This window comes from Peromyscus californicus, unplaced genomic scaffold (assembly GCF_007827085.1).
Source record: "Peromyscus californicus insignis strain IS unplaced genomic scaffold, ASM782708v3 Scaffold_6__1_contigs__length_162567912, whole genome shotgun sequence".
In the NCBI taxonomy this organism is placed as follows: domain Eukaryota; kingdom Metazoa; phylum Chordata; class Mammalia; order Rodentia; family Cricetidae; genus Peromyscus; species Peromyscus californicus.
In genome coordinates, this window is record NW_026294584.1 from 138,900,547 (window position 1) to 139,137,224 (window position 236,678).

Here is a 236,678-nt window from a genome sequence, read left to right on the forward strand (position 1 = left end):
CACAGCGTTGCTACGGCGACTTGCAAGAGCCTCGGTGGCAGGCGAGAAGACGCAGAACGGAAAAAATGGGGAGAGAGGAGGCGAGAGGAAGGAAAAGTGACGGAGTTAGCGGTGGTAGACGTAGTTTGAGTAGTTCAACCACTCATGTTTTTACGAAGAAAAGTTTTAAAACGTATAGGAGCCGGGAGTGGTGGCACATGGCTCCTCTCCTTGCATTTGCAAGATAGAGGCAGGAGGATCAGGAGCTCAAAACCAGCTTCAGCTACACAGCAAGTCCCAGGCCAGTCTGGGCTTTTTGAGAACCTGTCTCAAATGGAAACAAAACAAAACCCCAAATGGTAAAGGGAGCGGGGAATGTATTGGTCAGACTTTTAAGGCTTTCTTCCGTTAAAATTTCAGAGCTGTACCGCATGACCAGACTTTTGGCCATGGTTACCACACGTGATCATTATGTTTTGAGTACTTGAATCTCAGTTGACAGAAGAAAATTGTAAGTGGAACGAAGGCAGTTGAGGAAATTTAAAAAGTAAAGGATTTAGCTGGGCACTTGTAATCCCAGCATTCAGGAGGTTGAGGCAGGGGGATTGCTTTGTATTCGAAGCTAGCCTGAGCCACAGTGTGAGAGACCCTGTTTAAAGAAACTTTAAATCTCCGGTGGCGGTGCACACCTTTAATCCCACCACTTGGATTCCTGAGTTTCAGGCCAGTATCTTCTACATAGGGAATTCCAGGATAGCCAGGACTACTACACAGGAGAGCATGTCTCAAAGCACAACAAAACAAGCAAATAAACACAAATCCTCACAGAAACCCTTTACAGTAAGGTAAAGCCAGATGGACTGGCACATATCTGTAATCCCATCAAACAGGCTGAGGCACAAGAATAGAAAGCGCATAGGACGAGAGACAGGCCTAGAGATGTGAGCTTCCTAAAGTAACCTGTGAGAGGAAGACACACAGCAGCCAAGGGCATGCTTATCTGGTTCTGTCACCTCCCTAAAGAAAGCCAGGCATAGTGGGATATGCTTTAATCTGCACTTGGGAGGCTCAGACAGGAATATCTTAGGTTCAAAGGTAGTCTGGGCTACATGGGTTCCAGGCCATTGTGAGTTATACCGAGCTGAGAGGAGAGGGAGAGAAAAGGATTAGGGAAGAGGGCAACAAGGAAGGAGAAATGAGAAGGAATCTGAGATCTAGTATTGATTTGCCGTAAACCACCTGGCCTACTTGGCTTTCTGTTGCCATAAAACGCTGTCCAAGAAAACAACTTGAGGAGGAAAGAGTTTATTTGGCTTACATGTCCTGATCACAGTCCATCTTGAAGGGAAGTCAGGGTAGGAACTTAGTGGAGGACATGAGGAATGCTGCTTATTGACTTGAGCTCCAGGGCTCACATTCAACACCCTTCTTACACCTTCCAGGACTACTTGCCCGATGGTGGTATCACCCACAGTGGGCAGGGCCCTGCCACATAAATCGTTAATCAGGAAAATAACCCCAGGACTAGAGAGGTGACTCAGCACTTAAGAACACTTGTTGCCCTTGCAGAGGACCTAGGTTTGATTCCCAGCACCTACAGTCGTCTTTAACTCTAGTTTCAGGGAGTTGAATGGGCTCTGAGGCACCAGGCATGCATGTGGTGCACATACATACATGCAGGAAAAAGAAACACGTAAAGTCAGTCGTTCTTTTGTTTGTTTGTTTCCCAGACAGTTGTTTCTTTGTGTAGCCCTGGCTCTGGTCTCAAACTTACAGAAACCTGCCTGCCTCTGCCTACCAAGTGCTGGGATTAAAGGGAAGTAAGTAGTTTTTTAAAGAACTCCACAGATTCATCTACAGACAGTGTAATGGGGCTTTCTTTTTTTTTTTTGAGACAGAGTCTCACTATATAGCTCTGGCTATCCTGGAACTCACTAATGTAGAGTGGGCTATCCTCTAACTCACAGAGCTCCACCTGCCTCTACCTCTCTAGTGCTGGGGTTCAAGTTGTGTAACACTACACCTGGGTTTTGCAAAGTTTTTTTTTTTTTTTTTTGGTTTTTCGAGACAGGGTTTCTCTGTGTAGCTTTGCGCCTTTCCTGGATCTCGCGCTGTAGCCCAGGCTGGCCTCGAACTCACAGAGATCCGCCTGGCTCTGCCTCCCGAGTGCTGGGATTAAAGGCGTGCACCACCACCGCCCGGCGGGGTTTTGCAAAGTTTTTAAACAACGATTGTGATAGCTATAGACAGAAACTATAAGATGAACTAGAGACTACTTCAAGTGTTCAGGTGAACGAAGACGAAGCTGATGAGGGCTAAGCAGAAGCAGTAGAAATGAGTAAGTAGTTGGACTCTGAATTTAAAGGTCCAGTGAACATTATTTGCAAGTGGATTAGATGCAAGGTATGAAAGGAAAAGTATAAGAATGATACCACAGGGGCTGGAGAGATGGTGTTGTGCCCAGGTCGCAAGACCCCCAAGCAAGACCACCACAGAGCCATTATCCGATGCAAGCACACAGAGGTTTTTATTAACAAAACAAGCAAGCTTGGTCCGTGTCCAACATCAGACACAGCAGTGGGTGGAGGAGAACGGCCCCAGCACTCACTTTAAGGGGTTTATACAGGAAAAGTTTACATGCAGCTTGGGATTGGAAGAGGGGGCTAGGGGTGAGGCAGTTCTTTGAAGTTACTGGCTGAACTATAGGCATGAGGTTACTGATGGCTAACAGGATTCAGGGTATCTACAGAGACATAAATTTTTACTCCCTATCTCCTGCTTTTGTTGAACCCAGGATATATACATTCAGATTTATTGTTCCAGTCCTACTCTCCTCTGAGGTCAACTTCTGGTCAGTTGAGCCCATTACTCCCCATATCTTGTTCTGCCAAGTCCAGGATACATAGATTTATTGTCCCAGCCTTAAGCTCAATTTCTGATCACTTCTAAAACTGCTGGTCAGCAAATACCTTTGGAGGAGGGGAGGGGGAAGTGTCTCTCAAGATGGCTACTGATTTTTCCCTTTCAATGGCTAAGTGGTTAAGAGCACTTGGTGTTCTTGCAGAGTTCCTGGGTTCTGTTCCCAGCACCCACATGATGGCTTAGCTGTAACTCCAGTTCCAGAGGGTTTTGATGCCCTCATCTGGCTTCTACAGGCACCTCACGCACATGATGTACATACACACATGCAGACAAAATACTCATACACATACAATTTTTTAATTTTTTTCAAGACAGGGTTTTTCTGTGTAGCCTTGGCTGTCCTGAAACTTGCTCTGCAGACCAGGGTGGCCTCCCAACTCATAAAAAAAATTTTTTTTAAATCCTTTTTTGTTGTTTTTTTCAAGACAGGGTTTCCCTGTGTAACAGCCCTGGCTATCCAGGAACTCACTTGGTAGACCAGGCTGGCCTAAATCTCATAGATCAGTTTGCCTCTGCCTCCAAGTGCTGGGATTAAAAGCATGCACCACCACACCTCAAATCTTAAAAGGAAAATGACATTACAGCCAGGAATTATACTTATAATCCAAGAGTTGGGAGGCTGAAATAGGATTACAAATTCAAGGCCAGCTTGGACTACATATAATAAGACCTTTTCTCAAGAAGAAAAAATCCAAAATAATAACATAAAGGCAAGTTGTACAACACTTTTAAATCATACATCATGGGCTGGAGAGGTGACCGGGCTGACAACTAAAAAGAATGCACAGCATTTAAATTTTCTAAAAAAATTTCCAGAAGGCCGGGCGGTGGTGTGCACAGTGGTGGCCCATGCCTTTAATCCCAGCACTCGGAGGCAGAGCCAGGCGGATCTCTGTGAGTTCAAGGCCAGCCTGGGCTATTGAGTGAGTTCTAGGAAAGGCTCCAAAGCTACACAGAGAAACCCTGTCTGGAAAAACCACACACACACACACACACACACACACACACACACACACACACACACACACAAAATTTCCAGAAAATGGGAAAATGCTTATTCTATGAGACTAGAACTATTTTGATAAAACCAGACAAAGGCAAAACTAGATTGGAAACTATAAGTCAGCATCACTCATTAACTGATACTGAAATTGTCAGAAAAATATGAATCCCGAAGTGTGAAGAATGGAGCTTCCTAGACAGTGCTGCAGAGGTCTGACTTGGAAAATGTATAGCTAATCCCTTATTCAAATCCAAGCCCTCTAACTTTCCTCATGGGACAGAGACTCCGTTTACAATCCCGTCCCTTTCTCTGCCACTCCCACAGGCAATGAGGTGTAGCTAGAGTTTTCCTGCCTGGCCCACAGTCAGGGCAAATCTCTGTCACCCACCAGTCCCACAGCCTCTCAGACCCAATCAAGTAAACACAGAGACTTATATTGCTTACAAACTGTATGGCCATGACAGGCTTCTTGCTAACTGTTCTTACAGCTTAAATTAATCCATTTTTATAAATCTACACCTTGCCACGTGGGTCGTGGCTTACTGGCATCTTCACATTCTGCTTGTCCTGGTGGCGGCTGGCAGTGTCTCTGACTCAGCCTTCCACTTCCCAGCTTTATTCTCCTCCTTTTCCCGCCTATACTTCCTGCCTATTTGAGACAGGGTTTCTCTGTGTAGCTTTGTGCCTTTTCCTGGAACTCACTTGGTAGCCCAGGCTGGCCTCGAACTCAGAGATCTGTCTGTCTCTGCCTCCCGAGTGCTGGGATTAAAGGTGTGCGCCACCACTGCCCGGCTGCTTTAAACTGCAGCATTCTAAGACTGAAACGGCTGTAATTTTACTATGTTAATGTTAAAACCTTCCTTTTTGAAAAAAAAAAAAAGGGAAAGTGCTTTGGATATCGCTCTGTATAAATAAAACACAGATTGGCCAGTGGCCAGGCAGGAAGTATAGGCAGGACAAGGAGGAGAATTCTGGGAAGTGGAAGGCTGAGGGAGAGACTGCCAGTCACTGCCATGACAAACATCATGTGAAGATGCCGGTAAGCCAAAAGCCACATGGCAAGGTATGGATTTATAGAAATGGATTAATTTAAATGGACAAGAACAGTTAGCAAGAAGCTTGAGCCATTAGGCCAAACAGTTTGTAAGCAATATAAGTCTCTGTGTTTACTTGGTCGGGTCTGAGCGGCTGTGGGACTGGCAGGTGAGAGAGATTTGTCCTGACTGTGGGCCAGGCAGGAAAACTCTAGCTACACAATATGCTTATCCTTATTTAAAAGATGTGTCCAGGATGCAGGAAGAAACACACCGGAACAAGAAAAACAAAGCTGGAAGCCTTAACAATAAAGTCATAAATGTGAACTAGAGGTTTGAACCAACACTTCACAAAAGAAATCTGCAAGGTCAACAAACAGAAGAAAACATCCTCAGTTTCATTCGTAATGATGGAAATGCAAATTACAGCCACAATAAGTAGCATTGTCCACACCAGAGCTGCTAAAATTAAAGCCTGAAAATACCAAATGTTGACTGGGATGCAGAACAAAGAAACTCCTACACAGATAATGAGAATACCAGTGCTTAAACATTTTGTTTTTAAACAGAACTGTCCCAGATTGCCCTCGAGCTTAGCTGTTTCCTGACTCAGTGTTGGAGTACAGGACTATAGTACCATGTCTGGGTACTTAAATCACTTTAGAAAAAGTTTAGCATTATAATTATTAATAAAGTGAGATAATTTAATGCCCACGCATATAGAAAATACATGACATTATTACATTATCTCCAAAATTGAACAAACTATATTAAGAAATACATACCCATTCATAGAAACTATTAAGAAAAAAAAAGGGGCTGAAGATAGCGCTCAGAAGAGTTCTTCGCTAGCATGCACACACCCCTGGCTTGAGACACAGCATGGTATAAACTTGGCATGGTATCCTGTGCCTTCTGAGCTACACAGGCAATTTGGGCTATGTGAGACCCTGTCTTAAAAAAAAAAAAGGAAGATGGTAGTGATATCGCCTTTAATCCCAGCACTTGGGAGACAGAGGCAGGTGGATCTCTGTGAGTTTGAGGCTGGCCTGGTCTACAGAATGAGTTCCAGGACAACCAGAGCTATATAGTGAGACTCTGTCTAGAAAACAAAAAACAAACAAAAAAAACCCCGAAAAGAACAAGGGACTAACTTTTATAAAATTATTATACTCCCTCCTGCTGGTGAGGAATGAATATATGATGGAGCAGGACACACTGTCTTTTGAACTACCTACAAAGCTACTTTTATATGGTGATTACACAGTGTGGATGCTGTTACTCGGTTTATAACTACTCCCTCTGTAAGTACTCATATTCAGGGCTGGAAAGGAAGCTCAGCAGTTTAGAACACAGATTGCTCTTGCAGAGGACCAGAGTTTGGTTCCTGGTGTCCACTTCAGCTGCCTTACAGCTGCCAGTTCCAAGGGGTCTGATGCCCTCTTCTGACTTCTGCAGGCGCCTGCATGCCTGTGGCACACATAAAGTCGTGTGGGTACACACATAAATACATAAATTAAAAAGTAAACATAAATCTTAAAAAAAGATAGACTAAAAAAAAACCACATTGAATTAAACACCCCTACATGACAGAAGTTCTAGCAAACTAGAAGAGTCTTCCTTAATTTGTAGTAAACGTTATATTCATTGTTCATTTTTTTATATATCTTTTTTAATATGCATTAGTGTTTTGCCATGGGTGCCAGATCACCTGGAGCTAGAATTACAGACAGTTGTGAGCTGGGAATTGAACTCGGGTCTTCTGGAAGAGCAGTCAGTGCTCTTAACCACCAAGCCATCTCTCCAGCCTGTTTATTTTGTTTTCTGAGGTCTTTTGTTTCTTGTGGTCTGGACTGGCCTTTTTTTGTTTGTTTGTTTGTTTGTTTTTGAAACATAAGTGCTCACAAATGTGTGGGTATACATAAATATAAACATAATTAAATTGTGAAAAACAAAGAAGGCCTAAATAAGTGGAAAGATATCCCAAATCCATATCAGGAAATTTCAATATCAAAAAGAAGTAGTTATGGGTAGTGGTGGATGGAGGCGGTGCACGCTTTTAATCCCGGCATTTGGGAGGCAGAGGCAGTTGAATCTCTGTGAGATTGAGGCCAGCCTGGTCTACAGAACAAGTTCCAAGACAGCCAAGGCTACACAGAGAAACCCTGTCTCAAAAATAAACAAGCAAATAAATAAGTAGAAGTGGTTAGGGCCTGGGAACATTGCCCAGTTGGTAGAGTGCTGGCTTAGTGTAGTGCAGCCCTGGGCTATCCCTAGCATTGAATAGAACCTAGCATGTATCCAATGCCAGTAATCCCAGCACTCAGGAGCTGAGAAGGAGGATCAGAAGTTCAAGGTCTTCCTCAGCTACTTAGTGAATTCTTGAATATTTGAGACCCCTTCTTAAAAACAAGCACTGGGACTGGGGGATGGCTCAGTTGGTAAAGTGTTGGTCATGTAAATGTGAGGACCTGAGCTGGGTTCTCTATCACCCAGGTGAAATAGCCTAGCAAGGAGGTCCACACTTGTAGTCACATGCTGGGGAGGCAGAGGCAATATCCCTGGGGCTTGTTGGCCAACTAATCTAGCCCAATCAGTGAGTTCCAGATTCAGTGAGAAATCTAGTCTTCAAAAACTAAGATGGCTGGGTATGGTGGTGGCACACGCCTTGAATTCCAGTACTGGCAGGGGAGGGCAGAGACTGGAGGATCTCTGTGAGTTCAAGGCCAGCCTGGTCTACATAGTGAGTTCCAGGATAGCTAAGGCGCTAGGGCTACATAGAGAAACCCTGTCTTTAAAAAAAAAAAAAAAAAAAGTGGGGGCCGGGCGGTGGTGGCGCACGCCTTTAATCCCAGCACTCGGGAGGCAGAGCCAGGCGGATCTCTGTGAGTTCGAGGCCAGCCTGGACTACCAAGTGAGTCCCAGGAAAGGCGCAAAGCTACACAGAGAAACCCTGTCTCAAAAAACCAAAAAAAAAAAAAAAAAAAAAAAAAAAGTGGGAGGAGAGAACTGGCTCCCCAAAATGTCTTTCACACATGTACTGTGGCACACACACATGTACATTCTCTCTCTCTCTCTCTCTCTCTCTCTCTCTCTCTCTCTCTCTCTCTCTCTCTCTCACACACACACACACACACACACACACACACACACACACACACACACGATGGATGGAAGGCTGGATGGATGGATGGGTGGAATGAATCTTAAAAGATAAAGAGGAACTCAAGGTTACATTCAACTATTTACCTGTTGAGGCCAGCATGGGATACATGATCTTGCCCTAAAGCAGAGGGCTGGTGAATTAATAAAGTAGCCAACAGAAGGACACATAGATGATAATATTTGGTGGAGGAATGTGAATTCCAGGCTGGGTGATGGTGGCACATGCTTTTAATCCCAGCACTTGGGAGGCAGAGGCAGGAGGATTTCTGAGTTTGAGGCCAGTCCACAGAGCTAGGACAGCCAGGGCTACACAAAGCCCTGTCTCGAAACAACAACAAAAACAAAAAGAATATGAACTCCAGCTTCACAAAATAATATGATAATATGAGTGGATCTTTAAAATCTTTTTTTTTGTTTTTGTTTTTTTTGTTGTTGTTTATTTTAGATTTATTTATTATGTATACAGTGTTCTGTCTGCAGGCCAGGAGAGGGCACCAGATCTCATTGCAGGTGGTTGTGAGCCACCATGTGGTTGCTGGGAATTGAACTCAGGACTTCAGGAAGAGCAGTCGGTGCTCTTAACCTCTGAGCCATCTCTCCAGCCCCTAAAATCTTATATTGAATGAACAAATCTTATATTGACTGAACATTCTGGAAGACCACATAAGTTGTCACATTTATGGAGTTTGCTTGACAATAAATAAAACCAGACAGTATGTTTACATTTATATCCATTTGCAGAAAAGCTGTAAGATGAGTATGGTGGTGTCTGCCTGTAATTCCAGGCCTTGGGAAGTGGAGGCAGGATGACCACGAGTTCAAGCAGCGAATAAGAATCAGCCTGGGCTGCAGAAGATCCTAACTCAACAAGAAAGCAAGGCCTATTTATATCTAACATTTATAATAGTATTGTTTATTGACTATGTTTTCTTTTTTGGTGTTTTGAGACAAGGTCTCTATGAAGTCCTGGCTGTCTTTGAGCTCTCTGAGTAGATCAGGCTGGCCTTGAACTCACAGAGATCTGCCTGCCTCTGCCTCCTGAGTGCTAGGATTAAAGGCGTTCGACACCAGTCATGTATTGACTTTTTTTTTTTTTTTTTTTTTTGGTTTTTCGAGACAGGGTTTCTCTGTGTAGCTTTGTGCCTTTCCTGGAACTCGCTTTGGAGACCAGGCTGGCCTCGAACTCACAAAGATCCGCCTGACTCTGCCTCCCGAGTGCTGGGATTAAAGGCGTGCGCCACCACCACCCGGCCATGTATTGACTTTTACACCATGTATAATTTCAAGTATATATGGCCTTTCTTTCTTTCTTTCTTTCTTTCTTTCTTTCTTTCTTTCTTTCTTTCTTTCTTTTTTTTCTGCTTACTGTAGTGGGGGAAGTAACCCTTTAATTCACTCCAATTTTTATCTAGGAACATCAGCCTAATTGGCTTATTGTGGGATAGCTTCTTTTTTTTTAATTATTTATTTTATGGGGTTGGATGTTTTGCCTGCATGTATTTCTTTTGTGTGCTACCTGTGTGCATGTGCCCACAAAGTTCAGAAGAGGGTATCAGATCCCTCAGGGCTGGAGTTATAGACCGTCGTAAACCATCATGTGGGTTCTGGGAATTGAACCTTGGTCCTCTGGAAGAGCTCTTAATTGCGAAGCCGTCCTCCAGCAACGCCCCCCCTCTCACCCTCTTTTTAGCTCTTTTGAGACAGGGATGGCTCATTATGTAGGGATGGCTATTTTTAAATCTGATTTCTCTTCATTGTAGAGTTTTCTCTTTCCTTTTTTCTGAGATAAGACCTTTCTGTATAGCTCTGGCCTGGAACTATGTAGACCAGGCTTGCTTAGAACTCACAGAGTGGTGGTGGCACATGTCTTTAATCCCAGCACTTGGGAGGCAGAGCCAGGCGGATCTCTGTGAGCTGGAGCCCAGCCTGGTCTACAGAGCGAGATCCATACGATGCTTCATATATAGATAAAAGCATGGTGGTACATGCTTTTAGTCCCAGCACTTGGGAAACAGAAGCAGGTAGATCTTTGTGAGTTGGAGACCAGCCTGGTCTACTGGATTCCAGAGGACAGCTACACTCACTTTTGCACATACCCCCCAACACGCACATATACACATATTTAAAAATAGAACAATTTTTTTATTTCCAAGCTTTCTTTTCTTTATTGAATGTTTGTCTGTCACCATTTGCCATTGATTCACAGTGAAGGCTGGCTGCTTCCCGCTTTATGCAGGAATATCTCTATGGCAGTGGTTCTCAGCCTTCCTAATGCTGAGACCCTTTAATACAGTTCTTCATGTTGTGGAGACCACTCAACCATAAAATTATTTCATTGTTACTTCATAACTGTAATTTTACTACCATTACGTATTGTAATATAAATATTTTTGGAGGTAGAGGTTTGACAAAGGGGCTGCGACCCACAGGTTGAGAACCACTGCTCTATGGTAACCTGTGTCTTGGCCAAGTGAAGAGGACACTGTTAGTCCTGAAAAAAGCTCCATAGTTCTTCCTGTTTGTGCTTCTCAGACCTGAGATCATGGTCTCATCTCTTCTCTGCTGAGTACATTTCTGTTTCTTTCCAACTTTGATTTTCTGTGTCCTGATCACTGTTAGTGGAAGAAGACTGGAAAAAAACTAGTTTCTTAGGCTGTTTCATATAAGACAGCTGGTTTCACAAATTACTATTTAGCTCCTTTTGACTAGACCAAACACAAACCTTATAAAAATAGAACAAATTTTTTAAGACCTTCAAATATATGGCATATCAGAATTACACAGAAACACATACATACTTGTAGCAGTTAAAGTCCTAGGACCAGATGGTGGCATGGCGGTTGCCTGGGACAAGCAGGACTGGGGAGGGGGTTATTGTTTGATGGGAACAGGGTTTCCGTTTTACAGAATGAAGATAAGCTGTATACCTATAATGCTAGCACTCAAGAAATGGAGTCAGGAAGAGCAAGAGTTCAAGACAGCTGGGTGGTGGTGGCACACACACCTTTAATCCCAGCACTAGGGAGGCAGACGCAGGGGGATCTCTGTGAGTTCAAAGCCAGCCTACAAATCAAGTTTTAGTAAGCACACAGAGAAACCCTGTTGCTGTGGGATGGTCTGTATGTCAAATGTGTTGCTGATTGGTCAATAAATAAATCACTGATTGGCCAGTGGCCAGGCAGGAAGTATAGGCGGGACTAACAGAGAGGAGAATTGAGAGAACAGGAAGCTGGGTGAGGGAGACACTGCCAGCTGCCATGATGAGAAACAGCATGTAAAGATGCCGGTAAGCCATGAGCCATGTGGCAAGGTATAGATTAATGGAAATGGATTAATTTAAGCTGTAAGAACAGTCAGCAAGAAGCCTGCCACGGCCATACAGTTTGTAACCAATATAAGTCTCTGTGTTTACTTGGTTGGGTCTGAGTGGCTGTGGGACTGGCGGTGTCAGAGATTTGTCCTGACTGTGGGCCAGGCAGGAAAACTCAAGCTACACCCTGTCTCAAAAAAAAAACCCCAATAAACAAACAAACAAACAAATAAATAAATAAATAGAGTTCAAGTTTAGGTTGGAGAGTTGGCTCAGCTGTTAAGAGCACTTGCAGAGAATGCAGGCTTGGTTCCCATAACCTAAATAGTGGCTGTCCACCCTCTGTAACTCCCATCCCAGGGAATCCGGTGACCTCTTCTGGCTTCTGCAGGGACTAGGCACACATGTGATGATTATATACACATTCAGGCAAAACTCATACAATATAATAAATACATCTTTTTGTTTTTCGTGCAGGGTTTCTCTGTGTAGCTTTGGAGCCTGTCCTAGAACTCACTCTATAGACCAAGCTGACCTCGAACTCACAGAGATCCACCTGCCTCTGCCTCCTAAGTGTTGAGATTAAAGGCATGGGCCACCACTTCCTGCTCCATATATATAATTAATAATAATAAGACAAATCTTTTTTTAAAGAGGAAAGGTTTAAGAAGGGGTAAGTAGATAGTTGGACAGAAAGACTAGATGAAGCCAAAAGACAGAGATGGAAATAATACTGGAAAGCTATCAGAAAAAAAATTATATTTAGAACCTGGAAACTAAACAATCTGGGGAATGACCATTGACATAAGATAGAGCAAGACATCTGATGTGAGATGAGGAACCAACAATCAGACCTAGGAGGAGAGGTAGGAACAACCAGAATAGTAGAGTGTCAAAAATATATGATAGAGTAAGTCTTTCCAGGGGACTGGAGAGATGGCTCAGAGGTTAAGAGCACTGGCCGCTCTTCCAGAGAGCCTGGATCAATTCCCAGAACACAGCTGTCTGTAACTATAGTTCCAGGGGATTTGATGCCCTCTTCTGGCCTTGGAGGATACTGCACAGATGTAGTACACTTAAATGTGGGTAAAACATACACATAAAAATTAATAATAAATATATCTTTTTCATAAGGAGCAATTACAAATTTATACTGGAGCCTACCAAATGGCTCACCAGGTAAAAGCCTGATGCCCTTAGTTAGACCTCTGGGGTCCCCACATAGTCAAAAGGGAGACCCCACTCCCAGAAGTTGGCCCTATGACTTCCACACATGGTCTGTGACATAAGCACCACCCCCAACCCATGAATGTCTAAAAAATTTTCAAGAGCATTTATATGTTAGTGCTAAGCAAGAATACTTGCTTAGCTTGTGTGAGGCTGCTGGGTTTATCCTCAGAACAGAGAAAGGGGGAAAGGGAGAGAGAGAAAGAGAAGTTTTTTTATTGCTATTTTTGAATCTGTGTTTTGTTTTGGTTTTTAGATTTATTTTTATATGTGTCTGAGTATCTTTCCCGAGTGTATGCATGTGCACCATGTGTGTGCCTGGTGTCAGAAGAGGTCTAAAGAGGGTGTCAGATCATCTAGAACTGGAGTTACAGATGGTAGTGAACTTCCATGTGGGTGCTCGGAATCTAACTAAGGTCTTCTGGAAGAGCAGTAAGTGCTCCTGATCACTAACCCATCTTTCCAGCCTCAGAGATATCTTTTTGTGTGTTTGTTTTTTTGTTTTTTGAGATAGGGTCTCACTTTGTAGCTCTGGCTGGCCTGGAACTCACTAGGTAGAGTAGGCTGGCCTTGAACTCACAGAGATCTACCTGTCTGTGCCTCCTGGGTGTGGGAAGCCAAGGAAGAACTGAGTGAAAGTGTCAAGAGGAGAGGTAAGGCTCAGAGGGGCTGCAAAGCCTTACTGTGGTGTAGACAGACTTTTCTTTTGGCCTCCAGCTAACAAAAAACAACAGGAAAACTTATTATGAAAGCCCAGGCTGTAAGATTGTCCCACTAGGTCTTATAACTTAAATTAACCCATTTCTATTCATCTACGCGCTGCCACGTGACCCATGGCTTTTACCTCTCCTCCTGCATGCCTTGCTCTCCTCTTCATCCAGCTGGTGACTCTGCCTTTCTTCTTCCCAGAGCTTTCTCTGTCCAGAAGTCCCTGCTATACCTCCTCCCTAGTTGGCCAGTTATCTTTTTTTTTTTTCTTTTCTTATCTTTTTTTTTGGTTTTTCAAGACAGGGTTTCTCTGTGTAGCTTTGTGCCTTTCTTGGAACTCACTTGGTAGCCCAGGCTGGCCTCGAACTCACAGAGATCCGCCTGGCTCTGCCTCCCGAGTGCTGGGATTAAAGGCGTGTGCCACCACCGCCACCAGTTATCTTTTTATTAAACCATTCACAGTGACACATCTTCACACAGAGCAAAGGAATATTCCACAATATTTCCACATTTCTGTCTAAATAAAAAGAAAGGTTTTAACTCTAACACAGTAAAACTATATACAATAAGAACAATTATCAGGTAAGAATTATATTTACAGTGTCCAGTTCATTGGTATTTGACAAATTTAGAGAAAACACTCCATTATCTATTCATCATAGTTCAAAATTTTATATTTAAACCATTTTTTGTCATAACTTGTATTACCATCCTAAAAATATCTTTTTAGACCTTAAAAGATCTTTTTGGATAAACAACTTAAGTTTTTATGTTTCTCAACCTTAAAAACTTTACATCTCCTATGCAAGTTTCTTTTTTGATTTTGGTAACAAGGAAAACTGTAAAACTATAAGTATCTAGTCTTCAATAGACCCAAGAAGATAAAATATGACTTGAATAAACAGGAAGTGCAGAGAAAGCAACTTCCAAAACTATAGAAATGACAGAGACATCTGGCTGCCTGGACACTCACCCAGGGTTCCTCTGTAACATTGGAGCATCCATCTTGGTCCTACAGGCCTAGAATATCTGACAGACTTTTTTTGTGAAGCAGGAATTTTGAAGGACTGTTCTAATTTATCTTGGCAAAGTTTGGCAGACACTTTCCTTTGTGTCTTGCTTGTCCAGTTTGGGCAGCACACTGTCAGCAGTTGAGGCAAGGGCAGTTTTTTGCCCAGTAGCTAGCTTTTGCCACAAAGAAGGCAAACTCCATATGAAGGTTCTTCAATGCCCATCATCCTTTCTGGAAGTAAATTCATATTGCCAGGAGCAGACATGTCTCACTGTCATGAAAAGCCTTGTTATTAAACAACAAAATGCCATATTCTGTAGGTCTCTGAAGTGTTTGAAGAGCACCTGTCTAAAATACACTTCTGCATGACCTTGAAAACATACCTAACATGACTATAAGTTTGATTGTTATAGATGACGATTAATCTGTATTTCTTTATTGTCCTAAATAGCTTTCAAGGACTAAAACTTTACATTTTAAATGAGTTGTATAGATACAATATCTTAAATGAGAATAGAAACATATATATATATATATATGTATATATATATATAGTATAACAAAAATAACCTTAAGTTTGTATCAATATACAAAAATCCATACCAGTGTAAAATATTTGAGACTAGTGTTTGTTCAAAAGTAGACTCGACAATCTACCCCTTTATCCCGTTATTTTTGTACTATATCCTCCCTTTTCCCTTTGTTCAGCTTTTTTCCCAACCATGACCAACAACAATTTGAAATCAACCTGCCTAAACAATGACAAGCATCCATAACTCATCAAATGACCCAAAATCACCCACCATATCTCTTGGGAATGTGGGCATCATGTTCTCTAGACTGCATTCTGTTGTCTGGGGGCAGTGACATCTTTGGGGGACCATGAGAAAGTTGGGATAATGGTCAAGTCCAGAAAAACTAGCCATAACATTTGTTGTCCAGGCTCTGTGCAATAGGAAAGGGTAAGGGTTTTCTCTGGTCCTGTGAGGCTGGACCACCTCAGCCAGCAGCCTTGAAGCTGTTCTGGGTGCAGAACTCTGAGGAAACTGCAACAGAGGCATCTGAGAGGCTGGATCACCTGGGCCACCAGTTTTCATTGGTGTCTTGTCCACTTTCTCTGAAAACACACAGACTTTCAAAGGTAACTTACATTATCTACATTAACACAAGTATGGACTCTGCGTTGTACACAAGCCAATAAAAGATGATTTTTTTTTTGTTTTATGCTTGATATCACCTGTCTTGTAGTTTTTCTAGGTTTATTTCTTTATGTCTGTAGCCAAGATTTTCAGGGGTCTCCGCTGATAATAAAATCAACCTTGAATGAATCCACAGCCTTTTGTTTTCTGTGGAAAGGAAAGCATAACCTCTTCCCCAGTGCAACATGTTTTATGACTTCCATTTTGAAGTTAAAATATTTTAAAATTATATAGATTGGTTTAATTTTAGCAGTTTCTGCAATCCAGTGTCTCTCAGCAGCTACTGTTTGTTCACTCATCAGCAATCAAAAAATTTAAAGTCAATACAATACCACACAGGATCCAGACTCTGTGTATTTTTTATCTTTACATGGCTTATCCTTTTTAAATTATTTTATTTTCTCTCTTTTTTTTAAGATTCATTTATTTATTATGTATGCAGTGTTCTGCCTGCGTGCCAGATCTCATTACAGATGGTTGTGAGCCACCATGTGGTTGCTGGGAATTGAACTCAGGACCTCTGGAAGAGCAGCCAGTGCTCTTAACCACTGAGCCATCTCTACAGCCCCTTATTTTCTCTTAATGACTTTATTTTGTTATTTATAATTTTTTCTATGACTGTTTATACCTATTTTCTTTTCTTTTTTTAAGCCTATGCACATTTTTTAAACACACCGTAACCTGTTAGTTTTTTTTTTTTTTTTTTTAAATCTGGACCTGTTTCTAACTGAGCATCTGCAATGTTCTCTGATCTTGTGAGACAAATCTTAGACTGCTATGTCAGCTACCAGTGGGGCTCAGCTTAGTGCATGGAACTGGTGGCTGGTTCCAGCCCACAGGCAGTTTTTGTAAGCCAAGCCAACCCAAGAGACCTTGGTCACCAGGAAGCTGCATTTGACTGTGTGTTTTGAATATTTTTGTTAGCTTTTTCAGACCTTATGTGGATATACATGCCCCAACATTGGGTGCCACGTGTAGTTGTATTTTTATTTGGGCCACTAGCTTACAAAAAATGATTCAGAGACTTATGATTAATTATGAAAGCCAGCCTTAGCTTAGGCTTGTTTCTAACTAGCTCTATTTATTTATTTATTTTTGATTTTTCGAGACAGGGTTTCTCTGTGTAGCTTTGGAGCCTGTCCTGGAACTCACTCTGTGGACCAGGCTGGCCTCAAACTCACGGAGATCCACCTGGCTCTGCCTCCCGAGTGCTGGGATTAAAGGCGTGCGGCGCCCGCCGCCGCCGCCGCCGCCACCCGGCTCTAACTAACTCTTATAACTTAAATTAACCCATATTTTTAAGTCTGTGCTCTTCCACGTGCTCGTTACCTCATCTCCATGCTACCCATCCTGGTTATTCCATGTCTGGCTGGCGACTCTGTCTTTCTTCTCCCCAGAGCTCTCTGTCCAGAAGTTCTGTCTATACCTCTTGTCTAGCTTTTGTCTGTTTAGCTTTTTATTAAACCAATCACAGTGACACATCTTCACATTGTGTAAAGAAATATTCCATAACACCGTGGCCTGAATTCAAAGGTTGACAGTGTGTATAAAATCCAGCAACTATAGCTTCTTCTTCCAGGATGTTTGTTGAGACTGCTCACAACACAGACCTCCTACGGAGGCTAACTAACTCTATGGTGATATAGAGTTATTCTGTAAGTAATATAAGTTAGGATAGAAAGTGAATCAGGTACATTTTAGACTTACCAAAATAGGATAGATAATGGAATTATTTTCTCTGAATTTGTCAAATGCAAATGGACTAGACATTGTTTAGGTATTCATTGCTTGTATATATGGTATATAGTTATTGTACTTTTGTATATAGTTATTCTTATATTAGTTATAACTTTTTCCTTTTTTCTTTTCATTAAAATAGAAAAGTGGAAATATGGTGATATTTTATTTGTACTGAAATGTGATTTTATTTGTATGTTAATAAATAAAGTTGCCTGGGGGTCAGAGCTAATAGCAAGCCATAGCAGAAGCCAGACAGTGGTTGTGCACACCCTTTAATCTCAGTCACATGACAGGAACCATAGAAGACCTGGAGGTCTGTATAGACAGGCAGTGATGAGGAGGTTATGTGGTTAGGTTTACAACCAATGAGAAGGCAGAACAGAAAGTCAATAAAAAGACAGATACACAGGAAGTAGATCTCTTTCTGAGGGGAAGGACGACAGCAGTTGCGAAGGGTAAGAAGGGTATTTTAGGGCTGGAGAGATGGCTCAGAGGTTAAGAGCACTGGCTGCTCTCCCAGAGGACCTGAGTTCAATTCCCAGCACCCACATGGTGGCTCATAACCATCTACAATGAGATCTGATACTCCTCTTCTGGCCTGCAGGGACACATGCAGGCAGAACACTGTATGCATAATAAACAAGTAAATCTAAAAATAAAAAAATAAAAAAAAAGAAAGGTTTTTTGGTATCAGCTTTTAGCTACTGCTCTGACCTCTTGGGCTTTTAACTTTGCATTTGGTTCTGTGTTTGTTATTTAATAAGACTGTTACATCTACATTTGGTGCCCACATGGCAAGAATTCATTATAACCGCTCAGCTCAGCTTGGCTTGGCAGCCTGCCGGCTCCCTGACTCCCCAGCTGGGGCCACCTCGGCCTAGGCCCCAGGCGCTACAAACAACTCAGGCCTGCTGGAGCTACTGCTAATTGTAGTAGCTACAAGCAACTGCAGATAGGCTGCTTTTGGCTGAAACGCCAGTGCACATGGTCGGAACTTAAGGAAGCCAGAGACCAGGCTGGACTCGGCTCAAGCAGGAACACGTGGCTGGATTTAAGCTTTTAGTCAGAACTCATGGCTAAGCTTTCTCTCTCTCTCTCTCTTTGGATTCACACCTTGGATGCTAGGTAGCTGTTTTGAAATTCCCTCGGATTTCTACTGTTCTACGCAGACTTGGTGAGACAATTAAGATATCAGGTATTTTAAAGGAAAAAACTATTTAAAAGAAAAAAAAATTTTTTTTCCACATTAAAAAAATGGGTATTATGTGTACATTGGAACAAAATTGGTCTTTGTTTGATAAAATTTTAGGCAGTCTGAAAATGGAACAACTATATGAGAAGATTAATGTTGATGGGATTATGCACATTATTACCTTCTTTATCCTTATTTTACTATTTAAAAAGATAGTCAATTTAAGTGCCAGGATAAAAGCTTTAGAAAAACCTGTTAAACTTGTTAAAATGAATTATAGAGAAATTCAGATTCAGACAGAAGAAATTAACAGTGAAATTGTTTCAGGATTGGATTATAAGGTTACATAAAGAAAGCCTGTTTTTACACAATCACCCTTAATTTATCCGGTAACCGTACAGCAGCTACCTGGTCAAGTGAATGCACAAAATATTTGGACTCCAATTGAAATGTTAGATTTACGAAGATTTAAGGAGGCAATAGTATCTTATGGCATGCATTTCCCATTTGTAAAGCAAATGTTAAACTCCTGGTCAACTTATAATAAGATTATACCACAGGACTGGCGAGAGCTGGTAAATGCTGTTCTAGAACCCAGGGCACAGCTGCAGTGGCAAATGTGGTTCAAAGAGGAAGCTAAAAACATAGAAAATTAATGGAGGGCTAAAGGTATACAAATCTCCCAGGATCAGCTTATTGGAGAAGGCCAATATGCTGCAATACAAACACAATGTTTATATGATATCCAAACCCTAATTCTATGTCGAATGGCAGTCTTGAATGCATGGGAGAGAGTTGAGGAACCAGGAAAGAAAACTGAGTCATTTACAAAGGTTATACAGGGCCCAAAAGAACTCTGGATTTGGCTCTGTGTTTCTTTTCTTTTTTTTTTTTTTTATGCCAAATACTGTTTATTGAAGGAGGGAAGAGGTCTTAAATACAGTCTTACAGCACAATGGGAGAACCCCAGAAGGCAGAAGTTGGCTACCGATGTGTGTTTCTAATTTAATAAGACTGTTACATCTACATAACTCCTCCCCCGGTGCTGTACATACTAAATGCACTGCCCCGGTGCTGTACATACTAAATGCACTGAGGCTCAGGTTGTTGGGTAGTTGGTGCCACTTCGTTAGAGTGCACACAACCCACCCGACCCCAGGTTTTCTGTTCCGGTGTTTTTGTGTATTCTCTCTTCATTCCCTCATCATCTCAGGGTGCCAGGGCCAAACTGCACAGGCCATGCACCACCCAAGTGACGGGATTAAAGGTGTGCACTACCACATCTGGTATTTTATTACTACATTGGTATTTTTGTAGACCAAGGATTGAACCAGAGTGTGAAGGCAAGCTCTGAGTTGTACCCTCAGCTCTGAAAACAAAAAAGGTTTATTTATTTTTATGTGTATGTGTATGATTGTTTGCCTTCATGTATGAATGTCACCGTGCATGTCCTGGTACCTGTAGTGATCAGAAGAGGGGGTTGGATCCCTTGGAACTGAAGTTACAAATGGTTCTGAGCTACCATGTGAGTGCTGGGAATCAAATCCAGGTCCTCTACAAGATCATCAGGTACTCTTTACCACTGAGCCATCTCTCCAGCCCCTGCAAAAAGATTTTATAGCGCTATTTGCTTTTGTATGCATTAAGAAGCTTTGGAAGACTACATACAGTGAACCACACTGAGGTCAGGGATAGGACCTGAAGGATGATGGATGGAATGGAAATGAAAAACTCTATATTTGCTTTGAATATGTGCTTGTGTTACCAATTCAAAATAGTGAATTATGGGAGGTAGAAATCTTTATAAGAAAAACTTTGTGACAATGGAAAAAGAAATAGAGGAGGATGCTAGACAATGGAAATGCCTTCCATCCTCCTGGATTGGTAGACTGGCTTTACTGTGAAAAGCAATCTACAGAGTCAAGGCAATCCTCATCAAAATTCCAGTGATATACTTCACAGAACTTGAAAAAAATCCTGTGATTCTCATGGAAATTATGAAGACCAGGGTTAGCTGAAGCAGCTCTAAGCAGGAAGAACACATTCGGGGGTGTTACATTACCTGACTTAAAACTGTACTACAAAGCCATAGTGACAGAGACAGCATGGGCCGGGAGCAAAAATAAACACATAGAACAGTGGAACATAATAAAGACCCAGAAATAAACCCATACAGTTATGGAAACCTAACTGTTGTTGCTGTTTTTGAGACAAGGTTTCTCTGTGTAGCCCTGTCTGTCACAGAATTCAGAAATCCATTTGCCTTTTCCTCCCGAGTGCTGGGGTTAAAAGCATGCGCCACCACATCTGGCTTTTTCTTTTCTTTTCTTTTTTTATATAAAAGTGTTGAAAATATACACTGGAAAAAAGAGATACCCTTTTCAACAAATGATGTTGGCAAGACTGGACATTCACCTGCAAAAGGTGAGAGGTCCATGCCTCTCACTCGGCACAAAAATCAATTCAAACTGGACAGTGACCTTAATCTGAAACTGGGAACACTGGGTAAAGGAAAGCACATACTTCAGGAACAGGCACAGGCAAGAGATTCACAAGTGGGATCCCGATAGAACAGGAGATAGCCCTAAGAACAGAGAAATGGGATTACATAAAATTTAAAAGCTTCTGTACAACAAAACGATCAACAAAGTTATGGAATTTTCTCCTATAGAATCGGAGGACAGCTTTGTCAGTTATACTTCAGACAAGCAGTGTCTACCTAGAATATATAAATAACTGCAAATATTACACACACACACACACACACACACACACACACAAACCTGTCCATCAGTAAGTGTAAGTGGGCCAATAAACTGAATATCAAAAGAAGTACAAGGGGAGGCTTGAGAGATGGCCCAGTACTTAAGAGGACTTGTTCTTCCAGAGGACTCAGGTTTGATTCCCAACACCCTCATGGTGGCTCTGCAACTCCAGTTCCAAAGGATTCATGCCCTTTCCTGGCTTCTGTAGGCACCAGAGTACACAGATATATGTGCAGGTAAATCATCCATATAGAAGAAATAAATTTTTAAAAATGTATTCTTCTCTCATACTGTCTGCAGTTCCCCCTCCTTCCACTCCTCCCAGTTCCACTTCCCACATCCCCTCTTCCCTAGATCCACTCCTCCCTAGTTTCCCTTCAGAAAGGAGCAGGCCTCCCACGGATATCAACTGAACACAGCATAACATGCTACAATAAGACTCGGCACAAATCCTGATATCAGGGTTGGGTGATGCAACCCAGTAGGAGGAAAAGGTCCCAAGAGCAGGCAAAAGAGTCAGAGACACCCCCATTCCCACTGTTAGGAGTCCCACAAAAACACTAAGCTAATAACCACAGCATATATACAGAGGACTTAGCAGACCCATGCAGGCTCCATGATCGCCACTTCAGTCTCGAAATCCTTATGAGCCCTGCTTAGTTGTTTCTGTGGGCCATGTTCTTGTGGTGTCCTTGATCCCTCTGGCTCCTACAATCCTTCCTCAGGGATCCCTAAGGATCCCAAACTCCAAGGGAGATACCTGATGGAGATCTCCAATTTGGACTCTCTCTCTCTACCTAATGTTTGGCTGTGGGTCTCTCCATCTGCTCCCATCAGCTGCCAGAGGAAGCCTCTCTGATGATGATTGAGATAAGCACTAATCTATGAGTATACTAGAATATCATTAGGAATCATTTTATTGATTTAAAATTTTTTTTAATAAAAAGAAGTATAATTGGCTAATAAATATTTTAAAACTATTTATGTATTTATTTATTTCATGTGCATTGGTGTTTTGCCTGCATGTATGTCTGGGTGAGGGTGTCAGGTCCCTGGAACTGGAGATACAGACAGCTGTGAGCTGCCATGTGGGTGCGGGGAATTGAACCCAGGTCCTCTGGAAGAGCAGTCAGTGCTCCCAACTGCAAAGCCATCTCTCCAGCCCCGGCCAATAAATATTTTTAAAGTATTCAAGGGTCTGAGGAGATGGCTCAGTGGGTAAGAGAGTGCTTGTTCTGCAAGCATGAGGACCTAAGATCCCCAGCATCCACAGAAAAACTTAGGTATGACTATTTATGCTTATAACCCAGTGGGGCTGGGGGATGGGATGCAGGGAGGGGAGAAGCAGAGCATGCTGGGCAGCCAGTCTAGCCGAAATGCTTCTGGTTCAGTGAGACAGACCCTGTCTCAAGGAGGTGAGGTGGACGTGGATAGAGGAAGACCTCGAATAACCTGCTTTGGCCTCTGTGTGTGCATCGGCCCCTGCACACACATATACGTGTAGGGCAGTGGTGGGGTAGCTAAACGGGTAAAAGGTGCTTGCTGCCAAGCCTGAAGAACTGAGTTCAGTCCCCAGATCCCACGAGATTTCATCACACCCCTGTCAAAATGGCTTTTGTCTAGAAAGCAAATGGCAACAAATGTTGGCAATAACATGAGGAAAAAGGAACCTTATCCCTGTTGGTAGGAGCATAAACTAGAGCAGTTACTGTATGAATCAATGTGGAGGCTTCTCCAAACAATAAAACTAAAACAGCTATACCTTCTTGGGTATATACCCAAGGAGCCTGCATCCTGCTACAGAGACACATGCTCATTCATGTTCACGGTTGCTCTTTTTACAATATCAAGAAAGTGGAATCAACCTAGATGTCTGTCTATACATGAATGGGTCATGAAAATGTGGTACAAATAAACAATGGAATTTCATTCTGCCACAAAGAAAAAGGAAAGTATGAAGTTTGCAGGAAAATCACTGGAACTGGAAGGCATTGTATTAATTGAGATAACTCTGGCTCAGAAAGACAGATACTGCATGTTCTCTCTCAGATGGGACACTTAGCTGCTAATTGTTAAATAAGTACATGTAGTGGGAGTAAATGTGGCTAAATGATAGGAAACTAGAAAAGGTCCATAAGACAGGAAAAAGGAGGCTTTAAGCGAGGGGAGGGGAGAATAATAGGACACATGAGATGTGAAAGTAGAAGGGGCAGAACAGTGGGGAGGGGCAAGAGAGGTGGGCAGATGGAGGAGAAGCAACCGAAATGAAGTATACGTGAAAATACCATAAAGAAAGCTGCTATTTCAATAAACTGAATTCACAACGCGTATGAATTACAGAGTGGGGGTGGTGCCTCTTGCCTGTAATCCCAGCACTTGTGAGGAAGAGGCCGGAAGATCATTTGCAAATTTGAGACCAATCTGGTCTACATGGGGTGGTCCAGCCAGCCAGGGCTCTGCAGCGAGACTCTGTTACAAAAACAACAGTGAATTATGAACCTAAACCCTTTGGATCTGAGTTTGTAGGAGAAAAAGAGGAAGGGAGAAGTGGGGGATTTGGTGAGTAGAGACTGTCTTCTGAGAAAGCCCCCTCGTAGTGGGAGAAAGGTCAGCATGCCTGCGCACTTCGGGCAACAGTCAAGTAGAGGGACAGGAAGGCTTCGGGACAGGAAGGGACAGTTGCTGCAATGACAACTTTGGGTGGTGACAGGGTCTACTGAAGGGCAGTGGTGCAGGAAGATGGGGGTGGTGGTGAGAAAGGTTACTCTGTCTTTCTCTCTTCCTTTTTCTTCCTTCCTTCCTTCCTTCCTTCCTTCCTTCCTTCCTTCCTTCCTTCTTTCCTTCCTTTCTTCTTTCTTTCTTCAAGACAAGGTTTCTCTGTGTAACTCTGGTTGTCCTGGAACTCACTCTGTAGACCAGGCTGGCTTCGAACTCACCGAGATCCTCCTGCCTCTGCCTCCCGAGTGCTGGGATTAAAGGTGTGCGCCACCACCGTCTGGCTTCTGTTTTTGTAATAAAGCAGCAAGATCATCATCTGAGAGAGAGAGACACTGGGTATTTTTTGAGGCAAGGAAGCGTGGAAACGTGGAGCCAGCTAGGTGGTTCAGTGGGTAAAGGTACCTGCCACCAAGCCTGATGACCTAAGTTTGATCCCTGGGACCCACTTAATGGAGAGACACCACTCTGTAAGTTGACCTCTGACCTCCACACATGCACTAGGGCACAGGCACATATACAAAATTTTCTTAAAAAGGAAAACATGGCAGGAGGCAGAGCCAGGCGGATCTCTGTGAGTTCAAGGCCAGCCTGGTCTACAAAGTGAGTTTCAGGAAAGGCGCAAAGCTACACAGAGAAACCCTGTCTCAAAAAACCAAAAAAAAAAAAAACAAAAAAACCAAAAAAAAACAACAAAAAAAAAAACGGAAAACGTGGAAATTTGACTGGCCATGGTGATGCATTCCTATAATACTGGTACTCAGGATGCTGGGATTGGAGGATTGCAAGTTCAAAGCCAGCCTGGGGAAAGAAATTCACCCAAACAAATACTGGGAACACTATCTGAGTACAGAAACAGTAATATATACCAGAGCCTTGCACATGCTAAGCACGTGCTCCACCAATGACTCATACCCCGAGCCTATCACATGATAGCTCTTGTCTCCCTTACCAAATTGTAAGCTTCACAAAGACTGTGGTGACTTTGTTCTTACTCTTCACTGGATGCCCTGGTCCAGTGCTCTACCCAGCTTGTGGTTATGTAAAAAAAAAATATTTGCTGCTGTCTGGGTGTGGTACTGTATTTCCATAATCCCCAACACTTAAGGAAATGAAGACAGGAGGTCAGGAGTTCAAGGTTATCCTCAGCTACATAGTGAATTCAAGGCCAGGCCAGACTATATAAGACTCTGTCTCACATAAACAAACATTTGTTGAAAGGAATAAAAAATATTAAAAATAATTGATCACGATGCAAGGCTTCGTGTGCAAGGCATCATAGTGAATGAGCATTCATTTGATAAATGCAGTCCTCACCAGGTTACAGTGAGTGCCCTAGAGCCTCTCCTAGGGAGCCTAGGAGGTGGCAGGAACTGTGCGAGCTCCCTCACATGGCCCCATAGCTCTGTTTTCATCGGATGTGCCACTGGGAGACACCGCGAGGGCATCTCATGACTCACTGCTGTTTCGACTTGGAATGAAAGGCTGTCTCAACAGCAGGCTTCCTTCCTAGAGGCCGGAGTGCCAGGGTAATGACAGTGCTAAGGACAGAAGGAGGAGGCTGACCAGGAGGGGTGTGTATGAGAGCAGAGACTCAACCGTGGCAGGAGACGGAGAGGAAAAACAGGGCCATAGCAAGGGGAGAGTGAAAAGCGTCCAGAGCGGGCAGGGCTTGGTCCCGGATCCTGTTCACCAAGCAATGAAGATGGAGGGTTTCCCGTGTGACAGAGCACTGCGGTCAGGATGTAGGGTGAAGATGACGAATGAGATGTTTGCTCTCAAGTGTATGTGGGAAGACAGCAAACAGCAAACACGTATGAAATCGGGCCAGAAAGTGATGACTCGGGAACCTTGATGAAATGAGGACACAGTGGAGACCCCTTTAGGTTTGCGGCAGAGATCAGAAAGTCAAGAAAGAGCCAACTAGGTAGAAACAGAGAGACAGTAGTGAGGCATTGGTGGGAGAGGGACTCCAAGTACAGGGATTCTGAGGGACTGGCTTCTGCTGCTCTGCAACAGCAGGAAGTCTGATGTGACAGAAGCATCGTGTGTGAGGGAGTACACACTGGTGGCTTTTACATTGTACTTACTCAGTGTATGCATGTACATTGAGTGTGCGTGCGCATGCATGCTGGAACATGGTGGTCAGGGGACAGCTTTGTGGGAGTTGGTTCTCTCCCTCCACCCTGTGGGTCTTGAGTATCAAGTTAGGCTTGGTTACCTGCTGAGCCATCTCACCAGCCCTTGAATATTTTAAAAGGGAAGAGCTTTTAGGTTTTAAAATATTATTGGTAACTGCAAAGAACATTTTGTGAAAGATGAGCACAGAAATGAAGGGGCATCTAAGGAGCTCCTGTGATTCCAGATGTGAGATGGCAGCTTGGATCAGGACTCTAACAGGAAAGATGTTAGATCTGTCTAACAGGGTGGGCACGGGGCATCTGCTGATAGTGGAGGCTGTGGCGCTTGCTGATGATGCAGATTCAGGGAAGGAACTGGAAAATCAAAACATTTTTTGGCTTGAACAACAACAAGGAGTTGTCCTGTCTCAGGATGAAGAGCCCTGGACGGAAGTGAATTGGGGGTGGGATAGTTCCAAACATCTATCTGAGTCACATTTGGTTTGCACGGCTATTAGACATCGGAGAGGCTATGTCAAGTGGGCGGCTGGACACATGAGTCTGGCGCTATGGAAATAAATTTAGGACTCACTGACATTACAGAGTATTTAAGCCCTGGGACTGGATGAGATCACTGGACAAAGGGGAAGAGAAGGCCGTTGGAGGGAAACAGGAGAGTGTGCTTTTCTAGAAGCTTGGTGGGGGTGGGGTGGGGTGGGGGAGTGATTTAGGGAGAAGGATGAGTGGGTGGAAGTAGCTTTGCGCCTGTCCTGGAACTCACTCTGTAGCCCAGGCTGGCCTCGAACTCACAGAGATCCGCCTGCCTCTGCCTCCCGAGCGCTGGGATTAAAGGCGTGCGCCACCGCCGCCTGACTCGGGAATTTTTTAATTACTTTTCTTTAGTGTGTGTGTCTCACAGTCTTGCTCAGAGGTCTGATGTCAACTTGAGTCTTCCTTCCACCCTGTGGGGCCTGGGGATAGAACTCAGGTAGTCAGGCTTGGTGGCAATCACCTTTGCCCCCTGAGTCACCTCCATGGCCTCGGTTAGGAGAGTTTTCTCTCTCTCTCTTTTTTTTCTTCTTTTTTTTTCTTTTTTTTTTTGGTTTTTCGAGACAGGGTTTCTCTGCAGCTTTGGAGCCTGTCCCGGACTAGCTCTGTAGACCAGGCTGGTCTCGAACTCACAGAGATCCACCTTCCTCTGCCTCCCGAGTGCTGGGATTACAGGCGTGTGCCACCACTGCTCGGCGGTTAGGATTTTTTTTTAGGTTTTTCGAGACAGGGTTTCTCTGTGCAGCTTTGCGCCTTTCCTGGATCTCGCTCTCTAGACCACGCTGGCCTCGAACTCACAAAGATTCGCCTGCTTCTGCCTCCCAAGTGCTGGGATTAAAGGCGTGGGCCACCACCGCCCGGCCCGGTTAGGAGAGTTTTAAGAGGTCTGGGAAGGCCTCTCAAAAGGCTGGATGGAAGTGAGACCGCTAGGGGCCATCTGTGAATGGCCAGGGAAAAGCTTCTAGAGGGAATAGCAGGTGCAAAGCCCTGAGGCGGGCTCCAATTGCCTCCTAGGAACATATGTCAGCTGCACTGTAGCCGAGACACAGAAATCCCTAGGAAAGAAAATCGGACATACCTAGAGATGGGAACCTGCAGGGCTTCCTTGTAAGCCGCAGTAAGTGGTTTGGATATTTTGATATCCTTGGAAAAGCTAAGGACAGTACATGGGTCTCGAGCCACTTAAGGACTGTTTGGGTTGCTTCAGAGAGAAGGAATTATATAGCAGGGCCGAAATGAAACAGGGAATTAAGCTTTGGGGGCACTCTAATTTGTGTATGCAATTTTCTCTCCTACCCCTCCCTGGTCCTCTCATCCATGGTCTTGAACTCCCATCCCTTTCCACCCTGGCCAGAGTTGGGAACTCAAATGTATGGGTGACTCAGAATTTCAGAACTGCTTGCGGGGTGTGTGTGTGTGTGTGTGTGTGTGTGTCAGAAATCATCGGGTGTCGAGCTACGCTAAGGCAGAGGGGGAGCGTGCCATCATAACCCGAAGAACTGGGGGTCTCCGCCTCCCATCCTTGCTGCCCTCCTCAACCTTGCCTGCACCTGGGACAAAAGCTGAGCTCGCAGTGTGGCAAGCGACGGGTTAAACCGTGCGTGGCCTTCAGACGCGAAGAGGAGAGGCGGAGACCAAGTGGTCCTAGTCGCCCGCCGAACCCAGCCGAGCCCGGCCGAGCCCAGCCGAGCCCAGCCGAAGCGAGCATCTCCCGCCGTCGCCGCCGCCCCGCGCCCCCGGCGCCCGCCCCCCTCCGGCTCCAGCGCCTCGCTGCCAGGCAAACCTCCCGACCATGCCCGGTGCCCCACCCGCTTCTGCGACCCCCCAGCCCCGCGCAGCTCCGAGCGCCTGCAGTCGTCGCGCCGTTACGCCAGGCATGCAGGTGAGCGAGGGGGGGGACCTAACGCCCCCACCCAGAGGGAGCGGGCCCTGCCCTCCCCAGTGCCAGCCCCGCGCCCTTCGCCTCCCGCCCCTCCTGGTCTGGTCCCTTGTCGGGCTCCAGCCGCCAAGAGCTTCTTTCCACCGTGCCCTGCGTCCCTCCGCTGTCCCGACTTCATCCCAACCTCCTGGTGCAGCAGTCAGCGTCTCCGCGGCTGCCTCCATCCCGCCTTTAGCTCATCCTGCAGCTTCGAGCATCCTCCTGCCTCAGGTCCCCTTTCCGCTCTGGGTGCTCCCTCCGAATCCCATGGCTGATCTTTTCCTGGTTCGCGCCGCTTTCCAGCCCTGTGGAGGGAGTGCAGGCCTGTGGGACTGGCGGGCTTGGGGGCTCTGCTAGGGATGGGGCCCTGTTCCCCCACCCCACCCCCAGTTCGTCTTCTGCGCACAACAGGTCGGTGAGCAGCGCGAAGCGGGTGGGGTGGCGCACCAGCTCGGGGACTGCGGACTTCCTGGAGGGGGTGACCAAGGGGTACGGGGTGTGTGTGTGTGAAGGGGCTGGAGTTGACGTTGGCGGCGGGGGATGTAGCAGACAGGGGCAGGTGGGTCCTGTTGTCAGCGGACCACTGGTGTCTCTGGGCCCTCATCCGCTCACTGGTTCATCTACCATTTCTTCCCTCCCTTCTCTAACCTTCTCTCACCGAGTCCCCAGGCCTATCTCTTTCCTTTCCCTTCGCTTTCACCTGGCCTCCAGCTCTGTCTCCATATCCCTTTAAATTTCAAGAAACAATTCCTAACTCCTCCATCTTTGCTGTTCCTCCCCCCACCCCGTTCCCGTCCCTTCCTTTTCTGATTTTGCCTTCAACTCCATGTTCTTTTCTGTCTCAATGACTTCCCCCTCATCTCCGATCTCCATCGCTTCTTTTCCCTCTCCCTTTGCTTCTGTCCTGACCAGACCCCCCTCCCCCTCCCCCCTGCCGATTCGCTCACTTTCTCCTCCCCGTCCTCTTCTCCCTTCAGCGTCCTCTGACTCTTCTGCAGCCCCTCTTCCCTCGCCATCTCTTCCCAGCTGCTGTTCACCTTTCTTTCTACTCTTGACCAAGCTTTTCCCTTTCAGCCCTTCACACCCGTCACACCTTTGTCCATCACCCCATTCCCTCCCCCGGCGGATTCTCTGGTAGTGTTCAACATGCACATAGAGACTAGGAATCCAGTAGACACAGGGTGTCACATGCTCCTCTCTGGAGACCCTAAGCCCCTGGGATTCACCACCCTCAGCTTGGAGACTGTGCACTTCCTTTCGGAACTAACCATCCAGACTCTCCTAGGACTTTGCCCAGAAGAGCCACAGTTGAGGGGGTGGCTTCCTTGGAGCTCCACCTTCTTTCAGAAGGTGCATTTGGATGGTTAGACATCCAGCACAGAGATCATGTTCTGGAGTTTCTCCCCCACCTACCATTTTCCCCCATTTTTCCAAAGAGGCAGCTAGCTTCTGGGTTTTGTCGCAAGAGAAGTGCCTGGCCCTACAAGAGGTGAGGGGGCTTCTAGAGCCCCTCCACCCCCCAACACGCACTAAGATTGACTTCCCCTTCCCTCCCCCACTCTCAAACTCCCTCCCTAGCGGTAGGTGCTCAGGGAATCACAAGGTTCTTGGCTCTAAATTAAGATCCAAGAAGCCTGAAGCTGTGGGCAGAGGAAGTGAGACGGAAGGAAGCCAAAGAGGCAAGAGTAGACAGACATTGGGGCCAGGAGGTAACAGGAACCCATCTGGGATGCTGTAGGTGGGACGGGGGGCTACTTTAGGGAGTTTTCCCCTAAAAGGATGCTACAAAGCAGTGGATGCTGGGAAGCAGCAGCGCGGCTGGTAACTGTGCCGTGGGGGGCGGGGGGCGGGGCATGAAGGGGCAGAATTGGTGGATGGATGAGCTGGGGAGCACACAGGGCAGGTTCGACTGTGACACCCTCATTTTTCCTCCAGTAAAGGCCGAAAATCTGGGTCACAGCTGAGGAAGACCTCAGATACGGAGTGCAGAATGTGGTAAGTTTGGCCCAGCAGAGGGAGCTTGGAGACCACTTTCCCTGGGGGATTGGGCCCTTTCTCTGCCTAGGTCAGCTCAGGGCCTCTGGAGGACTGGCCCCCTAGGAAGAGACAAAAGGAAGCCAGGGTCTTCCTAACACATACCTGCTCTGGCAGAGAAACCTGGAGGGAGGGACCCAAGATTTCTGGTGTGAGCTTACCCTTCTTACACACGAGCCCACCGTGGCCTGGACCTCACCTGCTTTTTCTCCCTTCCTATAGGCCTGCTCTGCTGCTGTCCCAGCTCTTCCCTCTCTGGCCACTGCTGTTGTTACCCCTCCCTCCGCCTGTTCAGGGCTCCTCCCCTCGATCCCCACCAGCCCCAGCCCGTCCCCCCTGCGTCCGGGGTGGCCCCTCGGCCCCGCGCCATGTGTGTGTTTGGGAGCGGGCTCCTCCACCAAGCCGGTCCCCAAGGGTCCCGAGATCACGTCGGCAAGCTCCGCCAGGCACTGCACCTCCTGCCACCCCATCAGGCTTTGAGGAGGGGCCTCCCTCATCTCAGTACCCCTGGGCTATTGTGTGGGGTCCCACAGTATCTCGGGAGGATGGAGGGGACCCCAACTCGGTCAACCCTGGATTTCTGCCCCTGGACTATGGTTTTGCAGCCCCACATGGGCTGGCTACCCCGCACCCCAACTCAGACTCCATGCGGGATGATGGAGATGGCCTCATCCTTGGGGAAACACCTGCTACCTTGAGGCCCTTCCTGTTTGGAGGGCGTGGGGAAGGTGAGTGAGCAAGGCTGGTAGGGATGTGAGGGATGGGGAGGGTGGTTGAAGACTCTGAACTGCCGAAACTGAGTCCTTATCTGTGTCTTCAGTCAATGCACGAGGTTCTAGGCTGGCAAGGATGCAGAGGTGGGGATGCTACCTGCACTCTGAAGGAGTTCAGGTCCACTGTTGAAGACAGATGTGTAAACATGTGGGGATGAGTCAACATAATAAACACCCTAAAAGAAGCACTTACAGCACGTTGTTAGGAAAACAGAGACGTGAGAGACAGTTTCACCCCGGGGATAAGAACAGATCAAACAACTTACATGTGAGATAGACCTTAAAAACAGAATGGGGTATTCCAGGTAGAGGGGTGCCCTGGAAGAAGGTCACTACCAGGCAGTGTGTTAGCACGTATTGTGCTGGATGGTGGCTTAGGGTTGGGCCAGGGAAGATCGTCTGATACCTCTACCCCCATTTCTATACAGGAGGATAGTTCTGTCTGACCTTGGAGCCTCATCCTCATCACATGTATGTGTAAGATTTGGTACATGTAATGTTTGGGAAAGTAGAAGAGCTGACAGCTCAGGAGAAAGTTGGTGATTAAAAAAAAAGACGAGGGAGAGTCCAGAGAAGTAGGCAGGCAGTGTGCACTGGCTCGGCGGCACTCAGTCACGCCCTCCTCTGAGCCTGCCTCAGGCCTCCCAACGCCGTCTTCCATCCTTATCAGGTGTGGACCCTCAGCTTTACGTGACAATTACCATATCCATCATCATCGTCCTTGTGGCTACAGGCATCATCTTCAAGTTTTGGTAAGCTGGGGGAGAGGGATGTCTGAAGGCTTGTAAAGGCTAGACAGAGGGTAAGATCAAGGACAGCAGTTTCACTGGAGGAGGAAATCACGGATGAAGGGAAGAGCTTGAAAAAAAAACTAATTGGAGTGGAGGAGGACTGAGAGAAACCAGTGCCGATTCCTCCAGAAAAAATACAAGGGTAGTGGGAGGGAGGGGGTTATTTATCTATACCAGGGACTTTGGTGGGCAGCTCTCCAAGATGGAGACAGCTGAACCAGGCTGCAGAACCCTTTCTGAGGGCTTCTGTCCAGGAGGAAGGAAATCGGGAACTTTCTTTGTACATATTTAATAGTGGGTCACATAGTCCTTCACACTTTACTGAGAGAATCATTAGACTCAGGTGCCCAAGTCATTAGCTGACTTTGAACTTGAACTAAATCTGCCAGGTACCTGCGGAGGAGAGGAATTGCTCCTCTGGGCATCAGTGTGGCAGTTTTCAGGGGCTTTGTATTGGTGGGGAGGAGCACTAAGCCTGTGGCTATCGGAAGATCGTTTAGAGGGAAGCAGAAGGAGTAGCTTGATGGGTGCATGGTCTCAGAGGACAGTTTCGGTACTGTGGAGAAGTTGGAGGTGCCAGGGAGGGAGGGAGGGAGGGAGAAGCTGGTGACCAGTGGTGCTGGCCTAAAATAGAGGGTACTCAAGTGTGTGAAAGACCTCTTTCCTTCTGATGCTCAAGCTGGGACCGCAGCCAGAAGCGGCGGAGGCCCTCAGGGCAGCAAGGTGCCCTGAGGCAGGAGGAGAGCCAGCAACCATTGACAGACCTGTCCCCTGCTGGAGTCACTGTGCTGGGGGCCTTCGGGGACTCACCTACCCCCACCCCTGACCATGAGGAGCCCCGAGGGGGACCCCGGCCTGGGATGCCCCAGCCCAAGGGGGCTCCAGCCTTCCAGTTGAACCGGTGAGGGCAGGGGCCAATGGGATGGGAGGGTGAGGAGGGAAGGCAACTGAGGTCTCCAGACCTTCAGTGGGTCTTTCCGGGGTGGGTGGTCTTCCCTACTGCAGTCCATGACTCTCCTTCCTGACCTGGTTCCCGGGCCTCTCAAGGGGGCTGTCAGATTCTCTCCCGGGAGAAGGGGACTTTCTGCCCCTCCCCGCCATGTCCTACTCCCCTGCCACCCTTTAAGTCAAGCTCTGCCCTCTCAACCCTGAGTACCCTTTGTCTTGGACTTCTCCTTCTGCTTCAGCCTACTCCTTGGTTCCTGACTATGCACTTTCCCTCTTCCTCTCAGGATTCCCCTGGTGAATCTGTGATGCCCCCCCCATGTTGGGGTGCTGCCAAGCAGGAGGCCAAGTGGCCGGCATAGCCACCATCCACTGAGGGGGGGGCAACCGTGGGGAACTGGGACCATGGTGGGGGGCTCCCAGCTCCTGCCCTTGCACACCACCTGGAACACTCACTGACCCCATGGGCAAGCCCAACTGTTTGCCCTCCAGTGTTTGGGGGCTCCCCCATTCCCACCCTTGCACATTCACATGAAAGCCTTGCACACTCACCTCCACCCTCACAGGCCATAGCACACAGTCACGCTCTCCATGCTGCTCTTCTGCTTCGTGTCCCCGTCCACATCTGCTCAGCTGGCTCCTAGCTCTCCCCCTCTTGTGACACATGTTGTACCCCCTTTGCATTCTCTGCGCCCATCTCAGACCGGGGATGTGCATTTCTGGCCCAATACATGGCATAGTGCTCACTCTGCCTCATCAACATCCACTGGTCTAGTTTCTGTGGCCCTTGCATGCTGCCCTAGAGGTGGTGGGAGGCGAGCTAGGGGCTCCTCGTGCCGTCTGTCACAGCCCCATCTCATTCCATGCCTTACGTTTCACTGTCCTTCCATCCCAAGGGCACTGCCACTACTCTGAGGGCTCCCCGACAGGAACGGGGGTTGTGAGACCCAACTGCTAAATTCTGTCATCTGAAATATGGGTTTGGGGGAGTCACCTGCTGCACATGAGAAGGGACTCCCATGTCCTCCCTTCCTTCCCAAGTCCCTTGTCTTGTCTGTCCTGGCTGTCTGTCTGTGTGTGTCTCTATGGACTTCAGAGCCCCCTGAACAGGTCCTCCGCTCCCCGCTCTTCCCTAAGGCCTCCCTAACTGTACCTAGGCTGCCAGGGACTGAAGCCAGCTGGTTCAAGGCCATTGAGAGCTCTGCCTCCACACCCACCCTTCTCTTCCTGGGTCCCCTCATGTCCCCTCTTCCCTCTCCTGCCTCTCCCCCTTTTCCTCTCCTCAGGTTCTTCCCTTTCTCGTTGTTTCTTCCACTTCCCTCCTTCCTCCGACCTGGCTCCTATGCTGTGATATATATTTTTGTATTATCTCTTTCTTCTCGTGGTGATAATCTTGTGGGATGTAAGTTTCAAAATTTTCAAATAAAGCCTTTGCAAGATAATGAAGTCCCGTTTTGCCTTATAACACACACACACACACACACACACACACACACACACACACACACACACAGGACTGGCAGGCAGGAAGGATGGTAAACAAAGGGAGATGGGGAACTTCTCCAGACTACACTGTCACCTGGCCTGTTGACCTGAAGCTGGAGGCTGATGGACGTCTGAACTTGGGACGGACTGGAGGGAGGAACTGGCATCACGTGTGTGACTTGCTTGCTCCTTCTTAGTGAGGATCAAGAGAGACCAAGAGAAAAGGGACAGAGAAAAGGGGGACATTTCTTAGGTCAGGCAATGGGCAAGCCAGAAGCGACAAATTGATTGGAGACAGGGTCACTCTTGAGTCCAGGCTGGCTGATACTAGATCCTCCCACCTTGGCCTCCCGAGTGCTGGGATTACAGGCATGAATCACCACACTGGGCAAGACAGCTAGGACAGAGGATAAAGGGTCAAAGGAGAGAAAGATGGAGGGAAAAAAGGTTGAGTCACGGGAGAGAAGGCTCTATTTGGTTTATTTTCATCCTTGCTCCTTAACATTTCCCTACCCACAACTGCCCGCCAAAAGCTATGCTGCACCAGAAGCCCTGTGGTTAGCTCATTAGCTTTTCCATTCTGAGAAAAGCATTTGCTGAGGTGTGGGGGCGGAATCAAGGGGTGTGTCTGGGGAGGGAACACAGGCTGCCCAGCTGGGATCAGTCACCTCTGAGGTCCCAATTCTAGGTTTGGCTCTTTAACAGCCCTAGTAAAGCCCACACATCAGCTTCTCAGCTGTTGCTAGGTTCTGTTGCTGTGGTAACCACCTAGGTCTTGCTCATCCTCCCCCTCCCCAATCTATGCCTCACCTGCTCCCTGGAAATGGGTAGCCCCAGGAAGTAGGAGACAATATAGTATCCAAGAGGGCAGTGTGGGCTGCCTGGACTGTACCTGCCTCCATGTGTTTTATATAAATAGGATGTCTCTGTGTGTGTTGGCATGTATGTTTTAGATGCTGAGGAGCTGCACTGTATATTGAGGGGTGTGGCTGAGCCCCTAAGGCACATGATGATGAGTATGGGGAGGAAGGAATGTATTTCTCAAGACAACAGTAGTGTTTAGGACAGACTGCTCCAGAGAAAAGCAGCAAGGGGGCCAGAGTAACGAACCAACCAGCAGAGGTCTGAGGTAATCACGCCTCCTGGGGAGGGCTGTCACCACACTGCACCCAGAGAACCCAGAGGGATGGGAAAGAAGGGAGAGAGCCGGAGGAGACCAAAGGTGCAGGGTGAGGTGCTGACAGGCTGTGCTAGGGAAGGGCTCTGGGGAAGGAGAGGGAAGCCTCCTTAACCTTTCCAGCTTTCCCCACAGGGCTGGAGCCCTTGCCAGAGGAGAGTGGAAGGAAAGAGCATTTGGTGCAGAAGGGCAAGGAACTCGTGTTGGGAGGGCTTCCTGCTCTCACCTTCAACAACTCTCTTTAGAGGGACAGTGTGACCCTGTGGCTCATCCATATGCAAAAGGCACACATGAAGTCCCCTAATGAAGAAGGAATTAATTGCTGTCTGATTAGACTGCGGTTCTCCTAAATTTAAATAAATTAAACAGGCCATTAAAGATACTGGAATCTCGCCTGTTCCCTTTCCCTAAATGCTCTCTTCCCCATTGAAAGGCATATGGCTAAAAGATGGGGAGAAAGGAGGCAATCTGGATGTCTGGATTGCCTAGGGGAGTTGTGCTGGCCGGGGTCAGTGCTAACTATGACAATGCATGAGGCTCTGGGGAACAGAGCTTAATTTTCCTCTTTCCAAAAACTCGAGGGGTGACTCGGACCCTCGAGTCCTCAGAAGGCTTTGGGGTAATAGAGTTATAGAGGGAAAGAAAACAAGCTGCTCTTCTGGAAGTTTCTTGAAGGCAACATGCCACAGGCCTGACTGGAAGCGTCATCTTCTATCACCAAACTCTCTGTTGAGGGAGTCCATGAAGTGACTCAGCCAAGGTTTTCCTGGGCACCGTTGTGGCACACACCAAAGCAGGGGATGGAGAAGGCCCCAGGAGGAGGGATCTCCTAGCAGAGCTCAGGGTGTGGAAATAATTCAAGACGGAAACTGTGCCAGCTGGAGAACCCCAGGCTAAAATTAACAGCCCTCCCCCCACCGCCCATGTCCCACACTTAATGCTCTAAGGTTTGTTCTGGGGACTTAGGTAGCTCCTCACGGCAAAGGCAGGAGGGCGGGCTGCCAGAGGCTCGGAGGCTCGGGAAGTGGGCATGAGTGTGTACAGGAGGCAGAGCTGGAGAACCAGGACTGTTGGGGGTCACTATTTTACCTCCGCATGCCTTTCCCCTCCTCCCTTCTTCCTTTTTTCTTTCACCTCCTTCTCTTGTGGAGGCAAAGCCTTCTCCTTGCAACCCAGGCTGGCCTGCCTGTAACTCCAATCCTGCCACAGCTACTTGAATGCTGGGATTACAGGTACATGATGACTGAGGCACGTAAGCCCTGGTCCTGCTAATTCGCCACTGAAATCAACACAGACTGAGTGCGGGGCTCAACAATGTGATAAAAAAGAAACACTTTGCATGGTAACTTATCCCTGTAATTCCAGTGCTTGGGTGATCAGGAGATCAAGGCCATCTTAGCTATGAGGTAAGTCTGAGATCAGTCTGAGCTCTGTGAGACCATCTCAAAACACCAAACAACAAACTAGTGCTGGGGAGATGTAAGTACGAGGACCTGGGTCTGATGGCTCAGATCTGTAATTCCAGCACTGGGGAGGCAGGAAGACTCTTAGGGCCCGACGACCAGTCGATGTAGTCAGTTGGTGAGCTTTAGGTTCAGTTAAGAGACCCCACCTCAAAAGGAAAAAAAAAAAAAAAAGCACAGGGCCCAAGACAAACACGTGATAACGACCACTGGCCTCCACTTACACACACACACACACACACACTCAAACCCAAACAAATAAAAAGTGTGGGGGCTCGTGTCTGTACCCCAGCACTGAGGAGGGAGACTGAGGCAGCGGATGGGGAGTTCAAAGTTATCCTAGTGAGTCCCTGGCCAACAAGAGAGTCCGTCTCAAAAAGTAGACAAAACTACCGGGTCGACCTGACCCCAGGCTAAGCCAAAGCTACACAGTGAGACCCTACCTCAAATGAACTAACAAATATATAAAGGTGTCATTTGCTATTCCTGCCTGTGACTTTTGGGAGAAGAGTCACTTAGGCAGTCTTTCTTTAATTATCTAGAGAATAAGAGCATAGTTATTTGTTAGAGTAATTTTCCTTTCTCACTGAGGAAACTCAATTCTGCATTTGCCCAAACAGACCTGAGCTCAGCTAGATTCTAGCTAGATCATGCTGTTTGCCCTTGTGGCTATATAGATTTACTAAATAAATAAATATTAAGATCTTCCCAGGGTTTGGTACTGAGATGGATTTCTGGTAATCACATCCTTTAATCACACCAGCCAATTGAAGCCGAGGCAGCTGGTACAGGAGACCACCACAGACCTGCAGAACAGAGGGAATCACTTCATTTATAGACTTGAGAGAGTAGGGGGCTCAGAGCCTAGTAGGTTAGTGAAGGAAGCAGATGGGATATAAGGAGGCATCTAGGAAGTTCATCCCATTGTCCCATCCTGCCTTGGGGCTGTTACTTGCCAGTAATTTAGCAACTCGGGGAAGGTACAAGACAGGATAGAAGGAGGCTGATCCCCTCTACAGGGCAGCACCTGTGACTGAACACATATTATTTCAGTATCTACTGTGAACAATTTCTTCCCTGCCTAGAGATTCAGATATACAGATTAACTAAAATCAACAGTAAAAGCTATAGACTAAGAAATCCCATCACTTAGGTGGAGAAAAGTGGATCAAAGATTCAAGGTCAGCTTTAACTATAGGTATGAAAGATCCTGTTTCATTTTTTTTTTTAAGATTTATTTATTTATTATGTATACACTCTTCTTCCTGCAGGCCAGAAAAGGGCACGAGATCTCATTACAGATGATTGTGAACCACCATGTGGTTGCTGGGAATTGAACTCAGGACCTCTAGGAAGAGCAGCCAGTGAGTGCTCTTAACCTCTGAGCCATCTCTCCAGCCCCAAGATCCTGTTTCAAAGACAAAGACATAACCGGCGGTAGCAACCCAAGCCTTTAATCCCAGCACTTGGGAGGCAAGAGGCAGGTGGATCTCTGTGAGTTCGAGACCAGCCTGGACAACCAGGGCTACACAGAGAAACCCTGTTGTGGGAGAAAAAAAAAAAAAAAAAAAAAAAAAAAGACAAAGACACACAGTAAATGTTATAAAATTTTAAAAGAAACTTTGGGCTGGAGCAATCAGGGAAGATCTCCTGCAATGGTTCATAATGAATTGTTCATTTATGCAACAAACGTTTACTGAACAGCTTAAGTTCTGGGATCTGTTGATACCACAGGGAGCAATTCAAAGTCCTTGCCCTTATGGAGCTGGGAGGTGAGCTGTAAACAACATCAGGTACGCTGAGCGTTGTATTTAAAAGTTAAACCTGGTAAGAGAGAGATGTGGGTGGAGGCAACAAGAAAAGACCAAAGCAAAGATAGAGTATCGGTGTGGTCAGAGGAAGACCGGTTGAATGTTGATAGCACTTAACGCAGGTACCTCAAACAACTATGGGCCCATTCTTACCTTTCCTCGACTATTCAAAGCAATGAGACTTTCCCCACCCTAGCTCACCAGAGACATTCGTGAAGATCCAAGGAAAAAGGTTAATTCCCTAAAACTGCGTATTACACTTAGAAATGAACTCAGAAGTGACCCGTCTGAAGAATCCGTACCGTCTCTATGGGGCTGAGGGATGGCTCAGCAATAAGGAGTGCTTGTTGCTCTTCCGGAAGACCGGAGGTTCGGTTCAGCACCCAGGCAGGGAAGCTCGAAGCTATCTGTAACTCCAGTGGGCTGCTGAGGGCCCCCCCCCACACTTACACAGATATATGCAGATCAACAAAAATAAAATAAATCTAGAAAAGGAGAGGAGAACCTACACTGTCTTTAATGCCTTGATGCATAATTCATGAACCTGTCCAGCTTCCACGCTCCCACTTCCCCAGAAGTCTCTTCCGGAAGCCCGGGAGCGCTCTTCGGATGCTCAGCTTCAGCCCGTAACAGAACCCGCCTTCACTTCCGCTGAGGCGTCACATCAACCGATCGCTCTACAGGTCCCTGGGTAGGAGCCACTTCCGCCCTTACTTGTCGTAACTTCTGCCCTCAGTATCCCTGAGCCCTAGCAGCGCCGGATGTGTTCTGGCCGGTCCCGGAAGTGACTCGGTCTTTGAACTCTTCCCCCCCCACACACACACTCCTTTCCTGCTGCCGCCCTCCCTTCGCTACTTCCCTCCCTCCCCCCCCCCTTTTCGTTTCCGGCTCTCCCGCCTTCTCCGTGAAACGACTCCTCACTGAGGCTGTTGGGGGGGGGGAGGGAGGAAGGTGGGCGTGGAGGAATTGGGGTTCCCGGGAGCACGAGCCGCAGCACCACTTCCGGGTGAGTGTTCGGGAGGGAGGAGGGCGGGGGGCCACACACTGCCTCGCGCCCCCGCCCTGCGGGTGTCTCGCGCGCAGCTCGGCGAGTGCGGGGGTCCGTCTGGCGCCTGCAGTGCATGCCCGCGCAGCCCGCCTCTCGTTCCCCACCCCGCGCCCCGCGGGCCCTCGCGCTCCCTCGGCTCCCTCCTGTCCCTGCAAACGCCGCCCCTGCTGCGCGCTGGCTCAGGCGCTGGCGCCGCCGCCGCCGCCGCCGCCGCCGCCGGGTGAGTCTCGCGCCGCTGCGGTCGGCGCGCGCCAAGCTCTTTGCTCCTCCCCCTCCCCTTTTCCTTGGGTGAGCGGGATGTGGGGGGGGGGGGTGGTCCGCGATGGGACTGTAAGTGTGTCTGTCCCGGAACCGGAAGTGGTTGTGGAGGAGCGGGCGATGAGGAGGAATGGGGGGGGTTTAGGGGGCGGGTGCCTGTCTGGTGGGTGGCAGAGTTCAGCTCCCTGGAGGGGTGAAGGAGGGACGTCCCAAAGACCGGTCTTTGAGGAAGGAGTGGGAGTTGACATCGGGAAGAAGGACCCAGTTGGGTGTCTCAGGGGAGCGAAGGTTTTGGGGGGACAGCTGGGGGTCTCCACTATATAGACCACTGAAGGTTGAAGGAGGTACTTCTTGGCACAAGGCCTTGGGTAGGCAGGGGGCGAAGTCCTCACAGAAGTGGAGTGGGGGGGCCGAGGCCAGAGGAAGTGGCTGGGCCTGAACTTGGCACTGTGCCTGACACAAGGGCTTGGGCATCCCCCCCACCCTCAGCTTTGGTTTCTAAAGCCACTTCTCAGGAGCAGGGACCCTCCTGCATCTCTTCTGTTCTCTGACTCCCGGTTACTTGTAGCCCTGGGGAATGAAGAATAAGTGTCTGAGTCTAGGAGTGAAACCCAAGTGCTGGTGACAGAATTCATCTTAGTTTTGGGGAACTGGTTTTATTTCCCTTATATCCACGTAGTGAGTGGCACGGAACGCCTGTGACTCTGCCCTTCCATCCTTGGACTGTTGGCTGGGGAAGCTGCCTGCTTTCCAGATTGCTGACAGTCAAAGAACTTCTGAGGTTCTCTACAGTTGTTTGGTGGCCTCACCTTACTGGCCTCTGTAACCTGGAGAATTTGTTTCCAGAAAGTTCAGGAGCCCTGGAAAGGAGAAGGAATAAGACGTCAGGAGGAAGAGAGAGAGAGGGTAAGACAATCTTGGGTTAATGATTTGGGAGGAGATGGGGTCATAGTCAACTGGGTTTTTTTTTGTTGTTTTGATTTTCCTTAACAATGTGACAGAATTACTGGAGTAATCAACACTTGTGATACTGGTATTTGCTGTTAGAGAAAAAAAAAATCAGCCTTTTGTAGTTTAGTTTTCATGTAAAAAGTTGGCACTGTACCTTTGTTACCTTTCCTTGCCACTGGTACTCATCAGGAATGAAATGTGAAATGCTCAGGTGAAACCTGTGAATGGGCTTGCATTTTGTCAGAGGTTTATTTTGCTGTGGAGACACAAGGACCCAGACTGAAAAGGGTAGTCTATGGTGTAGCTTACAGAAAGAAGAAGAGCCAAGTTTGGAGAGTGTTTCCCATGCTTAGTGTCCAGTGGAGGGTTTGTGTGGATCTGTTGAGTGATGAGACTCTAACATGGGATTGTCAGAATTTGATGTCAGGTAAGGTTTTTTCAGGGGGGACACTGCTTCTAGGGTAGTTTGAAATAAAAGGGGATAAAATTATTATCATGTCTGCTCTAGTAGTAAGTCAAATCAAAATATGAGACCTGATGCTAATAGTGAAACCATTGTATTTTATTTTTGGGAGACAAGATTTTGTTACATAGCTCTGGCTAACCTGGAACTCACTAAGTAAACCAGATTGGCCTCAAACTTGAGGCGATCCTTGTACCTCTGCCACCCAAGTGCTGGGACTACAGGATATGCCACTTTGCATGATAGTAAGTAAGATTCTTTAGTTGAAAAATAGCAGCTAAAAACCACAAGAAACAATAGGGACTGGGGAGATGGCTCAGCAGTTAAAAGCACTGGTGGCCCTTCCATAGGACCTGAGTTCAATTCCCAGTACCCACATGGCAGCTCACAACTATCTATAACTGTCGTCCCATGGGATCTGATGCCCTCTTCTCTTATGCAGATGAAATACCCATATGCCTAAAATAAGTAAGTAAATCTTTAAAAATAACAGCAAAGGGCTGGAGAGATAATTCAGTTGGTAAAGTGCTTGTCATACAAACGTAAGGACCTATATTTGATCCTCAGAATCCTTGTAAGAAAGCTGGGCATGATAGGCCTCCAACAGGGGAGGCAGGAACAGGTGGGCTTACTGGCTAGCCAGTGTAGCAAAATTGGTGAGGCCTAGGTCAGTGAGATACCCAGAATCCAAAAATAAAGTAGATGGCCCCTGTGTAATGACACCCGAGGTTGTCCTCTGGCCTCTGTTCACAGGCATCAACACACATCTGTGCACCTTCATAAACACACAAACACTAGATAAAATTGCAAGTAATATAAACCCGTGGTCCTCACCATGTCAGTCAAAACCATATTCTCAAGGTCATGACACCTTTACCTTTGGATGGTTGGAAACACTATAAATGGCTGGGTAGAGGGACAAAGCTTTAGTGCAAGAGTGCTTGCCCCATTGTTAACATCTCCTATTCCAATAACTCCTTTTGTTTTTTTTTTTTTTTTTTGTTTTTGTTTTTGTTTTTGTTTTTTTTTTTTTTTTTGGTTTTTCGAGACAGGGTTTCTCTGTGTAGCTTTGCGCCTTTCCTGGGACTCACTTGGTAGCCCAGGCTGGCCTCGAACTCACAGAGATCCGCCTGGCTCTAGAAATCTTTTATATTTTTTTGTAAATTTTTGAATTTATATTTTGTATCTATTTTGTGTATGTTTGTATTCATACCAAAGTCAGAGGACAACTTGAGGGAGTTGGATCTCCCTATCATGTGGATTCTGGGGATTGAACTCAAGTCAGGCCTGATGGCAATCAGCCTTTTCTGCTGAGCTGTCTCCACAGCTCTTTTTTACTTTATTTTTTAAGGTAGGGTCTTATCTGGAGGTGGTGACATACGCCTTTACAGTACTTGGGAGGCAGAGGTAGGTGAATCTCTTGAGTTAAAGGCCAGCCAGGTCTACAGAGTGCCAACCAGGACTACACAGAGAAACCCTGTCTTAGAAAACCAAAAAAAAAAAAAAAAAAAGATAGGGTCTCATGTTGCACAGGATGACTTTGAACTCACTTTGTAGCTAAGCCTGAACTTGACCTTGTGATCCTTCTGTCTCCACCTCAATGCTGGGGTCAGCAGCTTGGCCTCACCCAGGTTTGTGTAGTGCTGGGCATCAAACCTGGGGCTTTATGCATGCTAGGCAAGCCTTGCCCTACTCAGCCAATCACCATACTGAGATTGGAGACTGAAAAGGAAAGGGCTAATTTAATCATGATAGTTTGGGGTGGGGGTTGTTGGGTTTTTTCCTTTAATTTTTTTAATGTGTATGGTTGTTTTGCCATTGTGTGTATCTATACCACTTGCATGCCCAGTGGCTCTGGAGGCCAGAAGAGGGCACTGAATCTCCTGAAACTGGAGTTACAGGTGGTTTTGAGCTGCCATGTGGATGCTGGGTCTTGAACCCAGGCAAGAGCATCTAGTGCTTTTAACTACTGAGTCATCTCTCCTGTCTGTCTGTCTGTCTGTCTGTCTCTGACTATCTATCTATCTATCTATCTATCTATCTATCCTCCATCCATCCATCCATCCATCTCTCTTGCTCCTTTATCTATCTATCTATCTAATCTATCTATCTATCTATCTATCTATCTTTATTTTTGAGATGAGGTCTCACTACATAGGCCAGGCTAGTAGTAAAGTCACCAAGATTCTCCTGCGTCTGTCTCCTGAGTGCTGGGGATTAAAGGATCCACTAGCCCACCACACTGAGCTTGTCTTTGTTTGTTTGTTTATTTTTTGTATTCAGACAAGGTTTCTCTGTGTAACAGTCCTGGTTGTCCAGGAACTCACTTTGTAGACCAGGCTGGCCTCAAAAAGAGATATGCCTGCCTCTGCCTCCCAAGTGCTGGGGCACTGCTTCTTTTTTGTTTTTAAATGTATCAGTACCATTAAAAGTGGTAGAGCCTTTTTTTTTAGGTAGATGCTGGGCGGTGATGGCACACGCCTTTAATCCGAATACTCAGGAGATAGAGGCGGGAGGATCTCTTTGAGTTTGAGGCCAGCCTGGCCTACAGAGCAAGTTCCAGGACATTCAGGACTGTTATATAAAGAAACCTTGTCTTGGGGAGAAAAACACCACACACTGGTAGAGATGTTTTATGTAGAGATGGTTTCCCTCTTTATGTCAGTAGACTTCTTTAGGTTGTGAGAATGTCGAGTAGTTTGGGGAGATTTTCTCTGTGATAGATAAGGGGAAAAAGTGAGTGGTAAGATAGCAGGCCAACAAGAATTTGAGTGCTGTGGCATCTGGGGTACCATTTGCATTGTATTTTAGCCATGGCCATCATTCTTGGCTCTGCAGCTGATCTCTTGTCAAGGGATATATGGATTTAGGAAAACCTACCAGGAAAAGGATAGTATAGATAGCTTTTTGTTGTTTACATTTATTTTTGTGTGTGTGTGTGTGTACAGATGTGAGACAGCACACATGTGGAGGTCAGAGGACAACTTGGAGGAGTTGGTTCTTTCCTTCCACCATGTACGTTCTAGGGATGGAGCTACAGTTATCAATCAGCCTTGGCAGCAAGCACCTTTCACCTGCAAAAACATGTCTGTAGTTTTTGAGATAGGGTCACACTTAGTACCCAGATTGGCCTGGAGCTGTATAGAGCAGGAGCCGGCCTCTTACTCCCATAACGGTCCTCCAGTCTCAGCCTCTCAAGTGCTTAGATTATAGTGTGAGCTACTGTGTCCTACAAATTACAGCATTTTTCTCACATGTCATTTTATAGCTGACTATTTATGTTTTGTGAGCAGTAGTTCTTAAGTGCCTGATTTTGGGCTGCCCTATTTATTGGAAATGCCTCTTTATTTTATTTTGAGACAGTCTTACCATAGATCCTTGGCTGGAAATGTGGAGACCAGCTGGCCTTGAACTCAAAAGAAGAGACCTTCTTGCCTCTGCCTCCCCAGTGCTGGGATTAAAGGCCTGTGCCACGATGACTGGTGGGTTAGGGTTTTATTTATTTACTTTTTTTTTTTTTTTTTGGTTTTTCGAGACAGGGTTTCTCTGTGTAGCTTTGCGCCTTTCCTGGAACTCGCTTTGGAGACCAGGCTGGCCTCGAACTCACAGAGATCCGCCTGGCTCTGCCTCCCAAGTGCTGGGATTAAAGGCGTGCGCCACCACCGCCAGGCTATTTATTAACTTTTTAAAATGTATTACTTTTTTTTTTTTTTTTTTTTGTGGGGAGGGGCATGCATCATAGAGCACATTCGGAATTTAAAACATATTTTGTCGTAGTCTATTCACTCTACTATGTGAGTCCTAGGGACTGAACTCAGGTCATCAGGCTTGGCCATTATTCTCTGGCCCTCTGTTACTTTATTTTTTATTTATTTATTTATTTATTTATTTATTTATTTATTTATTTATTTATTTATTTATTTATTTGGTTTTTCGAGACAGGGTTTCTCTGTGTAGCTTTGCACCTTTCCTGGGACTCACTTGGTAGCCCAGGCTGGCCTCGAACTCACAGAGATCCGCCTGGCTCTGCCTCCCGAGTGCTGGGATTAAAGGCGTGCGCCACCACCGCCCGGACATTTTTAATTAAAAAGCATTTACCAGGTGGTGGCGCACGACTTTAATTTTAGTACTTGGGAGGCAGAGGCAGGCGGATCTCTCTGAACTAGAGACCAGCCTGGGCTACAGAGTGAGTTCTAGGACAACCAGGGCTACACAGAAAAAACCTGTCTCTAATCCCAGCACTTGGGAGGCAGAGCCAGGCGGATCTCTGTGAGTTCGAGGCCAGCCTGGCCTACCAAGTGAGTTCCAGGAGAGGCGCAAAGCTACACAGAGAAACCCTGTCTCGAAAAACAAACAAACAACAAAAAAAACAAAACACAAACAAAAATATTATTTCATATGTATGCATATTTTGCCCCCGTGTATGTATGTATTTGCACCATGTGCATGCCTGGTGGTTCAGAAGATGCGATATAGATGGTTGTAAGCCACTGTGTGGTGCTAAGAACTGGGCCTGAGGCTTCTGTGAGAACAAGTGCTCTTAGTTTCTGAACCATTCTTCAGCCCTGGCTCTCTGTTACTTTAAAAAAATAGGGCTTTTTGTTTGGTTTGAGACAGGGTTTCATGTATCCCAGGCTGGCCTTGCTGTTTAGAATCAAGGATGACCTTGACCTTCTGTTCCTCCTACTTGGAATTTCCCAGCGGTGGGATTACAGGTATATACTGCCACGCCCAGTTTATAGTATGGGGATCCAGCTCAGGCCTACTGCATGCTTTGCAAGTACTCTGCCAACAGAGCTGTATCCCTGTTTTTTTTTTTTTTTTTTTTTTTGGTTTTTCGAGACAGGGTTTCTCTGTGCAGCTTTGCGCCTTTCCTGGGACTCACTTGGTAGCCCAGGCTGGCCTCGAACTCACAGAGATCCGCCTGGCTCTGCCTCCCGAGTGCTGGGATTAAAGGCGTGCGCCACCACCGCCCGGCCTGTATCCCTGTTTTTAATTATTGTTTTTAATTTACTTTTTTGAGATAGGGTCTCATGTATCCCAGGCTCGCTTCAAGCTTATTATGTAGACCAGGATAACCTTGAACCTTTTTTTTTTTTTTTAATTATGTGTATGTTTGTGGTTATGTGTATGTGAGTACTCAGGCCAGAGGAATTGGATCCTCCCAGAGCCACCTACCATGAGTGCTAGGAACCAAACTTGGATCTCCTGCAAAAGCAGTATACCATCTTTTTTTTTTTTTTTTCAAGACAGGGTTTCTCTGTGTAGCAGTCCTGGAACTCATTTTGTAGCCCAGGCTGGCCTTGAACTCACTAAGATCCGCCTGGCTCTGCCTCCCAAGCGCTGGGATTAAAGGCGTGTGCCACCACGCCAGGCTCAGAATGCACTACCAACCATGAAGCCATCTTACAAGCCGTCTTTCTTGCCCTCAACTCTGAACTTCTCTTTTTTCCACCTAATTAGCCTCCTAATTGGTGCTTAACTGTGTCTCCAAAAGGCCATTCTACCATATGATCAGGCCAGCTGCTTTGGCATGGTGGGGACCATGGTAGACCAGTGGATTCCATGAACATGGGCCCACTGTCACAATTTTCTGGCTGTGAAGTGAGTTCCCTGCTCAGAAACAATGCTACGTGGAATACCGTAATGATAGACAAGGCCTTCTGTAGTTCCATCACTACTCCATTGGCTATAGCCCATGACCATATGTTCTACCCACAGTGAAGACTCCCCTTTACCTGTGTCTTTCCGGGGTGTCTCAGAAAGGTGTTATAATACTGCAGCTGTCTACTTCTCTGTCCCTGCATAGAATATAGATAGAACCATCAGTAAGCCAGGCGCTGTTTTCCTCTACTTCAGGTCATCTGACCATAGATGCACACCATGAGACTAGGTGCATGCTTGGAAGCAGCAGGCATGTCAGTGGGAATAGAGTGTGTTTCATGTCACTTGCTTGCACCATCCGTGCTGGATCATAGGTTGTGTGGATTTGTTTTATTCTTTTTTTTTGAGACAGGGTTTCTCTGTGTAACAGCCTTGGCTGTCATGGAACTCACTCTGTAGCCCAGGCTGGCCTTGAACTCACAGAAATCTGCCTGCCTCTGCCTCCTAAGTGCTGGGATTAAAGGTGTGCACCAGCACTGCCTGGCAAGTTTGTTTTAACATTTCATTATTGTATGTGTGTGTGTGTGTGTGCCTGAGTGTGCTGCTGTGCGTGTGCAGAGATCAGAGGACAACTTGTAGTTGCCATTTCTCACGTTTTACCTTGTAGGAATAAGGGACCAAACTTAGATTGTCAGGCATGGCAGCAAGTGCCCTTACCTGCTGAGCCATCTTGATAGTCCTTGGCTGTTTGTTTTTTTGAAACGGGGGTCTCATGTATCCCAGACTGGCCTTGAATACTCTATGTAGCAAAGGAGAAGGATGGCCTTGAACTCCCGATCCCCCTGTCTCTGCCTCCCACAAGTACTGTGCATATAGGTGTGTGCCATCACACTTGGGTAAGATTGGCCTTTTTATTCATACTCCATTCCAAAATAAATTATATTGGAATATATATAAGTGAATATATAAGTGAAGTTTCATGAGAATATGATCTTAAACTGAATGTCAGTTTGCTATCAAAAACTATTTTTTTTCTCACACCTTTAATCCCGGCATTTAGGAGGCAGAGGCTGGTGGAACTCTATGAGTTCAAGGCCACTCTTGTCTACATAGTGAATTCTAGGCTGTCCAGGGCTACATAGAGAAACCCTGTTTCAAAAACATAAAGCAACCTTAAGTTTGGGGAGCTGGAGAGAGGGCTCTGCAGTTAAGAGCACTTGCTGCTCTTGCAGAGGACCCAGATTCAATTCCCAGCATCCACGTGGCAATTCACACCTATCTGTGACTCCAGTTCCAGGGTCTTCAATGTTGATACAAAGCATGTACATGGTACAAAGACATACATGCAGACAAACACCCAAACACATCAAATAAAATTTTTTTTTTTTTTTTTTTTTTTTTTTTTTTTTTTTTTTTTTAAATATTTATTTATTTATTATGTATACAGCATGTATGACTGCAGGCCAGAAGAGGACACCAGATCTCATTACAGATGGTTGTGAGTCACCATGTGGTTGCTGGGAATTGAACTCAGGACCTCTGGAAGAGCAGTCAGTGCTCTTATCCTCTGAGCCATCTCTCCAGCCCCAAATAAAATTTTTAAAGCCTGTGTGCCTTGGGTTGACAAGTACTACTCTCAGGTCACATTTGCTGATGTGTGTGTGTGTGCGTGCGCGCGTGTGCATGCACACGTGCGCTTGTGCTCCCACATGTGTTTTCAAGATTTGTTTTACGTGTATTAGTGTTTGACCTCTATGTATGGATGTGAACCATTTACGTGCAATGTTGGAAGCAGCCCTGGAACTGGATGTAAAGGAGGTTACGTGCTGATGCCTGGGTGCTGAGAATTGAACCTGAGTCCTCGGCAAGAGCAACGGGTGCTTTAACTACAGAGCTGGCTCTCTAGTTCCGCTTTTGGGTGGGGGTTTGGTTGTTTGGTTGCTTTTTCCAGACAGGGTTTCTCTGAGTAACAGCCCTGGCTGTCCTGGAATTTGCTCTGTAGACCAGGCTGGCCACCCGCTCAGAAATCTGCCTGCCTCTACCACCACTCCCTGCTTCCTGTTTTGTTTTGTTTAATGTAATTTTTTCTTTGACAACTTCATACGTGTACGTAATATATATTGTTATATATATTGTTCATATTCATCTCCAATTACCTTTTTTTTTTTAAGATTTATTTATTATGTATACAGTGTTCTGCCTGCAGGCCAGAAGAGAGCACCAGATCTTATTATAAATGGCTGTAAGCCACCATGTGGTTGCTGGGAACTGAACTCAGGACCTCTGGGAGAGCAGCCAGTGCTCTTAACCTCTGAGCCATCTCTCCAGCCCCCATTACCCTTTCTTATTCCCTTCCCTTTGGACCCCTTCTTTGTTCCTACTTCATGTCTATTTTCTTCCTATGTCTCACTGAGTTTAATTAAGATTGCATGAACGTGAATGTGGGGTTGTTTACTGAAGAAAAATGGCTCCTCATGTTCCAGCAGTCATTAACTGCTAATGATAAAACCTCAGCTAGAGGTAGGACCTCATGGACCTCAGACTCATGGCAGCCTTGAACTCCCTTACCTCTGGAGGACTGGGACTGTAGTAGGTATGAACCACACACTCAACTGCTTTTTTTTTTGAGACTAGTCTTTTAGAGCCCTGATTGACTTTAAATTTACTGTGTAGTTGAGGATGATTTGCAACTCCTGGTTCTGGTTTCTGCCCTCAGTGTTTGGTGTCATAGGAGTGTACTGCCCCGCCTAGCAGAGCTGGTTCTGGTCTCTCCCCCCCCCCCCCCCCCCCCCCCCCCCCCCAGTGTTTGGTGTCATAGGAGTGTACTGCCTACCTAGCAGAGCCCTTTTCCTAAACCTGTTCCTTGCTGCCTTCTTGGTTTAGTAACTTGTCCTCCAGATTCATTATTTGAAAAAGAAGAAGCTGGGCTGGGTGATATATGTCTTTAATTCCAGCAGCATTTGGGAAGTAGAGGCCAGTCTGGGCTGTATGAGACATTATCTCAAAAACAAGCAAACAAAAACAAGGACATCCAGTTGGCTCAGTGGGTAAAGGCATGCCCTGCCAAGCCTGATAACTTGAGTTCAGCCTCCAGAAACCACACAGTGGAAGGGAAGAACCAACTCGTGTAGGTTGTCCTCTGTCCTCCACATGTGTGGTATTATGTATGTAACTTCCACACACAACATAAAGAATTTTTAGTTAGGGTCTTACTCTGTAGCCCTGGCTGGCTTTGAACTCACAGGAATCTACCTGCCTCTGCCTTGTGAGTGCTAGAATTAAAGGCATGTGTCACCATTCCTACCAAAGGAAAAAAATTGTTAAACACACACACATACCCCCAAAAATCAAAGTAACAATCCATGCTTTTTAGAATTGTCAGGTGAGTGGAGAGATGGCTTAGAGGTTAAGAGCACTGGCTGCTCTTCCAGAGGTCCTGAGTTCAATTCCCAGCAACCACATGGTGGCTCACAACCATCTAGAATTGTCAGGATTAAATGGTATACATTGTAAGGTCCTCTATCACTTTCTTGAGGACTGATTCAGCCAGGTAAAGGTACTTTCCAATCAAGCCTGGAGACTGAGTTTGGTTCCCAGAACCCGTGTCAGGCAGAAGGAGAGAATTGACTGCATAGAATTGTCCTCCAGCCTCTGCGTGTGCACTGTTGCACATATGCACATACATACTGACAGCCAATACTTTTTGTTGTTGTTTTGTTCTTTGAGAAAGGGTTTCTTTGTGTAGCCCTGACTGCCCCAGAACTCGCTCTATAGACCACCCTGGCCTTAAACCCAGAGATTCGCCTCTGCCTCTCAAGTGCTGGCATTATAGGCGTACAGCACTGTACTTTTCTTTGGGCATCCAGCTCCAAAAAATCAACGTGGAGACTTACTATTAATTATGAAAGCTTGGCCTTAGCTAGGCTTGTCCCACTATCTTTTTTTTTTTTTTTTTTTTTTTTTTTTTTTTTTTTTTTGAGGCAGAGTTTCTCTGTGCAACAGCCCTGGCTGTCCTGGAACTCACTCTGTAGACCAGGCTGGCCTAAAACTCAGAGATCTGCTTGCCTCTGCCTCCCAAGTGCTGAGATTAAAGATGTGTACCACTACCACCTGGCACTCACCAGCTTTTTAACTTAAATTAACCCATTTCTGTTCATTGTGTGTTGCCATGTGATTCATGGCTTTTACCTCTCCTCCTGCATGTCTATTCCCTCTGTGACCGCTGGTGACACCACCTTTCTTCCCAGACCCCTCTCTGTCCAGAAGTCCCTGCTTTACCTCCTGCCTTGCTATTGGCTGTTCAGCTTTTTATTAAACCAGTCGCTTGACATGTCTTTACACAGTGTAAAGGAATAAATTCCACAGCACGCCATTTAAAAATATTCTTGCCAGCCACAGTGGCGCACGCCTTTAATCCCAGCACTCGGGAGGCAGAGGCAGGCGGATCTCTCTGAGTTCGAGGCCAGCCTGATCTACAGAGCAAGATCCAGGACAGGCACCAAAACTACACAGAGAAACCCTGTCTCGAAAAAGAAAAGAAAAATATTCTTAATAGTCTTGAACATGATAAACAATGCTGCTGCTGCTTGCATCCACATGACTTTGTATGGCAGTGGGAGATAGCTCCACTTGCCTATGGTAGTGGTCCTGTAGACCTTTTTGTCCTTTTATACATTGTAGAAGGGGCTTTCCCAGAACTGAAGTAGTCTCAGAACACCTTAGGAAGTCTTGGAGCTCTCTCTGCTTAAGGAAAATAGGAATGGGTGTAAGCTTTGTGTTCTCGTTTTCACGGATCCTTTATGGGGACATTGTTAGTTTGGGACTTCTCTTGTGAATTTTTCATATCTACAATACATTTGCTGCTTTTATTCTTTAGAGAGAAATAAAAAAATTAGACCTCCCTTTTATTCTGCAGCCGAATTCTCTACTTCACTCCCTTTGTCCCTCACCATTCTTGGCTTGTTTAGTTTTGTTTTGTTAAGAGACAGGGTTTCTCTGTGTAACCCTGGCTGTCTTTGAACTCAGAGATCCCACTTGCCTCTGCCTCCTGAGTGCTGGGATCAAAGGTGTGTGAGACCATGCCCAATGACGTGTCTTCTATTTTCTTTCTCTTCAGTGGAAGAGGAGAAAGACAAAGGTTATGGTTGACATTTGAGCTTCTAGCATCTTTTTGAAAATTTATACATATAGAGCCCACTATATTCAAATCAGTACAAAATAACATTTGAGTGATGTCAAGGGCAGTGGGACAACATTAATGTAGAATATGTGATCACTGCCCCCCAAAAGTTTAGCCAGATTGGATCCCCTTAAACTGTAATCAGATTGTTTCTGTTGCCTTAGGAGGTCCTGGAACTCCTTTATATAAAAGGTCAGGTTCAGCTAGGTTAGCATCAAAAGAATCTCACAGTCCTACTGTTCAGCTGGCCCCCAGATGTGTAGATTCACTAGGAAATGTTACACCATTGCTGGTGTGCTGTGTGGGTGTGCCTGAGATGACTGTCTTCTGAACGTGAAGAAGCGTTAGACTGTTTCCTAAAGAATATGGTACAACTATGTGTGTAACATTCATATTATTTTGGGGAAGTATATGTGAGGTTACCAATACATTTCTTATAACATTTGTTTATTTTGTGTGTGTGTGTGATAGTGTGCAGTGGCATGTGCATGCGGAGGTCAGAGATGTGGGACATTTATTTTTTTTTTGCCCGCTCTGTCATTTTATAAAAGGATGCCTTGTGGGTGTAGAGGTGCTTGCTGCCAAGCCTGACAGCTTGAGTTCAATCCAAGCATCCTCGTCTCGAAAGGAAAGAAGTAACTCCGATAAGAACCCCTCTAACCTTCATACATGTGCCATGGATGTGATTGAGCATGCACACTTCAGTAGTTTAAAGGGACTTGAGGGCTGGAGAGAGAGCTCAGAGGTTAAGAGCACTGCTTGCTCTTCCAAAGGTCCTGAGTTCCAATCCCAGCAACCACATGGTGGCTCACAACCATCTGTAATGAGATCTGGTGCCCTCTTCTGGCCTGCAGGAATATGTGCAGATAGAACACTGTATACATAATAAATAAATAAACCTTTAAAAAAAAAATAAAGGGACTTGAACATGTACTTTTGGTATCCATTGGGAAGGGGTCTTGGAACCAATCCCCTGGGGATAACTAGAGTGACTTTTGTAACTCAGGACCAGGATTTGGCTGGCATTGCTCATTTAGTATTGACCCTTACTTATGTGAAGCTGTCAAAGCCACAGATTTGGTACATTCCTGTCCTTGGCTGAAATACGTTTCATCCTTTTGTAGATTTTAAGAAATTCAGAGGTTGGCAAGTTGAAAAGGGAACTGGGCGGTGGTGGTGCACGCCTTTAATCCCAGCACTCAGGAGGCAGAGGCAGGCGGATCTCTGAATTCAAGGCCAGCCTGGTCTACAGAGCAAGTTCCAGGATAGGCAGGCTCCAAAGCTACACAGAGAAACCCTGTCTGGAGTTGGGGGGGGGGGGGCGGGTTAAAAGAGAAAAGGGACTAGAGAGATGGCCCAGCAATTAAGAGAACTGACTGATGTTCCAGAAGACACGGATTCAATTCCCAGGCCATCTGGTTTCTGATCACACCAGGCTAAAAAAAAAAAAAAAAAAGGACCCACGTGACCCCTCTCATTTTCCTTAAAAGCTGGGCGGTGGTTGCACACACCTTTAATCCCAGCATTTGGGAGGCAGAGCCAGCTAGATCTCTGTGAGTTTGAGGCTAGGACAGGCACCAAAACTACACAGAAAAACCCTGCCTCGTAAAAAAAATAAAAGGGGGAATGGGGGGAAAGAGAGCACTGGCTTTTCTAGAGGACCTGGGTTTGATTTCCAGCATCCCTATGGCAGCTTAAAACCATCTGTAACTCTAGTCCCAAGGGGATTGGCCTCTGAGGTCACTGCATGCACATGATGCAGACATATATTCGAGTATTTATACACATAAAATAAAAATAAAATGTAAAATTATTAAGAATTAGAGAAAGCTGGGTATGATAGCACATGCCTTTAATTCCAACGCTTAAGCAGAGGCAGGTAAATCTTTGTGAGTTCTAGGCCAACCTGACGTACATCTCAGGTTTCAGATCAGCAGGGTTACGTGGAGATCCCGTCCCAAGGGAAAAAAATATTTTTTTCCTGCCTGGCCTTGTTTGTTGGAAGTGTTTCCCACTCTCTGGAGTCGGCCTACTGGCTTCTCTGTCTCTAGGCTGGTGTCAGCTGTCAGCCCCAGCATGTCCCCCTTGGAAGCGGCTTCACTTGTGCTCACAGCTCTTCCTTCATTTCCTGAAAGCTGGCTGGCTGCTCTTGACTCAGCACAGTGTCTTTTGGTGGTGGAGGTGGGGTTTTTGTTTGTTTGTTTGTTTGTTTTCTTCTTCGAGACAGGGTTTCTCTGTGAAACAGTCCTGACTGTCCTTGAACTCACTCTGTAGACCAAGCTGGCCTTGAACTCACAGAGCTCCACCTGCCTCTGCCTCTTGAGTTGCTGGGATTAAAGGTGTGCGCCTCCACCGCCCAGCGTTGGTGTTTTTTAGTTGATACTTGCTAATTGTCCATATTTATGAAGGATAATGTGATAATTTGATACATGGATTCTAACATGTAATTAGGGTAATTGACATTTCCTTCTCTTTAAAAAATTTATTCTTTGGTGGCAACGTGTATTCCTGCTTTTCCTTTTTCTATTCCACTATTCTTATTAGTTATTAATTTTTACATGTAGCGCCAGCTGACTTGCAACTGTTTACATAGACCAGGCTAGCTTGGAACTCACAGAGGTTTGTCTACTTCTACCTTCTGAGTGCTTAGATTAAAGATGTTTCCACAAGCAGCCCAATTATTATTGTATACATGCGTATGCCTGTGCATGCATACCGGTGTGTGTGTGTGTGTGTGTTTAGGTCGGTCAGTCAGCATATAACTTTTGTGTCATCGGGTCTCTCCTTCCACTTTACATGGGCTCCATTGATCAACCTAGGTCCTGCCGGGTGGTGGTGGCGCATGCCATTAATCCCAGCAACTCAGGAGGCAGAGGCAGGAGGATCTCTGAGTTCAAGGACAGCCTGGTCTACAGAGTGAGTTCAAGGACAGTCAGGACTGTTTCACAGAGAAACCCTGTCTCAAAAAACCTAAGGGGGTAGTGGGTGGGAAACTGGGTTCCTAGGCCTGTGCAGAAGGTCCCTTCCCTGCAGAGCCATCGCTCCGGCCCGCCACCGTTCTCTGTGTCCCCTACCTCCCTTGTGTAGGGGAATCAAACCCAGGGCCTCACACATACCAGACAGGTGCTAAGCCACCCCTCCAGCCTCACACTCCTTATCTACCTCCGTGGAGGGTCTTTCCTGGTCTAGGCAGCTGCCCTTAACCAAGCATACTGCCAATGAAGCCTTCCAGAGTGAGGTGATCAGATTAGGAAACTAGATTTTGAACTGAATTGTAGTTGCTTTACTTTGTTTTTTCTGCTTTAATTTTTTTTGGGGGAGTGGGGGACGACAAAGTTCTAGAACAACCGGAGCTCTTACATAGAGAAACCTTGAGGGAGAAAAAAAATGTGTGTGCAAGTGCCTACCAAGGCATGAAGATGGCATTGGGTCTCTTGGAGCTGGAATTACAGTCATTTGCAAGCTGCCTGAGTGCTAGGATCCAAATTCCAGTCCTCAGGATTGAGCAAGAAGCACTCATGACCACTGAGCCACTGCTCCAGTCCGTTAACCATCCCCCCCCCACCCCCCCCCACCCCCGTGTGTGTGTGTGTGTGTGTGTGTGTGTGTGTGTGTGTGTGTGTGTGTGTGTGTGTGTGTGTCTCCGTTTGTGTCTCCATTCCTTTAATCCCAGCACTTGGGAGGCAGAGGCAGTCAGATCTGTGAGTTGAGGCCAGCCTGGTCTACAGAGTGAGCTCCAGGATAGCTGGGACTACACAGAGACTCTTTCTTAGAAAAGGAAAAATAAATAAATAATAATAGAGAATAGATAAATAATAAAAGAATAAAATGAAAAGTCAAGAGGGTTGGAGAGATGGCTTAGGAAGCATGAAGAGCTGAGTGTGGATCTCCAAACCACACAAAAATTGCAGGTGGGTGCTGGCCTGCCTGTAACCCTAGCACTCATGAACTGGAGTCAGGGACTGCTTAGGTAGCCAGACTGTCAGAAGGAGTAGATCTGGGTTCAGTAAGAGACCCTGCCTCAATTTATATGGTGGAGAGTGATCAAAGAAGACACTCCAACTCATCACACACATACACACACGCACACACATGCACATACCACACCTGGCCAGAACTCCTTTTTAAAACTGGTAATGTGTTTGAAGAGTGCTGTTTTCTCTTCCTGTGGATCCAATTCAGTTCCCAACCACCTAGAACTCCAACTCCAGGGGTCCAGTTCTCTCTTCTGGCCTCCAAGGGCACACCTGCACATGCACACAATCTGTTACAGTTTTTATTTGTTGTTTGTTTTGTGTTTTTTAAGACTGGTAATTCTTAATTCCTTGATTCTTTCTGCCCAGCCCATCATGTATATAACCCAATGAGACACCCTGTTCTTTAGTCTTGGTGAGATTTGTGTGGTATTGATCCAGGTATCATCTAATATGCAAAGACTGATTCTAGGCCAGGTGTGGTGGTGCATCCTATAATCCTAGATAGACAGGAGGCTGAAGGAGGAGGATCACCATTTGGAGGCCAGCTTGAACTGTTGAGTTGTTCAGGTTCCTGCCAGACTGAAATCTTTTCAAGCTGTGTAGAATTGCAGTTCATACATGTGTTAATTGGAAATCTGAAAGAAAAAACAAAAACAAACAAAAAAACCTTTTTTTCAAGGAAAATGGATGTAAGTGATGAAAGGGAACAATTAATGATAACATGGCTGTTTTCAAGCTTATGAGTGATTTGCTGTTGTGTGGCCATAGGTACATCTCTTTTCCATAGCTTCATTTCTCTTCAAAGTGAAATACCAATTCTGGTTTCTTGAAGTTTGGCAAACGTTTTATGACTCAATGAGATGCACATAAATTTTGTCATAAACATTAAAAATTGTGTTTTGGGGTGGGCCATACTGCTCGGTGGTTGTTTCTATTCATCTGTTATTTTTAGAGAGTGTTTCAGTAAGTAGTCCACACTGGCCTTAGCCTCTAGCTTCCTGAGTGCTGAGATTACAGCCCAGTGCCACTTTGTCTGGTCTAGACATTGAGATCATGACTTAATTCCCAACTATGTGGTCAGGTGCTAGACACCAGAATTCCATCAACTACTCTGCTCCATTACTAGCATTCAGTAGTTATTCCCAGGTGTGATGTGGTGCTCTGTCTCTTTTCAGGTAGAATGGAAGAGTCTCACTTCAATTCTAACCCATACTTCTGGCCTTCTATCCCCACAGTCTCAGGGCAGGTAAGTGGTGTGTGTTTTATTCTCCCAGTATTCATTTCAGCTCTGAGAAGTGAGTTCTTCGTGATGTTTCTACTGTGTGGAGGCTGAAGCAAAGTAAAACACACCTTGTTCCACTGAATCCATTATCACTGAGAGTTCTGTAGTGTTTGGCTCTGGCTCCTGTCCAGAAACAGATAATCAACTCCTTGTTCCTTGATCTCCAAGGAGAAGACAATGGAACGTCCTTATGGAGCAGACAAAAATCAGGCTTGCTCAGTCTGAAGAGGGTACTCCTCTTCCCCTCCTTTTCTTTTAGATTGAAAATACAATGTTCATCAACAAGATGAAGGATCAGCTATTGCCAGAAAAGGGCTGTGGACTGGCGCCACCTCACTATCCCACTTTGCTGACAGTGCCTGCCTCAGTGTCTCTGTCCTCTGGCATTAGCATGGACACAGAGTCCAAGTCAGAACAGCTGACCCCACACAGTCAGGCATCTGTCACCCAGAACATTACTGTGGTCCCTGTACCATCTACAGGACTGATGACTGCAGGTAAGCACCCTTGCTTCTCTCCAATCTGAGGTGTTGATCTCTCCTGATCAGTACCCCAGTCTGGAGGGCTCTGAGGACATGGGGAGTGGGGGTATGTGTTTAATTCCTCAATCAGATTTTTATTAAGTGCCTACTGTGTACCTAGCAATGTGCTAGGCATTGTGGGGGATACAAAGAAGTAGAAGATGCGGTCCCTGCCTTTGAGGAGGTGACATTCTTTCCTTCTCTGAATCAAGGAGTCTCCTGTTCTCAGAGGTGGAGAAGAGAAGGGAGTCAATCAAGGGGTAAATTTCACTGTTACCAGGGGGGCTGGGGACAGGGGTTAGGAAACCATTATTTTTGTACAGGGTTTGGGAGTTCCTGTATCGTAGTGGGCTGGAGGGTGGTGGTGAGGGGTTAATTAGACAACTATCTGGGGGAAATGAAATAGATTAGGTCAGAGGTGAACAGCATGACCCCATCTCCTTTTTCTGCCAATCCTAGGTCCTGGTTTGGTAATCACATCCCCCTCAGGCTCTCTTGTGACCACAGCCTCATCAGCTCAGACCTTCCCTATTTCGGCTCCCATGATTGTCTCAGCTCTTCCCCCTGGCTCACAAGCCCTGCAGGTGGTCCCTGACCTCTCTAAGAAGGTAGCATCAACCCTAACTGAGGAAGGAGGCGGAGGTGGTGGTGGAGGTGGCAATGTGGCTCCTCCTAAACCTCCTCGAGGCCGCAAGAAGAAGCGGATGCTGGAATCAGGGCTTCCTGAGATGAATGACCCTTACGTCCTTGCCCCCGATGACGATGACCATCAGAAAGATGGCAAGACCTACAGGTAGGACTCAAAGTCAGGGGCACGATGGGTTTGAGGGTCGCTGTTTCGAGCCTCCCCTATCTTCTTTGGGTCCTGCCCCAAGTCGGGCTCTGCTCTCAGCAGCTGTCCACCTGAGCGCCACTTGCATGTCCAGGTGCCCTGTGCTCTGATAGGGAGGTGCAGCTGCAGCCCTCGCAGCTGTTAGACCCCTCGTTCCACTGCCCCTTTGAAAACTCAGCTTGCCATGCTCCTTAACGGATTTTTGAGTGACAGGAGAGTTTCTCTCTTGTAATAAAGCTTCAGACTGGGCTCCAATGTCTGCAGCTCCCTTTTTCCTTTCTGTTTCTTATTTTCAAGAAATCTTTCTGGTAAGCACCTTAGCTAACCCTGTGCCACCCGCCAGCTCTTGGGGTGTGTTGAGCACTGAGCCCATTACCATTAGCCCCTGCATGGTTGGGATGGGAGGAATAGTATTCTTATAAAATGACTTGTTTGCTCACTTTCCAATTCACGGAAGTCATTTTGATCCTCCACTTTCTCTTCCATTGTCCCCTCCAAAAGAGCCTATGCATATTTGCATGTGGCACTGTGTACAGAGAAATCCTTGCCCTTTGAACGTTGAAACAACCTTGAATCTCATTGAGAGCTGTCAGGGTCCCTAGTGGGTTTTGGAGACTTGGTCCCAATGTGCACAATGGGTTATTTATCACAGCTTTGACATATATAGACAGGGGCAGATTTGCATGGCTGGGAGACTGGTTCTGTCCTTAGTGTACCGAGATGGGCAATGTTGTTCCCATTTTAGGAGCGAAGGGAACTGCGGCACAGGAAATGGACAGAGCCTTGGGCTCATGGATTCAGTTCCCGGCTCCACCACGAACTTGCTGTGTGACCCTGGGCAAGTCCTTTTCCCCTCTCTGCGCCTCAGTTTCCTCATCTGTAAAATGGGGAGAATTCTTTGTATGCCTCCCATTTGTTGGGAGTATAGATAATCTTTAAAATGTTGGGAAGTTCAGAAAGATGAGAGCTAATCATTACTTAGCATTATTTACTTGAATTGTATAGTTCTATGGAGAGTATCCACAAGTACACTGTTTAAATACCTCTTTCTAAGTGAAAAAGAGGGCGGTGTTGCTATGCAGAATATATTGAGCACTGCAGAATTCCAGCTGTAATTCAGAAGTTCATTGTAGCTTTATTATTACAGGTGTACCCCACTTTATACAATAAGTGTTCCTGGAAAATGTTTACATCATACCATATTATAAAGGTACCTGACAAGTTTGATTCATTTAAAGGCATTCTTTTATTATATCAGTTGAAATGAAAATCCCTTTTAACTTGTGTAGATACCTGGATTTTTTTTTTTTTTTTTTTAATGTATTTGCTTAAAGCGAGGTCATTGTGACATGAGATGCATTTATATGACATGTTGAAGTAGTGGAGGCAGCCCTTCTGGTTGACTAGGGCCCTTAATTCTGCCAGTTCATTTTTCTCTCCACACTAAAATGATTCTGAATTTCCCAACTATGTGTGAATATTTACATGTATATGTGTAAAGAATTGTGAACACCCAGTTGGAAGGAAGCCTTCTAGGACATTCTACCTTCAGTGTTTTTGAAATTCTTGAAAGCCTCCACACTCGATTAAAGGGAACCCTGAAATTGTTCTGTGACTAATTATATCCTAGTTAAAAAATATTCCTTCAGAAACCTAAAATTCTAAAGTCCAAAGGAATCTTCTAAATCACAAAGAATTCTGGCTTTCTTTCTTATTGTGCAGTTGAACTTAAAAAATAATCCTGAAGCTGGGCAGTGGTGGTACACACCTTTAGTCCCAGCACTCGGGAGGCAGAGACAGGAGGATCTCTGAGTTCAAGCCCAGCCTGGTCAACAGAGTGAATTCCAGGACAGCCAGGGCTGTTACACAGAGAAACCCTGTCTCAAACAAAAACAAAAAAAAGAATCCTGATTTTGGTGCCTGTGTATGTGAACTACTTCTGTCCCGGTTGTCAGTAGCATGACTGGGGTATTGGAGGAATTAGGTGCTGTTGCTGTGGTCAAGTTAGCTTAGCTCGAAGGCTTTGTTCTCATCTGTGAAATAAATGGGAAGGTCAGTCAGATTGATCTGTTGTATGAAAATAATTTGAGGGGAAATCTGAACATTTAAATTGTTGTCAGCATCTTAGAAAGAAAAGGCTGGGATAATAATTCAAAGTGATTATTGAATCCCAGGCCATTGTATTGCCTACCATTCTTACTGTATCTGGCACACATGGTGTCCATTGAAGTAATGGACTAAATGATGTTCGGTGCTAGCTTTGCCTTCCCACTGCCACAGCTGTCCTGAGTCAGATTTCTAACCACCCAGTACCCTACAGTAGGACTTATTTGACTTCTTAGGGTTCCCAGAGTTTTAAAATACAGGTTAAATATTCCCTGTCCAAAAGTGGTTGAGACTTTGGCTTTTTTTTTTTTCCAATTTTGGAATATTTGCACATATATAATGAGATACCTTGGGGATGAGGCCCAAATCTGATCATGGAAATTTGTTACGCTGGATGTGGTGACTGGAACACACCAGCAATCTCAGTACTCAGGAGGCTGAGGCAGGAGGATCAGGAGTTCAGTGCCATCGTGGTCTATATAGCCTCTCAAACCAAAAATAGAGTCACTCACTTGCTGTGGTGCTGCTGTGAGACTCTGTTGGGTCTGCCAGCCTATCTTAGTCCTGACTCAGAGAGGAGCAACTTCCCCTCTCCAGATAGTGGCTCAGACTTAGCGGTGCTCTCCCTGACACTCTGGACTTTCTCACACTTTGTCTGAAGTTTATCCAACCCATGTATCTGCTGGGCCGTCCTGCGACTGAACCTTCATGCCTAACTCAAAAAGGCATGGCTTTCTTTTCCATCTCCATCCTCAGGCATCTGCCAAACTTTACGGCTTGCCTTCCCTGCACTTTTTCTTTTGAACTTTAATAAAATTGTATTTAAGCTTTAAATAAAAGAAAGGCATTAATTTGTTTCAAATATACCTTATATAGGTAGCCTAAAGGTAATTCTACATAGTATTTTTAGTGAGCCTGTGTTTTGACTTCCTTCTGTACCATGAAGTAACATGTCGAATTTTCCACTTACGGTGTGATGTCAGTGCTTAGAAAGTTTTGGTTTGGATTATGGAGGCACAGCCTGTGCTTCAATGGTCACCTGAGATCAGTGCCTTCACCTGGCAGGTAGACAGACAGACAGCCTCTGCAGAAATACTTCTAGTGCCAGGACTACAGGGTTGGCTTAGTTTGTGGCATTATAGTGAATAGCTTGCCCTTTGACAAAGGTTTTTGGAGTGTTGGGGTTCCTTTTTACAGAATTAGGAGAATACCTGCCAGGTTATTTTGAGTAGAAACAAAGGTGTTTTAAAGGGCCTACCCCACCCCTGTCGGTCTCGAGCAGCAGTTCTGGTCGTCACGATGGCCATCTGACTGTTGGCATTGGCATCATACCCTAGAATCCTTGTAGACTAGTTATTCTGTTGCCAGTGCTTTGTTTTGTTTTGAGACAGGCTGGCCTTGAACTCGGGATTGTCCTGCCTCTCCTCAAGTGCTGGGATCACAGGCATGTGCCATTGTAGCCAGTTTGTCAGTCTGGTTTCAGTTAGTTTTTCAGAGTCGTCTCTAGTTAAAGCTTTGAAGATTGGTTTCTTTCTGGTTTCTTAACACAGAGTCTCTCACTAGAGCCCAGGCTGGAGTACAAGCCCATTGCAGGCCTGCCTTAGTCTCCTGAGTGCTAGGACTATTTTCTGTTTCATAATTGACTTACACTTCAGGGGTGATGGGGTTTGAATGAAAATGTATGGATTAAATTTACTATTTGAATTCCAGTGTGTTGGGGCTGAGGATACAGTTCTGTAGTAGAGCACTTCCTGGTGTGTGGCAAGGCCTGGGTTCATGCCGAGCACTTTAAAACATTTTTTAAGCAATGAACATGTTATACCTGAACTGAGAAATTTTAGTTATCTAAGAAACTTATTTTGTAACTTTAGTTCAGTGTCCTATAAGTGGCATTATGTCCAGTTGCTAACCTTATCTTTGTAAAACACTTGCATCATCATCAGCTCATCCATCAAAACTGAGACTGTTAGCAATAATGGCATTTTATTAATAAAGAACATTTAGCTTACCTTTGATGGTCCTGGGTGCTTGCTGGCCCTTCTAGAGGCAAAAGTGAGTATCTTCTTTTTTTTTTTTTTTTTTTTTGGTTTTTCGAGACAGGGTTTCTCTGTGTAGCTTTGCGCCTTTCCTGGAACTCACTCTGTAGACCAGACTGGCCTCGAACTCACAAAGATCCGCCTGCCTCTGCCTCCCGAGTGCTGGGATTAAAGGCGTGCGCCACCACCGCCCGGCTTGAGTATCTTCATTTTAAAGAGCAGAAGACTGAGATGTAGGTTAACGGGCAACCTGCCGCTGACTCTGTTGGACTAGATCCGGGGTATCTGGACTCCCATTGACTGTTTACTTTGGACCATGCTGATCTTTCCTGCAGTGTTTGGGTGTCTCATTCGATAGCCAATGACTGATAGAGTGGTAGTCAGAGTTTTCTTCAGACTTTGAAAATTGGTTATCAGTCACTAGGATCTTGGTGAAAGCATTAACACAGAGACCACAACAGTGATACCATTTTCTCAGAGGGAGTTTGTTTTAGTCTCGATCACAGCTACTTTCAAAAAATTCTTCTGAAATGAAAAGAATGCAAGAATCATCATCCCATACCCTCTGATGCCCAGTTGACAAAGATAAGGTGGAGAGGAGAGCAGCTTACCCCCGGCTTCCAGACCTTCCAGACCACCTCCCTTTCTGCTAACTCATAGTGTGCCCTGGCAAGCTGTTTCTAACTCAGGTGTAGAAAGCTCAAAGTCTAAGAGGATAAGGCTTAACTTTGAGAGAGACCTCCTCATTTGATATTGTTGTGTAGTGTCAGAACAGGAAGCATCCACTGAGTCAGGTGACCAGGAAAAGGGTATTCGGGTGCTGTTCATTAACCCAGGAGTGGCAGCATTGGCTCCATGTGCTAAGGAAAAGGAAAGGTTTAGCATAGAGTATCATTACTTTTCAATTCTTTTTTCTTGTTAAGATTTAAGGATTATAATCTACTACTAACCATTACCTTGGCTTGTTTCAAAAGTGGGTCTGATTTGATTGGCTTGAGACTGGGAGCAGGGGCAGGTGATTAATGGAACATCAGCTATGGGGTAGAGATCAGATATGGGTTGGGAAAGCCCCTCCAAACAATTCTGGTACTTTCCATCTCCATCTCTTTAGCCGTCACTACAAAAAGGAAGTAGGGAAAGTCACTGAGAAGACAACTGTCTGGAGATGGAAGGTCTTAATCTAATCAGTTTTCCTTCATTATTGCATGGGGGGGGCTTGAAAAATACAACGGGACAGATAAACATGGAGAAGCTGGGAGTGGGAGTTACCGTGAGAAGTTTGAAACTTTAGCCCAATAAAAAATCTCTATCAGTGGTTCTCAACCTGTGGGTCATGTCCCCTTTTGGGGGTGTCAAACAACCCTTTCACAGGGGTTGCCTAAGACCATTGGAAAACATATTTACAATTCATAGCAGTAGCAAAATTACAGTTATGAAGTAGCAATGAAATAATTATGTGGTTGGAGGTCACCACATCAGGAAGAACTGTATTAAAGGGTCACAGTATTAGGAAGGTTGAGAACCACTGCTCTGTATTCACCCAGATCATAATATTTACCTGTCTTACCAGGATTGAATGCTTATTTTTGTACACTCAGGGTATCTAGTCATTTATTAAGCATTTATTGGGTATTTTTGAGTGCTTGACACTGTGTTAGCTTAGGCAATAAAGAGAAATAAGAGGCCAGGCATGATGATATATAGCTATAATCCCAGCATTTGGGAGGTAAGAAATAAGAGGGCCATGAGTTCAAGGCCAGCTTGAGCTGCATGAGACCCTTTCTTTGAAAAGAAAAAGCTACAGGCCTTACCATGTAGTTGGAACAGGAGCTGGGGTCAGTTAGCCGGGCTTCTCTTGGCAGGTGTCAGGCTCAGCAGCACCCCCTGGTGGAAAGGCTCTAATACTGTAATATTGCCCTCACCTGGCCAGGTGCCGGATGTGCTCACTGACCTTCTACTCAAAGTCGGAGATGCAGATCCACTCCAAGTCACACACCGAGACCAAGCCCCACAAGTGCCCGCACTGCTCCAAGACCTTCGCCAACAGCTCCTACCTGGCCCAGCACATCCGAATCCACTCAGGGGCCAAGCCCTATAGTTGTAACTTTTGTGAGAAATCCTTCCGCCAGCTCTCCCATCTGCAGCAGCACACCCGGTAAGGCTGCTCCCACCCTCTACCTGGCTACAAAACCCCCAAGGCCATGTGGCCTGTGCCAACTGTTCTCTCCTTTGCCTTTTGAAATTTTATTCTCTTGTTACTGTCAGAAAATTAAACTATGTATCCTAGCAGTGTGGGGGGCCTTGAAAATTGTGATTTCCGGTCCCCAACTCTGGAACAATTTTTGTGGTTTCTCTCTGTGTCTGTTTGGAAATCTTCTACAGAGCAGACCCTGCTTTTACTATATGCTTCAGTTCAGAGCCATGGTGTGCATTCAACTTCAGGTCCATGGGGAACAGGCGGTATTGGCCTATGTTCAAATTGCTATTTGGAAACAGGGTAACTGTGGTGAGTGTGCAACCTTAGGAAGAGGCCCAGGGTTGACAAGACTGAATACTGTAAGGTCACCAAGAGCCATGGGTTGCAGCTCTTCATCATCTCACTGCCATTCTAGCCACCGACTTGCAGTCAGCAACAACCTAGACGTGGGTGTCCTCTTCATTAGCCTCTCCAGCCGGAGCGTGATTGGGAGGAGGGGGGAGGGGTGCTCTCATCCGACAAGCAACATCCTTTCACCCAGCAGAGGGCTGAGCCCGTGGTGTCGAACTGCTTCCTCCTCCCCCTTCCCTCCTCTCCTCTCCGGCAGGATTCACTCCAAGATGCACACGGAGACCATCAAGCCCCACAAGTGCCCGCACTGCTCCAAGACCTTCGCCAACACCTCCTACCTGGCCCAGCACCTCCGAATCCACTCGGGGGCCAAGCCCTACAACTGTTCCTACTGCCAGAAGGCCTTCCGCCAGCTCTCCCACCTCCAGCAGCACACACGGTAAGGGAGAGGGGCGGGCTACTGATCCCGCCCCGCTGGCATGCCCTCCCCAACCCCCGCCCCGGACACACACAACCACCCGCATGCGGGGGGCGGGGGAGAGACCTGGCTGGAGGTGAGACCTGGCTGGAGGAGAATATGACTGGCAACAGAGAGAAAAGAACTGGATGCCAAGAGAACCTTTCTGGAGCACAAACCGTTTCAAAAAGACACAGTGATTGTTTGGTATTTCTTGATTGATTAAAGAGAGACAAACTTGGAACGAAGATGACCATCTCCTTCACTTTCCTCCCTGAAAATACCAAGCACACATCTTACCAGATTTCTTCTTTGGTGCTAAGCAAAGACATTCGATTTCAGAAGACCTTCTTCTGGCCCTCAAGACACTAATTACGAGTGGGAGACATAATCACATATAAGCTGGCACCAGCCTGGATATCACACTCACAGCAACAAGCAAGAGCCCAAGGAATGTAGTCCAAGAGTAGAGCACAAACGGAAACTGAGAACTGAAAGCCAACTGAAGGAGCGCCTACTTGATCAAGAGGATTCTCGCATCTGATCCATCACTGTGGCCTTACTAGGAGAAGGGAGTCTGACACTAGAAGAGCTGATGGTTTCCTTTGGTGAGATCTCAAGATGAAGTGGAGTCCAGACTCTTGGCAACTGGCCATCTCACCCTGCTTCTTACGGATGTGATGTTCTTACCCAAAAGTGATCAGACACTGTCTCGAGTTTGCTGTCTTCATATATTTGAGGCTTTGTCACAGATGGTTCTGAAGTCCCTGAAAAGGAGCAGGTGTTGGTGCATCCTCCCGTCTTGAGCTTATCTTAGTAGATAGAGGGCCCTGTGGTGTAGGGAAGGTTAGATTGGTTCTAACCTCAGGATTTCCTGTCGGTAAGGGCTTAGACTGGGGGGAAAATCCCTAGGAATTTCCATGGGTTTCCACTAATGTCACCACTGCTTTCAACAATCATTGTAACTTGTCCTTTGATTTCAGAACTATCTCTGGCTATGATGCTCAAGGTTGAAGGAACAGTTTCTGCCTGTAGGGTGGGGACCAAGGAGGAAGTGTTATGTATTTTTCTTTTTCCTTACAATTGTAGTTACCTTTTGTTTCTGAACATTCACTGCGGGATGGTTACTGTAGGAGCAGATTTATATACCAAGTCATGATCTGCCTGTGTCCTGGATGCCGAGGCCTCAGTCCCTTTTCTCCCAGCACAATGAGGCTCTGCTTGAGCTCGGTGCTACAGACAGTGACCAGAAATCAGGCACTTGAAACCACTCCAGGTCAAAGAGCTAAAGCTAGTGCCTCATGCAGGTGTATCTGAGCAGCTTCCTCAGGAGACAACCTGAAGAACCCGAGTCTGGTACGGAGCTAATCTATAGTGACCTTGCTGATGGCCATACTCTTTTTTTCATCCTCTGCAGAATCCACACCGGTGATAGACCATACAAATGTGCACACCCGGGCTGTGAGAAGGCCTTCACACAACTCTCCAATCTGCAGGTAAGTATCTGGTTTCCACATAAGACCTTGAGTTTGAGACTTGGGAGTGACATTTGGCTAGTACAGGTTCTCAGAGGTTTTCAGAAGAACTAAATTCTCTTTAAAATTACTGAGGTGAAGCTGGACCTGCTAGCCTTTAATCCCAGCTACTTGGAAGGCTGAGGCAGAGGATCCAAAGTTCAGGGCCTGGCTGTGGTACAAAATGAGCTCAGGTCTTAATGATAACAGCTTCTCAACATTTAAGAAAATAAAAGAGTTGAGGAGTTAGCTCCCAACAACAGTAAAGTGCTTGCCACAAACATGAAGGTGTGATTGATCCCTAGATCCCACTTTAAATAAAACAGCAGCAGTTTCGTTCGGTATGAGCTTGTTACCCCAGCACTGGGAAAGTGGACAGAGGCAGGTCTTTGGAGCTCTCTGCCAGCAATCCTGACCACGTTGGCTAGCCCCAGGCCAGTGAGAGGTTGTCTGAGAAAACAAGGGGGGGCTCCTGAGTAGTGACACCAAAGTTGTCCCTAGCCACCACATGCATGTGCAACTGAACACACACCCATGTGTGTTTTTAAAAGACTAAGGGCTGATGAGATGGCTCCGTGGCTAAACATACATATCATGCAAGCCTGACTCCCTGAGTTGGACCCCTAGAGCCAACAGTGCAAGAAGAGAACTAACTCATAAAAGGGATCCATTATCTTCTACCCATGTGCCATGACAGGTACACCCACAATAATAAAATTTAAGGGAAAAAAGGATTGATTCTGTAGCTCACTAATAGTACTTGCCTATATGTGCCAGGCTATAGTAGGTTCATAGTACAATACCACATTTTAACGTACCACATTTTAACAAAAACAGTACCCTTAGGTGGCTAGGAATGGTGGCATGTGCTGGACTGCATAGTCAGAAGAAACAGAAAATTGGGGTCTGGAGAAATGGCTGAGCTTAGAGTTTAGAGTACCCATGTCAGGTAGCTTACCACCACCTACCTAGAGCTCTAACCCCAGGGAACCCAGTGCTCTTCTGACCTCCCCAGGCACCTGTACAAATATGTATATAAAAATAAATGTTCAGCCGGGTGGTGGTGGCACACGCCTTTAATCCCAGCACTCGGGAGGCAGAGGCAGGCGGATCTCTGTGAGTTCGAGGCCACCCTGAGTTCCAGGAAAGGCGCAAAGCTACACAGAGAAACTCTGTCTCGAAAAACCAAAAAAAAAAAAAAAAATGTTCAAAAACAGCTGACAACCTGGGCTACATGAAACTCTCTCAGAAAACAAAGCAAAAAAGTAATCACAATATATAAAACAATTGCATGTTAGCATTAATAGAAATAAATATTCCCAAATCCCACTAAAAGAATTTAATGGGAGAATGATATTATTTCACATTTTGTAAGGCCCCCCCCCACAGCCCACTCTAGGCAAGCGCTCTACCACTGAGCAACACACCCAGTCCTTGTGAGGTGTTTTTTTGTTTGTTTGTTTGTTTGTTTGTTTGTTTTAAATACTTAAATGGTGTGTCTGGCCTTGAACAGTCTTTTTTTTTTTTTTTTTTTGGTTTTTCGAGACAGGGTTTCTCTGTGTAGCTTTGCGCCTTTTCCTGGAACTCACTTGGTAGCCCAGGCTGGCCTCGAACTCACAGAGATCCGCCTGGCTCTGCCTCCCGAGTGCTGGGATTAAAGGCGTGCGCCACCACCGCCCGGCCTGCCTTGAACAGTCTTTTAAGTGCTAGGATTGTAGGTGTGTGCTGCAACGACCGGGGTTTTTGCACGTTTCTTCAGTCTTTGGCTTAGCTATAAGTGAACATACTCTTTGACCTGACGTAGTCAGTCTAACAGAGAACAGGAGTGCAGAGGCAGACATTTGTATTTTGTGCGTGTGGCTGTGTTATGGCTGTTTATGCATGAGTAGAGGTAACACTTGGATGTCTGCTCCTGTAGCTCTCTGCCTCATTTCGAGACTTTCGTACTGCAGCTAGAGCTCATCATACTTGACTAGACCAGTAAACCTGAGGCATCCTCCTGTTTCCGCCCCTGCCCAGCACTGAGATTCTTGGTGCATGCCATCACACCCAGCTCTTAGGTGGATGCTGAGGGTGTGAAGTGGGGTTCTTAACACACAGAAGCACTCTACCCACTGACTCTCTCCTCAGTCCTTGTCTCGGTATTTTGAAGAGTTCTGATTATGTGAGCCCCTGAAAAGGGCCAGGTAGCCCCCAAACCCCCCTTTAAGAGCCACTGGAAGAGGGAGACCAGGTAGGTGTAAGTTGTCGTCGTAACTTTCCGAACCCTGGATTCATGCTGTATAGTAGACATCTCCCCCTTAGCCACTAGTCCTGACGTCTCATTCAGAGCATTCTGTACTGCCTTCTTGTAGAAAGGGAAGCTAGGATGGCCTCTGCTTACCCCGGGCTCTCCCGCCATGAAGGCCAAGGAAGGAACGGTACTCATTTTGGTTTCTCTTGTTTGTTTACAGTCTCACAGACGGCAGCACAACAAAGATAAACCCTTCAAGTGCCACAACTGTCACCGAGCATACACAGACGCAGCCTCACTAGAGGCTCACTTATCTACACATACGGTGAAGCATGCCAAGGTGTATACCTGCACAATCTGTAGTCGGGCATACACATCGGTAAGTGCCTGCTACCTTCCCTTCCCGGGTCTCTGTCCCTTCCTGATGGAAGTCTGCTGGTGAATGGCTTGTTGTGTACTTGCCCCTGCTCTCTCTCGCTCAGTAGATAGAGTCAGTATTCAGAGATAATTAACGCCATAAGCAGTGGTTCTTCATTAGACATATAAGATGAGCTTTTGTGATAGAGAAAGGTTTCGGGTATTTTCTGTGATATTCTAGAACAAGATTATCAAATGGCTTCACTCAGAGATGGTTGAGAAAAAGAACTTTCTCTGTGCCCACAGTGACTTCTAAAAGTCCCAGTCCTTTACCGCACTCCAGAATAACCCTTTACAGCCATTACAGAGTAAGAGCCCAGAGTGATAGCTGCAGGTCTTCTCTTTCTTTCATCTTAACTTCTCTTTACCGTCTCTCTAGGAAACATACCTTATGAAACATATGCGCAAACACAACCCTCCTGATCTTCAGCAACAAGTGCAAGCAGCAGCGGCGGCGGCAGCAGTGGCCCAGGCCCAGGCCCAGGCCCAGGCTCAGGCTCAGGCTCAGGCCCAGGCTCAGGCCCAGGCCCAGGCCCAGGCTCAGGCTCAGGCCCAGGCTCAGGCTCAGGCTCAGGCCCAGGCCCAGGCTCAGGCTCAGGCTCAGGCTCAGGCCCAGGCTTCCCAGGCATCACAACAGCAGCAACAGCAGCAACAGCCACCACCACCACAACCACCACACTTCCAGTCCCCTGGGGCAGCTCCCCAAGGTGGGGGTGGTGGGGACAGCAACCCGAACCCTCCACCCCAGTGTTCCTTTGACCTGACCCCCTATAAGACGGCGGCAGAGCATCATAAAGACATCTGCCTCACTGTCACCACCAGCACCATCCAGGTGGAGCACCTGGCCAGCTCTTAGAGATCCGTACTGCCATCCACTGGAAAGAGGGAGGAGTTCTGGGCCCTCCTATGTCAACTCCTCTTGTTGGGAAAGTTCTCTTCTTCCTTGACAAGTCCTGTCTCCAGCTCCTTGGTCCTCAGGCATGGCTTCCTTCGCAAGATAACCATCCTTAATCTCAGCTGCTCCTGATTGACAAAGGAATCTTGAGCTGATAGTGTTATCCAACAGCCCCATCCAAGCAGAGCTTTTAAAACTGGGGGTTGGTGCTTGAGAGAGGATCTGCTGTGACCTCACATCTTGTCCAGTGTGGGCACTTACCTTTCTCTCTTCTCATCCTCAAAGTTGGGGCCGACAGAAGGCTAGCGGCTGGCCTCCCAGATAACAGAAAAGGAAGCTCTAAACGCAACCAGCCTTCCGTTCTACGCTTACCTGTAAAAGAACAGGTTCTGCACGTGGCCTGACCCCTGTGAGCCATTTTCTTTCCCTTACATGGTCTCACTTCCTATTGGGTGGTGACTACCCTTTTATTTGTACGGGGGACGGTAGCTGATACATGGTCGCCAAGGTGCCAGAGATCCCCAGGTGACCACGGGTGGTATAAGAGAATGGGTTATGATTTTTCCTCCAAGTCTCCTTCCTTCTCTGCCAACCAAGGGCCTATATACTCCGCCTCACCACCCCAGTCCAAGGAGCTGTGGGAGCTGTGTTCTCTGCAAAACCCCAGCCAGGCTATTGCAGAGAAGGGAGAAGTCAGAGCACACACAAGGACTGGACTTAGCTCCCTAGGTGCCACGGTCAGATGCCAGACATGGATTTATATATAAATATATATATATAAATATATATATATACCTGCTCATCACGGCCATCTTTGTTGTAACCATTTCTGTGTTTATAAATGCATTATCTCTGAGAATTTTCATATTGATGTTTTGTTTTTGTCTTATTTTTCTCCACCTTGTCCTCTGGCCATGGCATTTTAATTTTCTTTTACCTTTTAATTTTTTAAATCATGGCAGATTTCAGAGAAAAGAAAATTAAAATAATCAGGAATTATACAGTTGTTATAAAGCAATTTAAAAATGAAAATTCTTATGTACAAACTAAGGGGTGTTTTTAGAACATTGTATAGAAATAAATTCATGTTTAAGGATGAGAGCAGTGAGCTACTGATGTAAGCTAGCATGGGAAAAGCTATTTGGGGAGATATTCAGGACAGCATTAAGTACTTAAACTGGAATGTGTGAAGAATGAGTGCTTGTGTGATAAGCCCCTGTGTGAATCCTCAGCCACTTCCAGTTTAGGAACATTTGTGTACAAATTCTGTCGTGGGGATTGCTTGCCTACATCCGCGGTGAGAGCAAGGTTTCATTTAACAAAACAGCTATATTCCTTACTCTTTGCCCTCCACACATCAAAAAAAGGGGGCGGGGAAGTATGGCCTCTTCAAAGGACCTGCACTACCCATGCCTTCCTATTTTGTCCAAATTCTACTGGGCATTGTGTACATATGTGTGTGTATCATTAAACTGCAGTGACTAAGACCAGAGGTTTCCGGTGATGGAAACCATAACCAGCTACTGGGCTTAGGACTGAAGAAAATGCAAAATGCAGTGAGCTTCCCATGATACAATGGTTATCATGTTCACCATACAGTGGAAGACAGTTGTGCTGGACAGATCAAGAAACCTAAGACTTCTCACAGTCTACCATGAGAGGATTCGGCCTAATTTCCAAGACTGCATCATGAAGATAAAATCCTTCATACAGTACTGAAAAAGTTGACAAAGTTCTCAGACCTGAGAACTGACCAACAGCCATTACCTAGTGATGTGGATAAGTAAGTCCCATTTAATTTGGGACTAGCCATCCAGAACAGTATCTCAGTATGCCATTGTTGGTTAGCTTCTTGATGCTTTTTTTCTCCTCTCACTGACTACTGAGAGTCTCTGACGACCCTGTTTCCATCACAAGTATTGGAATAAGTACCTTTGTGGGTGAATGTCCATTCCCACTCCCACCTAATGATAATGTTGCCTACTGCTACTCTCGTTGTATAGCGAAAAGAGCTGGCAGGGATAAAGTTATCCCAACAGCATGCTCTTGTCCTACTGCCCTGCTTTAGCATCTGCTCAGTAGTAAATGGGTATCTTTACATATTTGGTCAAAGGGAGCTAAAATTTTAAAAGTATGCTGTGTGGTGTAATTATTGTGAAAGATGTATGAATTAGAGGTGACAGCTGTCTTCAAGAATCCACCACCACTATTATGTTACGGGGTTTGAGTTGTTTCCCTAAGGTAGCAGCAACCTGCCAGGCTTTCACTTTTGTACAATGGATGATACGTTTGACTAGGGGGATGGCTGATGTCTAGGTGGTCTAGCAATCATAAACCTTGATGACCCAGACCTTTTAGAGTCATGTTAACATCATACATAAATTAAAATACAAAACAAAAACATGGGATCTCCCGTTAATAGCACAACTGCAAAATCAATGAGTGTTGTGCTCTTTGTGAACGTTTGTTGAGTATAAAGAACAGGAACCTTAGCCTGGTGTGACAAACGCCTTTAATTCCGGCACTGTCGAGGCAGAGACAGGCAGATCTCTTAAATTGGAAGACAGCCAGGGCTACACAAACCCTGTGTTGTAAAAAATTAAGTGAACAGAAGTGCAAAAGGTTACGTTTTGCAAAGCCTGACAACTTCAGAAGAAAGCATCTGCCTCAGAGACTACCTGCTTCAGCTTTGATGATCAAATTCAAAATAAGCAAATAGCTGTTTTCCCTACTTGCTGAAAGGAGGGATTTACAGAATACCAGACTGAACAGTTTCTTCCCCCATTTACCAAACATGCCTGTTGGAAGGAAAAAGTTTGCTAGAGAATGCAAAATGGCGACCTTGCGTGATGTCATACCTGCCTCAGTAACATACTGGCGTCCTATTAAGGGCGGAAGCAGGCTAAAGCAGCTTCGCTGTGGGCGATCGTGACTAGCCATGCAAAAAGGTTCAATGTCGGGCGGATGTGTCTGGGGGCGATATTATAGTAAGGGCGGAAGTTCTTTTAAGTACGGAAAGGATCTAATCCAAGAATGGCTCCAGCGCCTGTCTGGTTTCAGTCACTTCCGGGGCGGATCGGAAGTTGCTTTGTTTTGCTTCAAGATGGCTGCTGGGATGTATTTGGAACATTATCTGGACAGTAAGAGCCGGCTGAAGAAGGGGGTCATGGGACATAGAGTGGTGTGGAGGGTCCGGGTTGACAGAATCTATGGCTCTGAGGTCCTGGGGGCCTGAAGCTCACAGTTGGGAAAGGGTTCCGTGGGAGGATTTATTCGAGGGTGAATAAGGAGGGGGCGGGGCAGTGGCAATACAGGCCTCGCTCCTGTTGTAGACGAGGGAAGGGGCTGCCCGGTGGGGCCAGGGTTGTGTTTTGAAGGGTTACGGGGAGCAGGGAAGGTATTTCCTGACTCTCTCCTCTAGGGTCCCTGGCCTCAGGGTATATTTTTCTCTCCTAAATTGCACAGGGTCGTTATCACTGCCATTTGGAGTGGCTGCAAATATTTGATCTAGTCTCCTTTAGTCATTTATGTCCCCAGAGTGGCCAGGTGGATGGAGTGGGACGACCACTTGAGTTGTTACACTGGAACGCTTTACTTCGTGAGCAAAATCCAGTTCTCATATAATGAATGTGTGTGTGTGTGTGTGTGTGTGACTGGGAAGTGAGAAATAGTCTGGAAGTAGATTAAACGCCAAACTAAGATGTTTGCGTCTTAATATAGAGTATTGACTTTATTAAAGGAAAAGTAAATGACCAGTTTATGATAGCAGTCCAATTCAGAGATGCAAACCTGATCTTAGAGAATGACAGAAACTTTTAGATATTAAATGTGACAAGATTGATTGGATGATGTCGTTATTAAGAGAGAAGGAAAAAATCAAGGTGAATTCTTCTGCTTGGAAAATAAGATAAATGATAGCGACAGCAGTGTAGGAGATTCAGGAGTCATAGCAATATATTTATTTTTGCCTTAGACATAGGCATAAAGTCTGTGACAGTGAGATTCTTTAGGGAAAAGAAAGTGAGGAAGTAAAATGACAAAATCTCAAGAAAACAGCGTTTAAAGGATAAGACATCCTTGAAGTTACCAGAAGATCTGTAATTTAGTATTTGCAATACTAGGAGGAAGTAAGTCACTTGATCGAGAAGGTAGTACCAACTGCTTCAGACTTTTCTTTAGAGGAAGACAAAAGATGGATCATTTGATTTTGGTAATGTGCTGGTGACTTAAAGTAATCATAGTGAACTGGTGCCCGCAGACTTGAGAAGTTCAAACAATAGAAGCAACTTTTTGGTTTTTTTGTTTTTAAGACAGTGTCTAATGTAGCCCAGGTTGACCTCGAGTTTGATACACAGCTGAGGGTGACCTTGAACTCTAGGTCCTCTTTCCACCTCCCTGTGCTGAGAATTGTAAACATGTGACACCGTGCCTGGTGTAGTAGAAACATTTTTAAAGTGTGAGTTGGCTTCACAGAAACACTTTAAAAGTTCGGTGGGTGTGGTGGCACATCCCTTTGTTCCCAGAATTTAGGAAGATGTCTGAATTTGAGACCTACTGATCCATGTAGTGAGATCTAGGCCAGCCAGGGCTACATAATAAGACCCCGTCTCAAAAAAAAATGTGACAGTAGAGCATTTGCCTATCAGGTGCAAGCCCCTGGATCTGAGGTTCAGTCTCCATCACCAAAGGGGGGAAATTAAAGTGTAGGAAGAAATTTTGCTTCTATGGGGAGGCTTAGCTAATAATGCATTTTATTCAAGTATTCACTGGGCACTTTCTGTATACATGGCAATTCTAAACACAAGGAAAATTTAAAATTGATACAGACATGTATCTGTCCTGGAAGGTTAGGGAGACAGACAGGGAGTAACTATGTTAATTATTTAGTTATGGTTGGATAGCTACTAAAAGCATAGCTAGACAACCTTGACAGCCTATCAGAGTCTGGGAAAGTCAGGTTCTGGGCTGAACTTTGAAGAACGAGCAGAAATCCAGTAGGCGAGTGGGTAAGGTGGGCGTGGGAGGAGGAAGACAGCTCTTGGGAAGCTGCTGGTGAGTGTGAGGCGCTCACCAGGCCAGAGCAGAGCAGAGAGATGGCATGGCTGAGTGAGATAAGCAGGGTGGGAAGTGCAGAACGCAAGCATACGGAGTCACTGGAAGCTGGCAGCCTGCGTGATGATTCCGAAAGGAACTAGAGTGGGACTTTGAAGTCGAGGATGAAGAAGATGGCGGCGGAAACTGAAAACAGTGGGAAAACTGGTTTGTAGAGTGTCACCGAAGAGGAAGGGGATGGGATGGTGACACAGATAGGCGAGGCTTCTCTTTTGAGAAAATGCAAATGAATCTTTCACAGATAAATCCATCATTTCAGGGCTGGCATGTTAAGAATGCCTACCTACCATGCAGGAGACCCTAGGTCTGATCCCCACCACTGCATAAACCTGGCATATATACACAGGACTATTAGGTCTCAACACATGGGAGGTAGATATACAAGAATCAGAAATTCATTTTTGCTCATCCTTTGCTACATAACAAGTTTGAGGCCAGCCTAGGCTACAGAGACCCTGTCACCAAAAGAAAAAAGAAAAAAAAAATACACTTTCAAATGAGGGGAAACTGAACTGCACTTCATTTTTTAATGTTGAGTGACATATTTTCAGAAAATGATTTTTAAAATTAATTTTTAGTTATGCATCTGTGTGGATGGTGTCTGTTTATGCACGAGTGCAAGTCCTCTTGCCGCCCAGCAGCACTGTGTTCCCGCCAGACCTGGAGTTGAGGCACTTGTAAGCCACTCAGCATGGGAAGTGCAAACCACACTCTGGTCCTCTGGAAGAACAGCCAGTGCTCTTATCCACTGAGCATCCCTCCAGCCCCTGCACTCTACTTTTGTGTGTCGGTCTGTTTGTTCTATTTTGTTTTTCCTTTCAAACAGCATCTTAAGCCAGGCATGGTGGCGCACGCCTTTAATCCCAGCACTCGGGTGGCAGAGGTAGGTGGATCTCTGTGAGTTTGAGGCCAACCTGGGCTACAGAGTGAATTCCAGGACAGCTAGGGCTGTCTCAAACAAAACAAAACAATGTAAACCAGGCTGGCTTCAAATTCCCTATGTGGCTGAGGCTGACTTGAGCTCCTAATTCTTCTGCCTCCTGCTGCTTCCAGCTTGAACTTCATTTTAAAAGGAGCTCTAGGGCCAAGGATGTAGCTCAGTGGTAGAGCCACTTGCCAAGACCTGTATATAATCCAGTAACTATATTTCCCTGTCTTCCCAGGTATTGAAAACCTCCCATTTGAATTACAGAGAAACTTTCAGCTCATGAGGGACCTAGACCAAAGGACAGAGGGTACGTACAAAATAACAGGCTCTTGTTGATCATCATTTATTTTCCTACTTTCTGTTATCATACCATCTGGTATAATCTGGAGGACTGTGACTTATATTGTGTGTGTGTGTTTGGGGGGTGTATGAGTGTTTTGCCTGTATGTATGTCTGTGCATCATGTGTGTGCCTGATGCACAAAGAGGTCAGAAGACAGTATCGGATATCTGGAACTGGAGTTAAGGATGGTTCTGAGCCACCATGTGGGTGCTGCGATCTGAACCCAGGTCCTCTGCAAGAGCAGCAAGTTCTCTTAATCACTGAGCCATCTCTCCAGCCTGTCTTTCATGGAATTCTTACAAGAAGATAATGGTCATCCTCATTTCTACTTTTCCACATCAAATGGAGTATTGAGACAGTGCCTCAAGAAGTTAGACCTGCTGAGCTGGCAAGACAGCTCATGGGTAAAGGTATTTGCTGCCGAGCTGACAACTCGGATTCCATCCCCAGGACCCACACAGTACAAGGAAAGACCCCCTAGGAAGTTGGTCCTCTGACCACCACCTGGAAGTGATTCTACACATTCATCCACACACATACAAATCATGCACACAAAATAAATAAGCAAGTAAGGTTCAGAGCTACTATGATTTTTGTACCTTCCTCAAAAATTCAAGACACCAACCCTAGACATTGCTGCCATTTTTGTTGGTTACGTCTGCATGATAACCACAAGTTATACCTCGTTGCGTTGTTTATGTTATCATAAAATACACAGGGTGTTAGACTACAGTTCATGTTGGTTGACAGGAACTTTGCTGAGAAGCTCTTAAAAAGAAAGAAGGGCCAAGCATGGTAGCACAGCAGATAGATCTTTGTGAGTTCGTGACCAGTCTGGTCTCCATACTGAATTCCAGTTTCAGGCCAGCTAGGACTACACAGTGAGACCCTATTGTGAGGGGCGGGGGGATTTTTTTTTTAAGGTCATCCTCAGGTACATTCCCAGTTTAAGGTATACCTGAGAGACCTTTTCTCTAAATGAATAATTAATAATAAAACTAACCAATAAAAATACAAGCAAGAGAAAGAAAACAGAAGGCGTCACTTACCATCAGGAGCTCTCTACTGTGTTCTATCACTCATGCATTAGATATTATCTCAGGCCTTGGACACGGAGCAGACTGGGCTACACTGAGGTGTCCATTTGGAGCCTCAGGAAAGCTCCACCACAATGCTCAGGTTGGTCTGCACCAGTTTTAAAGTTGAGTTGAAGGTGCCCCGATACCTACTGAAGGATATGTAAGTCTCACATTCCATTCTGTGTAGCCATGTTCAAAGAGGTAACGGGCTAGGATATGCAAAGCCGTGTCTTAAGTTAACTCTGGCTAAGTTTCTTCATGAAAGTGAATATTACCTAACATCTGCCACTGACAGCTGCCTGCCAGATGGTCAGAATCAGCTGGATTTCTCTGTAATGAAATTCTAACTCGAGTCCATGCTCTGAGACCAGCTGGAGATTATGGAATTGTGCTTTTCCCACGTCTCCTAAAGGCCTGGCATACAGTGAAGTATGAGCATAGCATGCTCCCAGATGCTCCCCATTGTCTGGTGGTCCACTGTGCTACAGTCTTTGCCTCTTCCCATTGATATTTATATGAGCCCTGACTAATGTCAGGGAGTAGGCATCTTCAGGTCAGTGTTCTGGGACATCGCCAGCCCTCTGTCTAGTATTAAGGTGTTTCGAGCAATATCTAAAATGAACAAACAGAAAAAAAAATGACAAGAATTGTAAGCAAGTTGTAATTGATGAGCAAAGAAAGATGGGCAAGCTGGGTATGGCGGCTCACACCTGTAATCTCAACATTCAGGAGGCTGGGGCAGGAGGATTTGCTTCTGTTTTAGGCCAGCCTGGACTATATAGTATGTTCTAGACATCTTGAGCTACAGAATGAGACTTGGTACTCAAAAAACAGTAAGAAAAAAGTAGGATGGACAGTAAGGATGCAGAAGCAGCATTCCTTGGAGGAATTAGGACCTAATGTTAAAATTTCAGACCCAGCACTATGGCGGCTTAGGCAGGAGGATCATAAATTCGAGGCCGACCTGGGCACCACCCTATCTCAGAGAGAGAGAGAGAGAGAGAGAGAGAGAGAGAGAGAGAGAAAGACCTGGAGGCCACAGCACCAGTAAGTGACTCGGCCTGGTTTGCAGCAGTCAGGTCTGTTGGGGGATGCGGTTAAGACAAGAAACAAGGTGGCCTTTGGAACCGAACTCATGAGGCAAGCAGCAAGCAAGCCCTGCAAAGAAGCGTCTTGAACTGTCATCAGAAGTGCACCTCATGTTAACATGTACACGGCTGGGAGTCCCACAGTGCCTCTGGTAGCTTCAGTTCCAACTCTGGCAGCCATGTGTTCTGCACCTTGAAGGCACTTGCAGACAGTCTCAGCCAGGCACAGTGGCACATGTTTGTAATCTCAGCGCTAGGGAAGCAGAGGCAAGAGGATATCCCAAGTTCAAGGCCAGCCTGAGCTACATACTGACACTGTCTCAAAACATACCAGAAAAGGCCCAAATAATTTCAGTGTTGCATTTCCCGAATACAAGGCACAGTACCTGTGAACGTTCAGTACATTTCAGTTGGAAGGTCTTGATGGCCGATGGAAAAGGTCCAAGGAACAAGAGGAAGAAGTATGCTTCATCTACCCACCAGGGGCCATTGTGACCCAGGCCTCTGTCTCTGTTGTAGACCTGAAGGCTGAAATTGACAAGTTGGCCACTGAATATATGAGTAGCGCCCGCAGCCTGAGCTCCGAGGAAAAACTGGCCCTTCTCAGACAGATCCAGGAGGCCTATGGCAAATGCAAGGAATTTGGTGACGACAAGGTGCAGCTTGCCATGCAGACCTATGAGATGGTATGGCCCTGTTCACGGCTTCCCACCTACCTCCCGTCTAATCCTCAGGCTCTTAGACCCTCCTTCAGCTGTGTTGGGATCTGTTTGGGGTCTGGAAGAGTCATCGTCTGTTTCCAGTGAAGGAAACAGCTTTGTACCTTCCCCCGTCTTCCTCCCCACAGGTGGACAAACACATTCGGCGACTGGACACAGACCTGGCCCGCTTCGAGGCTGATCTGAAGGAGAAGCAGATCGAGTCAAGTGACTATGACAGCTCTTCCAGCAAAGGCAAAAAGAGTGAGGAGGGGGGTGGGGCCAACTCCAGCTCTGAGGGACCAGTGTCACCTGGAACAGGAGCAAAGAGGACTTAACCATCTTTTTGTCTTTGCCTTCCGGCTTACCCTTTCTTCCTAGAAGGCCGGACTCAGAAGGAGAAAAAAGCTGCCCGTGCCCGTTCCAAAGGGAAAAACTCAGATGAAGAAGCCCCCAAGGCTGCCCAGAAGAAGTTAAAACTTGTGCGCACGTGAGTACATCAGAGGACGCCCACCTCCCAGCAGCACCGCCTCTTGCCACTCTCCCTGTTTCTGTGCCAGTAACTCTCTGTCACTTTGGTGTCTGCTGGATGGAGAAGAAGCCTTCTGTCATTTGCCTCACCACAATCTCCTGCCACCTCCAAGCTCAGGTGGTAGCTTCCCTTCCTGCAGGTGACATTTGTCTTCCTCTTGGCATGCAGAAGTCCTGAGTATGGGATGCCCTCAGTGACCTTTGGCAGTGTCCATCCCTCTGATGTGTTGGATATGCCTGTGGATCCCAACGAACCCACATATTGCCTTTGTCACCAGGTCTCCTATGGAGAGATGATTGGCTGTGACAACCCAGATGTGAGAACCCTTTGCCTCAGGGTTGGGGGAGGAGCTCCGAGGGGCACGAGGGGCATGAATAAAAGGAGCAGGCACTTTATTCAGTTGGAGAGAGGGAGTGCAGGATAGGATAGTGGTTGGACTGGGTTGCCTGGGGATTTGCAGGAAGTTTCCAAAAGGCTGGAGTAAAGGGGCCCCTCTCAGGAGTCTGCAGCTGGCTCCTCTCCCCTCCAGCTCAGGCCCCTGACTGCTGTGTTCCATCTTCCTTTGCCAGTGCTCCATCGAGTGGTTCCACTTCGCCTGTGTGGGGCTGACCACCAAGCCTAGGGGGAAATGGTAAGTGGCGGCGTGGCAGGAGCTAGTCGGGCTGTCCCAGGGCTGAGTGGGAGAGCAGGCTTCACTTACTTTTGCTTGCCCTGCTCTTTGCCGGTTTTTAGGTTTTGCCCACGCTGCTCCCAAGAACGAAAGAAGAAATAGCTTTCCTTGGATCTCATGCCAGATTTCTTCCGAATCCCCCTGCCCTGGGCTAGTGACAGAGAGGAGCACCTCTGCCGGGGCACTGGGGGTCCAGGGAGATGTCGACAGTGCAGTCCTGTCCTTCTTCTCCCTTCCCCCACTCCTGGTGCTGAGGCTGCATCCAGACCCTGGTAGGGAGGGTGCCACAGCCATGGACGGTATGTGCTCCGTTCCACTCTCTCCTTCAGAGGGAAGTAATCCCACTCACTGTCCTTCTGCCTCCGTGGTGAGGTTGGTGCTGTATTTCAGAGGGAGGGTCCTCTTCATTCCCTTGCTTTGTGTTTAAGGACTGGGCCAGTGGAGTGGGCACTCTCCCAGGCTCCTCCATCTTCCCTTCCCCTACTGGGGCTAGGTAGGATAAACTTCTTCATTCTTTTTTCCATGGTGAGGGATCTTGTAGATCACTTGGACTCTGGCCTAGCTGAGTGATTCCCCCTTCCTCTGTGACCCGGGGATTCATCCTGACTTTGAATGGGAGAGGGTAAGGTGGAGCACAGATAACTCACATGTAAAAGGAACTGGGGTAGGTAAATAAAAGCTATCCATGCTAGCCTGCTGTGTTTATTGTAGAGACTGTCTCCGTACATGTGATAAGCATTCTTTCTGCATCCTCTGGATTGGATGAGAGGCAGGAGGATGGCTTGCCAGAAGTAGGACAAGATGTGAAACCATAATGATACTTGTCCTGTGGTATCCACACCTTTTCCACCTGGAGGGGTGCCTTGCATCGGGGGACTCAGAACTTTGTAATTATGCATCTGCTCTCGGTGAAACACTTTTCACTTAATTCCAATAAATCATGTATTTGCGTTATATGTGTGTGCTGTGATAGTGTTAGCTTGATTTCTTTTACAAACAAAAGATAAATTAAGTATTTGCTTCCCATCCCCCAATGAATTAATTGGTCACCTTTCTCTTGGAAACGTAAGTCCCTTGGACCACTGAACCATTCTACACGTGTGTTCACCTTGGTTGATCCTGCTTTCATTTTAACTTTGGGGCTCCCCCCCCCCCCCCCCAGACAGAGCTTCTCTGTGTAACAGTCCAGGCAGGCCTCAAACTCACAGAGATCCACCTGCCTCCGCCTCCCAAGTGCTGGGACTAAAGGGGTGCACCACCGCCGCCCGGCTTTGGGTCTGTTTCTTACCTAGAGGTGTCCTCCATAGCTCCTGGCCAGGTCGCCCCTGCCTTTTTCAGTCCTGCCCTGCTGCCCAGGGTGCTGCCTAGACTCAGGAGCTAGGTCTCCATACAACTAGGCACATTGCTTCCTTAAGCCCACCTTCTTTGTCTGTAAAAGAGGTGTTAATACACACCCTCTGGGTTTACGGCCAAGCGGCAGGAAGTAGTACGCAGGGCTGAGGTTTTAGCTCTGTGGTGGGAGAAGCGAGGTTCTAGGTTCAATTCCCGGCAGCGCGAAAATGAATTCAAAGCAAGTAGTACCAAGCAGCAGAGGGCTTACTCTGCTGAAGAGGGACCGGAAGGGCTGTGCAGCCTGTGGCTCGGCCCTCGGTCCACGGCCCCCCACAACTGGTGCCCTCACAGGAGTTCACCTCGTGCCCGGCCCCGCCCTCACCTTTGTGACGTAGTAGCCGCGCCTCCTGCCTCCGCGTTAGCCGCCCGAGACCCACAGCTCTCCGAGACTTGGCCCGTTGGAGGTTGCTTTGGTGTGAAAACACGGGTGGATCTTCCCGGGCCATGATGAAACTAGCTGCTGGCTTCCTTCTGCTGCTTCTGGAAGGTGAGAGGCGAGGGTTGGCCGACGGAGGCTGCCCTGGTCTGAAAACGCGGGTGGATCTTCCCTGGGGATTCCTTATGCTCCCAAAGGACTTGAGGCCCCTGCCTCCTGGGAGCCCTTTTCGTGGGTTCTGAGACGGCTGTCTCCATGTGGTAGAACTGGACCACTTCCTGGCTTGGGAAAGGTTGGACTTTTATCTCTTGTCCCTAGAAATCTCTAGGGACACTCTAGTTATCAGGCATCACCCAAGACACCCCCCACTCCCCCGACACCCACACACATACACATAACATGCCAGTTCTTAATTCATGGGGCGTCTACTTCTAGTCTGGGTCTGGCCACTGGACACGGAGTATGTTTGGGGGTAAGGTCTGTTCTCGTCTGTCCCCGTTCCCTGCAGTGCGGCTCCTGCCTGTAACACCTCTCTCAGCTGAGGATTCATCTTCGGCCTCCACTCCAGGCAGCCCTCTCTCATCCACTGAATATGAACGTTTCTTCGCCCTGCTGACCCCAACCTGGAAGGCAGAGACCACCTGCCGCCTCCGTGCAACTCACGGCTGCCGGAACCCCACTCTCGTCCAGCTGGACCAATATGAAAACCACGGATTGGTACCAGATGGTGAGGGCCAGACCGGTGGGGAAACCTAGACACCCAGAGGTCCACTAGGCTCAGGGCAAAAGCTTCGTGCTCATAGAGGGGGCAGGGACACAGCTGGCAGCTCACCCCAGAACCTGTTCTCCACTCGTGGAGACCTTGACCCAGCCCAGGCTTTCCTGTAACCACTCTCCATGGGTGCTGTCCTTTCTTAGGTGCTGTCTGCTCTGACCTCCCGTATGCTTCCTGGTTTGAGTCCTTCTGCCAATTTGCTCAGTATCGTTGCTCCAACCATGTCTACTACGCCAAGGTGAGGAAGGCTGGATCTGTTGATCCAGAACCAAGGTAGAGTGTGTGGGAGTGGGGAGTTGAGGAAGGTGTCCAGGAAGGGCATCATTTAGTTCATCTCCCTGTCAGTTTGCCAAGGTGAGTACGGTCTCACTTCAGTTGCCCACATGGGCTGAACAACCCTTGTTCCTCTGAGTAAAGGAGAGAAGAGAGATTCTGGGGAGAGGCAGAGCTATGCCCTTCCTTCTGTTGCTTCAAAGGGTCCATGTTTTTATTTAAGTCAGCTGGGAAAGAGTGAAGGCAGGCACGTGGCCTAAACAAACGCCCTCTCTTAGGACTACAGGCTCCCTAGAGGAACTGTGTTCCTTCATTCCTGCCCAGGAGCTGTGAAAGCTGTGACTTGCTGGGCAGGGGACTGAGGAGGACCCTGCTGGGGAGGCTGCTCTTGGGAAAAGGCGTTCCCATTCTCCTTTTTTTTGCAGAGGGTCCGATGCTCCCAGCCAGTTTCCATCCTCTCACCCAACACTCTCAAGGAGATAGACTCTCCCCCAGAAGTCCCTGCCACCACCATGACATCCCCCATGGCATCCCACGCCACAGGTGAGACCTCCCATGTTGGGAAACCATGGTGCCCAGGGCTCGGGGTGTCAAACCTTCTCGGTAAGAGTGATGAGTTGGGGAGAAGAGCGAGAAGCTTTTGCTTTGCGTGAAGTAAGTCAAGGCTCTCTTGTCTCAGAGCTTCTTCCACTATCACTTAAGGCCTTCGTCAGAATCTGCTTTTCCTAGTTCCGAAGACAGGTTGGCCTCAAACTCAGATCTCCAGTTAAGAGCACTAGCGCCTCTTCCAGAGAATCTGGGCTCAATTCCCAGCCCTCACAGGGCAGGCCTGGAACAGCCGACGCCCTCTTCTGGCTTCCACAGGCACTGCATGAATGTGATGTACGGGCATATATTCAGGCAAAACACCCATACACGTGAAATGAAAAATAAAAATAAAAACCTTCCAGGCCTTTTGTAAATTCATATTTTCATTTTAGAGAGTGTTTGGACTGGGAGCATAGCTCAATGGTAGAATATATGCTCAGCATATATGAGGCTCTGGGCTTGATTCCTAGGATCCCCCTCATTCAAATATAAGGAATTAGTTGCTAGTTCCTTAGAATACATGGTATTCTCTAGGTGAGATGGATACAAGTAACATTTGTTCTAGGGAACAAGTACATTTGTAAGGCAAGTAGAAAGGTGACATGTACCACCAACATATTCGTTATGGGAATATCTTTTAATTTTGATTTTAGTTAGTTAACTATGTACAAATAGTTTGTGTGTGTGTGTGTGTGTGTGTGTGTGTGTATACATGTATGTGAAAATTAGAGGTCAACACTGAATGTCTTCCTCAGTCACCACATTTATTTATTTTGAGACAGGGTTTGACTATGTAGCCCTGGCTGGCCTGGAACTCACTATGTAGACCAGGCTACCCTGGAACTCACAAAGATCTGCCTCAGTCTCCAGAATGCTAAGATTAAAGGTGTGTACCATCATGTCCAGCTTAAACCACTTGAGTTTTGAAGACTGGTTCTTTCAAGAAACTTGGAGCTAGGACTAGAGAGATGGCCCAGTGGTTAAGAGCCCCAGCTGCTCTTCCAGAGGATCTGGGTTCAATTCCCAGCACCCACATGGCAGCTCACAACTGTCTGTAACTCCAGGTGGTGATGGCTCATGCCTTTAATCCCAACACTTGGGAGGCAGATGCAGGCAGATCTCTGAGTTCAAGGCCAGCATGGTCTACAAGCAAGTTCAGGACAACCGGGGCTACACAGAGAAACCCTGTCTTGAAAAACAAATAATAATAATAATAATAATAATAATAATAATAATAATAATAATAATAATAATTAATAGAAACCTGGAGCTGACTGGCTAGCCTGTAAACCCTCAGCATCCTTCTGTCTCCACCTTCCCAGCACTCAGAGTATAGGCACATGTTCCCATACCCAGCTTTTTTTTTTTTAGGATTTATTACACTTACAGTGTGCTGTCTGCATGTTTTGCCTACATGCCAGAAGAGGGCACCAGATCTCACTAGAGATGGTTGCGAGCCACCACGTGGTTACTGGGAATTAAACTCAGGACCTCTGGGAAGAGCAGTCCATGCTTTTAACCTCTGAGCTGTCTCTCCAGCCCTCCCATCCCAGCCCTTATATAGACTTTAAGGGCTGAACTCGGGTCTCCATGCTTGCAAGTGCTATGCCAACCACCCTGCAGCCCCAATTTCTTGACTGAAAAGCAAGCAAACGTAAAAACTTGTGTTGAGGCCGGGCAGTGGTGGCGCACGCCTTTAATCCCAGCACTCGGGAGACAGAGGCAGACGGATCTCTGTGAGTTCAAGGCCAGCCTGGTCTCCAAATCAAGTTCCAGGAAAGGCGCAAAGCTACACAGAGAAACCCTGTCTTGAAAAAACAAACAAACAAACAAAAACTTGTGTTGATACTGTCTTTGAGATAAGGTCTCCAGCCTCGTGTAGCCTCAAGCTCAGTAGGTAGCCGAGGCTGGACTTGAAGTAGTCCGGTCTCCACCTCCCAGACTGCAGGCCTGTACCACCATGGCAGCATATGCAGATGTGGTTCTCCATGGGGAGGAAGTCTGATCCCTTCTTTTCTCTCTTGGTCCCTTCCAAACCTCGCTGCAGCCACAGAACAACGCCAGGCCTTCCAGCCTTGGCCTGAGCGGCTCAACAACAACGTGGAGGAACTGCTTCAGTCGTCCTTGTCCCTGGGCGGCAAGGAGCAGCAGGGCGGTCACAAGCAAGTGCAGGAGCAGCACAAGCAGGAGCTAGTACAAGATCATAAACAAGAGGACGGGCAGGAGCAGGAGGAGCAGGAGGAGGAAGAGGAGGAGGAGGAGACAAAGCAGGAAGAGGGGCAGGGGACAGAGGAGGGTCTGGAGTCAATGTCCAATCTGCAGTCGTACTCGGAGCCCAAGTTTCAGTCGGAGTCTCTGTCTTCCAACCCTTCCTCCTTTACTCCCCGGGTCCGAGAAGTGGACTCTGCTCCACTGATGATGGAGAACATCCAGGAGCTCATTCGGTCAGCCCAAGAAATGGACGAAATGAATGAACTGTACGATAACTCCTGGAGAAGCCAAAGCACTGGCAGGTACAGGAGATTGTGACCCCCTCATGGGCCCTGCCGTCCCTGCTGCCTTCTTTGGAATTGCGAAGCCCACTTACCAGCTTTGGTCTCCAGACCCACTCAGACCTGCTTAGGCTTCAGGCAGAGCTAGCAATGGCGGGCCCCTCCTGTTCTGTGCTAACCCTTGTTTTAAGCCCCACCCTGGGTTCTGGTCTTATCTCTGGCCTTGATTAGCACTAAAGCCTTCAGAAAGTTATTTCTCCATTTTGTTGTTGTTGTTCTTTCTTTATTTTATTTTTACTTAGGTGTATGTGTGCATGTCTGTGTGTGTGTGTGTGTGTGTGTATATATATATGTGTGTGTATGCACATGTGTGCAGGTGTCCATGGAGGCCAGAAGAGGGCGCCGGATCCCCTGGGACTACAGTAAATGGGTGGTTGTGAGCTACAAGAGTGGGTGCTGGGGACCAGACTTGGGTCTTCTAGAAGAGCAACAACTGCTCTTAACCACTGAGCCATCTCTCCAGCCACTGTTTCTCCATGTTGGACTTCAGTTCCTCATTTGTAAAAGTAGGCAGTTGGTCCAAGGTCCTCTCAGACTGCAGGATGGAAGTCCTCTGCTAAGCATGCTGAATGCATATGACCAAGACCAACTGCTTAGCGGAGGGGAAGAGTAGATGTGGTTTTTCTACCCCACCCCCCCCAGCCCATCCCCACCAGTCTGTACTGTCTTCTTGCAGCCTCCTGCAGCTGCCCCACACGGAGACCATGATGGTGCTATGCTATTCCATTATGGAGAATACCTGCACCATGACTCCCACAGCCAAGGCCTGGAGCTACATGGAGGAGGAGATCCTTGGCTTCGGGGATTCGGTATGTCCACCATGCTATTTAATGGATACATGCCACTGGACATCCCATGGGCCTGGCACTGTGTGAGCCATGGGTGAGGGGGCTGGGCAAGGAAACCATGAGACATAGTTGAAGAGATTCCTTGGAAGGACATCTCCAGCCACCATAGAGGAAGGTTGAAGACCCAGTCTGGAAGCCAGCCTGGTCTTGAATGCATCCTTAAGCTCTTCAAGTTTTCAGCCTGTAAGCCATCCCTTGAATCCCGTTCAGCATCTTCAGTAACTAGCTGCGCCTTAGACTCGGCTCTTTTTCTTTTCAGAAGGTTCATAGAACCTCTTCCTTTTGGGTCTAGTGGTGAAGGCTATAGTCCCGGCTGCTTAGGGGGCTGAAGCAGAAGAGTCACAAGTTCACTCTGTGGAATGGGCAGCAGAGTGAATAGAACTTAGTGAGACCCCGTCTCAAAATAAAAAAGTAAACGGGGCTGAGGATGGAGCTCAGTGGTAGAACACTTGCCTAGCGTGCAGAAGACCCTAGGTTCAATCCCCAGTTCCAAAAAACAATGTGTAACAGAGACCATTTGTATTAGGACTTTCTAAAGAAACAGAGCTGATAGAATGAATATATAGTAAAAGTGGACTTACCAGATTTGCTTACATGATACAGTCCACATAGTCCAACAATGGCTGGAGAGGCTGAGAATCTGGTAGTTGCTTAATCTGTGAGGCTGGACGTCTCAACAGCCCCAGACTGGCGCTGGAGGCCTGAGGATTCCTGCAGAGCTGCTGGTCTTCAGTCTACATTGGAAGCCTGAAGAAGCTTGTTCTAAAATCCGTAAAGGAATGCCGCGTCAGCGTGATAACGGACTTGCCAGCAAGCGTGAAGGCAAGCAGGCGAAAAGCAAAGCCGTCTTCTCCCATCAGTCTGCAGGGTGCTGCCCACATTTAGGATCAGTCTTCCCCCTTCAAATGATCTGGTCAAGAAAATCCCTCCCAGGAGCCCCAGTGGCTTGTTTCTAGTTGATTTCAAATCCAGTCAAGTTGACAACCAAGATTCACCATCAGAAATTCACCCCTTGTCAATTGACACCCAATCTCTTCATGTCATGCTCAATTTCCACATGAAAAAAATGACAATTATAATTCTGCCTACATGTGATATAACTACCCCACATATGATTAAACACATTATTTAAGAATAGGTGGCAAAATCCCTTGAGGAATGCTTAGTGTTTTAGTGTCCCATAATTTACATATGATAATATATATTACAGTACTTAAACACTGATATTATCTCAGTGAGTGTTGCATTACATGATAAAGAAATAGAAGAAAGAAAACAAATGTCTGCTTAATATATGTGTATCTATGCACAAACACGTTCTTAACAAAATAGGACAGGAAACACATCGGTTACAATCCTCATTTCTGTGACTGGTCACATGAACTTAGCTGGTATTTGTAACTACCACCTTCTACTCATTCTGTATTTCCTCCCCTCAGGAAGCACCTCAGAAGGCCTTGGTTCTTTCCCTGGAGGGGTGACCCTTTCCTTTATCCCTGAAGGGTTTGGATCCTGTCATCCTACCTCCATTGGGTTGTTCTAATTTCCCATTGACCTTCATCACCGGGGCATTAACTTAACACCAAGAGATGCCCTAAAGCAGTGGTTCTCAACCTGTGGGTCATGATCCCTTGGGGGGGGGGGGTCGAATATCAGATAACCTGCATATCAGATACTTACATTATGATTCGGAACAGTAGCAAAATTACAGTTATGAAATAGCAACAAAATGATTTTATGATTGAGGGTCACCACAACATGAGGAACTGTATTAAAGGGTCACAGCATTAGGAAGGTTGAGAACAAGAGCCCTAAAGCGTCTTCTGCACGCCAGACATAATCTTCCTTATGTCCACTGTGAAGAAGGAAGCCATTTCCCCCTTGGTAGTCTGGATCAATCACCCCTCCTAAAAATGTATTCCTTTCTTAGCTTGTTGACTTAAAAGTATCATGAGCCCAAAGTGGCCAGGTTGGAAGTCTTAGCTCCTAATGAAATGTAATATTTTTTGTGACTCCTGGTTGGAGTGCTCCCCCTTATGGAACCAAAATTTCTAGGCTAGCAGAGCAGAAAAGTCCAAGGAGCAGGAAAAAAAAATGTTCCTAGTGGGTCACTAGAGGTGATAGTAAGTGGTACCATCCTCAATTCTACGCCTTGATTCCTAGACCATGAATCCTAGCTATAGAAGAAATAATAGTGTATATTGGAGATTGATTCAAAACATATACAGTCTTCTGGAAAACACTCCAGTTCTCTAGGCTACTCCCATCTAATTGGCACTGTAACTGTCTTTTTTTTTTTTTTTTTTTTTTGGTTTTTCGAGACAGGGTTTCTCTGTGTAGCTTTGCGCCTTTCCTGGGACTCACTTGGTAGCCGAGGCTGGCCTTGAACTCACAGAGATCCGCCTGGCTCTGCCTCCCGAGTGCTGGGATTAAAGGCATGCGCCACCACCGCCCGGCGTAACTGTCTTTTAAAAAGCCATTCCTGGATCAATGGCTCAGTGGTTAAGAGTACTGGTTGCCCTCCAAAGGACCCAAGTTTAATTCTTATCACCCATTTGGTGATTCACAACTATCTGTAACTCGAGTTGCAGGGGGATCTGACACCCTCTCTTGGCCTCCAAGGGCACCAAGTGGTGAACAGACATACATACACACAGAGCATCCATACACACAAAACTGAAAAAGTGAAAAGCCCATTCCATCTCTCTATCAAGCCAGCTCTCTTCAGGATGGTAGAAAACCTGGTAAGACCAATGAATTCCATGAGCACAGGCCCCCTGACTACTTCTCTGGCTTAGAAGTGAGTTCCTTGATTGGAAGCAAAGCTGTGTGCAGTACCACGGTGGTGGATAAGGCATTCTGCAAGTCTATGGATGATTTCACCAGAATAATTACGTGCAAGAAAGGAAAATCAATCCTTAAGTATTCAAGTAAGGAAAACACACTGCGCTTTCCACAATGCCACCTGCCATCAGGTGGATAATTGTCACCATGGGGACTGGTGCCATAGTCTGTATTAGGGTTCTCTCAATAAACAGAACCAGTAGAATGGATGGATATATTGAGAGGGGGTTTATTGGATTGGCTTAGACGATGTGGTCTGGGTAGTCCCGCAACGACTGTCTCACACCAGAGAGGCCAAGGATCTGGCCGTTGTTCAATCCATGAGGCTGACGTCTCAGCAGTCCCAATCAGGTACTGAAGCAGGGAAGGTTCCTGGAGAGCAGCAGCTGGTCTTCAGTCTACGTGGGAATCCCAAAGAAGTAGGTTCTAATATCAGTAAGGAATGCATCTTTGAGAGCAGGGGATAGATGGACTTGCCAGCAAGAGTGAAGGCCAGGGAATGAAAAGGAAAACTTCCTTCTCCCATCTCCCTTTCATCTGAGTTCCCATCCTACGTTTAGGGTGGCTCTGCCCACTTCAAAGAGTCTCTTCAAGGGAGTCCCTCACAGGAGTGCCCCGTGGCTTGCCTTCTAGTTGAGTTTAGACCTAGTCAAGTTGACAATCAAGACTACCACCACAGCATTTCAGGGAGTCTGTAAAAAGATTCTGGTTCCAACATTTCTTCCACAATTAGCAAGTCCATGCCCAGAAAGATATGTGCTTTGAAGTGCTCCTTTGCTGTCATTGTTACTATGAGGCAAGGTCTCTGTTGCATAGGCTGATTTGGAGCTTCTAGGCTCAAGTGATCTTCTCAGCCTTGGTAGTCAGTAGCTGGGTGTGCAGGTGCACCCTACCACACACAGTTCCTTGGTTCTGAAACAGTACAATTTAGCAAACAACCACTGAGAGCCAACCTACCATTCATTCATCTGTTTCTTCAACAAACACTGAGTGGGCACCAACTGTCTGCCAGACACCTGGGACGCTGGCTGTGTGCAGAGCAGATTCAATGCTTGCTCGCTCTCGGAACTAATTGGGGAGAACGAGATGGAAAAATAAGGCTGGGGCGTGCTCAGTGGGAGAGTGCTTTCATGTCCAAGGGAGGCACTTGGATTTGATGCGTGGTACAACCAGTGAAGCTGGGCACTGTGCGAAGATCAGCACTGTGAAGGGAACAAGGGGACAGCGCCGAGGAAGCAGGTGGTGTCGTGAACAGGCCACTCTGCACGATTGCAATGATCAGAGAATGTTCTTAGGGGAACTGGAGTCTAAACTGAGACCTGCAGGCCGTTAACAAGGCAAAGGGAGGGCCCGCCGCCGCTACCGCAGGGTTCTTAGTAGAGGGGGCGGTACGCACGAAGGCTCTGCAGAAAGCAAGACCTGAAAGTTCGTGAGGAGCTCAGAATGAACACATTTTCTGGCCAGAAGGAGCTTGAGCCTGACGCGGGAGGTTCGTGTGGAGTCCGCAGTACTACTAAAGGTTGTGCTGGAGAGACGTTTTTTAGAAACATGTGAATTCAGAGGTCATAGACTCAGGGTAGTATGTTTGGATAAGGGAACAGAGTCCATTTTACTGAGCACCTAGTAGCAGAAGATAGAGTCAAAAGATAGAGTGGAAAGTCTGGATGCCACCTGAGGCATTTAATGTTGCAGGAAAGGGAAAACTCATAAAGGGTTGGGGTCAGGGTCATGCTGCTATCTCCCTTGCCAGCTGCTGCAGGGTAAGCAGGGGCTGAGAAGGAGCCCACACCCTGTTTCAGGCTGCGCCTTGGGTGATGGTGGGATTCCCTGAAGGTGTGCTTGGCCCAGATGTTTCTGGTTATGCTGATGACACTCATTCAGGACCAGCACTCAGCTGGGAGATGGGTAACCCCACTCTGAAAGAGCTTACAGGACCTGGCAGGTTTGGAACTAGGCATTTGATGGAGAGTGGGTCTGAGAGATGGAAAGACCTGGATCCATGTCCAGCTTTGAGCAATGTTCTTAACTGCCTGGAGCCTTGCTCTCCCCATGAGTAAGTGCCAATGTTATTTGTTAGTACTTATGGGCTTAATGACGTCTATTTGGTGTTTTTGACTTTGAGACAGTGCCTTACCGTGTAGACCAGGCTGGCCTGGAACTCAGAGACCCACTTGCCAATGCCTCCAGAGTGCTGCGATTAAAGACATGTGCCACCGTGCCTGACTGGGTTTTTTATTTTGTTTTTAAAGAAAGGATCTCTGTAGGCCAAGCTGGTCTGGAACTTGAGGATTTTGAACTCCTGATCCTCCTGCCTCTGCCTCCCAAGAGGGTAAATCCCTGATTGCTTATTTTTTTTTTAGGCAGTGTCTTACCAAGTAGTTTAGGCAGGACTCAATTTTATGATGTCCCTGCCTCTGCTGGCCAGCGCTGTCACCTCTGCAAATAGGATTTGCACTGTCATTAATGGAATAGAGAAGAGAATTACAGTCCTTCTCAGGTTGCTTAAGCAAGGACGAGTCCCTTCCCCCATGTAAGATGCCTGTGAGTTACCTCGCAAGGAGAATTTGGAGCTTGGGGAAGAAATCAGAGCTGGTAATAAAGATGAGGATGCCACCTGCAGATGAAGTTTACTTGAGAGCTGAGGGGAGGTCCCTGAGGGAGTCTTAGGAAGGAGGACAGGGCAGAAAAGCCCAGCAAAAGGCCTTAGGACAAAAACGTCAACCATCATGCTGTGTGCTCTGGGAGCCTGCCACGACTCAGCCTCTCACTCAAACCCCTGTCCCAGGTCTGTGACAGTCTTGGACGGCGACACACAGCTGCCTGTCCCCTCTGTGCGTTCTGCTCCCTGAAGCTGGAGCAGTGCCATGCTGAGAGCAACGTGCTGAGGCAGCACTGTGATGCTTCCCACAAGATACCCTTCATCAGCCCCTTCCTCTCATCCCAGAGCATATCCACCGGCAACCAGGTACCTCAACCGGGAAGCCTGCGGTGGGAAAGCTGAAGGGAGCATGGGAAGGCGGCCTGGGGGTGGAGAGGCCTGTGCCTCTCACATGTCTCGTGTCCACAGGCGAGGATCCCAGACAAAGGCCGCTTTGGTGGGCTAGATATGTACGGAGGGCTCAGCTCTGACTTCTGGTGTAACCGGCTTGCCATGAAGGGCTGTGAAGATGAACGAGTCTCCAAATGGCTCAAGGCTGAGTTCCTAAGCTTCCAGGATGGGGACCTCCCCACGAAGGTCAGACTCTCTCCTTCAACCTTAGCCCCCTCGGCCACTCCCAGTTCTTCCTAGGTACTTGTTCTGGAAAGCCTGAGCTTGCGACCCTGGCTCTGAGACCCAGTCCATAGTGGTCTCCTACCATTCTTCCAATGGACCCTTCCCCCAGTAAATGAGGGTCACACTCAGCAAAGCAGTAGGAACCCTGTCCCAGGAGAAGGCTGCAGACTGGGAGGTGAGATGGAGATAGAGGTTCTAGCCCTGGCTCAGCCAGTCATTTGCTGAGTGGCATTGGTCAAGTCACTGCAGGCCCAAGTTCTCCTCACTGCTACAGTCAAAGCCTCGACTCTGCCCAGCCCTGTGGAACTTGCCTCCCTAGCTCAGCCTGAAGCCTTCTCCCCGTCTTTTCCAGTGCTTTCCCCATCAATAAAATCAGCACACTTCCTCTCACCCCCAAATTACCACCTCCGAGTTGTTGGTCAACTATGGTTGCTGAGAGCGGGTCCCTATCCCACTCCACGGTTTGAGAGCAGACAAGGTCCACAGGAGAATGATTGACCCACTGTCCCTTATCAGAGTGCCTTGGGCCTTCCGCCCATCATCAACAGGCTTCCTGATAACTGGACCACGAGCTGGGTCCCCTTCCTGTGTTCTATATACTCTCACCTCTGTGTGTGTGTGTGTGTGTGTGTGTGTGTGTGTGTGTGTATGTGTATGTGTCTGTGTGTGTGTGTATGTGTGTGTGTGTGTGTGTGTGTGTGTGTGTGTGTGTGTGTGTGTGTATGTGTATGTGTCTGTGTGTGTGTGTATGTGTGTTGCTAGGCATGGCACCCAGGGCCTATGTGTACTAAGCAAGCCCTTGGCCACTCATGCACTGGACCCTTAACTACCTCCTTCTATACCCCCAATCAGCTGGCCAGTAGGGCACTCCTGATTCCCCTTACCACCTGGCCGCTTCCCAGGAACCCAGCACTGAGGGTGGGAGAAGGAAAAAGGAGGTACAGTGGGGTGCACCCCAGCTGTGTGAGGCCCTGGCCCACCAGGACTGCCATGACCCTTAATGGAGAGAGTGGTGTCCCGTCAGGGTTTTGATACTCTGTCCCTCTCCCTGGCTCCTGGTGTAGATTTGTGACACAGACTATGTCCAGTACCCAAACTACTGTTCCTTCAAAAGCCAACAGTGCCTGATGAAAAACCAGAACCGGAAGGTGAGCCCCTACCCTGTCCTCACCCCTTACCAGTCCCAGACCCTCCTGGGAGGGTCTGTTCTGAGCCCTTCTCTTCCAGAAGCTGGGCTGTGGAAACAGTTCCCTGTCTGCATCTGTGAGGCAGAGACCTCTACATGGTGCCTCCTCCTCTTCCTAGTCTGGAGTGAGTCAGGCCCTCTCAGACAGGAGTGGGCAGGGGAGGTACAGAAAGGAGGGATGGGCCCTGAGGACCCAGCGGGAGACCCTTAGCTGGCCTGAAAACGGGATGTTGAGTTTCAGCCTCCCAGCCTTACTCATCAGGTAACCTACTACGGTAAGTTGCTTCCTGTCTGAGTCTAGGCCGCCTCCGTCTTAAAGGAGGTTGAACTGTTGAAACCCCACCTGCATTCCTTTCTGCCCTCTAGCACCTGCCCCTGGTTCTGATTCCTCCTCACTTCATGCTCCATACACACATGATGCTTTTGTAGGTGTACCGCATGAGATGTATGATGAACGAGAACTACAACGTGCTGAGCCCGGCTAAAAGTGAGGAGGTTATCCTCCGGTGGAACCAAGAGTTTAACACTCTGGCTCTAGGCCAGTTTGGATGAGCTGGGGTCTGTGATGTCCCCACCCCGGCCCTGCCTCTCCACTGCTTTCTCCATCGCTCTCAGACCTCACCTGTCAGTCGGCCTCCAGGTGCCCCTCACAGGCCTCTGACCTGGCCCCTGCTCACATTTCCCTTGGGTTGGGACAGCAGTCCCAGAGAGGTCCGTGATGGGAGCTGCATGTGCCCTGAAGAATACCTTCAAATAAAATGTTTCTCTTCAGCCCATGGGCTCTGTTTAGTGCGATCCCCACCCTCAGCACCGCCACCTCACTCCTAGAAATTTACTTCCAGACTCCCATTCGCAGGAGAACTTCCTGGGAACGGCACCGAGGAAGCATCCTGCCCCACGAGAAGCCGCAGGCCTAAGTGGTCAAGGAGTTGCACTGAAAGGGCTGTGACTGATCCGGGCGGTGGTGGCGCACGCCTTTAATCCCAGCACTCGGGAGGCAGAGCCAGGCATGTCTCTGTGAGTTCGAGGCCAGCCTGGTCTACAGATCGAGATCCAGGACAGGCACCAAAACTACCCAGAGAAACCCTGTCTCGGAAAAAAAAAAGGGGGGGGGGGGGCTGTGACGGAGATTGCAGGGGTGGAAAGGGCCGAGAGGGTATGCTGGCCTTCATCTCTGAGTTCACGTGTCAGTATGTGATTCTCAAGGCCAAAGCCGGAAAGTACGTCAACCCCAGAAGGTATGACATAGCTTGTAGCTTGTACTTCCCTCTTCGAGGAGGGAGAAACTGAAACGACATCCCGGAGCTCAGAAGCCCTGGGCGTACAAGCTTTGCCAGATGGTCTGAATGATGGGCACCTTCAAGTGTCCCTTTGGCACTGGCCTGGAATAATTTGGACACTCACAGGGCAGTACAGCTGGAGACGCTGTAGAGTCCCTTCTGTGGGCTAACAGTCATCAACAGCATTTGAATTGGCACAGACAGAACTTGGGCTTGGGGCTGTAGCTCACTTGGCAGAGTGCTTGCCTAGCGTGGACAAGGCCCTGGGCTCCAGGGGGCATAGTGGGGCATGCTTTAATCCGAGTGCAGTCTGGAGGATATGAAATTCAGCATCAGCCGTGGCTGCATAGATTGAGATCAACTTGGGCTACATGAGAACCTATTTCCCAAAGTGGGAGGGGCGGTAGTTGTGGGGGACTAGAGAGATTGCTTAGCAAATAAAAGCATTTGCTGAGCAGGCCTGGTGCCTTAAATTCAATCCCCAAAACCCATGTAAAAGGCAGAAGGAGAGAGCCAACTCCACAATGTTGACACAGGTACTATGGCATGATTACACATGCCCACATATATCACACACACACACACATCACATCACATCACATCACATCACATCACATACATACCTTCATAAATCAAAAACATTTTCAAAAACCAAAAAACTGTGTGGTGGCATATTCCTGTAATCCCAGCACTTGAGAGGTAGAGACAGGCCAGCCTGGGCTACATGCTGGGTGTGGTGATGCACATTCTTAACCACTAGCACTGAGGAGACAGAAACTAGGTGGCCAGCCTACTCTACATAGCAAGTTCCAGGACAGCGAGATGTATATAATAGAGAGACCTAGTCTCAAAAAAACCAAACTAACAGAATTAGAGGCATAGAGAGAAGGCTCAGTGGTTAAGGATACTTCCTGCTCTTGCAGAAAACCCAGATTTGGTTCCCAGCACCCATGTCTGGTAGCTCACAACCATCTGTAACTCCAATTTCAGAAGATCTAATGCTATCTTCCAGCCTTCACAAGCACCTGCATGTGCCTTGAACACATAGACACACTCAAGCACACACATATAAAAATATCTTAAATTTATTTTTTATTTTAATTAAAATTTAATTATTTAATTTTCCCCTTCCTGTTCCTCTCTCCAATTCCTCCCATGTTCTCTCCTCACTCCCTCTCAAATTAATGGCTTTTTTCTTTGACTATTATTGTCACACACACACACACACACACACACACACACACACACACACACACACAAGCTGCTGAGTCCATTTCGGGTTGCTTGTGTGTATATAGTTTCGGGGCTGACTATTTGGCATTGGTTAAGTAATTAAGGGGCTCATCCCGGGGAAAGACTAATTCTTCCTCTCTCAGCAGTCCTTAGTGGCCAGCAGTTCTTTGACTAGAGATGGGGCTCCTAGTGGGCATTCCCTTGGTGTTGTTATTGTTCAGATCTTGTTTAGGCAGCCATCATTGCTGAGGTACCACAGGTGACGTTTCCCTGTCATTTCTAGGAGAGACACTCTCACATTGGACTTCCTGTTCCTCTGGTTCTTACAGTCTTTCTGCCCCTCTTCCAGATGTTCCCTGAACCTTAGATGCAGGAGGTAGGTGTATTGTAGCTGTATCCTTTGGGGCTGGGCTCACCAGCATCGATCCATCTTTGCATTGTCATCAATGTGGTTTTCTGTAGCATCAAATTTCTTTAGAAAAAAAAATTTAAGAGATTGCCAGTCATGGTGGTGTACACCTTTAACACCAGCACTCAGGAAGCAGAGGCAGGAGGATCTCTGTGAGTTCAAGGCTAGCCTGGTCTACATAGTGAATTCTAAGCTAGTCAGAGATACATAATGAAACCTGTCTCAAAAAAAGAAAACAGAAAGTTGAAACATGCCCCAAATAGCAGATCTGGGTGTGGTTTAGTGGAAGAGCACCTGCTAACATGCAGATGAGATTCTAGATTCAATCCTCAGGAAAGAAAAAATACAATTAGTATAATGCACCCTCAACCAGCTGGAGCAATCAACCCATGGCTTATCATTCAGCAGAATGCTAATGCTGCATTTTGCCTAGTGTTCGCCAAACTCATTTAACCATAATACCTTTTCCAGCTACCTCCCAAAAAAAAAAAAAAAAAAATCCCTGCCTTTGCTTATGTAGTGAAGGGCTGTGCTCAGCCCAAAAATGCAGACAGGAACCACCATAGGCTCCCTGCCTCCAGGAGTTCCTAGCCTGAGACAGAGGGAGAGGAGGAAGCATCCAGACAGGCTACCGCTTTGATGGAGGAACTGGATGTGTGCTGGCAGGGAGGGAGAGCACTTGGCATGCCCATGAGCCCCAGGCAGGGGAAGATACAACCACGAGCCACATGAACTAAACCACCTAGCTGACCCAAGAGAGGAAGAGGGACAGGCAGGGAGGAGACAGGTGAGAGCAGCATGGGGGGGTGGGGGGTTAGTCATCAGGCATCCATGGGTAGGTGTGTCACCTAGAGTTCCCGGAAACTGCAACTCTATGAGCCATAGTTGGGGAGCTGAGTGACTAGAGTTAGGGCTGGGTTTTCATCAGCTCTTGGGACTTGCTTCTCGGACCTCTTTATGAAGGTACCTGTGGTCAAGGCTTTGCTCCTTTTTGACTCTGTGGGGTTGGGTGAGTGCACAGGGCTGGGAGGGATATACTGAGATCTGTGAGGTGGGTGTGTCAGGCCCGCCCAGGAGCAGGTCCTACCAGCACAGCTCAGCCCAGCCCAGAGTGTCAGCGGAAGCAGTCTTGGGGCAGCGGCAGAGGAAGAGCCACAGAGCACAGGTATGGGGGTGTGATGCGTGGGGCTGCCACCAGAAATGCGGGACACTGGTGAGGATGGAGAATATGGGTGGGCCATAGGCTCTGGGGAACCCTTTTGGATAAAGTGAAAAGGAAAACGGGGCTGCCCGCTGTGGACAGATCTTTCCTTAGGGAGCCTGAAAAGGCAGCTGACATGCCTGACACCCCTGAAGGTCTGAAGCCCCGCTGTGCGCCACCTTAGGGTCTTCCTCTAAAACTTTAGGCTCCTGCTCTCATGTTGACCCTGAACTCTCTGAGGAGAGCTCTGAGGTCTGCTCCCCTGCAGGGCCAGGTCCTAACCTGGAAGAGCCGAACTGATTAAAGTTGGCTAATGAGCTGATTGGGAAAGATAGTCCTCCCTGGCCACCAAGGTGTGCTTTGTTTGGTTATTTGGTGCTGGGGATGGAATGAGTATACGTTAAGTATGGCCTGATCCCTCTCCCTCTCCCTCTGGAGTTCAGGGATTACAGCCATGGACCACCACACCAGATTTCTGCAAGTGCAGGTGGTTGGCCCCAGAGCATACATCCCCAGGCTCCTGACCCTTTGGGGGAGTGAAATCTCATGCTTTCTAGGACGGTTTCCTAACCTCAAAGGACCCCCTATCCTATCAGCTTCCCTGATAGGTGGAACTACATGAGTGTGCCATGATGCTCAGATCTACTTAATTTATTTTTTTGCTGTGCCAGAGATTAAGTCCAGAGCCTTGTGAATGCTAGAAATCTTTCTGCCACTGAGCTACCCCCAGCCCTTCCAGCTATATTTCAATGGGTCTTGAGGATGCGCCACCCCAGCCTGAGATGCTGTAATAGAAGGGTGTTGGGCTGTACGGTCTCTCTGTCCCCAAGGTTTTGACAGAATATGACTGATGAGTAGCATAAAGGGGGTGGGGGGGGGATGAGCCATTGTGCATGTGGGGGAACCTGTGGAAGGCTGTCTGGGACCTTTGCCATACTTGTGCAGGCCACTGCCTGCCTGCTGCCTATGGTTTGGGGGGCTCAATGACAAGAAAGGGACTCACAGACTCATCCTTCCAGAACGCTTCATTTATGGTAAACTGAAGTCATAGCCCTGGGGGCAAGGAATGTGACAGTGAACCTCACCTCCCAAACAACCAGCGACACTAGAGGCCAGCTCAGTCTGTGCTGTCTGATGCCGCCAGCTCTCACCACCCTACTCCTCCCAGTGTGCACCCCATTGACACAGAGACCTCTTATGTCCAAGGTCATAATAACAAAATAATAATAATAATAATAATTACTACTACTACTAATAATAATAGTAATAATAAGCCAAGGAGGAGACAACAGAAGAGGGGAGAGCTGATGGGAATATCGCTGTAGCTGGGAAGCAAAGTGCTTGCCTAGTGTGCACAAGGCTCTGGGTTCATCTCCAGCATCAAAAACAAAGGGTGTGGGCCTCTGAGGCTGGTGGTATGATGGAAGTTCAGAGTAAGGTCAGCCAGCCTAAAAGGCTCCAGGAGGTTGTTCAGAAGAGGCAGGACCTGTCGGGCCTGAAGCAAGGGTAAAACGCACACAGGGCACAGGTCAGCGTGGGGCTGAGCCTATGGCAGTGACTTTTGGGGGGTTGGGACTTTCCTGTTTTTCTAGCTTTGGAAGGTAGGGTGGAGGGAGAGGCGGGTAAGCTGTCATCTACACATCAGGGAAATGAATTATTGAGCTCTGGGCCACCTTTGACTTCTGTCTTTCCCAGAAAAACATGGTGAAGGATGGTCATATCCCCAACACTCTGGAGCCTGAGGCAGGAGAATTGTCATGAATTCCAAGTCAGCCAGAGATACGTTGTGAGATCTATCTCAAGGAGAAAGGAAGAAAGGGGTGAGGAAGGGGAACCCACTGAGGAGAGCTGGACAGGGGCAGGGAGGGAGAGCGCTGTGCCCGGGAGGGAGACTGAGGCTGACGATAATGTTGGAAGGGCAGAGAGAGAAAGGCTTTGGTGGAGAGAGGACAAGCTGGGCGGCCTTGGGCAGCGAGAAGACAGGACCCCAGTGACGAGGCAGGATACCTGGGCCTGAAGTCAAGGGATGCCTATCTCTGTGACCTGGGCTACAGGAGGCCTCTTCGGTCTTTCTGATGACCCCTGACTCTATCTCCTTCTAGGCTGGGTGACCTCACTTTGAACTCCCCACACCACAGCCCTTCTCATCTTTTCCCTGGCCCTCAGTCTCAGGAGAAGCTGACTAGCAGGATTAACCTGTGCACAGGAAGGGCTGGAAGACGCCTTTGAGTTTAGCTTTGTTTTGAGAGAAAGTCTTACCATAACCTGTCAGGGGAGAGATGCACCTGCTGCCTCCCACCGCACCCCCACCTCGAACAGAAGCAGAGAGGAAGAACTGGCCCCTCAGACACTTAGAAAGAGGAATGCTATTTCCTGTGTTTTGGCTGAGAAATGACCTGAGGCTATCCCAGAGATAATCGTGGGCACAAAGACCTGAATTTTGGCCCTGTGGAGAAGGCAGAAAGATGTGAATTGGTGATGGGAGCAAGGCATCTGTTGCCCGGGTGAGAGGCAAGGTGGGGGAACAGAGAGACAGTGATGGGCAGCCTCTTCCTGTCTTCACTGTGGAGTCTGCAGCCTGCAGCGATCTTCCGCATTGTTGACTGCATGCTGGGGGAGGATGGCCCCTTGGGCAGAGCATGGGGAGCCGCGTGGAGCGTGGAGCAGCAATCATGAGCTAGCCTCCTGCACACTTTACTCTGGGTTCTTACTTCCTGCCCGTGGCAGAAAATAGCCCTGCCCCTCTCTCTTATCTCAGCTAAGAGCAGCACCCTGCCCAGCTCAGAGGGCAGTGGGACAGGTTCCAGAGGTCCTGAGGAGGTAAGGAACGTGGGCCCCAGATGCGCACACGGGATCCCAAAAACAGAGACACCTTGAGCAACTGGCCTGCTCTGATTTGAGCAGGGTAAGGGTGGAAAGCATTATGCCTCTGGTTCCTCTATGTGGATCGTGGTTTCTTTGGCTCTCCATGCCTGTGGGCTGAGGTATTTCTGCATACATCTGGATGAGCATGTGCTTACGAAGGAACCTGGCTCTCTGTGCATCTGTTTAAGATTTTCCCTAAGGCAGGGGACAGGGCTTCTCTTTCTTCTCTGGCCCATGTGGCTCTGCAAATGTAACAGCATGTACAGACACTGATTTGTATGCTAATGTATGCATGCCTCCGTGTGTCTGTGTATGAAAATGTGTGTCATGATGTGCTTATGTGACATCAGTGAGTGTCCATGTTACCAAGCTGTGTAAGCCTCCATGGCCCTCCTAGCTGGTGAAACGAAACTCCACTGTTCCTTCTTTTTGGAGGTAGCTGCTACGTCGATTTTTTTTCCATCTCCCCCCAAGCCTGGCCTCTTCAGGCAGAATTGGGGAGAGGGTCTGTGTTACCTCTCCCCCACACCTAAACCCCTGTTTCCATTTCCTGTTTGCCTCCTCTTTGGCAGTTTTTCCTGTCTTTACCATCTGGCCCGGCACTGGGCCCATACAGCTCCTGAGCCAGGAGCCTGGCAAGGGCTCAGCGAAGGAGCGGAATGGGGTACGGGGCCAGGCAGGGACCTTGGCAGCTTGGCCTTTCTCTCTACTAGAAAGAGGTAGCTTTTTCACTGTAAAGAAACCCAAGAACTTCTCTTTGGAATGGGGTAATGAGACCATCACCATTTCCCTTTAAGTAGCAGCTCAAATAGTCTTTCGCATTCTGATTTACTTAAACTTTGAAACTTGTTTTAGCGGAAAGACTTGACATTCTTGGAAAAGAACGCATTTCTGCACTCAGTATCTAGAATGTTCTTCCTGTAAGGTTTTGGTTAAAGATAGTTCTTGCTGTTTTGCTTATAGATCGTTACTGGATTTTTGAATTTTTTATTTTTATTAATTTTTTTAGTGATTTAATTTTATTTTGTGTGCACTGGTGTTTTATCTGCATGTATGTCTGTGTGAGGGTGTCAGAACCTCTGGAACTGGAGTTACAGACAATTTTAGCTGCCATGCGGGTGCTAGGAATTGAACCCTGATCCCTTGGAAGAGCAGTCAGTGCTCTTAACCACTCAGCCATCTCTCCAGCCCCATTAATTTGTGAAATAATGTATATACATGTGTCTGAGAGGAGAGGTGCTGCAGCCCCTGGAGCTGGAATGCCAAGTTGTGGGTCACCTGACAGGAGTGTTAAGAAGTGAACCCTGCCGGGCGGTGGTGGCGCACGCCTTTAATCCCAGCACTCGGGAGGCAGAGCCAGGAGGATCTCTGTGAGTTCGAGGCCAGCCTGGGCTACCAAGTGAGTCCCAGGAAAGGCGCAAAGCTACACAGAGAAACCCTGTCTTGAAAAACCAAAAAAAAAAAAAAAAAAAAGAAGTGAACCCTGGTCCTCTGCAAGAGGGGGTACCCACTCTCACCCGCCATCTCCCCAGCCCCCTTCCTGAAACCCTGTAATGCAAGTGTTTTTCATAGGCCTGTGCAGAGACCTGGTGTCCCGGGAGTCAGTAAAGAGCAGGGGCAGAAGCGTGGTAATGGTTAGGCAGTTATGTAGCACTAAGAATAAGCTAATAATTTGCTGGATGGAAACCATTTTCCTTCCAAGTGGCCAAAGAGATTCACTCAGGGGACCTAGGTGCAGGGTTGAAGTGTGTGTCTAAGAATGTGATCCATCCATCTAGTTGGGGGAAAGGATAAATACACAAAGACAGCAGGAGGGTTAAAAGCATTTAAAAGTACCAAGCCAAATGGCTTTTTTCTTTTGGAGACCAGGTGTCCCTTTTGGCTCAGGTTGGCCCTCACGCCTGAGTTCCTCCTGTCTCAGCCCCCTGAGTAGCTGGGACTTCAGGAATGTACACTACTCTGCTTAAGTGCTTAAGTACTTCGGGGGAAAATTGTAAAGAGGCATATCTGTGTGTGGGAGAGAAATGGGTGTATGCTACCAGTGTGCTGAGAGGATTGAAAAGGAAGTGGGTTATTGAAATGAATGTCAATTGGACAAATGAGGAAGTGAAATGTTACCCATGGGCATAGATTTCATATGGGCAATTACAAAAGACCAGGTACTCTATGCAGCACCCATTCACAAACCTCCTATTCACTCTTGCTGGGAGCTGCAGTCGACAGCTTGGACTTTGGAGCTGGGCAGTCCGAGATTTGGGTTGTGCCTCTTCTCCTCAGAGACCAGCATTGTGCTTTTGTTCTCTTTCCTATAACAATGAGAACTCAAAGAAAGAACTGTGGGGAGAGCCCGGCAGTGGCGCACACCTTTGATCCCAGCACTTGGGAGGCAGAGGTAGGAGGATCTCTGTGAGTTCAAGGCTAGCCTGGTCTACACAGTGAGTTCCAGGACAGCCAGGGCTACACAGAGAAACCCTGACTTGAAAAACCAGAAGAAAAAAAAAAAGAAAGAAAGACCTGTGGGGAGGATTAGAGACTACATGTGTAGCCTGGCTGGGGTACGGTGACTGCCACCTTCCCACTCCGCCTGTATTGGTGCTGAGGTGACAAAGATGAATGAGTCACTTCCTGAAGCCCCTCCTCCTCAGAGCTCACAACCTAAGTCGAGGGGCTAAGAACTGGCTGTCCCCATACATGTAGGAACAGCTGAGGTGTCCGTGTCTGTGTAGCTCAGATCCTGGGTAGCACATGGAAGGGGCTAAGCCACAGCTGCCCTGCTGAGGAAGACAGAGACGGGAAGGGGGTCCAACAGCCTCGTGTAAAATGACCGGGTTCATCAGGCAGCGAATGAGGGGAAGGACATTCCAGGTTGAAGACACCCAGCTGCCAAGGCAGAGACCTGAAAGCACAGGGTATGTGCAGAACTCGCTGACAGAGGACATGGGGTGAGGGGTGGCATCTGGTTTGGTAACTAGTATCAGTATCTGTGGGATACTAGTATCTCCGACCCCTTCAGATGCCAGATCATACACATATTGTCCTGTCTGTCTCCAAGCCCAGGTCAGGTACTACCTGCCTGTAACCCCAGCACTTGGGAGATAGAAGCTGGAGGAGCAGGAGTTCAAGGCCACCCTTGGCTACTCAGTTTTGGGCGGTCTAGGTCACCTGAGACCCTGTGTCCTCCCTTCTCCCCATAAACTGTCTATCTCTAGGTTGCTTATAACCCATGCAATACAATATAAATAGATTTTTGTTGTTTTTATTCCACTTTCTCTTTGTATGTGTGCATGCGCGTGAACACACGCACGCAGACACTCCTCCTGCATTTGTGTTTTGAAAAGGGTTTCCCTATATAATCCTATATATTGCATATTATATAAGCCTATTATATTTCCCTATATAAGTCCAGCCTATTGTACAGCCTCAGCCTCTGGAATTACAGGCCTGTGCCCCACACCCTACTTTAAATTTTTTTTTTAAGATTTATTTTTATTTTATGTGTATGGATGTTTTGCCTGCATGTGTGACTGTGTACCACATGTGTGCACTGCCCATGGAAGCCAGAGAGGGCATTGGATACCTTGAAACTGGAGTTACAAACAGTTGTGAGCTGCATGTTGGTGCTGGGAATCTAACCTAGATCCTTTTGAAAAGCAGCAAATACTTTTTTAAAAAAGGTTTGTGTTTGTTTGTTGTTTTGTTTTAGACAGAATCTCTTCATGTAGCTCTGGCTGTCCTGAAATTTTCTGTGTAGACCAGGCTGGCCTTGAACTCATTGATATAGGGTCTTCCTCTATAGCCCAGGGTGGCCTTGAACTTGGGATCTTCCTGCCTCAGCTTCCTGAGATCTGTGATTACCACCATGCTAGACCTTGTAACTGCTTCCATACTGTAGTTTTTGAGGGAAAAATGACAAGGGGAATATATATATATTCAAGACAGACACTTTTTTTTTCTGTGATGGGGTCCTGCTGTGTTTCCACAGTTGCTTTTAACCTCACTGTTCAAGTGATAATCCTGCCTCAGCATCCCAAGCAGCTAGATGAAATCTGTTCGGTTGGCTTTGCTTTTGAGACAAAGGCTCACTCTGTAACCTAGACAGTCTTCTTGACAATCTTCCTAAATGCTGGGATTACAAGTGTGAGGCTCCACACCTGGCCTTTTCTTGAGACAGGGTCTCAAGTAGCCCAGGCTGGCCTCTGCCCCTCAAGTGCTGTGTTTACAGACAGGGTCACCAAGCCTGGCTCAGATGCAACAGTCTCTCTTCCTCTCTCTTTCTCTCTCCAGGGCCTCACACACACTGCAGCCCAAGCTGGCTTCAATTTCCTGCTGCTCTTGCCTTTAAAAGCATTTTTAGATTTATTCATTTTATGTCATGTGTGAGTGTTTGGCTTGCATATATGTATGTGTACCATGTGTGTGCTTGAGATCCACGGACCTCAGAAGAGGGCATTGGAGCCCCTGAGACTGGAGCTGTAATCCCATCGTGTGGGTGCTGGCAACCCACATCCTCTGCGAGAGCGGCAAGTGCTCTTAACCACCAAGCCTTTTCTCTGGCCCCTGGTTTAGCCTTTTTTTTTTTGGTTTTCTTCGAGACAGGGTTTCTCTGGGTAGTTTTGATGCCTGACCAGGCTGGCCTCGAACTCACAGAGATCTGCCTGGCTCTGCCTCCAGAGTGCTGGGATTAAAGGTATGTGCCACCACCGCCCAGCTGGTTTAGCCTTTTAAATGCTGGGACTACAGACATCAACTATCAAGCCCAACTTTAGATCCATTTGGGGGAAAAAAAAAAAAAAGACAGATCTGGTTGGGACTGATCTGGAACCTGCTATGTAGGCTGCCCTTGAACTCACAGAGATCCTGCATCTGTCTACCAAGTATGCCACCATGCCTGGCCAGATGCATATTTTTATTTATTTATTTATTTTGGTTTTCAAGACAGGATTTCTTTCTCTGTGTAGCTTTGGAGCCTGCCCTGGAACTCGTTCTGTAGACCAGGCTGGCCTCAAACTCAAGAGATCCTCAGTGCCTCCCGAGTGCAGGGATTAAAGGTGTGCACCACTACCACCCAGCCCAGATGCATAGTTTTAAAAACACTTATTTTCTCTGAGGTTACTTGAACATATATTGTATGCACGGAACCCACACATGGAGGGCTGACTGTATTTTCATTCTGGAACCCACACATGGAGGGCTGACTGTATTTTCATTCTCGAAGTTGGTATTTTATGGAGGAAATATTTATTCCCTTTTAACTGTTTCACTATGCTTCCGACAAATCTTGAGATGCTGGTTGCTAGAGAGAGAACAAAAAAAGCCTCCATAAATTTGATATAGTCAGGCTTACAACTTAGTGCCGTAAGCTAATTTATTTATTGAAATGCTGGGCCTTGGGGCTAGAGAGATGGCTCAGAGGTTAAGAGCACTGGCTGCTCTTCCAGAGGACCCGAGTTTTGTTCCTAGAACCCATGTCAGTGTCTCATAATTGTCTTTAACTCCAGCTCCAGGAGATCCTGGATTCTGGCCTCCTCGGTCACTGCACTGAATGCACACACACACACACCACACCACACAAATACACACAATTAAAACAATAATAACAAGGACCTGGAGAGCCAGGTGGTGCACACTGAGAAGCACTCGGGAGGCAGAGGCAGGAGGATCTCTGTGAGTTCGAGGCCAGTTTAGTCTACATAGTGAATTCCAGACCAGATAGGGTTACACAGAGAGATTCTGTTCCAGGACAGCCAGAACTACACACGGAAACCCTGTATTTGAAACAAAACAAAACAAAACAAACAAAACAACAGAGAGGTGGCTCGAGGTTAAAGGCATCTGTCGCCCTTGCAGAGGACTGTGGTTCAGCTACCACCACCCACATGGCTGCTCACTACCTGTTACTCCAGGTCCAGGGGGCCTGATGTCTTCTTCTAGTCTCCAAAGGCACCAGACACACACATGATGCACATCCAAACATTCAAGCAAAACACTCATAGACATAAAATTTAAAGATAAGTATTTTAAAATAAAATCTCTTTTAAAATGAAAATAAAAAAAAATAAAAAAAAAATAAAAAAAAAATAAAAAAAAATAAAAAAAAAAATAAAAAAAAAAAAAATAAAATAAAATGAAAATAAATAAAATGCTGTTAGAGCCGGTTGCAGTGAGAGACATCTGCATTCCCAGCTGAGGCAGAGAGATCTTCAACCCTAGAACTCAGGCCGGCCAGCCTGGGCAGCATAGTCAGATTGTGTCTCTAGAAAGAAAAGCAAAATAAAATGTAAAAAGTGAAAATGGAGCTAAGGATGGTGGCACACACCTATAATCCCAGCACTTGGAAAGTTGGGGCAAGAGGTTCAGGAGTTCAAGGCTAGCCTCAACTACACAGCAAGTTCAATGCCAGCCTAGGCTACATGAGACCCTGTCTCAAAAATAAAAAAATTGCAAAGAGTAAGTTATATTTATTCTAACACACACACACACACACACACAGACACACACACACACACACACACACACACACATACACGCACAATTGTGTGTATATGAGGCAGGGATTGAGAGGTGACTCCTGTGACCTCTTGCACATGAGGAAGGCGAGGCTCTAAGACCCTCCCTTGTCCATTTTCTACCTCTTGGCTGTCCTTGGTACATCAATTAGTTCTCTTGTAGGAGTGCAGCATGGCTTAGTAAGGAGGGTTCACACAGGAAATACCTGGGGAAGCTCAGCCCTTGGGGCAGTGGTTCTCAGTTTATGACCCCTTTGTGGGTAGTATATTATATCCTGCATATCAGATATTTACATTATGATTCATAACAGTAGCAAAATTTCAGTTATGAAGTAGCAATGAAATCATTTTATGGTTGTGGGGGGGGGTCACCACAACATGAGGAACCTGTGTTAAAGGGCTGCAGCATTAGAAGGTTGAGAACCACTGCCTTGGGGCCTTCCCCCACCTTTCTGAAGGAAATGCTAAAGTGCTCTTAATGTGCCTTTGGCCAAAGCTGATGGCAACTGCCTTGGAGTACACCAGTACATTCTTCTTCCCATTTTACAGATGAAGAAATGGAGGGCTGGGTCAGTCAAGCTGAATCCAGCTGGATCTCTCTGACCAAACCCAGCCCACAAGGGAAAAGGTGAATATGATGAACAGGCCTGGGATTTTGTTCTGGACTTGAGAGTCTGAACTTTATTCCTTAGATAATAGGGCACCAGTCCTGGCTCCATAGCCCTTCTCCCCACTAGTCAGACCTATTTGTGTGGTTTGTTGGTTTTCCTCTAATGGAATGTGAAGTAGGTGGGTGGGACAAGGCCTTTGTTTTGTGCATTGCCGGAACTTGCTGGAACCTTCTAAGGATTCAGTAAGCATTTAAGGGAAGGAGGGGAGGCAGGTTCTAAGAACTGCAAATGAAGCATTTTAATCTTACTTAACGTCCAAACAGTGTCTTGAAGAAGAGGGCAAACTCCTTCACATGTACCCAGATAAGGAAAGCAAAATTCAGAGAGAATGACTTCTCTGAGGTCACAAAGCTAGGCAAGTGACAAAGCCAGCACTCATGCATAGCCTGCCTGGAATCCATGACTGCAGGAGCTGGGCATGGCGCTGGATGATAGAGAGAAGCAAGAAAAAGCCAGTCTGACTGAAGAATAGGGAAAGATGGAGTGAAGAGCCTTGAGGCTGAGAAAAGAGGCCAGTCAGGTTAGGTAAGCATTTAGACTACGGTTCTGCCTCTAGTAACTTTACTTTTGGTTTGCCTTCCAATTCCAGGTCTCCACAGCTGAAGTTGTGGCCCCAAAGGCGTCCAGCCTTGGCCAATCATCTGCCCCTGAGGTCACAGACCACACTCCCATGTCTTGCCTCTGCTTGCTTTGGGACAGACTCTGTATAGCCACCAGGCTACCACCCTGGAGGTGAACGCCATGCTCGGACCTTAGTATTCCCCATGATGCCTCAGCCTAGTTTCTCTTCCCACTTGGACACGATGTTTGCCAACTCTTCAGCCAATGCCTCTTCTACCAACAGCTCTGTACCCCAGTGCCGTGACTATCGGGGTACACATCGTCTGCATATGGTGGTCTACAGCCTGGTCTTGGCGACTGGTCTCCCTCTCAATGCTCTGGCTCTCTGGGTCTTTGTGCGTGTGCTGCGTGTAAACTCGGTGGTGAGCGTGTACATGTGCAACCTGGCAGCCAGCGACCTGCTCTTCACCCTGTCACTGCCCCTGCGCCTCTCCTACTACGCACGGCACCACTGGCCCTTCCCGGACTTCCTATGCCAGACGTCGGGCGCCATCTTCCAGATGAACATGTACGGCAGCTGTATCTTTCTGATGCTCATCAACGTGGACCGCTATGCCGCCATCGTGCACCCGCTGCGACTGCGCCACCTGCGGCGGCCCCGCGTGGCGCGGCGGCTCTGCCTGGGCGTCTGGGCGCTCATCCTGCTGTTCGCCGTGCCCGCCGTCCGCGTGCACAGCCCGTCCACCTGCAGGCACGAGAACATCACCGTGAGCCTGTGCTTCGAGAGCTTCAGCGATGAGCTGTGGAAGGGCGGGCTGCTGCCGCTCCTACTGCTGGCCGAGACACTGGGCTTTCTGCTGCCCTTGGCCGCTGTCGTCTATTCGTCGGGCCGGGTCTTCTGGACGTTGGCGAGGCCCGACGCCACCCAGAGCCAGCGGCGACAGAAGACCGTGCGCCTCCTGCTGATCAATCTCGTCATCTTCCTGCTGTGCTTCGTGCCCTACAACGCCACGCTGGCAGTGTATGGGTTGCTGCGAGCCGACCTGGTGGAATCCAGCCCTCAGGCCCGCGATCAGGTGCGCGGTGTGCTGATGGTGATGGTGCTGCTGGCCGGCGCCAACTGCGTGCTGGATCCGCTGGTGTACTACTTCAGTGCTGAGGGTTTCCGAAACACCCTTCGCAACCTGGGCACCCCGCTCCATACCAGGCCTTTGGCTACCAATGGGGCTAGAGGGGTGCTCACCGAACCACCCTCAGAAACCACCCAAAACACTGGGCTGGATGCCACCAGTCAGGGTCTACTCCAGCCCGCCAATCTGGGAACGCCCGTCATCCAGTGCCCCCAGGATTCAGCCCTCTGAAAGGACGCAGTGTCCTAGCGTAGGCTTGGGCCAGCCTCAAAGGCTTAGGGTGTCCATTTGAGGGAGGTGGGCTGGGAACTTGGGACTTTGAAGCCATTCCAGTCCCAGTGTGCAGAAGAAAGCAAGCGTGTAAGCAGGGGTAGAGGAGATAGAGTGCTGCTGTAAGAGCCATGGGCTCGGGCTTTTATGCAGAGGACCCTGCTCCAGTACATAGGAAGCCATGGAGTGAGCATGCCCGTGGCTAAGAGCTGGTACGTGGAACAGAAGATGGCTCTCCCAGATTGAGGTCATCAGTCGGAGAACTGAAGATCCCCTGACCTTGGTGAATCAACTACACAGAAGGTCATCTGTCATCTTCAAAAACAAAGCAAAACTCAGAACCTAGAACCCGCTGCCTGTACATGCTGGGCCACCACATTCCCACTGAACTCCATCCCAGCCACACCTGCTGCCTTCCGTCCTGACTTGAGGGCCATGGCCGCCAGGCCACCACCAGCCCTCGCTTCCACTTGGCCACCCTGCGCAGCTGGGAGGCATGATACAAAGGTTTATTTGATGTGCACTGACTTGTTTTGTGACTTGTAACAGTTTAGGCTTGACACCCAGTATGAGGAGGTTGGGGAAGGGCAGAGCGGTGTGTTGAGTCCCTCGAAAATCCTAGTTCTTGGGCCTTTCTAGTTCTAGTCGTCCTTTCTCCTTCTATCACTCTCTGGGCCTCTTCCGTTCTGTCTCTCCCTTCCTCCCTCCCTCCTCCCATCTCTTCCTCCACACTCCCACCCCTTCTACAGACTGGGCTGGCCTTGAACTCTTTTTTTGTTTAATTTTGTGTGTGTGTGTGTGTGTGTGTGTGTTTTGTTTGTTTTGTTTTGCTTTTGAGACAGGGTTTCTCTGTGTAGCCCTGGCTGTCCTGGAACTTGCTCTATAGATCAGGCTAGCCTCGAACTCACAGAGATCTGCCTGCCTCTTTCTCCTAAGGACTGGATTAAAGGTGTACAACCACTAAGACCAGCTTTTTTGGTTTTTTGGTTTTTTGTTTGTTTGTTTGGTTGGTTTTTCGAGACAGGGTTTCTTTGTGTAGCATTGCTATCCTGCCTGGAAGAATTCACAGAGATCTGCCTGCCTCTGCATCCTTGGATTAAAGCCATGCACCACCACCGCGGGGGCTTGGCTTTGAACTCTTGATCCTGTTTCCGCACTTCCTAAGACTGGGATTAGAAGCATGCGCACCATGCCCAGCTGCTGTCAATATCTTACAGAATTCGTATTTTCCGAGAAAGGCTCTCTCTACATAGCCAATACTCTGCTTCTCTCTCTCCTCACTCATTCTCTCCAGGCCCCCTCTGTCCTCCTGGTCCTCCTCCCTGTCCCCCCTCCCCTCTCCTCTTCCCTGCCCCTTGTCTCCCCTCTCCTCTCCTCACACCTCCTCTTCTCTCCTCCCACTCCCCTCTTCCTCTCTGACCCCTAACATTTTTGCCATCAAGCATCAATGCTCAAACTGTTTGGTCTCTGATCCCTTTATCCAAACTGAGGGACCTGAAGAGCTTTTGTTCTTTCGTCTTGTGATGCTCGCCATGTTATAAATCAAGGTTAACGTGTTTCTGAAACATGGAGATACAGACACACACTCCATTTCACTGAGAGCAGTGATGTCATCACATTTCAGGAAACTTCTGGAAGCTTCCCTATATGCTGGTGAGAGAATGATTGTAAAAACCGACAAGGGACATGTTAGTATTATGAATATAGTTTTGACCTCGAGGACTTCCTCAGAGAGCTGGTCTCTGGATCATACTTTGAGATCACTTGCTCTAAAGTATTAGAGTTCACGTCTAACTTCCTCTAGGACAGTATTTTTGACTCTGGGATGAGGGCATTGATCAACTAATTGCTAATTGTGGTTCCTCTGGCTCAGGACTTGCTGGAGGACAGGCTGGAACTGTACACCAAATGTAACATTATCTTGGGCTTTACCAGCGCAGCAGCCTGGAGGTGGGGAGTGGGGGTTGGGGGTCGGGTACAAAGCCAGACACACAAACACTCAGGGCCAGGGTGGAGCATTTCTGGGGAAGGAAAGGCAGCAGTGTTTGCCAGGAGAAGACTGTACAGGAAGTAAGGGAGATGGCAGGATAGGAAGTGCCTGTCTCCGTAGCAAGCGGGAGGCTAGCAAATGGTGTTCTTCCCTCCTTCCCCAAGGAGTGGCTGGGTTGCTGGGAGGGGTTGCAGAGTTGGTGCTGTGACATTTTTAGACGCTGACATTGAGAACTGTCATGTATGTGTCCTAGAAGCATTATGTCCCTGTGTCTCCCAATACAGAGAGATTTCCCAAGCACTTCGGACTCAGTTAAGATTTGGGCCTTTTGTGTCTCTAGGAGGGCTTCGATTGCTGATTTACAGTGGTAAAATGACCCCTGGTGGCCAAACCGGGGAACTACCCCTCACTTCCTCCGTGGCTGGCTAGTTTCTCGGTCCAGGCGGATGGAAGCGGGATGCCCACCAGGCCTTACCACCAGCTGCTCTACAGAAGGCCTGCGGTCAGCATCTGTCCCCAGCTCCTCAGGACCCAAGGTCTGTGCTCTTCCTGACAGGAGAGTAGGCGCGGCATCAACCCTCTTTGGCTGAATCTCAGGACATTGCGTTACGCAAAAAGCGCAACAGAACCTTCAAAAGTTTTGGGGGTGAAGGGGCGGATGTAGCTCAACTGGTAGAGTGCTTGCCTTGCATGCGCAAAGCCCTGGGTTTGAACTCAGCACCACATAAACCTGGCCTGGTTGTTGAATGCTGGTACTTCCAGCGCCAAAGGAGTGGAGACCTGGTGGTACACCCCTTTAATCCCAGCACTGTAGCAGCAAAGCTAGGCAGCTCTCTGTGAGTTCCAGGCCAGCTTCGTCTACATAGAGCATTCCAGACAGCCAGGGCTATATAGAGAGCCTGTATGAAAGAAAGAGAGAGAGAGAGAGAGAGAGAGAGAGAGAGAGAGAGAGAGAGAGAGAGAAGAGGAGAGGAGAGGAGAGGAGAGGAGAGGAGAGGAGAGGAGAGGAGAGGAGAGGAGAGGAGAGGAGAGGAGAGGAGAGGAGAGGAGAGGAGAGGAGGAGAGGAGAGGGAGGGAGGAAGAAGTAGAGGCAGGAAGATGAGGAGTTCTAGGTTGCTCTCAGCTACATATTGAGTTCTGGGATGCATAAGACTGTCTCAAAGAAAAAATTCCCAGCTGAGCTGTGGGGACCTAGGCCTCTAGTTCCAGTGCTCAGGAGGCAGAGGCAGGCAGATCTCTGTGAGTTCAAGGCCAGAGTGGTCTACATAGTCAGGTCAGCCGGAACTACGTAGTGAGACCCTCTTCTCAAAAAAGAAAAAAAAAAGTAACGAGGGGTCTGATGTATGCATGCCTATAACCCCAGCCCTGTGGATACTGAGGCTGGAGAATCATGTGTTTGAGGCCAGCATCTGCAGTCCCCTAGGTGTGATCTCTAGCACTACAAATACATTGAAAAGGAGTGCTTTTATATTCAGGTACTGAGCAGATTCCAGAGTATTTAAAACAGCATGTATCACCTAACAGACCATACAACTTACTTATTTATTCTAATTGTTGTATGTATTATCTGTCTTCCTCCATCTCCCTAGGTAGAATGTAAGCTCCTTGGCAGGGGGAACAAGGATTTTTGTTTGCTTGGTTCACTGATGTATTTACTGGCATCTAGAACAGCGCCTGGCACAGAGGGAGTACTCAATAAAGACTCGTTAAATGAACGGTCAGATCTTGTCAAGTGCCTGGCTATCTAGTGAGGACCATTGGGGTGAACAAGAACTATACTGTAAGACGAAGATAAAGGGGAGTAGAGACGGCACGGGCTGTTAACTTAGGGGAGCCCCTGAGAGCTGCCCAGTGAGGTGTGCTCACAGACACACTTGTTGGACAGAACTGTGGGGAACCGGGCAGGGAGGTCTAAAGAAGAGATCAAGGGCTGCAGTGGGAGAAGTGGACTCACGCCGCAGAAGTAGATGGAAGCAGGTTGTCTCCAGCCTGACAGTGTTTCCAGACATTTCTCCACCTCAAGAACAGAGGCAAGACTAGATAAATGAGGCGTTGTAGCCAGTGGGTGGTGGCCCATGCCTTTAATCCCAGTCCAGCACTCAGAGGCAGAGGCAGGTGGATCTCCGTGAGTTCAAGGCCAGCCTGGTCTAGAAAGCAAGTTCCAGGACAGCCAGGACTGTTACACAGAGAAACCTTTGCCCCAAACAAAACCCAAACCAAAAGGTATTGTAGGCATCGGGAAAGAACAGCACCCTACAAGTAAACAGGCTGTGGAGATTTAGGAAAGCCCAGATCTCTGTCATCAGTGCCCCCCCACCCCACCCGCACCCCCCCTGCACCTGTGCTCTGGGCCTGCCCCATTTAACACCAAGGAGCGTTCCAAGGAGAAGGAGGAGAAAAATCTTAGGCAAAAAATAAGAGCAATCGCCAGATGTGGACGCTCCGGAGGCTGGGCCAGGAGGATTTTATGTTCAAGGCCAGCCTAGGCAACTGAGTGAGACTGTCTCAAAATAAACGGGGATGCGGACAGGTTTTGCCAAGCATGTGCACAGACTTGGGTTCCACCTCCAGTATAGAAAAAAGAAAGCATTAAAGGGTTGAGACAAAAGAGTCCTGCTCGCCTCCACAGAAGGAGCTCTTATTCTGACGGCAGAAGTGCTGTGACAGCAGACTCCCAGACTGCTCTGCCACCTATGGCAGGAGGGTTTAGAACTCAGGGCCAGCCGGGACAATAAGACAAGACCCAAACCAGTCGGTGGTGCCCAGGACTTTAATCCCAACACTCGGGAAGCAGAGGCCGGTGATCTCTGAGTTTGAGGCCAGCCTGGTCTACAGAGTTCCAGGACAGCCAAGGCTACACAGAAAAATCTTGTCTTGAAAAAACAAACAAACAAACAAAAGAAAGACAGAAAAGGCCCTGTCTATCAATAAATATATGAGCAAATAAATTTTCTGTGCACCAGGAGTTCAGTATAATGTTTATAATTCTCTCTCTCTTTTTTTTTTTTTTTTTGAGACAAGGTCTCTCTACTTAGCGCGGGCTCTCCTGGTACTCACTATGTGACCAGGGTGGCCTCAAACTCACAGAGCTCCTGCCTCTGCTTCGTGAGTGCTGAGATTAAAGATGCTCACCACTACCCATCTGGCTTGCTGTTCTGAGACAGGCTTTTGCTTGGTATCCCAGACTGTCTTTGAGCCCGGGCTCCTCCTGTCTCAGTTTCTGAAGTGTTAAGATCACATGTGCTCCACTGTGCTTTTCTTTTTTTCAAACAGGGTTTCTCTTTATAGCCCTGGCTGTCCTGGAACTCACTCTATAGACCAGGATGGCCTTGAACTCACAGAGATCCTCCTGTCTCTGCCTCCCAAGTGCTGGGATTAAAGGCGTGTGCCACCACTGCCCCACCCCACCATGCTTTTATAGGGGACCTCATCTTATTTAATTAGTACATGGCTTCTGAGTTATGAATATGACTAGCCCCACTTTCGCAGAGGAAACACTGGAGAATCTGAGGTCTAAAGGTCACAGGAGCAGGAAGTGGCTCAGCTCAGTCTGTTTCCCAAACTCTGACTTCACTTCCAGCCTTAGGAAACTTAACACCCGGTTCAGTCACATGCAGCAGTACCATTCCCAGCCACTTTCCCTCGGCTACCTAAGGCCTTGCCAGCCCATAATACTTACCTCTGTTATATCTTGGGAATAACAGTTTTCTCTGGGACTGAAACATCCCACCTTGCAGGGAAGCTCCTTAAGCAGGAAAGTAAACAACACAAACTAGTTTCAGGAAGTCCCTAAAAACTGACCAGATTCACTAGGCCTTTCCCTGTCACAGTAAGCCACAAAAGCTGAGAAGGACTAAATGGAACCGAGCTCTAAAGACCCTCGGACCAAGCTAAGTCAGATACCTGAAAGAAGCAGAGATCAGCTGAGCTGCTGGAGGAGGTTTAGACCAACCGAGTCACCTGGAAGGGACACTGTCCAGCCTGTTGAGCGGGCTGCAGGCTGTGCAGTGGGCTCCAGGTTTGTGAGCTGTCACCATGCTGGCGTGGCTTTGGTGATGCCGCTGTCTTTGAGTCAGTTCTGCTCCTGTAAGTGACCCCTCATCCAAAACCCAGTGGTTCACCAAGGTGGACTTTGGTGGTCTCCACACTTAGTTCTATCCTGGGCTCTTTATCTGGGGTGTGCTGCATCGCCCAGGAAGTTAGGCCACACAGCCATCCTTGGTTTCTTCTTCCCCCTTCCTCACAGAAGCCACCTCGTTCTTCTGCTGTCCTGTCCCACCCTGAATCTGCCTCATTGTCTCTGCTCTTCTCAGATCTTTCTCCACCATCCTTATCCACTTAGCGGGTCCTGGCTCCCCGGACTCCTCACTTTACACTTGCCCTGGAACCCTGCGCTAGACACAGTGTGGCTGAATGAGGGCCGAGAACTGGACTCATTCGTGTCTCCAATTGCGTTATTGCCCAAACATACCCCCACGGAACGGTCCGCAGTAGCTTTTCTTCGTCAGTGGCACACAGAATGGGTTAGACTGCTTGCAGGTGGCCATGACCCTCTCCCCAAGTCTGAGATGTACTCATTTCTGTGACAGTATTCTTACATCCACTAACACAGCAAGAGGGGATGATGGTTCCTTGGTTCTTAAGTTCCTTGAAGTCTACCTCCTTTAGTGCATGGCCAGAAGAGTTGGGATGTAGGAGCAATCATCAATCTTGAGATACAGTTCAGGAGAATCAGGACCTAGGTGAGCATCCCAAATGATGGCAGAGCCGCTTCCATTTTGGCCCTGCACTATCTCACAGGAAAGCCCTGCAAGGAAGGGGTTGCCAACCGGAGGGAGTTCCGTGAAGACTGGGAAAGGAGAGAGGTAAACCGCACACCGCACACCGGCCTTCCTTCTCTTTCAGCAGGCCCTAAAGACAGACCAGAAGCTAAGTCAGTTGTCCCACGCTGCTTCCTCGAACTGGAAAGGGAAGTTTCTCCTACTGGGTTTAGAGAAAACCAAAGGCTTCCAGGACTTTTGGAATCAAACAAACCTGGCTAGTAATATCAGCTGTCACTTCTTAGCAATGTGACATTGATCAGTTAACCTCTGTGAGCCTCTGTTTCCACCCCTGTGAAATGGGGCTCATAGTATCTACTTATTGGGTTGGTGGAGGGCCAATGAAATTTGAAAAGCACTTTAGAAATCCCATAAACGGGAGCTCCTTCCATCAAGGTCTTATGTAGGGCTTTGGGGTTGCTGGCCGTACTCTTGGGAGAGACAGCAAGGCCTCCAGGTGCATCGTCCGGACGAGCCCCGCGACTGAGCAGAACTAGTCAGGGGAACTAGCCATAGGCAGGCTGGGCACGTTTCCATGGTGCTGGGTCAAGCAGGCAGCCTTGGGGCAGTGGCTGGCCCATTGCCCTCTGGGGGCACTCTCTCCCCATGAGGCTGATGTCCAATCCTGCGGACTAACATGGAGGTGGAGAAGTGCATGAAAGGCAGGGGAGGCAGACAGAATGAGGAGCCAACGGTGGAGAAGGGGCCAGGGAGAAGGCTGGAGGGGAAGTAAGGGCCAGGCAGGCCCGGGGTGGGGCTGGGAGAGGGGCCCGTGGCCCCGAGGGCAGCGCCAGCCCTGGAGGGAAAGCGCCGACCCAGCGAGGGAGGAAGGACAGGCAGGGAGACCAGCAGCGCTGACACAGCCTCCATGTGTGGAACGGGCTGGGGTTTGGCCCACAGGTCAGGCGTCTGGCAGTATTATGGGATGGAGAGGCCTTAGGAGACAGGGAGAGTATTATGGGCTGGAACAGCCTTAGGAGACTGGGGAGTATTATGGGCTGGTGAGGCCCGGCTCCAACTGGAGGCGGGAGGAAGGGGTGCGGGGCGGGAAGGGGGGGGTGGTGGTGGAAGGGAGTATTATGGGCTGGAGGCCTCCTGCGACCAGAGGCAAGAGTATTATGGGCTGGCAAGGCCTTCGGTGGCCAGAGGGGGGAGCAGCGGGGGATGGCACCGGCTGCATGTGACTGAGGGGGGGGCAAGTTGGGGGGTGATGAGTGGGGGTGGGGGAGCTTATTATGGGATAGCTCTTTGTACCTACTGCGGGGACTGCTTCTCCAGAAGATATTATGGGATGTCGTGTGTGGGAGGGGGAGGGGGGCTGGGGGATTATTATGGGATGGTGGTGCAGAATTGGGAGGGCCTGAGGAGCCCTTCTCCAACCCCCCCCACACACACACCAGTTCACCCCCTACTCTCCTCACGTTCTAAGGTCAGCCTCCCTCCAAGAGCCCAGTGGGAACACCTGAAATCCATCTCCCCACACACTTCACCCCCACACATCAACAGCCACTCCCCCCTCCATACTGGGCACCTCAGCCCATCCTAGGCATCTGCCCTGTCTAGCAGCCACCTCCGGACTGTGGAGGGGAAAATGTAACTCCTGGATAATGGGGAGAAAGTCTCCCAGCAAGGTTGTAGTGGTCAGTGGTTCCCACCTGCATGTCACCTTTGACCCCCAGGCTCTTATGCCACTCTCCTTCCCTTCCTCCCTGGGGTTCACAAAGTGGGGGGCCCTTGGTTCTCCCCGCCCCCGCCCTCCATTTCCTCTCCACCTCCCTCCACAGCCGTAACCAGTAAAACAGGCGGCTGGCTATTATGGGATGGCTGCTCCCAGCAGCTCTGCAGGGAGGGGGCGGTCACCGCGGAATGTCTCTTGTGGGTGGCTATTATGGGATGGCCGCCTCTCTTCTGGGAGGGGTGGGGGCTAGGGAGGAGAATTATTATGGGATGGACACGGCACAGCTGGGTGGGGCTGTCCTGGGTAGGTAAAGCTCTGGGGAGGGCATAGAGGGGGGGGAGGAGAGGAAGGAAGAGGGAGGGAAAGGCTGAGGAGGGTGGGGTGAGCCCTGGAGCCAGACCTGAGGCCTGGCAGGAGTAACTGGCTGGAGAGGTTTCTTTGGTGACAGCTGTTGGAAGAGGCCCCAGGGGCAGGCTCCATCGAGCCAAAGCCTGGACACCTGGGTCCTCTTCACATCTTGGGGGTTGCAGAGGACAGGGTATGCATGCGGGGTGGTGCTGGAAGAGCTCCCGGGCTAGGTGGCTCAAGTACTCCTTTCCACCTGTGCCTCCCGAGCCTGGGGACTGCGCGCATGCAGCGGATGAACACAGAAAGCCGAACACCGAAGAAGTAGAGGCTGGGTGGGCTCCTGAGGGACAAATATCAGTCCCCAAGCCCCACAGGGACTGCATCCTGTCTGCTATCTAGTCTTCACAAATCCTTTCTGTCAGTGCGGAACACTAGCCCCTGAGATCAGTGAGCGGTTTCTTCATCCACCCAAAACAGGTGTGAGGAGAGGAACCATGTGTGCTAAAAGCTCGAGGATAACCTCCTCAGGGTGTTAGTCTGGGTTCTTGTATACCATAGGGTGGAAACAGAATTCTGGATAACTGGCTAGAGAGGCTGCCCCCTTGGGTGCATTAATTAGGAGATTATACCATCCTTAGTCTCTGTGGGCCAATCATGTTAGTGGCTTATTTATAATTGATCGAGGAGGTGACATGGGGCAGAGAAGGGAGGGGGGTATAGAAGCATGAGGACCTCAAAAGCAGCACACAAACACACCCTATACCTCCCCAGCATTCGAAAAGACAGGAAGTGGGGGTGGAGATATGGCCCAGCAGTTAAGAAACTGCTCTTGCAGGTGACCCAGGTTCAGTTCCCAGCACCCTCGTGGTGGCTCACAACTGACCATAACTCCAGTTCCTGGGGCTATGATGCCCTCTTCTGTTCCTTTCGCACAATGGGCATGCACATGGTGCACATACATACACGTAGGCCAACACTCATACACATGAAATAAAAACCTAAAACGGAGGACTGAATAAAAAGACAGGGAAGGATTTGAACCTTCTTGTGCTGGTGTCAGGGAGGGGTGGGAGGTGAGGGAAGCAAAGGGCTAAGATGGTAAACCTGCAGGGACTGGGGGTGTGCTAGAGGATGGAAACCAATATTTCCAATCGTAGGCAAGAGCCTGTGACTCCCTACTTGTAAACCCTCCCGAGTTTATATTCACCCATCACTGTGGTAATGTGGTGTACATAGGAGAGGTGGGATCTGGGGAAGTTGGGGATATTTATTACACAACTGAATTTGAGCTCCAGAGACAGGGTAGATGTAGGAAAACGAGGATAGAAGGACCTGATAGGTATCCAGCAGCACTATGTAGGAAGGAACAGCTTTCCTGAAAGGAGGGATACCTACATTATAGTGTCTTAAAAGAGCCACATCCTAGCTGGGCATGGTGGTGCATACCTTTAATCCCAGCACACAGGAGACAGAGGCAGTGGATCCTCTGAGTTTGAGGCCAGCCTGGTCTACAGAGTGAGTTCTGGGACAGCCAGGGCTACACAGAGAAATCCTGTCTCAAACAAAACAAACAAACAAATACACACACAGACACAGACACACACACATACACACACACACACAAAAAAAAACAACCCAAAAAAAACAGGGACTAGAGAGTTGGCTCAAAGGTTAAGAGCACTGGCTGCTCTTCCAGAGGTCCTGAGTTCCATTCCCAGCAACCACATGGTGGCTCACAACCATCTGTAGTGAGATCTGGTGTCCTTTTCTGACAGAATACATGCAGGTAGAACACTGTATGCAAAATAAATAAATAAATAAATAAATAAATAAATAAATAAATAAATAAATAAATAGACGCTTGAGTGAGGGAGACTCTGGAAGCCTGTGGGGTGGAGGGAATGGCCAGTACACCACAGTAAACACAGCCAGAGGGGTGGTCCAGAGAGTTCAGGGAAGTTTTGGGAATAGAAAACATGAACTTTGCCGGGCGGTGGCGGCATCACTCGCCTTTAACCCCAGCACTCGGGCGGCAGAGCCAGGCGGATCTCCGTGAGTTCGAGGCCAACCTGGGCTACAGAGTGAGTTCCAGGAAAGGTGCAAAGCTACACAGAGAAACCCTGTCTCGAAAAACCAAAAAAAAAAAAAAGAAAGAAAAAGAAAACATGAACTTCAGAGCTTTTGGCAAGAACTCAAGAGGGTTTGCTTGTTTTGAGACAAGGTCTCTCCATGTCTCACTGGCTGGCCTAGATTTACTGTGTAGACCAGGCTGGCCTCAGTCTCAGAGATCTACCTGTCTCTTGAGTGCTGGGGTTAAAGTTCTACCACCATGTCAGACCTAAGGTCTTAAGACCCTACCTAGTCTTAAGGCGAGACGATATTTAAATGTGTAATGCTCATGGTTATCCTCACAGGATTTGATGGAACAACACTTCCAGCATCACTGGTAAAATGGGAGCAAAGAGACTGTCCTTTTCTGAGTAAAGTCTTGCTGCTTCTCCAGCACTCACTAATTCAGTCCTTTGAATTCCACAGGAGGGTGTTATCTATTGGGCTCTTTCTCTAGGGAGGTGATATGAGCAGTGCAAGGAGACACAGCATGAGGACCTTCCAGGTGGGGTCAGGAAGGCCTCTTCCGGTGAGGGAGTTCCGCTTCCTTTTCAACCTGTCCAGCTCCCACAGGCCTTTGCTCTTCCTGAAACAGGCAGATTAGAGCAGAGGAAGACAGCTCTGGCTTAAGGGAGAGGCCTGGAGACAGTGGGGCTGGGATACTGGTTTCCACTGACAGCCACAGTTTCTGGAACCCAGAAAGAGGGGAAAGTGCTTGGCCTGGAACTCAGAGACTAACTTGCTTTTGCTTCCCAAGCACTGATGTTAGGAACACCCTCCACCACACCATGCCTGGGTGTGGAGTGGAGGACCGGGTCCCAACAAAATGAGGATGGAGCAATCGGTGGTATTATGAGGCCTCAGGATATGTAACTGGGGAGTGACTAAAAAAAAAAATGTAGGACATTGAACATGAACAGAATTTGGTATTCAGGAATCAAGGTATGGGCCGGAGAGATGGTTCAGGGGTTAAGAGTACTGGCTGCTCTTCCAGCGGGCCTGGGTTCCATTCCCAGCACCCACATGGTAGTACAACCACCTGTAACTCCAGTTGCAAATGATCTGATGCCTTCCTCTGGCCTCCATGGACATAAGATATTAACATGGTACATGGGCATATGTGCAGGCAAAATTACTCCTACACATATTAAAAAAAAAAAAAAGAGCTGTGTGTAGTGGTCCACATGTATAATCCGAGGATTTAGGAAACAGAGCAGGAGGATGGAGGATGGTGATTTGAGACCAGACTATAAAGAGAGAACTTATCTCAAAATAAAACAAAACGAAAAAACCATTGGGTGTAGTGTCAAACACCTTTAGTCCCAGCACTCGGCAGAGGCAGGCAGATCTCTGAGTTCGAGGCCAGCCTGGTCTACAGAGTGAGTTCTAGGACAGTCGGGGCTACACAGAGAAACCCTGTCTCAAAATCAACAAAATGGTTTAATGGGCTTGAGAGATGGCTCAGTGGTTAAGAGCACATGCTGTTCTTGCAGAGGACCAGAGTTCAATTCCCAGCACCCACCTCCTACACACACACACACACACACACACACACACACACACACACACACACAATACCTAAAATTTTAAAAGAGACCCTATCTCAAAACAAAAACAAAAACCCCCAAACAAACGTGATAATGTTATGGAATTTCAGCGTTGGGAACATGGACTGGATGGATGCTGCTTACCAATCACAATCCCTTAGCATGCAGGGACCAGCCAGGAGATAGATTATCATTCTCTCTTCTTCTCTCTCCTGAGGCCTCTCCCCCTCCTTTTTTCTCCTGTGCTGTGGATCAACCCGGGGGCCTTGCACACCCTAGGCAAGCAGTTTACTAGTGAGTGACAACTCCAGCTCTAGGTGATATCTTTGTTGCTGTTTTCAGTCTCCACTTTAGCCCAGAATGCCCCCAAACTCAGGATCTTCTTGTCTCTGCCTCAAGAGTGCAGGGTTGGAAGGTATGCATCATCAGACCCTGCAGGAGGTTAGCTTGATAACCCTTCTCTTATAAATCCTCTAGATCAGTGGTTCTCAACCTGTGGGTAGTGACCCCGTTGGGGGTCTGAATGACCCTTTCACTGGGGTTGCCTAAGACCATCAGAAAACACAGATATTTACATTACAATTCATAACGGTAGCAAAATTAGTTATGAAGTAGCAACGAAAATAATTTTATGGTTGGGGGTCACCACAACATGAGGAGCTGTATTAAAGGGTGGCAGCATTAGGAAGATTGAGGACCACTGCCCTAGAGGGACCACCTCCCCAGACCTCTATGGGGGAATGTGATCTCTTCTGAGAGCTAAGTTTGGATTTATTCAGTTCTCTACGACAGGACATTTAGGAAATAGTGGTGACCAGATACTTTTATATTGTAATATTGTATCATGGTCTCTTTGGTTGTTTAATGCTTCTTCTTCTTCTTCTTCTTCTTTTTGGAGCTGAGGACCGAACCCAGGGCCTTGCACTTGCTGGGCAAGCGCTCTACCGCTGAGCTAAATCCCCAACCCTAATGCTTCTTTTAAAAGTATTGATTTACTGGTGCCCTGTTAGCCCAGTTGGGTAGAGCATGGGTGTTGATAATAATGTTTATTTATTTGAGACTTGTTTCTACCGAAGCCCAGGCTGGTCTTGAATTTGCTGTGTAGCGGAGTATGGCCTTGAACTCTTGATCATCTTGCCTTCTGAGTGCTGGGATTACAGACATGTGACACCGTTCCCAGCTGTTTACGTTTCTGGCAGGAAGGCACCTGTGTCTTTGCATTCCCAGTTGTACCAGCTTGTACCTTGCTCAGTACTGTCAAAAGTATGTTGAATGAACACGAGTAATAGTGAGGAGAGAGAGAGAGCAAGGCTCAGAGCTTGGTGCTATAGAGGATCCTTAGTTCACGAGGTGATGATGGGATATCCATCCTTAGGGACTGCCTGGACTTGAGAGAGGCAGTGGAGAGGACTGCCGGGATGTTGAGAAATAGTTACTGGATGGGGGTTTCTAATCGGATGGGATGTTCTGGGTCAGTTAAAGTTGATGCAAGTTTTTCATCTAGTCAGCATATTATTTGTTTGATTTTACACAAAATTTCAGAGCTGGAGGTAAGCATCTAGAATACTCCTGGGTTCTGATTGGATTGGATGGGGCTCTAGGTTGGCCCTCTGTTCCTGAGTGTCTGCAGATGGTGAGCTAGGGACTAGCCCAAGGTCCTGAACACTGAGAGACTTCTGGCCAGAATACTCCTTTTGCCCAGAAAGGGAATAAGGTATGTGCTAATGGGGGCGGGGACAGGGCAGTCAGCAGTTTGCCACACCCTCTCTGCTCTTGGGTGTTGGGAGAGACGGACAACTTGTAGAGATGGGGGAGGTTGTGAATATTATGGGATGTCTGGCCAGAAGACCTGTGTGAGGTGGTGGAGTGCAGCAGAAGTATTATGGGATGTGGCACTGGGTTGCGTTGGGAATATTCTGGTATCATGGGCTTCTTGCAATTAGGGGATGTCCGAGTAGATGGAGTAAATGATGGGACGTTTCCCCACTGTTAGGAGAGAGGCGCTTTAGATGCCCATTTGTGGGGTGACAGCAGAGCTGCTGGTCATTAGTGAGTATCTCTTGGATAGGGAGGAGTGTAATTTATGGGCCATGGAGCTAGAAGGAGACTAGGAGGGCCGGGGGTGGTGATGTGAGCATCTAGAGTCTAGACCCTGGTGCGCAGGGGCTGAGGGCAGCTCTAGGGGGTTGCCTATTATGGGCTATCAGTATAGAAAGTGGGAGACTGATTATTACGGGATGTGCGTGGGAGGAGGCCGAGTGTCCGTTGTTGTAGTGTGGGGTGGGTGAGTTTCTGACAATCATGGGATATCAAACTGGGGGTGGATGAAGGGTGGTTATTATGGGATGTTAGTGGGGGATGGGGTTGAGTATTATGGGATATGAGGCTGAAGTGCTGGGAGGGGTGCTTATTATGGGATGGCCAAGGGGAGGGAGGGGTAACGAGTTATTATGGGATGTTAGCAGTAGGGCCAAGAGTGAAGAAGTTGGCAAAGAGTGGTTATTATGGGATATCTGAGGTGGGGAGCAGGTTTAGTTTGTGAAAGGTCTGCACTATATGTCAGTAGCCCCCGGGCATAGATATGCATGGAGTGTTGGGGGGCGGGGTGTGTGTATGTGGGGTGTCCGTGTGTATTATGGGATGGCCAGGAGGTGGGCGGTTGCCCGGGTGACGCGCGCGCGCGCTCGACGGGGGCGTGGCCAATGGTTGCCTGAGCGACGAGGGGGCGGGGGTTGCCCGGGAGACCTAGGGAGGAGGGTGGCGGTAGTGGAGCGGGGGGGGGGGGGGGGGGGGTTGGAGTTGGTTGAGGTTATTATGGGCTGTCCGTGGGGGGGGCGGGGCCTGTGCGGTGGGATTTCCCGGCCGGTGTTTCGGGCCCTTTAAGAGGCGCCGCCGGAGCCGGAGCCATTTTCCCCCCTTCGGCCGCGGCGAGGAGGAGCCGGAGCGGGAGTGACACCGGCGAGACCCAGCGCGACCTGAGGCGGCTCTAGGGTGAGGGGAGCGCGAGGCTCCGGGAGAGACGTCCCTCCCGGCCCGACACCACCCCGGGGCTCACCCCGTCACCTGTCCCGTCCTCAGGCGGCCCGCAGGCCCGCAGGCCGGCCCCCGGCCGGGGCGCGGACCCTTTCCCCGTCCCCTGAGGCGTCCGGGCTGCCCTGAGGCGGCGCCCTGCCCTGAGGGAGCCGTGCTCCCCGCGCCCCTCTCCCGGGCCCGGCCTCCCACAATGCCGGGCGCCCGCCCCTCGCCCTTGGCTCGCCGGCCCCCCGGGACACGTGGCCCGGCCCCCTTCTCGGGGGGGGGGGGGGAGAGCTCGCCTTCCGCCGGCGTCCCGACTCGTGGGGACCCCGGAGCGCCGGGCCCTCCACGCCCCCCGGTCCCCGCCGTTCCGGAAGAGAACCCGAGTTGTCCCGGAGGACAGCCTCTGGAGAGCTGCCCTGTCTGGGGACTGGCCCCTCCCCGGGCTCCGAGAGGCGCCCCCCCCACTCCCAAGTGACCTTGTGTCCCCGAGCACCGGCCGCCTCCCCTGACCCCCTCTGCGCCTCGCCACTCGGGTCCCCCTCCCCGGTCACTCGGGGCTCAGTCTAGCCCAGCCTGTCCCCTCCCCACCATGCACCAGCTTGACCTCGGGGCGGGGGGGGGGGGCATCGCTCCCGCTTCTGGGGGGGGCTTCTGCTGGGGAGCCGGCTCCCGGGCTGTCCCCGAGGAGTGTGGAACTAAGTTCAGCCTGAGTGGTTCGGGTGCTCGGTTAGGGTGGCAGGGCCGGGGGGGGGGGGGGGGGGGGGGCGGAAAGAGCGGGTGGGGGAGGGGGACTGCGCGTCACTCACTGTTCTCCCCCCCCTCCCCCGCACAGTGACTCGGGCCAGTGTCGAGGGCCCCAGGCCGCAGGCAGGAGCAGCTGGGCCAATTCCCTGGCCGGGGAGCGGAAGGGGATGGCGTCGGGCCTGGGCTCCCCGTCCCCCTGCTCAGCGGGCAGTGAGGAGGAGGATATGGATGCACTTCTGAACAACAGCCTGCCCCCACCCCATCCAGGTAACATCTTCGCAGAGGGCCCAGGCCAGGAAGGAGGTGTTTGATCTTTCCTGGAGACTTGTGTGAGGCTGGGTGCGCTGCTTGTCTCCTCCTGTGTAGGGAGTCCAGGGCGGAGGGGCATCCGAAGGGAGTGGTTCTCTTCTGCGGAGCTCTAGTGGGTTGTGGAGGGGGGGGGTGTGCGGGGTGCGGGGGCGGGGGGGGGGGGGGGAGGTGGAAGCCATGTGCCTCTTGGGCACCGCGGACCCAGATGTAAGCTGGCTGTACTCAAGGCTGTCTGGAATACTCCGCAGTTCCCAGTTGAGGGAGCTCTCTGGGTTAGCAGGCATTACCTTGAGCGGGTTCTTAGGAGTGCAGGTGGCTGGGACGCTCTCGGAGACTCTGGTGGTGACATGGTGGGGGGAGTTAAGATTTCTGTTGTAGGAGCTCAGCCAGGCATCTGGGATCTCGCGGAAAAGAAAGCCGGAGTGTTGGTTGCTCTCTGTCCGATTATTTTTAGCTTGTGATCAGTTACCGGTTTTCTGCGCTGTTCGAGTGTGAAGTTTGAATCTCGCTCCTTACTGGATCTAGAGAACTTTGAGTTAGGCAGATTATTGGAATTTTTTGAGTGGGGAAGGGATTGGGGGATAGGGGAGGGGCAGTAGCCTAGTAAGGAGAGGCAGGGGGAAGGAAGGGACTTCTCCCCTGGGGTGGACATAATTCCTGGCTTCTTTCCTAGAGGCTTGGGTCACTGAGGTAGTTTGGGGTCTGGGTTGGTGGTGTGAGGTGTTTGTGTGGGTGTGTTAGGGTTTGCACTATCAGTGTTTTGGGGTGGCTCCCTTGACTGGCTAAACCCGTAGAGTTATAACCAGCCTGCCTGAGTGCTTGTCCTCAGTGATGGTTGATGTCATGCTTATAAGTGGATATCTTCTCTTGTCTCCTTGTTAATACACCTATTGGTTTATTTGACTCTCGTTCACTTAAAAAAATTAAAATTTAAATGAAAAAAAGCCAGCCCCTCCCCACCAGCACCATTTCTTTATGCTCCCCACCCCACCCCATTCTGGAGCCTGGTGGTCCCGGGGCTTTTTGGTGGTTGTTGTTTTTGGTTTTGTATTTTTTTTGAGACAAGTTTTCTCTGTGTAACAGTCCTGGTGTCTGTTTTGTAGAGCAGGCTGGCCTCGAACTCACAGAGATCCTTCTGCTTCTGCCTCCCTAGTGCTGGGCTTGAAGGCATTCACCACCACCATGGCCTGGCCTGTTTTTGTTTTTTATGATGTAGTTTTCACTTCTGCCTTTTCCTTAGATCCAACTCAATTTTGAGGTATCCAGAAGAAATGCTTTTTCAAATTTGCCCCCCCCCCCCCTTTTTGAGACAGGGTTTCTCTGTGTAATTTTGGTGCCTGTATCTCACTCTGTAGACCAGGCTGGCCTCGAACTCACAGAGATCCGCCTAGCTCTGCCTCCTGAGTGTGCTGGGATTAAAGGTGTGTGCCACCACCTGGCTTTTTTTTTTTTTTTTCCTTTGAGACAAGGTTTCTCTGTGTATCCTTGGCTGTCCTGGAACTCATTCTGTAGATCACACTGGCCTCCAACTCACAGAGATCAGCCTGCTTCTGCTTCATTGGGATTAAAGGGGTGTGCCACCACTGCCCAGCAAATTTGACATTTTCTAACTTAGAATTTTTTACTTCAGTCTGAGGCCATTTAAGAGAACTGATATTCTTGATATCTTTGGCTGCAGGGATGAGGGACTTAGATTTGCATGTCGTCATCTAGGTGTAAGGCTGCAGGTTTCTGTGCCTTGATGGGGTGGTGGTGGTGGTGGGAAAGAGGAAGGCTTACTTTTCCTTCAGACTCTTCGTGAGGGGCAGGATGAGTAGTACTATCCCACCAGTGTTGGCCCCATCTTAGCCTTCCAGTAACCCACCCGTTAGTCTAGGGCTTCCCTCCCAAGTTGAGTGTGAGCTATTCAGGCTCAGTGTGAACTCTGCCCCAATGTGTAGCATGACCCAGTTTTTCCACTTGACACACCCAATCTGCCCCTTTCCCAAATCTCCCTCTATCTCGTGCAGTGGTCGCTTGCCATTTCAGCGTGGGATTTGCCCGAGGAGTTTAAGGGTTGTATGTGGCTGGAATGGTGTCTTCTCTGCCTCCGTGGACTTGTCCTTATCTCTGCACTCTAAGCAAGATGAAGAAGGGGACATGTAGCGGATTATGGGGTGGTGTAGGGGTTATGGGGGCGAAGCCCTTAAGAAAATGATTGTTTGGGAACGAGAGGGGCCTCCTAACCTCTGACTTGATCCTGGGAAGTGTGAAAATGGGAGGCCTGTGGTGCTTTGTACAGCCTTAGGATCTGTCTAACTTCAGAAGGGCAGAACTAGAGTCATTTTAGAGCTACTTCTGGGGCTCATGAGCTAAGAATGTGTGTGGAATTGAAGAGAACATGTCGTTAGCCACTGTTCTCTTGGTCCTACTGCTTTTGTGCAGTCTCAGCATGATCTCTATATGTTGGATAATATTCTTGTTGGATGATGAGGGAGCTGAACTTCGAGACTGGTTGTGGGCTCCATTCCTTAAGCTGAAGCTTTCGGAGCCCTTCAAGGGAAGGTCATAGGGTTTGATAACCTCCACTGAGCCCTTGTTCAATCTTAGATGTAATATCTTAAAACATTATGATTGAGTGAGGAATGCAGTCTTTGAAATCGTGTCACTCTTCATGCTGTCTTGGTTTGCTTGCCTGGGACATCAGGGTGACCTCTTACAAACTGTGTCATCCTTGAGTATGTGTAGAGATCATTAGCTGTGGACCCGGGGCCAGGTCATCATTTGGGAAGTTTTCTTTGAGGGTACTCTCTGCTCTGTGTACTTCTGTCGGCTCCACCCCCTGCCCGCCACTTCCTGTCTGTCCTGTGTTGGCACTGGGTGCCCTGGGCTGGCTTCTGCGGTCAGGAGCCATCTTCCTTCTCTTCAGTGGGCGAGGCGCTCCCTTCTCTCTCCTCCCTTTCCTACTCCCCCCTTCTTGGGCGGGGGTGGCTTGGGAAGAGAGCGAGAAGAGGGAGGAGGGAACTGGGAGCTGGTGTACATGTCTGGTACAAAGAAAGCTCCCTGGCAGCTCTCCCTCTGTGCCCCTTTCTACCTATCCTTGCCCAGGAGCCCCAGTGTTACCCAGGCTTTGTGTGTTCTTCTAGCCAGGGAAGGAGGTGGAGCCAGATGGGAGGGGGGTTGGGAAGGGGAGATGGTGACAGCTGGGCTGATTCCGGGCCCCTAGGGAGAGGAGTCGCCTGACCCAGGAGAAAGCTGGGAAGAAACAGTAGGGCTAGAGATGGAGGAAGGAGACTGGGAATGGGTATGAAGTTGAACTGGAAACTCTGGTGGTTTTGAACAGTGATCATCCCAAAGGGCTTTGATACGGGTGTGATTTCTTAGACCCTGAACCTGGTATTTGATCTGGGGTGGCGGGGTGAGGATGGAGTTTGTGTTTAGTGCCTTCTGGCTGTGCTTCCCCCACCCCTGTCCTGTGGGCTGTCTGGATCCAGTTCTCTTGCTGAGTTCCAGGCAGCTCGATTGAGCAGTGTGGTGAACACAGAAGGTGGCTACAGTGATGAGGAAAGGAGCTAGGGGCCTGGACAGCTGCCCGAGGTGGGCCTGCTCTGGCCTGGCAGGCCTGTGTCGGGATCTACAGCTCCCTTTGTCTGTCCGTGCCTGGGCATCCGCTCCCTTCTGTGTGCTTACTGTCACAGTTCTTCCTCTTCAGGGGGTCTGGGTCGAGAGGTGAGGAGAGGCAGTCCAACCTCTGGATGGACTAGGTCCTCACCTTTTGCTGTTGCTCTTTTTCCCATCTGCCACACTTTGCCAAATGTGTGTAGACAATGAAGACGACCCAGAGGAGGATTTATCAGAAGCGGAGACTCCAAAGCTCAAGAAGAAAAAAAAGCCTAAGAAACCTCGAGACCCTAAAATCCCTAAGAGCAAGCGCCAAAAAAAGGAGGTGAGTGGGTGACTGAATGTTCTGGGGAGTGAGAGAAAGAAGGAGGTACTCCAAGACGGTTGTGGGCCTGAGGGTATGTTTCCTTCTGGAGCCGTGGGTCAGGTCCTGGGATGGGCTCAGGACTGTCCTGAGGTCAGCATGTGTGTAGCATGTATGTCGTCTCCCCTCTCCCCTTCCCTGCTCCAGCGTTTACTCTTGTGCCGGCAGCTGGGGGACAGCTCTGGGGAGGGGCCCGAGTTTGTGGAGGAGGAGGAAGAGGTCGCTCTGCGGTCGGACAGCGAAGGCAGCGACTATACCCCTGGCAAGAAGAAGAAGAAGAAGCTCGGACCTAAGAAAGAGAAGAAGAGCAAGTCCAAGCGGAAGGAGGAGGAAGAGGAGGAGGAGGATGATGATGACTCCAAGGTGCCTAGACCTCTGTCCTGGCCTCTTTCCTGCTAGAGCCTGCCCCTTGTTCTCAGATACATTCCTGCCCTTTAGAACCCCATCTATCTCTCCGTAGAGTTTCGAGTACTTCCTCTGTACTGTTCTGTACCCTGCTCTTGCAAGCCATAGTTTCAACTCGCATTCTCTTAGCAAGTGTGGGCAGGAGGAGGCAGGTTCTTCTTGACTGTGTTCTCTCTGCAGGAACCGAAATCATCTGCCCAGCTTTTGGAAGACTGGGGCATGGAAGACATTGACCATGTGTTCTCAGAGGAAGATTACCGTACCCTCACCAACTACAAGGCTTTCAGCCAGTTTGTCCGGTAAATCAGGAGGATCTTAGGGAGTGGAAAGGGAGGAGATTCCTTCTAGAATTTCTTCTTGTTTCCTTTTCTCTTTTATTTTTATACATGGCCGTCTTTCTCATTCTTGTCCATTTCTCTACCAGACCCCTAATTGCTGCTAAAAACCCCAAGATTGCTGTCTCCAAGATGATGATGGTCTTGGGTGCAAAGTGGAGGGAATTCAGTACCAACAACCCCTTCAAGGGCAGCTCTGGAGCTTCGGTGGCGGCTGCAGCTGCAGCAGCTGTGGCTGTGGTGGAGAGCATGGTGACGGCTACTGAAGTCGCACCCCCCCCTCCCCCTGTGGAGGTGCCTATCCGCAAGGCCAAGACCAAGGAGGGCAAAGGTGAATGGAGTTGAATGAAGAGTCCAGGGTAGGCTTGGGAAGTCTAAAGAGAGCATAGGAATGCTGGATCGCCCCTAAGGGAAGTGGCAGGAGGCAGGGGTGAGCCTCAGATTTAGAAGGCAAGGCAGAGTTGAGCAAGCTTAGGTGAAGACTTGGTTCTCCTATCACTCGCCTTGTGATGGACATTTGGCTGTATCCTGACTTTAGGTCCCAATGCTCGGAGGAAGCCCAAAGGCAGCCCTCGAGTGCCTGATGCCAAGAAACCTAAACCCAAGAAAGTAGCTCCTCTGAAAATCAAGCTGGGAGGTTTCGGCTCCAAGCGTAAGAGATCCTCGGTGAGAGCCTGGTTCATCCCACTGGGGGAAGAGGGAGCTGTGTGGTGGAGAAGGATGTTGCTTTCTGTCAGGTACATAAGAATGTGGGGTATTATTCCTCAGGCAGGTGTGACCAGGCTCCCTCTGTGCAACTCTTGCTGGGGTTCTTTACCATTCTTTCCTTGGCCTGGGCTTTAAAAAAAACCTTGATCTTTTCTCATTTTTTTCAGAGTGAGGATGATGACTTAGATGTAGAATCTGACTTCGACGATGCCAGCATCAATAGCTACTCTGTTTCTGATGGTTCTACCAGCCGCAGTAGTCGGAGCCGCAAGAAACTCCGGACCACTAAAAAGAAAAAGAAAGGTGTGTTTCTTTTCTGTACTTAGGGGATGGGACAAGGTGGGAGTGGCCAGGGAGAATCTCCCTTAGGAGATAAGGGTGGGGGAGAGGTTTTGTTCTAATAATTGGGCTTTCCCTCTTCCTTGCCCAGGCGAGGAGGAGGTGACTGCTGTGGATGGTTATGAGACAGACCACCAGGACTATTGTGAGGTGTGCCAGCAAGGCGGTGAGATCATCCTGTGTGACACCTGCCCCCGAGCCTACCATATGGTGTGCCTGGACCCAGACATGGAGAAGGCCCCCGAGGGCAAGTGGAGCTGCCCACACTGTGTGAGTACCTGGCTACTGGGACCCCTGGGAAGGTACCCCTAAGGGCAGGGGTGGGGGGTGATGAGTTTCTTTGGGCCTGGGTGGAAATAGAAATGGCAGTGTCCTTGGCTGTCAGCTTTGGGAAACATCTAAAGGCACAATGGCTTTAGTAGGTTCTGGCTTGGGGTGGGGGTGTGGGTGGTAATAATCTGATGTCCGGTTCTTTATTTTAGGAGAAGGAGGGCATCCAGTGGGAGGCTAAAGAAGACAATTCTGAGGGTGAGGAGATTCTTGAAGAGGTTGGGGGAGACCCAGAAGAGGAAGATGACCACCATATGGAGTTCTGTCGAGTCTGCAAAGATGGCGGGGAGCTGCTATGCTGTGACACCTGCCCTTCTTCCTACCATATCCACTGCCTGAACCCCCCGCTGCCAGAGATCCCCAAATGGCGAATGGCTCTGTCCCCGTTGTACTGTGAGTGACTTGAGTTGAGGGGTGGGAGATGGGCGCAGTGTCCCGTAATAGCACAGGGTTTGCTCTCTCGTAGGCATTGTGAGGCTGAGGCTGGGGAGGGTCACTGGAGACCTACACATTTTCTAGCTGAGACAGGAATTTCTTTTTTTTCTCAATTAGTCTTGGGACACCATCTCCTGTGTAAACATAGAATTAACTGAATAGAGGAGGTAGTGTCCTGGCAGTCCTTTTAAGCAGGATGAAGTACTGTTCTAGTTCAGTCATTCCTATTTCTTTCTTTCTTTTTTTTTCCTTTTTGGTGTTTTGAAGTGATGTCTTATTACATAGTCCAGGCTGGCCTTGAACTTACTATATGTATAGCTCAGGCTGGCCTTCAATTCATGGTATCTCCTGAGTGCTGGGATTATAGGTGTGATCCCTACACGTGGTCTTGTCTTTAAAAACTTTAATTTTGGGAGCTGGATTAAGAGCACTTGATACTCTTGCAGGACCCTGTTTTGTTTTGTTTTTATATATGTCCTGCCTGTCCTGGAACTTACTATGTAGACCAGCCTGGCTTTGAACTCAGAGATCTACTTGCCTCTGCCTCCTGCCTGCCTGCTGCACTGAGGTCTCTTCCCCTTCCCTTCCCATCAGTTCTTTGTTCCTCTTTAATAGTATTGTATCTACTTTATGTCCTCGGTACGCACATGATTTTATGTATCTGTAAATTTAGGACTCAAAGATTAGAGAAAACTAGACTTTCTAAGACTGACTTAATTTGCCTGTATGACTGCCATTTTTATTCATTTTCCTGTAAGTGACATAGCTTTATTCTTTATAGCTGAAAAGAAATGCATTGTATAATATACCACATTTTCTTCGTTCTTCTGTTGTTGAATACCTGGGTTGGTCCCATAGCTTAGCTCTTGTACACAAGCTCTGCAATAAACTTTTATTTTTGAGACAAGGAGCTCATTATATAGACCAAGCTGGCCTTGAACTCATGCTGTACTACCTCATCTTCCTGAGTATTAGGAGTAAAGCTCAGGTTACTGTGCCCAGCTTCATTTAGTCTGGATGTCTTGCCTCAATTCTTCGTAACTTAGACTGTTCGAGAGCCCATTTACTTACTGCCTTTAAGTTGCTTAAGATGGAGAATTGCTTGGCTCTAGTTCTGTGAATTTTCTATGCCTAGCTATTCTGGGTTATTGTTTAAAGTATAGCTCCTTGGCTTTTTTTTTTTTTTTTTTTTTTTTAAAGCTCTGATGATATCCAGAAAGGGAGGAGAAAATTCTAGTGTTCTTTACCTAGGGAGGGGTCATGGAGTTAGGTTTTATTTGAAATGAAGTCTTAATGACTCATTGACAAGATTAAAGTTGTGGGCTTGTCTACTAATTTGTTTTTAATTATTTAAAATTTTTTTTGATAGGGTTCCACTTTTAGCCCTGGCTGGCCTGAAATCCACTGTGTAAAACAGATAGGGTGGTCTCCAATGAACAGAGATCTACCCACCTCTGCCTCCCCCGTGCTGGTGTCAAAGACGTAGGTCACCAGGCTCCCTGTGTAGTTTTTAATTTTATTTCCTGGGCATGATGGTACATTAATTATCTAGCAGAGGCAGAGGCAGTAAGACCTTTGTGAGTTTAAGGTCGGTCTGGTCTATATATTGAATTCCAGGCCAGCTAGGGCTCTACAGTGAGACTTATATCTGAAAAGAAAATGTGTGTGTGTGTGTGTGTGTGTGTGTGTGTGTGTATAGTGTATGCACATGTATGTGCAGGGGTCCAGGCCTCTGTGTGCCTAAGGCCAGGAGAGCAGCAGTGTTCTACTCTATTACTCTATCTTATTCCTTTGAAAAGAATCTTACTAAATAAATCTTACTAAACCTGGAGCTAGGCTGGCAGCTAGCAAGCTCCCGTGATCCTTGGGTCTGCTCCCATGGCACTGGGGTTACAGATGTATGTGACTGTGTGACTTTCTATGTGGGTGCTGGGGGATTTATTTTATGATGGGGTGTTTTGCTGTATGTATGTATGCACACTATGTGTATTCAATGAGAGAAGAAGGTGTCGTGTCTCCTGTTACTGGAGTTACAAATGGTTGTTATCCACAATGTGAATGTTGGGAATCAAATCTGGTTGCTCTGGGAGACCAGCAAGTCTCATCTCTACAAATGCTAGCCATTTCAGTCATGTTCTCATCCTTGTGCAGCAAGTGCTATTACCCATTCACCCATAAACATTACTACTGTTTATTCATTCTTGGGGAATTTCATATATCTCCCTGTGCCTTTTTAATTGAGAGAAAGTGGTCTCTTTTTCAGTGTCCAGCTCTTAAGGGCAAAGTGCAGAAGATCCTAATTTGGAAGTGGGGCCAGCCACCATCTCCCACACCAGTGCCTCGGCCTCCAGATGCTGATCCTAATACCCCCTCTCCGAAACCCTTGGAGGGGCGGCGCGGAGAGACAGTTCTTTGTAAAATGGCAAGGCATGTCTTACTGGCACTGCTCCTGGGTATCAGAACTGCAGGTAAGCCTGGGACAGGCTGTATGTGGGGCGACCCTGCAGAGGCAGTGAGAAGAGCCGTGTGAGTAGGGCCGGAGGGGTTCCAGGGTGGCTTACTCTCTCTCTCTGCTCCCAGCTGGAGCTGCACTGTCAGGTGATGTTCCGAAACTACCAGCGGAAGAATGATATGGATGAGCCGCCTTCTGGGGACTTCGGTGGAGATGAAGAGAAGAGCCGAAAGCGAAAGAACAAGGACCCTAAGTTTGCAGAGATGGAAGAGCGCTTCTATCGCTATGGAATAAAACCAGAGTGGATGATGATCCACCGAATCCTCAACCACAGGTACCTGTTTGGCTCCCTGGAGGTAGTGTACCCATGGGGGGCTCTCACTAAAGGGGCTAAGAGAGCGGACATTGCCATTGACTTACTGCGCTCAGGAGACATTCTTCTGTAATTCAGTGACGGAGTCCTAGAATTTGGTCCGTAGGAGAGTATAAAGTACAGAGAGATTAGTGATCCAAAGACAGATATTATTGAGGCTCTGAGTACACGTGGAGTCTGGCAGATTTAGAATGGTTTTATCGGTATTTTTTTTTTTTTTTCCTTCAGTTTTTCGAGACAGGGTTTCTCTGTGTAGCTTTGGAGCCTGTCCTGGAACTCACTCTGTAGACCAGGCTGGTCTCAAACTCACAGAGATCTGCCTGCCTCTGCCTCTAGTGCTGGGATTAAAGGCGTGTGCCACCACGCCTGGCCGGTTTTGTCAGTTTTTAAGAGCAAGGCTGATTGAGGAGGTGAGGAAAGTTGCTTTCTGGCTCTGAGGAGTTTTTCTTTATTGATCTTGTAGTGTGGACAAGAAGGGCCATGTTCACTACTTAATCAAGTGGCGAGACTTACCCTATGATCAGGCATCTTGGGAAAGTGAGGATGTGGAGATCCAGGACTATGATCTGTTCAAGCAGAGCTACTGGAATCACAGGTAGGCAATGGGAGGAAAGAGCTGAGGTGCTCTGTGGTGGTATTTTACTTGTACTGAAATGTGATTTTAATTGTATATTAATAAATAAAGTTGTCTGGGGGTCAGAGCTATTAGAGTCATAACAAGTACATGGCGTCAGTGGCGCACGCCTTTAAGGACCTTTGGTCTGTATGTCAAATGTATTGCTGATTGGTCAATAAATAAATCACTGATTGGCCATTGACTAAACAAAAAATATAGACGGGACAAAAAAAAAAATAGAACTAAAAAATAAAAGACTGAGTCAGAGAGACACTGCCAGCCGCCATCAAGATAAAAAAGATATAAAATACCGATAAGCCACAAGCCACATGACAAGGTATAGATTAATAAAAATAGATTAATTTAAACTATAAAAACAGTTAACAAAAAGCCTGCCACGGCCATACAGTTTGTAACCAATATAAGTCTCTATGTTTACTTGGTCGGGTTTAAACAACTATAAAACTAACAGATAAAAAAGATTTGCCCTAACTGTGGGCCAGACAAAAAAACTCCAACTACAGTGCTCTCTTGAGAGAACCCCTTGGCATTGTGGTGGTTTCATTCCTAGGGAGTTAATGAGGGGTGAGGAAGGACGGCCGGGCAAGAAGCTCAAGAAGGTGAAGCTTCGGAAACTGGAGAGGCCTCCGGAGACCCCAACTGTTGATGTGAGTTGGGGTGGAAGAGGAAGGACATCATTTATTGGGTGGGTAGTATGTCTTGCCTGCTGCAGTCTCATGGTGCAGCTCCAAGTCAGCCTGCAGATGGCTGTAGCTCAAATGCTCCCTCTGCACAGGTCTGTAAATCAGAAAACACTGTGATTTCTTTCTTTCTTCACCATCAGGAAAAACCCACAGAAGAGATTGTATATGATGACAAAGCATTATCTAGGGAGTGGTCTTATACACAAGGGCCTATTTATTTATTTGAGAAAGGCAGAGTCGCTTGTAGCTGAGGCTGGCCTTGAACTCCTGATCTTCATGTCTCCACACCTCCCAAGTGCTTTGATTGCATGTGTGCACCACCATCACACCAAGCTCCCTCGCAGATCTAGCAGAATTAGTGTATTGTTAGTCTTTAATTTTCATATTTTTTGGTGCTCTGTTTATTTGAATAACATTGGTGTTTTGCCTGCATGTATGTCTCTATGAGGGTGTCAGATCTTGGACTGTGAGCTTCCATGTGGGTGCTGAGAATTGAACCCGGGTCCTCTGGTAGAGCAGCCAGTGCTCTCAACCCCTGAGCCACCTCTCCAGCCCTTGGTTTTCATATTGAACTCAGTTCTTCAGTTTCAGCTTCTGAAGTAGGAGCATTATAGGCAGGTGCTACTGTGCCTGGCTTCTTTAAGGGTTTTGTTGTTTTTCTTTTAGCTTCCAGGGGAAAAATCTAGTGAGGACATGTGAAGGAGGAAGTAGCCACTGTCTTCCTCAATTCTTTACCAGCTCTTGTATTCTCTCGCATCCTTTAGCCAACAGTGAAGTATGAGCGACAGCCAGAGTACCTGGATGCCACAGGTGGCACTTTGCACCCCTACCAAATGGAAGGCTTAAACTGGCTGCGCTTCTCTTGGGCTCAGGGTACTGATACCATCTTGGCTGATGAGATGGGCCTTGGGAAAACTGTGCAGACCGCAGTCTTTCTCTATTCCCTCTACAAGGAGGTAAGAATGGCAGAGATGTTAGTGTTTGTGTGGGTGTTTTGTGATTGTATTCTTTTCTTGTACTTGGAGGAGAGGGAGGAAGGGAAGAAGGTAGTTTCACTCTGAACACTGCTGAGGGACAAGAAGACACAGGTCTGGTAGTGGAAATTTTTTTTTCCTTAAAATTGTATTTGTGTGGGTGTTTTACCTGCATGAATGTCTGTGCACCACCTGTGTACAGTGCTTGTGGAGGCCAGAAGAGGGGGTCCGATCTCCTGAAACTGAAGTTACACACTGAGCTACCATCTGGGTCCTGGGATCTGAACGGGGGTCCTCTGCAAGAGTAGCCTGTGCTCTTAGCCAGTGAGAGACTCTACCGTGGGACTGTTATGGGAGTGGAGCCATGGTAGACTTAGTGTGTCTGTCCTGGGGGATATGGAATGCATGTGTTTTGAGGTCAGCAGAACTGTGGGTGGACTTAGTGGTAGGGAAAGTCTTGGTGGATGAGTTTGGCATTGTCAAGGTGGGCCGTTAATGTTTGGAAAGAGAGGGTCAGGCAGCTTTTGTAAAGGAGAGCGATGGGGGGCAGGGCTGCAGGTGTCAGACCTCAGCTTCACTAAGGTGAAGGGCTCTTAGCCCTGATTCTGCCTTCTTTCTTCCTCCTAGGGTCATTCCAAAGGCCCCTTCTTAGTGAGTGCTCCTCTTTCTACCATCATCAACTGGGAGCGAGAGTTTGAGATGTGGGCTCCCGATATGTACGTGGTAACCTATGTGGGTGACAAGGACAGCCGTGCTATCATCAGGGAGAATGAGTTCTCCTTTGAAGACAATGCCATTCGTGGTGGCAAGAAGGCCTCTCGAATGAAGGTATCCCAGTGTGGGGAGGAAGAGGATACTGTTTGAGAGGGAGTCACTGCTTTGGGCTTAGTTTGCTGCCTCACCAGGTCTCTGGGTAAGGCAGAAGGGTAACTCTGGGAGCAGGGAAAGCCCACCTGTCCCTGGCTGTGCTGATATTGGAGGAGTGGACCAGTAATGAATAATCAACTCATCTTTATGCAGAAAGAAGCATCTGTGAAATTTCATGTTCTGCTGACATCCTATGAATTGATCACCATTGATATGGCCATCTTAGGTTCTATTGATTGGGCCTGCCTTATTGTGGATGAAGCCCATCGTCTGAAGAACAATCAGTCTAAGGTGAGAAGGGAGGGAGGTGATAGTCTCCAGTTTTAGTCTTTTGGGAGCATCATCTCTTTGAAAGAAACCTAAGTGGAGAAGAAAGGAACAATGGTCTGTTTCCTTCCTTACCTGTGGTAGCAGTTCTCTTCTGGTCAGGCCTTTAAGAATGATACCAGCCATAAGAGACTTAATTTCACTGGACAGTGAAACAGCTTGGGATTCTGTAGAGATACATTGGTGCCCTGATTTCTTGAATTTCATCTCTCTTCTCCAGTTCTTCCGAGTTTTGAATGGTTACTCACTACAGCACAAGCTGTTGCTCACTGGGACTCCATTACAAAACAACCTGGAGGAACTGTTTCATCTGCTTAACTTTCTCACCCCTGAGAGATTCCAGTAAGTGTGTTTATCATAGTCAGTCCATGATTATCTTAATTCTTCTTGTTGCCCATCTCCTGTAGTACTTTCCTTCCTTCGTTTCTCCCTCTCCAACGACTTTCTTTTTTTCCTGAAGCAATTTGGAAGGCTTCTTGGAGGAGTTTGCTGACATTGCTAAAGAGGACCAGATTAAAAAACTACATGACATGCTCGGGCCTCATATGTTGCGGCGGCTCAAAGCTGATGTATTCAAGAATATGCCATCCAAGACAGAACTGATAGTGCGTGTGGAGCTGAGCCCTATGCAGAAGTGAGTGTGAAGTGGAGAAGCACAAATGCAGTCTTGTAATACAGTTAGACATCTGCCATTTTGCCAAGGGTTTCTCCCATATAGCTCCTAGGCATCTGGTGACAGGAGCAGGCAGGGCCTGAAGAAACTTGAGACCTGGGAGCTGGAGTTTGTAGTTCTTAGTTACACCTTCCAGTGTCTTAACAGAACGACCGCGTGGCTAGTGCTTGTTAGCTTAGCTCCACAGTGAGGAAGGTTGCAAGATGACCTCAGGCTGCTGGGTTGCATCATTAGTCATTTAAAGACTGGAGTCCAACCTGGCCTTGCATCTTGTTCATGTAGGAAGTACTACAAGTATATTCTCACACGGAATTTTGAAGCCCTTAATGCTCGAGGTGGTGGCAACCAGGTTTCCCTGCTAAATGTGGTGATGGATCTTAAGAAGTGCTGCAACCACCCTTACCTCTTCCCTGTGGCGGCAATGGTAAGTTGTGCCACCTCTTTGTCCTCCTGGGTTGCTAACTCCTCCTTGTGGGCTTCTTTAATACACTTTCCTTTGCTTCTGTCTCCAGGAAGCCCCTAAGATGCCTAATGGCATGTATGATGGCAGTGCCCTAATCAGAGCATCTGGGAAATTGTTGCTGCTACAGAAGATGCTTAAGAACCTTAAGGAGGGAGGGCATCGGGTCCTCATCTTTTCCCAGGTATGTGGGCCCACCTAGAACTTTGGGGACAGTGGTGGGACAGCTCTCGGGACTGAGAGGAGAGTTATCACCTGACAGCTCTATAATTAAGCTGTTCCTTTTTACAGATGACCAAGATGTTGGACTTGCTAGAGGATTTTTTAGAACATGAAGGTTATAAATATGAACGTATTGATGGTGGGATCACTGGGAACATGCGTCAGGAGGCTATTGACCGCTTCAATGGTAAGAGAAGAGTGGCATATTTCCAGGCAATCATTTTCTTTTCTTTTTTTTTTTTTTTTTTTTTTTTTTTTTTTTTTGGTTTTTCGAGGCAGGGTTTCTCTGTAGCTTTTTGCCTTTCCTGGAACTCACTTGGTAGCCCAGGCTGGCCTCGAACTCACAGAGATCCGCCTGGCTCTGCCTCCCGAGTGCTGGGATTAAAGGTGTGCGCCACCACCGCCCGGCGTGTGAGTGTTTTGCCTGCATGTAAGTATGTGTACTGTGTGTGTGCCTAGGTACTGGAGTTACAGAGGGTTGTGAGTTACCATGTGGGTGCTGGGAATTGAACTCAGGTCTTCTGTAAAAGCAACAGGGTCTCATTACATATCCTTGGCTGGTCTAGAACTGTGTAGACCAGGCTGGACTCAAATGTAGAGGTGGACCTGTCTTTAACTAAATGCTAGGATTAAAGGCTTGTGCCTTCTGTCTGACCCCATTTTCTTGTGTTTCTGGAACTATCACTTTATTCTCTTTTAAAGTGTGCATGTGCTTGCAACTGTGTCTACACACTTGTGCACCATGGCACAGATGTAGGAGTCACAGGAAATCTTTTGGTTTTTTGAGACTGGGTTTCTCCATGTAGTTTTGGTGCCTGTCCTGGATCTCACTCTGTAGACCAGGCTGGCCTCGAACTCACAGTCTGCCTGCCTCTGCCTCCCGAGTGCTGGGATTAAAGGTGTGTGCCACCACTGCCCGGCCACAGGAAATCTTATAGGAATTGGTTCTCTCCGTCTACCATGTGAAATCCTGGGGATTGAACACAGGTTATCAAGACATCTTTACCTGCTGAGCCATCTCACTGGCCCCACTGGTTTGTTTTTTATATTTTATTTTGTGTGTGGGTATTTTGCCTGCATGTGTATCTATGTACCATAGGCGTATAGTACCTGTAGAGGCCAGAAGAAGGCATTGGATCCCCTGGAACTGGAATTAGAGCTGGTTGTAAGTTGCCATGTGGATACTGGAAATGAATCCAGGTCCTCTGGAGGAAGAGCCAGTGCTCTAACTGCTGCGCCATCTCTTCAGTACCCCAGCTTGTTCTTGTGCGCCTGTTTTCTCAGTAGTTCTTGGGGTCTTGGTCATTGATGGGGAGGAGTAAAGCTTTTGAAGAAGGAATTGGACTATATCTAAGAGATTTTTCTGACCTTCCCCTTGGAGTCTTTGTTCTTTCTGCTTAAAAGGGGGGCATTTTCTCTAACCTTGTTATATCCTGAGGCTGAAAGAATGATCAGATTAGTTTTGTTTTTAAAATTATTTTATTTTTTATTTTTTGATTTTTCGAGACAAGGTTTCTCTGTGTAGCTTTGCGCCTTTCCTGGAACTCACTTGGTAGCCCAGGCTGGCCTCGAACTCACAAAGATCCGCCTGGCTCTACCTCCCGAGTGCTGGGATTAAAGGCGTGCGCCACCACCACCCGGCTTTAAATTTATTTGTATATGCATGTTTGTGTGCCTACTTGTCTGTGTATCATGTATGTACAGATGCCTGAAGAGGTGCCTGGAGTTATGAGCTACCTGATAGGAACTGAACCTAGGTCCTCTGTGAGCCGAGAACGCTCTTTCTCTCCAACCCCGAGGATCAGATTTGTTGAAGCTCAAATAAGACTCGTCTGTCTCAGTAAATACAACTACACCTTCCCCCAACCTTTAAATTTTATTTAGGTTTATTTTATTTTTTTTTATTTTTTATTTATTTATTTATTTTATTATTTTTTTTTTTTTTGGTTTTTCGAGACAGGGTTTCTCTGTGTAGCTTTGCGCCTTTCCTGGGACTCACTTGGTAGCCCAGGCTGGCCTCGAACTCACAGAGATGCGCCTGCCTCTGCCTCCCGAGTGCTGGGATTAAAGGCGTGCGCCATATTTATTTATTTTTTGAGACAGGGTGTCTCTATGTAGTCCTGATTATTTAAAATATTTTAGACTTAAAAATTGTAAAAAAAACAGAGTTAGCCTGCTGCTCTTAATAATAGCAACTTGAGTGCTTGAGGCATATGCATGTATCTCAGCACTTGGTACATCAGTGGGGCTGGAAAGAGCACTGGCTGTTGTAGAGGACCTGGGTTTGATTCCCAGCACCCACATGGCAGCTCATAACTCCTTAACTCCAGTTCCATGGGATCCAACATCCTTTTATGGCTTCTCCCCGCAGTGCACATATGCTGTGCACAGACATATGAAGGCAAAACAGGAGCGCACACAAAATGAAGATGAAAAAATATTTAAAAATAGCCGAGTGGTGGTGGCACACGCCTTTAATCCTAGCACTCTGGTGGCAGAGGCAGGTAGATTTCTGAATTTGAGGCCAGCCTGGTCTACAGAGTGAGTTCCAGGACAGCCAGGGCTACACAGAGAAACTCTGTCTCAAATAAAATAAAAATAAAAACAATTCAAGGATATATCTCATGACTACCGGAGACCCTGTCTGGAAGTGGGTGAAAAGGGCCAGTGAGATGACTACCAGGCGAAGGTACTTGCTACCAAGCATGTCTCTGATTTCTATCCTGGGACCCATAAGGTAGAAAGAACCAACTCCTGCAAGATGTCTTCTGACAACATGTGTGCACGTGCATGTACATACACAAAATAAATGTAATTTAAAAATCCCTTTTTAAAAGGCCAGTGAGCCATTCAGTCGGTAGACATGCCAAGCTTGTTTACCTGAGTTTCTGTGTCTGGGAGTCACATAATGGAAGGGGAAGACTGGCTTTGTCCTCTGACCTCCATGTGGGTGCTGGAGAGCGCACTCCCATATCCCGACACACAAACACACACATGGGGTTGTCTGGGGATGTAACTCAACTGTTAGAATGCTTGTCTAACATGCACCAGGCCCTGGATTCCATCCCCAGCCTACATAAAGTGTCGTGACACATAACTGTAATCTCAGCACTGGGGAAGCGGAGACATGTGGAGACAGGAAGTTCAGTTATCCTTGGCTATCCAGAGTTTAAGACCAGTCTGATCTACATGAGACCCTGTTTCAAAAAACAAACAAAACCCAAAAAACTCAACAAAACAGAATCTAACATGGTACAGTTGCCAGCAGAAGGAAGTTAGCATTGAGTCATGCTGTCAGGTGAACTGTGGATCCTGACTGAGTGTCGCCCATTTTTCTCTAACGTTCTCTTTCTGTTTGAGGGTCGAATCCCCGGTGCACAATTAGATCCTACTCTACACTGTAGTTAGATAGGAAGCTTCTTCTTCTTTTTTTAAACTTTTATTTTATGTGCATTGGTATGAAGGTGTCAGATCCCCTGGAACTGAAATTATGGACAGTTGTGAACTGCCATGTGGTTGCTGGGAATTGAACCCGTATTCTCTGGAAGAGCAGTCAGTGCTCTTACCTGCTGAGCCATCTCTCCAGCCCCATAGGAAGTTTCTTAACTGACATTTCACACACACACCCCCCCCCCCCCCCCCACCACCCCCCCCCCCCCCCCCCCCCCACCCCCCCCCCCCCCCCGCCTTCCTTCATGGTATTGATACTTGGAATTTCTGGTCAGTTATTTCATATAGAGCCTCTTTTTTGAAAAATACATGTACACAAATGTCACATGTGATATTGTGTGTGATGTTTGCATTTATCCTTTCTGGTGATTATTAGTCACTTGGTTGAGGTGATGTCTGCTAAAATTCTCCATTGTAAAGTTACTTTTCTCATTGAAATTCATACATCTCTTGAGGCAGATACTTGAGATTATGCTAATATTGTTTGTAAACTTTGATGCTGATTTCAGTATCCTTTATGACAATTGTTTGGTGTTTTTATAAGCTGTTTCTTACCTTCCTTCTGTACTTATTTATTGGAATTCAGTAGAGAACTCATGGTGTTTTCTGTTTCTTAGCACCGGGTGCTCAACAGTTCTGCTTCTTGCTTTCCACTCGAGCTGGGGGCCTTGGGATCAATCTGGCCACTGCTGACACAGTTATCATATATGACTCTGACTGGAACCCCCATAATGACATTCAGGTGAGTAGAGTAGCAGCTTTAGGAGGTCCCAGCAGTCCCCACTCTGCAGAAGGGGGTTCTATGATTTGAAATTTAAGTATGAGTGAAACAACAGACTTTTTCTCTTTTATTTTTGAAGGTCATTATCTTATGAGCCTGGGAATTGGGGTTAGTTATAGACCTAGTTTGGGTAATGTGATAAGAGGTTGATGTCTGGAGGGAGAGCTGCAAAGGCGATTTTATGGGAAGACTAGCTTCAGCTTCTGTCTAGTATGACTTTTCTGTGAAAGTCAGTAGGACATAAGATTGCCGGTTTGCTTGATCAACTCCAGGCCTTTAGTAGAGCCCACCGAATTGGGCAGAATAAGAAGGTGATGATCTACCGGTTTGTGACCCGTGCGTCAGTGGAGGAGCGCATCACACAGGTGGCAAAGAAGAAGATGATGCTGACACACTTGGTGGTGCGCCCTGGCCTGGGCTCCAAGACCGGCTCCATGTCCAAACAGGAGCTCGATGACATCCTCAAATTTGGCACTGAGGAACTATTCAAGGATGAAGCCACAGATGGGGGTGAGCTAATCAGAAGCTTAAAGTTTGGGTGGAACTTGGCTTCTCAGAGGGTAGGGAAGTACTTTTGATAGCAGGGGTTCCATGGGAACTGCTTTTTCCTCCCTTTTTTTCCCCCTTTGTTGTTGTTCAAGACAGGGTTTCTCTGTGTAGCCCTGGCTGTCCTGGAACTCAGTTTGTAGACCAAGCTGGCCTCGAACTCAAATCTTCCTGCCTCTGCCTCTCAAATGCTGGGATTAAAGGCGTGTGCCACCACCACCTGGCTGGGAACTGCTTTTTCTACTGCAGCTGAACTGACTGGGGGTTGTGGGTTCCTGGTTCTTGACAGGCGGAGATAACAAAGAGGGAGAAGACAGCAGTGTCATCCATTATGATGACAAGGCCATTGAACGGCTGCTGGATCGAAACCAGGATGAGACCGAAGACACAGAGTTGCAGGGCATGAATGAGTATTTGAGCTCATTCAAAGTGGCCCAGTATGTGGTACGGGAAGAAGAAATGGGGGTGAGTATGAGTCCAAGGCAATGCTGTTCTTGGTGATTGGTCTGAAAATTGGAATTGAGATCATGATGATATTTGAAACAACAGGAAAACATCTTTTTGCCTTGAAAAGAAAGAATGTAACATGCTCAATTTCCATTCTCATCTTTGCCTTGACTGTCAGGAACTACACAGCCAGGTTTCACATAGACTCACATAGACCAGCATAGACTCTAATCCTAGAGTCTTACTTTTATGTATCTTATTAATTCTTCATACACCTTTTTGAATGCTACCTTAGAAAAAGCAGATGGATACATGCTTTAATAACGAGCTGTTTTTTTTTTTTTTCAAAGGTGAGACTTCTTCCCTTTTTCCTTTTCCCCCTTTGATCTTTTACACTAAGAAGCAAAAACTACCAAAAGAGAATGTGTGAGGTTTTTGGAATACATTTCTTCCCTTAAGTAATTTAAAAACATTGCTTTCTTTGCTGGTTCCCTTTAAACCACTTGACGAAGGGTTGGGTTGGCATGGATTTTTGATGTCTTCACCATGCTTTCTCATCAGAATGATGATGCTCTTGCTGTCTTCTGATAGTATAGCCTTTTCCCCCCTTCTTTTTTAAACAAAGTCTTGTTATTCAGCATAGATCTCAAACTTTGGATCCTTCTGCACCAACATCCCAGTTGCTATGATTACAGGCCTGGGTGCTACTTTAGCTGAAGCCTAGACTGGCTTTGAACTCTATGTAGCTTAAGCTGATTTTGAATACCTGATCCTCCTGCATCTACCTCTCAGGTGCTGGCATTACAGGCATGTGCCACCTACCATTCCTGGCCACCATATCATGTCTGACTATCTGGCAGAATTTTTATTACTATTTTTTTGTTTTATTTTATTTCTGAGACAGGGTCTCAGATATCCCAGACTGGCCTGGATCTTACTGTGTATCTGAGAATAACCTGACTCCATCTTCCAAGTTGTTGTGCTGACACTATGGGCCACCAGGCCTGGTTTACTTGGTAATGGAGATTGAACCCAAAGCTCCTTGCATGCTGGGCTAGCATTCTGTCCAGCTGACTCATATCCTTACCCTTGTCTAGCAGATCTTGATTAGCAGGATTATTGTGGTTTTTTTTTAGTGATTTGCATAGGGCTATAAGATCAGTTCTGCCTGATAGGTTAGTTGTTTTTTTGGTTTTTTTTTTTTGCTGTTTTTTTATTTTTTTTTTCCTCCCGTTTTTCGAGATAGGGTTTCTCTGTGTAACAGCCCTGGTCATCCTGTGTTGCATGAATCCTAGAACTCCCTTTGTAGACCAGGCTGGCCTCAAATTCACAGAGATTTGCCTGTCTCTCCCTCCCAAGTGCTGGGATTAAAGTGTGCACCACCACCACCTAGTTTAGGTTAGGTTTTTGAAGGGTCCTAAATCAAACACTCATGGGGACTTTTCTTTCCTCCTTGTTTATTATTATTATTTTTTAATTTATTTAATTTTTTTTTTCCTGGGCTGTGGTGGACTGCCCTTTAATCCCAGCACTCGGGAGGCAGAGCCAGGTGGATCTCTGTGAGTTCCAGGCCAGCCTGGTCTACAGAGCAAGGTCCAGGACTGGCACCAAAACTACACAGAGAAATCTTGTCTCAAAAAAACAAAAAAAAAAAGAAAAGAAAAAGAAAAAAATTTTTTCTTTTTCTTTTTTAAGACAGGGTTTCTCTGTGTATCCCTGGTTGTCCTGGAACTTGCTCTGTAGACCAGGCTGGCCTCGAACTCAGAGATCCACCTGCCTCTGCTTCCCAAGTGCTGGGATTAAAGGTGTACACCACCACCGCCCAGTTTATTATTGCAATTTTTTGGAGACAGGATCTCCCTATGTATCCCAGGCTGGTCTTGAACTCATGGTCTTCCTACCTTAGCCTCCCAAGTGTAAGATTATACATGTGAACCACAATGTCTGTCTGTCTGTCTTCTGGATTTTAAGACAGGGTCCCTTATATCTCAGGCTGTTCTGGAAGTCACTGTGTAGTCGAGGATGACCTTGAGTTTCTGATCCTCCTGCCTCTACCTTCAGAGTGCTGGGATGACAGGCCTATGCCACATGTGTAACTGCCACATCTGATATGTGGTGCTGGGGATTGGACCTGAGCTTTGTGCACGTGGAAAAGTACACTGCGCTTTTTTACCAGCTCGTTTGTAGGGGATGTGTAACTGGGGGGAAACTTTATATAAGTCAGCAGTAAATTCAACCAAAACCTGCGGTTTTTGTAGGAGGTCGTATTCCTTACAGTAGCAGAGAGTATTCTGTAGAAGCAGTTGCCTGTCACAGCACGTGTTAGGGCCGATCTTTGATAGTGACTATGCAAGTATATGTGGTCTTCTCTGGTTAGTGCCTGTTATTGCTTTTTACTTTATTTTCCTTTTTTAGACAGGGCCTCACTATGTAGCTCTGGCCTGGAACTCACAGATATCTGCCTGCCTCTGCCTCCAAGTGCTGGGTTAAAGGCATTTACCACCACACCTGGGTATTTATTTCTTTTTAGACCTTTTAATCAGAAGGTGGAGTTGCTGGGGATGGAACCCGGGGCTAAGCAGTTAATCTGCTACTGAGTTACATTCATTCGTACTAAAAGAATTTTTGTTTAGTTTTCTTTTAAAATTTTTATTATGTATATTCATTATGCATGGTACTGTGTACTTTAAAAATTTCTTTGGGGACAGGTTCTTTTTATTTTTGTTGAGACAGGGTTGGCTGTCCTAGAACTAACTCTGTAGACCAGGCTGACCTCAAACTCATAAAGATCTGCCTACCTCTGCCTCCTGAGTGCTGGGATTAAAGGTGTGCACCACCACTGCCCACCTGGGACAGGGTCTTATGTATCCCAAGATAGAATTTAGGCAGCTAAGAATGACATTGATCTTCTGACCCTTTTCCCTCTGCCTCCCAGGTGCTGGGATTACAGGCATCTGTCATCACAAATGGTTGTATGTGGTGCTGAGAATTGAATCCAAGAATTGGTGCATGCTGTGGAAGCACTTTACCAGCCAAGCCATATCCCCAGCCCCTCTATAAATTGCCCATGCTGGCCTTGAACTTTTGGTTCTCTTGCCTCAGCTTCTGTACTGGCTAAGAAAAAAGAGCTAAGGCTTGTAACTTTGTGCACAAAACTTTATTTTAACGGCCAGGTCACACTGTAACGTGCTCTCACCTGGAAATCAATTCCAGGCTCAATTCTTCTCCCTCAGCTTCCTGAGTGCTGAGTTTATAGGTGTGTGATGATCAATTTAGAAAAAACTGAGCCCACCATGGTGGTGCATGCTGTTAATCCTAGCATTCAAGAGGCAGAGGCAAACAGTTCAAGGCCATCCTGGTCTACATAGTGAGTTCCAGGCCTCTTGGGTCTACAAAGTGAGACCTTATCTCAAAAAACCAGATTGGGAGGGAAAAGGATAAGAAAGCTTGTTTTGTCTTACATCTTTTAGGAGCTTTGGTGTAGATAGTCAGGTCCTGTTGCTTATGGACAACAGGACTATCCTAACAGGGCATGTGTACTGAGGAAAGTGCTCAGAGGGCAGTAAAGAAGCAGAGAGAACAGACTGCTGTCTAGTATCTCCTTCAATACATGTTTCCAGTGACCTGACTTCTTCTTCCCAGGTCTGTACCATGGAGGCTCCACCACTTTCCATTCGCATACAGGCCATACAGCAACATGGTTCAAAATCCAAAAGAAAAAAATCTCTCCTCCACCCCGTCCTGCCTAGTTCTCTTCTGGGGACAATTGTTTTCACTTTGACTCGAGAGCAGTGTGTGTGTGTGTGTGTGTGTGTGTGTGTGTGTGTGTGTGTGTGTGTGTGTGTGTGTGTGTGTGTGTGTATGTGTATGTGTATGTGTGTTATATACATACATACGCATACATAATATGTACATATGGGTTTGTGTGTAACTGTCTTACCCAGGGTGACCGTGATCCTCCAGCTTCATCTTTCTAAATGCTTAGATTATAGGTGTGCGCCACCATGCTTGGGGTGTGTCTGTCTGTCTTTCTGCTGGGGAGTTATATAACAAATAGTGGAGGGAGTGTCTGGAGAGATGATTTAGCAGTTAAGAGCTCTGGCTGTTCTTCAGAGTTTGATTCTTTATACACACACATCAGCTTACAAACATCTGTGGCTCCAGTTCCAAAGGTTCTGATGCTGACTTCTAGTCTCCTTGGGTTCCAGGCTCACACAGACTTAACATGCAGGCAAAACATATATATAAAATTAAAAATACTAAAATGGGGGCCTGGAGAGATGGCTCAGTGGTTAAGAGCACTGACCGCTCTTCCAGCGGATCCAGGTTCAGTTCCCAGCACTTACATGGCAGCTCACAGCTATTTGCACCTCCAGTTCCAGGGGACCTGGCGCCCATGGCAGAATACCAATGCATGAAAAAAAAATACTAAAATGAAAATTTCTTCTATCAACTTTTTTTTTTTTTTTTTTTTTTTGTTTGTTTTTTGAGACAGGGTTTCTCTGTGTAGCTTTGGTGCCTATCCTGGATCTCGCTCTGTAGCCCAGGCTGGTCTTGAACTCACAGAGATCCGCCTTACTCTGCCTCCCAAGTGCTGGGATTAAAGGCGTGCGCCACCACCAGTTGGCTAAAATAAAAAATTTTAAAGGCAGTTATAACTTTTGGGTATCTGAGTTTCATAGTCTTAGATTTTGTTTTCTTTCATTAGAGATGACCAGTCTATTCTGTAATTTAGTTGTGTAGTTATTTCGTTTGTTTCTTTTGACATTTATTTGAGTGTGTGTGTGCATGCGCGTGTGCATGTGTGTAGGACAGAAGACAAGTTGCAGGAAGTTGGTTCTCTCTGATGTGGGTCCCAGGGCCAGCTCTGACATTTAGGTTATTTGTACTCAGGCTGTGAACAATGGTTTTACTCTGTCATGAAGAACTTGGGTTTTGCTTCTTCTCCCTTTTTTTTGGAGACATAGTCTCACATATTCTGAGCCGGCCTTGACTTCACTGTAGTTAAAGTTGTTCTTTTTTTTTTTTTTTAAAGATTTATTTATTTATTATGTATACAGAACAGGGTACCAGATCTTATTACAGATGGTTGTGAGCCACCATGTGGGTGCTGGGAATTGAACTCAGGACCTCTGGTAGAGCAGTCGGTGCTCTTAACCTCTAAGCCATCTCTCCAGCCCTAAAGTTGTTCTTAAACTTCCGATTCTTCTGGCTGTACTTCTCAAGGGCTAATATTATAGGCACATGCTGCCATGCATGGTTTATGTATTCCGGGGGTCAAACCCACGGCCTTGTGTATGCTGAGCAAGCACTCAGCCCAGTATTTGTATGTAATCAGTATTTCTGAAGTGTCCAAGGGGAAAAGAATCTGTACTTGGGTATTAAGACTTGGAGATCCAAACTGGGCAGTGGTGGCACAAGCCTTAATCTCCAGCACTCAGGAGATAGAGGTAGATAGATGACTTTTCATGAGTTCAAGGCCAGCCAGGACTACACAGAGAAACCCTGTTCAGAAAACAAAATAAACTCCTCAAAACCTGGAGAGCTATTGAAAATATTTGAGTGTGTTTCTGTATGTATACATGTGGGAAAGGGGTGTGTGTGTGTGTGTGTGTGTGTGTGTGTGTGTGTGTGTGTGTGTGTTTTAATTTCTCAAGCAGCTGATAATTTTTTCTGAGGTTAATTAAGATCAGAATGTTTTTTGGCCTGTTTGTCTTGAAGATCTCTTGCAGTCTTTGGGAAGCCCTCCATCCTTCCGGCTAAGGTGCTAACCTTCCTCTTTGTTCTCCTGCTTCTGGGTGTTGCCAGTAGGAAGGGATAGAAGCTGCACAGTGTCTCATTCTGTTTCGTCATAATACTTTTCCTTCTCACATTTTTCTTCAATCAGGCTGACTGCTAATCTACACATAACCTTTTGAGGAGCCATGTCCTGTCTCTTAAATTTCTTCCAAGTTTTTAGGTTCAAGCAGGCACACCGAGTGTTTACAAGTCCAGCCGTGCAAAGGAGCTAGCAGAATGGGAACTGTGAGGACCAGGGGTAGCTGGTGGTGCTGACTTCAGCACCCCTGAGTCCTGGCCCTCCCTCTGTCCCAGGAGGAAGAGGAGGTAGAACGGGAAATCATAAAACAGGAAGAAAGTGTGGATCCTGACTACTGGGAGAAATTGCTGCGGCACCATTATGAGCAGCAGCAAGAAGATCTAGCCCGAAATCTGGGCAAAGGAAAAAGAATCCGTAAACAGGTCAACTACAATGATGGCTCCCAGGAGGACCGAGGTGTGTGTGGCCGGCCCCGCCCCCCACCCACGGGCCGTTCCACTAGAGCAGTGGGCCCCGCTCATCTGCCCTCTCTCCCTCCAGATTGGCAGGACGACCAGTCCGACAACCAGTCCGATTACTCAGTGGCCTCAGAGGAAGGTGATGAAGACTTTGATGAACGATCAGAAGGTGAGAGTGGCGCCATCTTGCCAGTTCTGTGGCTGTTCATTTGTTCCCTGTCCTATCAGTGTCACTCACTCACTGTCTCTTCTTCCAGCTCCCCGCAGGCCCAGTCGCAAGGGCCTGCGGAATGATAAAGATAAGCCATTACCTCCTCTGCTGGCCCGTGTTGGTGGAAATATTGAAGTAAGTACCGTATGATCCCATAGTGGGGTGAAGGGGTGAGAGAAGGCCGCACAGTGGGTCTTTGGTGGGAGGAGACTTGCTTCCTCTTATGGTGCTTCTTTTTTTCCTTAGGTACTTGGTTTTAATGCTCGTCAGAGAAAAGCATTTCTTAATGCAATTATGCGATATGGCATGCCACCTCAGGATGCTTTTACCACTCAGTGGCTTGTGAGAGATCTTCGAGGCAAGTCAGAGAAAGAATTTAAGTAAGTTGAGGGCTAGGCATACCAGTTGGAGCCAGGGCCTAGCCCATGTTGTTCAAGGAAAGGGGTGTTGCTAGCTGTAGTTGGCAGGTGAAGCTGTTGTTTCTGAGAGTTGTGTTCCTGGCTTCCCTGAAGAGCTTGGGTTAGAGTGTGGGTCTGGAGACCAGCACTCCAGGGCCCTGTAGGCCCTACCTTGTGATGGAGCCATGTTATGGCCAGCAACCGTGTGACAGGCTCTCTGTTGAACTGTGTCCTCTCCCTTCCCACAGGGCTTATGTGTCACTCTTCATGCGGCATTTATGTGAGCCTGGGGCAGATGGGGCGGAAACTTTTGCTGATGGTGTCCCCCGTGAAGGCCTGTCTCGGCAGCACGTTCTTACTAGGATTGGTGTCATGTCCTTGATTCGAAAAAAGGTGAGCCCCAAGCCTGTTTTCATTTATAAAGATTTCTAGAGAAACTGGGGGCCGATAGGAAAGTAACCCACATCTGGAAAGGAGTCTTGACCTTGCCGTCCTTTGCTATAGGTTCAGGAGTTTGAGCATGTGAACGGGCGCTGGAGCATGCCCGAACTGGCTGAGGTAGAGGAAAGCAAGAAAATGTCTCAGCCAGGCTCACCCTCTCCAAAGACTCCGACCCCTTCCACACCAGGGGACACACAGCCCAATACTCCTGCACCTGTGCCACCTGCTGGTGAGTGCCTGCCATGTCATTTCTGTCCTTTTTAAAACATGTGTCCTGGGCCTTTTTCTGCTCCCCTGTGCTCAGTCTTAACAGGGCAGTCTGGCAGGACACACATCAATTTCCCTCTCCGTTCAGGAGGGCTGTCCTAAGAATAGGGCTGGCTCTTAAAGGCACGAGAGGACAATTTAGGAAGAGACAAACAGCATGACCTCTGATCTAGGGCCTTCCTAATTGATTGTCTTCCATTGGTCTGCAGAGGATGGGATAAAAATAGAGGAGAATAGCCTTAAAGAAGAAGAGAGCACAGAAGGAGAGAAGGAGGTGAAGCCTACGTCTACAGCCCCTGAGGTGACTGCCGAGGTAAGAGAGAGAGGGGGCTGGATGCTGTGCTGACATCAGATGTCTCTTGAGATCCAGGCCCATTTGCCTCACCTTCTGTCTTCTGTTCCTTTGCAGGGTGCACAGCCCCCTGCTCCTGCTCCTGCCCCTGCCCCTGAGGATGAAAAGGCTCCTGCTGAGCCTCCTGAGGGAGAGGAGAAAGTGGAGAAGGCAGAGGTGAAGGAGAGGACAGAGGAGCCTATGGAGGTGGAGCCCAAAGGTACACACGGATTTCCTATAGGCACTCCAGGTTGCTGTGTAGTTCTAGACTTCTGCTAGGCTTCTGGAGTACCAGGAAGAAGTGATAACCTGGGACCCTTGTTTCGAAATTATCCTAGCCTCTGACGTCTGTAAACTCTCTTCATAGCAGTGTGGACGTGTAACACTGTTGCAGTTGTGGGGGTGTGGGGGGGGGCGGGCAGAATGCAGCTGGTCTTTCTTCAGGGTGTTCTCAGTGCCTTCTTCTCTCTAGGCTCTGCTGAGACAGACAAGGTAGAGGAGAAGTCTGCAATAGACCTGACCCCTATCGTGGTGGAAGACAAAGGTCAGTGTGTACAGAAGCTGATTGTTGTTTGGACTAAAACCGGAAGCAAGCACATCACCACCCCCACTTCATTACCTGTTACTGTAGACAGCTTATTCCAAGATAAATGACTGACTGTTCCCAAATATAGTTGTTAGAGAGCTGGCCCCTTTCCCTGGGTCTAGGAGACCTGAGTGTGGAGGTGGAGGCAGACAGGTGGAGCATGCAGTGCTGTGGACAAGGGCTAGAGTCGTGGGTTTCAGACTGGGCTGATGTTTTTCGTTGTCACATCCTGCAGAAGAGAAGAAAGAGGAAGAAGAGAAAAAGGAGGTAATGCTTCAGAATGGAGAAACCCCCAAGGATCTTAGTGATGAGAAGCAGAAGAAAAACGTCAAACAGCGCTTCATGTTCAACATTGCAGACGGGGGTTTCACTGGTATGGGAATGGGGACCTGAGGTGAAGCCTGTGTGTAGTGGGACGTGCTATGATTGGTTGTTTGCCCTCTGGGTTCTGTGTTAGGGAGCTAGAACTGGACCATACCGAGATGGATGGGGGACGGGACAAAGATAACTCTTTTTTTTTTTTTTTCGTTTTTGTCGTTGGGTTTTTGGGGACAGGGTCTCACTATGTAGTCCTGGCTAGCCTGGGGCTCAGTCTGTAGAATATGGTGTGCTCCTCCTTGCCTGCACACCTAAGTGGTTTTTTAAATTCTCACAGGTGTTTGCCTTTTTTCCACTCACCAACCTTCCTCTCAATTCCTTCTCAGAATTGCACTCCCTCTGGCAGAACGAGGAGCGGGCAGCCACAGTCACCAAGAAGACGTATGAGATCTGGCACCGCCGGCATGACTACTGGCTGCTGGCTGGCATTATAAAGTATCCTTGTCGGAGTCCAGACCGGGGTCTAGGTGCAGGCTTTAGCCTGAGGCTCTTGTTTCTTTTGATTTTCCTGAGCACTTCCCTAATAGCCATGGCTATGCCCGATGGCAGGATATCCAGAATGACCCACGGTATGCCATCCTCAATGAGCCTTTCAAGGGGGAAATGAATCGTGGCAATTTTCTAGAGATCAAGAATAAATTTCTAGCTCGAAGATTTAAGGTGAGCAGAATGGGACAAATGTGACCTGAAGGTCTCTGCTGAAGGCTCTGTAAAGGAGGCTCTGTTCATTGAGCCCCACTTGTGCCACCACCACTCCCCATACTATTTTTTATTTTACGTGTATGCATGTTTTGTCTGCACATGCTTGTGCACTGTGTCTGTGCCCGGTGCCTACAGAGGTCAGAAGAGGGCATCAGATCTCCTGGGATTGGAGTTACAGAAGGTTGTGAGCCACCCTCCGAATGCTGGTGACTGAATCAGGGTTTTCTGCAGGAGCAGCTAGTGCTTTTAACCCAGCTGTCTTCCCAGCCCTATAGTTTGTCTTTTTGTATTCATGACTTTGCTTCCAAGTGACTAGATGCAGGGATCAAGATGTATAGACTTGGAGACTGAATGACGTAGGCAGATCTCTATGAGTTTGATGTCGGCCTAGTCTACATAGCGAGCTTTATCCAGGCCAACCAAGGTTTCGTAGGCCCTGCCTCAAATAAGAAACAAAAGAGAGACACACACAGTTGAAGTTTATTGAGCTGTACCTCCTGAGTGGCACAGACTAGTTCAGTGGGTTTGATGGGGACTGTGTAGGTTGGGGTGTTTGGGAGTTAGGGAGGGATTGAATTGGATCCCTGAGGAGGTAGGGCTGTTAGTGGGCTAGGGTCCCTTTTTTCTGGGTTATAATATTGGTTGGATAAGGAGTGGGAAGGCTGGGTGCAAAGAGAAGATACACAGTGAATCCTGTTTTCAGTATTTCACTGAGACAACCTCATTCAAAGTATTCAGCAGCTATTTATTGAGTATATCTTTTTTTGGTTTTTCGAGACAGGGTTTCTCTGTGTAGCTTTGGAGCCTGTCCTGGAACTTACTCTGTAGCCCAGGCTGGGTCCGTCTGCCTCTGCCTCCCGAGTGCTGGAATTAAAGGCGTGCGCCATCATCGTCTGGCTGAGTATATCTTATATGTAGCTATCAATAGGATACCATGGAAATAAGTCTCCTAAGCTGAGTGTATTTCAGGGAAAAGAAAATGTATACTAATAAATGTTTACCTTTAGGTGTTATATACTAAGCAGTGAGTTGCACAGAGACATAAGGACAGATAAGCAAGGTGTTTGTTTTCCAGCCTTTAGTTTCATATAGATGCCATTGTGTGTGTGTGTTAGGGGAGGAGGCTACTGAATGCCCTAAGGAAGTTCTACAGGGCAGCTGGCGAGGGAGCTCATGAATGACTTTAAAAGTCTTGATAGATGCAATAGAGATTATTATTGGTTAGGAACAGAGGGACCTTTAGGAAAAGATTGTGTTGAGTGTTGGTGGAAAGTAGGTTGGAAAGAGGTTAAGAGCCACCCAGTAGGCCAGTACCAGAAGGCCAGTAGGTCTTGGTAAAGAAACAGGACTGTGGATTTTATTCCTCTAGTTCATAGGCAATCTTTGAACGTTTTTGGATAGGACCGAAGGAAATGAAAACATTGACAAGATTGTAATTATCGTATAGTTATGAGATTTTTTTTTAAAGATTTATTTATTTATTTATTATGTATACAGAAGAGGGCGCCAGATCTCATTACAGATGGTTGTGAGCCACCATGTGGGTGCTGGGAATTGAACTCAGGACCTCTGGAAGAGCAGTCGGTGCTCTTAACCTCTGAGCCATCTCTCTAGCCCAGTTGTGAGATATTAAGAACCTGACCTGTGGCTGGTTCTGTTCACGTAAAGGTTAAAGATAAGAAAGCCCCATCAAAGGATTTCTGGGTTTTGTGATTTACTCTGGGGTTAGCAAAACTTTCCTGTTAAAGGGCCAGAGAGAGCGAGGCAGTGGTGGCGCAGCCTTAGTCCCAGCATTCTGGAGGCAGAGGCAGGCAGATCTCTGAGTTCAAGGCCAGCCTGGTCTACAGAGTGAGTTCCAGGACATCGAGGAACAAACAAGCAAAATGGTGTGTGGTGGGGGGAAGGGCAGAGAGAAAGTGATTAATGCTGAGTGGGCCTTATGGCCTCTGTTGCAGATTCACAGCTCTGTCATTGAAGCAGTGGAAACAAGGGACATATCAATTAGTTTCAATAAAGCTTCTCTTAGTGGGTGCTCTAATGGGCATTTCCTGTTATTTTCAAAGGTAGCATGTATTATTTCTTACTTTCTGCACAGCCATTTATCTGTAACATAAAACTTCATTCTTTACTCTTGGCCTATACGCAAACTTGCCATGAGCAAGATCTGGTCCCTGGACCAGAGTTCACCAACTCATGAATGCTGAGTTTGATGTACATAGTAAGAAGACCCAAAAGTAACTGACTGAGCTTGAGTCAGTGAGACAGGTGCTCATGTGAGAGCAGTCAGAAGCTTGTTTAGATTGAGGAAAGTTGCTTGGCATTTCTCTATCCCATATCTCTATACCACTATCCCCCGTTGGCTCCAGACCCTCAGTGTTTGTGAGGCACATTGAGGGCATCAGTTAGCTGCATAGCAGCTCTGTCTGCTAGTGCAGACGTCGCTCAGAAAGGTTTAAAAGAACGGCAGTAGCTAGGTGTGGTGACAGGTGCCCGCCACCATCACTTAGGAGTGAGTGTAAGTACAGGGCAGACTAAGACAACTTAAATAAAGACCTGCAGGAACGCATGCCTATTCTTAGCATTTGGATGGTGGAGGCAGGAGGATCAGGAGTTCAATGTTATCCTTACCTAAATAGTTTGAGGCTAGCCTGGGCCACAGCTGGATCTGTCTTAAACAACCCTTTCTAAAAGCCAAGGCTAAATCTTTGGAATGCTTATAACCTGGGGCAGGGTGAGTGAGCTCGTGAGGGAAACACAGTATATAGACTGGAAGTACATGCCTGTTTGGGCATAAATTGGTACATCTTGACTTACACAAGTCATGGAAACAGGTGCGTTCTCCTAACATCCTTTGTCCCTGGTAAGAATCAATGGGAACAGCATTGGGAACAGTTGGTAGCTCATGCTTGTAATTCTAGTTAAGAGACTATAGCAGCCGGATGGTGGTGGTGCACGCCTTTAATCCCAGCACTCGGGAGGCAGAGGCAGGAGGATCTCTTGTCAGTTCGAGGCCAGCCTGGTCTCCAAAGCGAGTTCCAGGAAAGGCGCAAAGCTACACAGAGAAACCCTGTCTCAAAAAACAAAAACAAAACAAAACAAAACAAAAAGGCTATGGCAAGAGGAACCCTGCCTTTAAAACAAAATGAAACAACAGCTAGACAGTGCATAAGGCTGGGTATGTATGTAGCTTAGTTACACAGGACTTGCCTGGGCCATGAGTTTTGATCTTCAGTCCCGGGGGCAAGAACCTTCAGACAGTGGATACTTTTTATAACTTAAGAACTAACATTCTCAGGCAGAGGCAGGTAGAATTCTGTGAGTTTGAGGCCAGCATGTTCTATATAGTGAGTTCCAAGCCAGCCAGCTTTAAGGTTGTCAACTGTTAACATCATGAGTTCATGGCCAGCTTGGGTTTATGAGACTTTGCTATTTATTTATTTATCTATCTATCTATCTATTTATTTATTTATTTAAGAAATCCAGATAACCTGATTGATACAGTTCCTGTCTACATAGGACAGATTACTGTGCCACAAAACAAAACTATTTTTGTTTTTTGCCTTTAATCCCAGCACTTGGGAGAGTGGAACGTGGGCAGTTTGAGGCCAGCCTGATCTACAAGTGAGTTCCAGGGCTATCCAGAGCTCCAGAATGAGACCCTGCCTCAAAAAACAAAGCTAGTTTGGAAAGGTGTGGTGGTGGTGGTGGTGGTCCTTGCCTGCAGTCCCATCTGCTCCTGGGTATTTGAGAGGCAATTTCAGATTTACACTTACTTGTAATCTATGTGTGTGCTTGTAAGTGTCACAAGTGTGTTTGGGTGTCCAGGGCGGCTAACACAGGCATTTTGGTGCTCTCTCAGACTGCCCTCTTACTCCTTTGAGGCAGGGTCTCCATCTGAACTTGGGGCCAACAAGTTCCTTTGATCCTCCCTGTCTCCTCTGCCCCACTTTCTGAGAGCTGGGGCTATATGCTTGTTCGCATAGGGCCCAGGTCTGCACTCAGTCCTTGTGATTGTCTAGCAAGTGTTCCTCAGTGCTGTACCATCTCCTCAGCTCCAGAGCTGCAATTTCAGGACCAATCTGGACAACACAGCAATACTCTGTTTCTTGTCCCTCAAAACTAGACATGGTGCATATTCCTATAACCCTAACACTCAGGGAAGTAGAGGTAGGGTCAGGCGTTCAAAGGCATCCTAGGTTATACAGTGAGTTTAAGGCTAGCCTGGTCTACCTGAAACCCTGTCAAAGTACAAACATTTTGGTTTTTTGAGATAGGGTTCCTCTTTGTAATCCTGACTGTCTTGGAACTAGCTCTTCAGACCAGTCTAACTCACAGAGATCCATATGGGATGGGGGAGGGGGGCATTTTAGGACGGTCTCCTCTTGTAGCTCTGACTTGTCCTGAAACTTCTTTGTAGACCAGGCTGGCCCCGAACTCACAGAGACCCTGAACTCACAGAACTCACCTGCCTCTTCCTCAGAAAGTGCTGGGATTAAAAGCATGTGCGCCACCATTGTCAAAGAACAACAAAAAATTTCAAAATGAAACTTGTCACCCCAATAGTTTTGAAGAGCAAAGGAAGTGCCTGGCATATAACTTAGATGTACATGGTCTTGACTATAATGTGCCTCAATTATGTAAATGATGTATACACAGAAAAATTTTGGAAGAAATGATCAAAATGTTAACATTATCTCTAGCAGGGGAAATTACCTGTGGTCTTATTTATTTTACTTTTCTAAGTTTAGTTTTTAGGATTTCTCTGAGGATCTAAAGAGTAAGGAATTGTGAAAGTGTGGACCTCCAAATGGGAAGGAGTTGGTGTACTGTGAACCACATGGGGGAGGGGTAGAAGTTCTTTCCAGGTTCTTGTTCATCGGAAGAAGAGGTGAGCTGAGAGCCCCGTCAGTGAGAAAGCGGCCATTAGTCCACCCTTTCTCCTCTTTCTCTTCTGCAGCTCTTAGAACAAGCCCTGGTGATCGAGGAGCAGCTTCGAAGGGCCGCTTACCTGAACATGTCAGAAGACCCCTCTCACCCGTCTATGGCCCTTAACACTCGTTTTGCTGAGGTGGAGTGTTTGGCAGAAAGTCACCAGCACCTGTCCAAGGAGTCAATGGCAGGAAATAAGCCAGCCAATGCAGTCTTACACAAAGGTCGTCAGTGGCTCCCCTGCCTCCTGCTCCTTCAGCCCCTCTCCACTCTCCCTCCCTGATATCCCTGACTTCCTGCTGAGGATCTTTACAAGGACAGCAGTTTTCTCTTTGAACTCTTAGTATATTCAAGTTCTTGAGAATAATAGTGTCATTGGGAATATTTTAGAGGTGACTTCAGGAGATTTTAGATCTCTTCAAATTCTAGACCCCTTTCAACATTGTATTTCTAATTAAAACATTATGAGGGCGTGGAGGGTGAAATGAGGAAAAGGTGGGTGTCGTAAAGGTAGTGGGAGACATCCAGGAAGTAGAAAGGCATGCGTGCAGAAGAGGAGATCATAGGATTCAGTTTGTCAAGTGGAGGAGCACAGCCCCTTGGTTTGACCCCTGATGCTGAGAATAAAAACTGCAAGAAATAATAATAAAGCCCTGTGTTGGCACTTGCCTGTGATCTCAGCCCAGGGAGGTGGAGGCAGGAGGATCAGGAAATCATGGTCATGTTTGGCTACAGTGAGTTTGAGGCCAACCTTTAAAAAAAAAATGGAGACAGGCCGGGTGGTGGTGGCGCACGCCTTTAATCCCAGCACTCAAGAGGCAGAGCCAGGCAGATCTCTGTGAGTTTGAGGCCAGCCTGGGCTACCAAGTGAGTTCCAGGAAAGGCGCAAAGCTACACAGAGAAACCCTGTCTCGAAAAACCAAAAAAAAAAAAAAAAAAAAAAAATGGAGACAGTAGAAGGGATGATGAGCTAAAGGGTTTGGTGGCTCTAAAATCAGAGTCAGCCAACTGTGGTGGGAGACAAGGCAGGAATGTCACCTGAGCTCAGAAGTTCCAGGCCTAGCCTGGGCAACATGTGAAACAAAAGCCAATTGGGACTAGAATGTGAGGAATCCGGAGTCTGGGCCAGGCCAGGTTAAGTGAGTGTCAAGAGGCAACAGCATATCCTGGTATATGCTGGTGGGGCAGCTGGTCCTCTAGGTTGGCACTGTGCCCTTGACTACCACAGCTCACGACATTTTTTTTTTTTTCCCCTGCAGTCCTGAAACAGCTGGAGGAACTGTTGAGTGACATGAAAGCTGATGTGACTCGACTCCCAGCTACTATTGCCCGCATCCCCCCAGTTGCTGTGAGGTTACAGATGTCAGAGCGGAACATTCTCAGCCGCCTGGCAAACAGGGCACCAGAACCTCCCCCACAGCAGGTAGGACCACTGTTGTAGTTGTAGCTCTTCCCACAAAGCCACTGCAGTTTGTGCTCGCTTGTGTCCTTGGGTTTCCTACTGGCTGCCTCCCGTGGCATCGGGTACCTGGGCTCCTGTTCTGACTCTTGGCTGTTTTTCCCTCTAGGTAGCCCAGCAGCAGTGAAGACCCAGTGGTTCTATCACCTCCACCACAGAGCAGTGACCTTCCTCACTTTCTCTTGTCCCGGCTGCCCCCTGGGGGCTGGAGAGATCTGGCCTTCCTTCTGCCCATGTCTGAGTTGTAAAGGAGCAGCCCTATGCACTAGGGGCAGGGAGGGAGTGCAGGCACCGGTGCCCTTCCTGCTGGAGAGGCTAGCAGCAGTAGCAGGGCGCCATGTGCAAGGAGCTGCGGGCTGGCTGCCTTCTGGACCCTGGCTTCTCCCCACAGAGCGAGCGCCTGGTACAGACTGTTGTGGGTTCTGCCAGGCTTGAAGAAAATGATCTGAATTTCTTCCTCTTTTGGTTTTATTTTGTTGGTTTACTTTGTGTTTTCTCCTTTTGGGGGGTATTCAGAGTGGGCCGGGCCCCTGGGCGAGACACAGCTACCTCTGTTGGCATCTTTTTCATACCAGGAACCCAGCGGCTCCAGCCACTGAGCGGCTTAAATAAAGTTGGAAAAAAAAAAAAAAGGAAAAGAACCAAAAGCATAAAAAACCACAACAAATTTCTTGATGAGAATTGAAAATAAAAGTTTCCTTGTATTTTAGTGATTTGGTTCTGTGTGGGTGAGTGTGGGTGCCAGGTGCTGCCTGTTGTGGAGGAGGAGACTACTGCACCATCCCTTTATAGGCTCTGACCTGGAGCAAGTTATTCCCAGTGTCCTGAATGAAATAATTACCTGCTTGGTAGTTGTAGGCAAGCATGCTACACGGGAACATTATATATACATGTACACACGTCTGCATATATAATTTTTATTTTTGAGACGGGCTAGCATCGAACTAAGTACCGCCTGCCTCTGCCTCTTGAGTGTGGGAATTAAGGATGTGTCCTACCATGCCCTTTTAAGTTATTCAGTTTTCCTACTCTTTTTGTTTTTTCAAGACCGGGTTTCTTTGTGTAGTCCTGGGTCCTTGAACTCCAGGCTGCCCCCAAACTCTGTTTCCAGAGAGCTGGGATTAAAGGAGTGCACAACGCCACAGCAGCTTATAGTTTACATTTTGTATAACATATATTTGAGGGGAGGACTACTGTACACGTGGAGGTCAAAGGGCGACCTGCAGGAGTTGGGTCCCGACGCTCACAGTACGGGTGTATCCCGTAACCAACTCTGGTTGTCAGGCTTGACAGCAAGCACATTCATTCACTGAGCCATGCCCAAGCCTGGGAAGTTCTCAACTCTAGTACAGCACTGAAGGAGGGCCGAGCACGTATTTCTGACGATGCGATGTGAAGAGGGTCGGCCAGGAGAGGAAGACTGACTTTCCGTAAGGAAAGCGGCTCTATTTAAAACTTGGGGAACAGGAGGGCGGAGACGTGGAACCTCGCGATCCTGAGATCTAAGGCAATTCGCAGATTGCCAGGGCGAAGGCCGTGCTGCGGGTCTAGGTAGGAGCACAGCGGCCTCGGGAGTCCTAAGCTGGAACCCGCGGAGAGAAGCCGGCGCTCGGCGGCAGGGCGGAGTAAGCAGGAGCCCGCCGGGGCACGTTTCCCTCCCTGAACAGCCGGAGACGCGCCTGTTCCTGGACTGGGTCGGTTCCGGTGCGGCGGCCGGAAGAGGCGGGGCGCCCTGCGCGTGCGCGATACACTTTGTCGGTGTGCTGCCTGGGAGCTCGTCCCTGAGTGCACGTGGAGCGGGCCTTGGCTGGAGGCTCTACATCTAGAGGACCCGGGTCTAGCCAAGCGGAGGCTTCAGGTGCGTCTGCAGGCTCCCGGAACAGGGTTTCGACCTGGGTCTGGGTCTGGTGGGAGTGCCTAGAGAGCCCCATCAGGGGTCGCGAGCACAGGTTCTGGGCCGGGTGGTACCCCTTCGCAGGTAATGTCGCCAAGTCTACGGCCTGCGTTCCCTTTTCAGCACCGTAACGCCGCCTTCTCCCGTTTTTCTTTGCTTTAGTACCATGGGGCGTAAGTTGGACCCTACGAAGAAAGAGAAGCGTGGGCCCGGCCGAAAGGCCCGAAAACAGAAGGGTGCAGAGACCGAACTGGTCAGATTCTTGCCTGCAGGTGAGGGTCGTCGCTCCCAGACCCCGCCCAGCCTTTGGTCCATTTTGTGTCATAACCTCTTCCCGTTTGCGCGTCCGCCTTCACCTGCTGCGTAGATGTGAGTTGCTAGGACATAAGTCATCCGTGTTGGAAGGTAGGGTAGATGCACGGGTACCCGGGTGAGCGAGGAGAGGTGTCGTTCTCCGTTTCCAGAAAGGGAGCTCTCATGAAGAACTTAGAAAGGTTTTGTCGAGCCTGGTTTTAGCAAGCAAGAGTTGGGAACGGGACAGGCCAGTCATGGATTGTCTGCAAGAAGGGATGAAAGCATGGGTCTGAGTCCTGTGTGGTGAACCACTGCTGGGGACAAAAGACTGTGCACGGAGTTGGTCGGTTGTGAATGGAAGGCACGGTTTACTGAAGTAGTGGCCAGTCCCAGGCCCATGAAAGAGATCCTCAGCCCTATGGACACATGGCATCGCTTCTTCGAATTTTAGAGTTCCTGGAGAGAAGCTTTGTTCAGGAACGGATGCTGAGGAGTCCGGTGTCTTGCACACAGTTATTAAGTGGAAAGGGCTGTGGTTTCCTGTAGAGTATAAAAAAATAACAGTTTCAAAGTTAAACTCTACTGTAGTGGATAACTGAATAAGCTGAGAATAAAGGAAAGGGCAGAAAAGGTTCTGAGGTTCTGCTGTTACCAAAGTGCCCCTATTTGGACCTGGTTGCTGAGCAGTCAGATGGATGGCTGCTTCGTCGCCTCTACATCTTCTCTCACTTTTTTTTCCTTTACTGGAGGTGATGGGAATGGAACCCAGGGCTTTTCCAGCTCTTGGCTCAGGCTGTACCATCATCCCACCCTTCGCATCTCGCCTTAACTCCTAGGAAAGTGTTATGAAGTGACACACCTTGACTGTACTTTGTAACCTTGTCTTTCTTTCCTGATGCCGTGGGTGAACCCAGGGGCATGCACATGCCAAGCACACACACTACCGTTGAGCCACATCACTAATTCTGTCTGTCACACTTTAGTGTAGGAACTCTCTTCCTAATTACATTCCTGCTCCTATTTTGTGTGTCTCCAATCAACTCCTACTCTGCTCCCTTTTAAAACAGCTGGTGATGAGAATTTCAAGAGGCTGTCCAGTCGTGCTCGGAAGAGGTGAGTGTGGATGCCTGGGTTTAGCAAAAATTGGAGCTGCTTGATACATGGATGAAGAGGGTTAGTTGTACATTGTCATGTTTCCTCGTGGTGGGAGGTGGCATGACCTAGAAGCATGTTCCCATGTTTTCACTTTCTGTATCTTTTTCAGGGCAGCCAAGAGGAGGTCCAGGTCTGTTGACGTCCCTAAGCCAAATAAGTCTCCTGGGATTAAAACATTGCCTGGAGAGCTGTCAAAAGGTGAGTGAAAATAGGAGTTGGTTGCTGTGTGAGGAATCTTCTGGGTCCTGGATAGGGCTAAGTATTTCTAGAATGAAAGGAAAAACAAAAGGCCTTTTTTTTTTTTTAAGATCTATTTTTGTTTGAGACAGGATCTCAATGTATAGCCTTGGCTGTTCTTGGACTCACTAGATAGACCAGACTGGCCTGGAACTCACTCTGCCTCTGCCTCCCGAGTGCTGGAATTAAAGGTGTGTGTTGCCATGCCCAGTTAAGGTTTTTTTGAGACAGGGTTTCTCTGTGTAGCCCTGGCTGTCCTGGAACTCACTTTGTAGACCAGGCTGGCCTTGAACTCACAGAGATCCGCCTGTCTCTGCCTCCCAAGTGCTGGGACTAAAGATGTGCACCGCCGCCGCCCAGCTTGTTAAGATTATTTTTTTATCTTACTTAATTTTTAAAAACTTTGTCTCAATTTATTCTATGTGCCCGAGTGTTTCGCCTGCGTGTATTGCGTGTATGGATGTGTATCACATGTGTGCCTGGTGCCATGGACATCAGAAGAAGGTGTAACTAGGGTTACAGATAGTTGTGAATCACCATGAGAGTGCTGGGAACCAAACCTGGGGTCCTTTGTAAGAGTAACAGCTGCTCTTAACCACTGAGTCATCTCTCCAGCCCTATTTTTTTATTTGTTAATTATGTGTATGTATGGGTGAGAGTATGGGTGTATGCTGAATCTACCTGGAGATGGAGATATAGGTAGTTGTGAATTGTCAGGTGTGGGTTCTGGGAACTGAACTCGGGTCCACTGCAAGGTGAGTATGTGCTTTTAACTGTGAAGTCATTTCTCAGTACAGGTTCCAGAGGTGTGGGACAGGGAATGTGATGGCCATTTGTTCAGGATTGGTCAAACCCTTACTGTTTTCAGGAGCAGTCCAGGCTCGAGGTAAGAAGCGCCCAGCACCAACTCCTAACAGTGACGGGGATGAGGAGGAAGACTCTGAGGAAGATGGTGTGGCAAACCAGGGGGACCTCTGGGGCTCTGAGGACAGTGATGCTGATATGGTGGATGACTATGGAGCTGACTCTGAGCTGGAGGATGAGGAGGGAAAGGTGAGATTCACTTCTGTGTATTCTCGGGTAGATCTTTTTGTTAGCTTGAGACAGGGTCTTACTGTGTAGGGCAAGGCTAGCTCCTTAACTCGGATCTGCCTGCCTCTGCTTCCTGAGTGCTGGGATTAAAGTTGTGTGCCACCACACACAGTTTGATGGTTGTTTAGAGACAAGGTTCTGCTGTGTAGCCCTGGTTAGCCTGAACTTACTGCAGAGCCCAAGCTGGCCTCAGATTTACAGCTATCCTATACTGGCCCCCTCAGTGCTGGGATTACAGATATATGTCACTGTGCCTGACTTTGACTCTTAGCCTTTCAGTTCCCAGGCTGGCTCAGAATGTGTAGTCCTCCTGCCTTGGCCTCTCACGTGCTGGCATCTCAGGCGTGTGCCACCACGTTTAGCTTGCTTTTTAGCTTCTTTCCAGTTCGTCCAGGCTCTCGTAGAGTGGAATAAAGGCTCCGGTTCTCTGTGCTTTCTGTCAGCACTCACAAGTTTGAAACTAGCACTGCTAGCTTCTCACAGGGTTTCTCTGTGTGGTCCTGGCTGTCCTGGAACTTGCTCTGTAGACCAGGCTGGCCTCAAACTCACAGAGATGCACCACCACTGCCTGGCCTTCGAATGCTCGTTTTTTTGGTTTTTTTTTGTTTTGTTTTTTTTCCCGAGACAGGGTTTCTCTGTGTAGCTTTGCGCCTTTCCTGGAACTCACTCTGTAGCCCAGGCTGGCGTTGAACTCACAGAGATCCGCCTGGCTCTGCCTCCTGAGTGCTGGGATTAAAGGCGTGCGCCACCACCGCCCGTCTGAATGCTCGTTTTTTTTTTTTGTTTTTTTTTTTAAATAATTTGTTTATTTGTATTTTATGTACATTGATGTTTTGCCCACATGCATGTCTGTGTGAGGGTGTCGGATCCCCTGGAACAGGAGTTACAGGCAGTTGTGAGCTGCCATGTGGGTGCTGGGAATTGAACCCGGGTCCTCTGGAAGAGCAGTCCATGTTCTTAACCATTGAGCCATCTCTCCAGCCCTGAATGCTCGTTTTTTAATAAAGCAGTTGTTGCAGGGCTGAAGTAGTAGAGCACTCACCTGATAGGTGAGGCCTTGATAGTTGAACCGAGCACTGAAAAGTTTCTGTCCAGGTGGCACAGGCCAGATGCCCAGGGGTTCAAGAGCAGCCTGGACAGTATAGTAAGACTCTGCCAAAGAAAAAAGATTTTCTTTTTATCTAGCTTATTGTTAGGGAGATGGTATATAATGTGGGTAACGGTTTATTTACTGGAGTGCCAGTGATCGTAGGACTAGGAGGTGAGTGTGCGTATTTCAGAAGAGGCAGTCATCTAAACTTGTATAGTGTACAGCACTGCCCTCTGCAGAAAGTGTAAAGGCCAAACCCAGGAAACTTCCAGCATGTAAATGGGCCACAGCTCAGACACATGGTGAATTAACATTGGCTGTCGTGTCTGTGAAAATACTTACTTGAGACAGGGTCTCACTATGTAGACTAGGCTTGCCTCTTTCATGTCTGGCCTCTAACTGTAGCTTGGTGGAGAGATGTGGCTAAGAATACTTGCAGAGGACCTAGGTTTAGTTCTCAGCACTTGTTGGACTGATCACAGCTGCCTGTAACTTTCTTTTGTTTGTTTTTGTTGTGTAGCTTTGGAGCCTGCAACTCTTTTTTTTTTTGAGCCTGTAATCTTAAGTCCAGGGGATCAAAGGCCCTATGATGGCCTCTGGGCATCTGCACCGTGTGCACATGTACACACATAGATGCTCACATACACATGTAGTTAAAAGTAAGATAAAATCTTAGGCCAGGCGGTGGTGGCACATGTCTTTAATCCCAGCACTTGGGAGGCAGAGCCAGGTGAATCTCTGTCAGTTCAAAGCCAGCCTGGTCTACAGAGCAAGACCCAGGACAGGCATCAAAACTACAGGAGAAAAAGATAAAATCTTATCCAGGCATGGTGGCACACGCCTTTAATCCCTGTACTCAAGAGGCAGAGGCAGGCAGATCTTTTGAGTTCAAGGCCAACTTGGTCTACAACTACAACTACAGAGCTAGTTCCAGGACAGCAAGAGCTGCACTACACACAGAAATCCTGTCCCCAAAAACAAGAAAGAAAGAAAGGAAAGAAACACTTGGAAGTGAAACGTGATTTACATTGTATACAAGATAATAGAGTAATATGCAGAGTAATTCAAGAAGAAAATATGTCAAAGCAAGGCCCAAGAACATGTGTTCTCTTTATGCATGAGGTATTTCCTTTTTTGTTGTGTATCTCAGGCTGGTTCCAAACTCTCTATGCTCTGACCTGGCCTCCTGAATGCTAGGGTGTAAGTGTGCATGACCTTGTCAAAAGAAATAAGGGCTGGACAACGGTGGCACTTTTAATCTCAGCACTCGGGAGGCAGATCTGGCCAGGCGGATCTCTGTGAGTTCGAAGCCTGGTCTACAGAGCGAGATCCAGGACAGACTCCAAAGCTACACAGAGAAACCCTGTCTTGAAAAAAAAAAAAAAAACCCAACAAAAAACAAACAAAGAAAAGAAATAAGGAGCTAAGCATGGTAATCCCCACACTTAGGAGACTGAAGCAGGAGGATTGCTGTGAGTTTGAGGCCAGCCTGGACAACAGGGTAAGACTATCTCAAACAAAAACAAACAAACACACACCTGGAGCTGGAGAGCGCTCAGTGGTTAAGAGCACACATCTGCTCTTACAGATGATCCAGGTTTGACTCCAATGCCCATGAGGCTGCTCAAAACCATCTGTAACTCCAGTTCTCTGTGTTCTAATGTCCTCCTCTTCTGGTCTCCATGGACACTGCATGCATGTAATGTACACAGAAATACTTGCAGGCAAAACATAAAATTTAAAAAGTAAAGGACCTGGAGAGGTGTCTCGAGTTAAGTGCCCTGGCTATTCTTGCAGAGGACCTGGATTTGTTTCCCTGCATCCAAATGGTGGCTCACAGCTGTCTGTCATTCCAGATCCAGGGAATTCAACTCTCCTGGTCTCCAAGGGCTTCTTCCTGCACAGACCTTCAGGCAAAACACCCATCATACTCATGCAAAACATTTACAAGTTAAAAAAAACCCTAAAATTGCCAGGTGGTGGTGGCGCATGCCTTTAATCCCAGCACTCTGGAGGCAGAACCAGGCAGATCACTGAGTTCAAGGCCAGCCTGGTCTATAGAGTGAGATCCAGGACAGGCACCAAAACAACACAGAGAAACCCTGTCTCGAAAAACCAAGAAAAAAAAATAATAAAAACCCCTAAAAATTAAAAACTAAGGAGGAATGCTGGGCCTTAGTGGTGCATGCCTTTAATCCCAGCTCCTGGGAGGCAGAGGCAGGCAGATTTCTGTGAATTTGAGGCCAGCCTGATCTCCAAAGTGAGTTCCAGGACAGCCAGGGCTGATACACAGAAACCCTGTCTTGAAAACGGAAGAGGAAATCCCTGTGTAAGCTAGTTTCTGTGTCAAATCTTCCTCGTCTTTAGCTTCTCTGTTTCCTTCTGAGTGTTGGATGAATGGGAAGGACGTGTGAGGGGATGACAAGGCAGCCTTGTCACCAGCCCTTCTCTCTGCAGCTGTTACCCATTGAAAGAGCTGCTCTGAAGCGGAAGGCCCGGGAAGCTGCAGCTGGGTGAGTTTAGCAGCAGCTTTGGGGAGGAAGATTTGAGGAGGGGGTGTCTGTTTTGGCTTGAACCTCTGTTCCTGGCCTTGTTTCTAGGGGCCAGTGGAGTGAAGACGAGACTGATGAAGAGGAAGATGATGATGCCCTGGCTGAGTCCAGTCACCAAAAGGATGACAAAGTAGAGGATTTGCAGATCAATGTGGAAGATGAGGAAGCCTTCGTGCTGCCCCCTGCTGGAGAGATGGAGCAGGATATCCTTGGAGTGCAGAGAGGGTGGGAGGAAGGTGTGTGGGTGGCTTTCTCAGGGTGATGACTTGAGGTAACATTTCCTCAATGGGCCCACATGCCCAGGCTCCAGACCTGCAGCGCGTTCACAAGCGGATCCAGGATATAGTGGGGGTACTTCGGAATTTTGGGGCTCAGAGGGAAGAAGGACGGTCTCGTTCTGAGTATCTGAATCGGCTTCAGAAGGATCTGGCCACTTACTATTCCTATGGAGACTTCCTGCTGGGCAAGCTCATGGAGCTCTTCCCTCTGTCTGAGGTACCCTCCTGCCAGTCCATTGCTTCTGCTTTTCTTGCTGTTGAGGGGTGTGAAGACATCTAGCCCCGCCCCCAGCTCCATGGTTCTCTTGCCTCAGTCTCCATGCTCTGTCTCCACTGCAGTTGATTGAGTTCTTAGAAGCTAATGAGGTGCCCCGGCCAATCACCCTTCGGACCAACACCTTGAAAACCCGTCGCAGAGACCTTGCTCAGGTGAGGAGTCGGTGTCATTTAATTCAGCACTGGACCAACTTTTGCTCATCTGGGGATCACCCTGCCCAGTCCTGACTGGGTGGGTTCTTCAGACCTAAGTATGTCTTGTTATAAGCATGGTCCCAGCAGGCAAGCTGTGGGAGGCCTGTTGTCTGTCTGATAGACTGAAGGCCTAGGTCACTGTAGAGTAGGACCTTGTCTTTGCAGCCTCTGTTCTCTGCGACTGGATGAACTGCTGCTTTCTAAGGAATTGGAGGAAGGTCACCAAGAAGCTCAGAAACTGATTCTTGCCCCCAGTAAAACACATCCATAGATAATTTTAACCGTACCCGAGGTTAAAGACTTTGCTTCCAAAATCAGCGCTATATTGTATACTGTTCTTTTTTTGTTTTAAAGATTTATGTACTTTATTTATTTTTATTTTTTGATTTTTTGAGACAATGTTTCTCCATGTAGTTTTGGTGCCTGTCCTGGATCTTGCTCTGTAGACCAGGCTGGCTTCGAACTAAACAGAGTTGAATTCTGGCTCTGCCTCCTGAGTGCTGGGATTAAAGGCGTGTGTCACTGCAGCCTAGCCTGTATATTATTTATTAATTTCACCATGTGAATGCCTGGGAGTTATGAATTGTTGTGAGCCACCATGTGGGTGCTGGGATTGAATCCAGATCCTTTTCAATGGAGATGGTTGAGGCATCTCTCCAGTTTTGTATATTGTAGTTTTTTGAGACAGAGTTTCTCTGTGTAGCTTTGTGCCTTTTCCTGGAACTCACTTGGTAGCCCAGGCTGGCCTCAAACTCACAGAGATCCGCCTGGCTCTGCCTCCCAAGTGCTGGGATTAAAGGCGTGCGCCACCACCGCCCGGCTGTAGTTTTTATGTTATTTAACAGGAGGTGGTAGTCTGTGTATATGGAATGTACTTGACTGAATTAGAAACCTGGGGTTGAAAAATGGGGAGTGGGTCAAAGAGGCTGGGAGTGTGCCTCAGGGCTAGAGCACTAGCTTTAGCTTGCACAAGCCCTAGCCACAATCCCCTGTAGGCAGAAGTTTCTGTCCTGCCAGCAGCTCTCAAATAAACACACAGAGGCTTAATATTAATTATAAATGCTTGGCTAATAGCTCAGGCTTGTTACTAGCTAACTCTTTAACCCATATTTCTTTTTATTTATTATCTATTTATTTATTATGTATACAGCATGTGTGACTGCAGGCCAGAAGAGGGCACCAGATCTCATTACAGGTGGTTGTGAGTCACCACGTGGGTGCTGGGAATTGAACTCAGGACCTCTGGAAGAGCAGCCAGTGCTCTTAACCTCTGAGCCATCTCTCCAGCCCCCCCATATTTCTTATCTATGCTTTGCCATGTGGTTTGGTACCTTTTTCAGTACAGCATGTCCATCTTGCTTCTCCGTTTCTACTTGAGACTCCTCAGACTCCACCCTTCTTCCCAGCATTCTCAGTTTGGCTTTCCCGCCTAAGTTTATCCTGTTCAGCTGTTGGCCAGTCGGCTTCTTTATGAAACCAATCACAGTGGCAAATCTCCACAGTGTGCAAAAGGATTGATTATTCCATAGCAATCTCCAGTTGGGGGTGTGTGGCTAGTTCTGGTAGTTTACACCAATAATCCCAGCACTTGTGAGGTTGAGGCAAGATAGCTCAGGCTACATAGCAATACCCTGTCTCAAAACAAGGGACTTGAAGGACAAGGGCTAGAGTAGCTCAGTGGTTGACCTTTGTTCAACCTTTACAAGGCTTTGGGTTCCATCCGTCCTGGAACTGGAGGCAAAGGGGCAGGTGGACGGTAGGAAGGGAGGATCTGCCGGCTGTCTTGAGTGGGTGTGTTGAGTTGCACTGCATGGACCTGCATGGACCAGCTTCTCATGCCTGCCTCTTTTCTGGGTAGAATACTTGGTTTGGACATCTTCATCCCTTTTTCAGGCTCTCATCAATCGTGGAGTTAATCTGGACCCCTTGGGAAAGTGGTCAAAGTCTGGACTTGTGGTGTATGATTCTTCTGTGCCTATTGGTAAGTGTCCCCAGCCAGTAGCCCTTCTGTTCCGTCCCTGTGCCAGCATCTCACACAGCGGTCCCCTTTCACAGGCGCTACTCCTGAGTATCTGGCTGGGCATTATATGCTTCAGGGAGCCTCAAGCATGTTACCTGTCATGGCCCTGGCACCTCAGGAGCATGAGCGGATCTTAGACATGTGCTGTGCTCCTGGCGGGAAGACTAGCTACATAGGTAAGAAAAGGGCAGGCTGGGTGGGTGTCACCAGGCCGCGCTTTAGAGAGAATACAGTGTTGGTGAGCCCTTCAAGCTGGTCCAGCTTGGTGTGCTTGCATCTAGCAGAAAGGGAGGAGCAGTTTCTGGGATCTAGGCTCTGGGTTCAGCTCTGTTATTTAACCCTCTATCTGACCTTGGCTGACTTGGGTAGTTAATTGTGCTTAGGTTGGCTGTTACCGTGCTTGGCTTCAGAAGGTCACATAATGCCTCTCGAAGCCCTTGGCACTTTGAGCTGGCTGTGATAGTGTAAGCCTGTAATCCCAGTACTCCAGATTCGTGGCTGGCCATGGCTAGATGAGATCCTGTCTCAGAAAAGAAAAGTAACTTTGTGTGTAGGGCTGGAAAGCTGGTCAGCAGAAGTGGGAACCTGTGGGTGGGGACCTGTGGGTGGGGACCTGTGGGTGGGGACGTCCCGGTGTGCACTGGACGGCTGGTGCAGGCTGGATAGGCGGAGGAGCTAGCCTGTGGGCTCTGGGCTGGAGGGAAGGTAGCGTGTTTTTGCCCGAGGCGCTGCTGCCGAGCTCTGTCCTTTCCCACAGCTCAGCTGATGAAGAACACAGGAGTGATCCTTGCCAATGATGCCAATGCTGAGCGGCTCAAGAGTGTGGTGGGCAACCTGCATCGGTTGGGAGTCACCAACACCATTATCAGCCACTACGATGGGCGCCAGTTCCCCAAGGTGGTGGGGGGCTTTGACCGAGTGCTACTGGATGCTCCTTGCAGTGGCACAGGGGTCATCTCCAAGGACCCTGCTGTGAAGACTAACAAGGTAAGGGCCTGGGCTGGGGTTGGCTTGGCTGATCTTGGGGGGCTGGAGTGTTGAAGTCAGAACACCCTGTAGGCAGCAGCTGCCTTCCTCAGGCTGGTTTCTGAAGTCTCCACTCCTGGTTCTCTTGGACAGGATGAGAAGGATGTCCTGCGCTGTGCCCACCTTCAGAAGGAACTGCTGCTCAGTGCTATTGACTCGGTCAACGCTGCCTCCAAGACTGGGGGCTACCTGGTCTACTGTACCTGTTCCATCATGGTGAGGTCGCAGCAGGGGCAGAGCCGCGGAGGCTGGGTCATTGTGCGCTCTCAGGCTGCTCCATCCCTCCTGCTTTGTCTTTGCAGGTGGAAGAGAACGAATGGGTGGTAGACTATGCCCTGAAGAAGAGGAACGTGCGGCTGGTGCCCACGGGCCTAGACTTTGGCCAGGAAGGTTTTACCCGCTTTCGAGAAAGGCGCTTTCACCCCACTCTGCGGTCCACGAGACGCTTCTACCCTCACACTCACAACATGGACGGTTTCTTTATCGCCAAGTTCAAGAAGTTTTCCAACTCTATCCCCCAGCCCCACACAGGTAGTTTGCTCTCCCCACCTTTCCTCTTCCTGTCTTTTTTTCTTTTTTTTAAATGTAAGGTAAGTGGTGTATGCAGTGTGATGTGCATGTGTGGTGGAGGTGTGCTCACGTGCGTGTGGGGAAGCTGGAGCTCAACTTCGAGGCATTGGCCTCTGTTCTCCACCTTACTTAATTACATTTTATTTATTTTTTGTGTGTATATGTGTGTGGGCATGTGCATGCCACAGTACACCTATGAAGGTCGGAGAATAACTTTTGGGAGTTCTCTGTTTTCCACCATGTGGGTCCTGATCAAACTCAGGCTTGGCAGCAGGTGCCTTTACCTGCTGGGCCGACCCCTACTTTTTTTTTTAAGATTTATTTATTTATTATGTATACACTGTTCTGCCTGCATGCATGCCTTCACACCAGAAAAGGGCTTCAGATCTCATTACAGATGGTTGTGAGCCACCATGTGGTTGCTGGGAATTGAACTCAGGACCTCTGGAAGAGCAGCCAGTGCTCTTAACCTCTGAGCCATCTCTCCAGCCCCCACCCCTACTTTTAAAAAGAATATTTTAAAAAATATTTGTTCATTTCTATAATGTGTTTCAGATCAGGTCTCTTAAGTCCTCCCCTGCCCCCGCTTTGCCTCCCCAAGTCCATGTGGGGTTGACCGTGTGGATGGGTGTGGGGCCGTCTCCTGGAGCCTGAGGAGCCTGAGGAGCCTCTCGGCCTCATCCCTTAAGCCTGACTCCACCCTCAACAGCAATCAGCTGCCAGAAGCTCCTAAGAGTAGCTCTTCGTAGCCATCCCCCCACCCCCTGACGCACACACCTCACTCCACTCTTTTTTTTTTTTAAGCTAAACTGCTGTCTGGAACGTGATCACCTGGGATCCGTCTGCAATTCTGACTCCTAGCTTGTTTTTTTTCACTTGGGTGCAGTGATCCAAACTCGGTCCCTGTGCTTGCGTACCAAGCACTTTACCCACTAACCCATCTCCCCACCTGCTTTCCACTTTTCTAGAGGCTGCAGGTGACGAGGGGGAGGGGGACTGTTGTTTTTTTTTTTTTTAACCCGGCCACTGTGTGCTTGGATGAGACCCTGTCATCCGGGCCGTGTTGTCCTTGAGTCCCGAGTCCTGCCTGTTTGAGCAGGTTAAGATGGACGGGGTCTTTTGTTGGTGTAGCCTCAGTGCGCTCCCATTGCGGGTGGTGGTTTCTCGAGATTCTTGGCTCAGGGTTCTTGTGTACAGCTCTGGCCCAGCATCTCTGCACTGGATTGGTAGGCTCTGCAGAACCCTGAGCAGTTCTCCGAGCCTGCCCCTAATTGCAGTTTGTTTTCTCAGCCATCTTGATGCTGGCCTGTATCTCAGGGGAGGTGGGGAGTTCTGGAACAGGACTGAGCTTTGTGTTGGTTGGAAGATGGCCAAAAAGAGCATCTGAATACAGTGTGTGATTTCTGGTAGCTGCAGACCCAGTGCATGCCGGGTCGGTGCTCTGTCTCTGAGCTGCACCGTAGCCTTTTGTCCCTCTTTAAACAAGGTTCCTTACAAAAGTTAACATAGAGCCAAAACCTTCAGAAACAGCACATCTTAAGAGGCAAAGGCAGCCGGGCAATGGTGGCGCACGCCCTTAATCCCAGTACTTGGGAGGCAGTGGCAGGCAGATCTCTGGGTTTGAGGCCAGCCTGGTCTCTTTGTAGTGAGTTCAAGACCAACCAAGGCTACATATCGAGACCTAGTCTCAGAGAAACCTAAAAAATAGCAAGTTTTGATACTGTTCTCATTGATACTTACTAGCAGGTTTCTGGTTGAGTTTGCGTCTTAGTTTCTGCACTGCATGAAAATGCATGATGGGGAGAACTGTCTACTGGGATTTCAAAAACAAACAAACCTTAGGTTTGTTTTGGAGACTGGGACTTACCTCATCCTCAGAGTTTCTTGTTACATACTGCCCTCAAGGGGGCGCAGCTTCCTAGGAAAACCTTTTGGCTGAGACTAGGCAGTGATCCCTTAACACAGGGTCCTGCATTAGGTACCTAAAACAGGGTCTTAATGTGTGAAACTCTTGGTCTAGAGGTGCCCAAATAAACCCTTCTTTCTTTCTTTCTTTCTTTCTTTCTTTCTTTCTTTCTTTCTTTCTTTCTTTCTTTCTTTCTTTCTTTCTTGCTTGCTTGCTTTCTTGCTTGCTTTCTTGCTTGCTTGCTTTCTTTCTCTTTTGTTTGTTTGTTTTTTTTTTCAAAACAGGTTTCTCTGTACTCTGGCTGTCCTGGAACTCACTCTGTAGACCAGGCTGGCCTCAAACTTAGAGATCTACCTGCCTCTGCCTCCCAGGTGCTGGGATTAAAGGCGTGCACCCCCCCCCCCAACAACCTCCTTGTTTCTTAATGATCAAACCTTCTCTTTAATTTTTACCTCAGGAAATGCAGCAGCAGCTACTCCGACAGAGCCTGAGTTGAAGGGTGAGGTCACCCCCATGTCTGAGGACAGTAGTCAGCCGGCCAAGAGAGCTGGGGGAGCTGCAAAGGTACAGCAGCAGCCAGGGAGACCGCAGCACTCCAGAAAGCCCTTCCAGAAGATGAATGGCCTCTCCAGAGGGCCAGGCTCAGAACCCACTGTCCCTTCTGTCCCAAAGGCCCAAGTGTCTGCCAGGCCCCAGGAGAGCGCTCGGCCTGATGGAAGAGCTGGAGTGACCAGGGAACCAAAGGTGGCTGGGAAGCTAAAGCGAAGGGGACCTAAGTCAAAGGACTCCAAGGAGGCCGCCCTCCCAAAGCAGAAAGTCCCTCCCAGCGGCGTGGACCCGGAAACACCTGCAGTGCCTTCAGGCTCTGAGAGTTGCCCTGCCCCACGGCTTAAGGACTGTGGTCAGTCCCTTGGGAAAACCAAAAAGATTGAAAAAGGAAAGCCGCAGTTAGCAGAGCAGCCTGCCAAGAGAGCTGCCTCCCTAAAAGAGGATGGTGCTGCCAAGGGGCCCTCAGTCCCCACGGGGTCTCCCCACAGTTCCACGAGGCCCCCACCAGCAAAGAGGAGGAAATCTGTGACAAAGGGCAGTGGCCAGCCACTGTTCTCTTAATGGACTTGGAAACTAGACTGCTGGCTCACTCACATTGTCTCCGGGTTGGAACTCCTACATCCTTCTGCAATCATGGCCTCCCCACTCTGCATAAATATGAAATTTAATATACCTCTTTCCATCCTAGTCACTGCTGTCTTTTTTTAGGGGGCTGGGTATTGGCGGCTTCTAGGAAGGTGGGCCTGGGATCTTCTTGAGACAGAAACAGCTGGGCATGTCTTAAATGATAGGTCAATGATAGGCTCCTTCCGTTTCTTGGTCTCCCAGGGAAAAAGCCGTAGAATCAGGTTTAGGGTACTGGGGAGAAGAAGACAGACAGTAGGGATTTCGGGAAGAGTCTTCCACCACTGGTGCCGCTTAGGTACCAGAGATCCTGGAATCTTAGGCAGTGGCTAGCTCCCTAGGGAAGAAGGGCTAGTCAGCTTCCTTGTGTGTTGACTCCAGACCCGGAAAGGTCCAGGGCTAAGCCTCTAATGGGGGCCTTTCATTGGCTCCCTCTCGTCCCGCCCTCACGACCTCTGCCCTCCTCCCGGGCTCTCTGATTGGTTGCTCGTATCCCGCAGGCGCCTCATTGGCTCTTGTCCTCACCCTCTGCTGCACTGGTCTCCATCTCCCAGCAGAAGGCGCAGCCATGAATCCGTTATTCGGTCCCAATCTCTTCCTCCTACAGCAGGAGCAGCAGGGCTTGGCCGGGCCGCTGGGGGACCCTCTGGGAGGTGACCACTTTGCCGGGGGAGGGGACCTGCCCCCGGCTCCGCTTGCCTCGGCGGGCCCCGCTGCCTATTCGCCTCCCGGGCCTGGTCCTGCGCCCCCTGCAGCCATGGCTCTCCGCAACGACCTGGGCTCCAACATCAATGTACTCAAGACCCTGAACCTCCGGTTTCGCTGCTTCCTAGCCAAGGTGCACGAGCTAGAGCGCCGGAACCGGCTGCTGGAGAAGCAGCTGCAGCAGGCTCTGGAGGAGGGTAAGCAGGGCAGGCGGGGCCTGGCCCGCCGCGACCAGGCGGTACAGACCGGCTTCATCAGCCCGATCCGGCCCCTGGGGCTGCCCCTGAGCTCCCGGCCCGCCGCTGTGTGTCCCCCGTCAGCGCGGGTGCTGGGCTCCCCCGCCCGCTCGCCAGCCGGACCCCTCGCATCCTCTGCGGCCTGCCACTCCTCCTCCTCCACCTCCACCTCCACCTCCTTCTCCTCGTCGACCCGCTTCATGCCCGGCACCATCTGGTCCTTCTCACACGCCCGCCGGCTTGGACCGGGACTGGAGCCCACGCTTGTGCAGGGGCCTGGCCTGTCGTGGGTACACCCTGACGGGGTGGGCGTTCAGATCGACACCATCACCCCCGAGATCCGCGCCCTGTACAACGTGCTGGCCAAAGTGAAGCGGGAGCGGGACGAGTACAAGCGGAGGTAGGGACCTGGAAAGCAGGGACAGGGTTCAAGAAACGTGACTCGGTGGGGCAGGGAGTTAGTGGCGGGTTCCCAGACCGGAGAACTGGGGGCCCAAGAACCATGGCAACAAGAATAAAGTTCCTGCTGTGATAGTGAGGAGCTTGGAAGGAATTGGCTGCAGGGGCCCCAGAATCCACAGACAATTCTCAAGTCAGACTCGTGACTAGAAGCACTCTAGAAGAACACTGGGAATTCATACTTTTCATCTGGCATGGCTCCCCGTCTTATGCAGGCTGCAGGGTTTGCATGACTCTGCTGACTGTGGGGCGTTGTGTGGTGTGAAAGGGAGACGCATCCCAGAGAGCACCGCATCTGTGGTCTTGTTCTCTGGCCGGTCTCGGACCTTGGGGCAGTTTCAGGATATAAACTCCACACTTGGGGGGAAGGATGTAGCTTTAGTTTTGGAGGTAAATTAAGTGGGACTGGAAGGAGGTAGTGAGAAGGGGCTGTGTCTGCCCAGGGCTCTGTTTGGTTGCATGTGAGGCTCGAGGCTCCAGAACCTAAAGGCATTGCTTGGAACAGGCAAACAGGAAAGAGAAAGAAAGTAGAGATACCGTAGGACAGGGAGAAGGTGGTTGTCAGGGCTGGTAGGGAGGCCCCGAATCATGACCGGGGAGCCAGCAGGGGGATGGAAGAAGAATAAGGTGGGGGCATGGGCACCCCCTACAGTAATGGAGTATCTCGGGGCCAGCCCAGTGTGTTCCGAGGATGAAGGTTTGGCTTTCTGAGAGGAACCCCGCCCCCAACAGGTTGGCACAAAAGTTAGGAGGAAGGGATGTCACGTTGGAGTGCCCACTGTTCACCAGGAGGAGTCACTGGGTGGCTGGTAACCAGGCGATAGATAGGATGGGATCACAGCAGAGTGAGTTCTTTGAAAACGGACCAGGCTGTGGTTGAGGAGGAAAGGGATGGCAGTCAGGGGGGCCCAGGCTTGGGTTTCTTAGCTAATGTGACTCTTCTGGGGCTAGCCTGGACTGCCTGTGCAGGCCAGGGTGGCAGGGATTGCTATCTGCTTAGCTGTGTGTGGGGACCATCTGGAGGCCCTCGGAACACAGTGCTGGGTCTGGAATGACCTTCAGGGCTTGGTAACCTGTTAGCATCCACCCGATTACGTGCATCAGCAGGCTTTCTGAAGTTCAGTCCTCACGCTGGCTTCCATGACTGTGGCCCATGTTATAACTGTCTTTGGGCTTTCAGTTGTCCCAGCATCTAGGTACCACCCAGAACTAGGCTGCACCTGCCTCTGCCCCCACAGGGCTTAACACAGGATGGAACACTGACAGTTCTAGACTTCTGCCATAATCCTAGGAACAGCTGCTCTTCTCCAGGGCACCTTTTAAAACAGAGAGCATTTGTCCTTGGTACAGCTGTCCAGGGCAGCAAAGAGTTATTCCTTGGGGATTGATTACCTCATCACTCTGCAGCGCATTACTGTGCAGTGACTAGACGTGGAAGGTACGTGACACCCTACCACCCCAGAGCCCCTGCCTGCCTTCTGGGCTCATAGCAACACTGAGCTCCCCATCTTCAGCCTGGACATGGGGTGCTTGAGTATGAAACTGGGCGGGAGCAAAGCCCCACCCCCCAAGTCCTATTTCCAGCTCCTTATCCTGTATGACCTTTTTCTTGGCGTTCAGTTTTTCCAACGTAAGAATGACCCCTGCTTTTTCTCTTCAACTCAGAGATAGGGTTTATTTGCAGGAGGGGCTCCTGGTAAATGCAGGATGTACAGAAATTGCCCAAATTCTACCCAAGTTATGGGAACCTTGCAAAAAAAAAAAAAAAAGGCGAGAGTTGGCTGGAGGTCATACTGCACCCATTTGTGTGTCTGGGTGGAGAGCAAATAGAGTCCTCATGAGCATCCAGATGAGTCATTTTCAGACTTTTTATCCTGTATGATCTAGCTCATTAATCATCATCTTGCCTTAACTTTCTCATATTTCACTTGGATGTATTGAGTTTATTATGAAGTAGGATTTCTGCCCCTTTCTCATTCATCTTGGCCAGGGTTTTGACCTCTTGTCATCCTGTGGTCTTTCTCCAGAGACTCACAGGGTCTAGCACACAGGAGGCCACTTCCCACACTTGCGCATTGTAGATGAAGAAACCAGGACCCAGCAGAGACGAAGGTCTCATCTAAGAAAGTATATAGCTTGAGGCCAGCAGAGTTGTCTTTGCTAGGACAAAAGGAGAAGCAGATATGGGGGGTGGGGTGGGGACAGGGAAGGGGATAGAGGGTGAGGGAGGCCAAGAGCTGAGCTGCATGGTCAGCTGCAGGGTGGCGGCTAGGCTGGCCGCCTCTTCCCTCAGCCAACTGGGAGGGGCATCTGGGGAGTTATTATTAGGAACACTGCAGTGCGGCTGTGAGTTCAGAACATGGGTGAGCAGAGACGTGGAAGCCGAGAGGGTGAGGGGCAGGAGAGGAGGGAAGGGCCACAAGGAGCTTCGCCCTCCTGACTGCAGAGGCTGTCCTCTGCCGCCTCCTTCCCACTGAGCTCATTTTGAGCCTTCTCCTTCAGCTCCCTTGCCCTCCTTTCTGAGGCCAGAAGAATTCCATGCAGAGTACAGTCAGAAGTGATGAGCTCATGCACCAAGGCTTTGAGTCCGGCCGCTGGTTCAGCTAGCCTCGGGTTCTGAACCTACAGGGCCAAACAGCAGCCCCACCTTCCGTTTCTGTGACAGGATGGAGTGCGCACTTAGCCCTGGGTACTGCCCCGTAGGCTCTGCCCCATGGCAGGTGTGCCTTCCAAGCTCCTGGCGATCTCTGGTTTGAACTCTGTGTTGAGATGCTGTGCTGTTTAGAGGGGCCTTCCTACACTCTGGTTGGTTCCCTGGCCCTTGGGTGTGACTACTTAGCAGTCCCTAGCTTCTGATGGCCACTTCTTTCACGCTGCTGGGGGGTAGGGGGGATCACGCCAGCCCTGTGACCTTCTAGTAGCTCACTTTAAGGGGCTGGGTGGGGAAGGACTTTGCCCCCCACAAGGAGGCTGCTGAGCAGCTCTTGATCCAGCCTGTGTCCTGCAGATGCTTTCGCAGGTTTAAATGGTACCCAGGAGGCAGGGCAGCGGGCTTACAAGCTCTGTTCTGTGCGGGCAGGAGCGGGAGACCGGATCTGTACCACTGAAGGTGGGAGACTGGGTTGCGGGGGGGACCTGGTGGACTGGTGTGGGCAGGAGGTGGGGGATGAGTCCAGCCAGACAGCTGGAGGAACTGGGCCCACGTGGGGATGGGTACTGCAGAGGGCCAAAGTGGTGGCAGTTGTTCTTAAATATAGTTCCTGGTCCATGGTCTGGAGGTTCTGGGCAGGCAGTTGGTGATCTCAGCCCTTGCCAGGAAGTACGGAGCCACCCAACAGCTGCAGCTGCCCACTGGCTGGCTGCCGCATACATTCTTGTCTCGACAAATTCCCATTCAGGGAGCCAGACCTGGGGTCTGAGGCCTGGGCCTGAGAGGGAGGGCCAGGAGCTGGAGCGGCAGGAGGACTCTAGGCTGTGTTCTCTCCCCCTTCCCCATGTCTGTCAGGTGGGAAGAGGAGTACACAGTGCGGACACAGCTGCAAGAGCGAGTGAATGAGCTCCAGGAGGTGAGGGTGGCCACCCTACTGCCCCTGCTCCCCTGGGGCACCACTGGGCCCTCTTCCTGTCCCTCCTGTACCTTTTCCCACATTGACATCATGTCCTCATTTCCTCCTGGCTGTAGGAGGCCCAAGAGGCCGATGCCTGCCAAGAGGAGCTAGCCATGAAGGTGGAGCAACTGAAAGCCGAGCTGGTGGTCTTCAAGGGACTCATGAGTAACGTGAGTTCCGACTTCGCACTTGGCTCCCAGGGACCCTCAGATGGTCTGCCGGCCCTACCCGTCAGTGTCCCGTCCCACGGTTGCTCTTCACCGCTGTCTTCTAGACAGAGACGCCTCACCATGACAAGAGGTTGTTAAGCAGTTAGTAAAAGCACAGCTCTGCGCTCTCTGGTGGCTCACACCCCTAATCCCAGCATTTGAGAGGTGGAGGCAGAATGGTCAGAAAGATGAGGGGTTCGAGGCCAGCATGAACTATGTTAAAAGAAAAAAAAATTGTGTGCAGCTCCGGAGCCAGCCACCTAGGCTCCTTTGTGAGTTCTGCCACTCGCCAGCTGTGTGGCCTTGAGCCTCTTCCTCCCCCCACACCTCCTCTCTGAGGAAAGTGGAAAGCAAGGGAAAAGAAAGCCTTCTCAGGGGTGTCTTGAGGAGGATACTGCCTCTGCCTGGCGCTTAGTGCTGGACAGGTGAGACCTGTGTCTCTTGTCACTGTCCAGTACTTTCTCCACTCTCTCTTTTTTTTTTTTTTTCCGAGACAGACAGGGTTTCTCTGTGTAGCCCTGGCTGTCCTGGAACTCGCTCTGTAGACCATGTTGGCCTCGAACTCACAGAGATCTGCTTGCCTCTGCCTCCCGAGTGCTGGGATTAAAGGCATGCGCCACCACCTGGCTGTCCACTCTTACCCCAGTGGTGTCTTTCATCTCTGGGGTCTTACATTTCAGGAGGATAAAAAACTGTGGTTGGTTCAAGGGAGGCTCTGCTCATCCCAGCCTGGGCCTCCCGGGTCTGTACTGCCTGAGGGACGGGTATCATGAGCTGCCCTGTGGATGTGCACAGTGTGGTAGGGTGGGCCCCTGGGAAAAGGGACATTCATCCAGCAAGGTCAGGGACTTTGTGGAGGAGGTGACTGTGTGTGCTACTAAAGATGAAGATCTTGCTGAGGCTTTATCTGTCCCCGCTGGGGGGGCTGGGCGTCTCCTCACCCTTCCCTGTGTTCCTGGTACAGAATCTGACAGAGCTAGATACCAAGATCCAGGAAAAGGCCATGAAGGTAGACATGGACATCTGCCGCCGCATCGACATCACAGCCAAGCTGTGTGACTTGGCCCAGCAGCGCAACTGTGAGGATATGATCCAGATGTTCCAGGTGAGAGGCCTGCTGCCCGCAGCTCCCAGGGGCGGGGCAGGTGGAGAAGCTCCGTCATGGCTGGCCTGGATCTCAGGCCCTGCTGCCCTTCACCTCTGGGACACATCTTGGCCCCTGGGGCCCTTGGTGGGACTCGGCTGGGAGGCAGGGGCAGCCTCAGGAGAGGGGTTTCGGAAGCCATCTCTAACGCCATCTCCCCCTCCCCCTCCTCTGTCTGCTTCTCTCCTCCGTCCCTCTCATCTCTTCTCTCGCTTTCTCCATAGAAGAAGCTGGTTAGTGTGACCTCACGCAAGCTTACTGTCCCGGTCCTGTCTCTAAGCACCCCGCCCCCCCAGTTTTGAGCCACTGGGCTCTTGAGCCAGATGTCTTCTGTCTCTGCTTTCCTCGATCCTCTTCCCTGTTGGTTTTTCTTCCTTTTCCTTCTCCCACGGGCCGTCCAGATCTGGCTGTGATTCCTAAGCCTCTTATCTTCCTCGAAGCCTAGAACTGTCTTCAGTTGAGTCCTTTCATGAGAAAGACTTCAAGACTAAACACAGCCCAATCCCTCTGTAGCCATTAAACATCTTTTTTCTTTTTCTAAAGATTTGTTTTGTGTGTATGGGTATTTTACCACACGAGTGCCTCGTGCCTGAGGATGCCAGAGAGGGCATTGCATTCCATTGGAACTGGAGTGATGGAGGGCTCTGAGCCGCCATGTGGCTGCTGGGAATTGAACCTGGGTCCTCTGGAAGAGGATCCAGCGCTCTTAACTGCTGAGCCCTCTCTCCAGCCCCCATTAAACACATCTTAATGTAGTCATCACAAGACATTTCTCTCCTTATCTTACTGCTCTGTTTTCTGTTTCTCCTTCCTTCTTGGTCCGCAGCCCCGCCCCATCTGTGTGTGTCTGCCCATGTCTTAGTGACTCTCCTGTTTCTGTTCTTGTCGTGTAATTGTGTCTCTTCTCTGTCTGCCCCTTCCTGCTGGCCCTGCTCCACCCTGCGGCCTCCCTGCCCACCCTCTCCTCATGCACCCGGCCTCGCCTCTGTAGTCTCTACACTTGTCTCCCATTAAGGTCCCGTCCATGGGGGGGCGGAAGCGGGAGCGCAAGGCTGCTGTGGAGGAGGACACCTCCCTGTCGGAGAGTGATGGGCCCCGCCAGCCTGAGGGGGACGAGGAGGAGAGCACAGCCCTCAGCATCAACGAGGAGATGCAGCGTATGCTCAGCCAGCTGTGAGTCCCGAGGATGTCAGGTCCATCCCAGCTGTCCTCGCCAGATGTGCCCCGGCCCTGTACCAGGCCCCTGAGGCCAGCCTGCAGGTCCATTCTAGCTGCCCTCACCAGATGCACCCCAGCTCCCCCCCAAGGCCCCTGAGGCCAGCCTGCAGGTCCATCCCAGCTGCCCTCACCAGATGTGCCCCAGTCCCCCGAGGCCGGAGCTCCCATAGTGTCCTGTGCCCGCTCACAGGCCCCAGCGCCCGCCCTTGACACACGGGTTCCCTGTCTCTAGGAGGGAGTATGATTTTGAGGACGACTGTGACAGCCTGACTTGGGAGGAGACTGAGGAGACCTTGCTGCTTTGGGAGGATTTCTCAGGCTATGCCATGGCAGCCACAGAGGCCCAGGGAGAGGTAACCTCCCCTCCTGGCCTCAGGCCCCTCAGGCTCTGCCTCTGTGCCCTGCCACATCGTCTGCCTCCCCTTCTCATGCTCCGTCCCCAGTGTGGCTTTGTCTCCCCTGGCTCCTCCCCTTCCTGTCTGCGTCCTTTCTCACCTCTGTCTTCTCTAACCAGACATTCTCTCTCTTCCCGCCTTGGCCCATGGAATGTCCCTATCCTGCCCCTCCCTGGCTGGCTGCCCCTCGCCTCCCTTTCTCCAGCAGCAGGAGGACAGTCTGGAGAAGGTCATCAAAGACACAGAGTCTCTGTTCAAAACCCGGGAGAAGGAGTACCAGGAGACCATTGACCAGATAGAGGTAAGGGTGTCGGACGTGGAGGCTCTGTTCCCGGGGCTCACAGGCCAGGCTGCAGGTGTGCTGCTGGCCTCCTCACTGTTGGACCCCAAGACCTTTGACAGGAGTGTCGCCCCCCCCCCCCCCCCCCCCCCCCCCCCCCCCCGCCCGCCCGCCCCAGTTGTGGTAGCTCTAGTGGGTCCTGGAGACCTCAGGATCTAGAGGCAGATAGATGTGGGTTCGAATCTTGTTCATCACCACCTGGAACAAATCTTTTGTCTTCCTTCTTTTCTGTTTACATGTATGTATGTCTGTATGTCTGTCTGTATGTATGTATTGGGCAGGGGGAACATGTAACTGCATGGTATGTGTGTGGAGGTCAGAGGACAGCTTGTGGGAGTGAGTTCTCTCCTTCCACCGTATTACAGTGTGCACTGCACGGTCTAGCTTTTCCCGTGTGGGTTCTGGGATCCACTCAGGTCTCCATGCTCATCGGGTAGGCGCTTCGCTGAGTGAGATATACCCCGGCTAGCTCCCCCATTCTTCTTCGTTCTTTTTTTTTTTTTTTTAGGTTTTTCGAGACAGGGTTTCTCTGTGTAGCTTTGCGCCTTTCCTGGAACTCACTTGGTAGCCCAGGCTGGCCTCGAACTCACAGAGATCCGCCTGGCTCTGCCTCCCGAGTGCTGGGATTAAAGGCGTGCGCCACCACCGCCCGGCTCTTCTTTGTTCTTTGACACGGCTCTCGGATGCTTTTGTGGGCGCACACTTTCTCTCTCTCTCTCTCTTTTCCTTTCTGTGCCCCCTTTTTTACTTCGCGTGGGTGTGCCCTCTTGGAGGCCAGAAGAGGGCATCAGACTCCCTGGAGCTGAAGTTCACAGCTAATTGTGAGCCTGTGACACGGGTGCTGGAAAACAAATTTAGATCCTCTGCAAGAGCAGGGAGTGCTCTAAGCTCCCCTACAGGGTCTTTCTATGTAGCCAGGCTGGCCTCAGATTGGAAGCAGTCCTCCTGCCCCAGCCTGCTCAGTGCTGGAGTTACAGATGTTCACTGCCATGCTAAGCTCGGGCCTGCCTCTTTATTTGTCAAATGGAGATTGCGTATTTCTCCCCTCAGGCCAGGTTATTAGGACGATCAGATAGAGCGAGACACGTGGCACTTAGGACAGAATCTGGCAGGTTGACATGCCAAAGCGTGTACTGTTTATTACCAGGAACGCCCTAAGCACTGTAGCACTCAGAGGGACTCCTGCCCTCTTGGCTCAGCCCTTGAGCTCCTGGAGGAGAGAGTCTCCCTTTTCATTTTTGAGCTTGGGGGAGTCCTTTATAAATGGTGACAGGGGCTGGAGAGATGGCTCAGAGTTAAGAGCACTGCTTGCTCTTCCAAAGGTCCTGAGTTCAATTCCCAGCAACCACATGGTATCTGAAAACCATCTGTAATGAGATCTGGTTCCCTCTTCGGGCCTGCAGGGACACATGCAAACAGAACACTGTATACATAATAAATAAATAAATCTTTAAAAAAAAATGGTGATAGAGCTGGGGCTCGAACCGTCCTGCTGAGCCGCAGGCAGTTTTGTAGGGAGGAGGTCACTGCAGAGGAGGGTTGGGTGGGTGGGTGGGGCTGTGTGAGGACTGTGTCTTGGACTCGGATGTGTGAATGACGCAGGAGACTTGTGTGTCCAGCCTCCCTGCAAGCCCTGCGGTGTGTTCCCAGGCCTGTAGGTCTCCCCCGGTTTGCATTTTGAGAATGAACTTTGGAAGTTATTTCCCTGTGTTCTCAGTGTCCCAGCACACGTCAAATGGCCACACGATCACAAGCAAGACCAGGGTTTTTGTTTCTAACCCCGGAAAACTCTGAGTCTCAGAGGCCCAGCCAGTGTTCTGTCACCAGCTGAGGTTTGTCTGGGGACAAGTGACCTTCTCCCATCTCCTGTACACCCCTCTTACTGCCCCTTCCCTCCCTGGGTTGTGCCTACCTCCTTGGGATGGTGGATTTAAGGCTCAGTTTCTTCGTGCCGTCAACCAGGCAGGGGTCTTAGCACAGTGGTTAGGGCTGCCGCTCTTCTGTGGTTCATCCCTTGGACCACAAATGCCTTGTTGTAAACATGATCTGGTGAGACAGAAAAGAGCATCCTGGGCTGGGACTGCAGCTCAGTTGGCATGAAGCCCCGAGTTTTATCTCAGCGCCACATGAAACTGGGTGTGGTGGTGTGAGCCTGTAGTCCTAGCACTTGGGAGGTAGAGGCAGGAGGATCAGAGGTCCATGGTCATCATCCTCAGCTACATAACATGTTTGAGGCCAACCTGGGCTACATAATCCTTGTCTTACAAAAATATTCTGAGGGGCTGGAGAGATGGCTCAGAGGTTAAGAACACTGGCTGTTCTTCCAGAGGTCCTGAGTTCAATTCCCAGCAGCCACATGGTGGCTCACAACCTTCTGTAGTGAGATCTGGTGCCCTCTTCTGGTGTACATACATACATACATACATACATACATACATACATACACACAAAACACTGTATACATAATAAATAAATAAATATTTTTAAAAAATATTCTGAGCCAGACTATGGTGGCGTACGCCTTTAATCCCAGCACTCGGGAGGCAGAAACAGGCGGATCTCTGTGAGTTCGAGGCCAACCTGGTCCACAGAGTGAGATCTAGGGCAGGCACCAAGACTACAAAGAGAAACCCTGTCTTTAAAAAAAAAAATTCGGAAGGGGAAACGTGGTTTTGAAGTTGTTTTCTAAGTTGTATGCCCTCTGTCCTCTCCTAGGAGAATGGCTTGAGGAGAAAGATGAAGGAAGTTCACTTGGTGGATTTGGTGGCAGCATTGCACTGGGGTCTTCCTGGGGCATCTGTAATACCTGTCTTTGTGACCCTTGATGTCAGTGTCACTGAGGTAGAGCAGCCCCATTACTAGATGGGAAAGCTGACGGTGGGTGGGAGCTTCTTCCATGGCCCCAGCCCCTCCATCTCTCCCATCTACCTCTACTGCTCTGATCTCCCACGCTGAGTCTGGAATTTGGGGTGACTTGTTGAAGACGTCCTCTAGAATGTGCACCTTCCCCTTCAGTGTGTGAATTAGGGTGATGGACAGACATGCAGAGACCGCCGTTGGCGGTGCTGGTTTTGCTTTGAGAGACCATTTTTGCTTCACTTCTGTCTCCTAGAATAGTAGGTTCTAGCCTTGTCCCCTGCAATCTTCCTGAGGAAGAACGCACATGCGCGCGCGTGCGCGCTCGCGCGCGCGCGCGTGTGTGTGTGTGTGTGTGTGTGTGTGTGTGTGTGTGTGTGCGCGCGCGCGCGCGTGCGTGCGTGTGTGCGTGGCAGCTGATCTCTGACCTGGAGTATCATATTTTTCTCACTGGGAGCACAGATTGCTGTGGGAACAAGCATGCCTTTCAAGCCATCTCCACCATGGCTTACAAGCCAGCTGTCCACCAGATGACCCAGAATGCCAGTGTCCTGGCTGTCCCCTTTGTCTGCTGCTGTGGCCCATTTCCTCCTTCTGTCTGCCCATTCCCACCCGCTGCCCAGTTCACACTTGTTTCGGGTGGCTCCCCCCCCCCCCCCCCCCCCCCCCCCCCCCCCCGCTTAGTCACGCGCTTCCCAGCCACTCTTCTGCCTTCTCTTTGCTCTCAGGCAGCCAAGCAGGTCACCCCACAGCAGCTTGGTTCTCCCCTCCTGGCCCCTGGCCTTTGTACCCCAAACAAAGAGAGGCAGCAGATTGTCCCTGGCCTAGATACGTTTCCGCCTCAGCCCACTTTTTCTCTCTGCCTCCAAGCCTGGCTGCAGAGTCAGCTCTGGGAGGGAGACTTCTTGACGCAGGGACCCCGTTTCTTCCATGCGAAACTTCTGAAATCAGGATCTATCTTGTAATCACTCAGTATGGACGTCTCTCTTGTGTGGGAGAATGGGTTATGAGTGAGAAAATCAAGTGGAGTGAAACGCTAATAAATAGCAATCCAGGTTTCCTCCATTACAGTGAGTCTTTGGGCTACTTCACAGTGAATTAGCTCCAGCTGAGGGAGGCTGCTGGCTGCGGGATGAAGAGGTGAGCAGGACTCTGCCTTCCCTTAAAGGAACTCAGCTCAGGAGTCAGTGAGGAAGGCCAGTGTAGCTATCACACAGGACCAGGGTGAGCTGAGCCGGAGAAACCAGGCAGGAGCAAAGCATCCTGTAGGCCGCTATTTCTGTTCTTGCTAGCGGAGTCCACTCCGCCCTGTCCACACCAGCACCGCTTCCCTTGTTACCCTCTGTTTTTCTCTTGGGGAGTTGTAGGAATTGAAGCCAGGACCTACTCTAGCAGGTTCTCTCACAGAGGTACGTCTGCTGACTGTTTGGTTTGTTTCTGTTTTTGGAGACAGTCTCTCATGTAGTTCGAGCTGGCCTCAAAGTTGCTATAGACCAGGCCGAGCCTCAGCTTCTGATCCTGCTGCCTTCACCTCCCTAGTGCCAGGATTGCAGACACATGTCACCAGGTCCAGTTTAATGTGGTGCTGGGGATCGAACCTATGGTTTTGTTGCATGCTAGGCAAGCCTGTGACCAGCTGAGCTATATTGCCTCTCCACACCTTTAAACACTTTTTAAACATTTAAATTTGGGCCCGGCAGTGGTGGTGCACGCCTTTGATCCCAGCACTCGGGAGGCAGAGGCAGGTGGATCTCTGTGAGTTCGAGGCCAGCCTGGTCTACAGAGCGAGATCCAGGACAGGCACCAAAGCTACACAGAGAAAAAACAAAAAATTTAAATTTTATTATTCTTATTATTAGTGTGTGTGTCCACATGCCATGGCACATGTGGAGGTCAGAGAACAATTTGGACTTGGTTCAAGCTTCTACCATATGGGTCCCTGGTGTCAATTCCGATTGCCAGGCATGTGCAGCAGGTGCCTTATCCGCTGAGCCATCTGGCTAGTCCTGTCCTACCCCCCCTCTTACCCCCCTCCCCCCCCCCCACAAGACAGGGTTTCTCTGTATAACAGCTCTGGCTATCCTGGAACTTGCTCTGTTCTGAGATCTCTGATCTCTGGCCTCGAACTCAGAGATCCGCCTGTCTCTGCCTCCCCTGCTGGGTCTAAAGGTGTGTGCCACCGTGCCTGGCTTCCTTCTGCTTTTTGAGACCAGGTTTTACTGTTTACGTTTTAGGTTTACATCCAACTGCCCTTGAAATCAAGATCCCCCTGCCTTGGCTCCTGGTTGTTGGAGTTATGGGTGTGCTGCTCACTAGACTATGCTCTTATTGATCTCTTAACAAGAACTCGGGCATCGAACTGATTCTGGGGGCAGAGGAGAGTGTAGAGATTCCCAGGAAAAGGCTGAGTGTGGAGCACTGTCCTGAGCACCCTTGCCTAGCCAGAGTGAGGGCCTGGAGTTAGATTGTCGCTAACTGGGTCCTCCCCCATATCCTAGGGAAACAGGCAGTTGTGGGCTACTTGATGTTTTCTCATCTCTTTGGTTTCTTTTGAAGTCCAAGCTTTTAGCTATGGCTGCCTGGCCTCCAGAGGCCAGCTGGTGCTCTAATCCACTGTCTGCCCAGGGCTTGCTAACCTCCTCATCCTGCCCTGCCCTATTTTACTGCAGCTGGAACTGGCCACGGCCAAGAATGACATGAACCGACATCTGCATGAGTACATGGAGATGTGCAGCATGAAGCGGGGCCTGGATGTGCAGATGGAGACCTGCCGCCGACTCATCACACAGTCAGGGGACCGGTAAGGACCTGCCCCGATTGGGCCCATGTCCCCTGCCCAGGAAAGAAGGGTGGGACAGAGCCTTGGTGACCTGTGGGCAGTGACCAGGTCACATCTTCAAGTGGAGCTATCCTTGGGAGTCACCTGTAGGTGTGGCCCATAACTTCCTCTCCCTGCCCTGGCGGCAGATGCAGCCTACTAGTGCCCCAACTGTCTAAGAGCCGAAACCTGGCCAGGAACGAAGAGATGCAGGTTTCTGTCCAAAGTCAGAGATCATGATTTATGTATTTGACCCTGTGTAAGAGTAAAATTGGGTTTGGGGAATAAAGCTTAGTGGTAGAGTCCTTGTCTAGCGTGTGAGGCCCTATGTATGTACACACACACACACACACACACACACACACACACGAGAGAGAGAGAGAGAGAGAGAGAGAGAGAGAGAGAGAGAGAGAGAGAGAGAGAGAACTTAAAAAAAAATCTGGGGTCTGGAGAGATATGGCTCATTGGTTAAGAGCACTCACTGGCTGCTCTTCCAGAGGAACTGGGTTCAATTCCCAGCATCCACATGGCAGCTCACACCTGTCTGTGACTCTAGTTCCAGACCTTCTGATACCCTCACAGGCATCCATGCAGGCAAACACCAATTAACACAAAATAAAAATAAATTATATTTAAAAAAAATCTGTAGGCTAGGCATAGTGGTACGTGTCTGCCATCCCAGTCTCGGGAGGCTGAGGCAGAAAGATTGTCATGAGTTTGAGGCTGTCCTGGACTACAATAGCAAAACCATGTCTCAAACAAAATAAAACAAACAGCAACAACAACAGATAAAATCTAAGGCACCACAGTGAGCCAGGTGTGGTGGTGCACATCTGTCATCCAGGTGTTTAGGTACCACAAGTACTAGGCCAGTCTCTCTTCTGTATAGAGTTCCAGGCCAGCCAAGAATGCATACTGAGACCTTGTCTCAAAACAAAAAACCCAGCCCACGCCACTAAATTACATTAAGCTGGGCATAATGTCCATGCTTACTGGGTTTAATGGCCTTTGTTTATCATCCCAGCTACTTTGGAGGCAAGAGGATTGAGGTCAGCCTTGGCAACATAGTGAGAGTCCCCACCCCCACACTCCATTACAGCTGGACAAGAAGCTGGGCCTTAGTATCAGTACTTGTGGGCCCAGGGAACACCTCCATGCTGTGACTTGAGATTTTCTGATCTCTCTCAAAGACTCCAAAATAAGAGGGAAAGTGTTCCCCATCGAGGTGAATAGGGACGAGATTTCCCACCCCACTTCCCTGCCTGGCATCCAGCTGCACCCCAAAAGATAAGACCATAGAAGGCGAGCACGCAAGCCTCCTTAGGCTTCCTGCTTGCCCAAGGTGACATCTGGTGTTTTTTCCTAGAAAGTCTCCTGCTTTCACTGCGGTCCCGCCTAGCGACCCGCCGCCACCGCCAAGTGAAACTGAGGACTCCGATCGGGATGTCTCATCTGATAGCTCCATGAGATAGGGCCTGGCTAGCTCCCTCCAGCTCACTGAGGCGGGGCTGTGGGTCTGCAGAGGACTGTCTTGTGCCACTGCATGAAGCCTGGCCCCAGGGCTGTGTGCTCCTTCCCTGGGCTGCCTCCTCCCCGGAGTTCCCGGGGTGTCTGGAGCTAGGCTGGGCCCCACCCTTCCTGGACAACTCCCGTCACATGGGGGCATTCCTGCCTTCACCACATGTGGCTATTTGCTACTTTTCCATCTTTGAAATGCTGCCAGAACACTTGTGATCCCCCTTCTCCATTCTGTGAGGAATGTGACTACGGGACCTGCCTGTTCTCCTTGGCTATCTTGGATTTTTGGACTGGTGCTAACTGGCCCAGGCACTGCTGGGAAGCAGATTCATCTGGGAGTCCCTGAGGGTTTACACATCATATACATTTGGAGAATTCATTTCCTAGTGAGGTCTTTGAGGGAGGCCGGGCCCCTGGCATTCTGTCCTGTGTCCACGTGCTCACAGCTGCCCACCTGCCCATTATCCAGGGAGCGTGGCTCCGTAGTTTTCCCTTTGGGAAATCCACACAGAGAACTCGGTGCCTGGGCTGAGGGTAGAGTCCTGAGGGGAGCTGCTGCCCAGGTGAAGCTGCTGCCTGTACGTGGATGTGGGTGTGTGCTCAGGGTCTGTTTCTCCAGGGGTCAGCTGAGGGAGTGCCTATCATTCACAAAACCAACAGGTTAAGATGTCCCTGACCTTGGAAAGTAGGGGACAAAGTCAGATGTCTCTGGAATCTTTAAAAAAGTAATGAAGAGTATTTATTGAGCACCTTCGTGTCACGTTTTAAGCACTTTCTGATGTACTTCTAATTTTGGTCTTTTGAGACAGGGCTTCTCTTAACAGCCCAGGCTGGCCTTGAACTCAGAGATCCTCCCTCTCTGCCACCCACGCTGGGATTGGGCGTCCACCACCACTGCCTCACCTGAGGCCTGATGTCTTCATAACACACAATGAGGCACTGGTTGCAAGTGATTGCCCCAGAACCAGAGTGCCTCCAAGCTCAGCTGTCCCAGGCTGCATAGTGCAGGCACATCCCTTTACTGATACATTTTTACTGTATTGGGCATCCTTCCAGCTTTACCTAATCTGATGTCTGGAGACCTTGAGAGCTGGGCATAATTAACCTTTCTTTGCAAATAAAAGACACAGCTCTGGAACTTGATGCAGTCAACCCAGGGCTCAAAGACCATACACACTTCCTGTCCCCTGTCAGCCCTATTCCTCATGTTGCTGGACAGCTCAGGTGGTTTTTTCCTGTTCCAGACAGGTAGCCTGAGTTTAGGATGCAGCTCTGAAGCCTTCCCAACCTTGCTAGGTCACAGCCTCCCTCCCCCGACCCTGGATTGAGACACCAAGGAAGATGGGTGCAGTGAACTTTATTGATGGTGTTCAAGAGAGTAGGGCTCCCTAAGCCCCTCCTGTTGTTCTGGGGGTCTGGGATGGAAACTGTGAGGGAGATGCTCAGTATCGGGGACTGAGATGGGACAGGAACTGCTCAGCAGCCGAGGGTCTCTCTTGCTGTCCTTGCTGGGGTGGGTGGTCCAGGGTGGGCTTCTTACTCCTTGGAGGCCATGTAGGCCATGAGGTCCACCACCCTGTTGCTGTAGCCAAATTCATTGTCGTACCTAGAGTGCATTGGGAGGACAGTTAGGAAGGGTTTCTTTTCCGAGCTAGCCACCAGGGGGTGCCAAACCCTATGTTACTTTCAAAAGCCGATCCGATCCCCACATACCAGGAGATGAGCTTCACAAAGTTGTCATTGAGAGCAATGCCAGCCCCAGCATCGAAGGTGGAAGAGTGGGGGTCACTGTTGAAGTCGCAGGAGACAACCTGGTCCTCAGTGTAGCCCAGGATGCCCTTTAGTGGGCCCTCCGACGCCTGCTTCACCACCTTCTTGATGTCGTCATACTTGGCCTGTTAAGGGCAAAAATCAAGATGACTGTCGAAGCCCCAGCCTCACCGTTACACCAGAGACAACCCCCAACCCACTCATACGTACAGGTTTCTGCAGGCGGCATGTCAGATCCACAACGGACACATTGGGGGTGGGAACACGGAAGGCCATGCCCGTGAGCTTCCCATTCAGCTCTGGGATGACCTTGCCCACAGCCTTGGCGGCACCGGTGGATGCAGGGATGATGTTCTGGGCAGCCCCACGGCCATCACGCCACAGCTTCCCAGAGGGGCCATCCACGGTCTTCTGGGTGGCAGTGATGGCGTGGACTGTGGTCATGAGTCCTTCCACAATGCCAAAGTTGTCATGGATGACCTTGGCCAGGGGGGCTAAGCAGTTGGTGGTGCAGGAAGCATTGCTGAAGAGAAAAGGCAAGTTATGAGGCTCTGCCTCCTGTAACCTCACCCCTGCCTGCCCACTTCGACATCCTTACCTGATAATCTTGAGTGAGTTGTCGTACTTCTCATGGTTGACACCCATCACAAACATGGGGGCGTCAGCAGAAGGGGCGGAGATGATGACCCTTTTGGCTCCGCCCTTCAAGTGGGCCTGTGTAGGAGAAATCGATTTCAGACCCAGTCCTTCCTTTTTAGGCCACACTAAATGGAAGGGTTCCCCTCACCTTCAGCCTTCTGCTCACTTACCCCAGCCTTCTCCATGGTGGTGAAGACACCAGTGGACTCCACAACGTACTCGGCACCAGCCTCACCCCACTTGATGTTGGCGGGATCTCGCCTGCAGGTGGGGAACAGGACAGGAGTGTCATGGACTGGACATTCCACCCCATACTAAGCATCTCAAAGCATCCCGTCCACTCCCCATACATACTCCTGGAAGATGGTGATGGCCTTCCCGTTGACGACCAGCTTCCCGTTCTCGGCCTTGACTGTGCCGTTGAACTTGCCATGGGTGGAGTCATACTGGAACATGTAGACCTGGAAGAACGAGGCGGAGGGCCATCAAGGGACTGTCAGCAGCTTGCCCTCATCCCCCGCAGGAGCAGTACCCACCATGTAGTTGAGGTCAATGAAGGGATCATTGATGGCAACAATCTCAACTTTGCCAGTCTGGAGGGCAGCCCTGGTAACCAGGCGTCCAATTCGGCCAAATCTGAGAGGCAAGAAAAAGAGAGGGGAGTTGGGGTTAGAGAACTCCTCGTGGGTCTAGTCAGCACTGGGCGAACTCGCTCTTGAGAAGGCAGAATACAGTTGTCCCATGGTTGTTGAGAACCATAGTCTGCTGTGCGGCAGTACAGCAAAGGCAGAGCACTTTTTGTGGAGATCCAGTACCGTATTAGAAGGTAAGCAGCAGGAAACGAGTCTAAATTCCCCTTAATGAAGATGGCCGAATGCTTGGATGCAGAACCCAAATATAGAAGGCCTCCTTGCCTAGGAAGCCCCAAGAGGTCTAATTTTATCTTCCTTGAGCACCCGAGGCTTTTACAGCAGTCATAAACTGGAGGTTCCTTTCCTGTCCAAGAGGCGATTAGGCTCAAAGCTTTGTCCCCACCCCAGCCACTTCAAGTCTCTAGGAAGTGGCAGTGTGCCCCCGTCTGGGCACAAGGCATTCACCACCCCCACCACTCACACCCTGGGAAGTTTGTTCCAGCCTGGCCCGGCTTCAGGCTACACCCCTGGACAGGAAGGATTTGTGCACTCAGCAGCACCAAGCTCAAAGGGCAAGGTTAAAGGTCAGGATGAGCGGGACAGCGCCAGCCCACCGGCTTCCTCCAAGTCCCCCCGCCCCCCAAGTGAAAGAGGTTGAGAAAACCAGTGGGCTTATAACCCCTAATCCCAGGGCTCGAATTTGCAAAACACCTGTCTTTCCTAACTAAAAATCAGGAGCAGGAGCAACAGATGTGTGTAGGGGCCGACAGGGTGGAGGAGCTCAGACCCCAGACAGAGAAAGGTCAGATAGCTAAATTTAACCTCAGATTAGGGTGGAGCGGGGAGATCTGGTTTCTGGGGAATGGAGTGAGGAGAAGGGCAGGATCCCGAGGTTCAGAGACACCCAATCCTCTTAGTGACCTTTACAGCCTGGCCTATAGGGTTTGGGTCAGTGTTAGGCTGTGATGGGAAGTGGAGGTTATGGAGGGAAGGGGCTGCTACCACTGGAGCCATTTTGTGGTGGAAATTTTCTTTTTGGAACCACTATGACTCAGCCACCCCCCACCTCCCCCACCCCGCGCCCTACGCCATAGCTACCACACCTCTGGCGCTAGGAGAACAAGGGACCTCAAGTCCACTTTGATTCTTGGAGAACAATCTAGAAAAATGCATCCTATGCCCGAGGAAAATCAGGCTTGAGGCTGCTTTGAGGCTAATAAGATGAGACGGCTTGTGAGGTAGAAGCTCTCTTGAGAGCACGGAAGCCTTGCATCACCTGGCTTACAGGACAGAGGCGACTCCACCCGGCAGAGGGAGGAGGCGGGTTAGTCACAAGCTAGGAAGGAGGAAGGCCGATGGAAGGTTTCCTAAGGGTGGCTCATTCATTTCCTTCCCGTTTGCAACATGGCGGCGGCCAGTTACCCTAAGGGGAGCCCTTAGGAGGTGATGCGCTAAGGCGTGTGCACCTCGCAGCCCGGTGCACCGATCAGGAGGAAGGGGGAGATGGGGGGAGGGGCTCCCCTCCTGACACGTGACTCCTCAGGGCGCGAAAGTAAAGAAAGAAGCCCCAGCCAGGGGATTAGGAGATGGATCCTGAGCAGGCGTGCGCGCGGGGGTGGGGTGGTCCTAGTATAGACTTCGGGCTGCTCATCCCCTCAAGAGCGGGGTTCCATGCGGCGCAACAGCCAGGAGCCATGAACCGTCCGATCGCTGACCTTGAGGTCTCCTTGGATGCAGCGGCCACCCATCCACCTCCCTACGCTACTGCAAAGCCCCGGGTCAGCTAGACCTGCATACGCAACGGAACGGGGCCCGGAGCCCCACCCTGGCCCAGCCCCGAACTCACCCGTTCACTCCGACCTTCACCATCGTGTCTCGGGAACGAGGCTGCGGGAGAAGAAAGTGAGATCAGCGTGGCCCAAGGTGCACCAGGCGACCCCTCCTCCCCCTCCCCGCCTCCATTCCCGCCGTGCGCCCCATCACGTCCTCCTCCAGCCCCTGCAGTGCGGAGCCCGGGCCCGGCCAGCGGAACTCGCACCAGCGCCCCCAGACCCGGACAGCGCGCGCCCCCTTCCCGCTTTCCGACGGTCCCCGGCCTCCTGCGGCCCGCTCTGCGTTTTTTCACCTGGCACTGCACAGAAAGATGCGGCTGTCTCTGGAACAGGGAGGAGCAGAGAGCACCGGGGAGGGCTGCAGTCCGTATTTATAGGAACCGGGGTGGGGGTGGGGAGCTTATGACGTGCGCCCCGCCTCCCGCCCCGCTGCTCCAGTCCCAGCTCAAGGGCGCTGAGGCCTGAGCTACGTGCACCCGTAAAGCCGCGAGTAGCTGGGCCGTTCTCGCTCGTTTTTTTTTTTTTTTTTCCCCTTCTTCTTGGACCCGCCTCGTTTTTGAAATGTGCACGCACCAAACGTGTGGGCTCCGGGCTGGGAGGGGGAGGGGAGCTGAGATTGACTCGCTGGGGAGCTGACCCGGTGATGGATCCCAGGATAGGGCTGAGGGAATACAGACTATGGACTTAAGGGCGAGCAGTGTGCACCAAGGACATCCAGGGCCCAGGGACCTGAAAGGTGCGGCCCGAATATGATGGGAGGACCTTGGGAGCTGCGGGAACGGGGGAAATGGAACAGAAGTGAGGGGCTGCCCACAGCTGCACCGTCGACCCTCTCCTCCTTTTGAAAAGGCTGCGGAAAAGTTGAGGATCTTCTCCTCGTTGTTCTTCGGTAGTGACACAGGCAAAATAAGAAGCTAGCAGAAGAAACAGGCCGGGAGGGGCTACCTTGCCTCCTGCGGGGGCCCTTCGCAGCCCCCCTCCCCCAGGCTTCCTGGCTTCCTTTTCTTGGGCCTGAGGCCTGGCTTGTGGACTGGGCTGTAAGGGCAAGGAGGCTAGAGAAGAGGCCTGAAGGGGCGGTCCCTACGCCATAGATCGGGGTGCCCTACAGCCTGGAGACCTGGTAATTGAGACTGACAAACACCTCTCTGTGTTCACCAGCTAAGGCCTAGGTTGGGGCCCCCGGAGTGTGGACAGTGTCCTGGTTGTGGGTTGGGTTGGAGGAGGCCAATAGGCCGCCCACAGTGTCCCTCCTCGGAACCTGAGGGTTGCGCCGCCCAGGCCAGGAGACACTGCTCCTTTCACCCACTGCAGCCCCAGGGTGGGGAGCTGGACGTGAGGGCGGAAGTCCCTCCCCGTCCTGGGACGTGCCTGCTGGCCCTGCAGCCAGGGACTCTCCTTTCTTGGCTGCCCTCGTGGTCGCAGGGTGAGGTCAGAGGGGAAACGTGGAAGGGGAGGTATTATGTCCTGAGCCGGAACGGGCAGGCCCCCAGTCCCTTTCCACAAGTGGGAAGGAGAAAAGCGATTCCTCATTGTTCTGAAGTGTAGGGAGGGTGGAAAAGGTGGGTTCTGAGCGCTTGGAAGGGCTTCGGAGCCCTTCAGCAGGTGCAGGACGGGGATCCTGGGGCCTCTTTGCTAGGCCGGTGCAACTTGAGACAGCCCCCTGCTCTTCTAGCTGAAGAGCCTAATTGCTAAGTTTAGCTGGCCTGGTGATAACCTTTGCTTAAAAGGCAGGGAGCACGCTGGGCTGCACCCCAAATCCACTCCTGGCTCCTTGCCCTTCTGGGATTGCCCCACCTCTCTGGGGCCCCAGAGCCAAGGCTGTGAGACTGACAGCTGTGTGGTCCATGCCCAGGCTTTCCATGAGTAGGGAGCTGGCTGTGTGAACAGGATGGAGAGGGTGGGAGTGGTCCCAGTGCTGTGGGGAGCAGAGGCCTCTCAGAGACTCAGCCTTGTCCCTTTTCTGTCTTCCTTCCAACAGAGCTCCATGAGCAGCATTAACCCTTTCCCACCAGGTCTCAGGAGCCCCTCCATGGCCCTGCCCTACCCTACCCTAAAGCATGCTTCTGAGGTGCCATATTCCCTTTTCCTCATGCCCATCATCTGTCATTACTGTTCTCCCAACACACACACACACACACACACACACACACACACACACACACACACACACACACACACACACACACGAGGTAGGGAGCATTTCTAAGGCAATGTGCTGTTGTCATGACAGCGGAAACATCAGTGTGCCTCCTGTTCCAAGTGACTCAGCAGACTAAGGGCTTGGGGAGGGTGGGCAGCACACAGCATGGCTTGCAGCTGAGGGCCGGGACCTCCTGCAGACCCCATTACATAGTGCAGAGTTGGGGGTGGGGGTGTCTCATGATCTCTGCCATCAGCCAGGCCAAGCCATTTGCCAGTCTTCTGGGACGGGGCACATGGAGGAAACAAACCCTCGGTCTAGAGCACACTGCTGACGTGCCCTGTTGTGGGGTGACCTATGCATGAAGGATGTTAGCATCATCCTTGCAAGGCTTTCACTGACTGGGTACTTAGAGCAGCTCCCTGTCCCACAAGGCTGTGACAGAAATAGGTCTCTGGGTATTGTCAAATGTTTTCTGCGTACAAAGTACCCCCAGGCGGAGAAGTACGTATGTGAACCTAGAAACCATGTAATTCTCTACAGTGGACTCTGTCCAGTTGTTCAAGATGAAGCAATTTGGGAATAAGAAAATCCAGAGGCAGCCTCAGGATGCCTGGGTTTGCTTATCTGCTCTCTGGATTGATAACCCTCTATCTCTACCTGAAACTGGGCTAAGGTGAAAGATGAAACAGAGACCAGATAGGACAGAATGCTTAAAAGTATATAAAAACATTTATTCACTAGAAAACAGTGATTGGTAAGTGTCTTGGAAAGTGAACGCAGATGGGCTCTAAGAGAAAGGCCTTGAATGCACAGACCATTTACATGTTAAAAACAAGGAGGCAACACACATTTTTACACGGAGGAACTGAATGCAAAACCATCAGTGAGATACCCTGCACGGCAGGGATGCGGCGGCCAGGGGAAGACAACTCCTAGGACCTGTGTCTCCGTGAAGGCGCTCTGCGGATGGGGGTGGTTCTCTTGGGTGTCTCTTCTTCTGTCATCTCCGCTGAAAGCTCTGTTCAAAGAATTATAGGAACAAAAGCTGACTCACAAAGATGGTGCAAAACAGATCTTAAAAAATAAACAGAGCTGCAAGCACACTGTGGAAGTCCACCAAACTGCACGGGGGAAGATGTTACCAGGAAGACTGAATCTACACCAGGCAAGCCCTGCTGAGAGCCCAAGGAAGCAGCTGGAGGGAGGGCGCCTCATACCGTCCTCACTGGCCTCATCGCTGGAAAAGACAACTTTGGCTTTCTTCTTGGACTTCGATTGCTGAGTGTTTGGACGACGAGGGTTGGTACGTCGGGGCTTAGGTGTGACAAAGTCATTGTCTGAATCTACAGAGGTCGGAGGCTGCTGCCTGGAGACTGGAAATGGCAGGGAGACATGATTTCAAAAACAAAGACAAAGCCCAAAGGAAAAAGATAGATAGAAGATGGTGACCGTTTGGGGAGAGCCCCGTGAGGGCTCGTCTCGTACCAGCAGGGGGCTTCTTGGAAGACAGGGCTCTCTGAATGCCTCCTTGGCCAGTTTCAAGCTCCTCTGCTCCATCCATGCCTCTGGTGTGACAGGCCCGAAGCTTCTGCTCAAATTCATCTATGACAGCCTAGAGGAAAAAGGTTAAAAACAGGGCTGGAAACATTATCTCTCAGTTTAAAAACAGCTATGAAAGAAACAGAAAGATGCCGGGTGGTGGTGGTGCACACCTTTAATCCCAGCACTCGGGAGGCAGAGGCAGGCGGATCTCTGTGAGTTCGAGGCCAGCCTGGGCTACAGAGTGAGTTCCAGGACAGGCTCCAAAGCTACACAGAGAAACCCTGTCCCGAAAACAAACAAACAAATGAAATAGATTTTAAATGTTTATTCTAAGTGGAAGAGGCCAATCTGAAATCAGTATATATGGTGAGTGACCCCACCACAGGGGTGAGGTAGTCTTAGGGTAGTGAAAATGTCCAGTATGGCACCGGAGTGACAAGTATGTGCCATTGTATTCAGTGAAAACTGTGGACTTGAGTACTGATCTGTCAGTCATTCAGTTAATCACATTCATTCCTTCCTCCAGTCGATGTAGACTGTAAGACCACAGTACCCAAGGACAAGAGCTGATGGGGTAGAAGACATAAGTATATTGGGACAGGAACAAATGGGGACTCTACTTAATTTTGCTTTAAACATAAAACTACTCTAAAAAAGAAGTCTAGTGCCAAGCATGTGTGGGGTACATTTACTACCCGCACAAGGGAGGCAGAGCCTGGGGAATCTCTGTGAGTTCGAGGCCAGCCTGGTCTACATAGCAAATTCTAAGCCAGCTAGTGCTACACAGAAGGACCATGTCTCAAGTAGAGATTGGCTCTTACTAGGGGCTGGAGAGATGGCACTTGCTGCTCCTGCAGAAGACCTGGGTTCAATTCCCAGCACCCACATGGCAGCTCACAGCTGTCTGTAACTCCAGTTCCAGGGGACCTGACACCCTCACACAGACATACATACAGGCAAAACACCAATGCACATGAAATAAAAAGAAATACATCTAAAAAAGAAAATGGCCTTTAAAAGGGGGACTGGGAATTGGACATAGAAAGATCTGGTCTCAAGTCACTCTGGTTAAATGGTTGTAGTGCAGCTAGCAAAGCAGGAAGTTAAGAGTCCCACAGCACTCCGGGAGAGAGGTTGTGTTTACTGCACCGGGACCCAAGAGGGCCAGTACCCTGCACCACTCACCTTGCCCTCAGGCTTGGCCCCACGACGCAGTTTGCCCACAACCAACAAAAAAGAACCGAAGACAGATGCGTCTAACAGCTTGTCTCCAAAGCAGTCAAAGTGGTCCAGCATCTTGTGGAGGCCGCGCTCTGTGAGGGGCAGCTGGGACACACAGTAGGCCAGATCGCGGTATTGCCGCTCAGTTCTGCACAAGGGGGGATTTTATGACGCATGCACATATTCCCCTTCAGTCTCCCTTGGTCCCAGGGCATCACTCTTCAGAGGAAAGAAAGACCTCCCCAAATGGCAGCATTACCGGGCTGTGCGGAACCGCTGACACAGCTTCTCCACCAGGCTCTCAGTCTGTTTGTCCTTGGTGATGTAGGAGAGGAGCTGCCTGTGAGGAGGGGAGTGTGTGACTGACTGGCCAGGGAAGCTCTATTCTCAACTACTATACCGAACCCACCTCCACCACCCCACCTTTTCTGTCCTTGCTTTAGGAGAATGTTCTTGGCCATGGCCTGCCACCGTTCCTCTTGTCCCCTTCCGTTTATTGAGAACGCAGATAAGAACAGCTGCTATCTAGTGACTGCTAATGTGTGCGCACCACACTGGGGACCACACCTACCCTATTGAGAGCCTCAGGAACTCTGGAACAAGTACTATCATCCCGTAGGGGACAGGCAGATGGCAGAGGTCAAGTTGTTTTGGAGAAGGCTGTACAGCTAACATGTACCTGGGGCTGAAGTCGGCAGCAAGAATGCTTGCCTAGCATATGCAAGGCCCTGAGTTCACTCTCCCTCATTCTCAGCACACGATATCAACCAACCAACCAATCAACCAGAGCTGATTAAAAGTGTGTCTGGTTCCTAACTAAGTCTGTGTGCTACACACACATACCCCATACCACGCTACACCCCTGTAGATCTAGAAAGCCATACTTCATGACGGTGTGGAAGGGCTCCTCCTCCACCCCCACCCTCTGGGTCTGACAGGCGACTGATGATGTCGGGGAGGAGGTTATAAATTGCATTGCCCTGTAGGAGAGAGAGCAGACGATGAGGTGGGGGCGGGGAGCTGACCTACATACTTCCTCTGCAGAGAGCTTCAAGCTGCCTCTCTCACCTTGTGGGAGAGCTCATTGAAGAAGTTCTTGGCCAGGGCGGCAATCTGAGGCACAGGGTCGATGAGCAGCACAGCCATCTCGCTGACCTGGCCCTTCACCTTCACCATGTCCTTCAGGATCAGGTGCGTCATCACCAGGCCTGCTGTCCTCCGCACTTGTTGAGATGGGTCTCGGAGGCTAGGAATAAAAGCTCTAGTCACTGAGATCAAGAACTCTTGTTTATACCTTAAGACCGACACGAAGGCCTGATGCAAGGATCTATTGTTCTACAGTATGCCATTCTAGAAGCAGCTCGAAGGCTATTTTGAATGGAAGGCTGGAGTCAAGGACAATGCAAGGCTTGTAGACAAGATTTTAGAAGGCTGCTTCAACTTCCAGTGTCCATTCAGGGCCCGCTTGCACAGGCTGACTGGCTAGCAGATAGTGAAGACACTGCCAGAGGCCAGGGGGAGAGCTGTGCCTCACTGCACTAATGGAGTCCAGAGGAGAACTCGTACCGGTGTGCGAGCGAGCGAGCGATCTCTTACCGGGCATACAGGTGAGGAGTCCAGGGATCCACCAGGTTGGGGAAGCGGATAGCCAGATCCCCAGTGGCAACCATGAGATTAGACCGGACAGTGGGGAGTGAAGACTTTTCAAGCATGGTGAAGAGAAGACGAAGCTGGGAGTCACAGAAAGTGGCACTGAGGGCAAAGAGAGAATCATCAGGGAAGCAGGAAAGCTGCGTCATTTCGTCTTCCTGGAGTTGAAAGCAGCTGGGCCTACCTGATCATGCAGAACTTGCCGAGGGCCAGCGAAGCAGCCGCACAAAGGTCTGGGTTGCCATAGAGGCCAGGGTTGCTGCAGACCTTCAGCATCAGTGGGACAAAGGCAGCTAGGACCTGATTGCCTGTTGGAGGAACAGCTCAGGTTTGGACAGGCTGTATTCGCTGGGGAGAAGGGCACACGGCAATCCTTCTTACCATCCAGCAGCTCCTTCTCACAGATGCTGCGGATCAGTTCTGCCTCCGTGTCGTCAGCAGTGGCTCCGACCAGCCCCAGCTCTTCCTCCATAGTTGTCTCAGAGCTTGTATTCTGAAGGGAGGGAAGCCAGGGGTCTCGGCGATCACTTCTCCTTTGAGACAGGCTCTTATGTGGCCCTGGCTGTCCTGAAACTCTCTATTCAGACCAAGCTGACCAGGAGCTCACAGGGATCTGCCTGCCTCAGTCTCCTAAGCTGGGATAAAGGCGGGTATCACTTCACCCTCCTTTGAGACAAACTTTAAACAATTGTTTTGTTTGTCTGAGTGTTTTACCCTGTGTGTATGTAAGTGTACCACATGTGTGCATTGCACACGGAGCCCAGAAGAGGGTATGAAGATTCCCCGGGAGCTGGAGTTAGAGATGGCTGAGTAGCACTATGTATGTTCTGAGATCTGAACTCAGGTCCTCCAAGCGCAGCAAGTGCTCTTAACTCTGAGCCATCTCGCTACTCACAAGAGATCATCTTTGATTCTAGCATAACACTTCACTTGCATGAAGAGATCTAAAGACGAAGTTTATAAAACCATCCATAGAAGTACCAAATATGTCCGGAAAGAGAAAGAACTCAGTGAAGAAGGTCCCCTCGTAGGTTTTTAAGTTGCCAAGGCAGGTCTCTACACCTCTTCGTCTGAAAACATAATTGACTGTAAATGGTAAATAACTGGATTGTGTCTGACCTGACCCCACTGCTGCAACTGTCTTATTTGTCTACAAGACAAATATGCCTTTAGCAGAGAGGACACAGGGTCTCACCAGGTGACAGGCTAGTAACACAGGCTGATTAAGAAGGGGGTGTTACATGTGTGTTCAAACAAACAGTACCTTAGATGGGGCCGGTATCTAGACTAGGGTGTACAGGTCAGTCTGTGTGAACCTAACGCCCCCTACTGGATGAGCATGGATAGACCATGCCGTCTTGGTTGGTGCTAACCTTCCCTAGGGGAGCATCAACAGAGAGGCAGGTTCTTCACTTGCTAATACAGAAGCAGAGATTTCCCTAGAAAGCCATGTCCTGAGGTGAGGCTCTGAAAATCTGGGAAACGCTTGGGGCAGGAGCCCATCACCTCGCCACCCATTCACCTTCTCCTTGGGCTCCTTGGTCCTGTGTTCCTGCTCTTCCCGAAGAACTCGCCGCCGCCCCAGCTCTCCACTCACTGCTTGTTCTAAATGTACCAGCTGCTGCAGGGCCACATCCCCAGCCAGTGACAGCAGGTTCATCAGCAGGTACGTGGGGAGCCTGGGGACAGTCTCCTCTGATGTAGAGGGAAGGGAAAGAGCAGAGGCCTCGTCAAGTCCCACCAAACTCCACCCCTTACTCGTGTGCTGCTCAAACTGGGAGCAGGAGTGAGGTGGGACACGTGGCAGTGACCGGCCCAACATCAGCCTGAACAAAGACGAGTGTGGGCTGAAGCTCCTCACCCTTTAGGGAAAACACCAGACACTGGCTGCCCACTCCGCCCCTGAGCAATCAAACCTCTGCCCACTCACTGGGGTCCTCCTCAGGGGTGTGCTTCTCAAGCTTCTCCAAGGCTTGCTTTGCACAGCCTTGTAACATCTGGGCACAGATCACTTCAGGGCCCTCTGCCAGCTGGTAGGTCAGGGTCACTGCTACCTCTTTGAATGGGATCCAGAGGGGATCTGGATGTGTAAAGCCTGGAGAGCGGAGAAGTTGATCACTGCAGCGAAAGGACCCAGCCACACTGATTGCAGGCCCTTCTGGATAGCTTACCCTTTGTGACCATCTCTCGAAGTCGTTCAAACAACCTGTGTTCCTGAGGCAGCCGGAAGGGAGGTTGACGTTCACCCAGGGAAGGCTGAGAAGAAAACAAAATGCCAGGGTGGGGAAGGCAGACAAGAGGCTCTCTCTCCACTCTCCTCAGCTGAGCCACAGCCACCCTACATCACCTACCTTCCTCCTGTCTGAGATGTTGGCAATGGCAAGGCACACCTGCTGGGCCAGCCTGTAGTCCTGGGGAAACTTCTCATCCAGCCCCACCCTCACCAGTGTGTCTAAATTGCTTCCCACGATTTCTGGTTTTCCTCTAGGGAAAGAAAAACGGAGTTAAGGGCAGCCCTGGGCAGGACCCCGTGGGAGACGACGGCAGTGCAGGAAGGCCCCGGTACCCACGTGGGGTTCCTGGAGCCCCGAGGCCTGACTCAGGCCAGGTCCCCGGATGCCAGTGACTATTTCTACTGCACAGGCAGGCAGGTGCTCTCTTCACCCAGGCAGCCGACCCTGAGAAAGCTCAACTGGGTTGACTACGACTTCCCACTCTACTTGCTTCCTGGGGCTGAGCCTCACCGTGCCATCATGCCAAGAAGCATGACAGAGGAACAGCGCTCCAGAGGAGAGCAGGGGACCTTTTCCGTGGCTCGCTCCCACAGCAGTTGGGTCACTGCTGGTTTTATCTCATCCTTCTGCACAAACTCACAGAGCTGAGGAGAAAAGAAAAGTAATTCAGCTTCAAAAGACCAGTTCCCCGTTGGTCTACTTATCTGAAGACAACGCTGAGACCTGGATGGAGCCAACACTGGGAACAGAAGAGGAAGGGACGCGAATGTCCACCAGGAGTTGGGGAGGTACTTCTCGCTCCATTCTCTACCTTCCTACTTCATGTCTTTCTTCCAGGCTACACTTCCTAAAGTGACACAAACTTCTGAGTTCTGTGTGGAGCACTCTGGATTATTTCTAGTCACTTTTCTTACTGTGAGAACAAGGTCAAACTGTCTAGGACAGCAATGCCAACCCCCTCTTCTTTACATGTGCCTTCCCTTTGTCGCCCAGTCCCTGGCGGTTTCTCCGGACTGTCCTGTCATCGCTGTTCACCTGCAGGGGCTCAGGCAGCACCTCGACCCTGTCCAGAGCTCTCCAGGTGCCTCGTGTGTGACAGGCACGGCACCCCCGAAGCATCTGCTTCCAGCTCGTCTCTGCCTACTGTACAAGTCCTGAGCAGCAGGCAGCCCGGGAAACATCAAGGTAGTTGCCACCACCAGTCCCTCTCTCTCCCCAGAAAGGAACAAAAGTAGCAATTGGGAGGCCAGGCCAGCAGCTGCTCCCTCCGACTGGAAGTTATCAGCCCATGTTCCCAACTTGCTTATCTTCTGCAGATAACAATTTTGAGTCAGAACACAAACTTCTTCACTCTCTGGCTGCGACAATGGACTTCCTTTGCTTTTTGCCAGAAATTCCCTCCTCTTCCTTCTCTTTCTCTCTCCCAATCTGACTGAACTTCCACGACCCATGCTGACAAGTACCAACCACCTTGATGGCCAAGTCCCCGACCTCTACTGTAAGCAGCTCTGTGATCTCGGTTACAGCACAGAGGCTGAAGATGTTTCCTGGAGCTTGCCCAGTGTAAAGGCTGCAGCCAGGCAAGCTGCCGAGCCTCTCCGGGAGCCTCCCTCAGAGCCCCATTCGACCTGACTCCGGAGTGGCCGGGTGGTAAGAACAGCGCCCAGCACACAGGAAGCAGCATGTGTTATTATTGCTGTTAGTGTCACGTGTGCCCCGACTCTACATCTTCTAACTGTGTTTTGTGTTTTTCACTATAAGCCAACTATTGGTGAGTTGAGCATCGCAGCACATGCCTGAATCTGGACACTGAGAAGCTGAGGCATGCCGGGCGGTGGTGGCGCACGCCTTTAATCCCAGCACTCGGGAGGCAGAGTCAGGCGGATCTCTGTGAGTTCGAGGCCAGCCTGGGCTACCAAGTGAGTTCCAGGAAAGGCGCAAAACTACACAGAGAAACCCTGCCTCGAAAAACCGGAAAAAAAAAAAAAAGAGAGAAGCTGAGGCAGGATGGTGAGTTTGAGGCCAGCCTGGACTACACATGAGACAACTATGTAGCAAATAAACAAGAAAGTAAATCTCTTCGTGGGGCTGAATAGATCTCTGCTTACAGGAAACAGTCACTAATTGTAACTGCTGAATGAGAAGAGGACAGAGCAGAAGACTCACAATTTCCTCAAGACACTGAATGGTCCCGACCGAGGCATCCACTAACAACAAGGACAGGTTCTGGATCAAGGCCTGGGCCTTGGCTCTGTGGGAACAACCGGAGATCAGTGGTCACTACGACTGGGGAGCTGGATTCAGCAAACAGGCCAGTAGGTTAGATAAGTGCTTGGAGGAGGCCTCAGCAGAGATCCACTGAGCCTGGCTGGTATGGACCATCCGTGAGTTGAGACCTCCCTAGGAGAACATCCTTCAGGACACTGGGAAACCCCTTGAAGGTGACCTCAGGAAAGTTTGTGAAGACAAGGAAGCCCACGAACCTGGCTGAGTCCCCTTTCGGGTGGAGGTAGAGTTGGCGGTAGGCATTAAGGACAGCTTCCCGGACACCAGGCTCCTTAGACCAGATGAGAGGCAGCATGCGGCGAACCCCAAACAGGGCCTGGGGCACCCCAAATTGGAATACCATCACAAAGAATTCAATCACCTCCTGCACCACTGAGAACAAATAAAATGTCACCCATCTACTTGACCAATATCACACTACCCACAGAACTCCTGTTAGCACAGTAACATGATTGTGGAGGTCACTGTCATTGTCCCCAACAATGACTGCTACAATGCCTTCTCACGACACAGGCTAAACTAGATAAACTGTAAAATGTTAACAATGGTAAACACTCTCTGACTTTTAATGGTGCAGGCCATCAGGCGCTGGATGATAGCTCAGTGGTTAAGAGCACTTGCTGCTCTTCCAGAGGACCTGGGTTCAATTTACCAGTACCTATATGGTGGCTCGCAACAAATCCTAACTCCAGTTCCAGAGGATCTGAATCCTCTTTGGTCTCTGCAGGCATCAAACATGCATGTGGTACACACACATGGAGATAAAATACCCATACACATAAAAGTAAGTAAGATCTTAAAAATACAACACGGGGTTGGGGATTAAGCTCAGTGATAGAGCGCTTGCCTGGCAAGCTCAAGGCCCTGGGTTCGGTCCTCAGCTCCCTAAAACAAAAACTAAAACAAAAACCCCAAAACCAAGAATAATAAAGGCGTGGGCATCACTAAATAAGAGCAGGCAGGACTGTTTTCCAGCCCAAGACCAGCTCTTTCTCAAGAGGAGTCAGGCCTACCTGTGGTTGTGTTTTCATACATCATCTTGCTGATGATGCCAATGGCCTCTGTCACCTTCTGGGAGAAGCTGTAGGCATCCTGCAGATACTGCACCAGCATCTCCTGCTTCACCAGCTCGTCATTCCTCTGCGATCCCTCAGGCTCGGACACACTGGGAGACTCTTTACTGTCCGTCAGCCCTGGGACTGTGTCCCCAGGAGATCCCTGTGTGGAAGCTGCAGGGCCTAGGAATTAGAGAGGTACAGGACAGTTTTGCTCAGGTATATGTGGGGAGTCCAGGGCTACCAACATCCCTGGCTATTTCTTTCAACAATGTGAAGGGATGAATTAGAACCTGTTCTAAAACACTTTGGTTCATTTCTTAATAGATTCCTGCAGACCTCTCTAGTTTGCACAGGTGCCCTGTCACCGGGCTGTTCCCCTTCCAGAGTGGCAGTGTCAACCCCCTTCCGAGCCTCCTTCAGCCCAAGGCTTGCTGACTGAAAGGATTACCTTTGAAGATAATTCCCAGGAGATTCAGGAAGCTGTTCTCCTCTAGCTCTGTGTGACTGAAGGGTTCAGACTCCTGGAAGTGGCTGGTGGCTTCTCGAGTCAGAATAATAGCCTGCCTGAAAGAATACCAGCCTGTCACCAATTCAGCACCCAGAAGAGTGTCACTGAAGCCTTTGTAAGGGATCCTACCTCATGATTCCATTCAGCTCCCTAAAGAAAAGGGATATATGGCTGAGCGGTGGTGGCACACGCCTTTAATCCCAGCACTCATGAGGCAGAGACAGACGAATCTCTGTGAGTTCGAGGCCAGCCTGGTCTACAGAGTGAGTTCCAGGAAAGGCTCCAAAGCTACACAGAGAAATCTGTCTCAAAAAAACAAAAAGAAAAGGGATGTCTCATGCTTAAAAAGTTGAGCAGTACCTACTTGGGCATTGGATCCCAAACACCAAGCCTTTACTGTGGTCTTCAAGGAACTTGGGTCTTTTCTAAGCTTTTAAAATCACAAACCCGGGCTGGAGAGATGGCTTAGAGGTTAAGAGCACTGACTGCTCTTCCAGAGGTCCTGAGTTCAATTCCCAGCAACCACATGGTGGCTCACAACCATCTATAATGAGATCTGGCGCCCTCTTCTGACCTGCGGTCATACATGCTGTATACATAATAAATAAATAAATCTTTAAAAAAAAAAAAAAAAAAATCACAAACCCAGGGTTAGCCACATAGCTCAGCAGGAAAGGGTACCTATCACAGAGTTTAATGCCTTAGAGTTCAATTCCTAGAACCTACATGGTGGAAAGAGAGAACTGATTCCCAAAAGTGGTCCTCTGATCTATCCATATGCTGTACCGCTATGCCCACTCTAACAAAAATACGCACGCCTGCTCCAAACACTTGTTTAAAAAGCCTGCTGTTTGGAGTCAACAGACTTTCTCTAATTTGTTACTTTTATGGCATAACTGCAGAATCAGGTTCTTTTCTTGAAACAGAGTTTAACAATGTACTCAGAATGACCATGAAGTCACCATGTACCCAGGCTGCCCTTCAACTCCCAACCCTCCTGCCTGAGACTCCCTAAATCCTGGCATTACAAACAAGTACTACTGCCTCACAGTAACATCTGTGTAGCTGGGCGTGGCTGGGAGGCATAGTTCAGCAGCGGAGCACGTGCTGAGCACACACACAAGCTCCTGGGCTTCATGTCTGTCAAAAGGGCAGCAGGTGGCACCACAACTGGTACTGTGATGCTGGGGCTGAAGGCAGGGTTTTGTAGCTGAGGTGAGCTCTCCACCACATCAGCCACATCTCCACCCCTTTTCACCGTTTGGAGAGAAAGTTCCACTACAAAGCCCTGGCTGAGAGGAAGACTTGCTGTTTAGACCTTGCTAGCTCTGAACCTGCAGCAACCTGCTGCTTCTGCCTCCCGAGTGCTGGGGTGACAGGCACGCACCATCACACCAGGCTCACTAGCTGGGGTTACAGGCATGCACCATCACACCAGGCTCACTTAGCTGGGGTGACAGGCACACGCCATCACACCAGGTTCACTCAGTTGTCTGTGAAGTGCTAGGAACCAAATGCAGGGCCTTGAACAGACCAGGTAAATGCTTTACCACTAGGCTAGACCTCCAGGACCGGGAGAGGCTTTTTGTTTTGTTTTGCTTATCGGGCCCTGGGGATTGAACCAAGAGCCTCGTGCATGTTAGTGTTCTGCCACTGCCACATCCCCAGCTTCTTTAAACTCTGAGATGGAATCTCATTAAGATACTCAGGCAGGCCTCGGTAATCTTTCCAGACTTAGCTTCCCAAGTAGTTTGGATTACAGGCCTGTGCCAGAGACTGGGCTCCTGAGTAGTTTTTAAAACATTTAAGAGTAGAAAGGCAGTTGTGGAGTATGCATTTGGTCAGACATTACTACAGGAAAAATACCTATCACCTCCAGCAGCAGCATACTTAAGTAAACCTCTCCCCACCCCCCACCCCCACCCCCGAGACAGGGTTTCTCTGTTATAGTCCTAGCTGTCCTGGAACTCACTCTGTAGACCAGGCTGGCTTCAAACTTACAGAGATTCATCTGCCTCTGCCTCCCAAGTGCTGGGATTAAAGGCATGAGCCACCACCGCCTGGCTTAGTACTAAGCATTTTTAAGGACTCATCATAAGTCTCTCAAAGGTTAACTTTAAATCCACACAGACTTGTTGTGAAATAATCTCTTTGTACACTGTGAAGATGTGTCACTCTGGTTTAATAAAAAGATGAACGGCCAATAGCTAGGCAGGATTTTTGGGGCAGAGAGGGTGCTAGGAAGAAGATGGTAGAGTTGCCAGCCAGATGCAGAGCAAGCAGGATGGGCAATACGGAGATGAGGTACTAAAGCCATGAGGCAGAAAGTAAATTAACAGAAATGGGCTAATTTAAGTTATAAGAGCTAGTTAGAAACAAGCCTAAGCTATCGGCTGAGCATTTATAATTAATAAGTCTGTCTTTGTGTGTGTGTGTGTGTGTGTGTGTGTGTGTGTGTGTGTGTGTGTGTGTGAGCGGGCAGCCCAAAGAAAAATTGTCTACACAGACCTGCAGAGAACACCCTAGTCTTTCTTTCACGTACTTGTAATTAGCTCTGGCCAGCAGCTGTCGGATGCGTCCTTTCACCTCCTCCACAGTCTCTGTATCAGCAATTTGTTGATCTGCCTCTTCCTCGGGAAGCTTTAGAAGCTGCTGCAGGGTAGACTTCAATTCTGGCAACATGGCTTCCCATTCCTCCTCTGGGTCTAGGGCTGCAGCTGAATGGGAGTCTGTTTAGTCTCTCTTAGGGTTTGTGACCTCAGGGAGAAAGCAAGACAGACTCCCAGGGCAGTGGCTACTCACAAGCAGCTGCAGTTCGACTCTGGGCTTTCATTTCTTGTAATTTCTGGATCTCCTTCTGCAGTGGTCCAGCAAGGTCAGTATCACTGAGCTGTCAAGGTAGGATGCATATGACGTCACTAGGTGACACACTTCCATCTTTGTTTCCATGTCACTCCTCTTTTGCACGCACCATGTTTACTCACCTTGCAGGAGAAGGGGTTATTGGCTAGGAAGCTGGCCAGCAGCTGGATGGCATTTTTACACACCAGCACCGACTTGTCCGCTAGGCGTCCCACGGCTAAGGCCACCACTGCCTGGAAACGGGTCAGGGGGAGCACCTGGATGAGCAGAAGGAGAACCAGCTCAATTAGCACCACCCAACTGCAGCTTAGCTGGGGTGACAGGTGAGCCACCTCCAGTGGCTCCACACAAAATTCTAACCTTACTTAAAGTAGGGTATTTTGTTGTGATTTTTCTTTGTACTTAATTTTTCATTTTGCATTGTTTGTGGGTATGAAATTGGTAGATGACAATGTCAAGTTTCAATGTCCAAGGGTTGGACACAGCTGTGATTTAAATTAAGCCACTCACTCACTCTAAAGAGGCTTTTCTGTGGGATTATAAAATGTGAGCAGCACCACACTGTAGTCCTTAACTGGAGCAGGCACCTTGTCCTTGGAAAGGTAAGACTTTTATTTTATTTTTTAAAAATTTATTTATTTATTTATAGTTTATGTATGAGTGCTCTGCATATACACCTGCATGCCAGAAGAGGGCACCAGATCCTATTACAGGTGGTTGTGAGCCACCATTTGGGTGCTGGGAATTGAACCTCTGGAAGAGCAGCCAGTGCTCTTATCACTGAACCATCTCTCCTGTCCCCCTGGCAGACTTTTATAACTGTTAGTAAGAATCTCAAGTCTAGACTCTTTCTTGGGGCAGTTACCAGATTCTTTGTCTATTTAAAAAACAAAACAAATAAACCAAAACCATTTTTTTTTGGAGGGTTAGAGAGATGGCTCAGAGGTTTTGAGTACTGGCTGCTCTATCAGAGGATCTGGGTTCAATTCCCATCACCCACATGGTAGCTCACAATTGTCTGTAACTCTAATCCCAGGGAATAAGAGGCCTTCTGGCTTCCACAGGTACTGTACACATGCAGTACATGGACACAAACTAGAAACATACCCATACACATACAATAAAAATAAAGGAAAACATTTCTTTTCTTTTTTAATTGAACAAGGTCTCCTATTGCCCGGCTGTCTTCAAACTTTCTATGTGGCTGAGGATGACCTTAAACTACTGACTCTGCTACTTCCCAAATTCTAGTATTACAGGCATGCCACATGCTCAGCTAGATTCTCTCTTGACTTTGGCAAGTATACAGAGAAATATTAAGTTTTAGCAGAGAAGGTTGTTTACCTTCTGTTGAACAATCCGGGTAAAGAGCTGCAAAACACGGCTTCGAACAAAGGAGTTAACATCATGGCCATGAGCTTGCAAGATGTCCAAGAATTGGTCTCTGGTTTCTCGGGCCGTTTCTTCTAGTTGGTCACCTTTTAGAACCTGTAGTATCATCTCCGTCATGGCTGCTAGCACAGCATTGCGCATCATGTAATTCTAAGAGAGGGACATAAAGTTGGAACAAACCTCTCCTTCTATACGCACATTTCTTTCCCTCAACTCCTCTGCCCTTTGTCAAGGTTATGACTGCTTGTACTAATAGGCTGTGACTTTCCTGGCCAACTGCCTAGGTATTTGTCTCCAGGGTCACAGGAGGATGATGAGTCCCAAGAGGATTTGTATGCTCAGAGATTGTCAAGAAAATAAGTAAGAGCCAAAATCAAAGGCTGGTGATTCCTAGTCTGAAATGCTTGGGACACAGTATTTTGGATTTTGTATATCTATATACACATAGTATCTTAGGGATGAAAATGAAATCTAAATGTAGAATACATCTATGTTTCAAATACATCACACTTAAAGTCTAAGGGTAATCTCAGATACCACTAAGCCTGAGGACCTGAGTTCAATCCCCAAGACCAATGAAGGGAGAGAACCAACTTCCACACATTTGTACATATTACACACACACACACACACACACACACACACAAGTGAGTATATAACTGTTTTTCTTCTGAGACAGGGTCTCACTATGAAGCACTGTCTGGCCTAGGAGTATAAAGAGCAGACTGGCCTCAAATTCAGTGATCCACCTGCCTCTGCCTCCTGGGTGCTGGGATTAGAGATGTGTGCTATATCCGGCAAATAATATAAATAAAAACCAAAATCAGATCTATCAATGCACATTTGAGAAACATTTCTTATTATCCTTTATATGAAGTCATAAAATGTTGCAGGATATTTGATCACACTGTGCCCTTCTGATTGGTTTAATAAAGAGCTGAAGAGCCAATAGCTAAGCAGGAAAGGAAAAGCAGGACTTCCGGGCAGAGAGAGGAACTGGAGAAGGAATCTAGGCATGTGAAAAAAAACTGCCAGCAAGACACGGAGGAAGCAGGATGGGTGGTATGAAGGAGAGGTAACGAGTCATGTGGCAGAGCATATACTAAAAAATATGGGTTAATTTAAGTTTTAAGGGCTAATTGGAAACAAGCCTAAGCTAAGGCCAAGCTTTCATAATTAATAAGTCTCCAAGTCAGTATTTGGGAGCTGATGGTCCAAAGAAAGACTCATTACAATAAGACCTTTGAGCCTTATGAATAAGCATTCTCTTTCCTTCCTACTCCTTACAGACACAGAAGAACAGATCAGCCTCGGTGCCAAGAAGTCTGTTATGTAATCTGGTAGAGAACAGGGCAGGGGACTCCCTCCACCTAGGCCAAGAGTCAGAGAATAGAGTCTCACACAAGAAGTTAAGGAAAATTAGACCAATGAATAGACTGTCTTTGACGTTTCCCCAGGAACCCACGCTAGTCTGGGAAGAGGCCAGGTAAGTCAAGAACTGAGAGGAACAGTGCAGGCTGCCTGAGGAAGCTCATTGTTTGTAGAGAGCGATGCCAGCCAGACGGGAGCAGGAGGCTCCAGTCCAGGGACTGGACGGGACTGGGAACCAAAGCTGAGTCACTCTCTCTAGACAGGTGGGGAATGGTCATCTCCTCTACCACAACTGCACAAAACCGTACAACTCGAGTGATATAAAACAAGATTCATAAAGAGCTCCTTTATGTGCGTCTCTGTAGAAAGTGCCACAGTGATAAATCTAGACAACCTGTCTCTTTGTGTGAAAATCTATTTTGGGGACAGTCTTCCTTTGTAGCCTAGGCTAGGATCCTCCTTTCTCAGCCTTCGGGGTCTCAGGCTCCAGGGTACACTTCCACTGACTAACTGAAAGCTACTTTCTTTCTCAAGAAACAACCTTGAAGCCAGGTGTGGGCACACAAGTTTGTAATTCCAGTGCTTGGAAAGTAGAGGCATGAATTCAAGGCCCGCTTTGGCTAAACAGCAGGACTGAGACGAGCCTAGGCTGTGCAAGACACTGCAGGGGGAGAGACGAGGGGAGAGAGATAGAAAATGAATATGAACCTTGGCTAGGCATGGTAACACACCTAAAATTCTGGAACTTGGGAGCTAGCCTAGGCTACATGGCAAGCCCCCTTTCTTTCTTATTCTGTTGTGTATATATGTTTGATGTGTGTGTGTTTGTGTGGGAGCACGCAGGCACCATGGTGCTGTGGGATGGTCTGTATGTCAAATGTGTTGCTGATTGGTCAATGAATAAATAACTGATTGGTCAGTGGCCAGGCAGGAAGTATAGGCGGGACTAACAGAGAGGAGAATTGAGAGAACAGGAAGCTGGGTAGAGAGACACTGCCAGCCGCCATCAGAACAAGGAAGATGTAAAGTACCGGTAAGCCACAAGCCATGTGGCAAGGTATAGATTAATAGAAATGGATTAATTTAAGCTGTAAGAACAGTTAGCAAGAAGCCTGCCACGGCCATACAGTTTGAAACCAATATTAAGTGTCTGTGTTTACTTGATCGGGTTTGAGCGGCTTGGGACTGGCGGGTGAGAGAGATTTGTCCTGACTGTGGGCCAGGCAGGAAAACTCTAGCTACACCATGGAACATTTGCAGAACTCAAGGGACAACCGTGAGTGTCAGTCTCTGCCCTTTTCCCCTGTACAAACTTACATGCAGGCAAAACACTCCTACACATAAAATCATAACAAAATTTTTTTAAAGGAAACAAATTTTTCAACTTTTAGCCCATGTGCTTATTAGCATGTATAAGTCCCTGGGTTGTTACCCAGAACCACATTAAAGTGAAGAGAGAGAGATTGATTTCAATAATGGGCTTAGAACCCCTAGACAAATCTGTGATTCCCCGGACTACCTACCTCTCCATCCAGATGATCTAGCAGAATGCACATGCTGGACATGAGGACAGCTGGGACTCGCTCTGCTAGCTCAGTGAGGAAAGCTGCAAAGCCCTTGGCCCCGGCTGTGTCTCGACTCAGCTCCTGTGGACCCTTCTGCCCAATCTCTCTATCGGGGAGAAAACACAGGTGTGACGACAAAGCTCAACTAGCGAGTTCCCAACAAGGGAGGCCAAGACAGGCAGCTAGCACATGAAGGAATCCAACATCCCGTGGAGGAAGGGCCTCTAACCTTCCTTTACCACCCTGCCCCGGGAGAAATGGGAGTTCCGAGGAGGAGGAGGAGGAGGAGGAGGAGGAGGAGTCACCTTACGATCTCCCCGACTATGCTCTTCATTCCGTAGTCTGTGGCCCACAGACTCACAGCGGCCACCAGTACAGACGGCAGGTGTTCAAAGTGCTGCAGCATCTGGATGATCTTCACAGTCGCACCTGTGAAGCACCCACACGTGGCATTCAGGGAGGAATGGCAGAGCCCGGGCAGGGGCAAGGCGGAAGGCAACTTACTGAGCATGTGATTGTAACGGACCAAGGCCACCCCAAGCAGGTGTGCTATGGCTTCCCTGGTGGGGCGGTTCTTCTGGTGACTAATGGTGGGATTCTCCAAAAGCCGGTAGCAACAGCCAGTAACCAAACTTTAAAAAAAAAAAAAAAGATGGACAGAAAGACATCAGCTATCTGGAGTCAAGTCACCGGCAGCCCCCTCACTCACTCTGTCCCTACTATGTCCAAGATCAAAGTTTCTTCCAGTCTAATCAAGATGCTTTAGAGAAAGCAATCCTGAGGGGATTCTTACTTTGGATTAGCAAATTTCAGCCAGTTACCATGCCAACAAGAAACCAGAATATATGATCAAGATGGTAGGGCAAGGTAAAGACTTCTCATTGTTAAAAATGGTCAGTTCAGTCTTTAACAGACTTTTCATTTACATCTGCTGTAACTAACTGTTACTTTCGCTTTGGTTTTAGTGTGTGTGTGTGTGTGTGTGTGTGTGTGTGTGTGTGTGTGTGTGTGTTCCTGCACGTGCATGTTGAGGCCCAAGGTCAACCTTGGGGTTCAGTTCTCAGGAGCTGTTTGCCTTGGTTTGTGAGACAGGGACTCTCACTGGGACCCAGGGCTCACTGAATAGACTAGGCTGGCTGGTCACAAGTCCTGGAGTTCTGTTTGTCTCCACCTACCCAACACTGTGCCATGTTTGGTTTGGACATGGGTGTTGAGGATCACACCTAAGTCCTCATGATTGTATGGTAAGCATTTACACACTCAGCCACCTCCCCAGCCTCTATTTATTTCGAGACAGGCCTCAGGATGACCTGAAGTCTCTATGTCAAGGCTGCCCTTGAACTCACAGACACCTGACTCTGCTTCCTGAGTGCTGGGATTATAGGTGTGTGCCACCATGCCTGGCTACTTATTTTTTGAGACAAGGTCTTGCTATGGAGCTTTGGCTGCTCACAGTAGAGCCTAACTGGCCTTGAACTCTTGGCAAACCTGCTTCAGCCTCTCAAGTTCTGGTATCTAGGCATGTACCACCATTCCTAGTCACTTTTTCCTTCAAACCCACATTTCATTTGGCTTCCAGACTCTGGACCCCTGTCTCAGACTCTCTGGCTTCCTCTCATCTCACTCTACTGGCCATGGAGTACCTTAGTATACAGTCCTGGATTTGTGCTCTCTCCAAGTTACTCACTTAGTGACCTCATTCAGTCTTCAAGGATTTAGGCACCATTACATCCCAAAGGTGTCTCTTTAGCCTACACACGCTTTCCTTCCAACAGCTGAATCTAACATTACTCAGATGTCTAACAAGCAGCTCGAACTGCATGTCCAAAGCAGGACTTCTGATCTTCCCTGCCAAACAAATAACCCCAACCTCCCTATACCTCCATTATCAGCAACTCCTTTTTCCAAATGTTCCGGCCACAACCCTGGGAGAGCCATCCTTGACTGCACCTCCCTCCTATTTCATACCCAATCTGTCAGCAGATTCTGTAACACAAGAAAAAGAATCCAACTGCTTCTCCCCATCCCCAGTGCCATTCCATGGTCTTGTCTTGATTCCCAGAACTGGTGACGGTGACTGGTTTCTTACTTCCTCTGCTGTTCCTACACTCTATTTCTATCCCATAATCAGAATGACTCCATGAAAGTACAGCTACATAACCCCACAGCCCTGCTTGTGAGTGGCCCCATCGGACACTCTGAGTATAGATCAAAGTTACCATGTGGCTTATCAGGCCCTGCAATGTGGCCTGACCCGGCAGCCGACTCTCACCCTCTCTCAGCTGCCACTCAGACCTCACTACTACTGGTATGTCATGGGATATTTGATCACATCGTGTGAAGATGCATTGCTGTTTTACCTCACCTACCTATGGCACCTTCTGACTGATTTACTAAAGAACAGAATAAGCAATAACTAGGCAGGAGAGGATAGGCGGGACTTCCAGGCAGAGACAGGAACTCTGGGAAGAATGGGGGGAGGGGGGCGAGTTTCACCAGACAGATACAGAGTAAGTGGAAATGGAACTTGTTATACTGAGAAGAGGTAACGAGCCACGTGGCAGAATATAGATCAATTTAAGTTTTAAGAACAAGTCTAAGCTAAGGCCAAGCTTCCCTAGTTAGGACGGACTACACAGGTGCCTGCTGGGCATGCTCCCTCCTTAGGGTCTCTGGACTGGCTCTTCCTCTTCTTATTCTTTCTGTTCCGTGTATTTGTACATCTCTAACTTCCCTGGATCTTGGCTAAAATGTCTCCACCTCAAAGAGGCCCTGCTGGGACAGCTGACTTAAAAATCACAAACAACCCTTCCCCACCAAATTTCCTAGCCCCTTCCTTCATTTTGCTCCAAATTACATCACAATACATGCTACATATTTTCCTTATTTTAAACATTGCCAGCCAGGAGTGGTAGCTCATGGCTATAATTCCAGCATTTGGGAAGTTTGAGGCAAGACTGAGTTCTAGGCTAGCCTGGACTATAATAGTAAGTTCAAGACCAGCTGGGCTACACAGCAAGACCAGCCTAAAAAAACAACTCCCCCCTAAAAGCACAAACAACAACAACCACCACCCAAAACTGCCTTCTATTCTGAAATATAAAGGGTTTATAATCTACCCACCACACAACTAGGGGATTCTAAGTAAGTACATTCCACAAATATAGGTATTAACAATGAGAAATTCATTGTGGTGGCACATACCTTTAATCCCAGTACTTGGGAGGCAAAGGCAGGTAAACCTCTGTGAGTTCAAACCCAGTTTGGTCTACCTAGAGACTTCCAGGCCAGACAGGGCTGCACAATGAGACACTATCTCACAAAGTAACAAAACAAAACAAAGGAGAAAAAAAAGATGTATCTAGCAACAGGACCTCATTCCTCAGAGCTTAAGGTCATCTGCAGCTATCTTAACTACCTACCTGACAAATTCTTCTTCAATTACGGAGTGGTTCCATAGGTGACGAATGTCCAGCTGGAGTAGCTGTGTTAAAAGCTGGAGAACTGTTTGTCTCTCTTCCTCCCAGTCAAAGCCAAGGGCTGCCTTCGCCCGGGCCCTCTTCCCCTAAAGTGATCATACAGACATGTGGGGGTGGGGTCAGAGAGTAAAGACCATCACAGTCTGTGTGCCCACACTATCCAGTATCAAGGCAAGGCTAGGCAGTACCCTAGAGGATTACAAGTTCTAGAACGCACAAGAACTACTGTCGGGAAGGAGATCTGCACTTGAGTACTTCCTCCTACACCCCAAGCAAGAACAGTAAGCATCCTAGAATCACTGGCTTCCTCCCACTCAGTTCTTACCCCTCATATAAAATGGGCCAGCACTCCCACTTACCTTCCCACCCACGTCCAGGTCAATGAGGCTTGTCCGGCTGGTCATATTTTCAAAGGACTCCAAGAGGCGTATCAGGGCATAGCAGTTCATTTTGAGGGCATTTAGATGGGCACTTCTATCTGATACACTCAAAGTTGCATCATCCAGGATGGATGGAAGTTCCTGGGAGTGGCAGGATACCACTGTGAGGGGCAGAATCTGGGAGTTGGTCTCATTGACTTTCCTCACGAACCCCAACTTCTAAACACTTAGCACTTGTAGCCATCAGATTACCAAAGATCTGTGTGTCATCTCTCAGTGGCTATGACACAGCTAAGTCCTTTGGGACCCCTGACCCTTGTATCTTCAATACAGCCTGTTCCTACTTTCATTCCAGTTACCACAATTCTCCTGGCAACTGCAGAATTACCCCTACTGGAGTGAGGTGACTCCAAAGTAGGAAAATTTTTGTTGGTCCGCCCTTACAGTGGACGTACATTACTCTGTATCGACCACCAAGATTACAGACCTGAATAGGTCAGAGGTCCCTGGACTTAGCCAAACCAACTGAATCACAACAGCCTTGATATCATCACATGGCTGAGAAAATGTAGGAAATGCTAACCATAACAAACACCTTCCAGCCCCTACCCCCAGACCCACAGACACCTTTTATCAGGAATCCCAGGGTATCTTCCTTGAGGCCAGGATCTATACTTCGAAAGTGACTATGAGGGAAAGAAAGTGTGGGAGTGAGACAGCAGCCTGCAGAAGCCATTCTCACAGACCAGACCTAAGGAATCGCACACGTGAAAACACTCGCAACACTGTCAAATAAGTATGGTGGAAGCTGGATAAACGCTCACTATGGATATCAGCACCCAGAACCAATTATCAGTGAACCTATAACCTGGAATTTGAAAACTAACATGCAAAAATCAGAGAAACAGCCACCAGTTCTTTCAGAAGCACCAACTATGATTTCACTTACTGTAAAATGCTGTAGACTGTATCAAAGTACTCCAGTATAGCGAGGGGTCCCCGAGCTCGGAAAGCAGACTGAAAGGCTAGAAAATGAAGGGCGCTGTTTAATTTAAGAGGAAAGAGGATTTTTGGTAAATTCTACTTCTATGCAGAAGGCATTTAGTTGACATGTTTCCTGAATCTTCAATCTTTGTCTTTCATGGTATAGGTTTTTTTTTTAAGACAGGGCTTCCCTGTGTAGCTCTGGCTGTCCTGGAGCTCTCTTTGTAGACTCTGTCTCCTGGAGTGCTGGGATTATAGGCATGCACCACCACTACCTGGCTCACCTATTTTATCAAAAGGTGGATGATCAGTCTGATGTGGTGGCATATAGCTATAATCTCAGCAATTCAGGAGGCTGAGGCAGGAGGATTAAGAGTTGCTATCACCAGGGGTTGGTGGTGCACACCTTTAATCCCATCGCTTGGGAGGCAGAAGGCGGATCTCTGTGAGTTAAAGGACAGCCTGGTCTACAAAGTGAGTTCTAGGACAGCCAGAGCTACACAGAGAAACCCTGTGTCAGGGAAAAAACCAAACCAAAACAAGAATTGCTACCAGAGAGACCCTGCCATTAAACAAAACCAAGACCACAAGCAAAGAGGTGCTATCTAACACTGGCACTACCTGTGTAAGGGTTTTTTTCTCCTTACCTACCACTCACTTATTTCAGTCAACAAAGGACTGTACACATGGCAAGGTCAGTGATGTAGCAGCCATCTGCTCTATGATGTCTACACAATAACAAAACTGCCCACTGACACAGGTCTTAGAATGTATCCTGTTAAACTATGTGATGGTCTCTTGTAGACAATAAGTTTGAAATTACGCTACTATTGCTTCAATCTCATTCTTGTAAAGGTGAGCACCACAGACTTCTCTTGCCTGACACAAATATTACCTTGGTATTTGCTGTTATTTTCTATTTCCATTACTGTTTCTATACCTACTTATGTGAGTCCTATGTAAGAATAGGTTGAGGGCTGAGTGGGCGTCTATCCCTTTAATCCCATCCCTGAGGAGGCAGAGGCAGGCTGATGTCTGTGAGTTCAAGGCCAGACAAGGTTACATAGTGAGATCTTCTCAAAAAAAAGGAGGGGAGCTGAGGTGATCATGTACAAGACCTTAAATGTCCCTTAATGTTGTTCTTTCCTATCACCAAAGACAAGCTGTCTCTTTCCCTTCTAATTATGCATTAAACTGTTCACTGGGCACTCCTTCATCACGGCCTTGTGCTCTGGAAATACTTTGGCTTCTGCTCCTTTTCTTTCAGTAATGCCTTACTTCCAAAGCGGTTATGAGCATGTATTCATTGTACAAAGGTTTGGTTATATTTTCTTCTTTTGTGGGCAGGGGACAAGGCCTCACAATGTCAATCAGACTGGCCTTGAACCCACAGAGGTTGGCCCACCTCTGCCTCTCCAAGTGCTGGGATTAAAGGCGTGCACCACCACACCTTCACACACAAATATCACGACTTTAGTCATGTTCACCACATTTCTATCATAAAAACACGGAACGTTTCACAGGCCATGCTTCTTCCTGTCTCATCCTAACTTTGGCACATGTGCCGCTAAAGCGAGCATTTTCCTACTTCCTCACACCACAAGGTGGTCCAGGTTTACCTTATACTTTCCTAGGCCCAGTGCTGGAATCAACAGTTCTTGGTGGAGTTTCATTGTATAGGAGAACAGTTTATAAAAACCCAAGCTCTAGGCACTGGATAGATCACTGTTCATTCTGGTGGATAGTCCCAGCCACTAGAGAGGCTGAGGCAGGAGGATCGAAAACTCAAAGCCTCATTCGGCTACAAAGTTAATTCAAGGCTAGCCTGGGCAACTTAGCAAGACCATGTCAAAATAAATAAAAAGGAGGCTGGTGATGTAGCTTGGTAAAGCAGTTATCTGGCATGTGCAAGGCCCTTGGATCAATCCCGTCCTGAAAAAAAAGAAACCAACCCAGCAGATGAGAAGGAGGGGCAGGAAGACCAGGAGTTCAGAGCCATCCTTAGCAACATATTCATTAGAGACTGATCTGGGCTGTGAGACCTTGTCTCAAAAAATTTAGAAAAACAAAAGAAAGAAAACCACAAGACACAAATGCCTTTTCCCATTTCTAAACTTCAAAGTAAGGAGCTGCCACCTCCAATAGGAGAGAAGCTGGGGTCACTAAGCAACTCTGTTGCTGTCAGTGATCACATGAACTGGGGTGTTTTTCCTGACTTTCTAGAAGAGAAAAGTGAGACATACAGAGAAATAACTTGTTTAAGATCAGAGTGGCAGAGGAATCAAACCCAGGCAGACTGGCTCCAGTAGCTTCCGTCTATATGTAGCTCTAAAGCAACCCAGTGTGAACCAGTTCCAAGAAGTACAGAGGCACTGTGGGGTCTGACTGATACTATACAAGTTGTTTTTAGTCTTTCATAGACTTCAGGAGGTAACTACATTGTGCATACAATCACATGCCATACTGTCAATGAAGAACCACATACATGGTATTCCTACTTGGTTACAATGGAGCTGAAAACTTCCTATTGCCTAGTGATGTGGTAGCCACTGTTACATTTGCATTATAATAACATTAAATATCTGCATTGTTGTGGTGCAAACACACTCACTCTACACTTCAAATCCTGTAAGTGTGGCACAGACAGTTATGAGCAGTATATAATTCTTGGTAATAAAGGACTGTGTTACTGGTTATGTAACTGCTGTAACTGTTATTCAGGGTGTCTTCCTACTTACACATTTACTATAAAATGCTAATGCTGCGCTACTCTAACAGCAGCCTCATATTGTCTCTTATTTTTTCTTGTGTTTTTGATTTTTGTTTTGGAGACAAGGCCTTACTCTGTAGTCCAGTCTGGCCTTGAACTCTCAGCAATCCGCCTGTTTTAGCCTCCCAAGTGCTGGGATTACAGGTGTGCACTACTACATCTGGTTTTATTTGATGGTGGGGATTAAACCTAGGGCTTTGTGTACACTAGGCATGTAGTGTGGAGTAGGCTATACCATTTTAAAAGCTTCTATGTGTATACTCTATAATGACATTTCATAATAATGAATATCTAGCAACAGGCTTCTCAAAATGCATCTCCCACATTCATTTGTTACGTGACAAGTGACTATTTTGTGTGTTGTTGCAGCTGTTTCTCCTTTATTGAACTTCTTGGTCCAGATTCAAGAGTGTTTCCTAAGAAAAGGCAAGTCAAATATCACTGCCTACAATTCCTTTTTTTAAACTTTCCTCATTTATCGTATGCAGATTGGTGTTTTGCTTGCATATCTGTGCGCCACACACACACACACACAAGTTACAGTCAGTTGTGAACTGCCATGTGGGTGCTGGGAATCAAACCTGGGTCCCCTGGAAGAACAGTTGGTGCTCTAACCTCTAAGCCATCTCTCCAGCCCCCAGCCTACAAGTCTTAATTTTACCAGGACTTGACATTGGCACATGGTAAGGGGTAGAAATACAAAACACTAGAGTAACTAGGTTAAGAAAGACCGTTTCTTGAATAATCTGGGGAGGGCAGCCCAGTACATTCTGTGTCATGACTTCCATGCAGTGCTACCACAAAAAAAAAAAAAAAAAAAAAAAAAAAAAAAAAAAAAGTAGGGAATAGGAAAGACATTCCCTGCCCTGATGGAGCATCACAGTGCTGTAGAACAGAAATGAAATAATTACATATGGGATGTTTGTCTACTGAAGTCCACTGCTAGCCATGGAGTCTTACCTCTAAGTTGGGATGGAAGATGCTTGACGGGCAGTACCTCTTGAACAACATACTGATTCACACCTCCACTTTTCAGCAACTCCTCTGGAGATAAGGGCAGACGGAATTCAAAGTTTTGGGGAGACATCCTTCTCTCATAGGTCCACAGGCCTAGAAGCCAAACAGCAAAAAAGTCAGTCTAAACTGGAAGTTCTCAACCTGTGGGTCTTGAGCCCTCCACAGGGGTTTCCTAAGACCATCAAAAAAACATTATGATTTATAACAGTAGCAAAATCACAGTTATGAAGTAGCAATGAAATCATTTTATGGTTGGGGGTCACCACAACATGAGGAGCTGTATTAAAGGGTCACAGCATTAGAAAGGATGAGAACCACTGCTCTAAATCTAAGAGTGTTTTGTTTTTTATTTTGTGGCAAGAGCATTTCTTTCTTCTTCTCCTTCTTTTTGGGTAGTGGTGGGGTACTGGGAATCAAACCCAGCATCTTTGTATGCTAGGCAGTTATTTTATTACTATAAATATACTGAGCTATAACCCCAGCCTCAGAAATTATCTGGTTCAATTATTTCCCCCACTTTCAATATATAATGTTTTTCATCCTTACAACAAGCTACTAACATTATCTTGTAAGATACAAGATCAGAGCCAAGCAAAGTAGCACACTGTTATATTTATGTTCCTGATATTCAGGAGGCAGTGGGATGGAGTTCAAGGCTAACCTCCGCTGCATGGTCTGGGATACAGGAGACCTCCACCACCCCACCTCCCCACTATAAGAGCAACCCTAGATGAGAATCTAATTCTTGTTACTGCTCTGCCACTAAGTCATGGAGTCCCCACGTCTCATCTCTAAAATGGTGTTATTCTGGGGATCAAATGAATCAAGGGTTAAAAAATTTCTTAAAGAGCTGGGTGGTGGTGGCTCACACCTTTAATCCCCAAAACAGCCAGGACTGCTTCACAGAGAAACTCTGTCTCTGGGGTAAAAACAAACAAACATTGGTACAGAGCCAGGTGTGGTGGTACATGTCTATAAATCCAACACTTGGAAGGTTGAGGCAGGACTGCTGAGTTAGAGGCCAGCCCATGCTGCATGAGTACTAAGCTGTCAAGGACTATCTCAACAAAAATTTTTTTTTTTTCCCCGAGATTGGATTTCTCTGTGTTGTTTTGGTGCCTGTCCTGGATCTCACTCTGTAGACCAGGCTGGCCCCGAACTCACAGAGTTTAATCCCAGCCTGTGCGCCACCACCGCCTGGCACAAAATAAACATTGACATATTAATGAACTGTTAAGTGACAATCAGTGTGTACAAACAGCCTTATTGTTTCCATTTTAAAGTGAAACAATCCTTATAGAACGTCTCATTCAGCACCGGGGTTCCTGGATGTAGTAGGATTAAAGAACATTTAACATCTTTACTCATCCTGTGCCTGATTCTGTAGTCTCCTAATCTCGGTCATACGGGGTGTATGACGAAACAACCAAATTTACAGACTGGGTAGTAAGGTTATGCGATCTGCCCACATCACACATTCCGTCTCTGATCTGTCAGACTCACTGCCACATTGGATTTCAAGGACATCCCTAGCAGACGACGCTGCCGACCGCACACTGGCAAAGGCTGCGTCGTGCCCCGGACCTGATCTCCTCAGCCTTCCACTTCCCCGCTTCCCACCCCTACCACACCTCGCCTGGACCCCGGGCCCCCGCTCACCCGCCGCTTCTTCGACTGAGGTCGACCCGCCGCAAAGGAAGGAAGAAAACACTAGTGCACAATACGCGCCAAACAGCGAGATCGTTTCCAAGCTGGCGAAGAGGCCAGCCAATCCTCGGCAGGCTGAGACAGAGACCCGCCTTGGAGTCGGGCGTGGAGCTCGCAGAGCCCGCAACTCGGATTCAAACCTCAACGGCTGCCGGGAGGCCAATCGTGACGCGGCTGGAGAGGCCGGCCAATCACAGCACCGGGGGCGGGGCAAGCGGGCGGGGGCGGGGCTGCAGGGTCCGCTTTCCCAGGTATCTCTACGGTGGCCTGTCCCTGGAGTGGCGGTGACTCCGTTTCTCCCTCCGCAGGCCGGGAGGCAGGGCCAAGGCTGCCTGATCCAGCCCGGGTTTTACCATGTGCCGCCCAGCCAGTCACCAAGCCTCAAATCCCTGCCCTAAAAACTGCGAGAATAGACTGTCTCCCCCCAAACCCTGTTGCGATGTGCAAGGGACCTTGCCGTAGCGCCGGGCTCCCATCCTCCACTTCCCTCACGGTGGAGGACGCCCAAGGACACAGGAGAGGGTTTATTGTTACAGAGTTTCGGTTTGGGAGCGTCCTACCCTGCGACAAGAAACGTGCCGCAGCGGTTAAAAACACTTCCGGTGGACAAGCCGGAAGTACCCGCGCGGGGCGCGCTGGATAGGGCGGAACTTGAAGGGCGGGGCTTGTGGCCCGGGCAGTGCGAGCCAAGGCGGGTCTGCTCCGGAAGCGCTCTGGGTAAGGCCCAAGATGGCTTCCCTGACTGCCAGTCCCGTGTGAGGCCTGGCTGAGGCTGTGTCCTTTGTCTTGTCTTTGAAATTCACACGTGGTCCCCGTTTTCCTGGCTGGCTTGGTGCCCTGTTGAGGTGGACAGGCGCTAGAGTAATGGCAGGGAGTCTCCCTTGGGTGGCAGGTAGGAGCCTGTGGGGCTGGATGCCCTTGGCGTGCAGAAACTTCTCTCAGGGTAAGTGGCTAATGTGTAAATGAGACGACCGTCGAACCGCTTGTTAGTAGGCAGGGCCGAGTCATTCTTTCTCCGTTCCCCTCCTAGGGGTTCCACTCTTGGCCGGTGCAAGGCTTACTCCTCCATCCCCCAGAGTGGTTGATCGCTGGAACGAGAAGAGGGCTCTGTTCGGTGTCTATGACAACATCGGAATCCTGGGTAGGACTCGATTCCTAATTTCAGAAGGGCCATTATGCTATATTGACTCTTTTGTTCTTATTTGCGTAGAGAATAGTAAGGTGCTCAGGGCAGGCTTGGTGGCAGAAGCTGGAGACTAAGCCAGGCGAGACCAGTCTGAGTTACAGAGAATGGTATGGTGCTCAGTCGTACTAACACAGTTGTGCGATGTTCTGAGCGCCCAAAGATAAGGATGGTAGTGTCAGTATTTGAACCCATTCTGGCAACAAAGTCACTATTCCTTTGTGTGTGTGTGTGTGTGTGTGTGTGTGTGTGTGTGTGGCCGTGGCCGTGTGTACCGTGTGCTGTTCATGCAAGGCCTGCAGGGACAGGGTGTCAGGCTCCCTAGAACAGTTGTGAACCTCTAGATGTGAGTGCTGAGAATCAGATCTTTTCAGGAACAAGTGTTCTTAACTGCTGAGCCATCTCTGCAGCCCAAAGACTCTGGACTCTGTACTATTATGGATGTGCCTTGTCCCTCAGTTCTGCTCAGGGAGATGCAACCGAGGGTTGAAGGCTGAGCCGGCCTCGGCTGCCTTCTCTTCTCTGTCAACTAACATGTGCCCTCACATTACAGGGAACTTCGAAAAGCACCCGAAAGAACTGATCAAGGGCCCGGTCTGGCTCCGAGGCTGGAGGGGAAATGAATTGCAGCGGTGCATCCGAAAGAAGAAAATGGTGGGAAGCAGGATGTTCCTCGATGACCTGCACAACCTTAACAAACGGATCAGCTACCTCTACAAACACTTTAACCGGCATGGGAAGTACCGCTAGAACAGAACTGGGGACTCCGGGAGAGGCACACTTGTCACCCTGGAGGAGCAGAACAGGACCCACCCTGGGAGGAAGGAGCTCAGTGTGCTCTCTGTAATAAAATGGGCCTTCTTTGGAATGTGATATGCACACTATCTGTTCCTCACACTGCTTCTTCTACTCATTCATGCAGACTGAGTCTGTCTCATCCTAAGTCCTAGGGTCTTCTGTTAAGACCTTAGTTACTACAGCCCAGTCATACTTTTGGTCTTTAGAAGTACAACAATTAGAATCATTGATTGTTGACACTTTTTGACATTGGCCCTTCATGTATTTTTTGTTGTTGTTGTTTTTAATGTAATCTTTTTGTTTGTTTGTTTGTTTTCAAGACAGGGTTTCTCTGTGTAGCTTTGCACCTTTCCTGGAACTCACTTTGTAGACCAGGCTGGCCTCGAACTCACAGAGATCCACCTGGCTCTGCCTCCCGAGTGCTAGGATTAAAGGCATGTGCCACCACTGCCCGGCTTTTAAAGTAATCTTAGAGGTGAAACTCAGGGGCTTTCTCCTTCTAGGGAAATGCTCTGCCACTGAGCTACCCAGCCCCTTGGAAGTGTAATGATGCTGTTGTTTCTAAAGACTCTGCCACACCAAATGAAAAGGGAAAGTGGAATCACACTTTTGTACTGCTCTCATCAAATTAGGCTAACTTCTCTGAGTAGAGAAGTGTCTCAGAGGATGACCTTGAACCACATCCAGTTTTATGTAGTGTTAAAGATCACACCCAGGATTTCCTCTGTGCTAGGCAAGCACTCTACAAACCAAGTACCTCTTCCTTTTAAAAAAGAAGTTCTTTTGGGGGGACAGGGTTCCACTAATTCTGACCTGGAACTCACTATATAGACCAGGCTGGTCTCTGACTCAGAGATCCGCCTGCTTCTGCCTCTGTCCTCTGAGTGCTGAGACAGATGTGTGTGTGCCACCACACCTGGCCTTTCCCACCTTTTCAGTAGATAGCAAGTGCATGTGAGAGTACATGGGATATGAAGCTGAATTAGTCATCAGAAGCCTCATCCCAAACTATAAAAACTGGTCAGTAGAGATGAAATGAATCTTGGACTTCCGTATGTGGTTTTATTTTTAATTTGTTTTCTGGATATAAGGTCTCATATTGCTTAGGTTGGCCTGGAACTTAACTATGTACTGAGGCTATGCTTGAGCTCCTGATCCTCCTGTCTCTACCTCCCAATGCTGGGGTTACAAGTGTGTGCTACCGTGCTTGTTTGTTTTTTGTTTTTTGTTTTTTTCTGTTTGTTTTAAAAAAAGAAATTGGCATTTAATAAGGTTCTATATATATTGGTTTTTCGAGACACATATAGCTTTTGGAGCCTGTCCTGGATCTCACTCGGTAGACAGACTGGCCTCTGTACTCACAGAGATTCACCGGCCTCTGCCTCCCGAATGCTGGGATTGAAGGCGTGCACGACCACTGCCAGCCAAGATATTTTTAATATAGGCATAAGCACCAGGATTAGGAGAGAGGTGCTCAGATGAAGTTAACACTTGAAAGCATGAGTGGGTCTCTTTAAGAGACTTGTGTGTGAGACAGTGCTGGGGCCTTGAATAGACTAGGTGTTTGTTCTACAGGGACCTATAACCTCTGCCTGGATTTTGGTTGTTTGTATATATTGCAAAAAAAAATTCACTATGACATTTTTTCTTTTTTATTTATTTGTTTGTTTGTTTATTGGGGGGCAGGGTCTACATTCTCCTGGCAGTCCTGGAACTCACTATGTAGGCCAGGCTAGCCTTAAACTCACAGAGATCCACTTGCCTCTGCCTCCTGAGTGCTGGGATTTAAGGCTTGTGGCACCATGCCCAGCTTCATTATGACATTTTTCATACTTTTTTAAAAAATAAAAATGAGAAGTCTGGAAGTTACAGAAAGGTAATCCAGGGAATTTTTCTTGCATCCATTTCTTTCATGCAAGTTTTTTTGTTGTTGTTTTGTTTTTTGGGCTAGAGTCTGGGAGCCAGTGAGATGGCTCAGCAGTTAAGAGTCATCTTCCAGAAGCTGATCTTCCCAGAGGACCCACAGCTGTCTAGCTAAGGTTCCTGGGCTCTCCATGGAGACCAGACATGCACGTGGTGCACAGGCATACATGTAAGCAAAACGTGAATTAGTAAAAAATAATGTGTGTGTGTGTGTATACAAAGACCACAGTCTCTCACTCTAATTCAGGCTCAGGCTGCCTAGAACTCTTTTTTTTGGGGGGGGGGTGGTTTGGAGATAGGGTTTCTCTGTAGCCCTGGCTGTCCTGTCCAGGAACTATTGCTGTAGACCAGGTGGGTCTGGAACTCACAGAGATCTGCTTGCCTCTGCCTCCAAAGTTCTGGGATAAAGGGGTTCACCACCCACCCGGCTTAGGGTGGTTGGTTATCTTATTTAAATTGTTAAGTCTTGTCTCAATGATCTTTTATTACACAGCAGCCCATTCTGAACATGGTGACTGAAAAAAATTAATTCATTTTCTCTGGGTTTTCTTGTTCAGCTAGTTAATTGGAATTTGTTGTCATGAGGCCATATTCAGCAGTGGGCTTCCCTGGGGCTAGCATGTCTAAGATAGCTTCTCTCACATTTGCTGAGTCAGTTAGTATCCGAGGTTTTTTTTGAGAACCAAATCGGGGCCACTGCAAGAACAGCAAGTTCTCTTAGCATCTGAGCCATCTCTCCAGCCCCAGCTGAGGTTCTGTTTGCACAGGTTTTATTTTTCAGTCTCTCTTGGGCTTGTTTAAAGACTTGAGGTGAAGATGGAAGTGACGAGGCTTGATAAAATGAGACTAAGAAGGGGTGGTGTCAACAGCCATGGTGGTACACACCTTTGATCCCTGTACTCGGCAGGCACAGGCAGGCAGATCTGTCAATCTGAGGCCAGCCTGGTCTACATGTCAAATTCTGGTCCAGTCAGGGATACACAGTGAAACCCATCTTAAAAAAAAAAAAAAAAAAAAAAAAAACCGGGCGGTGGTGGCGCACGCCTTTAATCCCAGCACTCGGGAGGCAGAACCAGGCGGATCTCTGTGAGTTCGAGGCCAGCCTGGGCTACCAAGTGAGTTCCAGGAGAGGCGCAAAGCTACACAGAGAAACCCTGTCTCGAAAAACCAAAAAAAAAAAAAAAAAAAAAAAAAAGGAAGAAGAAAATGTTTTAATAAAATCTATGCTTCTTAGTGAAGAGGGAGTTAACAATTCAACTCCACAAGCCTGTGTAAAATTCTTCCTGCTGTAAGATACAAAAGGTCTCATTTTCAAGCACAGAGCTGTATTGTTTTTGGTATGGAACAGTGTGCAATATTTTCCTTCAATAAACACTGAATCATTGTGTGTAAGGATCGTAGAGGAAAATAAACCACAAAGGCAAAACAATCTTCTGCCTCCAAATAGACTTATTTCTGGTGTATGTAAACAAGATACACAGCTGAATACGGTAATTGCATAGGAAAAGTAGAGTTGCATGAGACAGTTTTTTTTTTTTTAAAGGGGGTCAGAATTTGTGTGTGTGTGTGTGTGTGTGTGTACATGTGCCAGAGTTACTATGGATTAAATGTAGGTCTTTGCATGTATTAGGCATGTGTCCTACCACTGAGGTACATCCTCAGCCCTAAAATGGTACTTGTTGAAGACACTTGGAGTAGATCTTGGAAAGGCTCAGTGGATTAGTAGATAGACGCAGCAGGCATGAGCCCCCTCCTACCCTGGGGGAGCAGGAAATGGGGCAGGGAAGGCTTCCTGAAGGAGGCAACCACTACATTATCTTAAAGGAATGTTAAAGGAGTGTTGTGGAACATCTTAGGTAAAAATGCTGCATTTGTCTCACCTTCCCTACCTAAGGCTCCTGATTGGTCTAATAAAAAGCCCAACAGCCAATAGATAGGCAGGCGAAGGATAGGCCCGGCTGGCAGGAAGAGAGAATAAATAAGTAGGAGAAATCTAGGCTCAAGGGAGAAGGAGAGAAGAGAACAAGGGAGAGAGAGAGGGCCACACTGGGGGCCAGAGGCCAGGCAGCCGCCTGCTAGGCAGCCAGAGAGACAGCAGAAAAGTAAGATATACAAAAAAAAAAAAAAAAAGAAAGGTAAAAAGACGCGAGGCAAAACGTAGATAAAGAGAAAACAGGTTAAGTTATAAGAGCTAGCAAGAAATGAGCCTAAGCTAAGGCAGAGCGTTCATAACTAGCATTAAGTCTCTGTGTCATGATTTGGGAGCTGGTTGGTGGCCCAAAAGAAAGCCTGTTACAAGCCAGGCATGGTGGTGCATGCCTTTAATCCCAGCATTTGGGAGGTAGAGGCAGGCCTGGTCTACAGAGTAAATTCCAGGGACAGCCAGGGCTACACAGAAAAACCCTGTCTCAAAAAAACCTTTAAAAAAAAAAAAAAGAAAGAAAAAGAAAAAAAAGAAAGAAAGAAGGAAAGCCTGTT

At 48.5% G+C, this 236,678-nt stretch overlaps 11 protein-coding genes and 2 non-coding genes across 43 annotated transcripts; 10 read left to right on the forward strand and 3 right to left on the reverse strand.

Annotated features, from left to right (window-relative positions):
• The first annotated feature begins 28,126 nt into the window (after positions 1-28,126).
• Positions 28,127-34,543, forward strand: Pianp (PILR alpha associated neural protein). Of its 6 annotated transcripts, none has more exons than XM_052719692.1 (6): positions 28,130-28,522; positions 30,494-30,553; positions 30,815-31,320; positions 32,036-32,117; positions 32,836-33,057; positions 33,389-34,543. In XM_052719692.1, the coding sequence occupies exons 2-6, from the start codon at positions 30,549-30,551 to the stop codon at positions 33,408-33,410; spliced, it is 837 nt and encodes a 278-aa protein (XP_052575652.1). In that variant the 5' UTR covers positions 28,130-28,522; positions 30,494-30,548; the 3' UTR covers positions 33,411-34,543. The 6 variants fall into 6 exon arrangements, with proteins under 6 accessions (XP_052575655.1, XP_052575652.1, XP_052575653.1 ...); XM_052719693.1 differs by lacking the exon at positions 28,130-28,522 and adding an exon at positions 28,588-28,969; XM_052719696.1 differs by lacking the exon at positions 28,130-28,522 and adding an exon at positions 28,755-29,047.
• Positions 34,544-39,919: 5,376 nt separating this feature from the next.
• Positions 39,920-72,457, forward strand: Znf384 (zinc finger protein 384). 13 transcript variants are annotated; one of them, XM_052722058.1, is made up of 12 exons: positions 39,920-40,043; positions 41,190-41,249; positions 57,693-57,763; positions 58,059-58,296; positions 58,533-58,580; positions 58,780-59,113; positions 59,898-59,990; positions 65,225-65,449; positions 66,099-66,281; positions 67,717-67,795; positions 70,267-70,425; positions 70,843-72,457. In XM_052722058.1, the coding sequence occupies exons 3-12, from the start codon at positions 57,698-57,700 to the stop codon at positions 71,317-71,319; spliced, it is 1,902 nt and encodes a 633-aa protein (XP_052578018.1). In that variant the 5' UTR covers positions 39,920-40,043; positions 41,190-41,249; positions 57,693-57,697; the 3' UTR covers positions 71,320-72,457. The 13 variants fall into 13 exon arrangements, with proteins under 13 accessions (XP_052578018.1, XP_052578022.1, XP_052578019.1 ...); XM_052722062.1 differs by having other exon boundaries at positions 57,697-57,763; XM_052722059.1 differs by lacking the exon at positions 39,920-40,043 and adding an exon at positions 40,056-40,305.
• Positions 72,458-74,375: 1,918 nt separating this feature from the next.
• Ing4 (inhibitor of growth family member 4) lies at positions 74,376-82,761 on the forward strand. Of its 6 annotated transcripts, none has more exons than XM_052722077.1 (8): positions 74,376-74,498; positions 77,634-77,705; positions 80,427-80,593; positions 80,755-80,869; positions 80,987-81,095; positions 81,306-81,453; positions 81,707-81,768; positions 81,870-82,761. In XM_052722077.1, the coding sequence occupies exons 1-8, from the start codon at positions 74,462-74,464 to the stop codon at positions 81,907-81,909; spliced, it is 750 nt and encodes a 249-aa protein (XP_052578037.1). In that variant the 5' UTR covers positions 74,376-74,461; the 3' UTR covers positions 81,910-82,761. The 6 variants fall into 6 exon arrangements, with proteins under 6 accessions (XP_052578037.1, XP_052578040.1, XP_052578041.1 ...); XM_052722080.1 differs by having other exon boundaries at positions 74,378-74,498; positions 80,990-81,095; XM_052722081.1 differs by having other exon boundaries at positions 74,378-74,498; positions 80,755-80,860; positions 80,990-81,095.
• A 112-nt stretch (positions 82,762-82,873) lies between these two features.
• Acrbp (acrosin binding protein) lies at positions 82,874-96,686 on the forward strand. Of its 3 annotated transcripts, none has more exons than XM_052722073.1 (10): positions 82,874-83,686; positions 84,084-84,302; positions 84,494-84,588; positions 85,049-85,166; positions 87,259-87,724; positions 88,440-88,572; positions 94,241-94,420; positions 94,523-94,690; positions 95,794-95,877; positions 96,345-96,686. In XM_052722073.1, exons 1-10 carry the CDS (start codon positions 83,644-83,646, stop codon positions 96,465-96,467), a joined length of 1,629 nt encoding a protein of 542 aa, XP_052578033.1. In that variant the 5' UTR covers positions 82,874-83,643; the 3' UTR covers positions 96,468-96,686. The 3 variants fall into 3 exon arrangements, with proteins under 3 accessions (XP_052578033.1, XP_052578034.1, XP_052578032.1); XM_052722074.1 differs by having other exon boundaries at positions 95,957-96,456; XM_052722072.1 differs by having other exon boundaries at positions 95,794-96,456.
• Positions 96,687-97,028: 342 nt separating this feature from the next.
• Positions 97,029-113,010, forward strand: Lpar5 (lysophosphatidic acid receptor 5). Of its 2 annotated transcripts, none has more exons than XM_052722075.1 (2): positions 97,029-98,804; positions 110,670-113,010. In XM_052722075.1, exon 2 carries the CDS (start codon positions 110,845-110,847, stop codon positions 112,000-112,002), a length of 1,158 nt encoding a protein of 385 aa, XP_052578035.1. In that variant the 5' UTR covers positions 97,029-98,804; positions 110,670-110,844; the 3' UTR covers positions 112,003-113,010. The 2 variants fall into 2 exon arrangements, with proteins under 2 accessions (XP_052578035.1, XP_052578036.1); XM_052722076.1 differs by lacking the exon at positions 97,029-98,804 and adding an exon at positions 101,343-102,858.
• A 14,378-nt stretch (positions 113,011-127,388) lies between these two features.
• On the forward strand, positions 127,389-164,699 carry Chd4 (chromodomain helicase DNA binding protein 4). Its single transcript, XM_052719377.1, is given in 42 exon segments — positions 127,389-127,524; positions 128,384-128,562; positions 132,408-132,529; positions 132,737-132,931; positions 133,154-133,272; positions 133,398-133,639; positions 133,847-133,974; positions 134,184-134,319; positions 134,447-134,625; positions 134,838-135,044; positions 135,046-135,078; positions 137,384-137,515; positions 137,517-137,588; positions 137,701-137,906; positions 138,409-138,540; positions 139,133-139,229; positions 140,030-140,221; positions 140,867-141,067; positions 141,260-141,397; positions 141,654-141,775; positions 141,894-142,067; positions 142,389-142,530; positions 142,619-142,750; positions 142,858-142,975; positions 146,856-146,980; positions 147,292-147,529; positions 147,855-148,030; positions 154,106-154,286; positions 154,371-154,457; positions 154,546-154,634; positions 154,746-154,879; positions 155,146-155,290; positions 155,402-155,567; positions 155,815-155,918; positions 156,015-156,156; positions 156,409-156,480; positions 156,758-156,895; positions 157,227-157,335; positions 157,428-157,560; positions 162,560-162,755; positions 163,791-163,954; positions 164,100-164,699. Coding segments are annotated over 41 exon segments (5,736 nt in total). The 5' UTR covers positions 127,389-127,524; positions 128,384-128,462; the 3' UTR covers positions 164,118-164,699.
• LOC128100222 (small Cajal body-specific RNA 11) lies at positions 155,608-155,743 on the forward strand. Its single transcript, XR_008214734.1, has one exon. It is a non-coding gene; the product is annotated as a small Cajal body-specific RNA 11 (non-coding RNA).
• Positions 164,700-165,716: 1,017 nt separating the features above from the next.
• On the forward strand, positions 165,717-179,811 carry Nop2 (NOP2 nucleolar protein). Its single transcript, XM_052719380.1, has 15 exons — positions 165,717-165,848; positions 166,047-166,156; positions 167,246-167,291; positions 167,443-167,531; positions 168,439-168,623; positions 172,210-172,265; positions 172,353-172,507; positions 172,600-172,799; positions 172,922-173,011; positions 174,947-175,034; positions 175,109-175,249; positions 175,831-176,060; positions 176,193-176,315; positions 176,402-176,630; positions 179,033-179,811. The coding sequence occupies exons 2-15, from the start codon at positions 166,051-166,053 to the stop codon at positions 179,683-179,685; spliced, it is 2,391 nt and encodes a 796-aa protein (XP_052575340.1). The 5' UTR covers positions 165,717-165,848; positions 166,047-166,050; the 3' UTR covers positions 179,686-179,811.
• A 471-nt stretch (positions 179,812-180,282) lies between these two features.
• On the forward strand, positions 180,283-196,406 carry Iffo1 (intermediate filament family orphan 1). Of its 6 annotated transcripts, XM_052719386.1 has the most exons (10): positions 180,284-181,089; positions 184,654-184,714; positions 184,831-184,926; positions 185,930-186,070; positions 186,334-186,342; positions 187,101-187,282; positions 187,560-187,680; positions 187,928-188,023; positions 193,588-193,718; positions 195,103-196,406. In XM_052719386.1, exons 1-10 carry the CDS (start codon positions 180,317-180,319, stop codon positions 195,206-195,208), a joined length of 1,716 nt encoding a protein of 571 aa, XP_052575346.1. In that variant the 5' UTR covers positions 180,284-180,316; the 3' UTR covers positions 195,209-196,406. The 6 variants fall into 6 exon arrangements, with proteins under 6 accessions (XP_052575344.1, XP_052575345.1, XP_052575346.1 ...); XM_052719381.1 differs by lacking the exon at positions 186,334-186,342 and having other exon boundaries at positions 187,125-187,282; XM_052719383.1 differs by lacking the exon at positions 186,334-186,342 and having other exon boundaries at positions 187,125-187,282; positions 195,107-196,406.
• Positions 196,407-196,591: 185 nt separating this feature from the next.
• Positions 196,592-200,179, reverse strand: Gapdh (glyceraldehyde-3-phosphate dehydrogenase). The gene is made up of 8 exons (XM_052719387.1): positions 200,142-200,179; positions 198,200-198,299; positions 198,018-198,124; positions 197,834-197,924; positions 197,623-197,738; positions 197,235-197,547; positions 196,968-197,149; positions 196,592-196,860 (listed from the first exon to the last, which is right to left on the reverse strand). Exons 1-8 carry the CDS (start codon positions 200,162-200,164, stop codon positions 196,791-196,793), a joined length of 1,002 nt encoding a protein of 333 aa, XP_052575347.1. The 5' UTR covers positions 200,165-200,179; the 3' UTR covers positions 196,592-196,790.
• Positions 200,180-202,980: 2,801 nt separating this feature from the next.
• On the reverse strand, positions 202,981-230,994 carry Ncapd2 (non-SMC condensin I complex subunit D2). Its single transcript, XM_052719378.1, is given in 33 exon segments — positions 202,981-203,288; positions 203,488-203,643; positions 203,756-203,882; positions 204,998-205,181; positions 205,293-205,373; positions 205,918-205,955; positions 205,957-206,013; positions 206,102-206,279; positions 206,630-206,785; positions 206,868-206,991; positions 207,065-207,176; positions 208,206-208,378; positions 208,614-208,778; positions 208,855-208,939; positions 209,035-209,167; positions 209,428-209,561; positions 211,084-211,168; positions 211,401-211,575; positions 212,217-212,441; positions 212,710-212,825; positions 215,312-215,486; positions 215,572-215,659; positions 215,754-215,888; positions 216,976-217,173; positions 219,918-220,065; positions 220,265-220,388; positions 220,464-220,591; positions 223,382-223,524; positions 223,798-223,979; positions 224,446-224,504; positions 224,768-224,843; positions 228,533-228,682; positions 230,249-230,994. Coding segments are annotated over 32 exon segments (4,173 nt in total). The 5' UTR covers positions 228,660-228,682; positions 230,249-230,994; the 3' UTR covers positions 202,981-203,202.
• Positions 224,057-224,377, reverse strand: LOC128100232 (small nucleolar RNA U85). The gene has a single exon (XR_008214744.1). It is a non-coding gene; the product is annotated as a small nucleolar RNA U85 (small nucleolar RNA).
• Positions 230,995-231,019: 25 nt separating the features above from the next.
• On the forward strand, positions 231,020-235,629 carry Mrpl51 (mitochondrial ribosomal protein L51). The gene is made up of 3 exons (XM_052719388.1): positions 231,020-231,239; positions 231,327-231,437; positions 232,033-235,629. Exons 1-3 carry the CDS (start codon positions 231,161-231,163, stop codon positions 232,227-232,229), a joined length of 387 nt encoding a protein of 128 aa, XP_052575348.1. The 5' UTR covers positions 231,020-231,160; the 3' UTR covers positions 232,230-235,629.
• Positions 235,630-236,678: the final 1,049 nt, after the last annotated feature.

What these genes read in the sequence shown, in the direction of transcription:
- Iffo1 (XM_052719386.1), top strand. Translation starts at nt 180,317, where the DNA reads ATGAATCCGTTATTCGGTCCCAATCTCTTCCTCCTACAGCAGGAGCAG. An exon ending in CCACAGAGGCCCAGGGAGAG is followed by an intron (nt 187,681 to 187,927) that starts GTAACCTCCCCT and finishes CCCTTTCTCCAG; the next exon opens with CAGCAGGAGGACAGTCTGGA. An exon ending in AGACCATTGACCAGATAGAG is followed by an intron (nt 188,024 to 193,587) that starts GTAAGGGTGTCG and finishes ATTTTACTGCAG; the next exon opens with CTGGAACTGGCCACGGCCAA.
- Nop2 (XM_052719380.1), top strand. Translation starts at nt 166,051, where the DNA reads ATGGGGCGTAAGTTGGACCCTACGAAGAAAGAGAAGCGTGGGCCCGGC. An exon ending in TGCTGGAGAGATGGAGCAGG is followed by an intron (nt 172,508 to 172,599) that starts ATATCCTTGGAG and finishes CAATGGGCCCAC; the next exon opens with ATGCCCAGGCTCCAGACCTG. An exon ending in AGCTCTTCCCTCTGTCTGAG is followed by an intron (nt 172,800 to 172,921) that starts GTACCCTCCTGC and finishes TCTCCACTGCAG; the next exon opens with TTGATTGAGTTCTTAGAAGC.
- Mrpl51 (XM_052719388.1), top strand. Translation starts at nt 231,161, where the DNA reads ATGGCAGGGAGTCTCCCTTGGGTGGCAGGTAGGAGCCTGTGGGGCTGG. An exon ending in GTGCAGAAACTTCTCTCAGG is followed by an intron (nt 231,240 to 231,326) that starts GTAAGTGGCTAA and finishes TTCCCCTCCTAG; the next exon opens with GGGTTCCACTCTTGGCCGGT. An exon ending in TGACAACATCGGAATCCTGG is followed by an intron (nt 231,438 to 232,032) that starts GTAGGACTCGAT and finishes CTCACATTACAG; the next exon opens with GGAACTTCGAAAAGCACCCG.
- Ing4 (XM_052722082.1), top strand. Translation starts at nt 76,575, where the DNA reads ATGAAGAAGATGGCGGCGGAAACTGAAAACAGTGGGAAAACTG. An exon ending in CCTAGACCAAAGGACAGAGG is followed by an intron (nt 77,706 to 80,426) that starts GTACGTACAAAA and finishes TCTCTGTTGTAG; the next exon opens with ACCTGAAGGCTGAAATTGAC. An exon ending in CCATGCAGACCTATGAGATG is followed by an intron (nt 80,594 to 80,754) that starts GTATGGCCCTGT and finishes TCCTCCCCACAG; the next exon opens with GTGGACAAACACATTCGGCG.
- Pianp (XM_052719692.1), top strand. An exon ending in GTTTGGAGGGCGTGGGGAAG is followed by an intron (nt 31,321 to 32,035) that starts GTGAGTGAGCAA and finishes CATCCTTATCAG; the next exon opens with GTGTGGACCCTCAGCTTTAC. An exon ending in GGCATCATCTTCAAGTTTTG is followed by an intron (nt 32,118 to 32,835) that starts GTAAGCTGGGGG and finishes CTGATGCTCAAG; the next exon opens with CTGGGACCGCAGCCAGAAGC.
- Lpar5 (XM_052722075.1), top strand. Translation starts at nt 110,845, where the DNA reads ATGATGCCTCAGCCTAGTTTCTCTTCCCACTTGGACACGATGTTTGCC.
- Gapdh (XM_052719387.1), bottom strand. Translation starts at nt 200,164, where the DNA reads ATGGTGAAGGTCGGAGTGAACGG. An exon ending in AACTCACTCAAGATTATCAG is followed by an intron (nt 197,548 to 197,622) that starts GTAAGGATGTCG and finishes TTTTCTCTTCAG; the next exon opens with CAATGCTTCCTGCACCACCA. An exon ending in TTTGTGAAGCTCATCTCCTG is followed by an intron (nt 196,861 to 196,967) that starts GTATGTGGGGAT and finishes AATGCACTCTAG; the next exon opens with GTACGACAATGAATTTGGCT.
- Acrbp (XM_052722072.1), top strand. Translation starts at nt 83,644, where the DNA reads ATGATGAAACTAGCTGCTGGCTTCCTTCTGCTGCTTCTGGAAG. An exon ending in CATGGCATCCCACGCCACAG is followed by an intron (nt 85,167 to 87,258) that starts GTGAGACCTCCC and finishes ACCTCGCTGCAG; the next exon opens with CCACAGAACAACGCCAGGCC. An exon ending in ATGGGGACCTCCCCACGAAG is followed by an intron (nt 94,691 to 95,793) that starts GTCAGACTCTCT and finishes CTCCTGGTGTAG; the next exon opens with ATTTGTGACACAGACTATGT.
- Znf384 (XM_052722058.1), top strand. Translation starts at nt 57,698, where the DNA reads ATGGAAGAGTCTCACTTCAATTCTAACCCATACTTCTGGCCTTCTATC. An exon ending in CACCTCCAGCAGCACACACG is followed by an intron (nt 66,282 to 67,716) that starts GTAAGGGAGAGG and finishes CATCCTCTGCAG; the next exon opens with AATCCACACCGGTGATAGAC. An exon ending in GTAGTCGGGCATACACATCG is followed by an intron (nt 70,426 to 70,842) that starts GTAAGTGCCTGC and finishes CCGTCTCTCTAG; the next exon opens with GAAACATACCTTATGAAACA.